We start from the raw sequence: 288,358 nt of genomic DNA, 5'->3' as shown, positions 1-288,358 counted from the left end.
TGCAGGTGTGTCTGGAGAAAAGACCTCCAAGAGTTGGCGTTGATGGTGACAGGAGGTTGGAGTTGGCAGCTTTGGCTTTGGGGCTGCTGTATTTTCTTTTAGAAAATTTTTATGGGTATATGTGTATGTGTGTGTGTGTATGTGTGTGTGTGTATGTGTGTGTGTGTGTGTGTGTGTGAGAGAGAGAGAGAATGTATGTATGTGTGCATGGCTGTTTTTTGTGTGTATGTTTAGAAGTTTGAACCTTCATACATATTATTATTGAGTAGCAACACTTGATCATTGTATAGCAATGGTTAGGGTTATGGAGTCATACCGAGACAGATGGGTTCTTATTCTGGCATAGCTAGGAAGAGACAGCTGGGTGATCTGGACCTCATCTTCAACTGGGATAATAAGAGTGGTGAGTGAGGTGGTGCACAGCAAATGTTGGACACAATGTCTGTTATCTGTTTGTGTTGGTTTTCTATTGCTGCTGTGATGAATTGCCACAAATGTAGTGACTTAAGACAACACACATTTTATTGTCTTACAGTGTCACATGTCAGGAGTCTAGATTGATTCTGATGGTTTCCTTGTGGTGGGTTTTTTCTTGGAAGTCAAGGTGTCAGCTGGACTTTCATGAGGAGTGTTGGAAGACTTTTACAATAGTTTCTTGGCACTTCTAGGCAATTGTGGGGAAGAAACCTAGAAATAGAGTCAATTTCTTGCTTCCTAGTGGACTTCCTTAAGGGACTTCTGACTGAATTAAGGAAGGATAATTGCCAGGGTCTTGGAGGCATCTTGGTCCTGATGTGATATAAAAATTTCACCTTTGAAAATACTGACTGAGTTGAGAAGAGAGCATTTCCCCACACATCTTGATGTCTTGGAACTTTAAGCCCCAAATTGTGTTCTTATAATGTTACCAACGGCTATTAGAAAATGTTGTTTAAATGTTTGTCCACCTCCCCTCAACTTATTTAATTAACAGAGTTTTGTCCTAAGTACCTAACTGGGGCTCTGAGAAGTCCCAGTCTCATATTTTGATATGGCATCTTCATCCAGTGCTTCCTGTCTGGAGTGAACTTGGATTTAGTTCTTTATTTATTGAGGTCCTTTATGTTATTTTCATCTAGTTGTTTACATTTTATTGCTACTTGCATCCAAAATTAACCTAAGATCATTTGTGATGAAAATTTACACAAACAGGACAAATAAAATTGAGTACCATTTGGGCTGTAGCTGTAGTTCAGTGCTAAAGCGCTTACCTTGCATGCGTGAGACACTGGGTTCCATCCTCAGCATCACATAAAAATAAATAAAGATATTGTATGTTCATCTACAACTAAATATATATTTTTAAAAAATTGAGTACCATTAAATGGAAGGAAATGGACACAGTTAGACAGGGCTTTGATTATTCTTAGATTCAAATCATTCCTAAACTTAAAGACATACAATTTTCCTTTAGGCAAACATCTGTTCAAACTTGCCAAATATTTCCAATATTTACTTTTAGCCACTTAACAAAATACTATGTAAATCAGACATGGCATTACTTATATTTATTCATGTTTTACCAGGAAAAGAAACTCCGCAGATTTACTTAGGATTTATATGAGCAGCCAAGCAATAATTAGAAGTTGCGCTTAATTATAGGATGTGGAGATTTCAACTATTTCTAAACCATACCATGGTTGAAAGTAAATACAGATGAATAACATGTTCTGTGAATGATAATAATAGCTTTGAGAACTTTGCACAAGATCAAGCCTAACTCCCAAGGTTTCAGGATTTGTATTACTTTTACTTCTTTAAAGTGGAAATTCCTAATGTAGAGGATACCTTCTGGGTTGCTTCCAAACTCAGTGATTCCTTCCCTCTTTTCTGGGAACAGACCCAAATGCCCGTGGTTGAGTTTGTTTGGTTTGGGTTTGTCACTGCCTTTCCTTCACCCCAAGTGTCCACATTATTAGCAATAGCTGATTGAGCAGAAAGATTACTTCATCAGATTTATGGAGATGTAATTCACATGCTACATAATTCATCCATTTAAAGTATACAATTCAAAGTTTTTTCATATATTCATAGTTTTGCAACAATGTCCACAATCTTATTTATTAATTCTTTATTCATTTTTTGTTGTGGTTCTGGGGATTAAACCCAGGGGCATTCTATCATTGAGATACAACCCAGCCCTTTTTAAATTTCAAGACAGGTGTCTCACCAAGTTTCCCAGACTGGTCGCAAACTTTCAATCCCCTTCCTCAGCCTCCTGAGTAGCTGGCATTACATGTGCCCCTGTGCCCAACTCCCACAATCTGATTTTAGAATATTTAGAATTTTAGAATATTGTTGTCTCCCTAATAAAAATTCTGTCTCTACTAGCAGTCACTTCTTAGTCTTCTTCCTCATCATCTAGCCCTAGGCAACCACTAATTTATTCTCATAGATATGCTTATATTTATATTTAATATAAATGAGGTTCTAGAATACGTGGCCTTTTGTGACTGATCTCTCTCCTTTACTGAGCTGTTTTTCAGGGTTCATCCATCTTATAGTACTCCTCAGGATTTCACTCCTTTTTTAAAAAAAATTTCTTTGTAGTTGTAGATGGACAGCATCCCGTCATTTTATTTGTTTATTTTTATGTAGTACTAAGGATTCAACCAGTGCCTCACACATGGTAGGCAAGCGCTCTGCCACTGAACTACAGCCCCAGCCCTTCATTTCTTCTTATTGGCAAATAATATTTCATTGTATGCACATTGTATGGACATTTTATTTATCCATTCATCAGTTGATGGATTCCTGAGTTGTTTCCACTCCTGGCTACTATGAATAATGCTTCTGTGGACATTCTGTACAAGTTTTTGTGTAGACATACATTTTCATTTCTCTTGGGTATACCTAGGTATGGAATTGCCAGATTTTAGATTAATTCTGTGCTTAGAATTTTGAGGAACTGCCAAACGGATTTTCAAAACAGCCGCATCATTTTACAGTCCCGCCAACACTGTATGAGGCATGTCACTACATCTTTGCCAATAATTGTTACTGTCTCTTTATAATAACTGCATTAGTGGGTGTGAAGTGGTATCTTATGATTTTCATTTCTATTTCCTTAATGATTAATGATGCTGAACATCTTTTTATGTGCTTATTGGTCATTAGTTTATGTTTGAAGAATAGATTTCTCAAATCCTCTGCCCACTTTAAAATTAGATTGTCTTTTTGTTGCTAAGTTTTAAGAGTTCTTTATATATTCTAGATACAAATCCTTACCAGATATGTGATACGATACTCTCTCCCTTTTTGTGGTTCACCTTTTCTTTTTATTTATTTTTCTTTTCTTTTTATTGATGATATCATTTGTAGTGGTTATTTCAATGTAATCCAATTTATTTTTTGTTTTTGTCACTTGTGATTTTAGTGTAATAACCAAGAAATAATTGCCTAACCAAAAATCACAAATATTTACTTCTATGTTTTCTTCAAAGAGTTTTATATGTCTGTTAATTTATGCCTCTGTTACGTTTTAAATTAATTTTTACGTATAGTGGGAGGGGTCCAAGTTTGCTTTTTTTTATTGGATATCCAGTTATGTCTGCACTATTTGTTGAAAAGACTATTTTTTCTCCGTTGGATAGTTTTGGCACCTTTTTTGAAAATCAATCCAACATAAATGTAAGGGTTTATTTTTGAACTCTTAATACTGTTGCATTGAGCGGTAAGTCTACATTTGAAGTATCATGCTGTCTTGCTTACTGTAGGACTGTAGTAAGTTTTGAAATCAGAAAGCATATTTTAAATTTATTCTTTTTCAAGATTGATTGACAATTTTGGGTCCTTGGATTTCCACATAAATTTTGGAATTAACATAATTTTCTGAAAACAAACAAATAGTTTTGATAGGGATTACATTGAATCTGTAAATCAATGTGGGGAGTATTGCCATCTTTTTTTTTTTTTTTTCTATTACAAATCTAGAAATATTTATTTATTTATTTATTTATTTTTTTTTTAATTTTTTATTGTTGGCTGTTCAAAACATTACATAGTTCTTGATATATCATATTTCACAATTTGATTCAAGTGGGTTATGAGCTCCCATTTTTACCCCATATACAGATTGCAGAATCACATCAGTTACACATCCATTGATTTACATATTGCCATACTAGTGTCTGTTGTATTCTGCTGTCTTTCCTATCCTCTACTATCCCCCCTCCCCTCCCCTCCCCTCCCCTCCCCTCCCCTCCCCTCCCCTCTTCTCTCTCTGCCCCCTTTACTGACATTCGTTTGTCCCCCTTGTATTATTTTTCCCCTTCCCCTCACTTCCTCTTGTATGTACTTTTGTATACCTCTGAGGGTCTCCTTCCATTTCCATGCATTTTCCCTTCTCTCTCCCTTTCCCTCCCACCTCTCATCCCTGTTTAATGTTAATCTTCTTCTCATGCTCTTCGACCCTACTCTGTTCTTAGCTACTCTCCTTATATCAAAGAAGACATTTGACATTTGTTTTTTAGGGATTGGCTAGCTTCACTTAGCATAATCTGCTCTAATGCCATCCATTTCCCTGTAAATTCTATGATTTTGTCATTTTTTAATGCAGAGTAATACTCCATTGTGTATAAATGCCACATTTTTTTTATCCATTCATCCATTGAAGGGCATCTAGGTTGGTTCCACAGTCTAGCTATTGTGAATTGTGCTGCTATGAACATCGATGTAGCAGTGTCCCTGTAGCATGCTCTTTTTAGGTCTTTAGGGAATAGACCGAGAAGGGGAATAGCTGGGTCAAATGGTGGCTCCATTCCCAGCTTTCCAAGAAATCTCCATACTGCTTTCCAAATTGGCTGCACCAATTTGCAGTCCCACCAGCAATGTACAAGTGTACCCTTTTCCCCACATCCTCGCCAGCACTTGTTGTTGTTTGACTTCATAATGGCTGCCAATCTAACTGGAGTGAGATGGTATCTTAGGGTGGTTTTGATTTGCATTTCTCTGACTGCTAGAGATGGTGAGCATTTTTTCATGTACTTGTTGATTGACTGTATGTCCTCCTCTGAGAAGTGTCTGTTCAGGTCCTTGGCCCATTTGTTGATTGGGTTGTTTGTTCTCTTATTGTCTAATTTTTTGAGCTCTTTGTATACTCTGGATATTAGGGCTCTATCTGAAGTGTGAGGAGTAAAGATTTGTTCCCAGGTTGTAGGCTCTCTATTTACCTCTCTTATTGTATCTTTTGCTGAGAAAAAACTTTTTAGTTTGAGTAAGTCCCATTTGTTGATTCTAGTTATTAACTTTTGTGCTATGGGTGTCCTATTGAGGAATTTGGAGCCCGACCCCACCGACTGTAGATCGTAGCCAACTTTTTCTTCTATCAGACGGCGCGTCTCTGATTTGATATCAAGCTCCTTGATCCATTTTGAATTAACTTTTGTGCATGGCGAGAGAAAGGGATTCAGTTTCATTTTGTTGCATATGGATTTCCAGTTTTCCCAGCACCATTTGTTGAAGATGCTATCCTTCCTCCATTGCATGCTTTTAGACCCTTTATCAAATATAAGATAGTTGTAGTTTTGTGGATTGGTTTCTGTGTCCTCTATTCTGTACCATTGGTCCACCCGCCTGTTTTGGTACCAGTACCATGCTGTTTTTGTTACTATTGCTCTGTAATATAGTTTGAAGTCTGGTATCGCTATACCGCCTGATTCACACTTCCTGCTTAGCATTGTTTTTGCTATTCTGGGTCTTTTATTTTTCCATATGAATTTCATGATTGCTTTCTCTATTTCTACAAGAAATGCCGTTGGGATTTTGATTGGCATTGCATTAAACCTATAGAGAACTTTTGGTAATATCGCCATTTTGATGATGTTAGTTCTGCCTATCCATGAACAGGGTATATTTTTCCATCTTCTAAGATCTTCTTCTATTTCTCTCTTTAGGGTTCTGTAGTTTTCATTGTATAAGTCTTTCACCTCTTTTGTTAGGTTGATTCCTAAGTATTTTATTTTTTTTGAAGATATTGTGAATGGAGTGGTTGTCCTCATTTCCATTTCAGAGGATTTGTCGCTGATATACAGGAATGCCTTTGATTTATGCGTGTTGATTTTATATCCTGCCACTTTGCTGAATTCATTTATTAGCTCTAATAGTTTCTTTGTAGACCCTTTTGGGTCTGCTAGGTATAGAATCATGTCATCTGCAAATAGTGATAATTTAAGTTCTTCTTTTCCTATTTTGATGCCTTTAATTTCTTTCGTCTGTCTAATTGCTCTGGCCAGTGTTTCGAGAACTATGTTGAACAGAAGTGGTGAGAGAGGGCATCCCTGTCTTGTTCCAGATTTTAGAGGGAATGCCTTCAATTTTTCTCTATTCAGAATGATGCTAGCCTGAGGCTTAGCATAGATTGCTTTTACAATATTGAGGTATGTTCCTGTTATCCCTAGTTTTTCTAGAGTTTTGAACATAAAGGGATGCTGTACTTTGTCGAATGCTTTTTCCGCATCTATCGAGATGATCATATGGTTCTTATTTTTAAGTCTATTGATGTGGTGAATAACATTTATTGATTTCCTTATATTGAACCAGCCTTGCATCCCAGGGATGAATCCTACTTGATCATGGTGCACAATTTTTTTGATGTGCCTTTGTATCCGAGTGGCCAGAATTTTATTGAGGATTTTTGCATCTAGGTTCATTAGAGATATTGGTCTGTAGTTTTCTTTCTTTGAAGTGTCTTTGTCTGGTTTCGGGATCAGGGTGATGTTGGCCTCGTAGAATGAATTTGGAAGTTCTCCCTCTTTTTCTATTTCCCGAAGTAGCTTGAAAAGTATTGGTATTAGTTCCTCTTTAAAGGTTTTGTAAAACTCTGCTGTATACCCATCCGGTCCTGGGCTTTTCTTAGTTGGTAGTCTTTTGATGGTTTCTTCTATTTCCTCAATTGATATTGGTCTGTTTAGGTTGTCTATATCCTCCTGACTCAATCTGGGCAGATCATATGACTTAAGAAATTTATCTATGCCTTCACTATCTTCTAATTTATTGGAGTATAAGGATTCAAAATAATTTTTGATTATCTTCTGTATTTCTGAAGTGTCTGTTGTGATATTGCCTCTTTCATCCCGTATGTTAGTGATTTGAGTTCTCTCTCTTCTTCTCTTCGCTAGCATGGCTAAGGGTCTGTCGATTTTGTTTATTTTTTCAAAGAACCAACTTTTAGTTTTGTCAATTTTTTCAATTGTTTCTTTTGTTTCGATTTCATTGATTTCAGCTCTGATTTTAATTATTTCTTGCCTTCTACTTCTTTTGCTGTTGTTTTGCTCCTCTTTTTCTAGGATTTTGAGATGAAGTATGAGATCATTTATTTGTTGGTTTTTTCTTTTTTTAAGGAATGAACTCCAAGCAATGAATTTTCCTCTTAGAACTGCTTTCAATGTGTCCCATAGATTCCGATATGTTGTGTCTGTGTTTTCATTAATCTCTAAGAATTTTTTAATTTCCTCCTTGATGTCTTCTATAACCCATTGATCATTCAGTAACCTATTGTTCATTCTCCAAGTGATATATTCTTTTTCCTTCCTTCTTTTATCGTTGATTTTCAGTTCCATTCCATTATGATCAGATAGGATGCATGGTATTATCTCTACTCCTTTGTATTGTCTAAGAGTTTCCCTGTGACATAATATATGATCTATTTTTGAGAAGGATCCATGTGCTGCTGAGAAAAAAGTGTAACTGTTTGATGTTGGGTGGTATATTCTATATATGTCAATTAAGTCTAGGTTATTAATTGTGTTATTGAGTTCTATAGTTTCCTTATTCAACTTTTGTTTGGAAGATCTGTCCAGTGGTGAGAGAGGTGTGTTGAAGTCTCCCATGATTATTGTATGGTGGTCTATTAGACTCTTGAACTTGAGAAGAGTTTGTTTGATGAACATAGCTGCACCATTGTTTGGGGCATATATATTTATGATTGTTATGTCTTGTTGGTGTATGGTTCCCTTGAGCAGTATGTAGTGTCCCTCTTTATCCCTTTTGATTAACTTTGGCTTAAAATCTATTTTATTTGATATGAGTATGGATACTCCTGCTTGTTTCCGAAGTCCATATGAGTGATATGATTTTTCCCAACCTTTCACCTTCAGCCTATGTATGTCTTTTCCTATCAAATGCGTCTCCTGTAGGCAGCATATTGTTGGGTCTTGTTTTGTGATCCATTCTACTAGCCTGTGTCTCTTGATTGGTGAGTTTAAGCCATTAACATTTAGGGTTATTATTGAGATATGGGTTGTTCTTCCAGCCATATTTGTTTATTTATGTTACTAAACATGGTTTGTTTTCCACTTTGATTATTTTCCCCCCTTTAGTGTCCTACCTCCCACTGTTGGTTTTCATTGTTATTTTCCATTTCCTCTTCCTGTAATGTTTTGCCAAGGATGTTTTGAAGAGATGGTTTTCTAGCTGCAAATTCTTTTAACTTTTGTTTATCGTGGAAGGTTTTAATTTCATCTTCCATCCTGAAGCTTAATTTCGCTGGAAACACAATTCTTGGTTGGAACCCATTTTCTTTCAGTGTTTGAAATATGTTATTCCAGGATCTTCTAGCTTTCAGAGTCTGTGTTGAAAGATCAGCTGTTATCCTGATTGGCTTACCCCTAAATGTGATCTGCTTCCTTTCTCTTGTAGCTTTTAAAATTCTCTCCTTGTTCTGTATGTTGGGCATCTTCATTATAATGTGTCTAGGTGTGGGTCTCTTATGATTTTGCACATTCGGCGTCCTGTAGGCTTCTAGGATTTGGGGTTCTGTCTCATTCTTCAAGTCTGGGAAGTTTTCTCGAATTATTTCATTGAATAGATTGCTCATTCCTTTGGTTTGAAACTCTGTTCCTTCCTGTATCCCAATGACTCTTAAATTTGGTCTCTTGATGTTATCCCATATTTCTTGGATGTTCTGCTCATGGTTTCTTAACAGTCTTGCTGAGCTGTCTATGTTCTTTTCAAGTTGAAATACTTTATCTTCATTGTCTGATGTTCTGTCTTCTAAGTGTTCTACTCTGCTGGTAGTATTCTCAATTGAGTTTTTAAGTTGGCTTATTGCTTCCTGCATTTCTAGGATTTCTGTTTGTTTGTTTTTTATAACCTCTATTTCCCTGTATAGTTGATCTTTTGCTTCTTGGATTTGTTTATGTAATTCATTGTTGAAGTGATCTTTCATTGTCTGATTTTGCTGTCTGATGTCTTCCTTGAGACTCCAGATCATCTGAAGCATGTATATCCTGAATTCTTTATCTGACATTCCATCAGCTGCAGCTATTACCTCTTCTAAAGTTGAGTTGACCTGCAATGCTTGTGGTCCTTTCTTTCCTTGTCTCTTCATACTGTTCGCGTTCCTTTCTTCTTGGTGAAACTGTTGTGCTATTGAATTTTCCCCCTATATATTTATATTGGTCTTGTATAGTTGCAAAGTCTCCCTCGCAGGCACGGGCGGCGGCTCTGCCCCTCCGCCAATTGGGGCAATGTGCCTACCACGCCGGCAGGGCCGCTGGGCCTGCTCTGCCAGTCGGTAGCAGGTCCGCCGTCCTTGCAGGCGCGGGCGGCGGCTCTGTCCCTCTGCGGGCCGCTAGGCTTGTTCTGTCGGTGGTCGCCGTTCTGCCTACTTTGCAGGCGCAGGCAGCGGCACTGCCCCTCTGCAGGCCTCTGGGGCTGTACTGCCAGTGGGTCGCAGGTCCGCCTACTTTGCAGGCGTGGGGGGGGGGGCGGCTCTACCCTTCCTCAGGCCACTGGGCCTGTTCTGTCTCTCGGTTGCAGGTCTGACCTGTTCTGATGGTGGTCTCAGTTCCGATTACCTTGCAGGCGCGGGGGGGAGGGGGCGGCTCTGCCTCTCAGCAGGCCGCTGCTCCTCTTCTGCTGGTGGGTCGCAGGCCCGCCTACCTTGCAGGAGTGATTGGAAGCTCTGTCCCGCCCTGGGCCACTGGGCCTTTTCTGTCGCTGGTCACCCTTCCCCTACCTGGCAGGCGAGGGGGGTGGGGGGCGGCTCTGCCCCTCAGCAGGCCGCTGGGCCTGCTCTGTCTTTGGTCCCAGTTCCCTCTACTATGCTGGCGCAGGGGGAGGGGGCGGCTCAGCCTCTCAGCAGGCGGCTGCTCCTCTTCTGCCGGTGGGTCGCAGGCCCGCCTACCTTGCAGGAGTGATTGGAAGCTCTGTCCCGCCCTGGGCCACTGGGCCTTTTCTGTCGGTGGTCACCCTTCCCCTACCTGGCAGGCGAGGGGGGTGGGGGGCGGCTCTGCCCCTCAGCAGGCTGCTGGGCCTGCTCTGTGTTTGGTCCCAGTTCTCTCTACTATCCCAAGACTTGACTTTAATGGCTTCCTCAGCTTTCAGTTTAGATGGTTAGACCGCATGATCTTTAATGTTCCTGTAAGTTTTCAAATTCCATTCCATACCTTCCTTCAAATAGCAAAATACACATTTCATTGGGTTACTTTGAATTGAAGGACTCTCTCAACAACTGGAGAAAAGTGCCTGCTTTAGATGATGACTTGTGTGGATAAACCTTTCACACTTCCACCTTTTGTTTGAACAGACATTCTTCCTCATCACCACAGGAGTGGCAGGGTTCAGTCCCTATATATAATCACTGTGGAGAGAAACTAATTCTGTCGTATAGCCTGGATTACCATACACAGATGATTTCTCCAACTCCAACCTTTTCCCTGAAGTCCAAACAAATATCCAGCCTACTTCACATATCAAACAATTGGATATAGAAGCTTAGTAAGTCCAGAAACAAATTTCTAATTTTATTGTATCCTCTCCAACAATCTTCCCCGGCTTACTGAGTACAAACTCCATTCTTTCAAATAATTTGGTTCTTCTTTCTCTCACACCCTTTAGCCACCATCAGTATCCCAAGTACTCCACTTTCAAAATAAGTACAGGATCTGACAACTTCTCACCACCTCCATCTCCGCCACTATACCAGTTTCTAACACTGTAACAAATTAGTACAAACCTAGTGACTTAAACTGACCCAAATTTATTACTTATAGTTCCATAATTTAGAAGTCTGAAATTGGTCTTATCACATTAAAATCAAGATGTTGGGGCTGGGGATATAGCCCAATGATAGAGCACTCATAGTATGCATAAGTCCCTGGGTTCAATACTGGTTTTATTGAGTGAGATGGAAAGATGGGGATCAAACCCAAGGCATCTTGCCTGCTAGGCACTTGAGCATTCTCCTGCTGAACTACACTCCAGCCTAATCACATTTAAAGTAAAGTGTCTTAGTTGTACCAATAAATAAATAGAATCAAGAGGTTGGCAGGGCTGTGTTCTGAAGGCTCCATTTCCTTTCCTTTGGCTAGCTTCTAGAGGCTACATTCTGAGCCTCATGGTCCTCTCCTTCCATCTTTACAGCAGCAGAGGGTCAAACTACTTTCACATGGCATTAACCTAATCTCTCTGCTGTCTCTGTGTTCCACATCAAAGGACCCTACTGGTTACATTAGTTCCACCCAGAAATACAGAATAATCTCCCTATTTTAAAATCAGCTAATTAGTGACCTTAATTCTATCTGTAACCTTAATCCCCTTTGCCAAGTAACAAAACATATTCACAGGGATTAGGACATGGACTATGATTATCACAAAGAAACTAGAACATTCCACTCAAAATTTTAAGTGTGATTGGGCTGAGGTGAAGCTCAATGATAGAGTAATTAGGTGCCTATCGTACCCTGAGTTTGATTCCCAGCTCTGCAAAGACAATAAAGGAAAAAAAAGTTTAATGTGATCATGTGACTCACCAGCTAAAAACCTCTAATGGCTTCCCATCTCACTCAGTAAAGCCCAAGTTTAGAGGGACCCTGCTAACTCTCCTACTCAGTGTCTCCCCCACCCATGTCCCCTTTCTTCATTCAACTCTAGTCACAATTAACCTCTTTGCTGTTCTTCAACAGTCAGGCAAGTTCCCCTCCCCAGCATCTTTAAACTTCTTGTTCCCTCTGCCTGGCACTCTTCCCCCAGATATTTATAAGGCTTATTCCCAAATTTCCTCAGATATCTGTTCAAGTGTTACTTTATCAGCAAGGTCTTCTCTGAGCAGACCACTCTATCTAAAATAGTAGCCCCTTCCCCCAATAGCCTCTGTCTGCTATGGACTGAATGATTGTATTCCCCAAATTAATATATTGAAGCCCTAACTCCCAATGTGATGGTGTTTGGAGGTAGGACTTTGGGGAGGTAATTGATTTTGAGGAAGTGTTAAGGATGGAGCCTCCATGATGGGATTAGTACCCTTATAATAAGAGGCCTGAAACTACTCACTCTCTCTCCCCGTCTCCTCTTTTCTCTGTTCTTTCCCTTCATCTCTATCTTGCCCCCCCCCACCCATGTGCATATTGAGCAAGAAGGTGGCCATTAGCAAAACAAGAACAACCAAATCAGCCAGCACTTTCACCTTAGACTTTCAGCTTCTAGAACTGTGAGAAATAAATGTTTAAATCACCAATCTACTTGCTATAGCAGCCCAAGCTAAGACACTATCCTTACTTTTCATTTTCTTCATAGAACTTATTATTATTTAATTAGCATTTATCTCTTGGGGGGGGGAGTATGTGTTTGTTCTTTCACTGTTTTCTTAGTACCTGTATTAACTGAAATTCTCAGTAACAATAAATACCTGTTGGATGAATGAATGAAACTCTACTATTGCTAACTAATGCAGAGCTGGATCTTTGTACTGTTCATTCACAAAATGTTCTCCCCCCCCCCCAGAAACAGAAGATTCTTATGTAGACAATTATAGGGCTATAAAATGAAGGGCAAGAAGTACATTTTTTAAAGTCCAGGCATAAGATATATAGAAAAAAAATTTAAAATTTTTGAACGCTTTGGTCATTATGAGAATACTAATAGAGGAGTGAGAGGGAAGGAATTCTGACTAGCCCATTGTTCTTCAAAATAGGTAAAGAGTTTTATTTTATTTTATTTTTTTGTTTGTGTCCATTTTTTTTTTCTGATCCTGAACTGTGGCAACTTTATCTTTGGCTGATGAAAATAATCTGAACCATCCACTGTAATTTTTAGTCTGTTTGTTGGACAAAATATGAGGAAATGTGGCCCATTTTACACCTTTTTCTTTTGTTTCAAACAGGAGGAGCGGGTTTTGCCACCCTAACCAACTCACCTGTTACCTGATAGGTCCACTCAGATGGCAGAACTAGCAATGAAGTGTGGAGTAACATGGTTGGAACCTTGCCCATGCTGAGCCCCAAATGTAAGAAATTGCCCTCATGTTGAGAATCATGGAGGGTGGGACAATTCACTACTTGAAAAAAGCCACTCATGTAATTTTAGGACAAAGGCAATAGAAGAAAAGTCAAAGTGAAGGCACAATCATATGTAAGTTTTTCTAGAAGATCAAGCCAGTTGTGTAAAACATGGTGTGCATTCCAGCTTTATCTCTGGAATTCTATAGGTAATTTATTTTTACCAAGATTTCCCCACTTGGTTTCCAGAAAAAAAAAAAAAAAAAACACTCTTTTTCATGTGGTATATGCCATTTTCTTAAAACAACTTACCTTTCTTATTAACAAAGTTTGCTTTGGCGGTGGTTATTCTGTTTGCACAAATAAAATTCTGTGTGTGTTTATCATAAATCTTACAAAATTATATGAATGATCATTACAAACAAATGTGCTTAGCACCTGTTTTATTGCTAACAATTGCCTCTGAGAATCTGTCTTTTCCTAAGGCAACTGGTTAGGCTACCTCTCCTGATTTTTTTTTTATTCTAGCAACTGAAATGAAAGTTTTCAATAGAAACAGAATTACATATTCTTCCAGGATATGTTGTGTGTATTGAAACTTTCACACAGAGACTAGGCTTCTGGGACTAGAATCCTTAAATATTAGCGATTGGAAGATTCCAGTAATGCTTCTTGTAGTTATTTAACTTACAGCCTCCTTTTCCTTCTTAGGAAACAGGGCATTATATAAGTTTAAAAATAGTGAATTGGTTTCTCTTTCTTCACCCCCACCCGCAATGATACTGGGGAATGAATCCAGGAATACTCTATCACAGAGCCTCCCCGCCGCCCAACTTAAGAAAGAATATTTCTTAATTAACTAATCGGCAATCCTCCTGCCTCAGCCTCCCAAATAACTGAGATCACAAGTGTGTGCCACCGCACCCGGACAACCAATTGGTTTCTAAATCCCTTCTTGCTCTACATAGTTCAAAGATGCTAGAAATAAATATTTTTAAAATAGACTGTGATGTGTGTGTACACACACATGCGTATATGTATAGATACACGCAGTGAAAAGGAGAAAGGCTATACAATGCTTCACAGCTGTGCATTAAAACTTCACAGTGCATTAAAATCAAGACGTTTTTGTTAGAAGTTTCAGGGTGGCATTCGCCTGCAGAGTGAGTTTTGAAAAGCCAGATTTGGGAAATGGTTCCAGTTACTCCTACTCAACCTGCAGGCGCTTCACCTGTGTTCCAGGGCAGTGTTTGATGGGACCACATCCCAGCTCAACTAGGTACCCAGCGGAATTTGTAGCCCCCACTGGCTGTTCGGATGGTGAAGGCATTGCCCTGGGGGAAGGCGAGCGTGCGGATAGTGCTGTGGCTGCGGATGGGAGTGCTGAAAGAGCCGCCCTCCTCCAGCTCGCTGTGGTTCAGGTTCAATGCGCTGCGACAGCCGTCCGTGCGCAGTCCTCGGAAGGCTCCGTGCAGATTTCCCGGCCAGCAGTCAGTGTTCCTGGGCTCGGTTTGCAGGCGGGGCCTCTTGGCATCGCGACTCTGTAGGGCTTCATCGCAACGCTGAGAAATCTCTCTCAGTATGGCGTCTACTTCCGCGCAATCCTGACCCGCAGCGGTGAACATCTCCTCCAAGCTCCTTTTTGCAGTCGTTTTGAACAGGAAGGGCTCGGCGGTAGCCCCGCAATCTCGGGACTGCGTGATCATCAGCTTCTATGAAAGATGGGGAAGAGCGCCACGCTGGGGCCAGCGGGAATCGCCCCAAGCTGGGCGCGCAAAAGGACACCCGGGTGTACTACGCGCTGCACTATGTCCCTACTCTCCTGAACCCCACTGGGTTCCCACACAGGGAGCAGAGTGGGTGTGCAATGAAACAGCTTCCAGTGCCCCGCAATGTCCCACTCGCTTGCTCCCTACTTACATCCAGCACCGAAGCCAGGTGCCTGGTCCGGCTGGCGAGTTCTTTCAGCTGCACGTTCCGTTCCTTAAGCGAGGCGATCTCCTCCTGTTTCTGAGTTAGCGTCACGTGCAGCTACAGGAGGAGATCCAAACGTTCAGGGACTTGGCCACCGTGCTTGGTCTCATCTGCGTGAATTAAACCCAGATCCTGACGTCTCACCAGGAATTGAGCACCCAAGGGCATTTACACTTCTGAGAATCATCAATTTATTTGACTTTTTCCCCCCACGGTACTTGGATTAAAATGTATCTTCAGTGTGGCCATGGTAGTGACTAGTACCTGGTTGGGCAACAGGCAGACCTAGCTTCTGCCTCTAAACTTCAAACATCCTGTTTTAATTATTAGTAAAATGAGGTTGGTAAGTATGTTTTAGCTCAGTACTTAATAAATGAGAAGAATAATTTAATAAGCACGGTGCCAGGCACAAAAGAAAGCCTTCAATGAATAAAATATTTAGTAAAGTGGAATTAATCCCACTTAGTGAAGTTGGAAAGTGGGGTGGGACCACTGGAGCAATAGCAGCTATGTGAACCACTAGCCTGTCCAGACATGTACAGGGGAGCGTCCCAGTCCTTTCAATCCCACTTCTGCCTTACTCCAGTCCCGGCCCTAGGATTCCTGGTCACTAGTTCAGTGTCCCTACTTGGTTATTTTCAACGAGAGCATTCCCCAGTGCTCTCTGGTTCTGGTCGGCCACCTCCTTCCAGTACTGTTCTGGCGGCGGCACCTCTGGAGTGCGTAGTGGTGCTGACTGGAGGGCCCGGGGCTCCAACCGCTGGGAGAGGTAGGACCCGAGAGGCGATACATCGCAAGGAGAGAAGGGGAAGTCACTGACGGCCAGGGTAGGCGACATCAAAGTAGATGAGTCTGGGAAAAGGCGAAAGCTGGATATGTTGCTTCTGATTCATCCCCAGCTAGCTACAGGGTCAAAATGCCACTCCAGATGTATGCTTTATATGGAGATTTTTTTATTATTATTATTAAGGAAAGCACCCCTCATTCCTGATATTTTGGACATTTACAGCAGGCGCTCCATATAAACCTGTTGAGATAACCCGAGGGTAAGCAGGCAACCCTGTGAGGACTTGGAAGTTACACAAGGCCTTCCCTCCTCTGCACACTATTGTCACTCAAGCTCTCCCAGGCCACATCAGAGCGCAAGGACCCCTCTTCCAGAACCCACCCCGACAAACCAGCTATAAATTCAGCTATCCAATTTCTCCATTGGAGAGAGGGAATATCCTAAATATGGAAGTCCAAGACCCTTTTGTGAGGTGATGGCCAATCATTTACTGGCGGCTGAGTTCACCACCTTCAGGACCACAAAATCTTAACTAGTCTCATTTGGAGACAGGAGACATCCCGGCTGTTATTTAATGACTGAGAGACTGCACTTGCCTGCGATGAGATCATCCACTGTTTCTCTGAAATTCTGAAGACTGAAGTCCACTTCCGTTTCCAAGGAGTGGCTCTAAAATAAACCGGGGGTGTAAAACGATCATCGTTGAATCTGGAGAGTCCAGAACAATCCCCAGGTTGCGCCACGTGGGAGGTGGGGGACGATCTGCACGCACTCGCTTTCACAGCGGAGAGTCTCATACCTGTAAACCAAGCCCCACCCGAGACAAGGAACCCAGCAGCCTTGCACTGCCCTGGTGGAGAACCAGAGGCGTAGAGTGCGGACCCGGTCAGCTAGACTTGGAGCCACGAATCTTCACAAGGCGCCAAAACTATTCCCTGAAGTCTTTCTCCGCAGACTGTGCGGGATGTCTGCGGCGCCGGGCTTTGGACAGCTGGACCGTGCTGCAGGCAACCAGCTGCCTCTGTGCGCTGTTCTTTGTGCACTTGTCAACCCTAACTCCAACTTACCCCCAACCAACCAAGAGGCCACGGCTCTAAGAGTAGAGAGCATGGCATGAACCCAGGTCTTTCCTTGGAGACCCGACAGCTTGCAGAGTCCTTCAATGGGATAACTGGAAACTGTGTTTCGCAGAAAGCTCAGTCACAGCTAACCAAAAAGGAGGGTGAAAGATGATCTATGATTGGAGGAGCCAGGGATGCTATAAAAAATGCTTCTGTTCAGCAACATGTGTTGCCTCTATTGATCTTTTCAGTTTATTTCAGTTTATTACAAAGTTGGAGTTCACTCCCCACTCCCCGCTTGCAGGATGCACCTCCAACTTTCTGAACTGTATGAATGCTTTTCTGGCCTCCAGCGAGGTGTCTAGGTAAGTGAAGGGGAAGAAAACTTAAAGGCTGGATGCCCAGGAACCTTCTTATTCCCTTAACTTGTGGATAATTCAAGTTGACAAATAGTTATTTTCTATACAGTCTTCCAGTTAATCCTCACACCAATGTGGGAGGCAGGTAGGGCTCAGGAAGTGCTTCCCCTTTCACTGAAGGAGAATATGAAGCTGGAGAAGCGGAGTTACCCAAAGTCCTCCCACTCTTGCAATGCTAGTGCCTATTTCAGTCATCTTTCCTATATAACTCATTACCTGTCTTTTGGGGAGGGGGGTTTGAGGGAAGGCCCAGCTTACACTAAAGATAACAGTAGGAAGGGGAAGAGAGTCTCTAGAGCCATGATGGGAGGGGGACATATTCAGTACGCCCATCAGAAATATCTTCTCTGATTCGGCTACTGATTCATGTGTGTTAATCATACTGCTCTCCCCAAAGCACTTCTCTACTAGTCATATATTTGGGAGAAGAGGAATTTACTCTGACCCAAACTTCAAAGTATCAGTTTCTCTCAGAGAAGAAAAAGTCAAATCGAAGTCTGGAGGCCTCAGTACCAAGTTGAGCACTGAGGCCATAAGAGGAAAGGATCTGAGAAAGGAAGGACTGAGGGACCCAGACAAACCCTGATGCAGGAACTCTGCCTTGGTGGAAGTAATGAAATATGACAGTCTTCACGGACTGAAAGGTCTCTCTCTCTCTCTGCAGGTATTTGAGAAAAGCCCTTACCATGAATAGACTGGAGGCCAACTCAGGAAACGTGGCTCAGGAAGTGCTTTCTCCTACAATATCCCACGTTTTGGTCAATTCTAGACTAAAACAATTCTAAAGCACTCCCACTCTTTTTCTGCCTTCCCCTGTGGGACAGCAGCTAGCAAATGTAACCTAAGGGTGCACTGGTCAGGTGTTTGTTAGGGAGCTCTTTCCCTATACCAGCTCTTTCCCACAGAAATCCTGGACTTTCTAGTCCATGTGGTGTGATCCCTGGCCTTGAAGATTTGAATCCCACTTTCCCAATGAAATAACTCCGACATTTCTACAACTACAACAAGGAAAAAAAAAATGCTGACACATAACATATTGTCAAATTTAAATTCAGTAGACTTAAGTGAGAATTCATCAAGAGGCCACTTGATTTTGTTGCTTGCAAAATAAACATGTTGGAGTAAGGGAGTGACCTAGGCCTCTGGGCCAAATAAAAGATGTCTTTGCTTATTTGCACATCCAGATCTTTAAAAAAAAAAAAATTAAATGGCCTCTGCAGTTGCAGGGAACCACACACTCCCACCTCCTGTCTTAACAATCTCTGCTCTTAGGGCCACCTACCCTGAGTCCTCCTGAGCTCTTTCCCAAAGTTCTAAAAAGCTCTTAGAGGAGGACTGAGAAACTTTATTTCACCACCACTCCCAGTTCTGAGAGGTGTGTTGTCTTCTGGAGAGTTCTATACTGAGACAACGACCTTGTGACCCCAACACCTGCTGACAGAAAGCAGGAGTTGTCACTCTTCTGTGGGTAGCATCTGGATAAAATCACCTGTCCATCTATGAGCCAATCTTCTGGCCTTCTAGACCAGTGCTGAAAGGCTCCAATGTCTGGGAGTGTCAGCCCCTGCCTCTTTGCCACATGGTGGCAAGTGATTAGAACTTTTTTGGGAGGGGGCAGAGGATAAAAGGACTTTTTAAAAAGTGCCTAACTGCTGAAGGACCATCTCTACACACAGGAATCTGTTCTGTCAGATTTCTTCCGCAGTCCTTTGTCCTTCTTCTCGCTTCCCCTCAAATATAAACTCTTCCTCTTCTCCAGTGTTGATCGAGAAGTTATCCATCGATTTCCACTCTCCTTCAATACCCACAGAATGAAAATGGTTAGTGAATGGCTGGGAAGAGGGTGTTGGGAGAAAAACAGGACAAGTATCCTGTACGCAGGCGCCCAGATTCACCCATTTGGTCCCTCAGTGTTCCATCTCCTCCCTGCCTTGTCACAGCTCCAGGAAATAAATGGGGAGAGGAAGGGCAGGAGTGAATCCCACTGTAAAACTTGGCTAAAACAGCTCTGGAAACAGCAGCCTTCACAACATACTATGAGGGAAGAGGACACTCGGATCTGGGAGGCTCAGGTTTCCGCATGCCTCTTCCCTTCACCAGTTAAACGTGACTGTGGTGGGTGCCTGCGACAAACCTTTGCGGAAATAAACCCCCACTTAGGAATGAGGTTTGTATTTTCAGAGGCAGCAACGCTCCTCAAGGGGAGATACCTGAGAGGCAGCCGGGTCACCACTAGGCGGCGCGTCGGACCCGAGAAGAGAGGAGCAGTCCGCGAGGTCTTGCAAGTCTATGGTGGTAAGGGCTGCGCAGGGAGACCGAGAGACACACACCAGACGGACGTTTAGCCTCTTGACCAGATTCGCCGCTGGGACCCCCACCAGGACGTCGGAGACACGGGGAAGTTTCCCCAAGGGGAAAATGCAGGGTCGCGCACGTGCTTCGGGGCTCACCTGGCAGTGCAGCGGGCTCCACGTCCGGGGGGTCCTCGTATACAGACACCGGGCTGCCGCCGCCGCATCCCGAAAAGAACTTCCGCGGAGGGGCGAACTAACCGAGCACAGAATAGTGAATACCGGTCAGCCCTCGGGACAGGGAGTTCGCAGACCCCTCCGGGCCCCCGCCAACAGCCCCACCTTCCTCTCCGGCTTCACGGGTTTGCGGAGAGGAGGGCCTGGCAGCTCCAGCATCCTGTTAGGGCAGATGCTATCGAAGACCCGGCGTCCCGCCGCGCTGCTCCCGCACACTTGCATCCTGTGTGTATCGCTGGAATGGCGACCCGCACCCCTACGGTCCCTGCGCTACCTGCGCCTGTTGGCTCAGAAGTTAGTCCGAGGTCGGGGAAGTCGCGTGGCCCGGGAGGAGAAGAGGGAGGGCGGAGAGGAAAGGGAGGATGGTTGCACGGGAGGGGTGGCTCGCGCCTGAGCGCCAGAGGTGGCGCCTTTAGTCTCTGGCAATCTGCGCGCGGGCGGAGGCGTTAACCCAACCTGGCAACCGGGCTTCCCCCGGGAGAAGCGAGCGCGGGGCCTAGGCCCACGAGCGCCCTTTCCGCCAGCGTTGGCGCCACCGCCTCCTGGCCGCGCCAGACGCAGAGAGCGAAAGAACTGAACTAGAAGCGACCGATCCCCAGCATTGGTTACTGCCTTCCAACCTACGGACAGCGGGGATGGAAGAGTTAAAAGACTCATATTTCCTTTTCTTTGCACCCCAGTCACAAAGCACGAATAAATGTGAACTGACAATTGCCAAAGCCTGACTTCAGCATTTTGTTCAGTCTGGCAGGATTTAGTGGGGATGTAGCATTCTGGAAGGGATTCCTTATAATAATCCCAGTTTACAGAAACCCCTTCCCCCAAATCTAAGCAGCATTCAGGGTCTTGACTCAATTGACTTTCATGTAGACTCCTGAACTAATGCAAGAGCCCCACCCCGTAACCCTAGCCATGCACCTTCCTAGGTAGTGGCACCCGAGTACAATCTTTAAAATAAATAAAGGATCGATCAAGAAAAGTGACATCCATAAATCCTCCTCCAGCTTCTGAAAACTTACTAGTGGACAATCCCAAACTCCTGAAACCCGTCCGGCCTCCCCTGATGGCTTCAGCTGCCCATCCCAGCGTTTAGCCTTCTGTCTCTACAACTAGGCTCTCCTGCTGTGCCACATTCTTAGCTCTACATCCCAAGCAGGAGTGTATCTCCCAGGAAAGGGGTATCTCTCAGACAGAAACATCCTTAGGTGAGGGGGTCCTCTCTCAGGGGCACTCAGAACCATCCAATTAAAACAATCATTTGAAATTGCACCTTATTTTCAAATTATATCTGGTAATGGAAGTGAAAGATCCTCCTTAAAAATGTCATGATCCTCTTTTATTTGCACTCATTGTCTGGATTAAAAAATAAAATACCGTAGGAGTGGTGGAGGAAAACCAATGACAGACCTGGAGACCCTCTGACCACATTTATAGATTCAGGAACTGAGTAGAGGTGAAGCCAAATCAGCCAGCTAGAGCTGGTTTGGTATTGCAGGTAGGGAGGAGCTTGGACTTCAGGATCAAAGTGCACAAGGAACTGGACTAGAGTCCACCAGATCTGTGAGCCCAGATCTTTAGGAAAATAGGTAGCTCTGCCCTCAATAGAGCTGAAGTGAAGATGAATGGGATTGTTTATGTAAAATGACTGGTGTTCCATGTGGATGAATTTCGTGCCTTTTCAGTCACACTTCCAGCTTCCTACATCTTGTTCCTGGCTCTCTATCCACTGAGTCCTCCCATTCCTGAGTCTATCTCCACCTCTTTCTTTACCCACCTTCTGGTCTGTAAAATGAGTAAGGGTGCTCTTGAGTTTTGGGGTGATCTTTACACATGGAGATGATTATAGATTTTCCAGGACAGGCCCACTTTTCAAATCTTCATCAATGAGTTCCAAGTTGGGATAGAAAATATAAACATTGTATCGTAAGAGTATCTGTGGCAATGGGAACTGGAAATATAGGACTCCTAGTCTGGATGATTGTAGAACTAATCACCAAGTTCCTGGAGAACTTAGCACCAGGAGAGACATGGATGGAATTTTAGATGATATGGCTGAATGAGAGAGTCATTGCTGGTAAAGACAACTTCCAAAGTCACCTCCTTGCAGCCAGGCTGAAGGCTTCAGATACTTTAGACTTGGGCTAGGCATTTTGGTCTTTCTCCTCCTCTTTTTTCACCATCACAAAACAGCTTTTCCACAGATGGGGGAATCACCATTTCCTTCTCCTGGTACCAAGGAGGAAATGTTCCTGGATACATGTCAACTTATCAGGACAACAGAGGTCTAAAGGACCCTAGGCTCTAGAGTACTCTCTATGTGGAGAGAAATACAAAGAAGCTTTAGTTTGCTTTGAGTTTGTTTGCTTTTTATTTGCCATACATTTTGTTTTATTTTAAATGCAGTATACATGACTGGGGATTCCCCTCCAAAACTTTTTATTATAAGTTTTTTCAACCATACAGAAATTTTTAAAAGGCAAAAACAACAATTCAATGAACCATATATTCACATCCCCCATTAACATTTCCCTCTATTTCTTTGTCCCCAGGTGTTTGTTTGTTTGTTTGTTTGTTTGTTTGTTTGTTTTTTGCCCCTGCAGGATCCTTCTCCTAATTGTGTAGGTTAGTCTTTGCTTTTTGAAGACACTATTTGCCACCTGTGCTTATACAGAGCTTCTCATTACAGTCGTACTTCAACACTTTCAAACAGATGCTACCGTTATACCCATTTTTATAGATGGAATGTGGGCATATACCTGCATAAGGTCAACCATCAAATTGACTCCAGAGCCTTACTTGTTGACTCACTACTTGATACTGCCTCACATTTAAACTTAATCTCACTTAAACTCTACAACAACCCTGGTTTCAATTATAGAGTTCAAAGAGGTTAAGAAGCTGAGATTCAGGGCCTACAGGAGATTTTTGACAGGGAGAATGATGATGTGACAACTGTAGCACCACAGAAACCAAACAAGCTTCTATCTCAATTCCCAGCCTAGTTTTCCTATCTATAACATGAATCCTTATGACTGGAAGTAAGGACCGTTCTGACTCCATAGTTTTGCTTTTGTGGCGCTGGGGATTGAATCCAAGGCCTTGTGCATGTGAGGCAAGCACTTTACCAACTGAGCTATACCCCCCAGCCCTGTGCTGACTCTATAGACAGATTCTTTATAGTCCCTAATGAATGGTGAACACTGAGTAAATAACTGTGTGGCACCTATTTTGGGAACAGATTTTGTTGAGAATGGTTAGAAACCTATAAATTGGAGAAGCTTAGTAGTGTGGCTAAGGGTGGTACTCTGGACTCAGATCACCAGCCTTCAAGTCCTTTCTGTGTGCCAGTGTAATCCTCTGAAAACTGGGATAGTAAACTGCTTGAAACAACCATTAGATGATCAAAATAACTAATGATAAACAGTGCCTGGTAAATCACAAGCACTCGATATAGCCTTCACTACTATAATCCAATCATTACCTTGAGCTCACATGTAGCAGCATTAATGAGGTGGCTACAAGGAAATGGGCTCAATAGCCCCAACAGCCTGCAAAGCCTTCCTTTTCAACATCTGTTGGTAGATGTAGGATTCTATACTGAAATATTTCTTGCTTTTTGCCCTCTGCTAGTGTGCCTTCATGGTTTCCCACCTCTGCCATCACATTCACTAGCAAGAGCAGCCTATGGCCCCTCTGCACATCATAGACTTTTGTGGGTTCTACTCTGTCTCACACCCCAGCACACCCTTTGTAACCCTGGGGTTGCACAGTCCTCATGCTCCTAACACAAGAGTCACAGAATTCAAGCAGACAAGTGACCCTGATTGGTCTTATCATTGGAACAGTGGCATCCCAAACCTTGCCAGATGGGTTTCACAGAGATGCTAACTACAAAGTGAATCAGTGGGAGGAGAGCATCCCTGGAACAGTTTCAGCTGCCCCATTCTGGGGCTGACTTCACCTTCCTTCCCCAGGACAGACAGGGCAATTGCAGCATTCAGATTTTAAAAAAAAGCCTCTTTACTGGGGAAAGGGGGAAAGACAGCTCCCTCATTTGTTTAGTGCACAATAAATTACTAGATTCTGCTATGCTGAGGTGCAAGATGTACAACCCACAGGATGGCAAGCAGGAGTCCTGAATATTCATTCTCCCGCCCCCAATACTGCACTCTTCAGAAGCAATGCAAGACATTGGCCCAACCTCCGGGGCCAGGGAATAGAAGCCCAAGGGTCTGCTTTATTTCAAGCTTGGGAACAGGTTGCACTTCTTGCAAATCTGGAGGGGCAGCATGTGAGTCAGAGAGGTACTGTTTATGGCCACCAGCAGCTGCAGCTTTCCCAGGCAGTCCTGCAGCGCCGCCTCTGAGTGTTCGCCCAGGCGCAAGTCCACCGGGTGTGGCAGCCGCAGCATGCGATCTGCCAGCGCCAGGCAGCAGATGGCCAGCAGGGAGGGAGCATAGCCAGTGAAGGCATAATCAGCCAGGCTTAGCTCAGCCACCCCCCGCGCCAGGGCTTGTGCTTCCAGGGCTTCCGAGACTTCAGCCTGTCCGGCCTCCACGCGGGTGTGAGTGAAATGCTCCAGAAAGAAGCTGATGGTGGGGGCACCCAGGCTGAAGTGCAGCTTGTGCAGCACGATGCATTCGAGATTGCAGAGTTGCTGCCGGGAGAAGGTTCCGCAGCACAGGGCCAGAAGCTGTTTCACGCGCGGTGGGTGCACCTCCACCTGCAACACAGTGTGCATTCATCCCCTGCCTCTCTGCTTCCAGGGCTGAGGCTTTACCAGTCTGAAACCCAGGAGAAAACTGTGTCTCCCCATCAACCCTTCCAGAGAGATAGCCTGGCTTAACCTTTCCACCACTCCACCTAGTATGTACTTCCAAAGTAGCTTCTCTACTGTTTGACTAAAAACCAGGTTTGGGAATTTTTGAGCCTGCTCCCCGACCCGACTAGAACAGAGGTGCCACAAAACTTTTGGAGATTAACTACGACTTACTTCTTGGGGAGCTGAGTAAAAGGATTCTTGGTTTGCAGGAGGATTATGAAGTTAAGGCTTGGAATCTATAGATTCGCAAGCCTCTGGTAGAAGAAATCAACACACTGAACCTTGCGCTGGAGAATCGGGTGGCCAGAGAATGGAAGGGAGTTTGGCTGCACCCGAAGCCCCATGCCTCGTCAAGATACCTGTTTGCAAGCGATAAGCAGAGAGGTGACCCCGAGCAGCTGGAAGCAGTCTGCAGCCACTGGTGTGGTGGTGAGGAAGCGGTCCAGAGTGTTCACTGTCAGGCACAGTGACTCGAAGGAGAGGCCGAATTGGCGGTGCACTGGGATCAGCCAGCTGAGCAGTTTACAACGGGATTCCGCAGTCACCTGCCGAGAGGGAGGAGGAAGGCGAGGAGGCTGAGCCTAGAGCTAAACTGGGGGGAAGTGGGGGCGGGGAACTCCAGAAAGGAAGGGTCAGGTCGGCCCAGGGAGCTTTCCCCAAAGAAAGCGAGAAAAGGAAAAAGCTAAGTGCCCTAGAAACTGAGAAACGGGAGGGCAGTGCCGCTGCGGAAAGAGGGCTGGCCTGCTGAAAACCGAAAAGTTTGGATTCGTGCCCAGCGCTGTACCAGCTCGGCATATTCATTGCCTCGAGTAATCCTCTCAGCAATTCGATGGAAGGTAGGGGTGGATGAGTAGTCCATTTTGCAGACGAAGAAACGAATTTAGGATTGTTAAGTAAATTGCCCGAGGTCTGTAGGAGTTCGGGCTCAACCCAGAAACTAACTCCTTTGCACTCTTCACTGCCCCACTAGGTTGAAGACTTGCGGCAGGTCACTTAAGCCATCTACTTTTCTCCCACTGTAAATTGAGGACCGTGACCTGGCCCTGGAAGGCCTCTCTTGCTCTGCCTGGGGGCAGGGACTGAGACGCGCTGCTCACCGCGCCGCGAAAGGTAGAAGCAGAAAAGGAGAGAGCCTGGGAGAGCAAGAGCAGCGGCGGGGGACTGGCTCTGCCAGCGCCTCACTTGTGGCTGCATCGCCAGAGACTCCCGCGGATGGAAGCGGCTCTCCTGAGCCTTACGGAAAGCGTAGCAGCTCTGGCCGTAGTCCCGGAAGGTTTGTAGATCTAGCGGCTCCAGCGGCCGGGCAGGACCCGGCAGGGGGCTACAGTCTCGCGCCACCGACTCGGCTGGGCTGTCTGCAAAGTCCGAACCGGAGCTGGGAGACTCGAAAAGGTCGCAAACTCCGGAGTCTCCTCGGGGCGTGCAGGGGTTCCGGGGTTGAAGCGGCTCTTTCCTCCGGAGGCGCAGGCGCCTGCTCTTCTTCACGGGGGCTCGAAAATTCTGGTTGTTGTCTAGCCTCCCTGCTCCGGCAGAGGGGCTGGTGGGGCAGGGGGTCACCATGACGTAGCCAGGTGGCCGCTCTACTACCCCAACGCCCGGGCTGCGGCGGGCTGCAAACGTACGCAGGACAGATACGCGTGGGGAGGCGGAGTCCCGTGGCTGCTGCGGTCCTAAGTAGTCCACCTGCCCCTTCCCTGGACCACACCCCCTGGCTCCTCACTGGCTAAGCCCAGAGCGGCACAGGAGCAGCGGCTGAAGAGCCACTCCCCTCGAAGTTCTAGCTGCGCGTCGCCTCCGCGTTCAACTGAGCTGAGCAGGCGCTACCCACGCCGCGCACCCGCCATCCGCCGCCGGCTCGCGCGCGTCCCGAGTTACCTGGGCAACCGAAGCTCGGGTAGTGGCGGTAGCTGGGCGCGCGGAGCCGATCGGAGTAGGAGAGGCTGCCCAGCCAGGTGAGCCACGGGCCCAGCTGAGGAGTTCCGGCTGCACGGGGAGAAAAAAAAGATTCTCCAGGGATTATCTGCCTGTCCAAAACAGACGGTCTAGATACTTGCCAGCCCCTTCACGCTGGCTTTAACTCTGGTCGGTGATTTTGTAAATCAAGATCTGTTTCTGAGCTCCAAATGAAGGTGGGGCTAGAATTTTGTCAGCAGCTTTTTGTTTGTTTGTTTGTTTTTTCCAGAGACCCATAACAGTAATGTGAATTCATATGCATATGTGTTTTGTTTCAGTCACCGCCCTTCCTTCTGCGGGTCTGGGGAGCGAAGCCTTGGCAGTGCTGCTCTGTGATGCTGTGTATGTAGAAGCTAGCCCCACAGACAGTCATTCATGATCCAACAAAACATAAAACTGTCCAAAGATACATCAAAAAGCATGGCTGCAGCCGGGCGTGGTGGTTCACACCTGTAATCCCAGCAGTTTGGCGGGGCTGAGACAGGAGGATCGCAGGTGCGAAGCCATTTAGCAAGGCTCTGAGCAATTTAGTAAGACCCTGTCTCAAAATAAAGAATAAAAAGGTCTGGGAGCCAGGTGTGGCACAAGCCTGTAATCCCAGCGGCTGGGGAGGCTGGGGCTGGAGGATCATGAGTTCAAAGCCAGCCTCAGCAAAAGCGAGGCGCTAAGCAACTCAGTAGACCCTGTCTCTAAATGAAATACAAAATAGGGCTGGGGACGTGGCTCAGTGATCTAGTGCTTGTGAATTCAATCCCCAGTACCAAAAAAAGGGGAGGGGGGCTGGGGGTGTGGTTGGGGGGTAAGCGCCCTTGGGTTTATTCCCTGGTTTTAAAGAAGAAGAAAAAAGTCTGCAGCTTTCTAAATAGTACTTTCTCCCGCACTTTTCTCCCCAAGCCAAATAAGTCTAGAAGCTGCAGATATTGAAGAACATAACGTTGTAGGGGGGTGGCAGTTCTAGTTTTATCAAAGCGCTCACAACGGGCTGTTCTGTTTTAGGTCATTAGCTTCTAACTCTCTGCCCTGAGAAGCCCAGTCCTTCCTTGGTTATTCCCTGCTCCTTCGTGAAGAGAGCTCAGGGAAATACAGATGGAATGTTGGGGAGGCGCCCAAACAGAAGGGAAGGGGCTGAACTGGACGAAGCACTGAAGGGCGCTTCACAGGTTTAGTCCACAGACTCCAGTCCTGGTAGAAGCTGGAGTCCTTCTTTGGCCTGAGTGAATCTTCCTGAGGGTCTAATCCTTTAGGAGAATGGGCCCTTAGGTAACATCTAACCCATCTTATGAGCATCCTAGAGCATAAAGTCCAGATACACTAAGCCTGAACTTTCCAGAAGTGCTCCAGGAAGCATAGTTACTAGATGCCACACTACCAGCAGGTTCAGCCATCCCAACCTCGTTCCAGAAGAAAACTGATACATGTGTGTAATCAAAATGCAAATTTCTGTCACTAGAAATTTTAGTGAGAGGGTGGGTGGAGTCTCCTAGAGATGCAAGTGAAAGAAAATGAAGAAATTTCAAGTTCTGGCCTCTGTTAATCCTATTTCCCTGTAACTCTAAGACAGCTCTTTATTCTCCCAATTCAAATAAATAGTGTCATCTGTACCTTGGGAAATTAGCTAAGACTCATCTAGGAGAAGTTTTCAAAATGCAAGGTGCCTGGCCTGTCTCCTCTCTATTGTTGGGGAACATTATGAGAGGGGCTAGTGAATTTGTAGAGAGGAGTCAGATATCAGAGTTCTTCTTGGAAAAGCTTTCTGGGTTAAGAGAACAAATTCAGGAGTTCTGATTTTTCCTTTCAGCCCAGACTATCAATGTGGTACAGTGAAAAGAGGATGGGTCAACTCCCAGGTTCGAAACTATTGCTCCATATATTGGCCATATTGGACAAGACATTACTGCGGCAGTCCGGCTGCAGCAAAATAACCGGGGGTGACGAGGAACTTGTGTAGATTGATACAGCAGGAGTGGGAGCCATTTATTGTAGGACAGGAGGGGTATATATACATTCCACACAGCTTATCTTAATTAACATAAACTAGATACAGCAGTCAACCAATAAGGAATCTCCACACTTAATGGCTCGCTGGCGTTACTTCACAAACCACTCCCTCTGCAAAATGCCAGGCGCCAGCTTGACTTGTTTACAGACTCTAACACATTACCAAGTCTCCACATCCTCCTCTGTTATATGTAGATATTATTAATTTCCTTAAGGGTTGGGTGAAATAGGTGTAAAAACTCAAAGTCCTTTTGAAATGTAAAATAATGGGGTCACCTTAAAACTGTTCTTGTGGAGACAACAATGTTACCACATTGAGACATTTTGAAAAGTAGTACTATCATTTGATCACTTATGGATGTGAGGCTCTTATTACCTTGCTAAAAATGCTTTGTACTCTGAGGGTATTGCCTGAGTTTTAGCTCAGAATTTGTGGAATGCCCGCTATGCCAGATGCTGTTCCTAAAGCCGTGAGCAATATTGTGTAGGCCCTGCCCTTGCAGAGATGACACTCTGTGGGGAAAACAACAAGACACTGATTTAAATTATTGAAGGGACGGGGCTGGGGATGTGGCTCAAGCGGTAGCGCGCTCGCCTGGCATGTGTGCTGCCCGGGTTCGATCCTCAGCACCACATATAAACAAAGATGTTGTGTCCGCTGAAAACTAAAAAATAAACATTAAAAAAAAAATTCTCTCTCTTTAAAAAAAAAAAAATTATTGAAGGGAGATAATAGTGATAACATAGGATCTCCTGGGTTTAGGGTTGATTGAGAAAACAACATATGTGCTTATTTGAAAGCCAGATAAATAAGAAATAATTTTTTAGCATAAGTATGCCCTAAATATTGCATGCTACATATTTATAGGAAAAAAACTATTCATTGTTTATCTGAAATCCAGAAATTGCATGAGACATGCTTTTACTGAGAGATTATTTTTTCATTTTCTGACATTCAAGTTTAATTGACGTATAGCAGTCCTTCCTGAGTGCCAGAGAAACCTGTAGTAGGAGCAACTTGCTTGGCCTGGAAAAGCTTCCCAAAGCAAGTGGTGGTGGAAGAAGGACGATGGGAAGAAGAGAGCAGTATTTGGGCCAGAGTATTCCAGGTACTGGAGCAGGGTATGGGAGGTCCTGGGAGCAGATTCCTGGGAAATTCTATATAGGGCCTATCTGATACAGAATACAGAGTCAAGGAGAAGCAAAGAATTAGGGAGATAATAGCTAATACTATATAATAATATAATAATTATTATATAAAATTTATGTGCCAGGTTCTGTGTTATGCTATTTGTGTAATTGATTCAGTCTTCACAACAGCTCCAGGAGATAGCATCTACTATTATCCCCTTTTATAGATGAGAAAACTGAGGCATAGAGAGATAATTTGCTCAAGGTCACACAGCTAGAAAATAGAACTGGGATTCAAAGTTAGCCTCGCTCATGATGCTATACTGATTCAGCAGCAAAGTCAGGCAGTGCCCTTATAGGCCATGTTAAATATTTTGACTTTATTTGAATCTATTCAAGAAGCCTGACAAAAGGAGAGAGATGATAAGTCTTTTGTTTAAAAGATTACTCTGTCTTGAGGAAAACTGATTTGGAGGGCAAGGTGGAAGCCCAGTTAGATACAGCAATTCAGGCAAGAGATGATGATGGGTAAGGAGGATGGAGAAAAGGGATTAGATTCTAAGGATAGTTAGGAAACAGACAAAAAGGAAGGCTCAGTGTTAATGTTAGGAGAAACCAGGGAGGACTGTGAGTCTGACTTATGCACCTGGGCAAGTGAGTGGATGGTGATTAAAATAGTGAAGCCTCTATAGTTCTGGTTAAAGTCAAAGAGAAAATTGAGTGTTCCATTAGGTACCTTTTTAAAACAAAAACTCAACCAGGATTCAAGAATTAAAGGACACCTATTTAAATAATGAATATGCATGTATAAGTGGTTACCTTTTATTCACAGTTGTTACTTATTTAAAATAATATCTCTAAGATTTTTATTGAATTGGTTCACTAAAATATTTGTACATTCAATATACATTTATAGAGAGAGCTCAACTGTAATTTATAGAATCACCAAAAAAAAAAAAAAAAAAAATAGTCGAGCACTGTGGCACATGTTTAGAATCCCAGCAACTCTCTGGGCTGATGCAGGAAGACCACAAGTTCAAGGCCCACCTTAGCAACTTAGTGAGGCCCTGTCTCAAAATAAAAAATGAAAAGAACTGGGGATGTAGCTCAGTGGTAAAGTGCTCCTGGCTTCAATTTGCAGACCAACAACAACAATAACAACAAAACAGAATTAGGCAAAAGTAAACCTTGAAGGGAGTTTTTCTGACTTAGCATCCCAGTGATAAAGAATCTGTAATTTTATTTCAGGGGATGGTTTTTATGTCTTTTTATAAACTCTGAGTGTTGAATAAAACTTTATTTCCAGCTGACTTAACTTGGATATAAGTCCCCTCTTACAGTTAGTTGCCTTTAAAGCTGAGTGCTAGATTTTATATCTAGAACTCCAATCCACTGCTTCCAAAAAGAGCTCCCCTGGGTCATTTGTCTAAACCCCTGGGGGTTTTTGTAGCTTTCTTCTACAAACAGAATAGAAAAGCAAAGACTGTCAGCCATCTCCCTATTTCAGGGCTAGCATAACATCTGTACCTCTTTCCCTCTATTCTCTGTTTTATAGCTTTTGCTCATTGCTAAAAGCATTGTTTACTTTTACTCATTCATTCACTTATTCCTCAAATACTTATAGTCTACTATGTACCAGACACTTTCCTAGTTGCCAGGAATATAGCAGAGTATTCTCTGACTTCATAAAAACTTATATTTGAGTGAGAGAAGACATAATAATAAAAAAATTTTAAATTAATTATTAAATAAATAACATATTTAGTATGTTAACTGATGAAAAGAACTAAAGAAAATAAAGCCATAAAGCATGAGTATTGTAGGAATTTTATTTATTTTATTTAGTGTTGGGGATGGAACTCAGGGGTGCTTTGCCACAGAGCTATATTCCTAGTCCTTTTTTTTTTTTTTAAGACAGAGTTTCAATCAGTTGCCAAGAATGGCCTTGAAATTGTGATCCTCCTGCTTTAGCTTCCTGATTAGTTGGGATTACAGGCCTGCACCACTGCACCCAGCTGGGATTATAGAAATTTTAAGTAGGGAGGTGATAAAGGAAAAGCCTCACTGAGTAGTTGACATTTGAACAAAGGCCTGAAGGAGCTGAAGGAGTGAGTCATGCATTAATCTGGGGAGAGGATTCCAGGCATGTGCAAAGCCCCTGAGGCAGAAGTGCATATGGAACAGAATAAAAGCTGAAAGTAACAAGAGATAAAAACAGAATTTCTGAAGAGATGCCCAGATTCTATAAGTAAAGTATTATTATTAAAATTCATTTCATCTGACCTTTTCCCTTTTTTTAAATATGTATTTTCTAGTTGTTGATGGGCCTTTATTTTATTCATTTATTTATATGTGGTGCTAAGAATTGAACCCAGTGCTTCACACATGCCAGGCAAGTGCTCTACCACTGAGCTATAACCCCAGCTCCTGACTTTTTTACTTTTTAAAAAGTGATTTCTGGAGACTTTAAAATTACATATGTGACATCTTATTACTATAGCACAGCACTGATTAGAGGGATCAACCAGGCTGAGAACTCATATGGATGGTGAAAGGGAGACTCAGAGAAAAGGACACCATTGAAGAGGCTCTTAAAACAATCCGACCGGGAGATGGTGATGCCTTGAACAAGGATGGTGGTAGAGGTGCTGAGAAGTGGCTGGCACCTAGATGTATTTTGAGCACATGCCGACATGAAGATGTAAGATATGACAGAGTCACGGATAGCTAGGAGTGATGGCATAAGCTTGTGACCCCAGGGATTCAGGAGGTGGAGGCAGGAGGATTGCAAGTTTAAGGCCAGCCTCAGCAATTTAGTGAGGCCCTGAGCAATTTAGAGAGACCCTGTCTCAAAATAAAAAATGGGTTGAGGATGTGGCTTAGTGGTTAAGTGCCCCTAGGTTCAATCCCTGGTAGGGAAGAGGAGGGGAAGTAAGGAGAGAGGAGGGATAAAGAGAGGGAAGAGAAGGAAGAAAGGGAAGGGAGAAAGAAAGAAAGAGAGAGAGAGAGAGAGAGAGAGAGAAAGAAAGAAAGAAAGAAGAGTCAACAATGACCCCAAATATTCTGGCCTGAGTAACTGAAAAGATGAACTTTGTCTATAACTAAGATGGGAAAGACCAAGGGAAGGAAAAGGTTTTATGGAGAAGATCAGGAGTTTTTGATTTGAGCTTGTCAGGCCTGGGCCATCTGTTAGGCATCACACGGGGATGTTGAGTAGGTATTTGAATATACAAGTTGAGAGTTCAGGAGAGAGGGCTTAGCTGGAGGTGAGACTTTGAGTGCCATCAATATATAAGGGTAAAAACACAATTGACCTTAAACAACCAGTTCTGTGTCTTCTTCCATTATACCATCATGTTTTCCTGACATGCCACTCCCTTATCATAGAATACAAAGGTTAAATCCAGTTCAATGTGGTTGTAGATGGGACGTGTAAAGTGACATCCCTGTTTCACTGCTCTACCCTCTAAACGTTTCTAAGACAGTCATTCAGAGACAGTAGTGTCACATTCTCCTTTCCTCAGCACTGTGGTATAGACAATCTGGTGCAAGTCCGGGGCTTTTTATTTTCCCTGTTAAATGTCTATAAAATTAATTTCTGTTTATTAATCTCTCTGATTCCTGGGCCCAATGTGTCTTAAAGGTGCTAGGTAAACCTGAAATACCTTAAAAATACTTTTAAAACCTAATTAAACATAAGCCTCTATCATGAAAGTTGCTTAACCATGGTTTGACCTGTTTGTTTTCAGGTGTGGCTTTTGAAATGTGCAAGGGAGTATTAATATAATGGAACCAAAGCTTTTTTTTTCCTCCCAGGTTGATATTTTAGCTTAAAGCAAACGCCCCCAACTTCACTCTGACCCAGCTTTAGGATTGTTGAGTTGAAGTAGGAACAACATATTTACTGTCAGTGCCTAGTTGCCACCTAAATGCAGACAACTTTGATAGTGTTTAAAATAATCTTTAAACTCAGTTTGATTTCACTGAAAATTATAAAGCTCTCTCTCTTTTTTTTTTTTTTTTATTACTGTAGTTAAGCACCAAAATTGAGAGGCAGTTAAGGTACTTGAAGTCAGACAAGTTTTGCTGGTATTTAGTAAACAAAGGGCAGGAATTTTCATTTTTTAAACCCAGATGTTTGACTTGTATGTCTGAATGACCACCTGGGGAGAAGGCTGTCTCTTTGTTTCCACCTTCCTGGTATTTTGCCAATTCTCAGTTCATCAAGGGTTCAGCACACATGCTCAAGGGCAACCCCCTCCCGTCATGTATAGATGTGCTTTTCCCCCCACCCTCCAGTGGCAGTCTGCCCAGTACCACACATTGGATAAGACCCTTGGCTTTAGAGTCAAAGTCCTTGGGTTCAAAGCCCAGCTGCAGCACACCAGCTCTGTAGAATCAGGCAAGTTACTCAACCTCTTTATTCTTCAGTTTCCTTAGCCATTAAAAAAAAGAAAGAAAGAAAGGAGGGGTTAGGGGATAGGGGTTAGGGTGGTCAAACATGTGGTGCATGCTTTCTATAGTACAGAAGACAAAGTGACTTGTTTCTGTGAACCTGGGAAGCTTTTCCTTAGACTGTGATCCTAGCCTATGTGATCCTAGACTGTGAATCTCTCTGCTGGGTTCCTTCTGGATGGGGGTAGTGGGTGCTGCCATGTAGACTCAGGGGTATCGGGAGGAGGCCTCCCAGCATTGTACATTCCCATTCCTTATGATATGATCAAGATGTTGTTATGTTGTTAGACTTTATGGATATTTATTATGTAGTTTTATTATTAAGTCATTGCCCGTGTATAGGGAGCAGTGTTTTAGCTGAACAATTAGGCCATTTATAATGGCATTTGCTTGGAGAAAAGGTATGATTTTCAGAAAAGAAACCAGAATAAGTTAGAAATATTGATAATTTGCAAGAAGGAAATGTCTCTTTTTAATATTTGCCCCTCTCCAGGTATTTGGGTATCTAGGAGATTTGCTCATTGATCGTGTGTGTTAAAGTGATATGTGTCAGAGTTTATAATACTTTTAGGATAGTGACATATGCCATAAAATCAAGAGGCTGTAAATGCAAAGACTGATAGGGACTAAGGCAGAGGCTCTTGTGGCCGGCCTAATCACTCTTGAAGACCTGACCACCTAAAACTATCACATTGTCAACACCTAAATTTCTAAGAAGTAGAAAGACTCAAACAGGACGTGAGTACCCTGGGAGCAAAGTTATATAACTTTGTGACACTGGTTTTGCTTTTGTTTTAATACTTGGATTATATTAGTGAACCTGACAGAACATTTGTGCAGCTTATGTGGGGTGGCCATACAGAGAGAGACAAGCAGTATAGGAACTGGGGCATTGGGAGTGCCAGTGGGTAGTTCACAGTATTTTAAAAATATTTTTAAAAATATTTTTCAGAATTTTTGACCAGAAAAAGCTTAGTGGAAAGGTAGCATTTGTGGGGGGAGGGTATTACCAGGAATTAAAAGGGGTACTTAACCTCTGAACCACATTCCCAGCCCTATTTTGGATTTTATTTAGAGAAAGGGTCTCACTGAGTTGCTTAGCCATTGCGGAGGCTGGCTTTGAACACACCAACCTCCTGCCTCAGCCTCCTAAGTTGCTGTGCCCAGTGAAAGGTAACATTTGAGCAGAGACCCCAGGAAGTGGAGTAATGGCCATATGTGTAGGAACAGTATCCACGTCAGCCCAGTGCAAAGGTCCTGAGGCGTGAGTAGGCCTGGTGTGTGGAGGAACACCAAGGAGATCACTATGGAGTAAGACTGAGGAGGAGAGTAGCAGATGACATCAGGGAGGTATTGGAGTCAGATCATATAGGACATTATCATTAAGATTTGCTGAGTTCTTAGGCTTTTAAGTTTATTTTATACCACTATAGCATTTAGTCACCACCTCAACCATATATGATAGGTATAATTATTGTCCCTATTTTTCAGATGAGAAAACAAGTTCAGACAAATTAAAAAGCTTTCTTAAAGATATACTGATATGAAGTATAATGTTCAGGACTTAAATCCAGCATAAAATTCACCCCTATACTGTTCTATATTTATTTAATGCTAAAAGAGAACCCCAAGGGAAGGCTTTGGACCCCCCCTTGGGCCACTGCTTTGAAAGGAGAGCAAAAACAAGGGGGCAGAACCCCACCAAGGAAAGGGGAGCCCCCAGGGTGGGAGCTGATTGCCCTTCCTGTGGTTAGTCTTGGGGATTCTGTGGTGTGTTTCAACAAGACAGGTATATTCCCAAGTATGTGCCAGGAGGTAAAAACTGAGCTGAAATCAGAAGGGAGGTAAAAGGAAGCAAGGCTTAGAGGCCAAAGAAGTGTGAAGCTATGTGGAGTGTGATAACCATAGACTGCCCTGTGAACAAGCCACCTCTCAGCAGGTGATCACCTAAGGAGTGAGTTTCCTTAATCTCTCAGAAATTGCAATTTCCTCTGTTTAGTGGCCTGGCTGGGAGTGAGAGAAAGTCTCAGAAAGCAGTTGGAGGGAGGGAAGCTGGTGCCTTTGTTTGAGCCAAGCTGTGACTAACAGCCTGTTGGAAAGTACATACAGCTTATCTTTCCACCTTCCATCCTGGTGCAAACCTGTATTTCACATGAAGGAGCAGATCTAAAACAAACCACTCAAGGAAGCGCTTAAAGAGTTCACCTGGTACTAGGATGTAACTGGACATGAGTATTCTAGTTGTCTCTCTCTCTTCCACAACCAATGTTTAATGCACAAAATCCCTGCTCATATAGAGCAAGAAGTGGGGACACTGAAGGTAAAACAAAACAAAATACCCAATATCAAACAGTAGTAAGTCTGTGCATCGATGTAAAAGTGTGATGGCCTGAATGTTCTCTCTGATATACAGATGCTGACTCACAATGGACAGCAGGGTATAGGGGGAAGTGGAGATTCACAGGATTGGACAGGGAGCAATGAAGGGAAGGGAGGGCGGAATAGGAATGGGAAAGACAGTAGAAGGAATTGGACATAACTTATGTTCACATATAAGTACACAATCAATGTAACTCCACATCATGTACAACCACAAGAATGGGAAGCTAGGGGCTGGGGTTGTGGCTCAGTGATAGAGTGCTCGCCTGGCATGCATGAGGCACTGGGTTTGATCCTCAGCACCACATAAATGGAAAATAAAGATACTGTATTCACTTAAAACTAAAAAATAAATATTTTTTTAAAAAAGAATGGGAAGCTATGCTCCATGTATGTATATGTCAAAATACATCCTACTCTCATGTATAACTTAAAAGAATAAATTTTTAAAAGATTAAAAACAATAAAGAGGACTAGGGTTGTGGCTCAGTGGTACAGCGCTTGCCTAGCACGTGCAAAGCCCTTGGTTCAATCCTCAGCACCACGTAACAATAAGTAAATAAAATAAAGGTATTGTGTCCAACTACAACTAAAAAATAAATATTTAAAAAAATAAAGAAAAGTGTGATGGCCTAGAATGTGAATGAGCAGCTACTTTAAATTGCTCAATCAGGAAAGACCCTTTGAAGAGAGTCTTCCCATGTTGCTAGTGTTAGCCAGTCAAAATATCAGTCTTTTAATGTTGTGCAAATCCAAATGTTGCTTATGTTGATATGTTATTGTTTAGGGAGCAACATTTTTTAGTAGGTGGGTGGGTCCTACAAATGTTTAGATAATGATAGATAAATCCTCCTAAAAAGCTTATCTCAGAGATATCTGGAAAGGAATAGGAGTGTGAAGTGGGCTTACTGTATACAAAGGACAGGTCCCAACAAGGGCAAGAGAAGGCTAATAAGGCTAATTGTTGATATTGGTGTTGATGATGATGATTTTAAAGGAGGATCCAGCTTGAAGAAAGGACTCCCTATGCCCAGTGGGGCATAACCTTAGACACCTCTGTTGGGGACATGGCAGATCTGTCATGTGTTTTCTTTACCACACAGAAAACAAAAAGGGCAGCACTTAGCATTTTTAGACCATGGTAAAATAACGCCTTGTCCCAAAGGTAAAGCAAAGCTGGTCCTCTTAAAAAGCAACAAAAGGGAAACTGAAGGGCAGAATGTATAAGGTAATGGATGTCAAACCCTAGGGTGCAGATCAAAACAGAGCAGCTGTTGGGGGCTGCCCAGTCTTGTGCTCCTTAGAACTAATGAGAAAAGGCGCCAAGGGCCTGCCATTAACAAACCACTAGGTTGCCCTGTTGAGAGAGAGAGAGAATCCAGTCTCTACATGGATCAACTATACAGGATTTGAAATAAATGGAAGGAGGGGCTAAGTTTTCTTTTCCTGCAGCACATCTGGATGTTAGAGCTGTATCCCTCAGGAACAATATTTCCTAGTACCTTTGGAGATACAAGAAATTTATTTTCCCTCTATAGCCTAACCCTCATCTCTGTTGTTGTTATTATCACATCTGCTGTTTCTGTAACAGATTACAGGAATATACTATGAGCCATTTATGGAACACCTACAAACACTCCATGTTACAGGCACAGTGCTCACCTGTATTCTATATTATAATATCAATTTCTAACCTAAAGACCAACTGGAGATTTTTAGTAATACACACAGTACTATTTTAACATAACAAAATTATTTTCACTAAAGTAGCATATTTAGAGAATGTTCTTGACTTATTTTAGTGATGGACTGTCACTTCTAAATACATGAGCATTCCAGGAAGAGTAGTGAACAGTTGCATGTTCCCCCTGGTTCCAAAATGGCAATCAGAATATTCACCATACTCACATTTCATTAAACCACTGTTGTATTTAGTGTTTTTTTCTGAGCCTGGCCCAGTTACTTTTCAATAATTGTATTTATTGTATATCCCTGATTTTAATAGTAATGCCTATTTATTGTAATAAAATTAGAAAAATCCATAATAAATAGAGAATTTTAATATTAGTTTTATAGTAGGTAACACATATAGTATACAGTAGTCCCCTTGTCTGTGGGGAATATGTTCCAAGATTCCCAGTAGATGCTTGAAGCCACAGAAAATAATAAAACCAAATATACTGCTTTTCCTACACAAAGCCTATGATAAAGTTGAAAACTTCACCTTTTCACTTAGAAGAAACATTCAAGGCTTCTCCTTGGTATATCTGAGTTGCCAGTGTCAACACTGTTGCATTTGGGGGCCATCAAGTAAAATAAGGGTTACTTGAGCACAAGAACTGTGATACCATGATAGTCAATCTGAAAATGGAGGCAGGTGTGGGTAAAGAGTGGGTAATGTATATAAGGTGGATATACTGGATAAAGGGATGATTCACATTCTAGAGGGATGGAACAGGACAGCATGAGAGTTTATAACACTACTCCAAATGGCATGCAATTTAAAACTTAGGAATTGTTTATTTCTGGAATTTTCCATTTAATATTCTTATACCATGCTTGACTGCAGGTAACTAAAACCATAGAAAGCACAGCCTTGGATAAGAAGGAACTATAGTATATTGTTTCAGTTACCCATGTATATGCCTAAACACGTACATAAATACAGTACATGCATATATAAGCATATGTGCTTTTTATTAAAAAGATTAGGCTCTTTCTCTATAGTTTGGTTTCCTATTATGTTGATGCCATAACAAATATTTTTAAGGCTTAACCCAACAAAAGTTAGTTTCTTTCTTTCAGCACAATTCTTACAGGTCAGGCAACTCTCCTGGTCAGATTTCCTCCACAGTGATTTAGAGATACAGATCGGAGCTGCTTAAATTTTTCTTAAGGAGTCCTATGCTTCCAGCCGCATGGCAGGAAGAGAGATCTTGGCACATTCGTGCTCATTCTTTATTGCCTAAGATTAGAATGTGACACATCATTTTACTGTTAATGAGAAATCTAATAACATGATCCCAATCTAATTCAAGAGAGGCTGGGCAATAGAATATTGTAGACCCAGAAATAGGCAACACTGCAACAAATGCATTGCACTGTCTTACCCATCTCTTTAATTTAACATGGCCTTTCCCCCAAGGCATTAAATATTCTTCAAAGTCATGATTTTTAAATAGCTACAGAGTGTACCATCAAATGGATATACCATTATTCCAGACAGTTTAGAATATGATGACCTGTATCCCTTGTTCCAAAATGACACCTGAAAGTTTGACAATCGGGATGTGCATCTTTTTTGGATGTTTTTTTTTTTTTTTTGGCATTTATTTAGAAATGTTAGGATGCTAATATTATGATCCAAAGGAAAAGTTTCTTGCTACCTTGGCACAACTTTTACAGTCCAAGGCCACAAACATAAAGGCAAGACTTCTATCATTGTCCCTAATTTCCTATCTTTTCTCCAAGTGGAGTGTTTCCCTGACCCTCCCATTGTTTCTCTTCATTCACATTTATGCATTTCTTTTCTTTTATAAGCAGATTTTCCCCCTAGTCCTCCCAAACTATAGAGAAAGAGCCTAATCTTGTTAATAAAAGCATATATACTTATATATGCATGTACTATATTGTATGTATGTGTTTAGGCATATGCATGGGTAACTGAAACTAAGCTTAGGTTCATACTGCTTAGTTTTGTTCTATATTTCAGTTCTGTTATGGTTTGGGCATGAGGGTTGCCCCCACCCAGGTTCCTCTTAGTGCAGGAATATTCAGAGGTGAAAATGATTAGATAATCAGAGCTGTAACCTAATCAGTACATCCTAGTTTGAATGGACTAACTGCGTGGTAACTGTAGACAGGTGGGGTATGGCTGGAAGAGGTGGGTCACTGGGGGTATGGCCTGGAAGGGTGCATGTTCCCCATTCCTTCTTCGCCTCTTTCTGTCTCTCTGCTTCCTGGCCACATGAGCAGAATAACACTCCTCCACTCTGACCTGCTGCCATGACATGCTGCTTCACCTCAGGCCCAAAGTTATGATGCCGGTCTACCATGGAATGAACCTCTGCCACAGTGAGCCCAAACCAAACTTACCTCTCTAAGTTGTTCTTGTCAGGTATTTTGGTCCTAGTGATGAAAAGTTAACACAGTTCCCTCCTGACTCCTTACCCTTCCAGAGGTGCTAGGTTTGCCTGCTCCTATTACCAACCCCTTTTAGGCCTTCCTTTGCCTGTAGGGAATTTGAAGGAATAGAAATAGAGATGTTAGTTGGGGCGGGTGATGAAGGGCATGCAAACTGAATGTTTATTAATACCTTTCATCAAATACTCATTTGAGGTAAATCAATTCCACTATGCAATTAAATGTAAACTTAAAAATATATATGTCTGTCTCCATATTCTGCCTTCTACATAGATATTAATTAGGGTAATGAAAATAAAGTAGCCCCTGTTGTAATTTGAATGTTAAATGTTCCCAAAGGATTAAAGTCTTGGTGCCCAGAGTGGTGTTATTAGGAGGTGGTAGAACCTTTGGGAATGTGGGGTCTAATGGGAGACCCTTAGGTTATTGAGTTATACCCTTGAAGGAGATTATGGGACCCCAGTCTCTTCTCTTTTTGCTTCTTTGCCATGAGTAAGCAGTTTTGCTCCACCACACACTCCTGCCATGATGTGCTGCCTTATCACAGGCCCAAAAGCAATAGGGCCAATCAATCATGGACTAAAATCTCCAAAACTGTAAGCCAAAATAAACCTTTTCTATTTTAAGTTAATTGTATCAGGTATTTCATTATAGTAATTGCAAAGCTGATAGTTCCTTATGGCTTTTTGGAAGGGTATAGCCAATTTGTTCTGTAATTCTTAATTCAAAACAACTGATTATAAGCCAAAACAATTACAGCTTTTAGATTTGTTAAAATGGGTCAGTAAAGGGGGAAAAAACAACCCTGTGAAAGGACATACATTTCTGGTTCCATTTGGGCCTTTACTTCATTAGAGTCTAGGCACAACCAGTGGGGCCACAGAGCACCCTTACCTGACTCCTTTCACTCTTATTTTCTGGAGGCTAGTGTGAAATACTTTTTTTTTTTTTAATTATGAATTGAACACAGCGATACTTTACCACTAAGCTATATTCCCAATCCTTTTATTTTCTTCCCCTTTTCTTTTCAGATTTTGATAAAGGTCTTGCTAATTTGCTGTCTCACTAAGTAGCTGAGGCTGACCTTATACTTGTGATCCTCCTGCTTCTACCTCCAAGATTTCTGGGATTATAGGTGTGGACCACCATGTCCAGCTAGTGTGAAATCTTTTACAAATATTTTTTTGGGGAAACTTTTCGAGGAATTGATATCTGAAAACTAGGAACAAATGCAGATGGATCATGTGGTGGTTCCATGCCTAGTCTTTTGAGGAACTTCCAAACTGATTTCCACAGTGGTTGTACTAATTACAGTCCCACCAGCACTGTAATAGTGCTCCTTTTTCTCTACATCCTGCCCAGCATTTATTTTTGTTTGGATTCTTGAAGACTGCCATTCTGACTGGTGTGAGATGAGATCTCAATTGTAGTTTTGATTTGCATCCCAAATTGCTAATGATGTTAAACATTTTTTCATGTGTTTGTTGGCCACTCTTTTAAGAAGTGTCTATTTAATTTATTTGCCCATTTATTAGTTGGGTAATTTGAAGGTTTTGGTATAAGGTTTTCTGATTTCTTTATACATTCTAGTTATTAATCTCTGCCAGAAGAGTAGCTAGCAAAGATTTTCTCCCATTCTGTAGGTTCTGCCTTTAAATTCCTAATTGTCTCCTTTTCTATGGAGAAGCTTTTTATTTTGATGCAATCTCATTTATACACTTACGGCAATATTTCCTGAGCTTTAGGGATCCTATTGAGAAAGTGTGCATATATTAGAGTATTGACTCTGTTTTCTTCTAGGAGTTGCATAGTTTCTGGTCTAATTCCTAGGTCTTTGATTCACTTTGAGTTGATTTCTGTGCAGGATGAAAAATGAGGTTGTAGTTTCATTTTTCTACATATGGATAACCAGTTTTCCTAGCACCATTTGTTAAAAGGCTGTCTTCTCCCCATTGTATGTTTAGGACACCTTTGTCAAGAATCAGAAGACTGTGGATGTGTGGGTTTGTCTCTGTGTCTTCTATTCTCTACCATTGGTTGATGTGTCTGTTTTTATGCCAGTACCATGCAGTTTTGGTTACTATAACTTTGTAGTATAATTTAATGTCAGGTATTGTGATGCCTCAAGCATTGCTTTTTTGGCTTAAAATTGCTTTGTCTATTCTGTATCTTTTATTCTTCCAAATGAATTTTAGAACTATTTTTCCTAGTTCTGTGAAGAAGGTCATTGATGGGGATTGCACTGAATCTGTATATTGCTTTTGGTAATATGGCCATATTAATAATATTAATTATGCCTATCCATGAACATGGGAAGTCTTTCCATCTTCTGAGATCTTCTTCAATTTCTTTCTTCACTGTTTTATAGTTTTCATTGTAAAGATCTTTCACCTCCTTGGTTAGATTTATTCTTAAGTATTTTATTTTTTTTAGGCTATTGTGAATGGGATTAATTTCCATTCTTTCTCAGCAGATTCATTGTTGGTATACAAGAAAGATCTTGAATTTTTGTATGTTAATTTTGTAACCTGCTATTTTGTACTGGTTAGTTCTTAAGGCTGGTACTTCAGTGAAGTTGTTCTCATTACCTACAACTTTAGCCTGGTTAGTAGACAAGGACTTTAAAATAAATATTACAAGTATTTTACAGAAAATAGAGAACAGGATGGATAACATGGACCAAAAGAAGTGCATACCTGTAATCCCAATGACTCATGAGGCTGAGACAGGAGGATTGCAAGTTTGAGGCCAGCCTCAACAACTTAATGAGATCCTAAAGAAATTAGTGAGATCCTGTCTTCAAATAAAAAATACAAAGGATTGGGCTGGGGATGTGGCTCAAGCGGTAGCGCGCTCGCCTGGCATGCGTGCAGCCCGGGTTCAATCCTCAGCACCACACACAAAGATGTTGTGTCTGCCGAGAACTAAAATAAACATTAAAAAAATTCTCTCTCTCTTAAAAAAAAAATACAAATGACTAAAGATGTACCTCAGTGGTAAAGTGCTCCTGGGATCATTCAGGTCCCAGAACTAAAAAAAAAAAAAAAAGTCCAAAAGATGTTAGAATTGAAACATATATCTGAAATTCACTACTCATTGGATGGATTTAACAGAAATCTGCATATAGCAGAAGATAAGATTAGTGAACTCTAAGACAGATGAATAGAAATTTTCTAAACTGAATCACAGAGGTAAAATAGTGGGGCAAAAAATAACAGTGCAGAGCAAAAAATAATCTCACATACATGAAATAGGAATTCCAACTCTATGTTGGAATTTCAATTCATGTTATGATTTGAATATGGTTTGTGTCCCCTTCAAAAATTTGTGTGTTGGAAACTTGGTCCCGAGGGTAGTGGTATTGGTGGGGTATGTATACCTTCAAGAGGTGGGGCCTAGATGGAGGTTCTTAAGTCATTGGATGTGAGCTCAAGTGATCGTTCAGCCTCCCAAGTAGCTGGGACTATAGGCATGGTCCATGTGCCTGGAACCAAAGGGTTATTACTATAGGAGCAAGCCTGGATCTTCCCATCCTCTTTGTTTCTGGTTTGAGATGTAACCACTTACTTGCTTCTACATGAGCTCCTGCTATTGCTGAAACAATACAGCCAAAGAGTAACCCTTACAACAGATCCTGCACTTGCTATTTGGACTGGGAATTCCAAAAGTGGGAGCTAAATACACCTCTTTTTCTTCATGAGTAACCTATGTCAGGTATTTTATTATAGTATTAAAAATGATAAATACACCAAATATGTATGGAAGTTTCTTGTGTGTGTGTGGTGCTGGGTATTGAACCCAGGGCCTTGTGCATACTGGACAAGCACTCTATAAACTGAGCTATATCCTTAACCCTTAAATACACCAAATAAACAGGTTCAAGCTACTCAGTGAACCCCAAGCACGATGAATATTTAAAAAATACATCTAAGCACACTGTATTCAAACTGATAATAAGCAATAATAAAAAGAAAAGTATTAGCTTGGTACGGTGGACTTGGGAGGCTGAAGTAGAGGATCACAAGTTCAAGGTCTGCCTCAGCAACTTAGTGATGCCCTAAGCAGCTGAGCAAGACTGTCTGAAAAGAAAAAAAAATCAAAATGGCTGGGGATGATGTAGCTAAGTGGTAAAGTAACTTTATAGAAGTGCTCAATAACTATGCTGAATGAACATATAGTAGTTCAGAGTCTGGTATTGAACAGACTGTTCAATAAGCATTTGTGAGGGGCTGGGGAATGTGGCTCAAGCGGTAGCGTGCTCGCCTGGCATGCGTGCGGCCCGGGTTCGATCCTCAGCACCACATACAAACAAAGATGTTGTGTCCGCCGAAAACTAAAAAATACATATTAAAAATTCTCTCTCTCACTCTATCTTTAAAAAAAAAAATAAGCATTTGTGAAAGAAAGGCATATTAGTTGCTTCGTGACCAATCTTCTTGCCTTATTTTCCACTTGTATGCAGTTTTTACTGTTGTTATTCTTTCTAAAAACAAAACAAATAATATATAAAATAAAATCATATTGAGTAAAACAGGAACTAATAGACTGTTTTAAAAAATATGTTAGGGTTTGGGGCTGGGGTTGTGGCTCAGTAGTAGAGCACTTGCCTAGCATGTGTGAGGCATTGGGTTCGTTTCTCAGTACTGCATATAAATAAATGAATAAAATAAAGGTCCATTAACATCTAAAAAAATTAAGAAAGTATATAAGGGTTGCTTTCAAATTAAAGTATCTAATTCATTGGTTTTTAGCATATTCATAGTTGTGCAATGATCACCTGAATCTAATTTTAGAATGTTCCCATTAACAAAAAAGAAAGCCTGTTCCCATTAACAGTCACTCCATACTCCCTCATCCTCTGGGCCCCACAACCACTAATCTACCTTCTAAACTAAAGGAATGTATTTGCCTATTCTGGACATTTCTTTTGAATGGAATCATGCAATATGTGGCTTTCATTTAGCATATGTATGATTTCATTTAGCACACTTCTTTCCTTCTTTTGTTCCTTGCTAAGTTGCTGAGGCTGGATTTGAATTTGTGATCCTCCTGTTTCAGCCTCCTGAGCTGGTGGGATTACAGGTGTGCACCACTGTGCCTGGCAAAAATACTAGGCATCTTAATAGCTAGATGTAAGGCAAAACTCATTTTGGGTTAGTTAGTTGAGCATCTTTTTAATATCCTGTTGGCAATTTCTATGTTTTCTTTGGAAAAATGTTTACTCAAGTCCTGGTCCATTTTTTTTTCAATTGGGAAAGTTTATTTTTTTTGAACATCGAATTGCAGGAGTTTCTAATATATTTTGGGTGTTAACCCTTCCAGATACATGGTTTGCACATTTTTAAACCATTTCTGTTGGTTGCTTTTCATTCTGTTGTTTACTTTGCTGTGCAGAAGATTTTTAGTTTGATGTAGAAACTGTTTTTGCTTTTGTTGTCTGTGCTTTTGGTGTTTGATCCATGAAATCATTGTTAAGAACAAAGTTGTGAAACTTTCCCCCTATTTTCTTTCTTTCTTTCTTTTTGGTACCAGAGATTGAACACAGGGGCACTTAACCACTGAGCCACACCTCCAACCCTTTTTTATATTTTATTTTGAGACAGGGTCTCATTAAGTTGCTTAGGGCCTCACTAAGTTGCTATGGCTGGCTCTGTACTTTCAATCCTCCTGCCTCAGAGGTCTCACTCCATAGATAGCTGACTCCATTGCTCTGGGCCTGAAGTATTGCAGAGGAAAGCAGCTAGGATATGGCAATCAGGAAGCACAGAGTTCCACTCATCAGACAAAAAATGAACTCCAAAGGTTTGCCAACAGTGACCTACTTCCTCCAGCCACACCCTACCTGCCTACAGTTACCACCCAGTTAATTCAGCCATGGATTAATCCACTGATCAGGTCACAACTATCATAATCTAATCATTTCACCTCTGAAAATTGTTGCATTATCTCACACACACGAGATTTTGGGGGCCATTTCGTATACAAAGTAATAAAAATTTTATAGTTTCAAGTTTATGTCTTTTTATCCATTTTGAATTGATTTTTTGTATAGAGTGTACATTAAAGGTCCAATTTCATTCTTTTGCAAGTGGATGCCAGATTTCTCCAAGTGCCATTTATTGAAGAGTCTGTCTTATTTTGTTGTGTGTTCTCAGCCCCCTTGTCGAAGATTTGACCATATGTGTGAGTTTACTTGTGAGTCCTCTATTCTGTTCTGGTCTATGTCTTTAGCCAATATCATACTGTTTTGATTACTGTAGCTTTGTAATATGAAATCAGGAAGTATGAGACCACCATCTTTTTTTTTTTTGAGAGAGAATTTTAATATTTATTTTTTAGTTTTTGGCAGACACAACATCTTTGTTTTGTATGTGGTGCTGAGGATCGAACCCAGGCCTCACGCATGCCAGGCGAGTGTGCTACCGCTTGGGCCACATCCCCAGCCCCCGAGGCCACCATCTTTATTGTCCTTAATAATATTAAGACTGTTTCAGCAGGGCTGGGGATGTGGCTCAAGCAGTAGCACGCTCACCTGGCATGCGTGCAGCCCGGGTTCGATCCTCAGCACCACATACAAAGATGTTGTGTCTGCCGAAAACTGAAAAATAAATATTAAAAAAAATTCTCTCTCTCTCCCTCTCTCTCTCTAAAAAAAAAAAAAAAAAAAAAAAAAAAAAAAAAAAAAGACTGTTTCAGCAATCTGGTGTCCTTTCAGTTCCATTTCAGTTTTAGGATTATTTTTCTATTTATCTAAAAAATGCCATTGAACCTAGGGAGGATTGAACCCAGGGGCATTCTACTACTGTGCTACATCTCCTATCCTTTTGAGACACGGTTTGCTAAATTATCCAGGCTGACCTTGAACTTGTACTCTTCTGCCTCAAACTCTCCATTAGTTGGGATTACATGTGTGTGCCATCACTCCTGGCTCAAATATTTTATTCATTTTGATGCCATTGTAAATGAGATTGTTTTCTGAATTTCTTTTTGGGATTATTTATCATTAGAAATGCAACTGCTTTTTGGTGTCATATCCAAGAAACCATTACTTAATCCAAGGTCCTGAAGACTTACTTTTTTTTTTTTTTTTGCTACCGGGGATTGAACCAAGGGGAGTTTTACCACTAAGCCACACCCCTACTCCAGCACTTAAAATTTTTTTAGTTTGAGATAGGGTCTTGCTAGTTGCCAAGAGTGGTCTTACCTTCCTGCCAGTCCTCTCTGATGACGACTCCTTCTACTTCCAAATGTCTCTGGTATAAGAATTGATTTAATGAGAATAAGTGGCATATTCCTATCTATACCAACACTAGGATTCAACAACTTATTTGAAAAGCATGACATTTTCTCACCTGATCCTGTTTTTCTTGCCACATTATATTAAGCTTCAGGGCACCCTCCCACTTTCCCCAATGACTATAGCACCTGGCCTGGTCTTCTCCATCCCTTTCCTGCATTCAGTGCTGATGAACCACATGCTGGTCACGCTATTCCTGGACCTATCTTCAGTGACTTCAATCTCCATTTTGCTATGTATCAGTAGGGAAACGCTTTAGGTTTATTTATTATTGGAACATGTACATGTTAGACTTTAAGTTATGAAATTATCTTCTTTAACCAACCTCCCTACCTTTCACTTATTCACAATAAATTTGGGATTAGATTGTGATCCCTTTGTTTTCCTGGTCCATGGCCTGTTTTGGACCCTTTTATTTCTATCTAAACATTTTTAGTCAACATGTTTCAGTGATAGTCTCCTTCATTCTAAGATCCTATAATCATGTGATAAAACAACCCCACCACTGACTTTATTTGCTCACCTTAAGCAATTAAGCCTTGCTGAAGAAAGCCAAGAGGCTTCCAACTTGTTCCCTGTAGTATGCTTCTTTAGTTCTTTTTGGGCTTTCTCTGATGTCATCCTTACACCCTGCTGGGTATTTCCATCTTGTCCATTAATTGGTAAGAGTCTTCCCACCTAAAATCATCTCATTCTTTAACCTACTATGCTCTTTTCCCTCATAATATCCATAAAGAATATTACTTACTTGCTGCCCCAGCTTTTCATTTACTCCCTAAAATTATGATTTGTGCCTGTGTAGAAAAGAGTTAACAGAGCAGGCCAAAGGTCTTTAGAAGGAACTGCTTACAAGAATGGCAATTTGGATAGAGCCTGGGAAGTAGGCTTTTAAAAAATTCTTGCTTTTTAGGAAAAACTGTTTTGTTCTAGAGGCATGAAATATCCATTTTTCTTCAGGAATTCTGAAGTTTTGGTAGGTATGCCTGGACTTTGTTCCTATGTGATATCCAAATGCTTGGAATGATCTAAAGTGGGCTACTCAGGGCTGCACAACACAGAGGAAGCCTGTGTAGATTTTTCTAAACTTCACATTTGTGTCTTTTCCTATTGTATATCCTTTCTCTATAATAAAAGCCTCTGAGTCCTGCAGAAGTCCTTCTATTTAATCATCAAATGTGTGGATAGTTGTGGGACTTCTGACAGTGTCCTTTCTTGCAACTTTCAATTCAAACTGTTCTAAAAGGTTGACATATTCATCAGGGGGAAAAAAAAAATCTAAATCTAGTAGCCTTAGTCCATAGCATCTATTGATAATACTCCTGGTTCCAGAAACTCTCCCTCCTTGGCTTCCATGATAGCCCTATCTTGGCCCTTATTCATCCAGCATTTACTAATTACCTGTATGTGCCAGGCCTTGAGCTCGTTATATATTAATGAAACAATCATGAGGCAAAGTATGGTTTAGTGGAGAAGACAAAAAACAGATCTGAGAAAAGTACTATGCTGTGTTACTAACAGGGGGATGTACTTCAGTAGGACGGTTTGTTCTATAAAGATGCAGTACATTATTGCAGAACTTATGTGAAAATGCTTAAAAAACTGCTGGGCATCTTCTAGGAATTGAAAAGGAGTCTGGGGTGACTGGAGTACAATGAGAAATGGGAAAGCAGGGAAAATGAGGGTAGTAAGGTCCAAGTCATTTAGAACTTTGTAGGTTACATACAGAACTTTATATTTTGAGAGTAATGGGAAACCAGTAAAAGGTTAATCACCCAAGTGGTATAGCTTTTATCTTTCAAAATAGGGAGTTCTATGAGATTTTAAAATTTAAAAATATTTTCTCTGTTCTTTGATGATTACTAAACTCCTGTATCTTTTTTTAAAAAATATTTTTTAATTATAGGTGGATGCAGTATCTTTATTTTATTTTTATGTGGTACTGAGGATCGAACCCAGTGCTTCATGAATGGTAAGGGAGCGCTCTACCTCTGAACTACAACCCCAGCCCATCAACTCCCATATCTTAATCATGTCTGAAGAAGACTAACTTTATGACCCTAGTCTTTTTGTGTATATGTGGTGCTGGAGATTGATGTGAGCCACTGATTGACAATATCAAAGGAATAATGGTTATATTTCAGAAATTTAAGTAGTTCTAGAGTCATGATGCTTTTGCCACTTATTATCAGTATGATTCTAAACAAGTTATTTCACTTCTCTATGCCTCAGAGCACAGAGAAATGGGGTTAACACAGTTAACTACCTCACAGGATTTTGTGGAGTACATCAGTTAACAGACAAAACATTTGGGGCACTAGCTTGCCCATACAAAATGACTGATCAACTTTAGTTCCATCTGTAGGACTCTAGAGTTCCTATGCCTCTGTGTGTCTCAAGCTGAACTGCTTCCAGCACCCCATCTAGCTCTTTCCGCTGGCATTCTTCTTTATATTAAGGGCACTAAGGAGAGATTCCAAACTGTTGTCACATGGACTCCCAGCTGTCAAATTCAAATTCCTTGCTATACTGCAAGTAAAACCGAAAATTAGAGACTGTTACTAAGTATTATCATTCACTTCCATCTATATATAAGTTGATTATTTGTCAACAAATATTAAAACTGAGTATCTATTATGAGAGTCAATTGTACTAGGTTTCTATAAAATTCTAATCTTTTGTCCTTCAGATATAATTTCTACTGCTTGATCTAAGAAGGACTGTATTTGAAGTTCACTAACAATCTACTAATGTAAAATGAGAAAGTAGCCGAGTGCAGTGGTGCATGCCTGTAATCCCAGCAGTTTGGGAGGCTGAAGCAGGAGGTTCGCAAGTTCAAAGCCAGCCTCAGCAACAGTGAGGCACTAAGCAACTCAGTGAGACCCTGTCTCTAAATAAAATACAAAATAGGGCTGGGGATATGGCTCAGTGGTCAAGTGCCCCTGAGTTCAAAAGGAAGCAAAACAAATAAAATGACTGAAAAATATCTAAACCTGCATGTGGTAGCACGTGATAATTCCAGCTACTTGGCTGTGACAGGAGGATTTTGAGTTCTAGGCCTGACTAGGTAACATAACAGGACCCTATCTCAAAAAAAAAAAGTTAAAAAAAGAAAAATATCTATGCATGTTTTACTATCTCAACTTACCTGTTCACTTGTGGGTACCAAAAGCTTGGTTCAAAGGTGGTAATGTTAAAGCTTTGGAATGACGAAATAGGGCAAGCTATCTAACCCAAACTTGATAAGTAAAGCATTCATCATTTCTAGCCATCCTCCAGCACTACATCTTTATGTTTTCTGCTACAGAAAGAGGTGGAATCTATTGGTTGTACACTTATTTAGGTTCCAATTTTGAGTATCAATTGTTAAATAACTAACTTCTGAAGTTGTTCTTTTTTATGGAAATTTAATTATAATAGCTTTTAAGTTCATTTTGTTTTCTGGGCTAAAATGGTCTAAATTCTCCAAACCTCAAGGGCTGACAGAGGATGAGGCAGCTACTCAGGAAATAACAATACTAAGTTATAGATACTACAGAAGAGGATGAGGCAGCTACTCAGAAAATCACAATACTAAGTTATAGATACTTCAGACAAAGGTCTTGCCCTTAAGGCACATAACGGTGTGCAAAACATGGATGATACCAAAGAATTTATTGTAAATGTAGTGGCAAATACACTGAGAATAATCATCATTAAAAAGTAACTAGAAAATTACACATGTTGAAAGTCTGTGCTTTTTCTTCCCCCACCACCTTTAGGTTAATGGCTAGTACCAACATTTTAGATAATGAAATACTTAATAAGATGGTCCATTTTCACATAATTTCACAATTGTATCTTCATCTTAATTTCAGTATCCATTACTATTCTCTGTTTTAATCAATTCTGTAATGATCTGTAGAATCTTGTCATCTGAGTAAAAAAAAAAAAAAAAAAAAACACCCATGAATAAATTCAACACTGGCTAACTTTCCAATGTATATGCATGTAAATAAGAGGAATTCTCTTTAAAATATTTTCTTAAATTAAGAATACAAAATCAAAACCAACAATATTCACTATAATACTAGAGATACCTATAAAATATTATTTGTTGTCCTATAAATGTTATCTATTATTATAGTTTCACTATAATTCAACAACAATAACAAAAAAAAAAATCAACATTTTGGAAAAAAGTCAATATTGATTATGTACAGGCTAAGGTCCAAAGACATAATGTGGTAAAAACTGTTTCTTTTCTTTGTAAGAAATATTTTCTTTAAAAATTCAAGATAAGATGTTTGCTTACAACTTTTTCATCTGGTTGAAATAATCCTATTGACTTTTCCATGTTCCTCAGAGTATGGCAGGATTTCCATAAAATGGGCAAGGAAGAAGAAACTGTTATCAGTTTCTTCATGTTTAGACCAAAGGAAATAAAAAATTGAAACAGGGAAGTGTTCTTGGAGAGGTGTCAATGGGGAAGTGACAAGCTTCTCTACATAACAAAGGGAACCAATACCCACTGATTTGACAAACATCAAGAGAGGAGGCATTATTTGCTAAGGTTGTTCTGTTAACAACTACCCTGAAATTGTGACTTCCTAAGAATCTCATAATCACTCTTTTAGAAAAGTTGTAATTATCAGAGCTAATTCTAAATTCTAATACTGAATTCTGCATTTACACTTGGTTTAAATGCTCTGAATTTCAGTGGTTGCAATGGAAATTTAAAAAAATTTTTTTTTTGTAGTTGTAAGTGGACAGAATGCCTTTATTTGTTAATTTTTATGTGGTGCTGAGAATCAAACCCAGTGCCTCACACATGCTGGACAAGTGCTCTGCCACTGAGCTAGAGCCCCAACCCTGCAATGGAAATTTTGACAAATGTTATGTGATGGTGTGATGGGAAGCATATAGCACCAATAGGAAGATATTCTCTTCCTACAACTTCATTCTAATCAAGTCTCTATTATACAACCACTAGTTTACAAGAAATACAGGGACTAGAAAAGATGTTAAATCAAAGCATAAGGATGTAACCAATCAAAGCCTAAATGTGGAACATTCTCCATTAGAAATATAACCCAAATTATGAAATTTGTTAATTTTAATAAATTGCATTTAAAAGGGGGATGATAGTAAAGCAGAAGTATACAGAATAAAAGACTGAAAAAAATGGCTATAGGTTTCTCCTATAGAGATCAGTATGTCTGGGATAGTCCTTTGGACCCTGCATTTTTATAACTGTCAGGATGATTTTTATGGTTAAGTGTCAATTTCAGATTTCTGTTGAAGGATAATGTATTTATTTTTTACAGGTTAACAATTCTGCATTTGTGAGAAATGCATGGTAAACCTAACAGAAAGTTCCTAATTCTTATTTTTTTAAAAAATAACTATGTTACTAGTTTACTAGGATGCTAATTAAGTAGTAAAATTTTATGCTCATTTTTATTATCCCTTTTTTTTCTGTGAAATGGTCAGTTTAGAAGCAAAGTTTAGAAGAGGTAGGAGTTAAAAGATTTTTTTTTTTTCTATTTTTTTGATACTAGGGATTGAACCCAAGAGTGGTTAACCACTGAGTTAACCCCAGCCTTTTTCTTTATTTTGAAACAAGATCCTGTTAAATTGCAGAGGGCCTTGCTGTCTTTGAACTTGTAATTCTCCTTTCTCAGGGTCCTGTTCTCTGGGATTACAAGGGTGTACTACTATGCCCAGATAAACTAAAAGAATCTTAAGAGAATATGTAATTTGTGAATAATCAGAAATTATCTGAGTTTGATGGAATTCAGCATAAAATAGATTTTATTAAAATTTTTTTTAGTCACATGGAATTTATAACTCCAATGTGCTATCGTGTGCTTTAACTTAAAATAAATTATAAATACTGTCTTCCACATATATATTCTCTTCCACTGTCATCATAATCAAACACTTACTTTCAAGGGACATCTTTGGATTTTCAAGCTTTTTTCTTAAAACAGAATCAATGAGAATTCTTAGCTGCTTGAAAATTACAGCTATCTTTACAGGAGCCTGTTGAGAGAAGATGACAGATTGGACAAAGTTGATCCAGGTGAATTTGAGTGTCTTTAAATAAATTAAGGTAAGACTATATATCTTTCATCTTACCTGCCTTAGCAAAGCTTGACTTTTAACATAAACACAATGGAAAAACATTAGCAAATTACTTCTAGTAGTTAAGCTATGCAAACATATTGATATTCTTACTAAATTTGATATTTGTTCCCCAAATAAAGCAACTATTATTCCAATAACTTTTCTTATATAATTCGTGGGAGTTAAGACTAAAGTTTGGGGATGGAAATTTTTTAAAAGCTTTATTGAAGTATAACTTAACAAACCATAAAAACACACTCATTGTTAAGTATCTAATTTCAATGATTTTTAGCAAATTTATAGAATTGTGCAACCATCACCACAATCCAACAATAGAAATTTCTACCACTAAACTTTTTTACAAAGTACCAGATAATTTTTTTTTTTTTGTACTGGGGATTGTACCTTGTAGTGCTCAACCACTGAGGCACATCCCCAACCCTTTTAAAAATATTTAGAGACAAGGTCTCTCTAAATTGCTTAGGGACCTCACTAAGTTACTGAGGCTGGCTTTTTTTAAAAAATTTTTTTAGTTGTAGATGGACACAATATCTTTATTATATTTATTTATTTTTATGTGGTGCTGAGGATCAAACCCAGTGCCTCACATGTGCTAGGCAAGCACTCTACCAGAGCCACAACTGGCTTTGAACCTGAACTGAGGCTGGCTTTGAACCTTCGATCCTCCTGCAACAGCCTTCTGATAATGCTGGGATTACACAATGCGTGCCATTGTACCTGGCCAGATAAATTTTTTAAGTTACATGTAAAATTCACCTCTACAGATCTGGGCATACAGCTATCATGGTGAAGCCTAATAAAATTTTTTAGATTTGCTTAGTTTAAGCTGGTCGATGTTGATGGTGCTACAAAGAAACAGATGCACTTATTGCCAGAAATAAGCATATCTAGGTTTAATTTATACAGAGAACTTGACAATATGTATTAAAAACTGAATCTGTTTGGTCTTTGTGTGGCCAAACACAGTGGAATGAATGATCCTGAATTTGGGGATCAATAATTCTACATCTGAATCTTGCTCTACCAATAACTAATCCATGTAATCTAGAAAAGTATTTCTATATAGCAGCATCTCTATAGAAAGGAAATTAAAAAAAAATATCTAATAAGATTATTAAGATATTATATTTGAGATAATCCATATGAAATTAACTATTGATATACCTAACACATGACAAGTTAATAATTGTTACTGATAACAAATATATATACTTTTATAATAGCAATATAATTTGATTTCTAAATTTAATAGATTTAAAACCATACAGGCAGGATAAAATAAAGAAGTCATTTATTTTAAATTGTAAGAAAAAAGTAAGTAAACCTCAATAAAAACTTAAAAATCTACTTCAATGTTATTAGAAGTTGAAAATTTTTATATAATGAATAAAATCAGCTGTGCTCTGTACCTGAAAATAGATCCAGCCATCAACAGAAAGAAGACGTTCTCTGTGTTGAACTTCTATATCACCACCAAAGAGTAAAACTGGAAAAGGGGTTATTAGGGTTGTTTCCCTCAAATACACTCTGGCATACCTTATCTACATAAGAAAAAAAAGGGGAGAGAAACAACTTCACAGTCTAAAAACAAAAATTCATTTATCTGTTTCATATAAGCATTTTTCAATAATATGACTCTTTTTAAATCATTCTCTTATGTGAATTTTTCAATTCTGCAGTAATTACTATCATCACCTATGTATTAAAAGGCAATATATATATATATTTTTTTTTTAGAGAGAGAGAGAACTTTTTAATATTTATTTTTTAGTTTTTGGTGGACACAACATCTTTGTTTGTATGTGGTGCTGAGGATCGAACCCGGACCGCACACATGCCAGGCAAGCGCGCTACCACTTGAGCCATATCCCCAGCCCCAGGCATTTTAAATATTATCTGTAAGGTTGAATTATATGCCTTGACCATAAATGAAACTATGTATAAGTAATTATTTAATGATATTAAATAATTAATGTCATAATAATGTTATGATTACATTTCAAAGTTTCTGGTTTCTAGATAAATGTTCAGTCAGTCAGTAATTTCTCATGTTTTACATTTAAGTTTGATAATATATTGAGTGTTTTCAAGCCAGTGCTAGAAATTATGGATTCTTGTTACTTTAAAGGTCAAGAAATATAATAAAGGCACTCTTATAGTAATGTGGGAAGAAATGTGTTTCAATTTGATGTTTTCTTTCTTACTGCCTTAAAACATGAGTCAATACAATAACAAAAAACACACACAAAAAACCAAAATATAAAGCAAATAAAATGTCATCATAATCTCTACCATACATTTAAAGTAAGAGAATGGAATAGCAATGTAGCTATGATTCAGAAGACTGTTTTAATTGTAATCTATAAATATTTGCTATTAAATTAGGTGATACTATGACTCAGACTCTTGCCCACTAATCCATAGTTCTACTACCCCATCCAAGATTCCTCTTATTTGGAAATGGAACATACAACTTGGTCTTTTTTCCCTTTTGAAACTTTATTAACTGATACCTTAATTAACTATCTGTTATAACTGTCTTTATTCCAAGTACAAAATTCAGAGAAAATTCTACTATTTTTCTCTTATTAAATGAAAAAGACATAAGTATTATTTTTGAGAAGCTATGTATGTACATCTAGATTTCAAACACAAAAAAGAATAGCTCAATTTGAGAACTAAGTTAGATATTTGTTGGGACATAACTTGTTATAAATGACTTCTAGAAAAATGTTCTGAAAACTAGAATTTAAGAACAAGTACTTTACCTTCTCCTGGTATAAGAGCCATCCATGAGTTTGTAAATCACGATTTACTGAGGATGGATGTACTTGTGCTTTGCCTTGGGCTGTTTCCACTATGCAAGCCAATTTTTCTGTAACATCCACTGACTTTGTATAGATTATCTTCCCCACATTGTCATATAGTCCAGCAGCCAATACAGCTTTAAGAAGGGCAATTTCTTGGAAAGAGAGGGTCTGTGAGGCTCTGTTTTCCTCCCAGCTGGTAGAAGTTGAGGCAGATGAAAATCCTGCAGCCTTAACCAACTTTATTAATTCCTGCTTTACATCCTAGATTGATTTATGTTTTTTAAAAAAGACATAATCACAATTGATTAAAAGAGAGAAATTTCCAAATAACTTTGTAATTTGTATTACTGTTTTCCATAAAAAACAGACAAGATGCCAAATTATTATTTAGTTGACTTCCACCCAAATTAAGTTAGGGTAGAGAAAAGAGATACTGGAAAGTTAAGAATTAGAGCCAGATCTTTCACCATGGTAAGATTTTAGATGTTATAAAATATAAGCATTTCTATGAGAGCTGTTTCAGTAGTAGCTATCCTTTTTTTACTCAATGAGGATGGTCACAGAATAACAATGAAAAAGAATTAAAGAACTGTGATTACATTCTCTACCTTTTGTCTCTGGGAATCTGACCTTAATTTCCTAAAGAATTCGACTTCTTTTAATCTAAAATTGTGACCTAAAACATTTTTCTACCTTTAACAGTGCCAATCAGCAAAGATTACTACAGGAAGGATGAACATTTTTCAAAGTACACAGGATATAAGTAATTAAAAGGTGACATTTACACTTAGGATATTCTTTAGGCTTTTGGTCTGGGGTAAAATAAACACTGATTCCAGGGGAGGAAAGACCAAACAGCTGCTCTAACACCAGAGTTGGCAAAGAGATCTAAAACCTTGCAGGTCAGAGTAGGTGAAGAAAAGGATCAGACAAAGAAGGCAGTGAGAAACAATCTGGAGGTTGGGGGAAGGTAAGGTTTAAGTTAAAGGAGAAAGGGCTAAACTGAAGAAATTGCCACCTTTGGACCAAGGAACCAGTATTTCCACGTACTGAATTTCAGTCAGTTGGCCCAGAGTGGCTATTTTCAGAATGTAAGAACGTCTATAGGATGATTTACCTGGTTTGTTAAAAAACAAAACAAAACAAAAAGGAAAAAACAGGAGGGGGTAACTATAGATTAAGAGACTTAAGGGATATATCAACCAAATTTAATGGGTATTCCTTGTTTGGATCATGATTTGAATTAACTTAAAAAAATTTATGAGATCATTAGGGATATTTAAGCACTGTATAAATATTAAGGAAAATTTTAAAAGGTGTGAAAATATTAAGGAAAACAAAAATCCCATACTTCAGATATACATAATGATCTGATGCCTTGGATGTGCTTAAAAATAATCTAGAGGGCAATTAGTAGGAGAATATAAATTAAAGCAAGATTGATCACATGTTGATAATTATGGAAGCAGGAAATGGTTACCTGGAAGTTCATTATAATAGTCTGTCTATATTTTAGTATAATGAAGAAAACAATTTTCCAGATTCAGAACTGTAAATTATGCCCCTTTGAGATTCTTTAAGTGCAACCGAGACTGATAGAGGTTAACTATCCTAATTCCCATACTAGTGTTATTTCTAAGGAAATATGCTGCCTTTTTAAAACAAAAAATCATTTCCCAAATATATATAATTGTTAAGTACTGTTTTAAATCACTATGTCATACATATTGGTTACTTGTTGGAAGTAACAATGGAACAAAAATTATAAGTTTATTAATTCAGTAAGTATTTATTAAATTCTTACTGTGTGTCAAGCACTAGTCTATACATTCTTCTTCTTCCCCCCTCCACCTAAAAATAAGCCTATCATAGTTTTCCATCTGACTTTAGAGAAGTGTGTTAATTACCTCTAGGGTTAACAGTGATGTTCTATTAAGAAAGTTCCTTCGGCAATACATGATTTCAGATCGATAGCCTCCTTCTTGCCGTGCTTTCTTCCATCTAGATAAATGAAATGTTGATAAATGAATAAAGTTTATGTTTTCTTTCCAAGTTTTCTTTTTCAGAGGTTGTAACCAAAGTAAGGTTTAATTAAATTATAATCATTTAAAGAGAAAGGTTCTTGCTTTTTATAGCAGCTACATTTATATAAGAATTTCAACTACAACATAAACTTTTTGTTTACATATAGTAATAAATTACTAAATGACTCCAAACATGATAAATGAATATATGTAATCTCAAGAAAATTGTTTTTAAATTTTAAAGAGCATAAAACTATGAAATTCTAACATACTGTGACAAATGAAAAAAACTTGAAATGTCAATAATTTTAATGACAAAGATTTCATTTCTTAAAAAGTAAATAACCTCAGGTCATTAGCATATTGATACCATGTAGATTCTTTCTTTCTTTTTTTTTTTTGAGAGAGAGAGAGAGAATTTTTTAATATTTATTTATTTTTTAAAAAATTTTCCACGGACACATCTTTGTTTGTATGTGATGCTGAGGATCGAACCCGGGCCGCACGCATGCCAGGTGAGCGTGCTACCGCTTGAGCCACATCCCCAGCCCACCATGTAGATTATTTCTTTACCCTAGATAAGCATTGTAGATTGTCAGATGGTCTGAATCTGCCATAGCCAAAGCTGATTTTGCAAGATCTGCTTCATCTTTTCGACCAATTGGTGTGGTAAAAGGAGACTTCTCTGTCATAACTGCTGCCAGTGTTGCCTATCCATAAATAACCAAATAATTTATCATTAGAAGTATACACTGAAACAGATTTATAAAAGAAAGCAAATCATAAAACAATCACACTGTAAGTTGTCCTTATTTTTAATAATACCATATTCCATCATAGCTAACTTATATTTTCATTTTAAGTAGTAACTCTCAGTTTCATTTTAAAAAATGCATTACTTTATTTTTATCTTCTGAAGGAGGTAAGGAACCCAAATTAGAGAAAAAAACTGAAAATGTATATAAGTGATTTATAGTCTGTCATGTAGGTAGAGGCAATCTCAGAATCACAGCTCAGTTATCTTAACTCCTACTGCTAAATCACGGATTGCCATGCCCTTTAAAAAAATATGCTTAACTTGTTGCAACTTTTCAGACAAACTATCATGGTAGAGGTAATTTTTTGAATTTGGCACAATCCTGGTGAGTAACCCCTTCCTCTCTTCCTTCTTCCCTCCCTTCCCCTCTCTCTTCCTTCTTTTCTCCTTTTGTGGCGCTAGGGATCAAATCTAGGGTCTCATGCATGGTAGGCAAGTGCTCTACCATGAGTGACATCCCCAACCCCACACCTAGATCTAATTACTAAAGAAAAAGAGAGAAAATAATAGTTGTTTTTAAACAACCTTGATTTATGCCCAGAAAAGGACACAGCTTGATAAAGACAGTGCAGAATATGTGCCCAAAGATTCAGACAGATGCATAGAATGAATGAATGAATGGAGAAAACAGAATCCTGATAACTACTGGCCCAGAAAGGGAACACAGATAAAAGAAAAAAAATAAGTTTTGATTCTAGTTTTCAAAATCTGTGGTGTTTAAAACTTCCTTTGAATTATCTACCATATATTCAACTAAATAAATATTTCAAGTGGGTTGTTTGATAGCAAAAGTTCAGACAAACTGAAGTCACATAACAGTACCTGTAGTATACTTAAGTAAATGAATAGATTTTCAAGTATATAAAATAAAAATTTAAAACTTAAAAATTATTTCCAAACTTGAGAATTTCCTAGCAAAATGACATTTAAAGTGAAGTAGCAGCAGTATCATTTCACTTACCACTGGATTGAGACAGCCAAATATGGCACCAAAAATAAGCATCTTGCCAATTTTGACATTCACAGGTAAAGCTGCAAGGTGTTGGCCCAATGGAGTCAGTTTAGGTTCATTTAGTTCACAAGCTCCAATTTTTCGGAGTAAATTCATTGCATTGCTGATTACTTGAAGCTGAGGAGGATCTAAGGCTTTGGATAGGAAATCCTCAGGAGAACCAAGATTACATTTCTGCAGATTGAAAGAGTGATAAAATTGGTATGTGAGCAGAAAGAATTGATACTACACAAACAGTGGAACTAAATTTTGAGTTCAGTAAAATTTTAAGCAAAGAGGGTAAATGTGTAAGGTTATCCCTATTATTTTTCTTATAGTGGGGCTGGGGAGATGTATGTGTTTGGAGGCAAAGGTAGAAAAGAGGATGAGATCTTCCAGTCCACATTTTTGGTTTCTTCACTACTGATTTTAGTCAAAACTCTAAGAAAAGGAGGATATTATCAGTCTAGAATTCCTTGGTCTGTTAGTGCTTCTCAATTTCAGCATTACTAAAAGTTTGTGCTGGGTAGTACTTTGTTTTAGGGAGCTGTCCTGTGCACTATTCATATGTTCAGCAGCATCCCTCATCTCTACCCACTAGAGACCAGGAACATTTATCAATCCCTGCCAGTTATGAAACCCCAAAATGTCTCTAGACAACTCCACATGTCCCCCTGATAAGAACTACTGATCTAGGTTGTATTTCAATATATATGCTGTATTTTAATAGAAACTATGAGTATTTATGGCAAAATCAAAGCACAGTGGATTTATACTTATAAAAAGATGGAAAGGAGCACATATTAAAGAACAAGATACTTGAAAATCTATAAAGCAACATAAAGGCAAGATAAGTTTATATTTTTTTTTTCTAAAAAGGGTGAAGAACAAAAAAATTCATCTAAGTTCCTAATAACAAATACCATAATATGAAGACATAATTCCTCCAGAGGTACACGCAAGATTTCAGGAACAGAATAGTCCATAAAGCCTTCAAATCTGAAAAATAAGATAATATTTATCTGGAATGCCACCTAGTACTGATTTGGACTTTTTGAATTTGAATGCGGTGCCATACCTCTCTCTCGGGTATAATCGAAAGCAGAAGCCATCTCGGACCCGCCCAGCTCTCCCCTGGCGCTGCAGAGCACTAGCTTTACTCACAAAAGTTTCGACCAAGGAACTCATTTGACTGCTTTCATGGTACCTAAAGAAATGTTTTAGGAGAAAATAAGTAGATAACTCACATTAAAATTGGAAAAACCCAGAAATATTTAACTCTTAACATTAAGTTAAATATAGGTTGTTTTGATAATGAAGTTTTTAATACCAAATTAAAAGCTCTGGTACAAGGAAAAAAGACAAGCTTGTGTCATTTACCCTTTCTCAAATTAATCTGATCAAGGATTATTATTATTATTTTTTTTTAGTGGAATACCTATGTAACAAGAATTCTTTGAAATAGTTTGAGAAGTGCTAGTGTCAACATTAAAATTCATCATACCTTTCATAAGATAAGTTAAACACTGAAAACATTTCCTCTAGAGGTACAATCAAGAACTTATTTTTTATTTGACAGTATTATTTTTCAAATATTTCAACAGTGTCCTAATATTAGGGATAGTGTATGTAATTATAAAGTAGTAAAGGCAGTGTACCCAATTTATGCAATATAAATATTAAAATATTTATAAAGTAGTAATTGTTTTGTTGGTGATTTAGTTAAGATTATCTGTTATGTTCCAGTTACTGTACAAGGCACTTTCAATTAGGATATCTTCATTTTTCTCACTTACACATAAAAAAACTGATGATTAGAAAGTTTTTACTTTCTTTAAGATAACAAATCAGAGATTTAAATCCAGCTGACTCTAGATTTATGTCCTTTTGTTATTATCCCACAAATAATGTTTTTGTTAAACAATTTATTTTAGAAACAAAAAAATCTACAAAAAGTAATGTAAAAATTTTTTAGCACTTTCCTAAAAGTAGTAGCACAATGGCCTCACAACCCCATGAAATGAAATTCTTAACATTTAGCCTCAGACATTTTAAAGTTTCCTATAGCTTTTCTAAGGCTTTTTGCTTTGGGCAGAATTAAGACATTTGGGATTTTCCCTATATGATTCTGTAATTTCTCCTAACAATTCAAGAGCCCCAAACTCTTTCCAGGTTAAAAATGTCTTGATCTGGGAAATTCAAACTTACTTATTTTCTTTTGTTCTTCCAGTATCAATTACAAATACAACATCTGGAATAGTGATACCCGTCTCTGCAATATTTGTTGCTAAAACAATCTGAAAATAAACAAAACGCTAAAACATTTAAACAACTTTCAGCAACATATCATCATTTAAACTTCTTTAGATAGTTTGAACTGATGAATTTTTAGTATTGTTCGTTTTTGAGACAGCATCTCATTAGGTTGCCCAGGCTAGTCTCAAACTCATGGGCTCAACGATCCTCCCACTTTAGCCTCCCAAGTAGCTAAAATTACAAGTGTGCATCATCATGCCCAGCAGAACTGATGAATTTTTAAAAATGAATTTCAATTTTATTCACAAAAACTTAAAATTTGTTATTATTTTGTAATTAATTTGCTCTAGTTTCATCAGCTGAGTTTATTAAAGTTGATTTTTATTATAAGAAAAGCAACATTCCCCTAATTCTAGTAAATCATCTTAAAAAATGACAGAGTAGAATGGGAAACTGGTCAGTGAATGGAGACAGCTCAGTGCAACCTTTCAGATTTCTTAGAAGGAAAAAAAAAAAAAAAAGCAGATGATTGACAACTGCTTACTATCCTGCTTCTTTATATCTTTGCTTTATGAGTTTGTCCTGAATTACCTCACCTGTAAATTAGGAGGTAGAAACAGATAAATTCTGCAGTCTAAACTCTCTAGTTCTAAAATTATTAACAGTGATTACTGAATAGTGCAATCTTCTGCATTTTTATGTTATTGTTGAATAATTGGAGATAAAACTTAGGAAATTCTGAGTCAAATCCAATAAGCATTGCTCTACTTCTGTGTATTTTGATATTGAATAATTGCTTCTTATTCATTTATTCTAGGAAATGAAACCCAGATTATGAAGAGCTGGATGGGACCTATGTGATCATTATATTTCAATAGTGTTTAAATTTTAATTTTTTTCCTTTGGGTTAAGAGATGGAACTCTTTTCTTCAAACAAAATCTTACAGGGAAGCCCAAATGTTGAAGATCAGAGCATAGCCTCAGGATCCCTATAGTTCTCAAGGCACAGTTAGAAAATCAACAGTTTAATTCAACCTTTCTTAAAGAAAAGTGAGGTTGAGTAGTTGTCAAAGACTACACAGATGGTGGCAATTTAGCAACTAGAAACCAGGCCTCTTGCATTACAGTCAGGCTTTTTCCAACAGCTATATCTTTCCCATAGTTCCTAGATTGTGCTCAGAGAAAGGGTTCAGAATCTGAGATACTCCTTGTCAAGAAGAATCCTGAGGAGAGGACACAATGAAAATACTGAGACTATTTCCATAATATAATGATCTTTGTACTATAAAAACATTCAGGAAAAAAACAGCTTAGAAATAGGAATTCTCCTGGGACTTAAACAGCTCCTGATATCCAATTTCCTTCAAAATGCCTTCCTGGGAAAAGTAGTGATTTGTTTTTTTCACAAGCAACATTTATGCCATATTTTCAACTACCACTCCCGTCAAAAGTCTTGTCCCTTTAATAGCACGTAATGTAAATATTCAAATGCTTGAGTTTTAATATTGGGTTCACTTCTGACTCAAGTAGAGCACTAGGAGTCTGTCATGAGTAGGTACTTAATAATTTCCTTCGATCATAAAAAGTCACAATGTTTTCATGAAATATGATCAGGTGGATCACTATAAATTTGATGTACTGAATTTTACCTTCCTGACTCCTGGAGGAGGAAGTGTGAATGCTGCTGCTTGATCTTGTGTTGAAAGAATAGAATGCAGAGCTATCACCTTATATCTGAAAGTTAAAATCATAGTTCTTAGCAAGAGTTTCTCTTTAGAAGACACTGCAAAGAATAACAAAGTTTATTTGCATATAGAAAGCAATTTTCAAATGGTTTATCATGAAAAATTTAAACACACAAAAGTTCATAGAATAGTTGAATAAAATCCCATGTAATATGAACAAGTTACAGATTGAATATCCCTTCTCTGAAATGCTTGGGGTAAGAATTGTTTCAGATTTTTAAACATTTAGAACTTTGAATTTTGTATTAAGGTGGCTCAAATTGTATATGAAATATAGGGTCTAAAGAATTTTTTAAAATGTCGTAATGTTAATGTGAAAACCGTGATATCAATAGTAAATTATATCAGAACAGATGAACAGTTGCGTAAATACGATAATTTATAATGTTGTTGAGTTATTTTGTGGGGTGATGCTGGGGATTGAACTCAGGGGCCCTCAATCACTGAGTCACATCCCCAGCTCTATTTTGTATTTTATTTAGAGACAGGGTCTCATGTGTTGCTTAACACCTCACTGTTGCTGAGGCTGGCTTTGAACTTGCGATCCTCCTGCCTCAGCTTCCTGAACTGCTGGAATTATAGGCATGCACCACCATGCCTAGCTTCTTGTTGTTTTTATAAGGTTAAGTGGATTGGGGGGAGAGTCACCATTTTATGCTTAATCACAGGATTCTCTCTACTTAATCATACTAAGAAAATAGAACAAATGCAGCTATAGTATGTAAAAATTTTTACTATATGAAATGCTATAATAGAAATATTAAACACAAAGATTTAACTCACTGTTTACATTTTTCACTTAAGGTGAAAAGACTTTGAAAACTCTGACTTTTTTGTTAATATGTATTTTTTTAGTTGAGGGTAGATACAAAATACCTTTACTTTTTTTTTGTGGTGCTGGGGATCGAACCCAGTGCCTCACGTGCTAGGTAAGTGCTCTACCACTAAGCCACAACCCCAGCCCAAGACTTTTAATGTTTCAAATGTTTTTCTATCTTAAAATTACAAGGAATATAGTGAAGATTTGTAGTTACCGTTCAGAATAAAATCTTCTATCATTTGACAGGAGATCATACAACTGTTGAATATGAGCAAGACCTGGTAAAAAGATCAATACTGCTCCTTCAATATTTCTGAATTGGGGACTTTTGTCTGAAATTTTTAAAAAAGATAAAATATTGAAGATTAAAAAACAGCATCTAAAATATTAATAAAATAGCTAATAAAATAAAGAAATATTTTATCAAAACAGAGAGACACTAGAAATATACCTAAATATACAAGAAGTTCCAGAATGAGATCCAGGTTGATTTTGTGAGGATTCATGTAGGAAATAGCATGCTGAGTGCGGTTGCTGTACTTTTGGTAAAAAGGATTTAAGTCGGCACTTGTTCCAGTATAAACTGGAATGTGTTCCTAAAAGAAACACACCACAGAGAGCTGAATGAAAACATTAAATATTTTTGTAAGAAAAAGAAGAAAAACGAAGTTATTTACATCCATTCAAATCTACTTTTTTCATTGTCACCATTACTGTTGTTAAAATACAGCAAGAGTACAATTTTCAAGTGGAAAAAATTTAAAACTTCAAATCTCTCCTATAATTTATGTATTATTCTGTGGCATTTAAAAAGCAGTCAGGCCAAGAGAGGACATAATAATTTTAATATGGTAATTTATACCTACCTCATTCCTCCTACATTCTACTTTGGCTATAAATTCCAATAATCTCTTTTGAAATAACTAAACTTTTCTAAAGTTGTTTTTTTAGTTTGTAATTCCTATCTTTGGAATTTCAGAGAAAGATTTTAGCTTTTGCTTTCTGGGGTTTTCTGTCTTTAAAAAGATAAAGTAACTTTAATTTTGTATTTCCATCAGTTTGGTTATTTGCATGAAATACAAATGAAATGTCATAGATGTACTCAAAATGCTGGATATAGTACCACTGGTTAAAATGTCAGATAATGTAGCTTTCCTGATGTTTCTAAAAACACACAATTGAGACTAACTCCCTAGGAAGAATTGTGCTTGCCCCAAATATTGTCCCTATATATCTAAGACTGGCTCTTGCCAGGAGGGAGGGTACTAAGAAGACCAATGGCAAAGATCTAGATTTTGGGCCTGCACCATCTAATCACTTATGGTGAAAAGACAAAGTATATAAAACCACTATGAATTTACTCCTTAATAATTGATCACTGCTATGAAATTGTTATAAAAGCTGCTTCTTATTTACATAGTCCTTTAATTTTTTGTGTTTGAATGGCTCAGAACAATGTAAGAGAACAATTATATTACAAATTAAAGACTATAAAACAATGCTTAAAAAATGATCTTTAAACTTTATTCACACTCGTATCTGTTTCTCTTCTACCAAATTATACCCAAATCTACTGCGTGAGCCATATGAAATTCACATGGCAGGTTATGCCCTGGATATCAACACTAGATCTCTTTCAAAAGATTTTCTTCTTACGTGGTACTTTTTTATCCCCCCAGCTTTGCCAGTGACATTAAGGGTTATTTCTTCTTCCTCCTCTAGAAATTTTTGACAATATTCCGAGTCTTTTTCCAACACAAAGCCTGTTTCTTCTATTATATCTTCAAGATGAAAAACCTGCATAGAGTAAGGCAGATAAATGGGTGAACCCAAATTCATTTCAGAAATATAATAAAGAGAAAAAGGGGATTATCACCTTTTGAATGTTACCAAACTAGATTATGAAAACAATTTTTTTCAGTATTACTTGGAAATGAAGAATTTTGTTAATACAGGTGGGTTTGTCACTTAAGTCTCAAGACAAATTACATTATGATGTATTTTTTAAATGTGAAAATGGATAAAAGAATAGACTTCAGCAGCTGAACTAAAAAGATAAGCATTAAAATCAGGCAGAAGGGGCTGGGGTTGTGGCTCAGAGGTAGAGTGCTCGCTTAGTACATGCAAGGCTCTGGGTTCGACCCTCAGCACCACATAAAAATAAATAAATAAAGATATTGTGTCCAAATCAGGCAGAAAAGAAGCTTCAAAGACGACCCTAAACACAGAATAGGTTAAAAAAAAAAAAAAAGAGTTCCTTAAAGCCAGGTAGCCACTCTCAATCTGGATATAATGGTTTTAATGTAGAACTAAGTTTTATGTTCTGTAGCCCTTAGGTCAGTTGTCAGAACACTCCTTTCCATCCTGTCCTCTCTCAGGCAAGGCAGCACCAGCCATGTCATTCTCAAGGCTATCTCCAGGCCCTCTCTCGACTTGTAGAATCCAAGGAATAGTTTGGGGCTCAAACTACAAGGGACTATGTTCTGGGAAAACTATGTTACGAATGCAGCTTTTGCTTACACACATATTACAAGAAAAACTTACCTCAACAGGATAACTTCTTCCTGAAATTCTGAGAATAGGGCAGTGTGTGAAATACGTAGAGAACTTTTCACTGTCCACAGTGGCACTCATCAGAATCAAGTGTAGATCAGAACGTTTCTGTAAAATTTCCTTCAAGATAACTAATAAGAAATCTGATTGGACACTTCTTTCATGAACCTAATATAAAGATATACCAAAATTAATCATATATAAGGTCTAGTAAGAGGTTTAAACAATTCCACTTGCCACACTGTAGGCTTCTACCCTAGGATATGGCTTGGAGATCAGACCACATGTGGCTGATAAGAGTAGACTGTCTCTCAAACTTAAAGGAGTGACTCCTAACTCTCTGCTATTAATATAAAACTCTACTGTTATCACTACAGAAGACAGATGGTTTATCCACTATGTAGGAAAAATGGAGATAATCAGTAGCAATCTGACAGGTTCACTATTACCATCCACCAAAAAGAATTTTATGCCCTTCAGTGCATGCACTTTAGAGAAGATCACTGTGAATCTCCTATACAGCATAAACAAGATATATTCTCAGGACTTAACAAATATCTGCTAAATATACAAGTCTATCTTCTTTCTGTACTCTTATTTCTATTCCCTTTTATAACAGATATAAAGTAGCATACAAGATAAACTACATCAAGATAACAAAACTGTGTTCATCATTCACTGGCTTGGAAGGCAGGCAGTAGTGGTTAAGTGTTTGAGCTCTGGAATCAATTATTTGGGCTTAGTTCTTGGCTTAGTGATTTCAGTCAAGTTATTTAACTATCTCCAGGTCTATTTCTTTTTCTATAAAAGGAAAACACAAATCATGTAAACTTCATAGAGCTGTTGGGATAATCAAATGAGATAAAACAAAATCTTCAAAACAGAGCCCACGAAACAGTAAGTTCTCAGCATTTTGTTAGATGCTGAGGTTTGCAAAAAAAATCCAGACAGTTTTCTTTATTTAAGGATTTTTAGTCATTTGGGATATTGTATATGGTGGCCCAAAATCACATTGATGGGTAGCTAATTCAGGTGATCAGGAAAGGTACCAAGAAAAATTGCCAATAATTCTGAGAACTGAATGATGAGTTTGAAAAAAGGTAGTGGGAGAATAAAAAAAAAACAAAACAAAAAAACAAATAAAAAAACCAAACAACAACAAAAAAACCACAGGATGAGAAAGGGAGGACAGGGTGTTAGGTCAAGGGACACCAACATATAAAATCATGCCCTATGTTCAATCTCTAGTAACAAATAAATAAATAAATAAAGTACATAAGATGGAAAGGGAGATCGTAATGTACTTCAGGGGAAAATAGAAACTCCAGAGGTACCCCATTAATAGTTATGTAAGATCATATTAGAGAGCTGAGACTTTATGCTAATAAGTCAAGGAGGGCAGTGATTAAAGCATTTTAAAGCAGGGAAATCATGTGGTTTGTGTTTTATTTTAAAAATAAATGCTCAGGAGTCTGAGGCAGGACTGAGAGTTCAACATCAGCCTCAGCAACTTAGTGAAGATTTGTCTCAAAATAAAAAATGAAAAGGGAATGTGGTTCAAAGGTTAAGTGGTCCTGGGTTCAATCCCTGGTACAAAAAAAAAAAAAGCTTACTGGCTACAATTGGTCAATGTAATAGAGGAGAACAAAACAGAAAGCTGAAGTTCAATTTATGAGAGGCTTTTATAGTAATAAGATGTGGTAGTCTCATACAAGGGTGATACCAGTGAATTTAGAAAAAAGTGAATGAACTTCAGAAAGGCAGAATATACATGAATAGGTGAAAGGATTTAGGAGACTTGGGGGAAAGAAAGAAAAGCTTGGATGTTTTTACTGTGGGGGTTTGACTAGGTGATTGTGAGGATCATTCACTGAGATTCAGTGAAGAGAAGGGGCAAGATACAAGGAATGTGCAGAAGGGGTAAAGCTGAGTTTTGGAAATGCTGAATTCCAAGTTTCTGAGACTGAAAGTATCTAGAAGGCGGTTGGATATTTACATTTGAAGGTCAGGAAAGAAAACACCTGATGGATGACATGGGTCTGGCAAACCTCATCAAACAGATGATAATCAATACAGATAAAGATTGCATTAAAAATAAAAAAAAAGAAGATAAAATATGTAGACTATTAAGATCACTTGGTATAGGTGTTCAGAAATTGTATGTTAAGTATATGAGCAGCCAGCAAAAAACGTTACTTAATCTACACATTGACTATAAACTAAAACCAATCATACAATTAATTCCCCAGGGAATAGTACTGTTTTGAGCATCTTCATAAAAGAATCTTGTATAATATAATGAACTCTGCCCAACATCTCTTACATCCTTATATTTAACATGATAATGAATTTCACTGGGTTTATTTTATTCTTACTATATTGTTTAAGGGGTTGATGGTATGAAGGGAAGCTCAATTCTGTTAATCATTTCTACAATATATGGCTAATACTAAACATCAAAGAAAACACCTTCTAGAAGTTGATCTGGTTTTTAAATTACAGTTCATCTGGATCTATATTTACCAAGCAATTTTCTGCCAATAATTTGGAGGTTCTGGAGAACTTACTGACTAGCTGACAGAAATAATTCAACTCACCTAGGAGTAAATATTTCTCATTATAAATATATTTTTTGCCTCATTCTGACTCTTGATGGTACTGATATAATCTAGGTCTAGGCCATGCAAAGCCATAGCTGTGACCCTCATCATCCTGTGCACCCTATGGGTAACCCTTCCAGGGAGAAGGAGTTATCCAAGGGCCTACTAAACAGCCATTTGGCCTCCTTCTAACATGTTAGTGATAAGGTACAATCTGCCCCCATTAAGGAAAAAAGACTCCTTACATAAAAATTCCTATACTTACCTACTACCACAATATTAATTATTAATATTTCTATTAACATTTTCTAACCAAAAGGAGGAAAATAACAAAATAATCTCCATGTTGTTGTTGACTGATTAAAAATCACTGAATGACTAATTTTTACTATTGCTTTCTTAATTTAGTGAATGAATTAACATTTACAAAAAACTTCACATCAGAGAAATTTTTAGTATTTTCTGAATAATAAAAATGCTATATATCTTATCTCTTTTTGAAAAAAAGACACACAATCAAATTACTTAACATAGATAGGCTAGTATGCCATTTAAAATAATTATAGTGTGAAACTTTTGGTATAACTCAGTGTGTATTCCATTTTGATTCAAGTAGAGGTAGGTACATCTGGAGAGAAAAAAAAAATGACATATTAATGATTTTTTTTGCCTTTTGTTTAAGAGTTAGAGCAAACCTTTTAAAAACTAAGAGGCAGAATAGTGGTAAAGAGCCCAGACTGGTATCAGAATGCCAGGGTTGAAGAACTTACTGGCTATGTGAATTTAGCAATATGTGACATCTATGTACTTTAATTTCCTCAACTGTAAAATAAAGATATCTATTTCATTAGGTTGCTGGAAGGATATAATGAATTTATATAAGTGTGTGTGTGTGTGTGTGTGTATTGGTGAATGATCCTTTGAATAATATCAAGTATATACCAAATATTAAAGAGCATTTATTAAATAATTAATGAGACAATGGTTAGAGAAAATTAAATAATTATTATTTGTAAAGTATCTGTCATTTAGTTAGTAAGCATAGACAAATGTTAGCTAGTATTAAAAGTAACATCTTTCTGTTTTTTAAATTTTTATTTTTGCTGCCCTGGGGATGGAACCCATGAACATTCTATCTCTGAGCTATATTTCAAGTCCTTTTTATTTTGAGATGGGTCTTGCCAAATTATCCGGCTGACTTGAACTTGGAATCCTCTTGCCTCAGTCTCTGGAATAGCTGGGATTATAGGAGCGTGCCACTGGGCATGGCAGAAGTAGTATCTTTTTAATAGAAAAATGTTAGAATCTATTCGGACACAACTATAAAATTTACTTACCTCATCTACAATAACATGAGACACATTAGTTAGAAGACCATCTTCTTGAAGTTTCCTTAGTAAAACTCCTGTAGTACAATAAAGTAACCGGGTAGATTCACTAGCTCGAGATTCCATCCGGATCTGATATCCACACAAAGCATTCTGAAGGAGAACACAAATTTTGTGATTATATTCTCACAAGTAATTTGGGAAACAGGCTATAAAAAGTGAAATAAAAATAGGCTGGGGATGTGGTTCAGTGGTTAAGTGCCCTGGTTTCAATCCCTGGTACATAAAAAAGAAGAAAAAAAAAAAAAGAGAGAGAAAAAAGAAAAAAGAAGCATAAATGCTGATCTTGCTGCTATAGAGTAGTCTAAATCTATTTAGAGCAATTTATTATCATCAAGTGTTTCCCTAGTTTTCAGTTACATAAAACTATACAACCCTTTGTTCCCTTTAAGGAATTGATGCAAAAAGCTGTTCAGCTGGCTTCAAGTACCATTTATATGATCATTAAAACATTGGTAAATATTAAACTAATCTTCTACTATAGTATCTTGGAACAAAAACATTGAGGTACTCAGGAACAGAATTTTAGAATAGCTTCCACCAAAATCCTGTAAAGCAGATGAACAAAGCGAGTATCACACCTAATGGAAATCTTCAAGTCTCATCCATTCCTATCATACTTTCTTTCTTACTCCTGAAATCTTTCCTTTGACTTATGCATATGTGTGTCACCCCCTACAGCTGCAGCAAAGAAACTGTCTATCCTCCTCCTTATATTCTGACAGAAACCCAATTAGCTAAAAAAAAAAAAAAAAATTAACGAGGTTGCTCATCTTAGAGATGAAAATATTGTATGCCATCACCAGAAAGAAAAATTCAAAGTAAATAAACTGAAAGTTACATGAGCTATATTTGTTATACTTGGTTCTAACCAGCTTAATTTATTAAATGAATCCCTAATTCTTTATAGTCAGCCTGATTAAGGTTTAGTTAATTTTGCACACATGAAATGCATGATAATAGTTGAGTCCTTTTTCCATTTTTTAAAAAAATATGTGGTTTGAAAATAGCTTAGAATTTTCATTTATGCTGTTTTTCCCTTCTGCTCATTAAAAAGAATGAATGAAAATCATTCAGGGATGCATTCCATAGAAAAGACTTGCAAAAGATATAATAGATTAAAATCTGGATCTGTTTATATTTTTTGTTTGACTTTGTACGTAACTTATTTGAACATTCAACTATAAAGATAATATAGTCTTCTTTTATATGAGAATTTTAATGACAGGATTAATGATAAACTTTTCATATGAAGGACAATAGCATAATATCCAATTAGAAAAAACATGAGAAGTGCCTGAAACATGCTATTGAATGACCAATAACAGCCAGAATCAAATATGGTCCAGGTTCCAGTTGGATCCCAAGAGCAAAAATGAATAATGTCATCACTCACTGAGGTGGAGTACAGTATCTTACCCTTCCTCCAGGTCCATTTTCACAGCCCAATTCATCACACACTCTGGTGGCTAAACTCACTGCTGAGATTCTTCGGGGCTGGGTACAGACAATGTTACATTTACTTGTTTCCCGCTCATTTAGGAGCAAATCTTCCAATAAAAAATGTGGTACTTGAGTGCTTTTACCACTCCCTGTTTCACCTGCCACAACTACTACCCGGTGCCTTTTAAGGGTTTCCACAATTGAATCCCTATGTTTGAACACAGGTAACTGTTGTCTTTCCTTTAGAAGTTTTTGATATTTGGGTGTACTTTGCAATTTTCTAAAGAGGTTTCTAACAGGTTCTAAATCTTCTGTATTTGCTGACTCCAAAGACAGTGTAGAAAAATCCTCGTCAGAAACTAAATTTTCCCAAGATTCCTCAGGATCATCAGAATTTTCTCTTTTATTTTCAGAATGCTGTTGTTGCTGTTGCTGCTGCTGTTTCAACTTATTCAAAAGTTTGGCAATAAAAAGATCACGTGGCTTATTAGTTTCCATTTTATTTAATTCTTCCCTTTTCTTTTCTGCATCACTCCACTCCAGCCAAACATCTCGGTAAGTGGGAGGTAGTAACTGATGAACAGACTATAACGGGAGGGAAAAAAAAGCAGTATTTTATTTTCACTACTGGATATCCAAATTCAGCAGATCTAAGCTTAGAAGGATAGTTACATTCTTCTTAAAATGTAATTGAACAAACTAGTAAGTTACTATTTTAAGATACATATGCAAATGATGCAAATTCATAAGTAGCTTATTATTTTCAGGTTTCTTGACTTATTAGCTATGTGATTTTGGGGGCAGTAACTTTTTTGTGCCTTAGTTTCTGCATTTAAAAATGAATAACAATAGTCTCTTCATTATAGTCTCTTCAATGTCTTATGAATATTCTTCATAAGATTATTCCAAAGTTAACTTTAGGTCAGTACATGTGAAGTGCTTATTCCTAGAGCATGGTAAACTATAGAATAAATGTTTATTATTTATTCCTACAGTGGTACTATATAAAATGTAAATGAACCATAGAGCACTTAAAAAACATACAAAACTTCCTTTGAGATTCTGGCAGTTGATTAAAGTTATAAATTAAAGTATTTTAAATGAACTATATTGGGTGGAATCTAATTTTATAGTATGAAAGAACTCAAAATTATCTCTCTGACATTGTAATTTTTACCAAGTAAATATAGCTTACAATACTTTATCTTGCAAACAAAAATAAAGTCATACAAACTTGGCCAGAAATTAGAAAAGAATTACTATTTGGAGTTCCACTTAATTAGCAGCTAAAATTTTCAATGGCTCTAATTTCCCAGTTATTATAAAAAGGAAATGCCAACAAGCCAAGTTTTAAAAAGAACATGAATTCTGTTAAAGAGAATGGAACGGAAACCATTCCTTCAGTTGTACTTTATTCTTATCTTTCCTCAAACTGGAAATATATTATTCATATAGCCTAAAGCTGAAAAAACCAATGTCTATAATGTTAAAGTTAAGAGACAATATAACACTAAAAGAAAACAAGCCAGTGTGGTGGCCTGTAATCCCAGAGCTCAAGAGGCTGAGGCAGGAGGACTGCAAGTTCAAAGCCAGCCTCAGCAAAAGCAAGGTGCTAAGCAACTCAGTAAGACCCTGTCTCTAAATAAAATACAAAATAGGGCTGGGGATGTGACTCAGTAGTTGCTCCTAGGTCCAATCTGTGGTATCCCCCCAAAAGAAAACAAACTTTGAAAAATTCTCTTTAAGTGAACGAAATTGCACTTTTAATCTGTAAATTAGTATAGCTAAAAAATTAGATAAAAAAACTGTCTCTTTTGGACTTCGACTTCTATCGAAGGAGAGAGAGAGATTGAGCTGTGTTTAGGGGGTGAAAGGAAGCCAAACTCAAATGGTTTAGTATCCCTTATCCAAAATGCTTGGGACCAGAAAGATTCTAGATTTTGGAATATTTACATATACATAAGGAGACATTTTGGGGATGAGACTCAAGTCTAAACACAAAATCCATTTATGTTTCATACATACCTATACACATAGACTGAAGACAATTTTATATAATATATTAAAATAATTTTCTTTGTGTATAAAGTTTCTTGGTATAAAATTTTCCATTTGTGCCATCATGTCAGTGCTCAAAAAGATTTGGATTTTGGAGCACAATTTCAGATTGGAAATGTCTAACCTGCACATCCATTATTTCACAAATCATTTTTGAAGCCTCTAGGCCTAAAAAGTCTCACCTGCCCTTTCACTAAACGATACAGGGCTAAAGTAGCTCCCAGGTGCTGAGCTTGCATGCCATCCTCTGTTAAGATTGTAGGGCATACTACTAGGACATCATCATCAGACTTGATTACTCTTACCCTACAGAGGAGTCAAAGAAAAAAAAAAAAAAAAACAACAACACTGAGGTCAGATTATCAATAAAGTGAAAAATCCGTTAACAACTTAAATTTATATTAATTATTTTAATATTTTCATGAAAGATGCTGCATACGAATTTATACACACTATGAACCTGAATGTGAATTCAAGTTGCTCAAATGAGTTTCATTTTATACTTTTCTAAAAGTCATTTCAGTTAACCAGAAAAACATACCTACATTTCCAGTATCTACCTACTGGGACTTTTTCAAAGGAAGGATTTGGACTCTTAGGAAGATTCTTCCTAACCCAATCGATCAGAAATTGTTTGGGAGACTTTCCAGTCCAGCTTCGAGCAGTATAGTCAAAATTTCTTACATCATGAGATTCTTTCTTTTTATCTAAAATGGAAGACAAAAAAATGGTTCTTTAAACTAGTCATGCAGTAATATAAATTCTCTTTTGAGTGATCAAAGTCCTCTTGCCTTTGGGAACAGCACTTTTGGAAGACAACAGGAAAAAGGTTAGACAGAAAGGTTTGCTTTTCCTTAAGTAGTGAACTAGACCATAGAAAATTCTGCATCTTTAAAAGAAACTGTCTTGTTGAGCACTGTGGCACATGCTTATAATCCTAGCTACTCTGGAGACTGAGGCAGAAGGGGTTTCAAATTTGAGGCCAGACTCAGCATCTTAGTGAAACCGGTTCAAAAAATAAAAAGGGATGGGGATGTAACTCAGTGGTATTGTATTTGCCTAGCATGCACAAGATTCTTGGTTCAATCCCCAGTCCCTGCCACACACACTCTTGAGGAATTTATATATTCTTATGAAATGTCCACCTGAATGACAACATTTGGTAGGCTACCCCATAAGCAGTTACTGAAAAATAAGTTAGATGTCACTTTAGTTACTACTACCAACTTCAAAGGTTTCCTGTTATATAAAATATAAAATGAAAATTCCTTATTATTGCCAAAAACCTTCAGTGGCCATTTCTGCCCACCAGTTGCCACTCATCCCTCATGCCCATTATGCTGTGATCACACTGGCTCTCAAGTCAATTCCCCAAATGCTTTAAGTCTGCCTAACTCAATACAATATAGTAGCCACCAGCTACATGTAGCTAATTAAATTAACTAAAATTAAAACTCAGTTTATCAGATATAGTAGTCATATTTTTAGTGTTTCATATTCATATTTCCTAGTAGTTGGATATCAAATTAACTAAAATTAAAACTCAGTTTATCAGATATAGTAGTCATATTTTTAGTGTTTCATATTCATATTTCCTAGTAGTTGGATATCACAGATATAGAACATTTTTTAAAAATATTTTTTAGATGTTGATGGACCTTTATTTTATTCATTTATTTATATGTGGTGCTGAGGATTGAACCCAATGCGTCACACATGCTAGGCAAGTGCTCAACCACTGAGCCACAACTGCAGCCCCTGATACAGAACATTTATATCACAGAAAGTTCTGTAGAACAATGCTGATATAAGCTCTTTTTTCACCTTAGATTTCTAATGTTCTGTCTTGCTTCTTTGGAGGCTTTTTTCACCAGCTTGCTACCAGGCTAATATCTACTCATTTGTCAGATCTCAGAGCTAAAGTCACAGCAAAGCCTTTCCAATCAAATTAGGCCATCCTGATACCTCTATGTTAAAAGCCAGTTTTATTTGATAGTGCACATCACAATTCAAAATTACACATATATCTGTTTAAAGTTTACCATCCCTACTTAGGCTACATACATGAAGAGGGCAGACCAGGTTATTTCGTCCACTACTATATACCCAACACTTGTCATTATGAACAATGATTCAATAAATATTATTGAAAGAATGGATATTTTAATATGTAACAATTCAGTGTAGAACTATAATATGCAATCTAGAAATAAATAAATACTAGCTATATAAATATATAAGTACTAACTATATCAATAATTTACTTAGGAGCACACAGAATTTCATGATCATTTATGTGTGGTGGCATGGAAGGAGCTAGGGAAGGCTTAAAGACGAGCTGCTGTTTGGGTTGTACCTAGGGATAGGTTGGCTAGTAGCACGTAGCAAGAAGAGCAGAGTAACGGAACCATGAAACAACAAATGTTTTGAAGAATGATGTGGCTAGAGTATATATAGCTGAGAAAACAAGGTAGAAAGGTTGGTTGTGGCAAAGAATTCTGAATGCCAGCTAAAGGATTTGACCTTGTTACTGATGTAGTCTTTATCATGATGAAGGTTTCTATCAGGAGGGGTTAGGGATGTAACTCCTGACTTGAGTTCCTGAGTTCAATCCCTAGCACCACGGAGGGGGTTAAAAAGGTGTGTGTTTGTTTTAAATAGGAAACTCTCATTTCAATCTGTGTTACAGAAAAGCACCTGGTGTTTGGAGAATGACTGGACAGGAATGAAGCTGAGACAAGGTATCTGTGATTCCAAAATGCTCTACAAGTAAGTTACCACAATTGTTACTGCTTTAAAAAAAAAAAGCTTATCAAAGTGTAATTACACGGTTACTTAGGCAGTTTGCAAAAAGTCAAAGTAACACACTTTATGACTGATATTTTGTTACTCATAAATTATATCCTGACCACTTTTCCTTCATTTTACCTTTCTCTTCTTCCATAGCAGCTGCAGATTTTTCAAATAAATTAAAGTTCAAAGCACTCTCCCCTTCTGTGGCTATAGAAGGTTTTTTCCTTTCATTTTGTTGATGTGAAACCTTTATGGCCGGGTTGAATACTGGATGGTCTTCTAAAGTTTCCATTTCTACCAAGAAAGATATTTAGTTTCATTTACTTTTTAAATTTTATATTGTTTTTTAAAAAAACTTCATCAGAAATAAATACAAGGGGGTTAGGGTTGTGGCTTAGCGGTGGAGTACTTGCCTAGCACATGTAAGGCACTGGGTTTCATCCTCAGCACCACATAAAAATAAATAAAATAAAGCATTGCGTCCAACTACAACTAAAAAAATAAATATTAAAAAAAAAAGAAATAAATACAAGGAATTGTGTTCATGTCTTTTTCTTGAATGGACATAGTATTTTAATGTATAAATCTGGGGTTGGTGAACTATGTATAACTTCTAGGACAAATCCAGCCTGCTGCCTGTTTATGTGTGGCTGGTGAGTTAGAATGGTTTTTATATATATTTTCAAATGGTTGAAAAAATAAAAATAAGACTACTGGGTGACATGTGGACGCTATATGAAATTTATAGTTCAGTATCTATATAAAGTTCTATTAGAACATAGCCATTCATTTCTATATTGTCTTATGGCTGCTTTTATGTTGTAATAACAGAGTTGAGAAGTCATGACAGAAGCTGTATGGTCCACAAAGTCTACAATATTTATAATTTGGCATGTTATAGAAATAAAGTTTGCCAATCTCAAACATGAACTGTCAGGAAAGAGCAGACATATTTTTAAAAAGACAATACATTTCTACACCTAAGAATTTGAAAATGTTTACCTCTTTGAAATTTCCTTATTTTTTCTTGAGCCTCTCTTTGGCCTTGTTTGTTTTTTTCTAATTTAAAGGTAGCTGCTTGCTCCTTTGCATCCAGAAGTTTTGCTGCAAGAGTCAAGTATCGTTCATTCTGTTCCAAATAAAATAATCGAGAAGAAATAAAAAGAGCAAGATTATCTATGGCACTATATTATATTAAAACCTATGATCTTTTGGCTTGACCCTTTAGCCCAACAGAGCTACTTTTAGGATGTTTTCACTAGAGAAATAAAACAAATGGAGCAGAGAGACATTTAAAAAACAAAAATGGAGTTCTGAGGAAAGCGGATGTGACAAAACAAGGACATGACTCTGCTAAGCAAAAACTACAAGAGTTGAAAGCCAGACTCAAGTTATGTTTTTTTTCCCCCTTAGGTTAATAAATGATGGCAGACTATAAACATAAAGGCATATGATAGAGAAAATAAAAGCATATGTGGTGCTGCTATGAAATAATTGTTAAGAGGAAGAGGAAAAAGACAATTAAGCAAGCAGAACAAGGTGAATTCTGGGACCATTTTGTGTAGAAGCAAACATCAAATGGTATTAAGAGGAGGCTTAGGTATCTCCTCAAATTCACCAAAATCATACTTATCCTTTCAATCTTTCCATATAAGGCACTGATAATACCATCCCTTTACCTTTGTATCTGCCATCTTTGGCTCCCTTAACATTTTTATCCCCAAGGAACGTATCGCCTTAACTTTTTAAGTGGAGAGTTCAGTGGCATTAAGAACATTCATATTGCTGGGCAACCATCGCAATCACAGTGGATCTCCAGAAGTCTTTTCATATGGAAAAACTAAAATGCTATACTGATTAAATAGTAACTTCCCATTCCTCCCCCTCCTCCAGCCACCAGCAACCCCTATTCTACTTTCTGTCTCTATGAACTTGACTATTCTTGGCACCTCATATAAGTGGAGTCATATAGTATCTGCTTTTTGTGACTGGCTTATTTCACTTAGTATAATGTCCTTAAGGTCTACTCACGTTATTGCATGTGCCAGAATTTCTTTTTTTTTAAGGCTGCATAATATTCCTTGTATGTATATATATGAAACATTTTAATTTTTTAAATTGTCAATGGACATTTATTTATTTATATGCAGTGCTGAGAATCAAACCCATTGCCTCACACATGCTAGGTAAGCACTCTATCACTAAGTCACAACCCCAGCCCCTATATGAAGAATTTAACTTATCCATCAAGTACTGGTTGATGTGAATTGTTCCAGCATTTTAGCTATCAAAAAAAAAAAACACTGCTAAAAACACAGTGTAAATATCTCTTCCAAGACTCTGCTTTCAATTCTTTTCAGTATGTACCCAGAAATGGAATTGCTGGATCATAAGGTAATTCTATTTTTAGAGGAACTGCCAAACTATTTTCCACAGAGGCTATACCACTTAATGTTCACACAAACAGCACACATTGGTTCCAATTTCCCCATCTTTATCAATACATTTTTTGTTTTTTGGTAGTCACCACCCTAAATGGTAAGAAGAGGTATCACTTGCAGTGGTTTTGATTTGCATTTCCCTAGTAGTTAATAATGTGGAACATCTTTTTTGTGTGTTTAGTGCCATTTATATATTTTTGGAGAAATATTCCTTAGCCTGTACATTCAGTAAAGCACCAGTTTTTGCTGATTTTTCCTTTGAAATGTCTGTCTTCCTTTCAAATTTCAGTCATTATATCACATCTGAGTAAGTGCAACAGCTACCAAAATGGGTAGGGTAGCTTTTCAAATTACTTTGAACTCCCTCAAACTACTCAATTTGAGCTAAAATGTCAAATTCTTCTTGTCAGTCAGCCAGTCCTATAGTGGCTTTTTACCATGTAGTTAACATTCATTTTCTGGGTATCAAAGTCTTCCAGTCTTAAGTGAATTCATTTATTTACTCCTAACATTTATCTTTGCACATCTATTTTTTTAATACCTAAGGACCTGTGTATAATTCCACCTCTGCACCCCTTGCTTCACATTATTTTATTCATTTGGCCAACTTTCTATCATTCTTTGCCTGTTTGAACTCTATGCATCTTTCAAGTTTCATTTCTTTCAAGTCTTGACCTAAAGCTCCCATCAGAAGACACCTCTTCTTTCTCTGAAACCTAAAGCAGACTTAAATTGCCCTAAAGAATTTTATTTTGGGGCTGGGGTAGTGGTCTAGCAGTAGAGCGCTTGCCTAGAATGTGCAAGGCACAGAGTTCAATCCTCAGCATGAACAAAGGTATTGTGTCCAACTACAACTAAAAAAAAAAAAAAAAATTAAAAAAAAATTTATTTTTGATTTTAATAAGGCACAAGGCTAAAAAACTCGTGTAGGAAAAAAAAAAAAAAAAAGGTTTCTATCCTACCTTACTCTTCTAAACCTTATCACTAATAAGAGCTTTCTGTGTGTCTTCTAAACTTTAAGACTGTCAATATGTGTTTTTCTTTTACACAAATGGATTCATCATATTACACAGTATTCTATAACTTATACCACAATGTTTGTTTTTTCACCTATTGACAAACATGTGTGATCTGCAGTGTTTGGCTATTATGAGTATTTGCATACAATGTTTTCATTTTTAAGGAAATATCTGCACATGAAATTGTTGGGCCATTTGGAAAGTGTATGTTTAACTTTATGAGAAAGGGCCAAAGTTTTCCAAAGTGGTTGTATCATTTCATACTCCCATTAGCAATGTATGAGTTTTCCAGTTGCTCCAAATCCTCTGTAACATTTGGTATTACAGATCTATTTTAAAATTCAGTCATTTTACAAGAAATATAGTGATATCTCACTGTAGTTTTAATTTCTCTGATGACTAGTGATATTGAACATATTTTATGTTCACTGGCTATCTAAATATCTACTTTTATGAGGTGTCTGGTTTTTACAAGTTCTTAGGTAGAAGTCCTTTGTCAAATATGTGTATTTTAATATTTTCTTACCACAACTTGCTTTATTTACTGTAATTATCTGGATCTTACATGTTCCCAAAGACCCTTAACATAAAGGCTTGGCCACTAGCTTCTGGTGGTAGAACCTATAAGAGGTAGGCCTAGTGGAAGGAAGTTAGGTCACTAGGTGAGAAACTTCAAAGAGAATACTGGGGATTTAACCCAGGGGTAATTTAACCAGAGAGCTACATCCCTATATCCCAGCCCTTTTAAAATTTTGAGATAGGGTCTCACTAAGTTGCTCGGGGGGCTTCACTAAATTTCTGAGGCTGGCCTTGATCTTAACATCCTCCTTTCTCAGCCTTCTGAGCCACTGAGATTTCAGGCATGTACCCATGCCCCGGGCAAACATTTCCTCTTTATAAGTGGATTCTCTATGGTATTTTGTCATAGTGACAGGAAGCTAACATATTCCTTTCTTAGCATATTCTGCCTTACATTATTATTTTATCACATGATATTTATTTTCTCTCCAAACTATAGGTTTACTCTGTAAGGGAATGTATTTTACATTTCTTTATTATTTAAAGCCCTACCTCTTACAGGTTCTTTATTATTTAGCACACTCCCTACATGTAACAATCATTCAAAATATTTGATGATTATCTCTTTAAATGCGGGGAAAATGTAACTAACATCTATTAAGAAATTACTCTGGGTCAATTTTTTACTTACTTGTTATTTTGTTCCATCTTTATATCAATCTGTAGAGGTATGTCTCCAATTTACAAATAAGGAAACTAAGGGTCAAAAAGTTAAAAATCGTATCTAGGAATATTCACCTAGAAGCCTACTTACAGGGTCAAATTTCTCTTCCTCTTCTAAACTTTTAGAATTCTCACTCTTATCTTCTTCATTTTGTTGTTCAGCATATCGCAAAATCCACTCTTTCATATTTACTTCCATAGGTTTTTCTTCTTTTTTTGTCTAGGAAGAAAAAGCAAATATCTGAAAGACTTAAAAGTTAGAAAAAGGTGTCAAAATCACCAACTGTCTGTTTTAATACTTCCTCATATGAAAAGTGGGCATATAAAAGTCTCAAAAATCATAATCTTTATTCAGTGAAGTAAAAATGAACGCAAGTCAATTTTACTTTGAGAAGTCTAAACTGGCAAAATCCAAAAAATATTTTTACATAAAGGGGTAAAAAAGAATGAAAAGAACACTGTTAAAAACTAGTATTGCTTCTTGAAAACAGGGGTTTTATGAGGATGATGCTTCCATAGGTGTTTGATAACATGAAAAATATTTAAGTATAATGTCCTAATAAACTACACTTCCTCCCACAATTGTCTTTTATAGAGATTTTAGGTTTGGCCATGTGACTTGCTTCAACCAATGGGAGATTAGCAAGACTGATTAAAGCACAGGCTTGATAAGAATTTGTATACTGGGGCTCATTGTCTGAAAATACAGTTGGGCTTCTATATCTGTTGGTTCTGCATCTATGGATGCAACCAACTTCAAATACAAAATATTCAGGAAAAATTGCATCTGCACATAAGAACTTTCTCTTGTCATTATTTCTCAAGCAATATAGTGTAACAACTATTTATATAGGATTAAAATATATGAGAGGATTTGTCTAAATGATATATCAAATACTACATTGTTTTCTTTAAGAGACCTGAACACCCACAGATTTTGGTATTCTCATAGGTCCTTACAGATAGCAAGAGACAAGTATATTTCTTCTTGGAAGCCAGATGCCCTGTAAGGAAATCCAACTCTTCAGACACCACCACATGAGGAAACCCACACTTACTTATCATGTGAAGAGACTGCACGATGAATGGATGCCTGGATAGTCTCTAGCAGAGGCCATCAGTCATGTGAGCGAAGAAGCCATTTTATTTTATCTTTTAAAATCTTATTAATTTTGTTTTTACTTTTTTGGTTCTTTTTAGTTATACATGACAGCAGAATGTATTTTGACATATTATACATATATGGAGCCTAACTTCCACTCTTGTGGTTGTGCGTGATGTGGAGTTACACTGGTCATGTATTCATATACGAACATAGGGAAGTTATGTCCAATTCATTCTACTGTCTTCCCCATTCCCATCCCCTCAGTCCAATCTGGTGAACCTCTACTCCCCTCCACCCCCATTGTGAATCAGCATCCACATATTAGAAAGAACACACGGCCTTTGGTTTTTGGGGATTGGCATGATAGTCTCCAGTTCCATCCATTTACTGACAAATGCCATATTTTCATTCTTTTTTATGGCTAATATTCCATTTTGTATATGTACTATGTTTGAAGAAGCCATTTTAGATGTTCTAGCCCCAACAGATACCTCCTAGAACAGAACTGTACAGCTGACCCAGAATCATGAGAAATAATAAATAGCTGGTGTAAGCCACTATCTTTTCTGGCGGTCTGTTATTGCAATAATAGATAATTAAGACAGGCTGTGATAGAAAAGTCTGGCAAACCATTTATTATTTTTAAGAAGTAAAAATGTTATAGAAACCTAATATTTGTATTCTTAAAACTATATGTACTTCACTCTGATTTTATATAACTTTTAATGTTTAATTCTTAAATTACCTTAATCTTATGGTCTTCTTCCTGTTTTTTTGTTTTAATTTGCAATGGAGGTGTAATAGTGGCTTGTATTTGAGGAGACTGAAATTTTGCCCTACTTTTAGGTTGCGGCTCTTCAAATTCCTGACTGAATCCTTCAGGAAGCGCATCTTAAGATAAAAACAAACTGTGTTGAAAATAAACATGCATATGATACATAAAACACATTTGCTTTACAACAGATAACAAATATTTATTTGTTAAACATAAATCCTGAAAAACACTTAAGAGCATCTAATTTCCTTCTACCTCTTATCTTCTAAAAATAGAAATCTTAATAATGAGCCTGGTTTTACTTGTCAAACTAGATGTGGGTATACTTATCAGGCTCCCACATTTTTTTTTTTTTTTTGTTAAATATTTTTTTAGTTGTTGATAGACCTTTATTTTATTTATTTACTTATATGTGGTGCTAAGAATCAAACCCAGTACCTCACACATGCTAGGGGCAAGCACTCTACCATTGAGCTACAACCCCAGCCCTTCTCCCCAATTTTTTTTTTTTTTGTACAAGGGATTGAACTCAGCGGCACTCAATCACTAAGCTACATCCCTACCCCTATTTCTGTATTTTATTTAGAGTCAAAGAGTCTCACTGAGTTGCTTAGTGCCTGGCTTTTTGCTGAGGCTGGTTTTGAACTGGCAATCCTGCTATCTCACTCCTGAGTCGCTGGGATTATAGGTGTGCACCACTGCGCCTGCTCCACCAAATTTTTAGAAAGAGATCATAACACTTTCTACTCTTGCTTTCTGTCATAGCATGTGGTAGTATCCTCAATCAATCACAAAAGCTGTTTTCACTTCAGATTCTTTCCAAAGATTACAACCATGATCCTCTATTTAATCAAATGTTATTAATCTAAAGACAGCCCTAATTTGTAAAACCAAAATCCAGGAGACCTAGCCTAATAAATTATAGACAGACAAAATTTAAATTTTCTTGCAACCATAACCTCCATGGAAAATACACTGACAACAGATGAAGGTAAGAACATTTAAAATAAAAGTAAACAGCTACAACTGTGAAACATTTTAAGGACCAGTCAAAAATTTGATATGAATACTGAAACTATTTAAAAACATTTTAGAAACTGAAGAAATTTAATGACAATACTATTTACCATCTGAAAGGTTTAAACAGAGCCAATCCAAGGCAGAATGAAGATCACCTCCATGTAAGAGTGTATTGGTCATGGCATCTTCTATGTCCTTGGTCTTAAATGAAAATGCTTGTAAAGCCATGTATAAATCCTATAAAAAGGAAATATAAAAAAGTCACATGTCAATTTTCTTTCAGTCCTAATTTTATTCTGTCATTCATTTTAAACTAGAAAGTCTGACACAAATTAGAATTTCAGAAATATCTTTTGTGAGGGAAGTGAGGTTATAGCTCATGGATAGACTACTTGCTTAGCATGCACAAGGCCTTGGATTCACTCCCAGCATTACCCCCCCCCCCCCCCAAAAAAAGAGAGAATAAAATAAAGAGAGGGAGAAAAATAGTTATTTCACTCCCTCTTATTTGAAAAGTTAAATGTGCTCACTGTAGTGAGAATTTGGGAACTATAGATATATTTTTAAATGATGGATTAGGAGAGATTGCCCATTTTCTCACTGTTCAAAGATAATATTTGTAGTACAGTATGTTTCCTTTCAGTCATTTTTCTAAAATTTGGAAAACAAATTTCAAATAACATTATAACATAAATCTCTTCCCCAAAATTACTAGAAACTGTTCAACAGCACTTATCACAACATGCCTATTGGTAGATATAATTACATACTTTCGTAAATCTAAACACTGAGAATTTTTTATTAGCAATGCTTCAACGGACATCTTTGTATATAAAGCAGCTTAACATTCTTTCTATAGCATGATCTTTAGATTGGGCAGAACTGGGTTTAAATATAGATTCTGCTTACATGTTACTTATTAATAATCTTGGGCTATAACCTGTCATTTTCTTAAGCCTCAATTCTTTCACTTGAAAAAATGGGATCAAAAACATTACTTTGTAAGATTATTCTATCAGAGAAATGTAAGCAAAGTACTAACAAATAAGGGCTTAACAATGTAATTTTGGGACTGTAACTTAGTTTTCATGTCACAATTTAAATGTATGCACTTCTATCAGGTATAATTTCTTCTCCATTCTTGCAGCCAGAAATCGTCTACATGAAATCTCAAAGGAAACTGAAAAGTCTTTTTTATCTCATATGTGGGCCTTTCTTAAAAATACCCTGGTAAAACTACTAAGGAACTTACAAAGGTCTGCAAAATACCTGTAACTTTTTAGCTGTAAGTCTTCCAGAAATCACTCCCTTGTCAATATTTTGCTTTTTATGTTCATTGATCACTCCAATAATTCTTTGCTCTAGTTTATTATTAATTACCACCTGTTGAGGTCAAAAAGGTCACATTAATTAGAAGCTAAATTATTAAAAGATTAGAAGCATATCAAACAGCTTTTTATCAGCTACAAGCAGATACAATAATAATAATAATAATTTTTTTTAAGACTACCATTCATCTGACCACAATCCTACGTCATACTTCAGGAAAAATGGGATATGAAAAAAGCAATAAAATAAAATTCCCTATCCCTCCCCCCAAAATTATCTTATAAAGCCTCTTGAGAAGACACTGTCCTTGGACCACCCTTGGGTTGCTATGATAAAGACAGATTACTAAATCCTACACAAAATACTGACTAAAGAAAACTTAGAAATGGAGCCCAGAAATCTGCCTTAATGTAAATCAGCCAAAGCACAAAGGCTGAAGGAATAAATGCTACCCTAAAAAAAGACATATCAAATAAAAGTAAAATCTTTTTCTATATAGTAATAATAGGCTATACAAATTCTTTTTCTTTTCTTTTCTTTTTTTTGTTACCCGGGATTGAACCCATGGTTGCATAAGCACTGAACCACATGCCAGCCCTTTTTAAATGTTTTTTTGAGACAGAGTTTTGCTAAGTCCTTAGGGCCTCACTAAGTTACTGAATTTTCGATTCTCCTGCCTTAGCCTCCAGAGTCTTTTGGGATTACAGGCCTGTGTCACCATACCCAGCAGGTTACACAGTTCTTTTGGCTCCTAGAGTTCAATTCCCGTTTTTTCCTACTAATAATTTATCTTTTGTTCTTTCCCTATTTTTAACCTAAGAAACACACAAGCATCTACTACAAAAAAATACCTTTACTGTTTCTTAACTGAATGTGTACTAACAGCTAAGCTAAAAAATATACTTCGGGCATTCAGCCTAGCCAGGAAACAGACAAATAACCCAACATGGCAATGCTTTGCAAAGATATTTTCAGTGTTGTGAAGGGACTTCATGGGGGCCACACAGGTAACAAATGAAAAGGGGAAAGTGATGATATTCCAGGCAGAAAGCAAAGGCTTAAAGGCATAAAAATCATGTGGGATCTGGGGAAACAATGAATGTGCTACAAACTAAAGTTTTAAAGTGGAGAAGAGGCAGGAAAGGTATACTAAGTCAGATCTGAAAGGATTTTATGTATGCCATGCTTAGAAACTTGATACTTTTCCAGACCCTCTCAACATATGTGTATAATTTATTTCTAATTAGTAGAAATTAGTTCTTAGATTACTATGCATAAAAATTTTAAATAACCCATCATTTTCTTATACTTAAGGATACTTTTTTTTTTTTTTTAAAGGGAACATTTCTTGAAATGACTTAAAAACTTACTCACTTTCAAAATAGATTTATCCAGATTTGCAGGACCACCAGAATCATTTGCAGAATTAAAACTATAAATTTTCGGACCTGTATGTAACAGACAACAAATAGTTAAGGCAATTTAATGATTAATATCCATTATATTATTTTCCTGTAAATATTATATGCTGAATTTCAGCTATCCCCTACTTTACCAAACTCAGCAATCTAGTAGTTAGTAATACCCCTCTAAATTTTCTAAACCATTTTATCAATTAACATTCTTCTTGGTTAACCAGTTTCTCTTGAACTACAAATGCCTATATATCTTTCAGGTTAAATCCATCATTAACTTTGTATTTTTTAATCAGATGTTTTTCTTCCTGGCACGTAGCTAAGGCAACTTCTTGGAGAATATGAGATTGTTGGGAGAGAAGATGGTAATTCTGAAGACAAAACACTCTTCCTTGAAAGTGGGAGTGAAATGGAAGTAGGTGTTTCCATCATCTTTTCTTCTTGAACTCAAGCCCAAAGTTGCTGAATTAATTCCCTATGGCTGCCATAACAAATCATAACAAACATGATGGCTGAATACAACAAAAATTCGTAGGGCAGAAGCAAAAAATCAAGGTATGAGCAAGACCATGCTCTTTCTTGCTTTATGCAAGACTCCTTCTTCTCCTCTTCCAAGTTCTGGTAGCCACAGGTGTTGCTTGGCTTGTGATAGTTTAATTCATCTCTGCCTAATTCTTTATATGGCCTTCCTATGTCTTTCCATGTCCTAATATTCCTCTTTTTTCTTGATATTAGTCATTGGATTTAGGGCCCACTCTAAATGTAGGATGATTTCATACTGAGATCCTTAACTAATTACATCTGAAAAGACTTTCCCAATAAGGTCACATTCTGAGATTCCAGGTGGATATTACTTAACCCAACAGTTGCCAAGCCTGTTCCAGTCAAGAAAAACACTGTATATTCTCAGTCCTCTAACAATAAATAACCCGGAAGGAATAAATACTATTTGCAAATTTTTGGTCACATGATCTCTTTATCCTCTTAAAAATTGAGATTCCAGATAGTTTTTATATGGGTTATATCTGTTGATTTAATTTACTACATTATAAATTAACAGGGAAAACTCAAGTATTTATTAATTAAAAATAATAAACCCATTGTTAATATACATAATATATTTACTAATATATATCTATATTTAAAAAAAATAGTTTCCATTTTTTGCAACCCCCCCCCCCCCCTTATATTTGGTGCTAGGAATTGAACTTAGGGACTCATGCAACAAATCTAATTAATAGCTAGTATCTTTGTCAGCTTAGGCTGCCTAACAAAATACTACAGACTTCTGGGTGACTTATCTAACAGAAATTTATTTCTCACAGTTCTGGAGTCTAGGAAGACTAAGATTAAATTGCCAGGTAGGTAGACTTCTTTTCTTGGTATGTAAGTGGCCACTATTTTGCTATACATTGTGACTTTTCCTCTGTGCTTCCTTGGAGAGAGATTGAGCTCTGAGAAATCTCTTCTTATGAGGATACTAATTCTATTGAATCAAGACCCCATCCTTATGACTTCTTTTAACCCTAATCACCTCCTTAGCGATCTCCTCTCCAAATACAGACACATTAGAGGTTAGGGTTTCAATATATGAATTTTGGCAACAGTCAATAATATCGGTTTCTGCATTCAGTCCACCATAATAACACACTTCACGTATCCTCTGGAAAACTCCACTTTACACTCAGGAGAAAATGAGCAAAAGAAAAGACAAGTAACAATTTAAGAATAATACCAGAGGGGCTGGGGTTGTGGCTCAGTGGTAGAGTGCTTGTCTAGCATTCGTGAGCCACTGGGTTCAATGCCCCGCACCATATAAAAATAAAAAAATAAAATAAAGGTATTGTGTCCATCTACAACTACAAAATTAAAAAAAAAATAATACCAGAATCTTATAAAACTTAGCTACTTTTTGGGGGGTAGGGGGTACTGGGGATTGAACTCTGGGGCACTGAACCACATCCTCAGCCCTATTTTGTATTTTATTTAGAGACACGGTCTCCCTGAGTTGCTTAACACCTTGGTAAATTGCTGAGGCTGGCGTTGAATTTGCGATCCTCTTGCTTCAGCCTCCCAAGTCACTGGGATTATAGGCCTGTGAAACTGTGCCCGGCTACCTACTTACTTTTATAAACCCTAAAATAAGGAAATTTTTTTTTTCTCACTTTGAGACACTTAAACATCAAATTTAAGTGTTGCTTATTATGGTTTCAAAAATCGAAGTCTTTGGCTTACATTAAATTCTGTAAGATTTAATATAATTAGACATTTTAAAAGAAAAAAACTTTTTGAAGGTAACTATTGGAAAGTAACTACTGTTCTTTTACTTTTGGGCAGTTTGAACAAGGGATATTTGTGGTTTCCTGAATTTCTGCTGTGCTGAGGTACTGAAGGCTACCTGGAATATTTTAAAAGATAATAAAAATTCTATAATAGTGTTAAGTTTTCTTCTAGTCTTAGACTTTACCTTACTTCTAGTAGTTTCTCTTATAAATTCATGTCAATAGTCATAGAGTGCATTTCTGGAGAGTCTTAACTGTTATTGTAAGCTCAAGCACACAATTAGCATCCACAGTTATAACCCTTCTTTGTGTGTATGTGTATGGTACTGGGGATTCAACTCAGGGATCTCTACCACTGAGCTATAATCCCAGCTCTTAGACAGGGTCTTGCTACAGAAGCTTGCCTTAAACTTGTGATCAAATTCTCCTGCCTATATACCATTTTTGGGGGAGGTACTGGGGATAGAACTTAGGGGCACTCAAACACTAAGCCATATCCCCAGCCCTATCTTGTATTTTATTTTAGAGACAGGGTCTCATTGAGTTGCTTAGCACCTCGCCATTGCTGAGGCTGGTTTTGAACTCATTATCCTCCTGTCTCAGCCTCCCAAGCCACTGGGCTTCTTTAACCAGCATGAATAGATTCCAAGATTTGGAATGCACAACTTTTGATGAAAATCCTCCATTTAAAATGTATCTATATTTCCTGACATAGTACAAAGTACAATAAGCAAAATCCAGAGTTTTATGATGCATTACTACAAATATAATACTTATGTAATGAATCTTAGAGAAACTATTGAAAATGCTTAGCTTATGTTTTATTGATTTCCGAGACTGCTTTAATTTTCTCTTTTGTGATTCTTTCTTCTTCTCTCCTGTCAGCTGCCAATTTTCAGAATGTCAACCTAACAAACACTTCCCACCCTCAGCTTTTCTCTGTTACACAGCAAAAAGTGAAGGTGCCAGAATAAATGAGATATTCAACCTTATTAAGTTAGTAACTCTAAGTTTAAATACAATTCTAAGTCAGTAGGCCATGGAATGAAGTTGGTTCTTACTCTTTTGCCAAGAAAAGTGCTTGACAGCTACTTTCCTTACTGCATATAGACATTTTCCAGTAAAATTTGGTTCTGTGTTGCAAGTAGTAGATGTTACAGGAAATCTAACTAGAAGGATGGTGATATGTAGCATCTCCAAAAGTATTATGAGTTCCAAGTTTATAAATCTGAAAGGTCATGGAATAATGCAACATTTATAACTGTCTTTTAAAATTTTATTATATTGAAGTTGAGGCAAAGAAACTGATTTTCTCAAAATGATTTGGCTGATAAAAAGAAAATTAGCCAGAATCAGTTTCATATTGCCAAGTACTCTTTCTTTTGAAACATATACATTTTATACTGTTTTGTATTTTAGATCCAACAATGATGCTACTGCCCTCAAAAGACAATTGCTTTTGAGTTGTTAGACTGTCTTCTAATCAAGGTTATACATTGCTGTGGTCAAAATAAGATCTTGTCTCTATCCTCATGGCGCTAATATTCTGAAGTAATATAATTACCAAGCAACTTATTACCCAAATAAGCTATGAAGAGGAAGTACAGAGTGCCAAGAGAATAAATGAGTGAATTGATGTAATCCAAGCAATTATGGCCTGTGGAAAGTATACACTACCAGAGGAGCCACCTGACTGATCATTTTAAATTGCAAACTGGTTAATGTATGTTCCCTATTTAATATCAACACAAACCCCTTTGCACAAATCCCAAACTGGTTAATGTATGTTCCCTATTTAATATCAACACAAATCCCATTGCACTTGGTCTGGACCCTTCCTAGACCTCAGATGTCATTTAACACACTCCTTCTCATCTCATTTAAACTTTACTATTTTCTGTCCTTCACATAATGTTTTATTTTGGTGATCTCACCCCCAAATATTTAAAATGACATATTTTATGAGTTTATTCATGACATCAGTCTCCCAGTATTACTTCCCTCTTAAGATTTTAATTCTTAAATAAATTCAGATTTTCAGAAACGCTTTCTGTTGGAAGAAAAAAATTATTGAGCCTCTTATTTTAGTCTCATTCATACCATGACAAAGCTGCTGAACTAATTATAAGTAGACTAAAGGCAGTGATGCTTCTAAGGCAAAAACACAGAAACATAAAGGACAAAGAGGACTCAGAAAGGGCAAAGTAGGGAAAGGTCTTACATCTCAAGGCTTTTTTAACTGTTCCCTCTGCCTAGAATGCTCTCCACCCATTTATTTGGGTAATTAAACTTAATACGCCTCCTTTGCTTAAATATCACCTTCTGTGTGATGCTTTCCCTGACCACCCTCTTTAAAATTCAATCTCTCCACACCTTCCTCTCTATTCCACCTAACCAGTTTTATGAAAACTTCACAGCACTTACTGCATCCAATGTAGAAGAGAATCTTCTGCCCCCAAATGTCCCCACCATTTTTCCTCCTTGCCTTGCTATAATGTAAGCTCCTCAAGAACAGTGATGTTTTATTCTTATGGTACCCCAGTGCGTAAAATTTTGCCTGGCATATAGTAGCTCTTCAAAAACTTTTTTGATGAAATGAGAAAACAAAAGGGTAAGAATACCCAAAATTGTGCCAAAAGCCCATTTGATGGCACTAATGGTTTTATACAGCACAATTTTGATATACTCTGCTATGTACAATCCTTCAAAGTATTTAGAAAGATACAAAGAAATGGAACAACTCTCTATGTGAGGAAATAAAAAGAATTGAGTGCCTTACCACTTTTCCCCCTCCAAAGTAGGCCTATTATCTGAAAAGATTCAAAAAGAAAAACAAACAAAAAATTCTGTACAAATTTAGTAGATAACCTCTTGTCTTTATTTCCTTTCTTGATTTCTTGGCTTTGATAATTTCTTTGAATTTTTCTTTATCACCTATCCATGGATTCTTTTGAGTGACAATCTGCATAACATTAGGGATGAAGATATTAATACATATCAAATATATTCCATAATTTTGTAGGATATATAAAATATGTAATCCCTCATATACCATAAGGCAAGACCTAACTGTCAAAAAGAATGATATAAACAACCATAACACAATAGTTAAGGATATCAGGATGAATTCAAAAAGGAGTTGATACCTAATATGGTATTATAGAGTTTTGATAGATGTTCTACAGACAGATGGCATTCCACAAAGAGAAAATGGCAGACAACCAATAGTTTCATTTAGAGCAATAAAAATGCACCAGATGTCAACATACTTTATATACAACCAGAGACATGAAAAATTGTGCTGTACACATGTAGTAAGAATTGTAATGCATTCCACTGTCATTTATTTATTTATTTTAAAAAATCAATTAAAAAAAAAGAACACAACAATAAGTATTAGAGAGAATGTGGGGGAAAAGGCTCACTCATATATTGCTGATGGGACTGCAAATTGGTTCGCCCAATATGGAAAGCAGTATGGAGATTCCTTGGAAAGCTGGGAATGGAACCACTATTTGACCCAGTTATCCCACTCCTCCGTCTATATCCAAAGGACTTAAAAACAGCATACTACAGGGACACAGCCACATTATGTTTATAGCAGTAAAATTCACAAGAGCTAAACTGTGGAACCAATCTAGATGCCCTTCAGTCAATGAATGGATAAAGAAAATGTAGTATATATACACAGTGGAATATTACTCAGCAATAAAAGAGAATAAAATCATGGCATTTGCAAGTAAATGGATGGAGTTGGAGAATGTAATGCTAAGTGAAGTTAGCCAACTCCAAAAAATCATATATCAAATGTTTTCTCTGATATAAAGAAGCTGATTCATAGCGGGGTTGGGAGGGGGAGCATGGAAGGATTAGAAACTCTAGATAGGGCAAAGAGGTGGGAGGGTAAAGGAGGGGCATGGAGGTAAAAAAGATAGTGGAATGAGATGGATATAATTACCCTAAGTTCATGTATGAAGACACAAATGGTGTTAATATACTTTGTATACAACCAGAGATATGAAAAACTATGCTCTATATGTGTAATATGAATTATAATATATTCTGCTGTCAAATATAATTAAAATAAAAAATAAATTAAAAAAACAAAACAAAACAGAATGTGCCAGATTTACTACAGCTAAAAATACAAAGGCTGGAAAGAGGATCATCAATTGTGGGAGACCAACCTTACACGTGACTGAGTCACACCCCCCAGCCCTGTCACAGAAATGTGGCAAAGCTTTCCCCACCCTTCTTGGGTCCAAGGGTGGGTGTCTGGTCCATGGGTGTGTCTTGCGACAGCCCCATGGGTGAAGCTATGCTCACCTGTTCCTTTGTAATATAACCCCTTGCCCTGTTTAGGATAGAATCTTCCATGGAAGCGCCTTGTGTGTGTCCCCTTCTCTTACTGTGCCCTTGGGTGTGGCCTACCCAGGTGTCAGTCAACCTGCTGACAGGGGACATCATGAAGATAGACTCAGCCCCCTGAAACCTGACCCCTTGCCTCATTTGAATAGCTTCTCCACAATAAAGGGGATCAGCCTGAGCTCTTGCTGTCTCTTTCTGCAGATCCTTAAGATCAGAGGAGCTGTCACAGTGACCCCAAAGGTATTTGTGTCTCTTGTGTGGTTATTTCGTGCAGCCCAGTTAGCCCAGTTTATCTGGAGTGACCCCTGGGCCTTTTAGTTGAGAGAACAGAAACTGGGCAATCAATATTAGATGAACAATTTGGATTTTCCTGCAAAGTCAGTGAGGAAGCCATGGAAGAGAATGGTAACTATAAAGATCAAAGCAACATTTTTGGAAGATCAATCTGATGCTGATATATTGGAGACTGGAGGAGAAAAACAGAACAAAGTTGGGTAGACCCATTAAGTGACTCTGTTGGTACTCTAGGAATTTGTGATTATTTAGACTAGAGTGTAATAGCACATGAAAAATGAGAGAGTATACAGGAACAGATATGCAAGTGAAGACTTCACAGAGCCTGGCCATAGACTGAATGCAAAGAATAACAGAGAGCATCAAAAGTAACTTTTGGGGTTGGGGTTGTGGCTCAGTGGTAGAGTGCTTGTGTAGCACGCATGAGGCACTGGGTTCGATCCCCAGCACCACATAAAAAAACTAACAGAGATAAACAAAATTAAAATATTGTGTCCATCTACAAATAAAAATAGATTTTTTTAAAAAGTTACTTTTGATCTTGGATAAAAAGCTTATGTGGAAAGAGAAATAAGGAAGTAGAAAAAAAGTTAATTTGTGGAGAAAAGAGCAGTTTAGTATTAGCCATGTTAAATTTGAGATGCTTGCAAAAAATAGGTCCAGGTTAATGGTGAAATGGCTAATTTGTGCTTGAAAGCAAGGCTGGTGTATGTTGGAAAATTACCTATAAAGAAAAGACAGAAGTAATGGAAATAGGTGAACTCTCCTAAGAGAGCTGGAGGAGGGATCTATATTGTAAAGGATAGACACCTTGGGAAAGGTTCACATTTTGGAGGAGAGTGGAGGAAATAAGAGTCAAAGAATACAACAAATGACTATCAGAAAGTTAAAAGAATTCAAAGAAACTTCAGTAAAAGACAAAGGGAAACCAAGATGTGGATCCAGAGAGTAAAATTACCACAAATTAAGGAGAAATTCTACATATTGGTAATGACAAACATAACAACTCTATAGTTAAAAGATAACAAACTGCAGGGTAAAGAAATCTTACCCACCTTTTAGCTGAAGGTTTGGTATCTGCCCGTTTCTCTAGTCTCATCTCCTTTCCTCTTTAGCAATGCTCATATTCTATGAATTCCTCAAGAGCTTGTTCTTGACTCCAAATCTTTGCATGTTGTTCATTACTATTTGCTTGGAATACTATTTCTGCCATGCCTTATCAAGTTAACTTCTCATCTTTTTGATCTTTCAGCTTGTCACCTTTTCTGAGATCATTCACAATTCCTGCTCCTCACCATAAAAATTAGATTATCTTATTAAACTTTCCCCACACTTTGCAGCACTTACCAATTATAAAGCAATTATGCCTATCTGTGTGATTAGTTTATGCCTATCTCTGACATTAGACTGACTGGCAAGCTGCAGGAGAGGCAATGTTTCCATTTAGCTCATTTCATTCCCCCCCCCCCATTCCAGATGCCTAAGTATTTGTGTGTATGCACGTATACACACATGCTTAGCTAACAGAAGGAAACAGTGTATTAATTTCATCTTTTGAAATCGCCTTAATAGTGGCCTGCAGATATGCAGCAGGAGTTGGACATCTCCAAGGTGAGTTTTCAAACCAATGTACAGAGTAAGCAAAAAATGCAAGGATGCGGAATAAGAGTGAAGATAATTTTGCAATAGGTTACATCAATGTTCAGTGTGTAAGTACTGTAATTCCTATTAAGTACTGATTTTTCCAGAGCATAGAGGGTACTACATCATTACTAAACATGATAAAAATCAGGCAAGAAAATGGGGCAGGCACGAGGAGGTAGAACTCCACTACTACCCGTCTCTGCCTTAGCCTAGCCAGCTGGGTTGATGGTTCAGAATGGATCCCTATTGAAACAGCAAGAAATGCAATTACTTTGGTCTTGGAAGAAAAGGTGCGTTAGAAGGGAAAGGTCAGGCTGCAACAGTGCTACTGCAGGAATTCTGGAGGCTCAGAGAGCTTAGATTTATCTGAAAGGCGGCTAGGAGCTAACAGCTCCGGGTGTGGGAGATACAAATTTTTAGCATGATGGTCCGCCCGGGTTCGAAGGTTCTTTCCTGGGGACAAGGAGTAGAAAGTTCAGGGTGGAGAGTTCCTCGTACCTTGCTTGACTCGGGGCTCCCGGGTGATGGCAGCGGCGGCAGGAGGCGGCCTGGTCCCCGGCTTCTTGCTTTGGGTTTCCCCGTCAGCTCCAGCCTCTGCAGATTTGGCTCTGGAAGCAGACACAGCGGCTCGGACCGCCGCAGCTCCCGGCGCCTTGTGTTTCTTGTTCTTACCGCCCATGCTGTTGCAATTGCAGCAGAAGATTCTTCCAGGTCTCAGTCTGGCCTCTACCACAGCAGAACCCACGAGAGTTCTTCACATTACCCGGCTCCCGCGCCGCCATCCAGCGTCCTCCATCCGGGCTTCTCAGACCTGGGCGACTGCTTCACTCAGTTGGTCAGATTCACCAGGCTCCGCCTCTTTGCCCCCCACCCCCACCCCGCTTCGGGAACCTGCCGCTTGCCGGCTACCGAGTGCTGCGGTAAGCGATCTCTTTAAAACCTCTGAACTGTCTATCCGCTAGTAATCCAAAAGGAAAGGAAAGATCAAAACAAAGAAACAAAAACAGAGAAATTCCTTCGGTCGTGCGACTCTATTACTTTTGTCTCCTACGGGCCACGGTTGAGCCTCCGCCTGGCGTCACTGTCGGGGCGGTCGCGGAGCCTCGTGGGTAAAAGGAAGATTCGGTCTGAGCTCGGAAAGATGGCGGAAGCGTTTGGGGATGAGCTGTTCAGCGTGTTCGAAGATGACTCCACCACTGCGGCCGCAACCAAAAAAGACAAAGAAAAGGAGAAGGGAAAATGGAAGGGCTTGCCAGGGTCTGCAGAAAAGGCCGGGTAAGAAAGACGTCCAAGATGTTTTTTTTTTTCTCTTGGTGCCGAGGGCAGAAAACACGATTCTTAGGAAAAGCACAAAATGTGTGTACTGTGAGTGAAGTCGGAAAGTGAAGGGGTTCTGGAAGAAGAGAGGTAGGATAATACTGATTGGGGGAAACCCGATCTTGGCTTTCCCCCATACCGCCAAGCAGCCTGAGCCTCTGCCACAGCTCTTTCCTTTGGCCCACGGTACTGACTCCCATCTGCGCCGCGGGGCCGTGAGGTTTCCCTTAGGTTCTGGGCAAATGCCCAGTTCCTAGCACGTAATCTTTTATAAACGAAATTGATGACTAGGTGAGGGGCAAAGAAGCTTAGAAGAAACGACGTGGGGGTTAAAGAACAAATAGAAACAAGGGAGAGATTCTAATCTCCACGCTATAGATTTCTCGCCCGTAAAATGGAAATTTGATAGTGTCTACCACTTAGGCTGTCATGAAGATTAAATGAGACAATATGTGTTAATCTCCTAACAAGAGTTTAGTACATAATAAAACCAAATAAATGCAAGCTACGAGGAGTTTATTTAGAAAATATTTAAAATTACTAGACCCTAAACGTGTAGAGTAATGCATATAACCACCATAAAGTGTTTATAGCAGAACAACGGAATTCTATTATTTGAATTATGGAAAATAAGGTGGTTCATTATTAATTAACAATATTTATTCTTGTTGTTGCCTGGAAAATACCAAAGAGGTGAATGAATTAGGCATGATTTCATTCTTGAGGAATTTTCTAAGGGGACAGAACACATTTTAAAGAGTTATAACTTTGCATTAGTCAGCAATGGACATAAAATGAACGGTATGTACAGTTAAGTGCTATATAAGTTTGAGATATCTGTGATGTTTAGGGGAGCTTAGATAACAGGATATTCTGGATTGAGGAAATAGTAAATTAAATTAGTGTTTCCTAAGTTGGGGATGGGATAAGTAAAAGTATAGTTCAGGAAAATTACTTGATTAGTGATTGGCAAAGTATATTTTAAGAGTATAGACACTGAAAGCATGAAAGTAGGTTGGAAAGTATTTTCATTTGTCTAGTTTTGAGATGAAAAGAACCTCAGGAAGTAGGAGAAGGAAGGAAAAGATATGAACATTTTGTCAAGGACAAAATTAAGGAGAACAACAGAAGGGGGGTCAGAAGAGACGGGTTTTTAAAATGTGTATGTCAGGGAGAGAAAAATAGGTAAATTCAGAAGTTTTGAGACAAAGTGAAGCAATGGTAATACATCCTTATGGAAATGTACATTGGGTAATTTTAATGAGGGTTGTAAGAGAGACAGACCTGTAGTACTGGCAGTCTCTTATCTCAATAATGTTATTTGAATTGGTGCTGGTTGAGGTGGAGATCCCTATGGGAAAGTATAATGACACAGCAGAGAACTTCAAGAGAAATACTTAAGACCAAAGAGAGATTAGAGGGATGGCAGAAAAACCTGGAGTGTGAAAAATAGTTTTCACCTCTCATTGAGTTGAAGGAAGTGGAAAAGTTTGGGGGAGCTTAAGTATTTTTCAATAGTTACTTTTTAAGTGAGCAACTACAGTATTACAAAAATAATATATGTATGATTTCCAACTTTATACTTTACTTCACAGATACTAATTATTCTACTTTCCAGTGCAGTAGGGTTAAGTTTAGTAGTCTGAAATATAGAAGAAAGTTAATTTATATTTTAATTTTATTAGGAAATATGTGAACATTAGAGAAGGGAAATATATAAGAAAATACAGAGCATTAGTAACTTCAGGTACTTTTTTTTCTTTTTTTTACTACCAGGACTTTAAGTTAGGCTTTCTCATCTAGGCATTTTAGGAAAGAATCCAGTTTGCCTGGGATCATAATCATTGTGTATAATGTGAAATTCTATCTGGTCTCTAAAGCAGTAGGGCATATTCTGAAACTGTAGTGAAAATTTGAAGATCCCAGGTTCAAAGACAGCCTCAGCAAAAGTGAGATGCTAAGCAGCTTAGTGAGACCCTGTCTCTAAATAAAATACAAAATGGGGCTGGGAATGTGGCTCAGTGGTTGAGTGCCCCTGAGTTTAATCCCCAGTATTCCCTCCCAAAATAATAACTGTCCTTATGTATTTAATACTTTAGGCCAAATGCTTTTCAAACTAGGAGATTCTCAAACCATATATATATACATATGTAAAAGGAATGTCATGTACCTACAATTTTGTTTCAGCAATATCAAGTAATGGTAAATCTATTTCCACCCATACTAGGAGATTGTCAAACTATATACATATACTTATGTTACATAAAAGGAACGTCATGTACCTATACCTTTGTTTCAGCAATATCAAGTAATGGTAAATCTATTTCCATGCATACCCTCTTTTAAATCAAATACTACCTATCATGTTATTTCTCTCTCTTTCAGTATTCATTTCATCCCACCCCCTCTAAACAAAAACAAAACTAATAGTAATTCTTTGATAGTGTCTACTCAGTTCATAGTGAGATTTCTTTTATTGTCTTTAAGGGGTTTTTTTGGTAGGCGGTTTGTTTGATTCAGGAACCAGACAAAGCCGGTACACTGTTTTAGTTGTTACTCCTTAAGTCTTTTCTCCATCAATCTCCCTCTTGTTTCTTTATGTCATACATTTCTTTTTTCTTTAAGAAAGAGACAGACTGAGAGGGAGAGAGAGAGGTTTTTTTAAATTTTTTTTTTTTTAGTTTTCGGCAGACACAACATCTTTATTTGTATGTGGTGCTGAGGATGGAACCCAGCGACACATGCATGCCAGGCGAGCGCGCTACCGCTTGAGCCACATCCCCAGCCCCTATCATACATTTCTTTTTGGAAGGACGAGTAAGAGAAGAAACCAGGCCACTTGTTCTGGAGAGTCTCCCACATTCTAGATTGCTTTATTAGACAGTCATTTAACTTGTTTCTCCTTCCTAAGTATTTACTTTAGTTTTAACTTATATCTAGTTCCACCATTGTCCAATAGTCACTATTCACATGAAGCATTTAAAATATGGCTTGTCAGAACTGAGATGTACAAAAAGTATAACATTAGATTTTGAAGACTTAATATGAAAATAGAAGGTAAAATACCCCATTAATTTTTTAAACATTTTATTAGTTATTGATGGACCTTTATTTATTTGTTTTTTTATATGTAGTGCTGAGAATCGAACCCAGTGCCTCACATGCCAGGCAAGCACTCTACCACTGAGCTACAATCCCAGTCCCCATTAATTTTTATCTTGGTTATAATTAACATATTTTGCATAAAGTGGGTTAAGTAAAACAAATTAAAATTTATATTACCTGTTGTTTTAAATCTGTTAAAGTGATTACAAAATTTTGAATTTATACGTAGCTTACATTATATATATGCAAATTCATTTGGCAGTGGTAATCTGGAGACTTGATTAGATTCAGGTTCTTTTGTTTTAGATAAGAATAATTTATAGTGGCATGATGTATTTCTGTTGCCCTACATCATAAGATGCAGATTATCTGTTCCATTCCAAGATTAATCAGTAGGTTATAATGTTAACCAAGATCCCTCATCAGCCTTTCATATAATTGCTTTAGCATCTGCTAATGGTTGCCTAAACCCATTCTTTCATTAGTAGTTGCAAAGTAGAGATTTTTCTATTTTTATCATTTCTTTTTGCTTGAGTTACCTGTAATGTCTCTTAAAAAAATTCCCATATTAGCTCTTTATCTTGAATCATAGTTTGTAAAGAAAAGGCAGAATTAATGCTTGATTCTGAGAAATGAATTCCTTGAGAACGTCCTTTCTTTTGTGTGGTTGCCCACCTGCCTGCCTTTCTTCCTTCTACCTGCCTTCCTCCCTTCCTTATATACTTGAAGTACACTAAACCATTACCACAATCAAGATTGAAATATTTCCATTACCTCCTGAAGTTTCTTGATTTTCCATTGAAATGCATACCCTTTCCTGCAGGCAACCACACAGATCTGTTCCTATAGAACAGCTTGCATTTTCTAGAATTTTACTTGAATTGAATATTATTTAATCTGTTCTGTGGACATATCGTTTATCTATTATGGACATTCATTCAAGTTGTTTTTATTATTATTTCTGATACATAGATGTCCAATCACAGATCAGTGAGAACCCTGCATGTTGGTTCTTACATCAAAAACTCCATCAGTTTTAATTACTTGTGCTTTTTCTTTTTCTTTTTTTTTTTTGAGGGGGAGATACCAAGGGCACTTAACCACTGAGCCACATTATATTCTTAGATAACCCTTTTTATTTTTATACAGGGTTTTGCTTAGTTGCTTAGGCCTTCACTAAGTTGCTGAGGCTGGCTTTGAACTTCTGAACCTCCTGCCTCAGCTTCCCAAATTGCTGGGATTAAAGGGTGCTTTCTGCAAAAGATTGTCTGAATTGCCTAAACATTTTCTGCCCCAGACTGGGATTGAGATAGAGATTTAGGATAGAGGGAGAGAAATACTGAATCTTAAAGGAAACACCCACAGGCCATTGAGATGTAGAAAGCATAGGTATAAATTTCTAGCAACAAGCTGCTGACCCCTGCCCTTGTAAAATGAGGGAAGTAGACAAGTGCAGGGGACATTGGTACAAAATTGTTCAGCTCCACCCTGGATCCACCTCCGAGTCAGGCCCCTGATACAACTCTTCTATAAATATTGTACATCCAGCCCAAGTCAAAGCTGCTTCTCACTCTGGAGATGACCTTCATTTTCCCTTGAATGTGTATCAGCCTTCCTAAATAGAGTATGATGAACTTGGATTTTTGTTTATCCAATATATGAGAAATTATATTTCAATTACTGTTAATTTATAATTTTCTTAATATGAATAAAGCAAAGCATCACTTCTTATGTTCAGAAGCTACTTGATTTTCTTTTTTGTGAGTTGGTCATTTTTTTTTCATATTTTAGAAAATGGATAGTTAGTCTTTTTCTTCTTAATTGTAGAAGCCCTTTTATATTATGGATATTGTTTCTCTAATCTAAATTACATGTATTTTTCCCCTTTTTTGACATTTAAAAATATTTTAATGAGCTACATGCCCAGCCCTGGTTTTACATTTTGCATGTGTATCTCACCATTTTAGTCCAGTGCCTTTTATGGTGTTGAACAGGTTGTCCAGGTATTCTAAAACAATTCCTTTACAAGTATTGTAGGTATTTACAAATGAACAAAAATAATACATGCATTCTATTATGACATATAGCCAAACTTAACACATTAGGAATTAATTTTAACTTGCTTTTGTATAGTTCTCCAAATAAAACTTTCTTGAGTGCTGGAATTATAAGCATGTACCACCGTGACTGGCCACCATCCTGTTTTAAGCCTAGTCAAAAAGTAGGTGTTTCTCTTTGGCATGTGTTATTCTCCAGGCATGATAACAACAATTGGTTGTACTAAACAATCAGTGCTCAATTTTTATTACAGATATATCTAAATGTCATTCAGATAGTGTAAGTACTTTTAAAAACGTCTTTTGTTTGTTTTTGGTACCAGGGATTGAACTTGGGGAGCTTGCCACTGAGCCACATCCTCAGCCCTTCTTTTTATATTTTATTTAGAGACAGGATCTCTCTGAGTTGCTTAGGGCCTCACTAAGTTTTTGAGGCTGGCAGAATGTCTTATTTTTTTATATAATTCTAGACTTTACAGAAAAGCTGTAAGAATGGTATTAAAATCGTTATACATTTCACCTAAATATCCCAAATATTAATATTTTTACCACATTTGCTTTCTTCCCACACATATATGTACATATGTATATATGTGTGTGTGTGTATATATATATATATATGTTTGTATGTTTATATTTTTCTTTGAACTATTTAGAATAAGGAACTATTTAGATTAAGATGCAGACATGTTGCTTATTTACCTCTAAATTCTTGGTACTTCAGTGTTTGTTATCTGAAAATAAGAGCATTCTTTTATATAACCACAGTACAGATTGCAGTGATCAGAATTAGGAAATTAACATTGACATAGTATTATAATCTACAGATTTATTCAGATTTTGACAGTTACTTTAATGTCCTTTGTAAGAAAGGGATTCTATGTTGGAGTACATAATTTGGTAGTCATGTCTTTTTAGTTTCGTGTAGCCTGGACCAATTGTTTGACTTTCATGAGCTTGCAGTCTTTGAAAGATTACAGGCTGATTTTTTTTTCCAAAATTTTTTTTAGTTGTCAGTGGACTTTAATTTATTTATATGTTGAGAATTGAATCTAGTGCCTCACACATGCTAGGCAAGCGCTCTACCACTGAGCCACAACCCCAGCCCAGATTACAGGCTAGTTCTTTTGTAGATTATGAGTTACAGTCTGATTGGTTATAATTCTTTTTGGTCAAATTTATTGTTTGATAAATTTTTTTAAAAAACTTATGTGACCATTTCTTTTACTCTGAGTTTAAAAGTACTTTAAAATAAACCTAAGAAAATATGAAATAAAAAAGGAATAGTGTTCAATTTTACTAGTTATAGAGTATTCTGAGCTTTGATTTGCACCATTCATCTGTTTAAGTAATGATGTTTTTCTTCTTAACGGTGTATACAATACATGGAGCAGTAGTTTTTAGTATTCCCCTTAAAGTAAGAACTGATATATTTCCATTCAGGAAACGTTTTGATGCCAAATTGCAATCAGAGTCAACTAATAGTGGAAAAAATAAGAGAGATGTGGATTTTGAAGGCACGGATGAAACCATTTTTGGAAAGAAGCCCAGGATAGAAGAGTCAGTAACTGAAGACTTAAGGTAATATTTCCACAATAGTAAATGTTAGTAACTCTTAATTTGGTATGAAGTTTTTAAAATTGTTTATATATTGGGTTTTTTAAAAATATTATTTTAGTTGTAAATCGATACAGTATCTTTATTTATTTATTTTTATGTGGTGCTGAGGATCGAACCCAGGGCCTCATGCATGCCCATATATGTTGGCCAAATATATTTTATAATATACTTTTTGCTGAGTTAGGAAAATGAACATGATATTCTTTATATACTATGCAAACATGTAAATATAGCACATTTATGTAAGTTTGGAGAATTGGAAGACAATATAGAAATGATTCATTTTTTGATACTTTAGAGCCAGTTTTGGGAGAAGAATCTTGAAACTTGATTTTTTTTTTTTAAAAGGATAAGTTATGTTTATTTATGTCTCAAGGTGATCACTGAAGAGTAAAATAGGAGAGAAGAATAAAACTGACCCAGTGGAAGGAATAAGTGGGAAGGACCATTAGAAGAAATTAGATATTTATTGTCGCATGTAGCAGTAGAGTGGTTATGAATCCTAAGACTCTTGTCAGTGAACAAGACCCATGGGTATATATGGCTGAATATTCCTTGGTATTTGAATTTCTCAGATTTTGAAAGCTATAACTTTCTACAATGATACCAGTGTTTTTGGTTGACCTGATTTCAGTTGTGGTGATGATCTTTGCAATTTTTTTTCTTTATGTATTATATTCTAGTTAGGCACTACCATGAAGAGCTTATTCTTTCTGAGATTTTTTTTTGACCAGTGAACTAGTAAAATTATCTGCTACAAATGATGGTAGATGTTTCACTTAAATATGTAATATGTACCATTTACCCAAGCCAGTGCATAATATTACCCAAAATTAGTGTGTAATATTGGTAGTTTAAAAATCTTCGTTACTGGGCTGGGGTTGTGGCTCAGTGGTAGAGCGCTCACCCAGCATGTGCAATGTCCTGGCTTTAATTCTCAGCACCACATAAAAATAGATAAATAAAATAAAGATATTGTGTCCAACTACAACTAAAAAAAATAAAATAAAATTGTAATTATTGGGTTCTATCCAGATACATGGATAAGTATGATTATTGACTCTAGCACAGAAATATATATAGTTTTCTTGAATTTTTCGAGTCATGTCATCAATAAACATAATGCAACATTTTGATGAGAAGGAACATTTCTGTAAATTATAGCAACATCTAAATTAGACTACTTTATCTTTTGTGTTCTGTAATGATTTTTATAACCAGCTTCATGTTTTGAAGGAATGACAGTACTTTGAAGAGGTATTTTCTGTTCAAAATAGTCATTGGAACTAAACTGACATAATTCTTTCAATATAATCTTCTTGGTGGTCTATTTGTTCTGTGTTTATAATAAATTCCTGGAACATGTTGAATTCTCAGTATGCATTTGAGTAATGTGACAGATTTTCAGAGTATTAGTAGTATAACTTTTTCCAATATGAAATATTGATAATTGGGTAGTATCATTTTCTTTAACAATACAGATAGGGGGCTTATTTATAGAAAAACAATTTTTGTCATTTTAACAATTTTTTTTTTCTTTAAGTTTGGCAGACCTGATGCCCAGAGTTAAGGTACAATCAGTTGAAACTGTTGAAGGATGTACACATGAGGTAAGCACAAAAGACATGTACTGCATTAGTAACCTAAGTGGGATTTTTCTTTATACTCTGTGGTCTGATGATCAGCAAGTAATTTAACCCTGAAGGCCTTGGAAACAATAAATGGTTTTTGTGGCAATTCATAGTCAAGAGAAAGAACGTGGGAGCTTTGTAATAAAGTCTTGGTTCAGACGCTAGCCCAACATTTTTTCTAGCTACAGTCTTTAGTAAATTTTTTAACCTCTTTGAACATTGTCTTTTGAATTTGTAAAATTGGAATGATTGGTTTTACCTTCTGGAGTGTTGGTAAATATCATATAAGAAAATTCAGTGGAGTACTCAGCACAGAGTAGATGTTTAGTATCTGTTTATTCTTATACTCCTAAAGTCAACTAATGGTGATATTTTTGCAGGTCACTTGATATTTCATGTCTTGCTCCAATGACTGATAAATTGCAGTTTCTCTGTTCTGCCACAAGATGGTGATCTTTGATGGCTTTTAGTATCCATTTAGAAGGGAGGATTTATATTTCTAAGTCAGGACTTTGACACTATTTCTTTTTATTTCAAATATAGCAAGTTATTACTGGTAATTAGAGAATATTTTTCTTAAATATATATTTTTATTTATTTATACGCGATGCTGAGAAACAAATTCAGTGCTTCACACATGCTAGGCATGCGTTATACCTCTAGCCACAATCCTAGCCCCCTGGAGAATCTTAAAGTATCTATTGAATGAGCAGAGAAATTCCAAATTAATAAAAAATGGTTTTTATATGGAGTTAGAACTTTATTTGTTAAAATAGCTGTTTTACTAGAACGTTAGGTTCTTAAATATCTATCCCTTAGATAATATTTAGTTTTTCAGATGTAATGCCAATTTGATCATTCATTTCACTCTTAATTTTAGACTCTATTCTATCTGGGCTTATGAAAGTCAGGGAAGAGGAAAGGAAAAAATGTCTATATGTCTATATCTCCTGCATTGAAAAGCTCAAAAGTTTCCCTGTGCTCTGTGATTATCTTTAATTCTGCCATTCTATCTATCTATCCCCTCTTACTTTCTGAGCAGGTAACTTCATCAGTTACTTTATGTAGAGGCTTGAGTTGGAAAGTATTATAACCTCTTATCACCAAGCCTGTCTGTCTCTGTCATTATCTACCAAAAGAAAAATACATTACCACTTCAGGCTAACTATGATTGTTCTGCCAGTATTCTTGACTATATCTTATCCTGTCTTCAAAGAGACTTTCTCAGTTTTGTTTTCCCTTGTTTGTGGAGTTTCCTTTTCTGTATTTGCCATTTCCTATCAGCATCTGAACATTCAAAAACTTCTCTTTTGTTGAAAATTATTTTTCATCCACTATATGTACTGTATTGTTTTCCTCCCTGGTTATAGTTATTCATTCAACAATATCTTTTGAGTGCCAGGTACATTTTACTGCATACTGAGTATGAAGAGATAAAAGAGATACAGTCCCTTCTTAGAATTGCTATTGAGTTGTCTGCTTCAGGAAACCCTGTTAGATTTCTTAACCTTTCATTTATCTTTCAATCCACTACAATTAGATTTTTCCCTATTTCTTTGAAACTGCTTTGGTAAAAATCACTAGTGACTAATTACTAAGTATTTAATTCTTGATCATTCTACTAATGTTCCACTTTTCTGACTCCTTAGTCTCTATGTGCTTCTTTTTCTACCTCTGTTATTTTGTTATTATTCAGATTGTTTTTAGAGAATAAAAACACAACTCTGATTCTTATAGAAGTAAAAACATAATTTTGTTTTTGGTGCTAAATCTCAGGAATGTTAAATTCTTAATTGCTTACTGTTGATATTCGTTATTCATATCTTAGAAAGTACCAGGAGAGATGTGGTAGAAGTCAATTTACTTAGCCAGATACGGCTTACCAGTTTGAGCATACCTTGGTGGGGATCACACCATGATTTGAGGCCTAACTTTCATACTCAGCTCTAGAAAATTGATTTTGTTATAGTAGCAAAGGTTGGGTACTCTAGGATAGACTCAGATTCATCATACATACAAGATGTGGTGGGGATGGGGGGCTATACCAAAGAATCTCGTTTCTTTTTTTTTCCTAGTTGTCGATGAACCTTTATTTTATTTATTTACATGTGGTGCTGAGAATTGAACCCAGTGCCTCACACAGTGCTAGACAAGGGCTCTACCACTGAGCTACAACCCCAGCCCAGAAGTTTTCACACTGTTAAACTATCAAGGAATCAAAGTTAGTAACTTGGTCTTGGAATCATAATAAAGAGAAATATATAATCTTAAAGGAAAAACTGATGAGAACACTTCATATCCCTCATGTTTGTTTACTTGTGAGTTGTTTAAAATATCTCTTAGGTTAATTTTTATAAATTGTGCTGTATAAACTACCAAATTCTGACTTCTGGTTTTACTTTATAGATTTCATTTTGAACATCACATTTCTTCTGACACATCATTCATACTTGGTATTATTCATTGTTTCATATTTTCTTAATTATTCGATCTTTAGTCATTCCTTACTGAAACTCTACTCACGTTATCTATAGAATAAATAAGAACTAATCTTATTCAATATTTGTTAATGGAAGTTTTGACATTTAGAAATGATTCCTAATTTCTGTATGTACCTTACTTTAACCTGTGGCTTTTTACACTAATTGTTTACTTTCCTAGTGTATGGTTAGGAATGTGTAAACATTGGTGATATTAATCTTTTTAAGTCTTGAGAGTTTGGGTACATTATGAACTCCAGATCTTAATCTTTACTGGAAGGAAATTAATTTCCTGTTCCAAGCAATCAGAGGTATCATTTTATTCCCTAGACTTTTCTTTCCTGTGGTGACATCCCATTTTCTATTCTTCAACCTTTTTGAGTATTTTTAATGTCAATCAATATATTAGGAATGGAAAATGTAAATAATAAATACAGTTTCTTCATAAATACAGTTTCTTCAGGGAGATAACCTTACAAGTTTCAGTTACATTACTGTTAGACCAAAATTAGTAGAGGTATTTTTAAATGTTGTAGTTTGACCTTTTTGCTTTGTTAGGCAGGGTAGTTAATTTTATGTCTAAGACTATTGGAAACGTGCTAGTTGATCACTCTGATTTTTTTCAAACCATCGTTGATTTTTGAAGTGCTGAATATCAGTAAGTTTTTTTTGTTTTTTAATTTTGACGCCAGGTTGCACTTCCTGCAGATGAGGATTATTTACCACTTAAACCTCGAGTCGGAAAAGCAGCAAAGGTATGGACTTTGGATAACACAGTTTATAAAGTTTGAGAGACTTTTTCCTTAGAAATCTTTAAAAAAATTGTTTTTTACTTCCGTGTGTGTGTGTGTGTGTGTGTATCAGAAAGATGACAGCAAAAGAATATAGTGGGAACTATATTAATATATAATCATGCTGGAAACTAAGAATTATGCGATAGATTTTACAACATTGGAATAGTGATTGTTAACCTTGTTAAAGAATCTAATGAAAGTTGTCAACCTTTCTTTAGAAAAAAATGCACATTTGTAAGTGGTGCTGTAGTTTTAGAGGTTCTGGAAAAACAGACTGATTTTATTAGATGAATTTTGAAGTCCTGATAGACCTTAAATGATTAACAAATTTTTTTTTTTTAAACATTTAATCGTTAGTTGTAGGTGGACACAATACCCTTAATTTAGTTTTTATGTGATGTTGAGAAACGAATCCAGTGCCTCACGCATGCTAGGCGAGCGCTTTTCCTCTGAGCCACAACCCCAACCCCTGATTAACAGATTTTTGAGGTAGTTTTTTCCAGGTAATTTTCTGAAATAAAAAAAGGAAGTATGTAGGAGTAAGCTTGGAATTCTTAAAGCCTCATAGTTATTTTATTCTGCTTTTGCTGAATAAACTGAAGTAAAAGACTACATTTTTCAGAGCCTTAGAGTACCTTTCTCTGAAATAATACATACCTGTTTTAGGGGTTGTAAAGATTAATTATGATATATGGAAGATGTGGTGCACAGTGCCTATCACACAGCATGTTTCTTGTAAATACTAATGATTGTTTTATTATTATTTAAATATGATGTAATAATTAAAAGATTAAATGGAAGAGTAATTTATGCCATTTGGGAAAAAAAGTGTTTTTACTCTTCCTAATGTTTTCTTGTAGGTGGTATATTTCCTAATTAAAATCATAAAGAAATGCTCCCAGAATGCTTTTGGCGGCAGTCTTTCTCTTGATGATACCTAGGTTTTTTCATGCAGATATTAATGTTTTGTTTTTGTAGGAGTACCCGTTTATTCTTGATGCTTTCCAAAGAGAAGCCATTCAGTGTGTTGATAACAATCAGTCTGTTTTAGTATCTGCACATACATCAGCAGGGAAAACTGTATGTGCTGAGTAAGTAACTTTCTTTTTAAATAAAATCCTGAAATCACTAGAAAGGGATAAGAGAAGGCATCCTTGCCTTGTTCCAAGTAGTAGGGAAAATACATTCCATTTTTCATTATTAAAAAGAACATTACCATAGGTTTTTCATAGATACCCCAGTCAGTTTGGGGAAGATCCCTTCTGTTGTTCCTAGTTTGCAGAATTTGTGTATGTATATGTGTGTGCACACACATGTATGCATATAAAAATATTTCTGTACTAGATTTTATCTGATGTTTTTTGGGGTCATGTATTGAAAAGATATGTTTTTGTTTTGATTTTTGTCCTGCTATTGTGACGAAATATGTTGATTGGCTTTCAAATGATGAATAATTCTAAGAAAAGCAGCATTTGGTCATGATGGTCTTTATTACCATGTTGTTGGATTTGGTTAGTTTAGTTTTTGTTAATTTTTATATCTGTTCCTGAAGAGTATTGCTTTTTAGTTTTATTATAATGTCTTTTTCTGGTGTTAGTAACAGGGTGATGTTTACTTTTATATTTTTCTTTGATTGATCTGACTAGAAGTCTGTTGATTCATATTAATCTAAAATTTCAGCTTTTGATTTCATTGATTTTCCTCTATTCTGTTTTCCTTTTTATTGACTTTCTCTTTGATCTTATTCTTCCTTTCATTAATTTTGGGCTTTAGTTACTCTTTTAATAGTTTCTTTAGGATAAAAAGTTGAGGTAATTAATTTGAGATATCTTTTTCCTAACATATGCATAATTTAATGAAGTAAACTTCATCTAACATTGTTTTAGCTGTATCCCACAATCTTTTTTATGTTTTATTTGATATATTTGTAAAATGTTTTTAAAATCTTGATAAATTATGTTTGATCCAAGTTCTGTGTGGTGTCATTTTCCTTCTGCATGAAGAAATTCTTTAAATATTTAATATTTAAGTTCTTTAAATATTAGTGTAAGTCTACTAATGAGAAATTATGTTAACTTGTATACATCTAAAATAGTCTTTCTCATTTTTGAAAAGATATTTTTCCTTAGTTAGAATACTAATATTTTTAAGATCACCTTTTTGACTTGCACAGTTTGTGACCAAAAAAATTCTCTGACATCCTTTGTTTCTCTGTATATGTCTTTTTTTTTTCTGGGTCTGCTTTAAATATTTTATCTTTATCACTGGTTTTAAACATTTTTGCTTATGATACACCCACCCTAGTGTAGTTTTCATGGATTTCGGGTTTGTTTTTTGCAGTGTTCCCATGGTTGTCCTTCTAGGACTCTACTTACTTTATGACAGTTATCTCAACTTACTGATTCTATGTTCATTTTTTTTTTAATGTTTTATTTTGGGGTCATTTCTAATATAGCATCTCAAATTCATTATCCTCTGAATTGTTAAATCTGCCATTAATCTCATTTAGATGCCTTATTTTAAAATTTCAGATATTGTGGTTTTCTTTGCTAGAAGTCCAACTTATTTATTTTTTGTTCCTTATCATAATACCATAAAGTACAATCCTGAATGTCATAGTCTTTCAGGAGTATTGAAATCCTGGAAGATATAAATCCCTAAAGTCCTGAAGATCAGTCCCAAAAAATAAAAATCCCAAAAGTTGAAAATTTGACAAAATCCTGAAAACCACAGTTTCCAATGGGGAAAAAATGTCTACATGAAAGTTGTAGAAGGATGAATTCTTGGAAGGAATTAGTGTGTTTTCTGTTGTTAGCACAATTCTGTATGTTTTTAAAATGAGGGTGTTTCTAGTGGAGATGAGTATGTGAATCTCAAGTGGGTGAGGAAGATCTGCTTTATAGAGAATGAATATGAACATATTCTTTAAGAAGAGATGTGCCTAAAAGAGGAAAAGTAGCTGTGATAGCCACATGATGCTTGGAAATAAAATTAACAGTCATGAAAGTTGGCCAACTCTTAAGACTACACTGGTACAGTTGCCCAAAATCTGTCCCTATAGGCAGTTGTTGAAATTTTTTTTCTTTTTCTTAGCATTTTTTTTCACTTTTTTGTGTTTCTTGCCATTAGACCCAGGCAAATGATCATACTGGGCAAGTGCTCTGCCATTGAATTATATATACTTCAGCCTTTTTTCCCACTATTTTCCAGCATTAAAAAAAAAAAAAAAAAGTTATGCTCTATGTTTCATCTTTGCTTCACTTCTAATATTGGAGAATAAATTAAATAAAGTGAACTCTAATTTATGTTTTGCGTTTTTTGAAAATTTAATTATTTGAAAGTGCATTACTACAACATTGATTCGTATTTAAGCACTGTCCCTGAACAGAAAAACATTGAAACTTTATCAGTAAATAAAAGAGACATCTTTTTGTACATCTGCCTTTGTGAAAGTTAAAGTTTCTTGAGATCTTGATTCTTTGGGCAAGCTGCCCATGGAGTGGCAACCTATCAATTTTTGATAGGTCTCCTTAAAAAGATGGGTTGTTTATTACATTATTTCAAATGATTGAAATTTAAAAGCTGAGTACACACAATTACTAACCATAGTGATATACATTTTACTTTTTGACCTATTATGGTTCATCTGCTCATAATTGTTATACCCATGCATCTATCAATATATCTGAGTGTTTATGCTCACAAAAATAATATGTTAATATAGCCTGCTATATTATGTAAAGTGGCCTATTAAGTGTTGTTCTGTGTTTTATATATTTCTCAGATTTCCTTACAAATGTACATAAACATCTTCTAAAGAATTTGAAATTTTTTCTTTTACCTTTTTGAGATTTTGAGTTTGGGGCATTTTGATTTTGGGAGATTTCAGCATTAAGAATTACAGTGTTCAGGTTTGTATCTTTCAGGATTATGACTCAAACCTGTATTTTTAATATATCCCATGTATCTTAACATTCCTTTAGTTTTTTGAAAATATGGAATACAATTAGAAAACTTTTTAAATGTTCTGGTTATTACCGCTTTTGTCTGTGTTATTTTCTGATCTGTTTTGATATATTAGACTTTTTCTTTCATTATGTAAAAGTATATTCCTGCTTCTTTACGTACTGCTTTGATTGGTTGTTTGGCTATTTTTAGTTTTTAATCGCTTGACCATGTTGTGACTTTACATGATATTTTTCTGTTTCTCGTGCTTGAGTTTGTTGGCCTCTTAGATTTGTGGGTTTGTTATGGTTTTCATCAAATTTGGGAAATTTTAAAATATTTTCCCATCACTCTAGTCTTTTGAGGATTTCAATCATAGTTGGCCACTTTAAGTTGTTCCAGAATCCACTGATATTTTACTTGCTATTATTTTTTGGTGTTTATTTTGATTCATTTTGGTAGTTTCTGTTGCCATGGCTTCAAGTTTATTCATAACTCTTCTGCAGTATCAAATCTGCCCTTCTCCTATGTTTTTCATCGTAGACACTGCATTTTTCATCTTTAAAGTTTGACTTAGGTCTTTCAGTGTTTTCTAGGTTTCTACTTAACATGTTATTTTCTTGAGCATGTAGAATATAGTTATGTAATGTTTAACATCCTTATTTATTAATTTGGTCGTTGGTCTTATGTTTCATTCCTGTACATACTTGAGATATATGTTCTGTGTTATAAATTACTTGGGAAAATGTCTTCCTATTGAGGCTTACTTTTATGATTATTTTAGGCAGGATCAGAGCAGCATTTAGCCTAATGGTGGGCATATGTTTCTCATTACTCAGTACTCTTCTTGCTATTCCACCCAGTGTCTTGTGAATCATAAAGTTTTCCAAGGTGGTTGGTAGAAATCCAAATTGCTCCCAGTTCTGAGTGAGATTTGATCATTTTTATCTTTGCTTCTTTGGGTTGGTTTTTGTCTGGTCTCAAATAGTTGCCTAAGATTTTACTGGTCAGTACTGTCTGAATACTTATAAAGGCTCAGCAGATATTCAGCACCCTCTCTCTGCAACTTTGTCCTCTCTGGTATTCTGCTCTGCAAACTCTTAATTGCCTTGGCATCCCCAGACTTACATGTTGATCCATTCAATTTAGGAAAACCTCTAGGTTCTGCCTGGGCTCCCCATCATGGAATTGTCTTATAGTTGTTTCAATTGGGTGGGTAAAGGTAATCCCCATTACTCTGTCTTAACAATAATTGGATGTTTTCTGTATTTTTAAAAAAATATTTTTTAGTTGTAGTTGACGCATACCTTTATTTTATTTTATTTATTTTTTAATTTTATTTGTATGTGGTGCTGAGGATCGAACCCAGTGCCATGCTCGTGCCAGGTGAGCGCGCTACCGCTTGAGCCACATCCCCAGCTCCCTTTAAGTACTATATTATATTAAATATTATATTATAAAATATTAATTTTTTGTCACTTTAAAGATTATAATTTGCATTTTTAATGTCATCACCAAGTGATATATGTGTATTAAAGTTAGAAAGGAACTGGGCCAAGCTAAAAAAAGTAGATTGTGTTCTTAGAAGAATAGCATTACCTTAGATTATTAGAGGGAAGTGAAAGGAGAGGAAGGCAGGGGATGGGGATAAGAAAGAGAGAATGAAACAGACATTATTTATGTATGTATGTGACTGTATGACCAATGTAATTCTACAATAAATTATATATTTCAATCATTCCTTGGTATTGGTGGGGAATTGGTTCCTGTTTCCCCCTTGAATACCAAAATCTATGGATGCTCAAGTCACTTATATTTAAAATGGCACATTATATACATGTAATCTACATACATCCTCTCATATATTTAAGTCATTTCTAGATTACTTATAATTACCTAATACAACGTAAATGCCAAGTAAGTAGCTGTTATCCTGTATTGTTTAGGGAATAATGATAAAGTCAGGTTTAATACAAAGTTTTTTCCCTATATTCTGTCTGAGGTGTGTTAAATTGTAGATGCAGAACCTATGAATATGGAGAGCCAACTGTTTTTCAGTAGTGCACGTATCTAATGTAGGAACAAACACACCTTTGTTGAATATGTTTAAACTTTTATTTAATTAATATTTTTAAAAATATATGACAATTTAAAGCAATGATTATAACTGTATTGCAGGGTTTACAGTATATGCAGTTGAAATAGATACATACATGAGATAATATTAAATAGCACAAAAAAATATTACAGCCAAGATTTCAATATAGTATTTTACAGAAATTGTGATTGTGATAAAGGTGAAGAGAAAAGCAGTAGAGTAGCTATTAAAAAGGTAAATCGAATAAAACTAAAGACTCAAAAAGGGAATTAAAATGGTATACTAAAACAATAGTGATTTACACGATAGAATGTAGTAAAGGAGAAAACATGAAACAGACAAGAGACATCAAAATAATATTATCAAAATAATTGCCAAGTCAACAACAAAAAGCAAATGTAAATCCAACCATATCAATCACTAAATTACTAAAATCATATAAAATATCTTCTCCAACCAGAAATTAAATTGGAAATAAAGAGCACAAAGATATAGGAAAATCACCAGATGTTTGAAAAGTAAACAGCATAAGAGAAAATCAAAAGGGAAATTAAAAAATGAATGAAAACAAAACCATAGAATTAACAAAATTTGTGGGGTGCATCTTAAGCTGTACTAAAGAGAGAAATTTAGAGCTTTAACTATTTACGCCTGAAGAATTACCTAAAATCAATGGTTTGGATGCGAATTTCCCCCAAATGCTCACATGTGAGACAATGCAAGAAAGTTCAGAGGATAAATGATTGGGTTATGAGAGCCTTAACTCAATTAGTGAATCATTCTCCTGATGGGATTAATCAAGTAGTGACTGAAGGCAGATAGGTTGTGGCTGGAGGAGGTGGGTCATTGGGAGCATGGCATGGAGTATGTATTTTGTATCTGGCCATGAAGTCTCTCTCCCTTTCTTCTTCTCTTTCACTCTCCCTCTCTTTTTTTCTCTCTCTCCCTCTCTCTGCTGTCTGATCATCATATGAGCTGCTTCCCTCTGCTAGAAAGTTAAGACAAGAGTATTGTGATTTGGAGCCCCGCCTGGGCATCTAAGACTTGTCTCAGAATTTAAAAATAAATTTAAGTACTCTGAGGACTGGGTTCAATCTCTGCTACTGCCCTACCAATAAAACTTGTTTACTCATAGAGTTCTTATAATGCAACAAGACTAACAAGTCAATTAAAAATATCAGCAAAAATCTGAAATAAACACCAAAATTAAATCACCAAAGATGGATAAATAGATAAGTACATGAAACAGTGCTTACCAGCATCATTAGTCATCACAGAACTGCAAATTAAAATCACTATATGACATCACTACATACTCACTAAAATAGATATAATAAGAACTAATAACACCAAGAGTTGGCAGTGATACAGAGAACTAACACCTCATATATTACTGGTAGGAATAAAAAAAGGTAATGCCACTTTGGAAAATAGTTTGACAAGTTCCAAAAGAGTTAAATACTTATTTTCATTAAAATGTAGAAATTAAATTTCTGGGTTACCCAAGAGAAATGAAAACACAGACCCAAAGACTTACACAGGAATGTTTTTACCTGTATTATAATAGCCAAAAACATGATCATGGTTATCTGTGGCTGAAGGTACAAGTGAATTTGAATGCAAATTGTATGGATGCAAGTCTCCTAAAACTGATGAGGGTTATATAGTTGAAGTAACTTAGTAAAACTCACTGACCTGAGTATTTATAATGAGTGACATTAACTGCATGAAAATTATATAGTAGGAAAACTGTGTCCATAACCCTGGCAAATTTTTTAAAATATTCTGATATTCTATCCTAGGATTTGAGAGCAGGTTTCTGTATACATGTGAAAACTTTCTCTAATATAAATTCTCCTCTTTAGGAAAAATAAAAACCAGGTTACATAAATGGCCAGAATCCAAATGACTATATACGTTAACTTTAAAAGCATAGTGCACCCAATATAGCACTATTTTATTTGTCTCTCTAAGTGAGATAAATAATTGAACTAAGAGTAGTTAAACCTATTTTCTATAATACCTATGCCTTAGGAGGAAACTAGCATCTAACTGCAGCACCTTTTGAAAAGGAATGAACTGGTAAGAAATAAGTCAACTCCACTGAACAGAACTGGAGTGGTAGAGGACTGTACTGTATTTGGGGCTGGAAAATAGATCAAGACATCTGCAAAGAGTTGATGCCATAAGATGACACTGCAAAATCCAAAATCACTCCTCTCTTTCTGAGAAAATTTCATAGGCTAAGAAAGTGTGGACAGAACTAATAAATAGGTGACTAGATAAGTGTTGACTGTACCAAAAACATGAAATAAAATTCTAGGGTTTGGTGTTGTAGCTCAGTGGTGGAGTGCTTGCCTAGCATGTGTGAGTCACTGGGTTAGATTCTCAGCATTTTGCATATAAATAATAGAATAAAGGTCTATCAACAACTAAAAAAAAATACTTAAACATTTCTTTTAAATTTTATGGCGCATGAAATATATCACTGTGCCAAAGTAAAGGGAATGATAGGATGATTGGTGTCATTTTATGTGTTTCTTTTTCTACGGTCTTTACTTTAATTGCCTCCTGTTAATAGTACCTAATTCAGCTGCCAGCAGAAAAGGTAATAGAAAAATAAAATATTATAGATTATTAAAAGTCAAACCAAAAAAGTCAAGTCTGCAACAGACTACAAAATATCATTCATGTTGAAGAATACAATCTACTTTTTTAGCTTGGCCCAGTTCTTCCAACTCTAATACACAAATATCACTTGGTGATGACATTAAAAATGCAGATTATAATTAAAATATTATATTAAATACTATATTATACAATATTAATATTTTTATCACTTTTAGATTATAATTTGCATTTTTCATGTATATGATATATGTATATTAAAGTTAGAGAGGAACTGGGCCAAGCTAAAAAAAGTAGATTGTGTTTTTAGAAGAATAGCATTACCTTAGATTATTAGAGGGAAGTGAAAGGAGGGGAAGGCAGAGGATGTGGGGATAAGAAAGATAGTAGAATGAAACAGACATTGTTTATGTGTGTGTGTGACTGTATGACCAATGTGATTCTAAAATATGTATACCCAGAAAAATGAGAAATTATATCCCATCTATGTATGATATATCAAAGTATATAAGTGCATTCTACTGTTATAACTAATTAAAACAAATAAAAAATTTAAAAAAAGAAAGAAAAGAAAATACTAGCAAAAAATTAAAAATTTTATTTTATTTTCCTATATTTTGTCCAATAGAAAGACTCTCATAAGTTTATTTAACCAAAGAATGTAAAAGAATTTTACATATAAAATAATATATAAAAACTAGAAACTTTAAAAAAAATGCAGATTATGATTCAGTGATTATAGATAGGGTGAGGCCAGAGATTATCCAGTAAGTTCCCAGGTGAGAATCAGTGTGTCTGGTATAAGAACAATACTTTCAGTAGCAGAACTCCAGGATAATTTTATTAATATTTTTAACTTTTTATTTTAAAATTTGCAGACAGGAAAGATTTAAAAGGAAAAATTTTTCAGCAAGCTTACCATGGAGGCATAATTCAACATTTTGCAACATTTTTAAGAAGAAAAAATTGGAAATAATCCAAATACTATCAGGAGATAAATAAAACCATTGTCGTCTATCCATATATAATACAGTACAGTTTTAATTAGATGTATAAGTGTGCTTTTGTCCTGTATATCCTTATGAATAACTCTAAAAACAATAAGTGTTTCCTTATATCCTTACTAATTCTAGGCTATAATTTAAAATTTTTATCAGTCAAGCATATCTGAAATGATATTTAGTTATTTTCATAAGCATTCCTCAATGAATTATATCTTTATGCCCTTACATATTCCTTTTTAAAAATTTGTTATTTTTTTCAATATACACATAGAATGGATTTGGACATATCATACATGTATGGAGTATGACATTCCAATTAGAGTCTCATTTTGTGATTTAACATGATATGGAGTAACATTGGTTGTGTATTCGTATATGAACATAGGAAAGTTATGTCTGATTCATTGTTCTGTGTTTCCTATTCCCATCTCCCCTTCCTTTTTATTCCCTTTTTGTAATCCAGTCTAATCCCCCAACCTTTATTCTATGTTTGCATTCACATATCAGAGAGAACATATGCCTTTTGGTTTTTGGGGATTAGCATATTTCACTTACTGTGATAGTCTCCATTTCATCCATTTATTGGGAAATGCCACAATTTCAAGAATAATGGTCTTTAAGTACACCCATGTATTTATTTTTTTCTTTATTTCCTTTGTCACAGTAGTGGGGATTGAACCCAGAGGTGCTCTACCTTTGAGCTACAACCCTACTATTATTTTTCATTTGAGAGGGGGCCTTAAGTAAGTTGCAGAGTCTGGCCTGGAACTTGGAATCTTCCTACCTTAGCCTCCTGAGTACCTGGGATTTTAGGTATACACCATTGTTTCTGACCATACAGTCTTAGTCTTAATTCCTTGATTCTTTGGTTGTGTTTTCTTTCAGCCTGAAGTATTTTTAAGAAAAATTTTCGTAGATCTGTTTGTTAACACTGAATTTCCTCAGTTTTTATTTGAATCTTCTTTATTTTGCTTTTTGTTTTTAAAGGATTGTCACTGGATATAGAATTCTTGGTGTTCTTTTTTTTTTTTTTTCTTTCAACACTCAGGACAAATCATTCTCTTAATGCTATTTCATTCTACTTTATTGGTTTGTTGGTTGGTTGATTTTGGTACCAAGGATTGAACACAGGGGTACTTTATCACTGAGCCATATCCCCAGCCCTTTTTATTTTATTTTTTTTATTTTGAGATAGGGTCTTGCTAAATTACTTAGAGCCTCACTGAATTGCTGAGGCTGGTTTTGAACTTGCAATCCTCCATTCTCAGCCTGCCAAGCCACTGGAATTACAGGCATATGCCCCTGAGCTTGACTACTTTGTTGTTTCTGATGAGAAGTCAGCCTTAATTATTGTATTCTTTTGTATTTTGTTCTCCTCTGCATATTGTTTTCTGTTGCTGCTGCTTTTCAAAGACTTTGTTACTCAGTAGTGTACTATGATGCTTACTTGATAAGGTCCTTTTTCAAATTCTAATTTGGTTGTGTTTTTAATAGTTTTGGTTTCTGTTGAGATTGCCTACTTATTGAATCTTTGTCCTGTTTCTCTAATTCTTAGAAAGTAACTTCTTATATTTTAAGGACATTTTTCTAATTGCTGTTTTAGAGTTTTTCTCTGCTAAGTCCATTATCTGGGCCACTCTGAACAATTTCTTTTCTTCTTTTTTTTTTTTTTTAGTATTTCTTTTAGTTGTACACAATGCCTTTATTTTTGTTTATTTATTTTTATGTGGTGCTGAGGATTGAACCCAGGGCCTTGCATGCACCAGGTGAGTGCTCTACGGTTGAGCCACAACCCCAGTCCCACTCTGAATAATTTCTTAAATCTGACTTTCCTTTGATTATAGATCATAATTTTCTGTTCATTTTATATCTTATAATTTTTTTTTAAAGTAGGCATTTCAGATAATGCATGTAGCATGCTTGTATTTTTTTTTTTTCATGCCTTAAAATTCCTATTTGATCATTTTGGGACAACTTTTAATTTTTTAAATTGCTGGTTTCATTATTTTGGGTGATAATATTGTTTTAGTTCCTCAACTAGATTATAAGGCTGTAGTGGACAGAAACTGTATCTTAAACAAGGAGGATCTACCATAGTGTTAGAGGTAATTCTAATTTCATGGTCTTTGTTTAAGTACTTTACAGAATTTTTGTTAAAAACAAATAGTATTACTATAAATTCCATAGCTGCAGAAGAACTTTTCTATAATCAGAACCGACTATAACTTTTAGTTAAGAACTGATTTGATTACTATTATACCTGGGAAAAAGAATACATATAGATTGACTTGTTTTGAAACTCTGGAGAACAAATACCCACTTGTTTTCTATGGTTTTCTCATCATACTCTGTAAATGTATAAACTGACAGGCAGAGAGGTTCTAAACTCGGAGGCCCATTAGTAATATCAAAGTTGTTTTCTTGCAGGAAATAGGGTAATCATTAGTAGTCCATTAGTATTGGCAATCAGGTTTTATTAACTGAATGAGCAGAGCTAAAATCAAAATGTTCTTATTCATTTATACTATTATATTTAGAATTTATTTTAAGATTTATTAGTATTATTGTAATAAATAGAATAGATATAAATGTTCTGCAAAGTCAGTATTGAAAATAATGAAGGAAAGATTGAACATTAAATTACATATTAACAATTTTAAAAAATTTTTTTTTGTAGTAGTAGATGGGTGCAATACCTTTATTTTATTTATCTTTATATGGTGCTAAACCCAGGGCCTCACATGTGCTAGGCAAGTGCTCTATCACTGAGCTGCATCTTCATCTCCTACATAGTAACAATTTTTGAGATCCTGTACTTGAAAGAAGTTTTATAATTTCTTTATTGTTAATTTCATTTTACATTTTTAGGTATGCCATTGCATTGGCCTTAAGGGAAAAGCAGCGTGTAATATTTACCAGCCCAATTAAGGCTTTGAGTAACCAGAAGTACCGTGAAATGTATGAAGAATTTCAAGATGTTGGTCTCATGACTGGAGATGTGACTATTAATCCTACAGCATCTTGTCTTGTTATGACTACAGAGGTAATTTATATAGTGCCTCACTTAACTTTCCCTTTTAAATTTAGCTAATATATCTATTAAATTAGAATGTAATATTTTATCACTTTTTAAATAAAATACAATACTTCATTTTCTCAGTAGACTTATTTGAAATGAATACAATTTATTTTAAAATGTTCTAGTAACATTAAATGTATTTCCAAATTACTGCTACTCCTCATGTTGTATGGATTCTTTTTTTCAAGTACTTTAAAGTTTTTACTGTCAATGACATGAAAATGTTTTGTTGATTATGTATACATAGTTTCTTATAAGTAGTGGCTCTTTTTGTTCCATGTGATTTTGTTTTTTTTCCTCTGCATCATCTAAGTGTTGATTAAAGTAGGTAAATAATCAGCTTTTTAAAAAATGCAGTATTTAGCCTCTTCTTATAATCATAGTTAAGTTTTGCAATATTTAATAACTAAGGTTTACACTTGATTAGCTATCTTTACTGTTTGAGGTACTTTTGCTTATACTTTAGTAATATCCTTTCATTTTACAAGAATATAGTATAATAGCATAAATTAGGTTCTGTCTGGAGAGTCAACAAAAAGCATCTCTCACTTTTCATTTTGGTGTTCAGTATAACTTAGGCACCAAATCTATCTATGGAAATTTTCTTTTAACTCCAAAAATAAAAATAATAATAAAAAAGATTGTTACAAAGAGTCTGTGTTGTGAAGTGATGATGCAGTAAACAAGGGGCAAACTGTGGGATCCATTGTCTCAGAAGATAGTTTAACTTTCTTTCAAATCCTAGGAAGTGCAGCCCTTGGGAAAGTGCTGTGCATAAAAGAAAGTGGCTTTATATCCTAGAGAGTAGAGATGATAATGGTTCTCTTCTTGGATTATATTTGATTAGTAATTCAAGTTGAGAAGTCAGAGATATGTAGCCATCTAAAATTATTTTAATATATCCAAAGAATATCCAGAATTCCTTAATAGGAAAAAGAAAGTTTTTGTCTATTAGATGTTGTGCTAAAATCCTGCTAAATTCCCCTCCCCTTTTTTAAATAGATTTTAAGAAGTATGCTGTACAGAGGTTCTGAAGTTATGCGAGAAGTTGCTTGGGTCATTTTTGATGAAATCCATTACATGAGAGATTCAGGTATGTTCTACAGTGCTGAGATGTATACCATGTATTTCACTAAAGAATGGTATTAGGAGCGCCGGGGTGGTGGCTTGTTTGTAAAGCACTTGCCTAGTATATGTGAGGCATTGGGTTCAATTCTCAGCACTGCATATAAATAAATAAGGGTCCATTGACAACTAAAAAATATACATGTATAAAAAAGATTTTGACCTTAAAAACAAAGGCATTAAGATTTTGAACCAAAACTGCTCAATTTTGCTTTCAATTTTTGTGTTCCTAGGATTCTAATAAGTTATAGCTTCTTTAAATTGTAGAAATCATCATGAAACATTTTCCTCAGGATTTCAAGTAAAGCTCCTTAATAACTTTTAGTAACTTTTGTTGGATAAGAAAATACTAATTCAAGCCAGGCGCTGTGGCCCATGCCTGTAATCCCAGGGGCTCGGCAGGCGGAGGCAGGAGGATTTCTAGTTCAGAGCCAGCTTCAGCAACTTATGAGCAAGGCCCTAAACGATTCATAGAGACCCTGTCTCTAAATAAAATACAAAAAAGGCCTGGAGATGTGGCTAAGTAGTTAAGTTCACTCCCCAGTACCAAAAAAGAATACAAATTCAAATAAAGCAAATTAGTGCTGGGGATATAGATCAGTGTTAAAGCCTGAGGACTTGGGTTCAATTCCCAATATCACAAAAAAACAAAAACAAAACAAAAAGCAAAACTGGCTTGCTTTTAATACAGAACTCTTTAATATCAATAACATTAAAGAATTTCTAAAACTTCTTACAAGGTTAACATTCTTGATTTTTATTGTTAGTTTAGTTTTTTACAGTAAACTAAAATGTGTGTTTATGGTAAAAAGTGGAAGTAGGCATGTGAAATAAAAATGAGCAAAGAGAAAAAATTATTTATATCCTTTATTCTGGCTATTACATTACTATAGTGGAAAAGTAAGTATACTGGGAATTTTGGGAGTTCTGAGAGAGTTAATGTTAACAAAGAGGTTTAAAGGGTAATGTTTCATATGTACACACTAAAAACAGGATTTGATATTTTATTTAAAAGCACAGAATTTGCTGTGTTTTTGATAAAAGTAATAGACTTTAACAAAGTTTTTATTAGTATTTCACCCTTGTCCACTTCACTCTATTAAGCCGTGAACAGAATGGTTTTGGTTTTAAAATCATGAATCCCATGTTGATTTGTTTATTGTAGGGAGGAAACTGTCAAATTGACTTTCCTGGTTTTTTTCCATTTTACTAAAAACTGACTTATTAGAATTCTGGTGTTCATCAGATCTTTCTTTCATCTTCACAGGACCATTATGGTAATTTAAATGAAAGATGCCATATGGAACAGTAATAGTTTTAACTTCCAAATTTGTTTTCATAGTTTTCTACAAGCCATTAACCCCAGCTTTTTAAAGTGTAGTGGTAATACTGTTTCCCTGCCTTGTCACTGGGACTCTGAAGGAAAGGATTCAATCTGGAACTGCTTTTTTTTTCAGGCTATTTCAGAGTAGATGGTGTTTTAATGTACCAAGTTTCTAATTCATAGCTTCATGATGAAAAGTAGTTTTCAGTAGGTTTTGTCGCTAAAAATATGCTTGTGTAAAGTGCTCTGCATTTTAAATTACTAAGCTTAAGAGAAAATTATTTTAGATAATTGTCACCAAAATGTCACTGAATTCCAAGGTATATTTATTTTTTCAGAGCGTGGCGTAGTATGGGAGGAAACTATTATTTTGCTTCCTGATAATGTTCACTACGTCTTTCTTTCGGCTACTATTCCAAATGCCCGACAGTTTGCTGAATGGATTTGCCATTTACATAAACAGGTATTTTCTTTCTCTCTTTTGATGATGCTATTATTTTTACAGATTGGCCTTACTGTACTTTTCTTCTAATGCTATTCTGATTAGAATAGCCTTACTACTTCTTATACAAGTAGCTTATCAAAATCATCTAACTTTTTAGAAATGCTGATTTCTTAGTCCCATCTCAAACCCTTGGAAGATAGATTTTTTCGAAGTTTCTAAGTTAATCCTGATTATCCACCAGGTTTGGAAATGACTGTATTTACTCTGACAGTGAGACACAAATACAAAGTAGAGTTTCTTTCCTCTTAAGGCTTTGGTACCTAGTGGTCTCTTGAACATTTAATTTGATTTGATTTTTCCCATGTAACATTGTCACACTTTCTTTTGTTTCCATTTTCTTTGCTAGTGCAGATTTAGTGTCTGTCTAGGCTCTGTAACAATTATTTGTTTATGCATACTGAATTTTTTTTGCCCTTAATTTTTCCTCTGCACTAATATCCTCATGAAAAATTATTTTTAACCTATTTATGAGCACTCCTATGGAATGTTTTTAATACTTTCCCACCCGATGTTGCCTAAAGGAGAGAAACCCAGTGGATCTAGATCTGCTGGGATAGCTAGATCAGTCTGCCGCTTTAGAAAGATTTTGAAAAACATTTGTGGGATACAAAAAGTTCATTTACCTCAGGAATCCTTTGTATCACCATATTATTCCATAGAAACAGAGCATGTTCTGTGTACTTACATTATCCCAGGAGTAGGTAATGGGTACTTGAAATATAGGATCACCAATTAGGGAATTGGTGAATTGAGACATCAGTCTTGTATGATTTTGGTAGACTTAATTTTTCCTCTTTCCTCTTAACTAGTTTTAAAAATATTCTTTTAAAGTATTTTATTTTTACATGCTTAAATCACCATTTTAATTACATGAGATCTTTTGGATGGGTCAAATGTACATTTTTATGTTGAGGAGATAAAAAGTTTGTGTATGTAATTATTTCTTTCTTTTTACAGCCTTGTCATGTCATTTACACGGATTATAGGCCTACTCCATTGCAACACTACATTTTTCCAGCAGGGGGAGATGGCCTTCACCTTGTGGTTGATGAAAATGTAAGGGTTTGTCATTCTGTCATACTTCATTATCTTGTTTTTCCTTGATATTGAACTAGAGAAAAATGGCAGAGATGCATATTTTTTTCTCAAATAGTTTTGCATTCCAAGATTTATTTTTTTAAATATTTTTATTTCAGAATTTGTATTTGATGCCAGGCATTGTGGGACATGCATTTAGTTTCAGCTACTTGGGAGGCTGAGGCAGAACGATTGCTTAGTCCCAGGAATTTGAGGCCAACCTGAGCAACCTAGCAAGACCCTGGCTTAAAAATAAATACATAAAATTATATTTGAGATTTGCATTTTTCTTATGCATGAATTTTTCTGTCTTCCTTTTCTAGTATTTAAAAACATCTGAGAATTGAGGCTCTAGATGTGTTTCAGATGTTTTATGCCTTGCTTTTCACAATTCCATTCCTTCTTATTACCTCTCATCAAGGATTATGTTTTAATTATTTTAGTAACCTTTGTTTTATTTATTGTTAAATTGTTTTTATTATTTGATTAAGCTTTGTGTTTGAGTTATGAAAAATGTTTGAATTATGATTAAATGTAAATTACTTAAAAAGATCTTTGATTTCAGGGTGACTTCAGAGAAGACAATTTTAATACTGCAATGCAAGTGCTTCGAGATGCAGGTGATTTGGCAAAAGGAGACCAGAAGGGGCGGAAAGGAGGAACAAAAGGTAATTTGGAACTTTGTTTCAAGAGGATTTTACATGTAAATTGTATATTCAAATTATTCCAATATTTTATGTCTTTAATGTTTTTCTCAGGAATCTATTTAGAGTTCTAGGTGATATATAGCAAAATTGAATGAATAAAGATTGATCTCTACATTCATTTTGATGTAATTTGAATAAAATAGAAGCCACCCAATTAAAGTGTACAATTCAGTGGTTTTTAGTAAATTCATGTTATTATCGAAGCTTTTTTTATATTTACACATAATTCACATACTATGAAGTCCGTTATTTTAAAATACATAACTTGGAAGTTTTTAGTATATTCTTTGAGTTTTAAAACCATGACCACTATGTAATTCCAAAATATTTTTATCAACCTTGAAAGAATTCCTGCATACATTAGCAGTCATTATCCATCTTATTCACTCCTTATTTTATTTATTTATTCTGTGGACTTAGACAATTACTAATCTACTTTCTGTCTATGGATTTGCCTTTCTGTATAGCTCATATAAATGGAAATCAAAAGTGGTCTTTTGTGACTGGCTTCTTAAAGTTTTTAAGATTCATTCCACTTATACTGTGTGTCAGTACTTCATTCTTTTTTATGGTCAAATAACATTCCATTCTATGAATAATACCACATTTTATTTCTCCATTCACCAGTGAATGGACATTTGGGTTTCTAGTTTTTGATTGTTAATGAATAATGTTGCTGTAAACATTCTCTTATGTACTGCATGTTCTTGCAGGAATATATGTGTTTTATTTTTTCCTTGTTATGTATCTAGGAGTAAATTGATGGGTCATATGAAAGGAATATGTTTAACCTTTGGGGGACTACCAAATTATTTTCCAAAATGGCCTCACCATATTACATTCCCATTAGAGTGTATAAGGGTTCCACTTTCTCAACATTGAATCCAGGGATGCTTAACCACTGAGCCACATCCTCAGCCCTTTTTGTATTTTATTTAGAGACAGGGTCTCACTAAGTTGCTGAGGCTTGCTTTGAACTTGCTATCCTCCTGCCTTAGCCCCTGGTATTACAGACATGTACCACTCTGCCCTGTTCTCCGCATTCTTGCTAGTATTTAGTGTTTTGTGTCTGTTCGAGTTTTGTGTCTATCCATGTAAATGTCAAGTGATGTTTCTGTGTGGTTTGATATACATTCCCCTGATTGACTAGTGATTTTAAGCAATTTTTTATATGCTCATTGGTCATTTGTACATCTTTGAAAAAATGTCTGTTTCTTAAACTTTGTCCACTTGTAAATTAGATTGTTTGGCTCTGTTGTAAAACTTCTTTTTCTATTCTGGATTTTAGACTTTTATCAGACAGATGATTTGTAATATTTTTTTGTGTTTGGATGGGAGTTTTTTTCTTTTACTTTATTAATGAAGTCCATTAAAGTATGAACGTTTTTCATTTTGATGAAATCTAGTAGTAGATTATTTTCCTTTTATTGCTTTTGTTTTTGGTGTCATATCTAAGAATACTTTGTCTGACTTAAGATTATCAAGATTTTATCCCATATTTTAAGAACTTTATAGTTTTAGCTTTTATGTTTAGGTCTGTCATCCATTTTTAATTAATTTTGGTGTATGATTTATCTACTTTTTTTGCAGGACCATCAAATGTGTTCAAGATAGTGAAAATGATTATGGAAAGAAATTTTCAACCTGTAATTATTTTCAGTTTTAGTAAGAAGGATTGTGAAGCTTATGCTCTTCAAATGACCAAATTAGATTTCAACACAGGTACTACATAATTTGTCTGTAGTTTTAATGTGGTGTGAAAATTAATGTAAAATATATTTCTAATAATGTATCTGTTGTTACTTAGTACTCAGCATGTTTGAAAAGTTTTAAGAGACCCTTGCTTTAAATTTCTTCTCTACCCTCTTTTATTAATAAAGATGAGTATTAAGCTTTATATTATTCCCAGATAACTCTACGGAGAAACATTAAAATCATACCATCTTTCTTTTCATTGCAGTTGGTTATTGTGGTTCTCTCTTCTGCTTCTTAAGAATTAGTCTTTTGATCAGACTACTTTGTCTTATAAATATTGTGCTTCATTCCTAATAGGTCACTAACTATGTTGAAACTGAAAGTAGTAAAAACTTCTAGGAATATATATTCACTATGAATATACCTCACTAGCCTAGTCAAGAATTGCAGTTGTGATTAATACTAGCCCAGTTGTCATTCAGTTCTGCTGTTTCATATGCAGTTCTTACAGTGAGTAGTAAATGATATCTTGAATCATCCAAAAATCAAATTTCCATTTTATTGTTTTCTTTATCAAGATAGAGATTGTTTTCTTTTTTCTTTCTTTCTTTCTCTCTCTCTCTCTCTCTCTTCCTCTCTTTTTCCCTCCCTCCCTCCCTCTCCCCCCCCCCTCCCTCTCCCCCCCCCTCTGTCTCTCTCTCTCTCTCTAAAACGACAGATGGTAACTACACAGCTTCCTAATGCCAATATTTTTTGAGTGAATTGCTCTGCTTAGAAGTATTTTCTCTAAAATACCGGTGCCAAAAATGATAAAAGTTTCAAGATTATATGTTGATTAATTTAACAAATATGTATTGAGTAATTATTTGATAGTACAAGAGGACAGTTCAGTGATTAAGAGCATGGGCTTTGGTATCATTATTCTAACAGTTAATAGCAGTGTTGATTATATACACTAAACCTCACTTAATAAAAGGTGGGTAATAATAAAAGGTGGGTAATAATAGTTGTTGTGTCCTATATTGTTAGAAATAGGTGTTACTTGTAAAGCACTTAGTGTAGTTATTTGTTACTATTTTTATTTGCTTTTTTCATGAATTTAGTCTTCTAGATACATTTTGAGAGACAGTAAATTTTATTAATTATGTGGTGATTTTTATCTGCTTCTTAAGCACTGATTCTTTACTTTTACTCTGTGGACTCCTATTGTAATGTGTGAAGTTTGGTATCAGACTCATTTTATTATTTATGTGCCCTTGAATTTTCTCTTAGACGAAGAAAAGAAGATGGTTGAAGAAGTATTTAGTAATGCAATTGACTGCTTGTCTGACGAAGATAAAAAACTCCCTCAGGTAAGTTTTTAAAATTACTAAGTATAGATGTTAATAAATGGCTTATATTAGCTTTTGTTACAGTGTATCACTGCTTGTACTTTGCAGCCTTGTATACTGAAATGATACGTTAATTTGTATTTTAAAGTGCTGAAAAGGTAACTGGAGAAAAGATTTGGGAGCTTTTCACCAAAAAAAAAAAAAAAAAAGAAAAAAAAACACACGATCTGAATATTACTGCTTTTGTTGCCACATTATGAAATTTTTAGTGCTAGTACTATTTCTTAATTCATAAGAATACCAAATACAACAAAACAAGAGAGTACCTAATCAAAATTATGTTTAGTGAGGAAATTAACACTACTGTAATCATGTTTTTCTTTTGAACGTTGAAATTGCATGAGAATTCTAAAATATGCAGATACTTAGGTGCCACTCCCAGAGATTCTGATTTGATGGCTCTGATTTCTATACTGTTACTAGATTTCTTTCAAAAACTCCCTATGTGATTCAACTATATATCCAAAACTGAAAACTACTACTTTAGATCAACATAGTACATGAAACTTTTGTTATATGAAGACAAATATTTGGAGTAATACTCTGCTGTACAAATGAATGCTTGATTTGTAAGGGATTTATTTAAGACTTACAATAGCATGTTTGTTGACCTTTAAAATGGTATTTATAAATCTGTTTTGTAATTTTTCTTCTCAACTGAATTATTAGTATAAAAGGAATGAGCCATATCTTTATACAAAACTTTGTTATCTTAACATACTTCTAATAGTAGGTATTTGATGTTGTTTTATAGATGTTAATGATTATGTGTTTATTTTTAAATGAAGTTCATATTTATGTTAAGTCTGGTCATAGTTATTTTTCTTGCTTATGAATGACCAGTTACATTTTAGGTTTGTTTGTTTATTTTTTAAGATACAGAGTTTCACCCTGTTGCCCAGACAGCTCTGAATTCTAGATTAATCCTTCTACATCAGCTTCCATAGTAGCTTGAACTATAGGTACATACCAACATGCTGGTCTGTTAATTTATTTTGCACAGATAAACTCTATTCTCTTAGCTCAGGATTATTTTGGAGGAGATGAAATGATCCTGAAAAATTTGAGGCATCAAAGGATTTGTGAAATTTATTCACACATACTTATTATGTCATAGATAAAGGAAGGCCAGAGTTTGTTTATATTTTAAGTTAAATAATCTGGCAATATGGGGTTTGGGTTTTGCTTTTATTCTGATAAGATTTCATGAAAAGGTTTTTATTCTGAAAACATTTTATGCTTTCTTTAAACAAAACATTCTTTTTAATTACCCATTTTTCTTAATATTTAGTTTAACATTTTAAAATGTCCTATCATAAATGTTATTCGAAAATCACAGGTTGAACATGTACTTCCTCTTTTGAAGCGAGGGATTGGTATTCACCATGGTGGTTTACTTCCTATTTTGAAAGAAACTATAGAAATTCTCTTTTCTGAAGGATTGATAAAGGTATGGTTTTATTTTTATTTGTAATGCCACTGAATTGTGTCCTATAGACAGTTTGAAGATTACAGTTAACATTGTTTGTGAGCAGTTTTATTTTGTTTCTTCTGTGTGGGGGATTGAACCCAGGTCCTCACACATGGCTAACCAAGCACTCTATCACTGAGCTATCCTCACAACCTCTCTCGGCAATGTTTTGATTTTTGTGTTTATTCTTAAAGAATAAATTTTGGCATGCAGATTAAAAAAGAAATCATGTTTCCTTAAAGTAAGAAATAGTATCACTATTGAATACCTTTTGGAGAAGGTGCTGTCTACTTATTAGACATGGAGTTGATTTAATAAGTGAACTTCTTCCTACTGATTAAGAGGACTCATTTAAAGAAGACAAGAACTGCTTGTTAAAGTTAGGAAAGAGAGGACTGGGGTTGTAGCTCAGCAGTAGAGCACTCGCCTCACACATGCAGGACTCTGGGTTCGATCCTCAGCACCACTAAAAATAATTAAGTGAAATAAAAGTATTAAAAAAAAGAATTAGGAAAGAGAGTTATAGAATGTTTTGATTGAACCCATGGAGAGTCTAATTTGATTTTCTAAAAAAATTACACTGATGCTTGAACCCAGAGGGTTACAGTTTCACATTGGAAACATGAGCTTCTATATGACTCACCAATTATTTTATATTTAAAAATCATTAAAATTTTAAAAAGGATGGAGCTTTATTGGAGAATTTTAAAGCCTTACATAGAATTTTTTTAAGAAATAATTTTTCATCCTGAAGAATGTATTTGAGGTATCAGGGTATCAGGGATTGAACTCAGGGACACTCAACCACTGAGTCACATCCCCAGCCCTATTTTGTATTTTATTTAGCGACAGAGTCTCACTGCCTCATTATTACTAAGGCTGGCTTTGAATTCACGAATTCAGAGACGATCCTCCTGTCTCTCCCTCCCAAGCTGCTAGAATTACAGGTTTGAGTTACTTTAATAAAGATTTGGTAATGTTTATACTGGGTCTTAATAAGTCCCTTTTTTCCCTTCTAGATTATAAATTTGTGAAGTTTTACTTTTAAAGGATTTTTTTTTAAAAAGTATGAATGATAGTTGTTTGTTGTAAAATTCAAGTAATTATAAATAAAATAAAAAGTGAAAGAGATGCATTCCTTTCATTTCCCACAAATACCTTCATTCCTTTTAGCCAATGAATATTAAAGTATTATCTTTCCTATTGAGGAAAATTTGGTGTCTTAGTGACATGTACATATATCTTTTTATGCTTGGTTCAATCTTAGTTGTGATCCTAAAGACTGAGTCTGACCTCCCCTGAGATCACAGTGTTGAAGTGATTTCCAGATCTCTTGTATTATTAGTGAAGAAGCCAGGAAATTTTGCAATATGTGTTTAGAAAAACATTGTACAGTTTGAAGCTTTTTTAGACAAGTTGAGAGAATTCTCGTTACCGCCACTAGAATTTAGAATAGGCTGTTTTCCTTGAACTAAAAAATTTGGGGATACAAGGGACATCAAATAATATCTAATACTTTTGTATGCAAAATATTGCAATACATTTGCAAATAGCATCTTCTCTGTTATTTTTGTAGGATCTCATTAAATAATTAAAAATTATTGATAGTTTTTTACTCCTGAAAATTGTAAGACTGATTTTTATCTTAAAATACATGTTTAATTATATATTATTTGTTTAGGCCTTATTTGCCACAGAGACTTTTGCTATGGGAATTAACATGCCAGCTAGAACTGTTTTATTTACAAATGCCCGTAAATTTGATGGGAAGGATTTCCGATGGGTGAGTAAAGTAATTCATATATTGAAATAACTTTGATTTTTGTTTTACCTAAAATGACTTTGCTTTGGAGATTTTTCAGTCCCAAATACTTAAGAAATTGTACCTGAGCTTATATGGTGGAGATTCCTTAATTTGAAAAAACTTCAAAATAATAAAACACTAATGACCAACATGATGCTCAAAAAATTTTGGCTTTTGGAGCAGTTCAGAGTTTTGTATTAGGGTTGCTAAACTGATAAAGTCTATACATGTTCCAAAATCCAAATTCCAAACATTTCTGATATGGGATATAGAAATCTGTACAAATTACAGATTTGAAATCTAAAAATTAATCAAGAGTAAACCATGGATCCCTTATCTATCCAGTGACTCCCAGAAGCTCCTTTGGATGAAGGAGTTTGGTGATGGGAGATAAGTCTATGAGTTATTTTTGAATTCTTTTAAACATTTTAAATCTAGAATGTTCATTTCTTAAAAGTTTAAGGTATGTAAAACACCCCTATTACAATGGCTGTTTGCAGCTCACTGTTTTCCCCTTCAAGTATAAAATAGAAGTTCTAATGGGTTTACATACATATTTTGTAAACACAGAACAAAAGAGAGTTGGGAGCATGGGTGAAACAGTGAACGGGGTAAATAGTAAATCTTAAATCCAGAGAAAAATACCCCATTCATCAAGCAGTTACCAAGATTAGATACTGGGATGCTAATGTAAAATCAAGAACTAAAAAACCCCAACTTTAAAGAGAATAGTACCACATGAAAGTTAACAGACATGCAACATGTCTATAATCTTATATCTAAATATTATAGATGCTCTGAGAAGCATTTCTAGAAGGATAATATTGTAAGAAGGGAAGTCAGTTGTATGACTCATTAGAGTCAGGGGAGACTTCATAGAGAAGGTAGTTCTTTACTATCACCAGGTGCGTCTTTATCAGGAAGGCAGTGAAGCATTGGTAAGAGTGAAAAGCAGTGATAAACGAAAATTTTCTACATTGAGTATTCAGTATGAGCCAAAGACTCATTTAGTATAACATTTGGGGAGAATTATGAGTAGTCCTTTACTTAACCTTGTATCTTTGAAATTTATCATTGATTCTTAATATAATTTCTCCGTGATTCTTTTCAGCTTTAGAGACGTTTCAGGCAGTAATTACTAATTATCAAAACCCTGACAAGTACCCATGGTAGAAGCGTAATAACAACAGTGTTTTTTTTTTTTATTTGTTTTGTTTCAAAATGTATTAGATACTATAAAATAAAGAGAAATTTAAGCATAGTGGGCAATGTCAATTCTCTAGACATTTTTTACGTACCCTTCAAAAATGTTTTTAACTTACTTTTTTAAATTGAAAGGGGTAATTTATGTAGAATATGATTTATTTATTTATTTTAATTTTTTATTGTTGGTTGTTCAAAACATTACATAGTTCTTGATATATCATATTTCACACTTTGATTCAAGTGGGATATGAGCTCCCATTTTTACCCCATATACAGATTGCAGAATCACATCAGTTACACATCCTAGAATATGATTTTTAATTATAAAGAGCTATCTTTCGTGTTTTGTATTTTAAATTAATGTAATTTTTGTTTTCCATAGTCTGTCAGCTTAAAATTAAGAGAATTCTATGTGTAAAATTGATGCTATAAGAAAATACATACTAAGTCTTTTGTAACTTGATCCTTGGCATTCGTTGTCCTTTTGTGGGAAATGTTATAGTTTGGATACGAGGTGTCCCCCAAAAGCTCACGTGTGAGACAATGTAAGAAGACTTTGGGGCTGTGAAAGTCTTAACCTAATCAGTGAATCACTGATGGTATTAACTGATTGGTGGCTGGAGGAAGTGATTAATTGGGGGCATGGCCATGGGGTATATATTTTCTGTCTGGAGAGTGGAGTTTTTCTTTTTCTGCTTCCTGATCAAAATGTGAGCTATTTATTTCCCTCTGCCACACTCTTCTGCCATGATGTTCTGCCTCACCTAGAGCCCCATGAAATGGACCAGCCTTCTATGGACGAGGACCTCTGAAACCATGAGCTCTCAAATAAACTTTTCCTCCCCTAAAATTGTTCTAGTCGGGTCCTTTAGTCACAGCAGGGAAATAGCTGACTAAAACAGTAATACAGGATCTCAGGATAAGGGTAAGTAAGGAGCTGAATTTAACAAAGCAGCCTCTTCTTCATAATTCAAGATCATAATTTCCTAATTATGATTTTAAAATTATCATTGATGCCCTTTGATCCTGCTGAGATTTTTATTGAATTTAAAAAAAAAATGTTTTGATGCTTATAAGAGTTGCTATTTTTGTTGTTTTTATAGTACTTCCCTTGTTCTAAGATGACTGATCTATTCTTGTTTGATATTATAAGTAGTATGCCTTCTTATAAGCATAGTGTTTCTTCACTCTTTTTGATTTTTTTTTTTTTTAATGGAATTCAGACTTATACATGTACTTATACAAATAACTATTCCCAGTGTTCATGTGGTTCAGTGCTGCTTTGAAAGGTTGCATATGAAAGATTCCTAACGTTTCTCCACTTGTTTATCTTCAGTGGCAGATGAATTGTACCAAATCCCAAGCATACATATGAAGAATTGTGCCTTTTTTAATTATAGTTTTAATTTTATCTTAATCTTACTTCAGATTTAGAAAATGAATTATGGTCAAGTCACTATATTTGGTTGAGTTTGGTTCATTGTTTGCTTTCTCAGATTTCTCTGTTTTTCAGACTATTAGACTGAAAGTTGTTTTTTTTTTTTTTTAAATACCACTGAATAAGCCAGTATTTCCTGGTAGCTGTGGTGTATTTGAAAACATGAATCAGCAGTTATTGGCTTAGAGCTAAAATTTAGTTTTGTAACATTATTCTCGGGCTGGGGATGTGGCTCAAGCGGTAGCGCGCTCACCTGGCATGCGTGCGGCCCGGGTTCGATCCTCAGCACCACATACAAACAAAGATGTTGTGCCCGCCGAAAACTAAAAAATAAATTTTAAAAAATTCTCTCTCACTCCTTCTCTCTCTCTCTCTCTGTCTCTCTCTCTCTCTCTGTGTGACGTGTGTCTCACACTGTCTTTAAAAAAAAATCATTATTCTTCAAGTGTTTTGCATTTGGGAACTTCTACTTAAATTTTTCTATAAGTTCTTGTTGTTTTAAATCGTGTTTTCTTCCTTGGAATGTAGAAATTTTATTTGTAAAATTTAAAATAAAAATTCAAGAACATGGGGGAAAAAAAAGGAGTTTCTCCTAAACTCTATTTTAATTGTGTTCATTCAGATTTCCTCTGGTGAATACATTCAGATGTCTGGTCGTGCTGGAAGGAGAGGAATGGATGATAGAGGAATAGTAATTCTTATGGTAGATGAAAAGATGAGCCCAACAATTGGAAAACAACTACTTAAGGTAACTGAGTTAAGGTTCCATGCTTTTACAAGAATTGTAGAAATATACTTCAGGAGCAACTTCACAATTAGTTGTGTCGGTTCAAGTACCTTTCTAAAAGTAGATGATTTTCATTGAACTATTTAAATTTAGGTAGGTAGAAGAAAATAACCACTCAAGATACTGATATCTTGCATTGTACTTCAGCTAAAAGATGAAGAGCCGCTTATACAATGGAGGTGGCTGGGAAGATGCCCAAAGAGGGCAGAAATGTTTATTTCAACCTCTAGATTTAGGATACCTCTATTTGCTTCCTCCACTGTACAAGTTGCAGTTTACCTATCTGATAGGAAGTGGGACACATAATATTGATGTTTTGGACAGTCATCTTCCTCAGTCTTTTCAAGCCCAAATGCTTTAATAAATTCATCTAGCAAATATACTTTTACAGTTCACTTTGTTAATTATAAATATCTTAATCATAAATTTGTATTTTAAGCTTTATTGAAAATTAGCTTTTTATTTTGTTTGCTTAGTTTTTGAATTTTGGATGGTTGAGGAATTTTCCAGAAGTTTAACTGCTTGCTTTCCTTCTTTATTTAGTAAGAAGTCCTTAGAGAAAACATAAGATAGGAAACATAAAATGAACTAAACACGTAACATTAATTGCTAGCCAATTAGCTCCTCAAATGAAGCTGTAAAACATTTTAAGTTACACCTATGTCTATATGTATCAAATAGATGTCTGTTTAACTTCTAAAACTTGGGAAGAATTTACATTGGGTAATTATTACATACATATATCAAGGGAAAATTAGATAAAGATGTCATGTATATTTTTCTTTGTTTTTATAAAAGTGAAGACAAAGCATATTCATATGTACATATTCATAATGGTCATATGGTATCATGTTTTCAGTTTCAAACATCAACACTTGAAAGCCTTTTCACAAGGATTCATATAACTTTAATTCTTCATGGAAGGAAAATTACACAAGACCAAAAATTTGTATTATTATTCTCTTTGACAAGTGGCAGATGTAACAAGTACTGTTTTTCTTTCCTTGTATTATATGTATGGAAAGAACAGAATCAGGTTGCCAGATTGTAGGAGGTAATATTTTTAGGATAGCATCTGGTTCTTTAAGTACAGTTTCATTCCATTCACTTGACATTTCTGGATTTGTTGCTCTGTAAGTGTAAAGATCTGTTGTCTTTCATTTAATTCTTAGAACATTTTCAGCAACCCAAGAAAGAAACCCTCTACTTCTTAATAGTCACTCTCCTTCACTACTAAGATCTGGCTTCTTAAGTTCTAGACAGCTACTAATCTTTCTGTTTCTATAGATTAGCTTATACTGAACATTTCAGATGAACAGGCTCATATAAAATGTGGCCTCCTATATCTGTCTTTGTTTGCTTAATGTAATGTTTTCAGGTTTCATCTTGTGTCATGTGTCAGTACTTCATTTCTATTTTATCAGTTAATATTCCATTGTATGGGTATACTACACTGTGTGTGTGTGTGTGTGTGTGTGTGTGTGTACATTGCTTGATTGATTTCGGTACCAAGAGGGAATTTGTATAGTCATATATTACTGCTGAATAGAGAAGTGATCCCAATATTACAATGAAATTATAGTTAAGAAGATTCTTTTAACAGAATCTTAGATTCATCATACTAAATAAATTGAAATTGAAACTAGAACGGTTAAGATGGTAGTGTAATTTAGGTATGATTTGATGAACCACTGAACTGAAATGGTAACAATGGTAAGAAAGCAAAAACTAATCTGAAATGTATTGAGGAAATAATCTGTAATGATTAATTAAAAGGAAGGGGGGAAAAAACAGAAGAAAGAACTCCTAAATTATAACTTAAGTGAGAAACTCATTTTCCTTTAATCTATGAGAGAAATAAGTTGGTTAGATAGGGAAAAAACAAGAGAGATTTTATTTTAAATAGTATAACTATCTTATTTTTCATTCAAACTGGAATACTGTAAGATAAAAGGAAGGGGCTATTAGTAATTATACCAGTTCAATAGGGAAAGGTGGGACTACCTTGGGCTTACTTGGATACAGTGTCAGAATCTATGCTGAATTTCTGGTGACTGAAAATTCAATTGTGTGTCTTGTATAGCAGTTAAAAATACAGAAGCATGGACTGTGGTTGTAGTTCAGTGGTAGAGCACTTGCCTTGCACATGTGAGGCACTGGGTTTGATCCTCAGCACCACATAAAAATAAATTAATTAAAGATATTGTGTCCATGTACAACTAAAAAATTTTTCATAAAATACAGAAGCAGGGCTAGGGTTGTGTCTCATCGGTAGAGTACTTACCTAGCACATGCAAGGCCCTGGGTTCGATCCTCAACACCACATAAAAATAAATAAATAAAATAAAGGTATTGTGTCTTAATACAACTAAAATAAATATTTTTAAAAAATACAGAAGTAGAGCTTGGGGTCAGAAATAAACATTTGGCATATTGAAACCCCAGATTTCTTAGAGGAGGTAATACAGAAGATAAAAATAACAGAAAATTAAAACTGAGCCTGTTTGCAGAATTAAAAAATAGCTGAAGTTGTCCAGTTCCTCTTTTCTAAGAGTGTTATTTATGCTAAATTTGCCCCTCTTTTGGGCCTTATTGTTAAGGTAAGTGAATAAATTTCCGAATTTTATGGCTCTTGAGGTTTTCAGAGTTAAATACCTTCATTTGATATTCTGGTAAAAGATCTACTTCTTTTTCTCATAAAAGCTGTCTACATACATTTAAAAGTCTGAATTCTAAATGGTGGGTCTGTAGTTCTCAACTTAAGATACCCTGAATAATAGAATTTGCATATTATACTACACCATTTAGAAATATTTAGCATACTTAGTAAAATTTCTAAATATTTCAGCATATTCCCTCAATGATTTAGTCATTCTTTTATATAATTATATACTTTCATACTTAGGAGGTATTAGCATTTAAAAACATACTTCCGAAGAAAACATTGCTAAAAAAAAAAAAAAGTTTAGATGTAAAGGTAATATTTTGGATATAAACCTTATTGTAAGTTAAGGTCACACTATTTTAAAATTCCACAATAAAATTTATTGTATTTTACAATGAAATATACTATCTATTCCTTAGTCTCGCCCTTCTTTGGTAACAGCCACAATTAGGAGGACAAAAAGGAATTATTGAAATATACATAAAGAATGGTCTTTAAATTTAGCAGTTTGTCACAGGAATTTCAGGATACTTTTATTGGACTGGGGACGGAGGTAAGTGGTTAGAGCACTTGCTTCACACATGGAAAGCCCTAAGTTCTCCAGCACCATCAAAAATAAATAAATAAAAATTTGAAAATGCATTTTTATCTGAGTATCATACCAATATAATTTTAGTGTGCTGTATCAATATACATTAACTCATGCTTCACTAACAGATGTAAATTTAGGAACTTAAGACTTGTTTCTCTTACCTGCTATGTATTCATTGCTGGTTGGTAGAGGAGATTGTACTTATCATTGTTAGATCTGATGATACCACAATAATCTGGTACATTATTAGTCACTGTGCCAGAGGGGAAATGATAGCTTTTCACACCAGCAAGTAAATATGCACCCAGGAAGTGAGAGACATGTCACTTTCCTCTCAATTTATTAGGGGGCCAGAAAAGCATAATCCTACCATGTGCTTGCAAAGCAGAAAACTAAACACATTTGGCATAGTGTTTTAATTACTATTGTCCTAGTGATTTCTTTTTTTCCCCCTTCACTTTCCCAAACATCAACTATTTTATCACTTTACATTAGTCATCTAAGGGAAAGAACTAGTATAGTTCTGTAGTATCACATAACATAGATTAAATGATTAAGCATTATAACATTAAAATGCTTATAAGAATTTATTTAAAAACTTATAACATTGATATGTTATTCTCCCTTAGGGCTCAGCTGATCCTCTAAATAGTGCTTTTCATTTGACTTACAACATGGTTTTAAACTTACTACGTGTAGAAGAAATTAATCCTGAGTATATGTTGGAAAAATCCTTCTACCAGTTTCAGCATTATAGAGCAATTCCAGGAGTAGTAGAAAGTAAGTATAAAATGACCGTAACAGAGAAAGTAAGTATAAAATTACTGTAATAACAAAATGACTGCATTGCTGACTGCATTTGGCCTTTTTTTTTTTTTTTTTTTTCCTCTAGTAAGGCAAAGCTTGGTCTCTATATAAAAAAGACTGCAGAACTAAATTCTGGTCTTTTTATAGAGAGGAACATTTGGCAATACAGTTTTTTCTAGTTGGTTCCACCATAGTACAATTTATTGGTTTAGATACAGATATATGTATCACATTATTCATGTTCTGGAATAATAGTACAACCAAAAGCTTGGCATATTAAAATTTGATTTGTAAGAAACATGTATATATTAGTCTTAACCTTTTACTACTTCTCATTATGAGAGTGTCACAGCATAAGCTTATAAATGATTATTGAAATATAATGCTTTAATGTGGATTCATTTCACTGCCTTTAGAACTTCTAATTCCTGATATTAAGATAATGATTTTTAAAGTCCAAAACTAATTTTTCTATGGTAACTACATTCAAATTGTTCATTGATCTTTATAGAGGGTAGTGTGGCAGGTCATCATATAGTGCTGATTTAAAAGTAAATAAAGGCAAAAGTTTAAGTTACTGGTTTACATAAATATTATAAAAATAGTTCACAGTTATTGCAAAAAAAGAAAAGTGCAGTAAACAGAAAAGCTAAAACCATTTATAATCTCACACAGGTGGCTGTACAACTACTGTTAACAGTTTGTATTTCTTCCATCCTTTCTCATGCTTGTGCTTTTCTTTTTTTATAAGGTAAATACAGTTGAGCTTTTTTCATAATAGTTACTATTGTGCTTGTAATTTATATCATTGCTTATTGTTTATATCATATGTTAAATATTTACCCTATGCCTAGCCTGTATTAAATGTTTTACATTTACTAGCTTGTTAATTGTAGCTTTTTAAAATTGAAGTTCGAGGGACTGGGGTTGTGGCTCAATAGTAGAGAGCTCACCTAGCATGCACGAGGCACTGGGTTCTATTCTCAGCACCACATAAAAATAAAATAAAGATATTGTGTCCACCTAAAACTTAAGAATAAATATTTTAAAAAGTCATAAAAAAATAAAATTGAAGTTTAAGTTCCTTTGAAAAAATGTGATTTTTTTGTTGTTGGGTGTGGTGGTGCACACCTGTAATCCCAGCAGCTCAGGAGGCTGAGGCAGGAAGATCACAAGTTCAAAGCCAGCCTCAGCAAAAGCAAGGTACTAAGCAACTCAGTGAGGCCCTGTCTCTAAATAAAATACAAAATAGGGCTAGGGATGTAGCTCAGTGGTTGAGTGTCCCTGAATTCAATGCCCAGTACCCCATTCCCCCAAAAGAAAAATGTGATTTTTAAAATAAGTGCATAATATTTTATTTTGTGAATATACCATTATTTATTTAACAATGAGATTTCTTTCTGTCTCTAGTATGTAGGTCAGTTCTAATCTGTTTTTTTTTAAAGTGGGGACTTACAACATGACTTACAATGTTGTTTTAACTTACTACGTGTAAGTAGAGACCCACTCACCCACTCTTTTTTTTTTTATTAATTTGTTGTTGTTGTCGTAGATGGACAGCATGCCTTTATTTTATTTGGTTTTTTCATCTGATGCTGAGGATTGAACCTAGCGCCTCACACGCCTCACCCACTCATTTTTATTGTCGCCAAATTAAATGAAGTATAATGTGCCCTAGAGGAATGGAAAAGGCTTAGGAGATCCAAGAAAGTTAAAGTCTGTCTTGGTGGCTTGCTTCAACAGCACATATACAAAAATTGGAACGATACAGAGAAGATAAGCATGGCCCCTGGGCAAGGATGACATGCAAATTCGTGAAGCAGTTCATATTTTAAAAACAAAAATTTTCTCTCATTGTTTTTAACCTTTGCCTAGATGATAACCATAACTATTTCCCCTTAATACCTCTGGTGTTAGATAAAATCTTTTCAACATATAACCTGAAGGAGCTTTGGCATCATTTTACAGATTTAAAAATGGGTGTGGGTTAGAGATAGAGAAATTAAGTCAGTGTCTTAAGTTATACATTTGATTTATGGCAGAATCAAGATTAGAATCTTGGACTCCTGCTACCAACCAATCTTTTTAAGAAGAGGACAAGAGTATCTCTAGTAACTCCCTTAACTGAAATAAAATAAGGATGACAAAAGAATAAAAAACTTGAGCTAGGTGGTTTTAAGACTCACCTTTAAATTTTCAGAAAGTTGTTGAATTTTTAAAGCACATCTATAAAATCAATGGCAAATATATAATTTCAGATGTTTTTATTATTTTCTTATAAAAATATATAATGCCATTTGTTGATAGCAAAGAGAAAGTATATTTTTAGTTTTAGAGAACTGTATTTTCTTTTTATATGTTTTTTTTAGTTGTTGATAGACCTTTATTTTATTCATTATTTATACATGATGCTGAGAATCGAACCCAGTGCCTCACACATGTCAGGCAAGGGCACTACCGCTGAGCCACAATCCCAGCCTTAGAGAACTGTGTTTTTAAGGGAGCTGTAAGTCTCCTCCCACCAAGAATTATGTAATAATAAAATAAGATCAAGAAGATTTAAGTATACTTTGGATTTGAGTTTGAATCAAATTTAAGTACACTTTGGATTTGGGTTTGAAATCAGATTAGCATGAGAGAAGGAAATTCATGAATTTTAGCTCATATCATAGAAATTTCAGATATTTTCATTGAAACAGGTATATGGTTACAATAGTTTAAAAGAATTAAAGTCTTACTAGGCAGCACTAAGTTATGCAAAGTAGGATAATTACATTTATATGTACCCAGTGGTTAGACTGGTTTATAAACTGAATAACCAAGAGAAACAGAGATGCATGTTGGTATACTTACATTTGCTTCCCCCCCCCCCCTTCATGTAGTCCAACAGTCTATTTTTATACTTATTTTGCATTTCCATAGAAAATACCGTAAGTACATTGGGATGTAGAGGGAAAACTTCACAAATATTTTCTTATTTATTTAAAGCCCTTCTATGACTCTAGCTGAGTTCACATTGTTCATTATGACTTTGACCAAGACTCTGTTACTTATTCTGTAAACTTAAAATATAACCCCTATTTCTCCATTCCCTATCCTCTATTTTCTCAGACCTCAGCTTTTGTTTTGTTTCATTTTGATGTAATTCCTGATGTTTACCCTTCCTAGTGTTGCTTGTATACGTGCATATCTTCTTGCAGTATGCTCAGTCCCTACATATGTTTTTAAAGAAATGATGCCATTTTTCTAATACTTTGAAATCTGAAATGTAGACTATTATTTTTAAAGATACAGAATAAATCTTTATTTAGTAATACAGTGCTTTATTTATTGTTATACATCTTTTCATACAAGAGATACTTATAATTTGGTTTACTGAATTATAGTAAAACTAGGATTTCACTGTTATTTTATTGACTAAAAAATGCAAACCTAATTTAATCCTTTTGTTTAGCTTCATTAATTGATTATACCATGGCTAATAGTAGAGCTGTGGAATTAGACATGGGTTTGATTCAGTTCTACCTGAGCCTTAATTATTTGTTCTGTGATATTGGGATAATGCATCTCATGAGAATTAAATGAAATAATGTTACATGCTTAGTAAGTGCTTGTTGTAATTACTGAGAGTATTACTCTTGATCAGTAAAGCAATTTACACTTGAATCTGTTGAAAATTTTGCATAGTATTGGGAGTGGCAGTTTGTTTCTCTGTCACTCACAGGTCTTTTCTACGTATTTGGTTGCAAACTGTCTTAAGAGTTTATAGGTGTGTTTTAAATGTTACTTCCTAAAATACTGGGGTCAAGTACTCATAGGATCTTCTACTTTTTACCCTTCATTGAAACCAGCTTCTTATGCTGATGTACTTTTACTCTCTGAATGTGATAGGAGATATATAGTTGCCCTACCCACCCACTCTTACCACCATCCACAGTTGAACATTGCTTATTCAGCCACCCATGATCAACTGTAGGTGAAAATACTAAATGGTCCAGAAATAAAATAATTCATAAGTTTTAAATTGCACTCCATTCTGAGTGCCATCATGAAATCTTGTACCATCTTACTCTGTCCGCCCTGGGACAAGAATCATCCTATCATCGTTGCTGTATATACTGTCCACTTGTTAGTCACTTCATAGCTGTCTGAATTATCATATCTATTATTATTGTATCACAGAGCGTTGAAGAAATAGCACAAAGGTAGTGATGCTGTAAGTTCAGACATGCTAAAAAGAAGAAGGTCATAAATTACTTCCTTTCAGTATCATCTTACATTATCACAAAAAGAAGAATGTAGTACAGTAAGGTATTTTGAGATAGAGTCCACATTCACATGGCTTTTATTATAGTATATTGTTTATTCTATTTTATTATTATTCTTAATCTTGTACTGTGCTTGATTCATATATTAAACTTTATCATTGGTTTGCATGTTTAAGTTAAAACATGGGATTTGGTACTATCCATGGTTTCAGGCATCTACTGGGGTTCTTGTAACGTATACCTCATGGATAAGAGAGCACAACTTTTTTGTTCTTTCTTTAGCTTTTGAGAAGAGATTAGAGAAATTGAATTCTTTCAATTTGGAGAAAAATCAGGGCTTGCCTATACTTACTGACTTTCTGGGGTGGTATAAAACTGTAGTAAGTCTTAGATACAAAATAATGTGAGTTTTAAAAATATCTTTAAATATTTTATCTCATTAGTTAAATGATCTAATATAGAAGTGATTTGGAGTAGAGGAAGGTAGATAATAGGGAAGCATGCAAGCAGATAATTTATTATCTCCTTAAACTCTTTCTGTTAATGCTGTGTTCCAATGAGTGCTTCATAGTGTTACTTCGTAAATTTAGGTGGAAGAGCTGGATTATCATTTCATTGTGCAGTTTTTATTTTCATATAACTTCTTAATGACTTCTGTTTGTTATGTATCTTTTTGTAGGTTTTTAGTTTTTTTCTTTTTCTGATAATTTACTGCCATATTATGTATTGTTATGGACAGCGTTCTAGCCTTTAATGGATTAAATACAATTCCTGTAAGCAGTGATGCAGTTCATTTAAAAGTAACCAGAGCTGGGTGTGCTGGTGCATCCCTGTAATTGCAGCTATTGAGAAGGCTGAGGCAGGAAGATCACAAATTCCAGGCCAGCCTGAGCAACTTAGCAAGACCCTGCCTTAAAAATAAATAATAAAATTGCTAGGGATATAGTTTAATAGAGTGCCACTGAATTCAGTACCCCAGTATTGCATCCCCCCTCCCAATAAAAAAGATCCAGTCATTTAAAAATAACCAAGGTAATGCTTTATACTCAAGGGAATACAAAAGACTAGCTATTTGAGAGAACAGTTTGTGAAATGGTTGATAATAGTATTAAAATTAGCATGTGTGAGACCCTGAGTTCAATCCCCAGTACTGCCAAGAGAAAAAAAGAAAATGGGAGAAAATATTTGCAAGTTATCCATCTGGATAATCTGTCTAGTATCCAAAATATATCAAGCACTGTTACAACTCAGCAACAAAAGGCAATTCAATTAGACATTTTTCTAACTTATGTAGAAATGGCCAAGAAACACAGGTGCCCAACATCATTAGTCATAAAGGAAATGTAAATCAAAACCACTTCAGTCACTGAGGTGAGTTTTTTTTTTTTTTTTAAGTAACTATACCATTTTCTTAATGCTATAGTTACTGTGGACAATAGTTTGGCAGCCATCCTCAACAGATTAAATACAGAATTACTTTGTGACCCAGCAACTCCACACCTGAATATATATTCAAAAGAATTGAAAATGTGTTCATATAAAACTTGGTCTCATATGAATGGTCATAGCAGTACCATGAACAGTAGCTAATATGTGGAAACAATCCAAATGTTCATCAGCTGGTAAATGTATAAACAAATGTAGTATATTCATATAGTAGAATATTATTCAAACATAAGTCATGAAATACAGATACAAACTACATCCTGAAAACAATATGCTAAGTAAAGGAAGCCAGACACCAAAGGCCACATATTGTATGATTCCATCTATATGAAATATGTAGAATAGGCAAATGCATAGAGAGACAGAAAGTATAGAGAGAAAGATTGGCAGAAGCAGGAATAAGGAGTATTTGCCTAAAGGATATGGAATTTCCTTTGGAGGTAGTGAAAAAGTTCTGGAACTAGATAATAGTGGTAGGGGGTACATTGTGAATGTACTGAATATTACTAATGGTACAATTTTATGTGTATTATGCCACAATAAAAATAGTTTGTTAACAGTGGGTTGGAGGTATAATGAAATGAGTAAAGAAAGGCGGTCAGCACTAGAAGCAAGATTAGGGCAGCAAGTAGAATCCAGTATAATTTGATTAACTAAGAAATAAGTTGGAGACAAAGAAGGTAAATCTTAACAGAAGGGGGAAAAACGAGACATCATGCCCTACAGTCATCTCTGAAGATCTTTTCCTTAAAACATATAATCTATGCAAACTAACTTTTCCAAATGTAGTTATAGTGGGAAAATAAATTTCTTGGTTATAATTTATGTAAGGTATATAATTTTTTATATCATGTATATGTTTTATTTACAGAGGTAAAGAACTCAGAACAACAGTATAATAAAATAGTAATTCCCAATGAAGAAAGTGTAGTAATCTATTATAAGATTAGACAGCAACTTGCCAAACTGGGTAAAGAAATTGAAGATTATATTCATAAACCAAAATACTGCTTACCATTTCTACAGCCAGGCCGTTTGGTAAAGGTATGTCTTTGTTCCTTCATAAAATATTTGACTATTTGAATATTTAAAAATATTCTGGATACTGTAATATTTTCTTTATCTTGATAAAATGCTTCTTGCTACAATGGTTTCTCTATTATATTATTTAACTATTTCACATTGCTCAGGTAAAGGCCTTTTTTTAAACTTTATTTATTTTAATTAGGTATATATGACAGCAGAATGCATTTTGATTCATCATCCACAATTGCAGCACAACTTTACATTTCTGTGTACACAATGTAGCAGTGTATGAGACATATATGACCATATGTGCAGTCACATGTGTCTCTAGGGTAATAATGTCCGTCTGATTCCACCATCTTTCTAGGTGAAGGCCTTTTAATCACCACCAGTTTTCATTGTGGGGAATATAATTTGAAAAAGTCTTGGGGTTGAATATAAATTATTTTCAGTTATGAAATATCTTTAAAATGAGGCCATTTTAATTACTAGAAAAATTTATTAGATATAAAAAGACTTGAAATACACTGACATTTTTAGCATTTGTTTGCCAACTGATACATTTCCTGTTATTGCTATTCTAGGGTCTATGAAATTTGCCATTGACTTTTTCCCCCCCTGTAGTATTAATGTCTTGTTCCTGAAATTTAGCAGTGATTTTTAACAAATATTAGGAAATTCAAGTTTTATTAGCCTATAATATAAGACCTGGAAGGCTACAATTGTCTTTTTTGGATGTAAACATTATTATTTTTTGCTGTCTTTCAGGTAAAGAATGAAGGAGATGATTTTGGCTGGGGTGTAGTGGTGAATTTCTCAAAAAAGTCAAATGTTAAGGTAAACCAATTTCCTTTGAGTAAAATTTCATATATATTGTTATTGAAATGTTTTTTAAGACTCATGAAGATTATCTAAATATAAATTTACCCTAAGAGGAGAAGTAATAAACTCTTACCTTAAGGAATTAATGTTTTGAATAATTTAAATTTTATACTTCATAGTTAATTTTAAAGCATTTCATCACATCGGAAGGAAACTTTTTTATCCCTCACTTTTCCTCAGCCCCATACAACTGTTTGTCTGTTTTCTATCTGCATAGATTTGTCTATTCTGGAAGTATCATGAAATAAATTTTATATAATATGTAGCCTTGTGATAAGCCTTTTTGACAGTATAATGGTTTCAAGGCTTATCAGTATTTCATTCTGTTTTATGGCTAGATAATATTCCAGTATATAAGGATATACCTTATTTTGTTATCCATTTATCCGTCCACTGACATTTAGGTTGTTTATACCTCTTGGCTGTTATGAATAATACTCATGTAAACATTTGTTTACAGGTTTTTAGTGAACATAGGTTTTAATTTCTCTTGTGTATATACCTAGGAGTGGAATTACTGGGTTCTTTGGAAACTGTATGGGGTAAGTGGTTGAGGAACTGCCAGATTGTTTTCTAAAGTAGCTGTACCATTTTACATTCTCATCAGCAGTGTATGATGGTTTAGATTTCTCAGCAGTCTTACTACACTTACTATGTGACTTTTTAAATTCTGTTTGGTATGTAATGGTATTTTATTATGGTTTTGATTTTATATTTTCCTGATAACTAATGATGTCCGGGAAATTTTCAGCTTCTTATTGCTCATTTGTTTATACTTTGGAGAAAAAATGCTTCGGATCCTTTTTCTGTTTTCAAGTTAGAGTTATGTGCCATTTTATTGAGTTATATGAGTTCTTTATGTATAGACTATTTATAATCTTATCAGGTGCATGATTTCTTTTTTTGTTAGAGTATCAAGTAATTTTATTTTAAAAACTTTATTGATTGCTCACTTTTCTAAAACATGTACTGAGAACACAACAAACTCATCCAAGAGTCACTAATCTTTGGAGGACAGAATGAAGCCCTATACATGGAACCCACAAATGTTTTTCCTATGCTTAATGTCTTAGCTTTTGCGTTCACTCCAGGCTTCCATGTTTTGTCACCTCTGAAAAGGGGAAGGACAGTGGTTAAAAGAATTATGTACAAGAGGGTCACAACCAACTTTTAGCTTATCTGATACTAATGACTTGTATGTTCTAGTTTCTAACTTTGAGAAACAGTATTGGATAAGCACTGTCAAATACCTAATCCCTGCTTACATTTACTATTCTTATTCTTTCAGTCACCTTTGGAATTGGTTTTTCTTTTATTGCAGCTTCTGTTGATCCTGGAGCACAAACCCTGAAATTTATGTGTAGTGTCCATGTTGAAATAAAATGTTATTTCAGGCCCACCCTAGTGACTGTAGTGTTTATACTCTGTAGTGTGTATTGGGTATCATACCCTTGGTCATGCTGATCAAGTGGCAGTCCAATGCAAGGGGCACACAGGGACAACTTTTCCACTATCAGTCTTGTTCCCTGTTCTATGGTCCTTGGACATTGCTCCACAGTCAAGGTAAAAATTTTGAATTCACTGGCCCTTCCCTGCCAATTGAAATTATGCTCTTATAGAACAGGGATCTACTTCCTTGCCATTAATTCAGTGGAGTTTTCAAAAGATGTCAGGAATATTCTTTGGACACGTCCTGGGATGGGGCTGGAGGGTCCTGGCTTTCACTCTAAGGAGAGGGTTCCAGCATAGCTGATTTTTTTTTTTTTTTTGGGTCATCAGAAACTCAGGAATTGCTTTTTAGATTGTGGTCTGAATATCTAGTTTAGTTTTGAATCTACCCCCTGAGAAGAAATCCTGTCTATGATTGCCAGGCTGTCCCAGCAGAAGCTGTCAAACAGGTCCTCACTCTTGAGCTGCTCCATGATGTTGCTGGCAGGGTTGGGGGTATAAGGCAGGGCTGGTGGTGCCCCCACATTGCCCACCAGTCCTTTACCCTGTTCCTGCAAGGGAAACAATCTGGCTTCTGCCCTGGGACTGAGAGCCCCACTGAGTTTATGGTGGCAGAGGTAACAGCAGAAGAAGCCACCCACATGTGCATAGTTCCAAACATTGTCTGTTTTGTGGGTTGTCTTCACTCTCTTGATAGAGCTCTTTACAGTATAAAAGTTTTTAATTTAATGGAATCTAGTTTCACTTCTTTTCTTTTGTTGCTAATGTTTTTGGTGTTATCGAGACCACTACCAATATCAAGGTCTTGAAGATTTACCCATTTTCTTCTAAGTATTTTATAGTTTTAACTCTAACATTTAGGTCTTTGATCCTTTTTGAATTAATTTTTATGTATGTTGTGTGATAAGGGTGCAAATTTATTCTTCTCCTAGCACCATAGGTGAAAGTTCTTCCTCATTTGAATCATTTTGGCACCCTTAACAAAACTCTGTTTATGGTAGACTCATGGGTTTATTTTTGGACATGCAATTCTTTCCCATTGATCTGGATGTCCAGTTCTCAAGCCAGCACTTTTTCTACTCTTTCAGAATTGTTTTATTGCCATCTTAAAAATATTAAACCTTCTAATTCATGAACACAGCATATTTTTCTGTTTATTTAATTCTTAAGTTTCTTTTTTTTAATATTTTATTAATTGTTGATGGACCTTTATTTATTTATATGTGGTGCTGAGAATCGAACCTAGTGCCTCACACATGTTAGGCAAGCGCTCTGCCACTGAGCTACAGCCCCAGCCCGGTCTTAAGTTTCTTTCAGCAATATTTTATTTCCCAAGTATAGGTTTTATACTTCTTTTCCTTAATTTATTCCTAAATATTGTAATCTTTTGATGCTACTATAAATGAAATTACCTTCTTCATTAAAGGTGTATAGAAACTTCTTCATATAGAAACCCAGTTGTATTTTATATATTGATCTTATATCCTGCAGGACTTATTTATTCTAATATTTTAGTGGAATATTTAGGATTTCCTATATATTGAATCATGTTGCCTACATGATTCACTTCTTCCTTTTCAATCTGGATGCCTTTTCAATCTGGATGCCTTTTTAATCTGGATGCCTTTTATTACATCTTCTTGCCTAATTCCCCTAATTAGACATTTTAGCAAAATGTTAATAGAAGTGATATCCTAATGTTAGGGGGAAAATGTTAAATGTGATGTTGCTCTTGTTTTTTTGTAGGGGCCTTTCATCAAATTCAGCAAGTTCCCTTATTTTCTGGCTTGTTGGGTGTTGCTATCACGAAAGAGTGTTGAATTTTGTCCATTATAGCTTATGTGCCTATTAAGATGATCATGTGGATTTTTTTATTCTGTTTTCTATTCTGATGTGACATATTACTTTAATTGATTTTCAGGTGTTAAACCCACTTTGGATTCCTGTAATAAATCCCGCTTTGTTGTGCATGTTATTTATTTTGTATATTGCAGGGTCCAGTTTGCAAGTTTGTTTTTGAGAATTGCTCCTAAGAGATACGGGCCTTGGGCTGAGGGTGTAACTTAGTAGTACAGTGCTTAACTAACATATGTTAAGCCCTGGGTTCAATCACCAGCTCCACGAAAAAGGAAAAGAAAAATGAGATACTGGTCTGAAGCTTTCTTGTGGTGTCTGTCTTATCAATGAGGTAATGTCAACGTCATTAAATGAGTTTAGGAAGTGTTTCTCTCCTTCTATAAATGTTTTAGAAGAATTTTTGAAGAATTGATATTTAATCTTTAAATATTTAATTGAATTTGGCAGTGAAGCCACCTAGCCCTAGACTAGTTCTTTGTGGGTATATGTTTCCTGGATATGACATATTCAGATTATCCGTAACATTATTCAGTAACATTCAGAAGTTTGTATCTTGTTAGGAATTTAGTCTTTTTCATCTTGATTATGTAATTTATTCATATACAATTAAAATATTGCTTTATAATCCATTTTATTTCTGTACGGTTGTTCATAATATCTCCACTTTCACTTCTGATTCTAATAATTTCAGTCCTCTCTTTGAGCAAAGGTTTTCAGTTTATCTCTAGGTATTTTCTAATTTCCCTCTTAATATATTCTTTGACATCTTGATTAGTTAGGAGTGTGTAAATTTCCATATATTAGTGAATTCTCCAAATTTTTTTTTAAATTTCTTTCCATTTTTTCAAGAACATACTTGGCATTGTTTCATTCATTTTGAATGGATACAGGTTCGTTTAATGATCCAACATAATGTTCTATCCTTCAGGTTTTCTGTGTGTAGTTGAGTAGAATGGATATTCTGCTATGTGGGGTGGGATATTATAGAAATGTCTCTTAAGTCTAGTTAGTTTAGGGTGTTGTTCATGTTTGATATAGTATAGACATTTGAACGGTTAACTTTTGCATGATATATCTTTTCCTCTCTTTTATTTTCTGTCGTTTTCATATCAGTAAATTTGATGTGTTCTCTGCTCCTATATACAGAATATAGTGTGATCTTGTGTTTTTATCAAACCTAAAAGTCTATTTTGGGGGGTTGTTTAACCCATTCACATTTAAAAAGGAATAGTTGAGTTTATATCTGTCATTTTGTGTTTTATTTTCTGAGTCTCATGTCTTATTTCTTCTATTTTTCCTTTTTTGCATTAAATGAATATTTTGCATTGTAGCAGTCTAATTTCTTTTCACAATATATTTCCTAGTGATTGCTAGATTTTTCCATATACATTGTAAATTACATCAATAGGCCTTAGGTTTGTACCAAGTTATTTCCAGTGAGATATAGAAACATGATTTCTATTTATCTCTACCTCATTTTCCCATCTCTTTACCTGCTTAGATTCTCCTCCTCCTCCTCCTCCTCCCCCTCCCTCCCTCCTGTTTCTTTCTTTTTTCTTTTTTCTTTTTTTTTTTTTGCAGTGATAGGGATCAGACCCAGAGACTCATGTATTTTAGGCAAGAATTTTACCATTTTTCCTCTTTTTATAGTATTGTTGTAACACATATCTATAAATATTTTAATCCAAACAATGCGTTGTTATAATTATTTCCTTAGTATAATTTACAGCTTTTCAGTATTTTTGGTGTTGGAAATCCAACACAGGGCCTTGTGCATAAGAAGCACCTACTTTACCACTGAGCTATAACCCCCAGTAGTTTTAATGGCTTTTGAAGAAGCTTAAAGCTTTTAGAAGAGAAAAGAGAAAAATTATTTTTGTAACTATAGTTATACTAACATTTATCATTTCTTGGTTTCTGTATTTGTTCCTATGGATTTGAGTCATCTGAAGTTACTGGTTTATCCCAGAAGAGCTTTGTTCCCACCACCTCTTTTGTGCTGCTAAATACACTGCATTTTGATATATTATAGCTTAATAAAACAGTATATACATACTGTTTTTACATTGCTTCTTCAATAACTTAAAAGGAAAACTCATTATTACCTCTCTTTGTGTGTGTCGGGGGGAATTCATATAAATGTCTGGTGTCATTTGCTCTCAGACTGAAGAACTTTCTTTAGTATTTCTTTTGAAGCAGGTCTGCTAGCAACAAATTCTCTGTTTATCTGGAAATGTCTTTATTTGGCCTTAATTTTGGAAATTTTTCTGAAGAATTCTCAGTTAACAGTTGTGTTTTATAATTCGGGGTGTTTTTTTGTTTTTTCCTTTGATATGCCAACCCACTGCTTTCTGTATTCCATTATTTCTGCTGAGAAGTTTCTGTTAATCTTGCTGGAGTATTGTAAGTGTTGTGCTGCTTTCAAGATTTTCTCCTCATGGTTTGTCTTTCTTCATTTTTACTGTGGTAAATTTCTAAGTATAAAACTCTGCTGTGTACTTCTTTGCATTTATCCTAAAGTAGAGAAAATTATATGTAGATTAAATATTTTTCCCCCTGTCAGTTTGGGCAGTTTTCAACCATTATTTTGAGAAATTTTTTTCTCTTCCTTTCTCTCCAAACCCTCCTTATATGTGTAATTTTGAGTTTATTGGTGTCCCACATTTCTATGACATAGACTAAGTTCATTTTTTTAATTATTCCCTTTTCTTTAAATTGAATAATCTCTATCCATCTGTCTTTAAGTTTGCTAATGATTTCTGCTGCCAGTTCAGATCTATCATTGGGCCCCTCTAGTGAAAAAAAGTTTTTTTTTTCATTTCAGTTATACTCTAAAACTCTAGAATTTCCTTCTGAATCTTTTTTATAATTTATCTCTTCATTGATATTTTCCAGTCAACACCACATTGTTATACCTTTTATGTTCCCTCATACAGTTTATCAAACATAATTATAATGACTCTTTTAAGTCTTTGTTTTAATCAGTATTCGGTCAGTCTAACATCCAGTTTCTTATATGCCTATATATATTCTTCGTACATGGGTCATAGATAATAATTGCCTGTTTCTTTGTACATTTCACTATTTTATTGGAAATTGGACATTTTAGATAGTATTGTAAGTCTGGGTATCGTTCTCCCTTGATTTGTTTTGTGCCTATCTAAATTATTTGAGTGAAGTCTCTTGTATCCCACTTGCCTCTTTTACACCACCATCATTAAACCTTTTACGTTGCTTCTGGGTGAGTAGGGGAACATAACTGAGAGAGAGAGAGAGAGAGAGAGAGACACCACCATCATTAAACCTTTTACGTTGCTTCTGGGTAAGTAGGGGAAACATAGCCTAGAGAGGCGGGGGGGGGGGGGGGGCGGGAAGGGGAAGGGAGAGAAGGGGAAGAGAAAGAAAGAAACTAGGTTTATTCTGCAAAGTAGAAAGCTTACAATTTAGCTTATAGCTCTCATAAATATATAGGTCTACGAGTTCTTTTCCTTACTACTTCCACCATTTTTTAGTTCCCTTATGCTTGAACTTTCCAAATATTTCTTTGGGAAAGTATAGCTGCCTATTTGAGGGATTGCCGTTCTTCCTTGGAAAAAAATCTCTAGAGCCAAAGATCTAAAGCTGGGAGTGAGGGCATTGTTTCACTTGATATGAGTAACAAACTTGCTTTTAGGAGCTGAGGGCTGGGTTGAGGATGGTTGCAATAACCTCAAGTCTTCCCAGCTTGCTTCTCCCAACATGAAACCCAGTACCTTATAAGGCAAGGGAAAGGCTGTTGAGTCCCTTAATTCTCAGCAGCACCACATCCAAGAATGGAACCTTTGGCTGACCAAGGGGTGCTGAAGAAAAGATCCCTACTCTTCAGCCTCTCTTGCCCAGAACTTAGCCTCAGCAACAAGTAATTGGGAACAGGATCAGAAATGGCATTCACCTGAGTACTGTGGGGAGAGGGAACTCTCCTGTATTTTTGGATTCACCAGTCTAGAGTTTCTGCTTCAAGCATGGGAAGAGTGAGAGAAGGGAGTAGGGATCTGTTGTTCTCTCTGAATTTTAGCAGACTTCCTTTTTTAAAAAAATATTTTTTAGTTGTCAATGGACCTTTAGTTATTTATTTATTTTTAATGTGTGGTGCTGAGAATCGAACTCAGTGCCTCACACATGCTAGGCAAGTGCTTTGCCACTGAGCCATAACCCCAGCTCCTTAGCAGATTTTCTTGATAGGTTGTTTCTTGTTTGACATATATATTCTCTAAGAACACTTCTAGGGACATTAAATGGTTGGTTTTTCAAATTTTCTCCAATTTTGCTAGGAAGTGAATTTGCAGAGCTTTTTACATTACTGTAGCCAGTACTTTAGTAAATCTAAGATTTTATATATTTAAAAAATTTTTTTTTTAGTTGGACACAAAACCTTTATTTTACTTTTATGTGGTAATGAGGATCAAACCCAGTGCTACGTGCATGCACTAGGCAAGCGCTATACTGCTGAGCCACAACCCCAACCCCTAAGATTTTATATTTTTTGGGAAAGAAAAGTTTTAACTAATATAATTATGTGTAGACACTATAGCCAGAGTTTTTAAAAATTATTTACCTCCATTGATCCTTAATCCATGTATAAAAGTTATACTACTCAATGAGAGTTCTTTTAGGTAGAAGCAGAAAGAGGATTAGAGTGGAATACATTCATTTTTTTTCTGTTTAAATTGGTAAGTAATTTTTCTATTGAGCCACTTGTATTTGTCTTTTCACTAAAAATGTGAAGTATATTAATTTTAGAATCTAGGTCAAAAACACTAATCTAAATATTTTTGTGGCCAATAGATTTTGACATCAATGGAGAAAAATATACACTGTTGAATAGTTTGAGTCATTTAAGGAAATACAAATTTAACTTTGACCATTTCACATTTTTTTATGTTCTACAGGTTTAGAATTATCAAAATTACATTTTAATATGGTAATTTCAATTTATAGCAAGAAATTAGTCACATTTTAAAAAGAATGAAGAGAAGTTAGGAAAACGTAAATTCAATTATGATTAAAATAGAACATATGAACAAAATTTTAAAAAAATTTAAGGTCTGACAATTATTGGAAAACTTAAACAACACAATAGCTGTTTTTTATTATGTGAAAGATGATGTTGATCCATCTTACAGCATGTTAGGTAAGAAAAATTTTATAATCTTAGGAAATATTTTCAGTAGCAAATTTTTATTTAGTGTTATAATTAAGAAAGCTTTCAAGTGTCTTCAACCTTAGTAACACTTGAGGGTATTTGCATAATGTTGTTTTAAGTGGTAGCTATATGAAGGCAGATGATCATGTATGATATGTTTCAGTTATCTATGTAATTGTTCTATAGATGGAGAATATTTAATTTATTAAAATCTGAAGAATTGTCTATAACAGTTCTAGATTATCTAGAAACATTAAAGATTGCTCCTAAGTCTTAACAGTTTTCTTTTATGCAGATATCATATGTTCCCTAACACTTTGGAGTTAATTCATTCTTCAAACTATACAATAAAACTTACTTAGAACCTCTAAGGTTCATTTCACCCTCTGAAAAGGGAACATGACAATCACTGAGATGCTTTATAATCTTTGGCTTCTGAAGAAGAGTTGACAGTTGGTCATAACTTTGTTTAGCTCATTGTTTATAAAATTGATTTCTAAACTACTAGGCTGTATGATCTTTGCAGACAAATTATCTAAATCATAAATACATCCATTTTTGTTTGTGTCTAAATCAAGCTGAGTTATGTGTTGAAACTTCTTAAATAATCTCCTTTTGAAAAAGTTGATGCTGGGAAAAAACTAGCTTGTTTTCCTTTTGGATTGGAAAATGGAGTTTATTTTTTTAATTATTATTTTTATTAGTTATTGATGGGCTTTTATTCAATAACTAATTTGTTTATATGTGGTGCTGAGAATTGAACTTAGTGCCTCACACATGCTAGGCAAGCACACTGCCACTAAGCCACAATCCCAGCCCCGGAGTTTATGTTTTTTAGTTGTTTTTTTTTTTTTTTAATTTTTTTTGTAAATCTGAAAATTCTAATTGTGTTTATGGTTTGTATTTGCAAGTATGTTTTATTTTTTGTTAAATATTGGTTAGTTTTTTGCCAAAATAGTTTGTAGATACAGATTCATTTTCATTTATTGACAGATTTTTCATTTTGTAATGTCTTGGGTAGAAGCCAAGTCTTTGCCATGTTCCCCTTCAACCAAAGTAATTTTCCTTTTATATATTTCATGCAAAAGAGATTATTTGAATATTTTACTAAAGAGTAAGGAGTAATTCTTTTGGGGGGGGGGATTGAACTCAGGGGCACTTGACCACTGAGCCACATCCTCAGTCCTATTTTGTATTTTATTTAGAGGCAGGGTCTCACTGAGTTGCTTAGCACCTCGCTTTTGCTGAGGCTAGCTTTGAACTCAGAATCCTCCTGCCTCAGCCTTTTGAGCCATTGGGATTACAGGTATGCACCACCATGCCTGACAAGGAGGAATTCTTTACTGTAACAAAAAAGATCTCTTACTGTTTGAAATTACCAAACAAAGTATCATAGTACAAAAGATGTGATTAGTCCTGAGATCTAGAGATATAAAAAAACAAAAAGCCAGGCATGGTGGCACACACCAGTAATCCCAGCAGCTAGGAGGCTGGTGCAGGAGGATTATGAGTTCAGAGCCAGCTTGCAAGGCTCTGAGCTACTCAGAAAGACCCTGTCTATAAATAAAATATTAAAAAGGGCTGGGACTGTGGCTCAGTGGTTAAGCACCCCTGAGTTTAATATCTGGTACCAGGAAAAAAAAAAAAAAGACTTTGTAAAATGATATGAAATCACATTATAGAAGTGCTAGTACACTGAATAGTAAAATCTGCTTTATCTATTTTGCTTGTTTAATTGGGGTGACTTGGATATTTTATTATTTTGGTGATTTGGATAATATTTTTTTATTTTCTGATACTGATCATTTTAATTTATTTTTCCAATTTTTGCATTTTATTTCACAGTGATCTTACTATTAAATTAGAATTCATAAGTACCAAGTTGTTGCTGTGTTTTCTCATCCAGTGGCACATGTTGAAGAATGCTAAAACAACCTTCATTTTATGAAATAAGCATTTATTGCACAGTGTGTGACAGTCATAATGCTAAATGCTGAGAAAACAGATCCTGTATACATGGAACTTAAAAATTTGGGGTCCATTTTTCAAGAATTAATGAACTTTCTTTATCCTCTTTTCCTAGCCTAATTCTGGTGAACTGGATCCCTTATATGTAGTGGAAGTACTTCTGCGCTGTAGCAAAGAGAGCTTGAAAAATTCAGCTACTGAGGCTGCAAAACCAGCTAAACCTGATGAGAAAGGAGAGATGCAGGTTTGTACTTTCTTAGGCTTCAAATACTTTGTGAATTATTTTTTTATCACTGGAGTTTTAAAATGTGATTATAATGAGCATACTGTCATCATTTCTAAATTAGAAGGTTTAAGGTATTTTGGCATACATAATTAGAGCCTCTAATCATGAGGATGATTAATGAGATTTTATTTATTTATTTTATTAAATTATGACCAGGTAATAGTAATAGAGTAATAGTAATAGTAATAAAGATAAAGAGAAATTAATAATTTAAGTTTCACACAAAGCTGCATTTTATGAGAGCTGTGAATATTTTTCATTATCACTTGTGACTGATTTTACAGTTTGAATCCATTTGTGATGTGTATTTCATTCTTATGGCAATAATGGTTGAAATAGTGTTTCAATAATGAGAAATTTCTTCCCAAGTTTTGTAAGTTAAAATAACTTTTTAAAAATATATTTTTTAGTTTTAGGTGGACACACTATCTTTGTTTTATTTTTATGTGGTGCTGAGGATCGAACCTAGTGCTTCACATTTGCTAGGCGAACACTCTATCACTTGAGCCACAACCCCAGCCCTAGTTAAAATAATTTAATTTACTCATGCTTTTATTAAATTTAAGACATTTGACTCACCACATGAGATGCCTGTATTTCTTGAATGTTTTTTATTTTCATATTGGTATAAATAAAATAATTTTTTGCAAAATATTTTATCATAGATTGCAAGTATCTCCTTGAAATCTAATATCATGGTCAAATTTTGTTGTTTTGAAACGTTGCTTATTAAAGTATGTAGTGTGTTGGCTAAGTCATTTAGGAAATTATATGTTCTAATAAGCTTGGTTTCTAGAAAGTAAAATCTGCAGCTGCAGCATCATAGACTGCTTCTTTGGATTAATAAATCAATTTGGTATTTGGAATTGGCAGTATTTAGTATTTGTGTTTTTATTAATTAATTAAAATTAATCAGTGCCATGATGAATATAAAACACAGGGCCTCATGTGTACTAGGCAAACACTCTACCACTGAGCTGGGAATGTAGCCAGCCCAAGTTGGTAGGCTTTTAAAAAATACTTTATTATTAAACATTTTTAAGTGGTGATTTAGAAGTTTGTTTATATTTCTGAATACTACCCAGCCTTTAATCTCTCTCCTTTTTTTCTTTTCTTTTTTTTTTTCCTGGTGGCACTGGGGTTTGAACAAGGGCTTGCACATGCCAGACAAGTGCTTTACTGCAGAGCTACAGCCCCAGCCTAGCAACATTTAGATATTGTTTTAGTCAGCTTTTTTACTGCTGTGACTAAAGGTTCTGACCAGAAAAATTGTAGAGGAGGAAAAATTTATTTGAGTGCTCACAGTTTTAGAGGTCTTAGTCCATAGAAGGCCAGCTCCATTTCTCAGGACTCAAGATGAGGCTGAATATCATGGAGAAGTGTGTGGTGGAGGGAAGCAGCTCACATCATGGTGATCAAGAAACAGAGAGGGAGTCTACTCTCCAGATACAAATATGTACACCAAAGCCACACTCTAATTTCCACCTCCTCCAGCCACACTGGACCAAGTCAGTTATCATCCCGTTAACCTCTGTCAGAGGATTAATTCACTGATGGAGTTAAGACTATGACAACCAATCATTTTTCCTCTGACTGTCATGCATTTTTTCATGTAAGCTTTTGGGGGACACTTCACATCCATACCCTAACAAAGTTTTTTTAATTTGTTCAATTTTTTTGCAGTGCTGGGGATATAACCCAGGGCCTCATGCATGCTAGGCAAGCACTCTTATCACTGAGCCACATCCCCAGTCCTATTCATTTTTCTTCTAACTTGTTCTCCAGACTTCCATGGACAAAAAAAGTTTGTATAACTTTTCCCCCAAGAATTTATTTTACCTATTTACCATTTAGTTATAAAAGAAACTAAAATCCTACAATTTGGTACACATTCATTATGCCCAAATGTACCTTAGAAGTTACTGCAACTTGAAATAGTAAATACATGGCACTCATCCCACCAGTCTTTCTCCTGATGGATGTTGCTAATAAGTCATAGCGCGCTTTTACACTGAAAGTTTTTCAAGGAAGTGGTCCAGGCAGCCATGACTAATGCATTGGAGGTAGTATTTTAGGTTAAAATTATTTACTGCTTCTCTTTGTTAGGTCCACATTTTTTTTTTTAAAAGAGAGAGATATAATTTTTTAATATTTATTTTTTAGTTCTTGGTGGACACAACATCTTTGTTTGTATGTGGTGCTGAGGATCGAACCCGGGCCGCACGCATGCCGGGCGACTGCGCTACCGCTTGAGCCACATCCCCAGCCCCAGGTCCACATTTTTAAGCCTAGGTGCTTTGCCTTTTTTACTTAGTGATATCAGAAACTTTGCAATTCTTAATAATCATGATTCAGTTCTGTTTAATAAATAATCTCTATAGGAAACCCCTTCACTGAACCCTGGACAAATCTTTTCTCTGTACTGTAGCATTTTTTAAAATTCCATTTATTTCAGGGTATGCTTCTAAGGTAATTAATCCAAAAATGTTGACTGATGGTCTGAAAAGAACAAAAAGGATTCCAAAATTTCATAACCTGAATTTGATGATTCCTTATGATTAGATAAACCCATATTTGAATGCCATTCTATAAATTAACTAATGTATTTCCAAGTATTAGGGTCTTGAGAGACATTGAAAAATGGTTTTATATTAAAAGAGAAAAAGGAAGTAGTACAACCAAAGTCAGTGTATGATCCTAGTTTGGATCCATGGAGTGGAAAAGGGAAGTTAGTATAAAAGACATTTTTAGGAAAGTGGATGAAATCTTAACATGAACTATAAATTAGATGATATCATTATGTCAACATTATATTTCCCCTTAATAGTACTTTTCTGTAATTTTGGATTTATATGAAAATGTCAGTACCATAAGAGAACAAAAAATGTAGAGAACTAAAGAGATATGACAACTAAATGAAATATTTGACCCTTGGTTTGACTTTGGATCTAAAATTGTAGTAGTCATACTAGTAGTAATAAAGTCACCTGGGCCAATTGGGGAAATTTGAATTAGACTATATATTAGGTTATGTTATTTTACTATTAAATTTTTAGGATCTTATAATATGTGGCTATACAGGGTAAAACACTTGTTCATAAAAGATGCATGATCTTGGGGCTGAGGTTGTGGCTTACCAGTAGATTGCTTGCCTATTACGTTTGAGGCCTTGGGTTCAGTCCTCAGCACCACATAAAAATAAATAAATAAATAAATAAATAAAATAAAGGTATTGTGTCCAACTAAAAAATAAATATTAAAAAAAAGATGTATGGTTTTAATTAAAACATGCATGTTGGTGAAATGAAGTGATATTAAGTGCAGCTTATTTTCAAATTATTTTTAAAAGAAGAGGAGGAAAAAAGAAGGCAAGAAGAAATAAATCCCCTTTTACTCAAAACAAAACCCCTAAACTTAATCAGGGAGAGAGAGAGAAAGCATTGTTAGTAGTTGGAAACCTATTAACAGTTTGAAAAATCTAGCTGGGAAATTGTTGAGAAAATGCAATGAGTAATTCATGGAATTGTTCAGTTGTTTTCAAATAGAAAGTTAGCTGATGATGTAGGAAAAACTATTTTTTTAGAAGTTGGGAAATAAGAAAAATGTAAATTAGTAATGAAATTTTTAAAGATTGGGACTTCAAAATAATGCTTTAAAAATGAAAGCTTTAGAAATACTAGTACTACATTCCTCCCTGGCAACAGTAGTTGTTCTCTTTAAACAATGTATGTGTAGTCTCTCCAGTTTCAGTCTCATGTCACTTATTAATATGGAATAAATATAGCCTACCTTTTATTTTTCACATTTGAGTATATGGTCTCTACTATTTTTAACACTGTTATTTACAGATTTGTTGACATTTCATGGAATTTGTTGCACTAAATAATTTATGCTCAGTATTTCATGTACATTGTTTGATTTTTATACTCAAAACAGTTTAATGAAATATAATTTTATCCCTATTTTTATGGTTGAGGAAATTGAAGCATAGAAAAGTTATATAACTTGTTCAGGGTCACACAGCTGAAAGTGAAATTTAAACCCAGACAGTATTTACTTTAGAACCCAGGGACCTTCTAAATTTAAGAGCATTGTAAGAATGCAAAATGATATATTGATGGTAAAGGCATTCTTGGCTGGAAAAAACATGGACATTTGTAGATACATGTTCTTGAAGATTATATCTTAATGAAAATACGCTATTTGCTCTGTTTGAAATATTTTTTTTGTAGTCTTCATTTCAGTCCATCTATAACTTGATCCATCTTACTTGGCCATTTTGACTCTGATTTAATAGGAGTCTTTCTTCTATAGTGAGTCTTTCTTCTACAGTACTTTTTTTGAGTTCAAAAAGTGTCATATACTGAGAACATAAAAATGAGTAAACTATGGATTCTGTATTGATCTTTTATTTGTGTATACCATTTACTTGCCTGTTTAAAGATTTGAAGTAGGTTTTATTTTTTTAATTTTTATTTTATGAACTCAGGGGCACTTAACTGCTGAGCCACATTCCCCTCCCCCTATTTTTAATATTTATTAGAGACAGGGACTCACTGAGTTGCCTCCAGCCTCATTAAGTTGCTGAGGCTGGGTTTGAACTCAAGAACCACCTGCTTTAGCCTCCCAGGTAGCTGTGATTATTGGTGTACACCACCACATTCGGCTAGGTTTTACTTTTTACTTACAATCTACTAAGATATAAGGGGTAGGGAGCTGTTACTACTTATACCTGTGACATACCATAAATATGCCTGCCTTTGATGGATCCAGGTTTAAGAAATGACAGGTTTTGAAAATGTGTAATATTAATTGTGTTTTTATTTATAGGTTGTTCCAGTTTTGGTGCATCTCCTGTCTGCTATTAGCAGTGTCAGGCTTTACATTCCTAAGGACCTTCGGCCAGTGGACAATAGACAAAGTGTTTTAAAATCAATACAGGTATGCATGTTCATTTTATAACAACTAGAAATTTTATATAAATAGAATTCATAAAGAGGCAACTGAAATGCTTTTAAATATAGTCCTTTCAGAAAAGCTATAAAGAGTACCAGTAGTGGCAGTTATTTTCATAAAATGACTACAGCAGATAGATATACATGTAGACTTGTGCTTTCTTTGAATTTGTCAGCAAAGTGCATTACTGTTTTGTACTAAATATGATTTGCTTTGTTCATTAGGAATGAAAATAACTATAAGCTCAGACTGTGTAAAAAAAGTGTTATGTATAAAATCATGTGCCAGGACTTTTAGCCATTTTTTAATATAGTTAATAAATGGGTGAAATAATTTAATTTTCCCCTAGAAAAAGGAAGGTTTCAAAGTTATTTTGTCAATAAACAATTAAGTAGCATTTACTATACATTGAGGGCTCTGTACAGGAATCTGAGAAAACAAAAATAAATAAATGGAATGCTTTTGGGTTAACATAGGAATTTTTAAGCTATGGTTCATAGGGGGATTTCCTGAAATAAATGATTCTTTAGAAAGTTTTATAAAATTTTTATGTATATGTGGATATTGTTCCAATAAAATGTTCTGGAAGACTTTAAAAGTTCCCAAAGAGTTTAAAACTCTCCTAACTAGGCTGATGATAGATAAATGTATTTTACAAGCTCATCAAGTATAATGTCCTGCTGAAATCTTTTTTTCTAACATTTTCAAAACAGTGGTTTAGTTATGAAGAGAAATACACATTAGTCATTATTAAGTTGACATAAATAATGCAGTCATTCTGAAAACATGATTTCTTTGTGCATCTGCATTAGGTCAGTTTTTCTGCTAAATTTAAACTTAAATTGAAATGAATTTTTGTTTGGCAAATTGCATTCTTGTCCTTTTGTCTTATAGATCACTGTGCTTTGTCCACAGAAACACATTTCAGCTTTGACATTATCTTTGTTAGTAACTTCACTTCATCTCTCTCCCCCACCACCCCCTGGTGTTGGGGATTCAACCCAGGGCCTTGTGCAAGCAAGGCAAGTACTCTACCAACTAAGCTATATCCCCAGTCCCTACTTCATCTCATTTTTATCTCATTATTTTTAAAAAGTTAGGCTCTTGTTTTATTTTGCCCCTTTGTAGACATTTATGTTAGTTCCCACATGCTGAGAGCCATAGCCAGTTGGAATGATGCTTGGCATTTTTGCCAGAACAGAGTGGTTGAGAAGTGATGCCAGCCAACCACTGAGATGATAATGGTTATGTTAAGCTGTGTATTCAATTGTATATTAGACCCCTGCTGTCAGCCTTGGCCTGCTACTTTGGAGTTCTGGAGGGGATTCCCGGAGAGTTCCCATTAGTTGGGGAAGTGCTGGAGGAGGGATTTTCCGGAGGATGGATTTCTGGTTGGTGTGGTGTGTCCTGGGAGAAGAGAATAAAGGGGGTGCAGAGAATAAAGGAGTTCCTGTTTTGAACCTACAAGGCTGTGGTGGCTCGGTTATTTTGTGCCCAGCCAGACTGCGGCAACCACATATTAGGAAACCAGTGGATGAAAAATCAGGAATATTATCCTGGTAAAAGAACCCTTCTTTTAATGACTACAGAGTTCTCTTTTGCTATTTAATTTTTATACTTTAGAAATAAAATTTTAACATTTTTCTTGTCCTTGAATTTCATGCCTGTACTCTGTTTCTTAATACATAAAAATTACCCAAGTTGATGTATAAGATAGTGATTTTTGTATTAACACTAGCCCCCTTTGAGTAGGGCAGACAACTGGAGACTTCTATGTGCACTTAAAAACCATAATCAATTTCTTAAAATAGTTTTTATTATTGACTGGACATCAGTGTTCAATGTCTTTGAACCTTTTATATATGTTCATTTCTACTCTTATTGGTGCTCCTCCTTATTTTCATTTGTGGTTTTTTTGTTTGTTGTTGTTTGATTTTTTTTTTTTTGATTGATTGTTTGTTTTTTTGTTTTGCTGTGTTGCCCCGGCCACTCTCAGTCACTCTTAGACTCCTGGGATCATTTGGGCTCAGATGATCCTAACACCTAGCTAATGATGATTGTTTTTGTTGTGGTGTTGGCGCCAGGGCCCAGCACATGCTAAGTAGGCACTGACTAGTCAGATTCTGTCTGACCTTTAAGACCTATCCAGAACTTACTTATCTCAGTGAGATACCAGCCTGTGGTGAGTTACCCCTTCCCTAGACTCATATGTTCTTTACTTAATAGTTAGGTAATAAAAAAGTTAGTATTTAAAGGATTCCAGACACTTTAAAAGTTTCTGTTTTCTAATTCAGTAGTGCCCTGTCTAGGAATCAACTCCAAAGAAAATTCTGGAAAATTCAAAACAATTTGCACATAAGAGATGTTAAATACAGAATTATTTTACAACAATCTAATATTGATGATGGCCTTATTAGATCAGTAAGTTGTAACGTATCCTATTCTATTGACCTATGCGATACTAGATTTATTAGAGACTTATAACAATATTTCCCTTTATCAGTAACTCATAGCATAGCAATTAAAAAGGAGTTTCAAAAACCATTGCAATTGGAAAATGCCTTCCAGTTTAACTGAGAAAAAAATATATGTAGCATCCTTTTTTTATGTCTATGTGCATATAGAAAAAAGATAAAAGGAAGTATTGACTTAGTTTACTGTTATTAATTGTCTTTAAGAGAAAATGAATTTTACATATTATATTTTGTTTCAGGAAGTTCAGAAGCGTTTTCCTGATGGTGTTCCTTTATTAGATCCTATTGATGATATGGGCATTCAAGATCAAGGTTTGAAAAAGGTCATTCAGAAAGTAGAGGCTTTTGAGCATCGGATGTATTCTCATCCACTTCACAATGATCCAAATTTGGAAACTGTGTACACACTTTGTGAAAAAAAAGCACAGGTATGGCAGAAACTTCATTTTTATGATAAAATTCTATGTACTTTATTAAGTAAATGTGGTTTTCATTTCCTTGTCCTATTGGTCTGATCAGATAAAGTGGAATTTCTGGCTCGCTTTTAAATTATCAACTTTCAAACCTATCAGCTCTCAATAGCAAATCAAAATAAAGTCATTATAGTATAGTTCTGTGTTTAATGGATGAGGTTTTTTTTTTTTTTTTTTTTTTTTTATACAGCACAATACTCACCCTTTTAAAGTGTCCCAATTCAGTGGGTTTTTGTTTCTTTGTTTTTTACTACATTCACAACACCACTATCTAATTCGGAACATTTTCTTCACCATAAAACAAACACATCCAATAGCAGTCACTCTCCATTTTCTCACCCTTCAAACCCTGGCAACCACAAGTATACTGCCTATTCCAGACATTTCATATAAATTAAATTACATAATATGTGTCCTCTGTGTCTGCTTTTTTCACCTAGCATATTACCTTCAAGGTTCATCTATATTTTAACATGAATTGGTACTTTATTCCTTTTATAGCTAAGTAATATTTCATTGTATGGATATACCATGTTTTGTTCACCCATTCATCAGTTCGTGGACATTTGATTTTTATCCCACCTTGGTTATTTTAAATAATGGTACTATGAACCTCTTGTACAAACTTCTTTGTGAACCTGGGTTTTTTTTATCTCTTTTGAGTGTAATTGAGTAGAATTATGGGATCCTGTGGAAACTAGGTATATTCTTGAGAACCTTCCAAACTTTTCCAAAGTGGCTGCATCATTTTTGTTATCCAGCAATTTATGAGAGTTCCATGTTGTCCACATCTTGATTAAAACTTACTGTTGTCTGTATTTTTTTACTTTAGCCATTCTGATAGTTTGAAGTGGTAATAGATTAGTTTTTTAAGGTAGTTGTAATTTCTACTCAGTAGAAGCATTCTTACAGCCATTACGAATAGTGAAAAAACAATAGAAAAACAATTTTGAAGTAAACACTCTTCTTTCTAATAGTCTCTCCTCTTGAACTATAATGTTTTAATGTGTGCAGATTTACCTTCCCCATTAAAGTGATAATTCCTTTCTCTTATGCTTTTTTGGCTTTTATTACAAACTACTTTTCATCAATACATTTGTCTTTCTTTCTCACAAACTAGATCTTAAGTTTCTTAGGTTCAAATGTTCCATATTTGTAACTCTCCCATAGTGTTATATATTTATTGTAAAGTAGATGCCAAGAGTTTCTGTCCTTTGGCTTAATAGAATAATACATTTAGTTCATAGTTTTAAAACATTCTTTTTCTAGCTTTTTGTGAATTGTGATCTCCTACGTGACTACAAGACACATTTTGCATCTCTTACCCCTAAGAAGCCTTCCAAATCTGGCCCCTCAATTGTCAATATTTTAAGTTCTTACATCTACTGATACAGGTTTCTCACTTAGTGGAATTGAGACTGCAAAATGAGGCAGTAAAAAGGATATTCTTATAGCATTATTTAAAAAAGCAAATGACTGGGACTGGGGTTGTGGCTCAGTGGTAGAGCACTTACCTAGTATGTGTGAGGCATTGGGTTCGATCCTTATCACTACATAAAGAAATAAATAAACAAAATAAAGGTATTGTGTCCATCTACAAGTAAAAAAAAAAGAAATTCTTTATTAAAAAAAAAAACAACAAATGACTTAAATACTTGGGAATTAATCTAACCAAGGAACTAAAAGAGCTCTACAATGAAAATTACAGAACACTGAAGAAAGAGATTAATTTCTTAAAAGATGGAAAAATAGGGCTGGGGCTGTAGCTCAGTGGTAGAGTGCTTGCCTAGCATGTGTGAGGTACTGGGTTTGATTCTCAGGACTGCATATAAATAAAATAAAGATCCGTCAACAACTAAAAAAATTTTTAAATGTTTTTTTAAAAGATGGAAAAATATCCCATTTTTTGGATAGAATTAATATTGTCAAAATGGCCATATTACCAAAAGCAATATGTAGATTCAACACAATCCCCATCAAAATACCAATAGTATTCTTCACAAAATTAGAAAAACAATTGTTAAATTCTTTTGGAAGAATAAGAGAGCCAGAATAGCCAAAGCAATACTAAGCAAGAAAAGCAAAGCAGGAGGCATCACAGTACTTGATCTGAAATTACACTACAGAGCTGTAGTAACAAGAATAGTATGGTATTGGCATCAAAATAGATAGAAGGACCAATGGAACAGAATAGAAGACACAGAGACAAACCTATATGTCTACAGCTGTTGGACATTTGACAAAGGTACCAAAAATATATTTTGCAGAAAAGACAGCCTTCATAACAAATGATGCTGGGAAAACTGGATAGCTGTATGTAGAAAAATGAAACTAGACCCCTATCTCTCATCCTATACAAAACTGAAATCAAAATGAGTCAAAGACTTAGACCAGGAACTTTATAACTACTGGAGGAAAACACAGTCAACACTCCATCATACAGTCTTCCTTAACAAGACACCCCCCACCCACAAAGTGTAAGAAATAAAACCAAGAATCAATGAGATGTCATTAAACTAAAAAGCTTCTGCACAGCAAAAGGAAATGATTAAGAGTGTGAAAAGAGCCTTCAACATGGGAGAAAATCTTAGCCAGCTATTCCTCAGATAGGTGATTAATATCCAGAATATGTCTAGAATTCAAAAAACTTAACACCAAAAAAAAAAAAAAAAAAAAAAAACTAACCCCATCAACAAATGGGCAAAAGAACTAAACAGAAATTTCTTAATAGAAGAGACAAATGGCCAACAAATATATGAAAAAATGCTCAACATTTCTAACAATCAAAGATATGCAAATCAAAACTACACTAACACTTCCTCTCACTCTAGTCAGAATGGCCGTGATCAAGAATATGAGCAACGATAAATGCTGGTGAGCTTGTGAGGAAAAAGGTAAACTTGTACCTTGTAACCACTCTGGAAAGCAGTATGGACATTCCTCAAAAAACTATACCACATGACCCAGCTATCACACTCCATGATATTTTCCCAAAAGATCTAACATTACATACCACAGCAAATTAGCCACCTTAATGTTTATCAAAGCACAATTCACAGTGGATAAATTATGGAATCAACCCAGGTGCCTGTCAATAGATGAATGGATTAAGAAGTTTTGGTGTAGAAACAATGGTTTCTACTCAGTCATTAAAAAAATGAAATTATGGTATTTGCAAGTATATAGATGGGAATTGAGAATATCATGCTAAGTAAAATAAGCCAAATTCCGAAACTCAAAGGTCTAATATTTTCTCTCATGTGCGGAAGAAAGAAAGGAAAAGAAGCAAAATAAAGGAAAGGGGGAGGGAAGGATAGAATAACATAAAGGGAAGATTAGTAATGCAAAAGGAGATTGAGAGGCAGAGGGGAGGGATGGGTTAGGGGAGGCAATGCGGCAAGAATCCCTTAAAAACCCACACACATACTACAGGAAATTTCACCTTTATGCATAAATAAAAAGAACCAGTCAAATATTAATAAGTAGATAAGCAAAATAAAGAAGGGAAAAGGGGGAGGAGGTTATGAACTAAAATTGAATTTCATGCATATATGAGCTTATTGGGGTGAACCCAACTAGTAGGTATAACTATGAAGCTCTGATTTAAAAAAAAGAAGAAAAGAAAAAGCAATTTAATATAAACAATCTCAGTGTTGATTGGTGGGAAATGCTGATCAATACAATGGAAACCAAGATTCTCATTAAAGAGAAAGTTGGATTTATATGATCTCTTTGGAAAAGAAATCCTAATATTAAATGGGAAAGGAAGCTTATCTCACTCATGTGTCATGGGGGAAAGCTCCTATGCTTATATATCCATGCATTATACAGAGATGTGTATTCTTTTTCCCCCAGGTAGGGTCTCACCATATTTTCACTTTATAATTGAGCTTTCTTTACTTTCTCTGCCTTAGATTGCAATAGATATTAAATCTGCAAAACGAGAACTGAAGAAAGCAAGAACTGTCCTACAAATGGATGAACTCAAATGTCGCAAACGTGTTTTAAGAAGGTTGGGATTTGCTACTTCTTCTGATGTCATAGAGATGAAAGGACGAGTAGCTTGTGAGATAAGCAGGTAAAATATTGTTTTTCTGGAAAGTTGATTTTAAGATAAGATAATATTTTTTAAATGAAAGGTGTTTATCTTTAGCAAAAAGCTGTGTTAAATATAAACGTGTCATAATACCTTTCACATTACATACAGTTTTAGATCACAAAATTAAGATATTAGAAAAAGGTCAAGTCTCAGTAATTAATACACAAACACACACATGCGCACCTCAGCCATTTGATATATTTTATATGAAATAGTTTTTTAGGGGCTGGGTTTGTGGCTCAGTGGTAGAGCGCTCACCTAGCACGTGTGAGGCCCTGGGTGGTATCCTCAGCACCACATAAAAACAAATAAACAAAATAAAGGTATTGTGTACAACTAAAAAATAAAATATTTTTAAAAAAGAAATAGCTTTTTAATGCATAATGTAATTTTTACATAATCTTAGTTTATGCATAATCATGTGTGTGTAGAGAAAGAGAATTTATTTATTTTTATTTTACATATATGAACATTTCTCCATCTAGAAACTAATAGATAACCATTATCTTTTTATGTGTGTTGGAGATTTTACTGAAGTTTTGGGCTAACCATAAGATATTACAATAGCATATTAGAGATCATAGCTTAAAAATGGATATAAGATAGAGTCATCTCTCTGTATTCTCAGGGTTCTGCATTCACGGAGTCATCCAAATGTGAATAGAAAATATTTTAGGGGAAAAAAATGGCATCCATACAGCACACATACAGATTTTTTTTCTGGTCATTATTCCCCAAATAATACAGTATAATAATTATATATTGCATTTATAATATGTATTATAAGCAATCTAGGGATTACTTATATAAGTTTGATCTATTTATTCATATGGTAAAATTCATGTTACTAGAATTATTTTTTTCTGGTATGACCTACTGGCTAACAATAAAAATTTATTAAATCTGTAGCCAGATTTAGTCTTGGAAGAATGTGTATTGATTTTATCTTAAGATACATTTTCTGTTTATAGAACTGATATTATATCAAAGTACATTAATATTTTCTCAAAATTTGCAAAAATTTGGGGTCATTGTATACTCCTTCTGTCTTCCTATATCAAACTCTCTGCCCTTTTAAACATCGTCACCTACTAATGTACATTCATTATTTCTTGCCTAGTTTACTGCACTAGCTCCCTATTTATTCATTGCCTACTTTCTTGAGATTTTTACATCCTTCAGACTGCCTTTACAACATTCTTTCTAAAACACAAATTCTTGCATATCATTCATTGGTAAACGTTTTTTTGTGATTCTCTATTGCTTTTTAAGCATAAATACTAACCTTGTATATTCTTGCTCTTCCTTCTTCAGCCTATTTGTTGACACATTCTTCAAATACTGTTGCTTTGGTTGACATGACTTTTTCTTTATCATTACCTTCCATCCTGCTAATTCCTTAGTCTTTTTTTCCAAGATCTCTTACAATTTGCTGTGGGCCTCTCCAGTATGACTTTAGGCTCCTCAACTTTTTATACATAACCACCTGTATGAACTTCTTTAGAGCACTCTGTTAGACCACTGTTCTGTGATGTTTGGTTTACTTGTTGGCCTCCCACGTTAGACTGTGGTTATTGGAAATAGTCTTGTCTTGTTGGTATTGTCCTCTTTTGACTTAACTCTCGATTTACCTTAGTGGATCCAAATTTAGTTTTTTTACTTTTATTTTTGAAGTTACATTTGTAAAGATTAATAGTTTGTAGCCATATGCTTTTTTATTTTTAGTTGTAGATGGACACAACACCTTTATTTTATTTATTTATTTTTACATGGTGCTGAGTATCAAACCCAGAGCCTCATACGAGTGAGGCAAGCACTCTGCCACTGAACCACAACCCCAGCTCTAGCTGTATACTTTTTTAGTATGAAGAAAAATTTATACAGTAAGCAACAGTTTGTTTTATTCAAAGGCTGTTGCCCATCTTGAGTGTAGACACTAGAAAAATAAGGTGTGAAATGTGGGCTTGGTGGGCATAAATTGTGATTTCTAACAAAGTTCTTTTTCATATCTTGATGTAGGTTCTCACTAAGTTGCTGAAATTGGCTTTGAACTCATGATCCTCTTTCCTTAAGTCTTCTTAGTCGCTGGGATTACAGGCGTGCACCACCATTCCCAGCAAAATAATACATTTTATTAAAACAGCATGCTGAAGGTATATATAGTCAACATTTGTTTTATATGCTGACATTTGATATTTATTCTTTTTTCTTTTTCCTTTGACAGTGCTGATGAGCTGCTTCTAACTGAGATGATGTTTAATGGACTTTTCAATGACCTTTCTGCAGAACAAGCAACAGCGTTATTAAGCTGCTTTGTGTTTCAAGAGAATGTGAGTAAATAGATTTAGCATATTTGATTTACCAATTCACACGTGCTGTGGTTTAGGTTAAATTAGTGTAATAGATGGTTCTTTTTTTGTGGTCTCGGTCAAAGCACATTTAACACAAATATAGTAGGAAAGAATTGAATAATTAAGTGTGTACATTATTAGAAGAGTAAGAGTTTATCTGTGGACAGTTCATCACTAATCAGATTCCAAGTTTTTTATTTGCTTTTATAACCCAGTTTATTACTCAGTTCTAGAAAGAAAAAGATAAGTGGAAATAAAATTTAGGAATATCTAATAAAAATGAAGATAGATAATAAGGTTGAATTAAACACATCCCACTATGAGAGATAACTGCGAAGCAATTAATCCTGTGAGAAACTGAAGTCTCAGTTTTCATGGGCAAGGTTTAAGGCAGTGATGATAAAATCCTTGTTGGTTTAATATGAGTAATTAGTAATTAATTTTTAATATGAGTAATTAGTTCATTTTTAAGAACTCCTAAAAATACAGAAATGGCCATAATTCAGTGGTTGAGTGCTTGTCTTAATATGCACACGACCCTAGGTTTGATCCTCAGTGCCACAAGAAGACATTTGGAATAAAGTGCCGAATGGAGCACACAGAAGTACTAATTACCCTTGTACTGTTTTCCCCAAACCAGGATGGTTTGCTTTTAAAAGTAAAATATATTCTAGAGATTAGTGCTCTATCTGATGTGTGTGTGGTAAGAATTTGTTCCCAATTAGTAGGCTCCCTATTTACCTCACTATGAATTATGATGCATTCTTGTTGTCATATATAACAAATTAAAATTTTTTTAAAAAGTAAAAAAATATTGTTTTACTGTTCAAGTTTAAGGTATAATTCATTGTAGAGAATTAAGACAAGGACTTAAACCTTGTAAAAATTTAATCTTGTTTTCTAAATTTTTAGAGGATGTTTTACTGTATTCCATAGTTTGATTTTTAATTAAATTGTATAAGACAAAGTGTTTTTTTTCAGTTCTGCTATTGATCTGTTTACCTATTAATGATTTTCCTTTTTTGTAACATGCCACAATTTTTATTGCAGTGTGGCCATTTTTGTGAAGGTGGAGAGTTTGATCTTAAAGCAATGTTTCATTTAAGGCTTTTTTTTATACAGAAATTGCCATCATGACTGACATTTGAAGTCTCTTTAATGTTGCAACACTCATGATAAACATAAAACTATACTTATTCAGTAGTGTACACTCAGTGGAAAACAAAAAGGCATTAATAACAGGTATTTCTTTTAAGAAGATATGCAGATAACAGGAATGAGCACTGAAGCACTAGCATAAATTGATGACATAGTTAGCAAAACAATCGGCATTTCTTTTGAGAGATTGAACTCATTTTTTATAAAGTGTTTTTCATGCATAGTGTAATATACGTACTGCCATGTCTCAAAAAAAGACTAAGGCAGGTGAGGTGCATGAATGCTCCAGTGCCTCACAGAACTACTGTCAAGTGCAACAAAAATAATACTGAAAAAATTTCACCATCTGACCAGTACAGGGTTATTTCAAGGCATTCAGTGCACTGCAAGAGGGGCATATAACCAGTTGTTTGGGGAAAAATAAGATAGGAAGGAATCCTTGGGTTCTCCATAAAAATACCATATTAGAGAATAGAATGGCAACACTTAATAGGAGGCTTAAATGAATCATACCTCCTTCATTCATTATGTTGGAAAGGCCAGGTGGGAAGGGAAAACAAAACAAAAGAAAACAAAAAACCACCTAATGCTTTTCCAGTGGACTGGGCTGGAAAAGTGAAACCCTCTTGTGATCCAGAAGGCACATGTCAGTCATTTTACAATGGTTTTCCTTCATGTGAAACTGTTGAACTATCTCCCAGTTTCTCTGTAAGTATCGAACGGTCCTTAATATCATCCAAGCCATTTATTTGCCACTTGTTTAATACCTGTAAATTTCTTTTTAATGGTATCTTTAGAGCAGCTAAAGATAGAGCAATTTCTGTGGTGTCTCTGTCAGCCTTACTCCAGGCACCACAGATACAGCAGAAAGTTTTACTTTCATGAATCTTAGATGCAAAGTTAGTGAAGATATATAAAATACAAACATATTCTCTCAAGTAGTGATGAAAATTGGGAGAAAAGTAAAAGGATTGGATAGAGATCCCTGGGTATTGGGGTTACTACTATTTTAAATAAGATTATTAGAAAAGGTTTTCCCAGTAAACTGTAATTTGAATTGAGATCTGCAGGAGAGATGAAGGGGCATATTGTGTTCTTATCTGGTAGGACAGCATTAGTAAAATTGTACTTGTTCCTCTTATATCAAGACCAGTACTTTGTACCTATAGTGGCTAGAAAAAAAGGAAGGTGATTAGTTGCTGTTGCCCATGAATGGACATAATGTCAAAGACATTTAATGGTCTTATATTATTTACTAAACTGAGATGTTGAGTTCATACTGGCTCTTTTGCTTTTTCCTCATTCATCAATAAACTTTGGTTTTAACAGGAACAATATAGAGTTTAGTTCATGCTTTATTACATAATATGCACATGTGCATGATACAAATCAAAACTAAGTCATTTGTAACTACTGATGCTTAAAATGTAGGGAGGTGCATTTCAACTAATCTGTAATTGCTTTTTTAAAAAATCACTTGTAATTACTTTAAATTCTGTCCTACACATACCATTCTTCCTCCTCCTCGATTGTGATTTCCCACCCCTATTACCTCCCCCCTTCGGTCCCCTTCCTCGACTTCACTGCTCTCCCCTCTATTTTCATGAGACCACCACCCTCTCCCATCATATCTTTTAGTCCTTATTTCTCTCTAAGTTTCTGTATATAAGAGAAAACATTTAACCCTTAATTTTCTGTGTCTGGCTTATTTCACTTAGCATGGTATTCTCCAGTTCCATTCATTTACCAGAATGACAGAATTTCATTCTTTATATCTGAGTAAAACTTCATTGTGTTTATATACTTTTCATTTGTTGACACACAACCTTGGCTAGTTCCGTAACTTGGCTATTGTGAATTGCACTGCTATAAACATTAGTAACATTTATACCATTCTTACAATAATTTTGTTGTGTATTAACTCTACCTTTGTCAAAATTTCTTTATTAATAATATTTTATTTTTATCACAAGCCTGTCAGTTTTGAGAATCCGGCTTTATTATTTCTAACAGGGCAAGAGTTCAACATTCAGAATTCAAGGAACTTGTCCAAGTGTATTTAGCTACTTAGTGATGGACATGAAACTTTATTATAATCTAAGTGAAAAATTGATACACTTTATAGTGGGAAAGCAGTAGTAAGAATACTAAAAGGGTTGGGGTTATAGATCAGTGGTAGGGCACTTGCCTAGCAGGTGTGAGACACTGGATTCAGTTCTCAGATTGCAAATTAATTAATTAATTAATTAAGGTCTATCAACAACTAAAAAAATATTTTAAAAAATACTAAAAATCAGATTGAACTTTGTTATGCTTGTTAAAGAGCTGGAAATATCTGGGTAAAATAAAAATTAAGGGCAATATTTTTAATGTCCTTTATCCATCTCAAATTTCCAGTTCCTATAGAGTTCTTACGAGTTTCCTGTGATTAAACCGTTTATGGTGTTGATGCAACTAAACTGTATGTTTGCAATATTTGCTGTCTTTCTTGGTTCCATTTGTAATGATAAAAATTAAGTACACTTAGCTGTGTAATATTTTCCTCTGAAATATTGAGAATGAAAAGTTATATTGCTTGTAAAGTTGATTTGAAATGCAAAATGCTAATGACTCTAAAAGTCATTATAATTTGATAATAATGGATAACACAAAAGCTTTGTTTGATTTTTAAAAACAGGTGATATGCACTGCACTCTAAACTTATATTTTTAAACTTTTTTTTCCATAGTCCAGTGAGATGCCCAAATTGACAGAACAGTTAGCAGGTCCACTTCGACAAATGCAGGTAAGATAGTATATTGTAAAATAAATGTTGTGATAGTGTAATCCTAGTACTTTATTATTCCACAGAGACAACTGTAGTTGGGATTAAATATATCATTTGATGTTAGTCATGTCATTTAATGCTGTTTTATTAACATTTTTATTATTTTCATTTTAGTAATTAAACATTCTCATTACAATGAATTGTATATAGTCTCTGAATGCAGATTTAAAACTGAATAGTGTGGATAGGATATTGACAATTCATTGCTTACATCATTTTCTTCTTTAGTGGGAAAAATGGCATTGCATACATTTAGTATACTTTTGGCACATTTTTCCATTCTAGTTAATAACAACATTTTAAAATCTGCTTTATCATTAGTTATTTATCACTAAATACTCAAAGCCTCAGTATCTTATAGAAATAAATCTGTGTCTTTTTTTATTTCCTGAAAATGAACTATTTTTTTTATCTGCCTTTTAAGTTAAATAAATCATAAAAAATAGCTCTCAGTGGAACATTCAGTATCTCTTAATGTTACTAAGAAATGAGAAAATAAAATGTTAAGATATATATACTTTTAAGTATTGCTGGGGAAATATATACTTTTCCATAGGATTTGTTTTCTTCTAAATGCTTTGTTATTGTTTTGGTTTTATTAATGGAACAATTAGAGATTTTTAATTTTTTAATTTTTTTTTAGTTTCATTTTCATTTTTCAATTTTTTTATTTTTATGTGGTGCTGAGGATCAATCCAGTACCTCACGAGCACTCTACCACTGGGCTACAACCCCAGCCCAATTAGAAATTATTTAAATGGTACTTTCTGAATAATTTTAATATAGAGTTCTCAGGTTTTGTAGAAAAGAAACAACTGGCTGAAAATCATGTTCTTGGTATATTTCTTAGCCACTTCAACATGAAGAAAAAAGCTTAACTGTTTAATCACTTAGCATTGTGCATCCTTAGAAATAAGACTATCCAAATTGCAGAATAACATCTAAAGTATAGGGAACTTTGTGTAATACTGACTTTGGAATCCTAAAGAAAAAAGTGATGTAGGAGATCATGAGTAAGGAATTTTAGCTATGTCTTTTATTTTTAAAGGAATGTGCTAAAAGAATTGCAAAAGTTTCAGCAGAAGCAAAATTGGAAATTGATGAGGAAACTTACCTAAGCTCATTCAAACCTCACCTAATGGATGTGGTATATACCTGGGCAACTGGAGCTACCTTTGCCCACATCTGCAAAATGACAGATGTCTTTGAAGGTATGGTTAAATTTTGTGTACACGTACATATTCCCAGTATAAGAAATATACTCAAGATAGTCTTGTTTTAATTAAACGTGAATAATATATATTTTTTTTAAATTTTGGTAGTAAAATGGAATCTTCTGCCTATGTTGGTTAAAAAAAATATTTTCTACAGACCTTTTGTATTATTCAATAAGCACAGTCTGCTTCTACTAAATTACTTAGGAAACTATTTTAACAGAACATAACTCTGTGCCTAAGTGTGTGCATTCATAAATAGATGATCTTAGTAAGTTATATATATGTGTATATTTTTGCAGTTTGCTTTTGTTCTCTTGGTAAGAACTTAATGGTTTGCTATAAGATTTCATGAAAAATAGCAGAGCTGAAATGATTAATCATTGCATGTGTAATAACAAACATGGCTTCATTCAGACTATTATTACAGAATGAAGCAAATTAAAATTAATGAGCAGAATTTTAAGAAACCGAAGAATAACTGTTATCTACCTGTCATATAATAATTACATTTTGTCATATAATAAAATTACATTTTGATATACCCAATATTATATGACTTCCAGCTGATAATATTATGGAAATAATACATTATTGATTTTAGGAGTCAGTAATTTGTATGATGAGGTTAAATTTCTCTGCCACAGAATTTTTTTTATTAATTTTTTAAAAATAAATGATAGCAGAATACATTACAATTCATATGACACATATAGAGCACAACTTTTCATACCTCTGGTTGTATATAAAGTATGTTCACACCAATTCATGTCTTTGTACATGTACTTTGGATAATGATGTCCATCACATTCTACCATCATTGCTAACCCCCTGCCCCCTCCCTTCCCCGTCCTATCTAGAGTTTGTCAGTTCCTCCTCTGTTCCCCCTCCTTACCCCATTATGAGTCATTCACCTTATATCAGAGAAAACATTGAACATTTGTTTTGTTGGAATTGGCTAACTTCACTTGGCATTATCTTCTCCAACTCCATCCATTTACCTGCAAATGCCATGATTTTATTCTCTGAGTAATATTCCATTGTATATATATGCCACATGTTTTTATCCATTCATCTACTGAAGGGCATCTAGTTTTGCTATTGTGAATTGTGCTGCTATAAACATTGATGTGGCTGTGTCTCTGTAGTATGCTGTTTTTAAATCCTTTGGGTATAGACCAAGGAGAAGAACAGCTGGGTCAAATGGTGGTTTTTCATTCCCAGTTTTCCAAGGAATCTCCATACTACTTTCCATATTGGCTGTACCAATTTGTAGTCCCACCAGCAGTATACCTTTTCCCTCACATCCTTGCCAACACTTATTGTTATTTGTCTTCATAATTGCTGCCATTCTGACAGGAGTGAGAAGAGTAGTTTTGATTTGCATTTCTCTAATTGCTAGAGATGATGAACCTATATATTTGTTGATTAATTGTATATCTTCTTCTGAGAAGTGTCTGTTCAGGTCCTTGGCCCCTTTATTGACTGGGTTTTTATTTTTTTGGTGTTTAGCTTTTTGATGTGTGAAGGGTAAAAAATTGCTCACAAGATGTAGGTTCTCTATTCACCTCACAGATTGTTTCTTTTGCTGAGAGGAAACTTTTTAGTTTGAATTCATCCCATTTATTGATTCTTGCTTTTAATTCTTTTTTCTTGTTTTAATTGTTGATAGACTTATTTTATTTATTTATACGTGGTGCTGAGAATCGAACCCAGTGCCTCACACATGCCAGTCAAGTGTCTATGATTTAATTCCTAGGTCTTTGATCCACTTTGAGTTGAGTTTTGTGTATGGTGAGAGATAGGGCTTAATTTCATTTTGTTGCATATGTTTTTCTGGTTTGCCCAGCACCATTTATTGAAGAGGCTGTCTTTTCTCCAATGTATGTTTTTGGCACCTTTGTCTAATATAAGATAATTGTAATTTTGTGGGTTAGACTCTGTCCTCTGTTCTGTACCATTGGTCTACCAGTCTTATTTGGTGCCAATACCATGCTGTTTTTGTTATTATTGCTCTATAGTATAGTTTAAGGTCTAATACAGTGATGCCACCTGCTTCACTCTTCCTCCTAAGGATTGCTTTAGCTATTCTGGGTCTCTTATTTTTCCAGATGAATTTCATGATTGCTTTTTCTATTTCTATGAGGAATGCCATTGGAATTTTGATCAGAATTGCATTAAATATGTATAGTGCTTTTGGTAATATGATCATTTTGATAATATTAACTCTGCTTGTCCAAGAGCAAGGGTAGATCTTTTCATCTTCTAAGGTCTTCTTTGATTTCTTTAGGGTTCTGTAGTTTTCATTGTATAGATCTTTTACCTCTTTCTTGACTTGATTGCCAAATGTGGTTTTTTTTTTTTTGGTTTTTTTTTTGAGATTATTGCAAATGGGATAGTTTTCCTCATTTCCCTTTCAGAGCGTCTGCCATAGAATATAAAAGTTCTAAATTAAGATCGTTTATTATATTGATCTTTATGGGTTTTAAAGTTTTGTTTTTGATTTTCAGGGTTTTTTTTCCCCCCTTCTTTTTTTTAAAGTTATAGATGGACATAATACCTTTATCTATCTACCTACCTATCTATTTATTTATTTATTCATTTTTATGTGGTACTGAGATTGAACCCAGAGCCTCACACATGCTAGGCATGTGCTCTACCTTTGAGCTGTAGCCCCAGCCCAGTTTTAAGGTTTTTAATGTCATAGTTTATACATTGTACATTGTTTTTTAATTAATTTAATGTGGTGTCTTAGAACTTTCCCTAAAGATAATAAATTTCTAAACCATCAATTAGTGAAAGGCCCCAGATACTCTGCTGAGCATTTTGTTACTGAGGTCACAGTTAAGTAACTCATCATGCTAAGAGTTTTGTAATATTTGCATCTAATCACTAAAATAGCATTTCATTGTAAATAGTATCATCTCCATTTTGCTTAAGGAATTCAAGGTAAATAATCTTGCTAGTGTCATCATACCATAATTTGACCTCTGTGACTACAAGTTGATAACTTTGTTTAATCACTGTAACAACTTATTATTAAACTTTGAACACCTGAAGACTCCTTAAACCCTACCCTAGAATATACCATCTTCATCCACAAAAAATTCATGCTTTTAGGAATGGTAAGAAAGTTCATAATAGTTCATGGTAGGTAGCAACAGTTGAGTCTGAGAAAAGTTAGGTGTGACATACCTTAGTTGGGAACATTGCTTAACACACAGGAACTTAGGTCAGTGATGGCAGTTTTTGTGTTTCAGAGATATCAAGGTAATGAAATACAGCAGTTCTACTCTTCATTTAGCCAACGTTTTGAAAAATACAGATGAAATTCTGTGCCTCAATAAATACCTGCTTCTCAAGTAAAGTCAAAACACTGACACAAAACAATAGTGAAACATAGCAGAGATTAGTTTTTTTAAAAAAATAAAAATCAAAGGGTTAAAAACCCTAAGACTAACTAATAACATTTAGTTATTTCTATAAATTTTTTTGTGGATTATTTTTCTGTCCTTTTCTATGCTTAAATGGAAATGTTATCGCAATATAGATGATAAATCCTGAAGCTGTATAGTTCTGCCCAAGTACCTGTTGCCTCTGTGAATTGATCTTTTTCACAGCATACTGCCTCTTTTGAATTTGGGTGGGAGTCATTTCTAGATTATAATTTGCTCCAAATCTAAGTTTGAAGAATTTGAGAAATTCAGTTTTCTAATTATAACTTGAAGTCAGGTCTAACATCAGCATGATTTTCATGTTTTTCTGGTCTAAATGCCATTAGCTAAATCTTTTCTTTCTAAAGTTGGGACAGACTATATATATTAACTCTTAAAAGCAACATGATTAGCCAGGTGCAGGGTGGGGTAGGGGTGCACGCCCATAATCCCATTGGCTTGGCAGACTGAGTTAGAGTTCAAAGTTCACCTCAGCAACTGCAAGGTGTGAAGCAACTCAGTGAGACACTGTCTCTGAATAAAATACAAATTGGCGATGGGGATGTGACTCCATAGTTGAGTGTCCCCGAGTTCCATCCCCAGTACCAAAAAACAAAACATAATTAAACAAACAAAAAACCTTGAGAACCTTGATTTACTTAGAATAATAGTTTCTTTTTCCATCATAGTGTTTCTCTCTTCTTAATTTTTATCATGTTATTTAGTTCTTCTATTTCAAAATAAGCATTCTCTCATCTTTTTAATTTATTTATTTATTTTTGAGAGAGAGAGAATTTTAATATTTATTTTTTAGTTTTTTTCAGCGGACACAACATCGTTGTTTGTATGTGGTGCTGAGGATCGAACCCCAGCCGCGCACGCATGCCAGATGAGCACGCTACCGCTTGAGCCATATCCCCAGCCCACATTCTCTCATCTTGTTATTTTACATTTTTATATGATGGGGAGAATATTATAATCAAAGCTCTAGCTCATAGTGTAGTGTGTCTTTCTTTTTAATGTCATAAAATAGTTGCATTGGAATTTTTTAATGTGCTATGTTCAAAACATATTTGTTCCTGATAAGATTCTTAATTTTTTTTTACATAAAATTGCCTGATTTATACTCTGAGCCTCGGAAGTAGTTACACATATTCTTCAACCATTAACTGGGGCTAGTTAACACTGTAATGATTAAGAACATGTGTTTTGAAATGTCTGATGCTAGCGAACCATTTATAATGGTATTCAGTTCAGGAATTTTGAAGACTATATTTAAAACTACTCTGTCCCCCTAAGAAAGGATAGAACATAATTGTTTCTTATTTTTATTAGCTGAATTTAAACATAATATTTTTGTGGGCTGATGCCTAGGGTTTCAATCTTGCCAACCTTGTAGTGGATCTAAAACACCAGCTATTACTACTTCCTGACTATGCATAAACAATATTATATTTTTAATTGTGCATGAAGGATGAAAAAAGAAGTTGCTTTGCGTTGAGCATTCATCATTAGGAAAGCTTCTGTGATGAGTTATCTCTTGAAATTATTCACTCTACTCCTGCCCTCCTGCCTCCTGTGGATTATTTACTTATTTAGTTAGTTAGTTAGTTAGTTAGTTTTAGGTGGACACAATATCTTTATTTTATTTTTATGTGGTGTTGAGGATCGAACCCAGTGCCTCACGCATGCCAGGCAGGCGTGCTACCACTTGAGCCACATCCCCAGCCCGCCTCCTGTGGATTTTTAAAGCAAAACCTTTGTAGTGCACTGCCCAACTCTGTTGCCACATGTTCTTTATATTTCCTTTCCTAGGACAGAGTACCTCAGTGTGGTAAAAAATTTTCCAATGAATTTGGGTTTTTTGGTACTTCTGCTAATGATAGAATAATAGTTTATTAACATGTTTGTGTTTAAATTTTGGTACATTTTGAGTGCCAAGTGAATTAGTAATTAGTATCTGATACTTGTTCGTTTGATGACTAATTCAGAGACCTTACTGGGGATCAGGTACTGTGCTGAGTTCAGTGTGTGAAGCAACATCTCTGCCCTCAAGATAGGGTTCAGCCTAAGCTGGGATTTAGTGGTAAGTAGTTCCAGGTTATAGTTGTGATCCTAACCTCAGGCCAAAGTAGATGGGAATATTAAATTAGGGCATGAACTGTAGGTAACCAGTTTAGGGATGCCAAAAAACTGAAGGTAGAAATATTGTCTAGAGAAATTTGCTGCTTTCTATCCTTAATGAGTATGATACTGTTTTGTGTGTGAACTAAGTAACCCTGATGTTTATAAAATGTCATGAAAAGTAGTGATTCATGCTACAATATGGATGAACCTTGAACACATTAAGCTTGAGTGAAAGAAAGCAGATACAAGGGTTGCACATTGTATGATTTCATTCATATGAAATGTCCAGAGTAGACAGATTGATAGACAAAGCAGATTAGTGGTTGCCAGGGGGTGTGAGAAGAGAATTGGGTGTGACAACTTGCGGAGAGATAAAATACTCTAAAATTAGGTAGTGATGCTTGTTACACAACTGTGAATATACTAATAACCACTGAATTGTACCCTTACTTAAAGAGTGATCTTATAGAAATTAGTTCTTCCAGAACAGTGATGTGAACATGAATCTGGAAAAGGTCAGTAACACTTTAACAGGTTTAAATGGTGAATTTTATGTTATGTATTTTATCACTGTTTGAAAAAGGGGGAAAAAAAAAACAACAAGGACTAGGAAGAATTTGATTTCTGCTCTTGCAGGATCAGAAAAAAAAAGATTTGTAGCAAACCAATAGTAGGTTAGTGTTTATCAGCTTCAGATAGCATGGGAATCAGATGGCTTTGAAGCTTTTATCTTGCACCCAGTCTGGCTGTTCCTATTTGATGAGGCAGGATGACTTTCAAAACTGGGAGTGATAAGTATTGGGTTACAGAGAATTGTAGTAGGTAGGAAAGATTCTAGGGAATTTAATACCTAACAGTAGTCTTCACTAATCCCTTTGGGGAACAACCTCTATTCTAGGCAGCTGCAAACAGGTTTATGTTTACACATACACTGTGATTTGTTGATGAGACTGTGGGCAAACAGCCAGACCCACTGCATGTGTCATGCCGTACTAGTGGCCTCGTTTTCTTAATTGCTCTGTAATCCAAAACTGTGTCAAATCTAAATTTTCCAGAATTTGAAGTGTTTACAAAGTGTAATATGAAGTACACTCCTCTGTACTTTATCTTAATAATTTATTTTGTATGGTGTAGCCTCTGGAAACTTCAGCAGATAGTAGTTAAAGTGAGTTACTTAAATGTGTAGAAATATTAAAACAATATCAGATTGTGTTTCCTATCTGGTTGTGTAGGTAATACGATAATTATCTCCTCTATTCAAACCCCCTGCCCTATGTCTAGATATGCAGAAGCTTCTGCAACTGGATTCCCTCTTTCATTCCAAGATAGCATTGGAGCCCAGTATTCAAAGCATCTGAAAACAAATAACTAGTCAACATCTATTGATTTGTGTCAACATTTGTTAAGCACTTGACATACGTTATTTCCTTCACAAATTAGGGACCATTATCTCTGCCTTACAAATTAGTAAATTGAAGCTTTTCATAGGTTAGTTAATGGAAGACATTTGGAAGGAAATATAATCATTTACTTTGGAGAAATGTTGAGTTTGAAGTTCCTGTGATATATCTAGGTAATCAACTACAGTGGCATTGTTGGGTTTTGTAGGGTTTTGGTTTTTTTAATAACTGTGGCCTACTTTTAAAGATTTAATGAGTAGCTTTCATTTATTTAGGTTAAAAGTGATACAGCAAAAACATGAGTGATATTCTGATGATTCAGGTTTGTACCTACTACTTTTAAAAGATAATATTGAGGGTCTACAAGGAGTTAGCTTCACACACACACACACACACACACACACACATCACAAACCATCCAGAACCATATGATAGAAACAGACTCATCAACTCTTCCTATTGATATTTGAATTAATAGTATCAAAATTTTATGGGCAGTTAGAGAATAGAGACACATAGGCTCCCCACCTGCCTTCACAACTGCCACCTTGTATAAGGACACACTAATAGAGGGGTGAATAAGAGCTGATTGAAGAGATGAAGGTGCTGTCCATTCATTGAGCCAGGAATTTACCAATGAAGCTAGAGATTGCTGCCTTCTAGTTGAGCAATAGCTAGTGGCCATCCTGGCTGCCTCCTGTTTCCAGAGTGTATGCTTAACTTTTTAACCCTTATTTGTGAAAATGGTTGCATATATTTACTTCATGGTTTTGCTTTCAGTTCCATTTCACATTGTTATAACCTGAAGGTGCTTTGTGCATCCTCCCTGTCTCACCATAGGCAGCCATCCTTCAGATGCCATTAAGACCTGCTTAAACATTTTTTTCTTTTAGATCCTTATTCTAAAGGACCTCAGTCAGGTTCACAGCAAAAACCCAGTACCATCAGCTTTTACACATTCCCAGCTTGTAAAAATCCGAGATTCTTCCTTGAACTCTTTCATAGCTCCAAGGTTGAAAGACAAGCTATTTCTGTAAAGAGTACACACCCTTTCTCCACCATTTCAGATTGGAGGATTTGTGTGGAGGGGCAGAGTCAGGAGTCTTCTAGATCTAAAACTGTTGACCTGGACTTGAAAGGTACTGACTCCCTCTTATGTTTCTCACCTCCAGAATAGTAGCAGCAATGTTAGGAGTGGCTAGTGACACAGTCATATCTACCTAGAAACAGTGTCTTCTGTGAAATTACTGTTTTCTCCATTAAAGGTTTCTAGTAAAGAAACAGCGTACCTTATCATTAATCTGTTCTTCTAACTTTCAAAATCTTGAAATACCGTATAAGTGTCAATATGAGTTGCTTCAATATAACAATGGAAACTAGAGGTGACTGTCATATACCCACTGATTTCTTTAGAGGCTGCTAAGGAGAGGACCCAGTCACTCTGTTTAGATTAGAGAACCTTTCCATTAGTTCCCTTTTTCCAGCCATGGAGGTAGAATTAGGAAGTAACTGGAATTCTTATTCTTTTCCTCAAACATCACCAACCTGGATCAATTGGGTAACTTACTTCCTCTGTTACTGTTCTTCTGCAGAAATGTTCTACTGCAGAAATAGTAAGCTGTTTGGCTTGGTGCCACCAAAGTCCTAGTCTGTAATCTTAGTAGTACAGACCTTCCTAGTCATAGTAGCAGTAGTAGAAGATGATCGTTATTGAGTACCATCTGTGTGCTGAGCACTTTGTACTTCATTTAGTCTTTCCCATAACTTGTTAGTGCCATTTAGTGAGTACAGTCACTCAGGTGATAGATGGTACCACTGAAATGCACTCTCGGGTCTATCTACTGCCAGAGACTGTCCCCTCCATGCAGGACTTTCTGGGCTTCCTCTGTCACTTTCCTTAGAGGAAACTCCAGATCCTCACTGCTTTCCTTGAACATCAGCCTTAACTCTGCCCCAACTTTCCCTTTGATCACTTCTGTTCCAGAAAAAAGAAGAAGCCATTAGATCTGACTTACCTAGAAATTCACCTGCATATATCCCTGTCCTTAATCTTATCTTCCTCAGAGGAAACCCACCTGTTTCTCTGAATCCTATAGCCTTCTTCCACACTTCTTGCCAGTCTCCTCAGTCTTGAATCACATCCATTCTGCTGCTGCTGTTTTAGCATATAAATCTGCTTTAATAATCCATACCATCCTACCAAGGTAACAGTGGTTAAGAACAGAAATCCTGAGCTTAAATCCTACCCATTCATTAGATTAAGATCCTGGGCAAGTTTACTTAAGTGTGCATCAATTTCTTTGGGGAGGATAATTGCTCTTACCTTATTGTGAGAATAACACAATATGTATAGAATCTTATGCACAGTGCCTGTCACATAGCACTTAATAAATATTAGCTGCTGATACCATTTTTTAGATTTGTTATCTTTCTCATTTCAGTCCTTCATTCCTCTTATAGCCAGTCTCTTGGTAAGAGTAATCAGTTGCCTGCTTCCTATTTCCTTCTTAATCTGCAGTAATCTGGTTCCCTATTTCACTTAAATTATTACACTGTTTGGTTGCCAGAAGGTATACCCTTTGTCTGACTAGATCTTACCTACCATTTTTTATTACTCCCTAGTTCTTGAAACCTGTTAGATAAATGTAAATTCTTTGGCATGACCTAGCAATCAAAATTTTTACTAAAATCGAGTTGTTTTAAATATATAAACTGAATTTAATTATGTTAAAATTTATAAATATAATATAATATACTTACTAGAGAAAATTGTAGAAAATCCAGATAAATCCTTCCTATGTGGGTTATCATCATTTAAATCTTTTTTGCAATACTAAGGACTGAACCCAGGAGTACTCTACCACTGACCTACATCCTTAGCCATTTTATTTATTTTTATTTTGAAACAGGTTCTCACTAAGTTGCCTAGGCTGTCCTCAAACTTTGGATCCTGCCTTATCTTCCAGACTACCTGGGATTATAGGAATTTGCCACCACACCCAGTTTGGGCATTTAAATCTTACTGTCTGGATTCCACCCTGTATTGTGGCTCTTACCTTGATCAAGTTATGTATGTAACTTCTCTGAGCATTTCCTTTTCCCTTTTTGTAAAATAGGGATAACAACAGTACTTATCTCACAGAATTGTGAGGATCAAATAAGAGAACATTCAGAGTACAGACTTGGCACAAAATAAGTACTTAGAAAATGTTGGATAGTACCAACATTTCTCAAAACATATTTACATTTCCTGATGCCTTAATATCTTTATAAACATCTATTACTCTCAGCCAGGCACTGTGGGGCACGCCTGGCTGAGAGTAATAGATGCAATAATCCCATTGACTCCGAAGGCTGAGGCAGGAAGATCACAACCTCAAGGCAAGCCTTAGCAACTTAGTGAGACACTATTTCAAAACAAAACAGAACAAACAAACAAAAACCATAAAGGGGGTGGTTTTATTTGGGATGTAGCTAAGTGATAAAGCACCCTGGGGTTTAGTCCCCAGTACCACAAAAAAAAATGTTAGAAAATCTTCTAACATAGGAAAACCTTCTAGGTTATTGTAAGATGTGAATATATGTGGAGGTGATATACCACTCTTGACCCTAGTGTTTGATGGCTGGATTTTATGGAATTAGTGTCTTTTTTGTTACTACTTTTTGCTTTTGTCTCTCATTTAGTGAGCTTTCCCCTGATAGAAGCCTAATAATGTTACAAAATTGTATAGTAGAAACAGGCTGAAATTGAGAGCTTATTTGGGGCTCACAGTTTCAGAGGTCTCAGTCCGCAGATGGCCAACTCCACTATTCTGGGCCCCAAGGTGAGGCAGAACGTCATGGCAGAAGGATGTGGTGGAGGAAAGTAGTTCAGAACATAGCACCAGGGAGCAGGGGTGGGGTGGATGGGGGGAGCACTCTGCTCACCAAGGACAAAATATATACTTCAAAGGCACACCCTACCTGTCTAAAGTTATTACCCAGTTAATCCATTAGTTCAATTACATTAATATGTAGATTAGGTTAAGGTTTCCCCTAACCCAAACATTTCACCTCTGAACTTTCTTGCATTGTCTCACATGAGCTTTGGGGAACACATCATATCTAAGCCAAAACAAGGACCTTATGCTGCTCTCTCTTCTACTTCTCATTTGTAAGATAAAAATACAATTTATTTATTTTTTTCTTATTTGTGATCATGCAGATTGAACGAGGGCCTTATGCATGCTAGGCAGAGTGATCTACCACTGAGCTATATCCAAGTCCCAGTTATTAAGATTTAAGAGGGTACTCTCTGGTCCCTTTGGGTTTTGTCTCACTTAAGAGACAAATTCTTTAAAAAGGGCAAACTCTAAAGGAATGTAAAGTTACAGTAAGGCTCTTTAGCCAAAATATTAAAAGTCCATAGATTTTTTTTATCCTTCTATCCTCGTATCAAAAGGTCTACAAATGGTCCACACAGTTCCCGGAAAAAACTTCCAGCACTACATTGTTCTTGTCAGGTCTTTTGGTCTTAGCAACACAAAGCTGACTGAAACAGGCCTAGATGACAAAGCTATTACTTAGCAACAGAATCTGAACCCAGGTTTCTATGTAGTCATCTTTTCTTTAAACCCCAGCTCACTTCTTTGAAGCAGAGCTAACATGGATGACATCATACATGTAGAAAATGTATTTCAAGTGAAATAAGCCACTGGATTGGATAATATGAACTAATAGGTAATTTGGCAAAGACATACTATTAGTTGTCTTTCTAAACACTACATCCTATTATATTTATTACTAAGCTCGCTTGACATTCATGGATACTTATTATCCATAATGCTAGACTTTTTTTACATGAACTTTTATATAGAATAACTAATCATAATAAACTGTGACTTTATTTAAATCAGTTTCACAGGGGCTGGGGATATGGCTCAAGCGGTAGCATGCTCACCTGGCATGCACGGGGCGCTGGGTTCGATCCTCAGCACCACATAAAAATAAACTAAAGATGTTGTGTCCACCAAAAACTAATCAATCAATCAATCAGTTTCACAGCAATAAACTGAAGCAGGGATAAGTTACATACCTTCCCATTGTCCCAGCTAGGGTCTAGGGTAAGTAGTATACAAGCCTGTCAGTTCCTTAGCAGAGCTAGTGCCCATGTCCTCCTTATAGCATCCAAACTTGCATAAATGGAATATAGATATATAATTTTAATAGTTGCATAAGTTTTCAGTCTCTTAGTGCTGGACATGTAGGAAACTTTTAAATTTTTGCTATTTCAAACCATGAAGCCTCAAACATAGTTTTTGCACACTTATGCCCTTAAAGCAGAATTAATATTTCAGAAGAGCTTTGCATTAAGTATTGAAACACCATATTCTCTGTGTTTTCATTCTCCTAAATGAGTTGAATTGTCTCATCTGTTCTTCCCCTCTTGTGCATATTGCAACATAATGTGAGGGGCATTAAAAGGTAAAAAGGAAACTTAATGTGGCGGGTATTAAAAGGTAAAAAGGAAACTTCAAGGGCTGGGGCTGTAGCTCAGTGGTTGATCACTTGCCTCACATGTGTGAGGCACTGGGTTTGACCCTTGGCACCACATAAAAATAAATAAAGGTCTTGTGTCCATCTACAACTAAAAAAAATATTTAAAAGGAAACTTCAACATCAAGCAGTGATTTCGAGAACTTGATAAATGCTAATGAATTATTCTAGTGTTGCAAGTAGTTAAAATGTTATTCACTGTTCCTACAGCTTGAGGTTTTTTTTTTTTTTTTAACTTTTATTTTTATGTGGTGCTGAGGATCAAACCCAGTACCTCACATGTGCTAGGCAAGCACTATACCAACTGAACTATAGCCTCAGCCCCCTACAGCTTGAGTTTTGATAACCAATATTCCCAATGTATTTCAGATATTAAAAGCGAAATCTGACAATTCTTGGTTCAGGCAGGTGGCACTGGAAAAAGTGATCCCAGACCCCTTCTACAAGTCTGACAGAAGTGAAACTGTTTATAGCTTCAGTGTTTTGTTGTTGCTGGATTTGGTTTTGTTTGTTTTTGGTACTGGAGATTGAATCTAGGGCACTAACCACTGAACCATATCCCCAGTCCTTTATTTTTTTTAAATTTGAGACAGGGTCTCCCTAAATTGCTGAAGCTGGCTTTAAGCCTGGAATCCTCAGCCTCTTGAGTCTGGGATTACATGTGTGCACAACCATCCCATCTTAAGCTTTGATATGAGCATTTATTTCACTCAGTCAAGATACATAGCAAAAAGCTTATCTCTTTGTGCTTCCATGAGGACATACTGTGAAGAAAGCACTGATGAAACCTACCAAGGTCAAAAAGAAAGACCTTTCAAACACCTTGTCTAATCCTGTTACCTTCTCTCCACAAGACAGTAGGCATGGCATTCAGGTGCCTCAGTAGGTTATACCCAGGGTTTCTAATAGCTACAATTCCCTTGCCACCACCTGACATCTCCTCATTCATTGTCATGTTTGCTAACCTTCCCCAGAGTTGTTCTCTCCTTCTCCCAGGGCATTTTGTTTACCTGCTTCTAAACAAGTGTTACCATTTTATTAATCTGTCTCTTTACCATTAATCAGAGGTGGGAATTAAACCTTTCTTCTTTGTAGTCTTCCTCACATCTAGCTGGCAATTAGTCAAGTTTCCTAGCTTATTTATTTTGCAGAAAGTGCCCCAAAGTACTAGTTAATCCTTGCAGGTTCTTATGCCTTGCCTCTTAACAAAAATTCTGCTGTTCCTGATTATATCCATTTTACAAGTGATTTGTTTTTCCATCCAGGCAGCATAATTCGTTGTATGAGGCGCCTGGAAGAATTGCTTCGACAGATGTGTCAGGCAGCAAAAGCCATTGGAAATACTGAGCTGGAAAATAAATTTGCAGAAGGTCAGTATCCAGTTCATAAGCTTTTTCTAATAATTTAGGTAATTTTGAAGTGCTTTTTGTTAGATTGCCCTGGAGCACCAACTAATAGTGTTTCCATAAAATTTTAAAGGATTTATATGGTAAAGTTTGACTATATTTGTGTGTGTGTGTATATATAAAACTATGTGTATATACACACACATACTCATTTACATGCATTTTTTTGGTGCATTTACTATGTGCCAGGTATATTTTAAGCACTAGGAGATATAGTAGTGAACAAAGATAGAAATCCCTGCCTTCCTAGACCTTTCCATTCTGGTGTGGGAGAGATGGACAGTAGAGTCAACAATTAAAATATATCAGATGGTCATAATCTACTGGAAAAGAAAAGAATTGGAGGATGGATGAGATGACCCAGAGTGACATTAAAGGCTCGTTATAATACTTGCTATGTTTAAGTAATAGCAAGAGGTTAGTGTGGCTGGTACAGTGAGCAGGGAGTAAAAATAGGGTTGGAAGGAGAAAAATAACGATTGTGTAGCTCCCAGCCCTGGTATTTTTACTGGATTTGAAGCACTGGGGTGGTGTGCTTTAACTGGGATTTTGTAATAATTCTCCTTGAGTCTGTAGGATAGCAGGGTGGGAACAGGAAGACCATATCAGGAAAGGCTGGCTTGGTAGGGGAGCCATATGAATCATGACCAAGAAAAGGCCATGAACTTAACGCATCAAAGAATGGCAGCCATGTTGTTACTCCTAGTCGATTTCTGCAAATAACTTTGGTGTTGAAAGAAAAGGTTTGTAAAAACTGGCTTAAGTTTCCACATGGATAGGGCCGGGCTAATTTAATCACTTTTTACAAATGAAGATTCTGAAAGCAGTATATTTCTATTTGTCCTACCTTAGTCCAGAAAGAATTTCACATGGTAACTGAATGTCTTTGGATGTGTAGGGTGAAGATTCCTGGTTTTGGATCAACTTCCTTTGACCTCTTAGTCCTTTCTGAAATGTCTTTAAGCATCCCCTCCCCCATTCCCCCAAATACACATAGGCTGGTTCCTCAGGTTTCTACCATATAGGTAGCTGTGAACTATACCGTATAGGTATCTTTTAGACTAGCAAGATTATGTTTACTTTCTGGGTTGCTCTCTCACCAATTTAATCTGGATATTGTACTGTCATTAAAATCGTCAGTAAATTAGAAAGAAGTTTTGTGTTTTGTGGTCTTGAAAGTTTTAACCTTTTCTTTTCTCTTCTCTTAGGAATCACCAAAATCAAGAGAGATATTGTGTTTGCTGCTAGCCTCTACTTATAAGGAGCTTAAAGAATGTAATTTTAAAGATTATTTACCACCTGTCTGATTATAGTTGACTACAAATGCTTAAAAGTGTTGACGTAATTCTTCCATCTCAACAGTTGTCCTCAAACATTTTAATATATATTTAAATCAAACATTCTAAGAAAGCATATTACATACACATGTGTACATAAGCATTACTTTTTTAATAAAAATTGTACAGGTGGGGCATTGTTTTAGTGGAAGGCTTGAAAATTTTTTAATGAACTTAGAGCTATTGGGTAATCATTTTGTTAAATGGAACTATATACACAGATAAAGTGGGCATCGAAGAGGTATAGCAGCAGTAGCAGCAGTCCCTTAAAGGCCTGTACACTGGGAAGAAAGATGCATCCTCGTGCCTTCTGGTTGCAATCATTTTCCTTTAGAAAGTAGGCCAGCTTCATCTGGGTGACCTGCCACCCTTCAAGGTTGGTGATTGTTCCCAAAGTGATTTCCTGTTGGTGTTTCATTCAAAGTTGTATGAGAGTCCTCCTGTTTTCTTTCTTTAAAAGGAGAATTCCTCTCCTTGAAGAAATCTGATACATATACAGCCTACAGAGAGAACAGGTTATACTTAGAACAGGGCAAAATATTTAATGATATAATTTACAAAAATTTATAAACCATATACCAAGCTGCAGGAAGCAATTTGCAGAGATAAATATAAACAAAAGGATATTCATCAGATGGTATACATTCAAGGGGAACATTGTTATGCCTTTGGCAAATAGTTTCATTCTACAAATACTTAGTGAATTAGTCTTCATGTAAATTAATTGTTTTAATTCATACCAAAAAGAAAATTGGTTTATAGCCAGAGGCTTTTACAGTAAAAATTCTAAGATTTGTATGACTTTTGCAAAGAGTTACTAATTTTTACCTGCTGTCTATCCTATCATGACTTAACACCACTGGGGTTCTTGCCCACTAGGAGTTACTGAGCCACATTCCACCTGTTATAGTTTTTTCAGTGAGGAATTTCTTTTGTCTATTTATATATCCAAATTAACTTAGCAGTATCAAAATGTAGTCTGCTGCCCTGTATACTTACAACTAATATTGCAACCACCGCTCCTTGAATGAGTCCAGTCAACACATCACTCCAGTGGTGTTTGTAATCAGAAACTCGAGAAAGGCCCACATAAATGGATACAGCAACAAGACCAAATTGCAGTGTGGGACGTAAGAGTCTTGCCCAATCTCCCTTCATCCTGGCTTGAAGATAAATCTGGTAGGAAAGAAAACAAAATATTTAACATGCCAACTAAAAATTGTACTTGATTATCACAACATCTCTAAAGATGTGGCATTTAAAATGATTATCAAAATTACATATGGAATAAGACTTCAGGCAAACATTCTTGTACTCATTAATACCTAAAAATTCTTTGAAACAAAAACTATTCTTATGCCAATAACTTGTGTTTAGAAGAATTTATAGCCTATTTAGCTACACTATCCTTCAAATGGGAAATAAAGCAAGAGTTGTTTATGACTTTTAAGACAGGATCTCAGGGCACCTTTTCCCCTTATAGTTGGGCTTGTAATTCTAATGGGCAAAGGCAATGCTGTTATTAGTTCTGAATCTTGGGATAAACCACTAGCATTTCTGTGCACACCTTGCCCTTGCCCTGGGCCAGACTTCTATGTTTTCTGTCTGGCCTCTCTAGGCATAATTTACCACTTTAATTGAGAGCTCTGCTAGCCTCAAACCATATCACAGGGCAAAGAAGACTAAATCATCTGTATAAGTAAATATGATAATCTTCCCAGATAAGTAATGCAGGGTGTGATTTAGTCATGATCCAGCAAAGGAATATTTTCTTTCAGTAGCACCCAGTGTACACCTCTTAGACCTCTTGAGACCTCCTTTCCCATATCTGCCTGCCTTTGACTTTGGTTGCATCAGTATCTAAAGAAATTAATACAGAAAGAACTCTAGTGAATCTGCTCTCATTTAGAAGAAAAAAAAAAAACTTTTCATTTAAAAAATTCTGTTCAATAGTTTATTGATTCACTAAATGCTTTCCTCAGAAAACAATTTACATGGCTCTGTTCACTGATGCTGCCTGTTCGATACATAAATCCATTCCCCATTTCTTGGGCACTGCTTTGGGTGTTCAGTTCTCAACACTGGCAAAGACCCAGAGGTCTAATTTTATCAAGTGTATACTATAAACATCTGGTACGCTTGAGCCTAACTCATTAGCTAATGTAAGTGTTACTACTGGCTTTCTACAGAGCCTCACCTCCCATCTTTAAATGATTAAAATTCAAACTGAAATAAGTAGTAAGAAGATTCATCTAAAGATTTTGAAAAACATCATTTTATGGAAAAAAGTTCCTTGACTGTAGCTAAAAGCCATGTTTTGGATATTAACTGTCAGAAAGTTAAGCTGTCACCAATAAGGCATTCAGACAATAAAACACCCTGGAATTACACTTATCAATACAAACATCTTACCAGTATCCATCTCTGCTAAAAACAAGGCAAGAAAACAACTCTAAAATGGGCTTAAACTTGTCCCATTTTGTACTTTCTACCTAAGGGAAAACAAGAGACAGGCATTTTGACATCTTTACTGAGGATTCCAAAAATCCCTCTAAACAATATTTTCCTTCCAATGAATCCTGACTTTGACTCTTAAGTATCGTGGAGACATATGTTAACTGTTATTTTGCCCAAACTGCTTCACTAACATCCCAGGGGAAAGAATAATTCACTATGGATCAATAATCAAATAAGCTCCAAAACATTTGAGGTGAAACCTTTACCCTAAAGTAGCTGATTTTTCTCCTTATAAATCTACGTTAAGTGTAGCTGTTTCCCCATCAGTCAAACATTAACTGTGGACCCAGAAATTATTTCACTCTGAGGAGATTTTCACATCACCAATTAGGGTTCTAACCTTAGATTCTAGATTCTGGCTCCTCTAGTGACCAGTGGCCATCACTTGAGTGCAGTGTATGGACACAATAACTATTTGTGCACTGTGTAACCTGGCCAGGGCACTCAGTATAAGCCTGCAAAAAAGGCAGGCACATGGTAGAGCCCTTTTCTTCCCTGTGAAGATCCTTATATTTCAGTTGAGCTTGAGGAAATAACATCAGGAGTTTCCTAGACCAACTTTCAGAGTTATTATAATAACTCCAGACACTTCTCCCCTCTGGACCAAAAGTCTCCTATACAGCACACAGTGATAGTGGCTCCACTTCTTAACCATTTTGGGGGGGCTATAGTGCAAACCTTAAGATCCCAGCCTCTACAGACAATATGCATATGGCTTTCTCTGCCACTTACTTTCCAAAATTGTTCCCTTTTGCCTACCATGATACTTCCCATTCCTTGAATTTATAACTTTTTTATAAAGTTATGACTTTAAAAATTCTACTCCTTGCCTTTGGGGTTTCTTGACAGAGGAAATGAAAGTCTGTGGTCAGTCTGCTATTTTTGTCCTGAAGTTCCCAAACACATCACACTAGTGCTTCCTCCCCAGAGTAAAGAACATGACTACTAACAAGTGGCCAGACCATAGGCGTGCTTTGGATGCCGATAGTGTCATTCTACGTTGCCGGTGATTTGGGGCAAAGCAAGTACCAGTATGACTCCTTTAAAAGGAAGTCTCCATTCCTCCATATTTCCCCAACTGCTACAAAGAAACTGAAAGTCTGAAGCTTCTCAGCACTCTTAGCTCTCAGAACTAGAAAGAGGGACAGAGCTCATGCTTTAAATGTCTAACAATAAAATGATGCACTAGGTCCCTGATTTGCAAATTCATTGCTTCCCCCCCCTCTCCATGCATGCCATTTGCTAATGATACACACACTGAGCCTATCAAGGGTAAGGCATTTGGTTGCTCACCTCAAGAGCTGTAAGAATTCAGGCCCACAACAGATATTATGTGTGGTCCCAGCCAGGCTCAGCAGCAGTGTCTGTTACTTTCAGATTTCCACACAGGCAGTTGAAGGGGTGAGCCCTATTTGGACACCACCACCCTGCCTTCTCTTCTAGGAAGGCAATGACTAGAAGACTTAAATCAGGCCTCACTCAGATGTCCTGGGCCATTTCTCCCTCAGGACTCCTACTGGAATTATGAAGTAGTTCTCTATTTTCAGAAGTTGTAGAAAGGGCACCTAATGGGTAATATAATAGTTTTTTTGCAAACTAAATTTCTGAGGAAGCAAAAAGCTACAGTTAGGTAAGAGAAAGAATGAAGGAGAATGGCAGCCACACTGAAAACTCAAAGTGGCCCTTAAGACACACAGAGAAGGTAGGTCCTATCTTCACTATAAACCCCTTTTAGGAGGTCTGAGTGCTACTTAGAACCAAAAGAAAGTCAATTAAGAGCCTCCCTGGTGTGTGTAACCAAATTTCTGGTTTTTAAATTTTGGATTTCTAGGATTCAAATAATACAGTTTTACTTCTAAGACATAAATTGAGAGGGGAAATGGCCTGTTTATATACCTGGGTTCGAACAGTGAGAAAAACAGAAAATAAAATCCCTTCAGTTGCAAACATACTCAGTGTCCACTGAAGGCATCACTACAAGGTTCACTCCTGGGACTTTTCCTACAGACAGTGCAAGGGTGTAACTCCTAGGCCAAATGAGATGGGGACAACTAGAAAGAAAGGGGGATATAGAAGCAACACCCTGCAGTTCTTTAAGGAGGGCTCCTCAGAGGCAAAGGCAATGTGCTGCTGCAGGCTCCAGGCAGCCTGCTGCAGACCAGCAAAGCAAGCAAGGCAGATGGCAAGCAGAATCCACTCATGGCGAGGATGATGTTTTAACTAGGGCATTCCACAATACTAAAGTCAGAAAGAACTTCCCAGCTGAGGTAAAGAGGCAGTGCTGGAAAAAGAGAGCCTAGTCCAGGAAGCCATGCTGACGGGGATCTATATTTTAAAGGAGGAAGCAAAGGGAATTAACCCAACAGTTAGCCTGGGACAGGGAGAATGGTTTGGAGAGACTCTCCAGACAGCTGCCCAGACCTTGCTCTGGAAAGAATGATTCCCTCTATTACCTACCCCTGCTCACAAATTTGAACACTGTCCTATTTACAAAAGGAACACCCCCAGCCTTCCACTGCTGTCAACTGCTGACAGGAATAACAACTCTAGGACAACTGGAAAGAGATGTGTGGGTTTCCAGGACACACAGCCAGGCTAAAGAATTATAACATATACTTCACTAACCTACACACACACACACACCATTCTCATCTATACAAATACCTCAGGAGTCTGTGATACACGTGAGTCAACCTCAGGACCTCAGAAGGAAACTGCTGCTAGTTCTCTGGTTTTTGTTTTTGGTTTTTTTTTTTTTTTTTTTTTCTCCTCTTTATCCCTTTATGAGGAGAAATTCGTGTGAACCCTTCCAGACTGTGACTCTAAGAAAGAGCTCAGCAAAAACAAGTAGTACCACTGAGTACACAGCCCAGATTTTTGCTCAAAGAAAGAGCTCAGCAAAAACAAGTAGTACCACTGAGTACACAGCCCAGATTTAGAAAGCAAAACTACTTTGAGATTGACCTTAGAAATCGACCAGTATCCTCCAACATTGCCCTCAGTAAAACCAGGCATCACTACTGGCCCCTCTGAAAAGGAAGGTTCCAGGTATGGCTTATGCCTCCAAGAAGAGGAAAATGAGCAAAAGTCAGGCTCCTGAGCCACTCTTCCCAGAAGAGGTCCTGGTCAGAAAACCCAGCTGTGGGATCAAGTGTTCTGTCTCCTAGCAAAGTCAAGCTCTCCTCCACATAGCATGCAGACAAGCTGCTTTCTCCACTGAGTTTAAAGAAATAATTAGTTCTTAGCTGGGACATTACTAAAGATTTATACAGGCAATTCTTATTCTTCAGAGGAGTAAGGACAGAAAACATCAATTTGCTCAAAATAACCAGATTTTGTAATCTAGAGGTGTAGGAAGCTGGCATTCCACCAGTAGGTGGCAGATGCTTCACTTCTCTGAAAAGTGCCGAGGCCTTCCTCCTGATCCAAACTGATCAACATTGTGGCTCCTCTTCATGAAGACCCCCAAAGTCACTTAACAAAAGTACACAAAGACCTGGTCAAAGTAAATGGTGCTGATTCCACTGCACAGGGAGGGCTATATTAAAAAAAAAAAAAAAAGAAAAGAAAGAAGTAGTAGTAGTAGTAGTAGTAGTATACACACTCTTTCCGTTATGTAAACAACATGCATTTTTCCTTTATATAAAAAAAGTGTTTTTAAAATAAAAAAAAAATCAACATCTGTAGCACTACTTGAGTATTCTTTCATTATTTTACTATCATTAAGGGTTATGCGATCTTCATGTTTTTGTTCCCCCAAATTCATATATTGAAATCCTAACCCCCAAGGTGCTAATATTTAGGAGGTGGTGCCTCAGTAGGTGAAGAGATCATGGGGGAAGACCCCTTGTTATGGGTTTAGTGCTTTTCCTTACAAGGGACCCCTGGCTCTTTTAAGAAAGTTCCCTGGCTACTTCCACAGTGAGGATCCAGTAAAGTTGGCAGCTTACAGGCAAGAGAAAGGTGCTCACCAGAACTTGAGCATGTTAGACCCAGCTCTCAGACCTCCAAACTCCAGAACTCTGAGAAACACACTTCTAGTTTATAAGCCATTTAGTCTATGGTAATTTATTATAGTAGCCCAAACTAAAACATAGGATATAACCATTTTTGGTTAAAATTTCTGAAACAACATTTAACTTCCATTAAAGGGCTAATTATAGCTCACTTAAAATCAATCTGTTGAACTATATATTTTTTGAAGCTGATTAATTTTGATTTTTTCCTCTCCTTGACTAACCTTGTTAATACTTCTTAAAATACTCCATTCTTAAAAATAAGTAGGATTTGTTCCCCTCCCCACTTTTAAACTAGAGTCAAGGAGTCAGCTTACAAGCTAAGAATGGTTTCATATTTTTAAAGCATTATTTTGGGGCTGGTGATGTACCTCAGTGGTAGAGCACTTGTCTAATATGTGCAAGACCCTGAGTTTGAGGCCCCAGCACCACACACAAACAAAACATTTTTTAAAAGAACAAACAAAAACATTTTTTAAAAGCTTAAATATGTTAACTGATCTTTTACTGAAAACTTTTGTTAATCCCTGAACCAGACTAACAGCATGCTCAACACCAAGAAATAGAACTCTTATCTACTTATTTTTGAAACACCACTTCTAAGACCTAGTCAAGAAAACTAACAACTGTAGCCAGGAGACTACTGTAAGGTAGGCCTCACCTTAGCCTTCTCTGGCTTTGATTTTATCATCTTTGGGATTTATGGAGTTCCTAAATTTAGACTTGAAACCCACCTCAGGCAGGTCTTGAGGTGTGTGGGCCATAAATTGTCCATCACATTCCCAATCCTTAGTATTCCATAGTTTGGGAAACATCTTCATCAAATATCAACAGTACTAGGTGGTACAGGGTCAGTGCTAAATGAAGGACAGTACAAATTTGGGGAAAGTGAGTGGTTTGAAAGAGTCAGGAAGTCTTACATAGGTCGGTGGCAGTGTCTAAACACTGGGAGGCTGAATAAGAAACTCTGAGCAGGGAGGAGAGTGGCTAGAGCATAGTACAGCTACTAACAGCAGTGATAAAAACAATCTGGAGCTTCAGCCTCAACCGGATGGTACCAGAAACCATTCTTATCCCATTTGCTCCTCTCCTGAATAATCACGTAAATCTGGAATCTCTGACATTCAACCAAATTCAAGGGGGATCACTAAGCCCATGAAGGCCACATGCAAAGCAGCCCTGCCCTGATCTCCAGCCAGCCATGTGCTTTTCACAGACTCCCTGGCACTGTGAAGTGCACAGGATTAGGTTTCCTGCCAGAGCAGAACAATGGCCAGGATATTTAACTTATAAGACAATTTTAACTAGAAGTTCATTCCTGGGTGTCAGGAATTCTTGCAGATTTAAATGACTGTACATCTCCACCCATTCTGGGCCTGACCCATAATGCCAAGATGCCTAGGGAAACAAGATGAGTCACTGCCTTAGGAATTTGGGGGAGAAGAGAGGTTAAATGTTGTATATAAATAGGAAAGCAAGGAGATAGCTGTATATTCAGGGCCAAAATAAAAAATGGGGCCTATATCCTAATCAAGTAAATATTTCCACCATCCAGAGTCAGTGAAATGCAGTGCATGATTACTCTCAGGCCTTGGTCTCTAACAAATCTGGCTTTTTTTTCTCATTATAATTTCATCTAAATGCTCGCACTGACCCAATTACTAAATTGTGGTTGAGGTCATTTTCCCTGCGCATACAGCCCTAAACTGTCTCCTCATATGCTGCTGCATATCCACAGAGCAAGCCTGCCAATTGAGGCTCTCTTTGCACACATTTTATCCTCTCTGCATGAATTTCAGATTTCACAACTCCATACAAGTTTCTGTTTGGATACACAGATTTCACAGATGTTCTGAGAAGGGCCAAGGAAGGAGAGCAGAAAAAATGATAAATGAAATATGCATCAAAATGTTCAAGATTAAAAACAGTGGTCAGTCACCATTTTACTTCAAGATCTGCCTCACCTAACCTTCAAATTAAGTGGGCAAGGGTTCAGATCAAGGAAGCAATCAAATAAGGGCCACCTAGTCAAGAGATGCCCAGAGAGCTCACAGACCTCAGCAGTCCCTTTCCAAGGCCTCTGCTCCCCATCTGTAAAACTGGCAATTGCTCATTTCTATTCTTCATGGAGATTATTAGAAAAAGTCAAAAGTAAAATTAGCATAGCTAGGCATGGTGGCACATAACCTATAATCCCTGTGACTCAGAAGGCTGAGGCTTTCAACTCTGAGCCAGGCTGGGCAACTCAACAAAACCCTGTCCCATTTTTTTTTTTTTTTTTTTTTTAATTATAAAGGGCTGGGTATGTAGCTCGATGGTAAGCGCCCCTGGGTTTAACATCCAGTACCACACACAAAAAGGTAAAAACAGTGTTAAATGCAAATCATCATCAATATCAACCAAAACTAGATTCCTAGGTCTCATACAGAAGGACTGAGATGGCAGCACACGTAGGTGAGTGAATAACTAACAAAAGTCACTCTGGCAGACCTAGCTCTGGGGTGGATGCACCCACCCTTAAAATGTCATTCAGTAGAATCACAAATCTATGTTTGGGGGAAAGTTCTCAGGCTCTTAATGGCTCTTACCACTGTCCAGCCTCCACCTTCTCCCCTAGTGCCCGATTTAAAAAGCAAAACATGTTGCTTCCATTTGGAAAGAATGCTGATTTTCCCTAATAAGATAAAAGGGGATGTCAGAATACTATTTGCTATTAACTGCCTTGAAATAAGTCAAATTTTCCATGGCAGGTCTACAGAAACATTTGGGTATGTATCTTTAAAAAAAAAAAAAAGCACTAAATTCTGTTGAATTTGTACCTTGTTGCTTTCTCACAAAACTAAATTAACATAGGATGAAAGTTGCACAGTTTCCAGAAATATTGGAAAAGCCAAAACTCTGTAATGGTTTGAGTTGTGTGTTTGAATTTTATATAACACCTGAAATTTACATTCTTTTCATTGTGGGAATTTGGTTTTTTCAAATAAAAGCAAGATTCTAGTAAAGTTAACTTTAAATTCTGAGACCAAATTAACTCTCATCAGTCTATCCTTAATATTACACAGCATGGATTTTTTTTTTTTTTTAGTAGTTTTCTTTTAGTTGGACACAATACCTTTATTTTATTTATTTATTTTCATGTGGTGCTGAGGATCAAACTCAGCATCTTACACTTGCCAGGCAAGCACTCTATCACTGAGTCACAACCCCAGGCCCACACAGCATGGATTTTTAATCTAAGTCTTAAATACTTACACAGCACTAAATGTAATCAAAGGAAAAACCAAGGGATCTGCAAATTTGCACAGAATACAACTATATAAAAAAACAGTTACAAAGAAAATTAAGAAAAAAATTATAGTTGATCTATTAAGACAGAAATCTTATCCCTTTCCCCCTAAATGTTGACAATACACTATACAGTTTTATATATATATATATACACACACACACACACATATATATACACATATATACACATACACACATATATATATATATATATACACACACATTTATATGTATATGTAGAGAAAGAACATAATAAAATATAAAAATAAATTTAAATTGACTTTTAAAGATCCCCTGAAATATGTCCTAGAGTTTGGTCTTCTATTAATTACTCTCCAAAAAAAAACCTTATGTATTAATCTCTAACTTGATAAGCAAACTATGGGTGCATATCTTTTCTAACTCCTCACTGCCAAGCTAGTAAAATGCATCAGCAAACTATGTGCTGTTCAAAAGCCTAGCAGTCAGACTCGGACCTGGAAGTCGAGCAAATGACCACTTCCAGAAGTGGAAGCCTCTCTGGTCCAGTGGAAAGCAGTTTGGGAAATGTTTCAGAATATGAAAGAAAAACAAAACCTGCTCAAACAGGAGCAACAACAGCTGCCCTCACTTACAATAAGCAGGATTCAGCTCACCAGAGCAGGCCCTGGGCATAGCAAAGAGGCTGCTGAACGCCCACAATGAGCAATGGGGAGCCTGCTCCCAATTAGGGTGCCCGGGACTCTGGATCAGTGACCTCTATGAGTACACAGAAGACATCTGTGTGTTCCAGAAAATGTCCCAATGACGGGTATCCCATCAGTTCATTCTTAGCAGGAGACTTAAAGATTTGATGGTCTGTTTGGCTTTTGCCACTTGCAACCCAAGAGCAGACACTTAGGAGAATCAAGCATCCCACGCATCACATCCCCAACCATCAGCAGACATGAGGTACTTACTGCCAGGAACAGCATGCAGTACATGGAGAACGAGGAGTGGCCGGAATAGAAGGACAACCTAGAAGAGAAACAAGAGAGACATTCATTTTTCTCCCTGAGGCAGAGCCTACTTTTGGAGGGCCTGCATATATGCTGGTGGTGAACTCATTTTGTTTTGCAGTTCTTTTCTTTCTTCAGTGCAGAAGATCAAACCCAGGGCCTCGTGTACACTAGACAAGCACTCTACCACTACCTGATCTCATAAATCTCCTTCCCTTCAGAGGGCACAAAGCTCCCTCCTCCTACCTTCAGAAATTAGAAGGATGAGGGTGGAGACGCAATTAAGACAGGAACTGTCAAGGTGTCCAAAGAGGACATGAGGTCAGATTCATATGTGGGATCATTTTATTGAAACCCAAGATGGGTGATGAATCATTGTGACCAAACTCGCCAGGCATTTCTGTAGCTGTTGGAGGAGCGATACTGACAAGCTGTAACTGGCACAAAGGGCTTTGACCTGACTGCATAAAAATCCATATGACTGTGATTTAGGTTTTCCATTTGCAGGGTTTGTACCTGAATAAGGTAATGCCTCCTTTGGGACACTTGGAAGTTTATCCCTTTTCTCTATCCATATTAATAATTTTGTGTTTTAAGTGAACACACATCTTGCCTTAGATTTCCCACAATATGAAATGCTTTTGACATTTATTTTTAAATTGTGCTCTGATCATTCTGTACCAAATGAACATCTTTTAATATTATAATCTATAAACATCTGAGTATCATTTTCCCACCTAAAAATGATAGTGATGGCAAATTTTAATTTTATAGCACTTCTGAAAAAGAAAGATAAAGCTTACTAATATTCAAGATCTAAATCATGCTCTCAAAGAATTACCTACTGATGCAAGAAGACAAGCACACTCTAGATACAACCTACACATGAAAAGATACCCATACAAATAATTATGATGTTTCTCCTGACTGCTTTTCCCCTATACAAAAATAAGAACAAAGGTATTTTACTTATTCAAAAGGAATTTAAAGCCTATGTAGGTTCCTGGGATTCAGAAAGAAAGAGAGACTCCTAAAACCCAAAACAGAGAGTGATGTGTGTAAATCTGGCCACAGAAGATGGGAGAGAAAGTAAAGATTTCTTAAACATATATTGAGAATGATTCTATCAAGAATTTGCTTTTCCCACCCAAAATTTTGATTGTCATATACATTCCTAAGAGAATCTTCTAATGTCCTGTGCTACCTAGGAATTATATAACTAAACCTGCTAACTGTTCTGGTTTTAATCTAGGTAAAACAGATAAATAAAGCACTGCTTAGCTTTACTGTTTGGCCACACAGAGTGTGTAGAGTACTGTTTGGCCACATAGAATGGGTAGAGCAGAGTTCTGTACATTTTATAGTTAGTTTCAATAAACTGAATAGCCTACATATTAAAAAAGACAATTTTAGGGACTGTCAAGGCCCATCGAGTGAATGTAACTATGATGACAGAAACAGGCTCAAAGTCAAGCCATTTCATTTCACTAAATCCTATACCTTGTACCATGAAATCACAAACTGGAAACTTTAGTAGTTTAAACAGCTCTCAAGCCACAACAGAGCAATTTCATAGGATGAAAATGAAATAGTTGAAGCAAGAAGTCTGCCCATGACTTCAACAGGGATTAAAAAAAGAAAGAACTACTCATTATCACTTTGTAAATCTTTACACACAGTAACTTATCAAACAGATCATGGTAATATGAACTTTTACTTCTGTTAAAAAGAAAACAGACCCACAGAAGACATAAATTCAAATTATTCATATTCCATACAAATCTAGTTCTACTGGAATCTCAAGGAAATGCATTTGCTCCTACAGATATCTTATCATATCCATAATCCACAAATGAACTAAATATTTGTATAGAGCCCGGTGTGGTGGCGCACACCCATGATCCCAGTGGCTCAGGAGGCTGGGGGGAGGAGGCTTGTGAGTTCAAAGCCAGCCTCAGCAACTTAGTGAGGCCCTAAGTAACTCAGCAAGATCCTGTCTCTAAATAAAATGTAAGAAAAGGCTAGGGATGTGGCTCAGTGGTTAAGCACCCCTGGGTTCAATCCCCAATGCCTGCCTCCCAAAAAAATTGTATGGGTAAATTAATAAAATCCAAAAATAAGTCCAAATGCTTGTGTCTGCTTCACAGTGATCTCAGCTGAAATGTTTAAGACTTTGTCCCTAGCTAAAGATCCTTCCCTTGGGAATTTTAACCAGTCCCATCTCACTTCATAACTGCCCCAGTGATGAAGAAAAAGTAACAATTAAAGCTAACTGTCATCAAATCTTAGGAAAATGTTTTCAGAGGGAAAAATGTATTTTCAAATGCTGCTGTTTTCACCAACTCTAGGGAATGGTCTGTTAAACATTAAGGAACCTTCAATTAGTAAGTACATTCTTTGGTCTTGATTATGTAACTTACTGTGAATGAAGTCTTTTTACAAATGGCAGATTTAAGATTTCCCCCTCTTCCTTCATTATCCAGGGTACCCCCTTCTTCTTGAAAAGGTGATTAAACTCAGTCTGAACCTCAATATCATAGCCATCACCCCAACCTTATATCTGAGTTCCCACTGGATTCAGCCATACTGCCACCTCTGTACTCCCAACATCTACATCCATATTTGGTCTTAAAATCTGCAAAGACAATCAAATCCAGCCTTTATCAGTCATCAGAAACAATTAGCTCATATGAACCATTTCTTAAGCGTTTTGGGGCTCATGAGGTTAAATCACAAGGAACCCAGCCAATCATCCCTGGGCTCTTCCCTCACTAACAGACTTTCTTCCTTCTTTCCTCCCCATTCTCCAGAGTTTAAAAGCACTGTAAAACACAATTTTAACTATCCTTTTACTTTGGAAGTATCTTTATATCTTTGTGGGAGGAGCAGTACTGGGGGGTTGGACCTAGGACCTCATGCATGCTAAGCAAGCTTTCTACCATGGAGCTACATCTCCAGCCCTCGCTTACATTTTTTTTCTTTTTTTTTGTACCAGGGATCGAACCCAGGGGCACTTACTACTGAGCTACATCCCCAGCCCTCTTTTTATTTTCTAATATATTTTATTTAGAGACAGGTTCTCGCTGAGTTACTTAGGGCCTTGCTAAGTTGCTGAGGCTGGCTTTGACACTCAAGATCCTCTGGGCCTCAGCCTGCTGAGGGGATTACATGTGCGCACAAGCATGCTGGGCGCATTCATTCTGGAATAATTTTTTTTTAATACAGAATTCTAGGTTAATGATTTTCTTCCTCGTGACTCTGAGGATATCATTACATTATCTATGGCTTCTGCTTTTGCTGTTAAAATATAAGCCTCTGTGCCATTCCTTTCTGTATTCTGTCTTCTCTCTTTCATTGCTCCCCACTGCCCCCCATGCCCAAGTCTTCAATAGTCTACAACTATCATATATCAAGTAGGGACTTCTTTTTATTTACCTGGTTTGGTACTTATTGGCTTCCTATATCTGAGTATTTATACTCTTCACCAATTTTGTAAAGTTCCCAGCCACTTGGAATACTGCATATCCTCTATCCTACTATCTTTTTGCGAGTTTCTGAATGACCTTGTAATCTACCTTCTTATTGTATCCCTCTGTCTTAACCTTCCTTCTGTATTTCTGATCTTACCTTTTTAGGTCTACCTTTCACTTCAGTTTTCCCTTTCACTGTGTCTAATCAATCTGTTCCATTTTTAAAATTTAAATTACTAGATATGTTTCATTTACATATCTCTTTGTTTTTTTTCAAATCTATCTGATCAATCCTATTAACATATTTTCAAGCTCCCCTTAGTCTACACAGCAGACATATTTATATTCTACATGGTAATTCTAGTATCTGCAATCTTTGAGTTTATGTAACTTGTTATATTTGCTGACTCTCACTTAAGGTAGCTTGTTTCTATGTATGTTCATTATATTAAAATATGTGTTCATGTCCTTGGGACTCCATCATTGGGGAATCTCAGAGATCCTGGTTTAAAGAGAATTCTTCCAAGAGAGACTTGTATCAACTTGTGCTGTGTTCACTATAGATCCACTTTGACCTTCAAACTTTTTTTCTTAAAAAAAGACGTACAGGTAGCATGAATTCTGGCTCCAGACCAGTGAGTGTGACTGTGGTCTTGTGGTTAAGAATTCTTAATATCTCCCACGTGGAGGATACTGCCCTTTGGGAGTCCTTACATTATCCCTGTGCCTCCTGTATGTCTTCTTACTCTCCTCAGTCTGTCTTCATCACCTACACTTCATATTCACAGTCTACCAAACTTGGGTTCTAGGCTTTCAGAAAATGGCAGACAGGGCACACATTGGATCTTCAACACTAACTGATCCTGGCCTCGGGTCTCAGCTAAGCTATTTATACATTTATATGTATGTATGTCTATATGTGTGTATGATATATATAGATATAGGTATAATTTTTTAAAATAGGGTCTTGCTATGTTGTCCAGGGTGATCTTGAATCCTGAGCTCAAACATTCCTCCTTCCTCATCCTCCCAAGTAGTTGGGATTATGTGCAGGTGCCATTACACCAACTACCACACACACACACACACACACACACACACACACATATATTCACACGTATATATCGTATATATAATTTAAGAAACAGTGCATATGAATGTGGGGGGCATATTTTCTAGCATGTTTAGTTGAACAAGATCAGAAGGCATTTCTAACCCTCTATATCGCCAAAAATAGAAATAGGCTTTAAAAAAAAAAAGTAAAATGCTATCTAAAAACAATCATTTCAGTAGGTGACACAACAGTTTGACAAAATGTGATTTGTTTTTAATCATACAGTGGCCAATGCTCACAAATGCACAAATGTTTCCAATTACTGATATACTACCAACCCCTGGGTATGCCAAAGTTGGCTCTGATGCAAATTACAACTTCCTTTCCCCCTAAAAATTGTTCTAAAATTGATTACTTAAAGCAGTCCAATGCAGAAAAGTTGTCAAACCACATAAATTGTTATAGAGTCACCGAGTACATTCAGGTACATGATACACATTACCTATGTTCCTCACAAAACTCTTATGTGCACACAGAGAAGATGAGCTTCACACAGTTTCAATAACTTGCTCAAAAGCCCCAACTAGCTCTTTCATGCTCAAATCTGAGTCTTCCCAACTGTGCCAGGATTTCACTACAACGAACAGTAGAGAAATCCAGAAAGATTTTTAATCCTAACATCTCCAGGCAGTGAGAACCAATCAGAAAGAACAGAAATTATAATTTATATGTGGCAAAATGTATGAAGTAGTATGTATGAAGCTGGACAATCTATGAAAAAATAGATGTTGTCAGTAACCATTTGAAGAGAATAATAATTTGTACACTCCAAAGGCAAAATAATAGGAAGACAATTACAACAAGAGACAGTTTCTTTACAACTTATTTCCTGATTTTAAATATTCACATAAACCATATTAACTTGAACTGTAAGAGAAATTTCCCTTTGTGGTAACCTTTAAATACTGAATTATCCTGTTTTTTTTTTTTTTTTTAAGTTTAAAATGTCCTATACAAACGGACATGTGAGCAATGACCTCTTAACGAACACTAACTTTTCCTAAGTATTAGTTCTACTTTATTTTGAGAGGATGCTGATAATAACCATGCTAAAGGTTCCAGCATTAGATATCAAACATTGCAGATAATCAGCATTAGATTATGTACAAAAATCCCGTATCTAGGATACTAAGTAGGTGATGACGGGGAAAATGTGAACTTCACTTACACACTTTCAAGAGGATGGCTTGACTATCTACCCACATGAAAAACATATTTTTGATTCAGTAATTCTACTTCAAGGAATCTATCCTAGAGAAATGCACACAAAGATTTGTGCTGAAACACAACTGGCAATTCAAGGACCCAAGAAGGGTCCAGCCCGACTTTGTATTTTATTTAGAGACAGAGTCTCACTGAGTTGCTTAGTGCCTCACTTTTGCTAAGGCTGGCTTTGAACTTGAAATCCACCTGTCTCAGCCTCCCGAGCCACTGGGATTACAGGCATGTGCCATCGTGCCCGGCCAGATTACTTTTAAATAATAACTTTCATAAATAATACCTTTCATAAAGTGAAGGATCTTTTTAAATCACCCCCTACTTAATCTTATATGTTGATATTTCCATATAGACATGATTATAAAGAAGGTTGCTGAGCTACTGACATACACATGAATAATACAATAAACCTGAACAAATCAATTTTTTGGAGGTATAAGGAATTATCTGGTAATGTCTACAATTAGACCATTTATAGAAGAAGCAATCCTAGCAGATTTTACCAAGTGCTTAAGTACTACACCCAGCCAGTCTACTTAGAATGTGTTTTACTATTATAGAAGGCATGTGCTCAAATTTCAGCTTTATTTACCAGCATGCGATCTGCATTTAAGAAATTATTTCTCACACTTAATCATACATATTGCAATTAACCTTCTAAACAATACAAGACTGCCATAATCTAAACATGAGTAAGTTTGTTTTGAATATCTGATTCACAAAACTAGAGATCAGCCACTCGGAATTGATCGGAAACACCAAGTTTGCACTTTGAAATTTAGGACTAGAAATGTAGTTCACAGGTAGAATACTTCCTAGCATATGTAAGATCCATTTGCAATGGTAGTCTTAACCACATGTTTTAGTGTTGCAAGTACAGCCCCATTTAATGTATAGCAAATTCTCAAGTATTAATTCTAAACAGTAAGTATAACTTTCTAGATAGTGCAGTTAATAAGTATTCCATTAAAATCCATTTATTTCCTTTTTTTTTTTTTTTTTTTAATCTAGGACCTAATGGCCACCACAACTGAAGTCTGGGGAAATTCCTATGATATCAGTGATGGCAGACACAGCACAAGGGCATGCACATGTGCAGGAAACAGAGATGGGGCAAGAAATTAAGTGAATGAAAGGGAAAAAATCAAAAGCAAAACCAAAATTATAGGAGGATATTCTCATCCTAACATGTAACTCTGACTCCTTTATATCATCAACAAAAAATGACTCATTTGGAGTGTTATGTTCCCTTCTCCCCAGTGTCAAGCCATTATAATTTTATTAGTAAAAACTTATATGGGGACAGGTAATGAAGGTAAATGAGTCAAAAGAGCAGATTACACCATAATACTAGCCTATAGATAATATTTAAACAGAAATGTTTTGCATTTTTTTTGGCTTTTTGGCTTTTAAAATTCAAGAGAAAGAATAGGAAAGTCTATATCCAGCTAAACTATATTCCACAATAGAACAGAAATGCAAAGACACAGTTATGTATCATTATTATACAGCTCTGAAACTGTTAATAACATTCTGGAAGCACAAATGGAAATCACAATTTTCTGTGAAGATACAAAGTCTTGCCATAATTTCATTTCTCCATTTGATGATTCTTTCTCCTTGCTTTGGAAGCCCAAAATTTAACACAGGATCTTCTCATTAAAAATTACAATTATTTTTAATGCGTGTAAGTCTACAGTGTGAGTTACACAGATGCTCATACTGTTTTTAAAGAGGTTGTTTTCCCAGCCCTTCTATAAGACTTGAAGTACACAATTCATATGCAGAATCCTTAAAAGATGGCAGGAAAAAAAAAGCCTATATACACTTAGGTCAAAAGTATAATCAGAGTGTAGCAGAGCCTGGTGGCACACGCCTGTAATCCCAGAGGCTGAGGAAGCTGAGGCAGGATGATCCCAAGTTCAAAGCTAGTCTCAGCAAAAGTGAGGCTCTAAACAACTCAGGATGATCCCAAGTTCAAAGCTAGCCTCAGCAAAAGCGAGACTCTAAGCAACTCAGTGAGACTCTGTCTCTATTAAATAAAACTAAAAAAAAAAAAAAAAAAAAACAGGGCTGGGGATGTGGTTCAGTGGTCGAGTGCCTCTGAGTTCAATCTCTGGTACCAAAATTAAAAAAAAAAAAAGGACAATCAGAGTAACTGTACCTGTCAGCCAATTTATACACTCTAGGAAGGGAGTATTGACACATAACAACTGAAAAATGATTTTTATACATTTTAAATAAACTATTTCTTAACATATTGCCAAAATGTGATAGCTTATATATAGAAACAAAATCTCATCAACAAGAAATATCTTCATAAAAAAATTTTGTGCCAAAATTTATGTACCTGAACAAGAGAAACAAGAGATGTATGAAGAATTTGTGTCTTTTAAGAATCATTTACAAAGACATTTTCTAGAATTCAGGCAAACCCTGACTTTCTTAAATTCCTTGAATGAGAGAAAAGATTAGTTTCCCTGTCTTTTATGGTGGTTGATCCAGGAGATATATTAGAGAGACAGGCATAGGGCTTGGTGGAAAAGTACAAAACTGAGAATCAAAGTCCTGAAATTGAGGTCATAGCACCACAGAACTGCTTCTAGGATAAAAACTTAGATGCTAATCCTCACTCTGCTCTAGGTGTTCATTCATGGAAGTGGGACTGTACTACTCTCTCTGTTTATGCTGTAAGAATGCTACAAGGATAAAAACAAATAGCAAATGAGCAGTACTGAGAAAATTTGGATATGTACACCATTTATTAAGAAGATGGTTAACTCTCAGATTAGTTTTTTTATCACTGAAAATAAGCTCCCTTCTTTGGTTCCCAGTAAACAATAAAATAATACACCATATTTTTTCCTGTTAATTGACATGTTACCTTTTTTAAAAACAACAATAAATAAAGTGTTCTTAAAGTTATCTGAATAAAATTAATTTGCAGTCAAAAGAATTACTACAGCTAGGCATAGTGATTGTAGTCCAGGAGGCCGAGACAGGAGGATCACTTGAAGCCCAGTAGTTCAAGGAGAGTCTAGGATAAATGGCATGGCCTATCCAAATAAAAATACAGAAAGAGAGAATGGAAAGACAAGTGCAGATTGGGAAAAGATATTTGAAATGCATAGCCGATAAGGAACTTGTATCCAGAATATATATTTTAAAAAATTTCAATACCCAAGAAGAAAATATAAACAAGAAAACCCAGTTTTTTAAATGGATGAAAGATTTAACAAGAGTGAAGTGGCAAATAAGCATATGCAAAGATTACCAATATCATTAATCATTAGAGAAATACAAATTAAAACCACAGTGAGATAATACTATATAAAATAGCTACAATTAAAAAGATTAACCCCATATTGGCAACAATGTAGAGCAATTCAAACTCTCATATACCACTGATAGCAATGTAAACTGGTACAACCACTTTGGAAAAGTTTCAAAGATTCTTAAAAAGTAAAACTTACAACTACTATATGACTTGCCCATTCCTCTATGCTATAGATTGAATGTGTCCCCCAAAGTTTATATGTTGGAAACTTAATTCCCAAGGCAACAGTGCTGAGAGATGGGATCTTTAAAAGGTGATTAGGACATGAAGGCTCTCCCCACATCAGTGGATAAATGTCATCATCACAGGAATAGGCATTTCTCCCTCTCCCCAATGAAGCCTTTGGCCAAGCTGCTGATGTTCCCTGATGCAGCAAGAAGACCCTCATCAGATTCTGCCCCTTGAATTGGGACTTCCCAGTCTCCAGAACCATGAGTCAATAAACTTATGTTCATTTTAAATTACCCAGTTGGTGGTATTCTTTTTATAGCAGTACAAAACAGACGAAGATAGAAAATCTAAACTGAGACTTTTTTTGTTGGGTTTATAATATACATGGATGTAATAAACATTTTTTCCAAGTACATATTTGCTCTTGCCACTTCTTTAAACTTTATATAAGAAGTTTTAGCCAGTATTACAAGACAAGGCAAAAAAATCAGAAAAAAGAAGTAGTACAATTTTCTTTGTTCACAGCATAAATAGGAATATAGAAAATCTTGAGGAATCAATAAAAGTTACTCCAATTAATAAATTAAATTAGCTTGGTTGTAGGACACAAAATCAATGTAAAAACCAATTGTATTTCTACACAATCCAAACAACTAAAAATTAAAGATACTAAAAAAAAAAAACAGCTTTTCACAATGGCATCAAGAAACATTAAAAACTTAGCAATGTGTTTCACAAAAAGTGCACAAGACCCAGACACTGAAAACTTAAAAATACTGGTAAGACAAACTAAAGAAAACCAAAACAAATGAACAGATATACCAAATTCATGGTTTGAAAGACTTGATATTAAGAACAATTCTTCACATGATGACCTACAGATTTAAAGCAATCGTAATCAAAATACTATCAAAGAAGGCTGGGGTGGCTCTGTGTGGTAGAGTTTGCCTGGCAAGTGTTTGGAATCCTCAATACCAAATAAAAATAAATAAATGAATGAATGAATGAATAAATAAATAAATAAATAAATAAAGGTATTGTGTTCATCTACAACTAAAAAATATATTTTTAAATTTTAGCAAAGAAAACAGAGGGCTGGGGTGGTGGCTCAGTGGTAAAGCGCTTGCCTAGCCTGAGTGAGGCACTAGGTTTGATCCCCAGCACCACATAAAAATAAATAAAGGCATTGTGTCAATCTACAACTAAAAAAAATATTAAAAAAAAAGAAGGAAAAGACGATAGACAAAACAACCACTAAGCCACATCCACAACCCTATTTTGTATTTTATTTAGAGACAGGGTCTGAGTTGCTTAGTGCCTTGCCAATGCTAAGGCTGGTTTTGAACTCACAATACTCCTGTTTCAGCCTCCCGAGTTGCTGGTATTACAGGCATGTGCCACCGCATTATTTTATTTTAATACTAAATTGCAGTATAATCTTGGCATAAAGAGAGGCAAAGAAATAAATGAAACAGAAGTAGTCCAGTAACAGACTCACATTTATATGGTTGACTGTTTTCCAAAAAAGGTGGTAAGATAATTTGTGAAAAGGATAGTTTTATCAATAAATAATGCTAAAATAACTGGATAGTCAATGGAGAAACAATAAATTGTGACTCTTTCCTCACATTATACCAAAAGTTAACTCAGAAGAACACAGAATGTCTAAAAGACTATCTAAAACCTTCTAGAATGTCTAAAAGACTAACCAATAATAAATGATTGCAAAGATGTGTCGTTAACTGGAACTCCAGTTTTTGTGGAATGCAAAATGGTACAGCCACGGTAGAAAAGTCTAACAGCTTCTTAGAAACACTTACACATATGCTGGCTGAATGGCCCAGAATTTCCACTCTCAAATATTTATTCAAGAGAAATGAAAGTGTATAACGTATACACAAATGTTCATAGCACCTTACTTTTAATAGCCCCAAATTAGAAACCACCTGAAAGTCCATCAACATTCTGATGAATAGATAAGCAAACTGTGACACATCCATCCAATCTAATACACCTTAGCAATGAAGGAAAGGAAAAAGGGAGGCAGGACTAGAGAGACTAAAGGGGAGGGAGAGGGAGAGAGAAAATGAGAGAGAAGTACAACATGAATGAATCACAAAACCAACATGAAGAAGGCAGTCACAATAGTGATCACCACATAATTGCTTTTATACAATATTCTAGAACACACAAAACCATAAGAGCAGAAAGTACATCTGGGGATTGCAAACAGGAGTATGAATTGACAGCAAAGGCTCAGGAGCAAACTTTAAATAGAAATATTCAAAATCTTGATTATCATGGTAAACACCTTTATACATAAAACTTATCTAAGTGTACACTTAAGGTGGATAGGTTTTAATTTATGTGAAATACACCTAAATGACACTTATTTTAAAAGGTGATTCAGCTAATATATACAGACCATTCTAAACTTTTAAAGGTTTGACTTACAATTTTCAACTTTACAATACAGTGGGAGTAATACTCATCCAGTAGAAACTGGACTTCAGATTTGGTTCTTTCCTAAGCTAGCACTATGTGGTATAATATTGTCATGATTTTGGGCAGCAGAGAGCCATAGCTTCCAGTTAGTCACATGACCAAGAAGGTAAACAACTGATATTCTACAGAATACTCTGTTGTTAAGCTTAGATGTTTAATAGGTTAGATATATTAAATGCATTTTTTACTTTTCAGTTAATTGATGAACCCAGCCTAATTCCATCTTAAGATTGGGAGTCATTTTGTCACAAAGTCAAGAAAAGTTAATTTCTGTTTTACTATAAATTACTGCGATTGCTAAACTTGTTTAGAATTCCTGCCCATGCCTTGAACTCACCCATGCCTGGTTTTCCCTGACCAGATAACAACCCTCTCTGAAACCTTAGCGGCATCTCATAAATTCTGATGTTGGGATCTGAATTTACTCCCTACCTTGAAATATCATGCCATGTGGATCATTAACCTACTATGATACTTTGATAAGCATAATACAAAGGCAGATAGTAGGTTATCAAAGTCCTGTTATCTATAAGTTCTCAAGACATCCCTTTGCAACTTTTTGTGCTATAAAATCTCATTCTTGAAGAGCTGGGGGGCTGGTCTCTAGCCGTGTTAGGGGAGACAGCCGCTGATCAGCTCCCTTTGTGTACACAAATACAAGCTTGCTTTAATTTGATTTAAAATTGGAGTAGGTAGTCTTTTCTTTGTGTCGGGGTTCAACATTAATGATGGGTTCATTATAACATAACCCCATTATAAGTCAAGGAGCAGCTGTGTTTTTCTTTTCCTTTGTGAGCTAAATTCTTAAAGGTAGTTTTCATTCTTCAATTTAAATCCATATGGTATTTTTATGAGGCTGTACAGTTAAACTTCAAATGAAAGAAGAAACTGATAATTTTATTCTACTAACTTTGTTTCTCATGCTGTTTTTACTCAGTTATTCTCTATAATTTGTCCTAAATTTTAGCCTCAGTTCCAGTAAGGTTCCTCAGTTCCCAGCAACTCATTTGATCATTCCCTCCATCCCAACTCCACCACCACAAACTCTGGAATTCCACTTCTATTGTTAAAGTCCTCTATCGTTTCCTGTGTCTTCCAACTCTTCCCTGAAAGTTTATCTATGAGTCATCCAATTAAAGAGCCTTTCCCTAGGTCTGCTTGGCCCCTTAGTTCTATCAAAGCAGCAAAAGAGATCTCCATATCCCATACACCTTAAGAGTCCAGTATTAATATTAGTATCTTCATTACTTCTCAAAGCCATTTCTAGACTGCTCTTACTCTACCCCTCACCTGAGATCAAATAAAAAATATCAACTGCTACCTAAAAATATCACCTTCTCTTTTTTCAACTTCTACCTCCTCAGTCACTTTTCCCTCCTTTAAGTCTTTACATCCATATCAGTTCTCCTTATCACCTCAAAGCTTGCCATTCAGTAGCATGAGCTCTCCATTCTTCAACCTCATCATCACCAGGAAGGTCCTCTTCCATTCTCATCATTTGTTTAATGAGTATTCTTCCACAAAAATGGGGGCCCAAAGGCTGGGGTTGTAGCTCAGTGGCAGAGCCCTCACCTAGCATGTATGAGGCACTGGGTTTATTCTCAACACCACATATAAATAAATTAAATAAAGGTCCATCAACAACTGAAAAATATTTTTTAAAAAAATGGCAGCCCGAAATGTCTTGTTCACTGCCAAATCCCTAGCATAGGGCATAGTTTATACTCTAGCTAAATAAGGTGTTTTTTTCATCCACACTAAATGCAAAAACTGCTATCTACAGGCCTATATTGCTTACAAGAGAACAAAGACAATGAAGTATCTTGAAATCATATAAAACAATCAAAGGATGCTTCACCCAGAAAAAAATGTTTGCTGGATGATGAACAAGTAAGGGAAATTAATAGCTGTCTTAAAATATAAGAAGGTAACCATACAGAAAAGACAAACCTGGCAATTTTGAGACTTGAGATGAAGAATTGGCTCTGCTGCCAACTATGGCTTCACTTAATGTTACTGGGTCTGTTTTTTTAACCTCGTCTATAAATTAAAGGAATTAGACCTTCTGGATTCTAAATACTGTATTTCTTTCTTTCTTTCTTTTTTTTTTTTTTTGGTTGGGGGCAGGTAACCAGGGATTAAATTCAGGGGCACTCAACTACTGAGCCACATCCCTAGTCCTATTTTGTATTTTATTAGAGACAGGGTCTCACTGAGTTGCTTAGTGCCTTGCCTTTGCTGAGGCTGGCTTTGAACTCGCAATCCTCTTTCCTCCGTCTCCTGAGCCACTGGAATTACAGGCATGCACCACCATGCCCAGGTTAAATATTGTATTTTATTCATGGCTAACAGTAATTTGGAATACAAAAAGTAGTTTAATGAGGGTGTATAAGAAGGCAACCTGGGCTGGGGGTGTAGAAAGTGAGAGGGCACTTTCCTAGCATGATAAGGCCCTGGATTCTAATCTCAATAAGGAGGAGGAAGAGGAAAAGGAGTAGGAAGCAGCAACCTGAGGACCAAGAACTGTCATGATGTGAACCTCCCCTTACAAAAATATACTCTAAGAATACTACAAGATCTAGCAGAGCTTCATAGAATGGTTGGATTGGATCAGGATTGAGCAAACTGACTCCTGCGACAGTTTTATTTTGTATAAATAAAGTTTTACGGGATCACAGCCACACATTCATTTACCTATGGCTGCCTTTCTGCTATAATGGCAGAGTTCAATATTTGTGAAAAAGAACATATGGCCTCCAAATCCTCAAATATTTTTAATCTGGCATCTTAAAGTTTGCTGACCCTGGCCTACATGATCTATATAGTTCATTTTACATTCTTACACACTGGCAATGAAAATAGTTTCAGTAAAATGCTCTTAAATTGATAAAAAACCACAGTTAAAAGAGGAAAAATGACCTAATCAGAATAAGTTATACTCTACATACATATGTCAAAATATACTCCACTGTCTTGTACATCTAAAAAGAACAAAGTTTTAAAAATTAAAAATATTTTTAAAATAAAGAGGAAAAAAGAATAGAATACAAGACTTGTACATATATGATTTCAATTCACTCCCAGTGATCACACTACCTTCTCTCTTTTTTCAGCTAGCCAATGGCTTGTGTTCCAAATCAGTGAAACCTTCCAGTCCAAGAATACCCAAAATGAAACAAGCATTACAGACTTAACACTCACCTGCCTTCCTTAACTTTGTCTGCATTCCCTCGACATATGTAGTTCTCAATATAGCCATCACTGCAGTTGATTTTTGACCAATCCGGGTCACAAACATCCAAGAAGTGAGGTCGCAGTCTTCCTATCGAATACTTGGCAATGTCAGTCAGGGACTGACTAGCAGCTGCACCAAATAAAAAGGTTCCAATGGCTTTGTAAGTAGTGGCTATGTAACTATTCCTGATAAAGGAATTTGAGTGCAAGAGTTTAAAGTAAACAGACAGAGTTTCTCCAATAAGCATCTGAAAAAGAAAGAAAGAAAAATAATATATTAAAGTTGTAAGCAGGCACTTTAAATAAAAAATAGAAAATAAAATGATAAATCAAAATAAGATCTTTGTTTAAAAACACCCCACCCTTTTATTTTTTTCCTTTACAAATGGAGAGTCAAATTAAGATATCTGAATCTGAAACACCAAAAAAAAAAAAAAATGTGTCAGGTCAATTATGGACACTGCTTACATTAATCACGACTGAGCCACATTTCAAAATACCTAAAAGAGCAAGGCTTTATTTCTTTCATTGTATTCAAATAAAGTGAGCTTTTGATAAGTAGACAGTGATGTATCCTAGAGGGCATATACCATGGCTTATTCAAAGAACACAACTTCCCCAATTAGAATCTCCCTATATGTAATAAGCACTTATCTGTGACAGTCTTCATTTTTTCAAACATTCCTTTGAAGATATCTATCATATTAAAAAGGGTAGAACAGTTTTAGGGAACAAAAAAAATCTAATTAAACAAAGGGATGTAAGACTGATACCAAAGTCCAGAAGACAGAGATTGAACTAACAGCATTTGAAGTCCTATCTTCCAGGAATCTTTAAGCTAGTCTCCCATAATGGGTCTCATTTTAAAAGACCAGACATATACTCTCTTCCCCTTCCCCCAAAGAAACATTTCAAGCAAATCTTTCCTCTTTGTTTTCCACTGACTTTTGTGAAATTGGAGTTAAGGCCTTCCCATAAACTATTTTATGAACTTCCCCCAATTTTAGTAGTGTCTGTGAACATGGGAAAGCACACCAGCAAAATGAGTTAAAAGGTATAAAAACTTTTCCAAGGGCTTTTCAAGTTCACAAACCAATACCTTTAGAAACCCAAAGGATTCTAAATGGCAATGTTATAAAAAATAACATTTCCTGGTTAAAAAGGACGATAAGATACACTATACCTTCCTGAAACCTAAACAAATAGGAAACAGTCTCCCTACTAATTTGCACTGGGGAGGCCCAGGGTTATAAATAAAGAAGTTTCACTTGAGATATACACTAGTTTTTTTGCTTCCTCTTAAATTTGTTACAAAGCATTCAAATATTTCCAATTAGTGAGGATTAGCTGTTTTCTTAAAGTTATTAATACATATGAATTATACAAATTAATAGATTTCACTGTGGTATTTCTATGCATGTGTATACTGTGCATTGATCACGTCCACCCTCCCTTTTATGCTTCCCATTCTCTATTAGTAGTCCTTATTCTATTTTTAGGTCTTTTTCTTTTATTCTTTTTTTTAAAAACTACCTTTAGAGTTAGCCTTACCATAGCTGAAATACATGGTTGTCTCCCAAAAGTGATTTCATGGCTCCTATAATTCCACAATTAGAACGTTATAACTTTGACAAATAGACGATACAAAACCAAAAGGATTTCTTAATTGTTCAGTATAAAACTAATACCAACACAGTTACCTAAACAAAGCAGGTGGTCAAATTTAATTGAAGTTACTATCTCTTGGGTAAAAGTCAAATCCCCTTAAATATATTTAAGCACCACAGATATATAGTCCTTATTGTGAATGAATTGATCAGACCCTTTCCTGAGAACAGGTCACAGGAAAGGAGAACTATGTGTACTTCTGAGGACATTATACCTTCCCAATTTTGTTTTGGGTTATCCCTGTCTGCCTCCAGTAGCCCTAAAAAGTATATATAATATATTACACACATACACACATACACACACACACACACACACACACAGCCTCCTCCTTAGGCTATTAGGGGTCCCAGTAATTCCTAATAGATTAGTAGTCAGAATGACTTCTCTAATGTTTCATTTTGGAATTGACCTTTGATAATTTAAAAAGATACTAACTTTTTAATGTTATAATTAGTTACACATGACAGTAGAATGCATTTATGCACTTTGATATATCATACATAAATGGGATATAATTTCTCATTTTTCTGAGTGTACATGTTGCAGAATCACATTGGTCATGCAATCACATATGTACATAAAGTAATAATGTCTGTTTCATTCTACTATCTTTCCTATCCCCACATCCTCTCCCTTGCCCCCCCCCCATCTAATCTAAGGTAACACTATTCTTCTCTAATGTCACCCCTGCCCCTGCCTTATTGTGAATTAGCATCCGCATACTAGAGAAAACATTCAGCTTTTGGCTTATTTCACTTAGCATGATATTCTCCAACTCCATCCATTTATTGGCAAATGTCATAATTTCACTCTTCTTTAAAGCTGAGTAATATTCCATTGAGTATATATACCACATTTTCTTTATCCACTCATTCTATTGAGAGACACCTAGGTTGGTTCCATAGTTTAGCTACTGTGAATTGAGCTGCTATAAATATTGACATGAGACGTGGAAGTTTCAACTGCTAAAACTGTGGTTAAAGTTGATATACACAAAGGACTTAAAATCAGCTTATCAACTATCTTGACCACAATTTTAGCAGTGGAAACTTCCACATCTCAGTTGTCAGCTGTTCTCCTTAAGCAATCAACTACTTTCCAGAAACAGGTGCTGAGTTTTGTGAGTGTTCCTAGTCATAATCATTATTGCTTAGGGCCACCTACTCTCTGTGCTTGCCACTGATGACAGAAAATCAGTTTGTTGGGAACACTTGAAGCAATGGCACAGATTACCAAACTGATCTAAAGAAGCTGAAACTTAAACCACTACTATTGGGATGGCTGGGCAGGGGAGCTAAATTAAAGCTGGTAACCATCAGATTAACTTACATCTTTTTCTTTTTTGGGTGCTGGGGATTGAGCCCAGGAGCTCTCTACCACTGAACTATATTCCCAGCCCTGTTCATTTCTTTGAGACAAGGTCTAAGTTGCTTAGGCTGATCTCAAACTTGCAATCCTCCTGCCTAAGACTCCAAGTTTCTGGGATTACAGGCATGCGCCACTGCACCTAGCCACATCATTTTTTAAAACATGTGCTCTCTCTTTATGGAGAGAAACAGACAATATAGAAGTTCTAAGTCAAGTCTTCAGAATTAGGTGTAGAGATATATCCATCCCTTTGATGTACACAAGACAGCCTTATTTTTTTGGTTTCATTTTAATACCTGATTCTGTTCTTTGAGTCATTTATGCTAATTCTTAACTTTTGGTGAAATCTATACCTAAGACAACTGTGGCCCAATTAATCTTAGAACTGAGAAGTCTTCTCATGTGTTTTTTACACTCTAAAAATATGATGAACCATTAAAAAAGTAAAGTTTGGGGGAGAAAAACAAAATACTTATGAAGATCAAAGACAATAATTATATAAATCAGCATTTCAACTTTTTTAAACCTATGTCCCAACAGTAGTCTCTCACCATCTGCTTTATACCTCCAATAACCAAGAGTGTATGTCTCTATTATCCCTATAGCTTCATATCTTTCAATCAGGGCCCACATTCTCAAAAGAACAGTCCAAAATCACTGATACATTTCCATATCTTCCATTCCCTTCCAAATGGCTCTGCCTCTATTCCTTTATTCTACTGAATCTTTATGAAAAGCCAAAAACACATCATCAAATTGAACACATTTTTGTCAACTTCCATTTACTTTGACTTCTTGTAGTATTTGGCTTCACTGATCATTTCCTTCTTATTGACACTCTTTGTCTTCTGAGAAACTATATTACTGTTGGTTCCCTACCACACTCCCTCAATTACTCATATAATTATGGATCGTTTTTGCAAGTCATGTCAATGCCTGATATGATGTGTGAATCACTACTTTTAAAAGATGACTTATTTTCTAATAAATAAAATTAAACATATACAAGTCTAACCAAGCATTGCCTGAAAGAAGCTGAGTTAATAAATAACTGCAATTATTTTAAATTAGTACATGAAACTACCACCCTAAGCAGAGTTTGTCTTTGCTGATACTGCATACTATAGGAGAGTCACAAGTTACTCCAAATTACTCCATAGTTTCAATAATACAAAATTTCATGTAAACACCTAGGACATGCCAGGATATATGCAAGTGGTGAGGACAAACAAAATATCATCTTTGCCTTTGAGAAGCTCACATTCTTGTAAGACAAACATTTATACAGTAGAGGTGGTTTTCTTTAGTGTGCACCAAATGTATGAATACGTTAACTTTCATTGCTAATAATCTAGTGATGGTTCTTAAGACATTATATTTCTGAATTAAGTATGTTTTTAAAAATCAACTCCCAAGCTGGGCATGATGGTGCACACTTACAATCCCAGCAATTTAGGAGGCTAACCGCAAATTCAAGGTTTGTCTCAGCAACTTAGACCTTGTCTCAAAAACAAAAAATAGCCAGGAGTAGTGGTGCACACTTCCAGTGGCTCAGGAAGCTGAGGCATGAGGATCTCAAGTTGAAAGCCAGCCTCAACAACTTAGTGAGGCACTGAGCAACTCAACAGGACCCTGTCTCTAAATAAAATATATAAAAAAGGGTGGAGGATGGGGCCCCGTAGTTAAGTACCCCTGGATTCAATCCCTGGTACCAAACAAAAACAAAAAATAAAAAAGGCTGTGTATGTAGCTCAGTGGTAAGGTGCCCCTGGGTTAATCCCCAGGACCAAAAATAAATAAACTCCCAAAACAAATAAGATATATATATAATAATCTTGTTGATCTTTCTCTTGCATAGAACTACATCTTCTCGTTTCTATAAAGCTAGAAGTATGGAGCACAAAACTGTTGAATTAAGTGAGAATTCTGAATACAAAAATTTTTTAAATCATTTAGTTTAATCACTGAAGTCTTCTCCCTAGGGCCATACTCTCTAAGCATTTTCACTTGAAATATTAGAAAACAACAGCTACCATTGTGACTCAAAGACACAGTCTTGTTTTCAGTACCAGTAAAAATTCCTTCATATTCACCGCTAATTATGGAACTTTTTATCTCCCATTTATGGTGTTGTCTAAAAATTATTTAAAGTAAACATGGGTTGAATGAAGTTTTACCATTAGTAAGCAGATTTTCTTTTCTAGAACTCAGTGACTAAAGACAGTAAGTATATATGTATATACACACAGATACAATGAGTTATAAAATACTCTATATAAAGTATAGTAGAACACATTGCTATAACATTTGACTATATCACACTGCTACTGAAACAATGGCAAATCAGAGCTCTAATAATCATACTGAATGAAAAACATCACCATAAAATCTATACATACTCAATAAGGCTCTTCTAATTAAACACTGTTATCTTCTGGTCTCACTAAAAGCAGCTCAGATTATCTTGATCAAATAAATCTTCAATTAAAGGTAAAAACAAAACTCGCTATTTAATCATTAACAGACTAACTCAAAATTAAGCTAAGCACCCAAAAGTTGGAAAAGTGGATTTAACTTACGACAACAATACTGAATGGAATGATTATTCCACCTAATAACGCATAAGGTATGGTGTCTTCTTTGTAAGGGTACTTGATGGACTCATCATTACAGAATACTCCTCGTTGGAAGGGGGTATGCCTTGAAGTAAGAATTGCAAAAGGCAATCCAGCTAGCAAAAGGGAATAAATGAAAATATCATTAAAAATTATCAAAACTGATTAACGGCAACAATCTCAGCAGATGCTTAAAAATGCATTTGCCATGAAAATAAGTGAGCACATACATAAAAAGGAAATGCAGCAATGCATGCAACAGAAATTAGAAGGATTACAGTTTAGGATAAAGGTGGTTTTTCCTACAGAAAACAAAGCTTCAAAGTCCTCTATTAACAAATTTAACAAAAAGCATCTTCCACTCTTATGTCTGCCCAATACACAAATGTATTTGGGAAAAATCTCTTCTCATGCTCTTGTTTTTTAATCACCAGGTTTTCAAGACTATTTCTAAACCAATCTGTCATGGACTTTGCTTCCAAAAGGAAAACATTTGACATTTCCTTTTTATCCCTGAAACTACCACATTTGGCTAAGTCATGCTCACTAGCTATCAGAGTATCTAAATAAAACTTGATCTATTCATTACTATCCAGAGCAGGTTGGAGCTACTATGAAAAGGAATTTGAACTCAAGCCAGATATATTAAGAAAAGATGGACAATGGCATCAAACACAAAACCACCCAAAATACAGTTGTTTTCTTCATAAATGTTTTTTTGTAAATATGCCTCACACTCACTTCCTAAAGTGCCTAACTTAAGCCTAAATAAGAACTTTAAGAATTCAATTATCCTTTACTTCACTGAACCTAGTTAACTGATTAATATGGCAGCATACTGACTAGAGCTGCTTTGTAAAAGAATGCAGTTTAGCAGAAACCCTCAATATAAGATCTGCTTCAAGACTGATCCAAGTCTGATCCAAGTTTGAAAGGTTCTCCCCTTTAAGCATCCAATGCTCCCTGCAGTATACTATAACCACACTAAGCTACCATGCTCACTGCAGATTCAAGTGCTCTCTCTCTCTCCATGAGGCAAAAAGACTTGATGCTCATTTATGATTTTTATCACTTTCACTAAGGCCCTAATGAATGAATGACAACCAAGGACCGGTACTGCTACTCTGCCTGAGAATATCACAAATACCAAATTTGTTCAACTAACAAGGGCCAAAACGAAGGAGTACAAGTGATCACATTTCTTTTCCTGCTAGCTCTTTTACTTCTCTCTCCATTTTTCATTTAGAGACTGAATATATGAACCAAAGTTTATTACTTTACATTAGCCAATTTGCTAACAATCATTGACTCTTTAAGTCTTGAAGATGTTACAAGGTTCCCAAAGCCATATGTATAGTAAATGCTAGATGTAAAAAACTAAATAAATAAACTTACAATAAGGAAGAAAAGGTGGAAAACAGACTGTTGAGGTTTTACATAAGGAATAAGAACAAAAGCGCAAAGCTACTAAAATATACTCTACTCTCTGGAGTTTAAGTGAAGAGACTGCATCACAGAAGGCCTCAAAGATATTTTTAAAATTGATAATAATCAATATTTGTCATCTCCCATATAAGCCTATGCAATGCATGACACCAACGTCTTGCCCAATGACATTTTATTTTCACTATCTATTTAAACCTGCTTGTAGACATCCCAAAAGGGGATGGAAAAGAAGACCAGAGAGCAAGTTGTTCACTGACCCACCTAGAGCTCAAAAAAGATGAGCTACTTCAGATTCCAATTCTGGAAACTTGGGATTGGCACAAAGACTGAATCCATCTGAGCTGGCCAACAGCAATGGGCTATATACAAGAAGGCAGAAGATAAAGCAGGTGTGTAGAGGAAGAAGTCACTAGCCCGATCCTTTAAATTGTGAAATGGACAAAGTAGCTTTGGTTTCCCATTGACAAAATGCCTCACTGATCTTCTTGTTTGAGGTTATTGAAGTGCCTTACATCCTTTCCAACAAAGTGTAATTTTACTTTAAGCTAGTTACAAAGGGTATCTATCTACTCTTTGCAACCACAAGAGACATAACTAAAAGAAACTTAATTTAACAAGTCTCCATAACTGGAGAGCACATATATTGTTTTTGGCTTTGGTTACCCTTTATGATGTTGTGGTAGACATTTCCAAACATGAATCTTTACTTGCATTTCTAATTGCTTCCCTAGCACATATTTTTATGTGGAATTAAAGATATAAACAGTAATACTCTTAACTACTCCAAAAAAGGTCACTATTCAGCACTATACCAGCCACAGTGTACAAAAGTGTATAAAAATGCTAACGCTTAAAATAGCTGATATTATTTTTGACATTTACTAGATTTCAAGGCAAAAGTGAAAGGACTGGATTTGCTTTATCAATCCAAATCAAACACCCTTTTTCTTTAATCTGAAAAAAAGTGCATCTCTAAGGCAATCCCCTTTCATTATTTCTTAAGTTCCAAATAACTTTTCGCTTGATATTTCAGCTGGCAAAATTCATTTTCCTTCCCCTCTCCTTTTTTAAACAACTTTGAGATATAATATACATTCAGTAAAATACATCCACTATAAATATATAATTCCTTGGTTTAGATAAACTTACAAGGCTACATAATCATCAGTATAATATAGTTTTAGAACATTTCTATTACCCTAAAAATTTCCTTGAGCCTACTGGAGTCCCTATTCCCACCACTAACCCCAGATAACCACTCATCTACTTTCTGTTTCTACACAGATTTGCCTTTTCTGGACACTTCATAAAAACTAAATTATATAACATATGGTATTTTCTAAGTAACTTACTTAGCATAATGTTCTTGAGGTCTGTCCATGTTGTAGCACACATTTTGTTCCTTTGTATTGCTAAAATATCCTCTTTTACATATATACCACATTTGGTTTATCCATTCACCAGTTAATGGACATTTGGAGTCGTTTCCAGTTTAGGGTTGTTATGACTAATGCTTTTTTGAAGATTAACATACAAGTCCTTGTGTAGATATGTTTTCATTTCTAAGAGGTAGATAACAAGTGGAATTACTAGGCCATTCAGTAAGTTTATGTTTTAACTTTTTAAGAAACTGCCTATTTTCCAAAGAGGCTGCACCATTTTACATTCCTACATCCTGCTTTTTATCATGGCCACATGGGTAGTCACAGTTGGCCCATTTAAGACTCTGATTCCCTACATGGTCAACTCATATTCATTCACAAATAAGCACAGCTTTCTCCTCCTACCAGTGAATATTTATGATTCAAAGGGCAGCATGTGATATGTCAACTCATTGTTTCCACAAACTACCACAAAAATACTTCATCTTTTACCAGAGATAGGAAAAGATAACTAAGTACACGGTCATACTACAGCTTTTTTTTTTTTAACTTCCTCTTGCACAAATACTCAGGATCTTGTTGGAACTATAACAGAAATACTAAGAAACAGTTTTAGTTAGAAAGACTGGCAGCAGGGTGTCAGGGTGTCCAGCAAAACTGAGAAACTATAGAACTCTTCTAATGTTAGTGAAAACTATACCAGTACCTCCACTAAATAACGCTGTAAGGTTCATCAATACTGTTGTACAGGCTAATTATTCTGTTCCTTTTTATTGAATAGCATTCCATCATAGGGATATAAGATATTTTAGTATCCCAGAAGAGAATGACATATAACTAGAAAGCCCACAGTAACAAATCATTAAAGGACACACTGCCTCAGAGCCAAGAGTAACAGGCAGTGGTCTGAGAAATCCTGACACACAGGGCTTTGAGATTTTTTGCAAGCTTAGAATCCAACTTAACAGACTGGAAGATGAAAGGATCCCATTGGCAGACCAAAAGATCCCATTAAGTATGGAGGATTATGTTCATTTTGTGAACTATTTCAGGTATAACATTCTCCTCATAATGCCTGAAGGGAAGGATGTAGATGGAGGTTAGAAGCCTCAAGAACCCAGAAATCTATAGGCTACACTGTGAAAAAAAATGGGCCAATTGTTATTTTTTGCCCTCTGACTACCAATGGGCTAAATAGACATGTAATGTGTGTATGTATTTAGTCTCTATTAGGTCATCTGAAAATCTACCTATGTTTATTTATTAGTGGGGAAAATTCCAAATAGAAGAGTCAATTCTGAAAATACAATTGGGGCTAAGGATAAGGCTCCCTCATAGAGCACAGGCTTATGCCCAAGGCTGTGTTTAAGTCTCAGCACCAAAAATCTAACAATAATAATTAAAAACAGCAAAGTGTTGGTAGTGTAGCTCAGTGGCAGAGCACTTGCCTAGCATGCACGAGTATCCTAGGTTCAATCCTCCGGCACACGCGCCACACACACACACACACACACACACACACACACACACAATGTCTGAGCATGATGGCGCATGCCCCATAATCCCAACAACTCAGGAAACTGACAAAGGAGAATTCCAAGTTTGAGGTCAGCCTCAGTAATTGAGCAAGATTCTCAGCAACTAAGCAAGGCCTTCCTCAAAATAAAATGTAAAAAGGGCTAGGAATATAGCTCAATGTAGCACTCCATACTTCAATCCCCAATACTGGGTGGGTGAAGTAGGGAGGAGAAAAAAGAAAAATAAAAGTTGTCAGAAGAGATAAGTAACCAAAATATAATCATGGTGACAGTTTAAAAAAAAAGCCAATGTCTTACTTTTCCTTCTGCTTACATTTAAGAGAATGAAAGTCACTCTGGTGACTGCTTGAGAACCTGTCCAGTTACTTTGCTCAGTTCATGCATGAACTGAAAAGCACTGGTGTACATGGAGATAACATGAGGAAACAGGTCAGGAATCAGAAATAAACATAATTATTGAACTACTTCAAAAAAACAAGAGGGTTAGGGCTGTAGCTCAGTGTAGAATACCTGCCTCATGCATGTAAGACACTGGGTTCAATCCTCAGCATCATATAAAAATAAATAAAGATACTGTGCCCATCTACAACTAAAAAATTATTATTATTTTTTCATAATTAATCCACCATAATTATTAACTGGGTAATAATTAATAATAATAAATACTAATGTGTTTGTCTGATTTCTTTAGCAAGCAAACTTTGGAAAAACATTCTCTTATTCTAACAATAATACATCTCATTAAGAAAATAAGTTATAAAACAAAATTCATGAAGAATCTTTCAAAACTAATACAAATTTATGAGTGTATAATCCAAAAAATCTTTGCCTACATGCACATCTAAAAAATTATTTTTTAAAAAAAGAAGAGATGGGAACAAAGACCACGGGTACTATATAACTAAAAAACTAACTGGACTACTTAATTCCTTTATTACATAAAGCATGAATGTACTTCCTTTCTTGTAAACAATTCAGAGCAGTGACCTTATGCTTGATGTATTCATGAGACATGGAGTGTACTTCAATAACCGATTTTTCCCACCATCCCAGATGTGGAACACCTATAAAAACCTAAATTAAGCAAAAATATACCACCTATAGTAACTACGAAATGATTCTTATATTCAGAGTTGTAAACTTGGGGCTTAATGGCTTAACTTGGGGCTTAATGCCCTTGACTAGAGGCAAAATAATTATCTGACCTACAGTGCAAATTATATAAGCTAAAGACAGAACATTTCCTGATTTAAAAACCCTTTCACCATATCTTAAAGATCTGTGAAACAGTTTAATATTTAGTAATATTTAATAATTATTTAATATTTAATAATATAACATGTAAAAAGTACATTTAAACTCAATTCAGTATACAGAACAAAGGCTAAGAAACTCCATCTATAATAAAAGTCTTATGCATTCAAGAAACTTAAAATAATTGTTATTTTTGTCAACATTAGGGAAATTTTATTATAAAAGCTTATAACTCAACTAGAGAGACTAAGATCTTAATACCCTGAGCACCATGTCTTTAACCAAGAAGTACTCATTCAATTCAACTTAACAATTAACTGAGTTTCTACTCTTGTATAAGGCACTAGTTGGGGGTGGAAGATGGGCCTAGCACAATGACCCCAGGTTTTCCACCTGAGTAACCAGAAGTTTAAAGTTGCATTAACTGAGATGGGGAAGACTGGAGATGGAACAAGGAGCCAGGGATAGATACAACAATTCAATCTTGAATAAACAGTCTGAGATGCCTATTAGTAGAGACGTCAAGTAGGCAGTGGATGTAAAATCTGCAAAGTCAGGGAGAAGCCCAAGCTAAAGATATAAAATTGGCATAGAGACGGTATAACAGTCATGAAACCAGATGAGATTACCGAGGGATTAAGTATAGCAAGAGGAGAAAAGAGGATCCAAGCACTGATCCCCAGAGTACTACAAATTAAAAGATTAGGGAGAAAAGAAAAACCTTACAGAGAGCAATGAAAGAAAAGAAGCAGTCATTATTAGGGTAGAATTAAAACCAAAAAAATACAGAAAATCCCAAGGAATCTATTCTCCAAACCTAGAACTATTAAGTGTCGTAAGATCACAGGATATAAAAATCAATCCTACTTATATATACCAGCAATGAACCATTGGAAGCTAAAGTTAAAAGTACAACACCATTTATAGAAGCATAAAATATTGAAATATCAAGCGTATACAGTATCAGTGGAAGGCTAGGCACATATATGAATGAAGCAAAAACAGAGTCTAGAAAAAGATCCACACAAATAGAGTCAATTAAGTTTTTTGTTGTTGTTTGGTTGGTTTTTGTGTTTTTTACTAAGGTATAAAAACAATAAATGGAGAAAGGAGAAAGGAGACTCAAAGGTGTTGAAACAATTGGTCATACATATACTATCTTTTATAAAATTCACAAATGGGTCATAAAGCTACATATAAAACTAAAAATTATAAAACTTTCAGAAAAAGAGCTTTACAATCTAGGGTTAGAGAAAAAATTCTTACACAAGATACCAAAATCACAATCCATAAAAGAAAAAATTATTGATAAAAATTGGAATCATCCAAATTTAAAAACTTTTGTTCTCAAAAAACAACTTTAAGCTGGGCATGGTGGTACACAACTATAATCTCACCTATTAGAAGATTGAAGCAGGAGGTCTGAAAGTTCAAGGCCAGTCTGGGTAACTTAGCAAGACCCCATTTCAAAATAAAATTTAAATCGGGTATAGGCTGAGGATGCAGCTCAGTGGTAGAGTTCTTACCTAGTATGCATGTAAGACCCTGGGTTTAATTCCAGAACCAAGAAAGGGAAAAAAAACAACACACACACACATACAAAAAGAGAATGAAAAAACAAACCACAAATTGGGAGAAAACAGACTTCATCAAAGAGGATACATGGATAGCAAGTAAAGCACATAAAAGATGTTTAGCATTGGTAGTCATTTGAGAAAGGTAAATAAGGGTCTAATTAGATATTACTAAACATCTACTAGAATGGCCAAAGGGTGGGGAGGGTGATACAGAAAATACTAGTGCTGGTGGAATGCAGAACCATTACACATTACTAGCAAGAACACAAAATGAGACAGTCACAATGGAAAAGTCAGGCAGTTTCTTAAACGTACATTTACAAAACAACAATAACAATTCACTCCTGCATATCTACCCAAGTACAATCAAAACTATATGCACTCAATATATGTTCATAGAGCTTTATTTGTAATAGTCAAAAACTAAGAAAGAACCAAGATGCTCCTTAACAAACAGTGATACATCCATAAAAATGGGGTACTTCTCAGCACTAAAATAGGTACTACTGATGCATATAAGAGAACTCAAGGACAATATTGTGAGTTAAAGTGTGTGTGTGTAGGGGGTTACTCTTAGAAACTGAATGAAGAGCAACACAAAAATGGTAGCTGCCACTGAGCCAAGAAGCCAGGACCTATATCATTCCCACTGAATGAGTAACCATGGAAGACAATATCAAAATAGAGAAAATCGGAAAATGGTCTCTATAGAATTGTATTTAGGAGTACATATCAAGAAAATCACACTGGGACATAAAGAGGAATGGATTCCCAGTACTGCAATTTTGTAAATTTCTCTACTGAAAGAACTCTATGGCTGGGGCTATATCTTAGTGGTAGAGCACACGCTTTATATAAATAAGGCCCTGGGTTGTTCAATCCCCAGCACCAAAGAAGGAGAAAAAAATCAAACTTCAATCATCCAAACATAGTCTTCAAGGTGCTTATGCAGGATTCCAGGTTATATCTCATCTCTGAATTCTCTTCCACAAATCTCAAGAAATACTTGAATACTTGAGGATTGTGTTTTTCGTACTCTAGAAGTGTTCTTCACAGAGATTTAAAACCTCAACATCTACTGACTGATAAAAAAGAAACAATTAAACTGGCTGATTTGGGTGTTGCCAGAGCTTCTGGATACTTACAGCACATATATATGACATAGTAACACTGGAATATATCTCCAAAGTATTGAAAGGGTCAACTAATTACTCAACAACAGTTAACATTTGGAGTATAGGCACCATATCTGCAGAATTAACAACTAAGAAGAGTGGTAACTTTTCTATGAGGATTCAAAAAATGATCAGCTCTTCAGAATTTTCAGAAATTTATAGTCACTTAATAGCTATAAAAGAAAGACCTACCACCTCAGAGACTTGTTAAAATAGAAATCTCTACATATCCACCACAGTACTTTGTAAATAATACTCAACAAAAGAACACAGCCCTCTGTTTATATGCACAAAAACTCTAAATCAAACAATGAGCATCCGAATTATATTTTCGTTTTTTTCATTGTTCTTTTTAGATATACATAACAGTAGAGTGTATTTTGACACGTTATACATACATGGAGTATTACTTATTCCAACCAGGATTCCATTCTTGAGGTTGTACATGATATGGAGTTTCACTGGTCATGTATTCATATATGAACATAAGAAAGTTATGTCTAATTTATTCTACCCTCTTTTTCTATTCCCATGCCTTCTCCCTTCCCTTCATTCCCCTTTGTCTAATCCAATGAACTTCTATTCTCACCCCTCTGCCTTCATATTGTGTGTTAGCATCCACATATCAGAGACAACTTTCAGCCTTTGGTTTGTGGGGATTGTCTTTTTTCACTTAGCATTTTCAAGAACAGCAACATTATATAGTACACAAAATGGGCACCTTTCCATTCATCCATTTCCTTGCCCAATGATTTTCTTTCTTTTTTTTTGAGAGAGAGAGAGGAGAGAGAGAGTGAGAGAATTTTTTAATATTTATTTTTCAGTTTTCAGTGGACACAACATCTTTATTTTATTTTATGTGGTGCTGAGGATCCAACCCAGCACCCTGCGCATGCCAGGTGAGCGCGTTACCGCTTGAGCCACATCCCCAGCCCCCCAATGATTTTCTTACCAGGATCCTTGGAAGAGTTACTTTCCATATTGGCGGGGGTGGGGGGGGGAAGTAATCTGCTGCAAAATTAAATAAGGGTGTAATCCTTCAACTTATAGAGAAATTAATTTGATTAGAAATCTCATTTTTCCTGACGAGTCCCAAAAGGATGCTTTTAGATATGTTAGAAGATTAATACTCAAGTATAATCATTTATCTGCTTAAACACTGGTGCATATTTTACTAAACATTAGTATTATATTGTGCTTCAAAATTCCCATGTGTTCTACTAAGAAAAATCAGTAAATCACTAATTGCCCTGCTAGAGTCCTCGGATATAACAAGATCTGCTCCCATACAACCCTGTAAGGCAAGATAGCCATTAGAAAATCATCCTATTAAAGATTCCTCACCGCTGCTACCTATTCCCATACCAGAAAGACAGCAACTAGGTATCTTCTCCTAAAAGTAGGTTGCTCTAATACAATGCTCTGTCCGAGCTGGTATTGATTACTCAATTGTTCAAAAGCAGATGTTCTTTCTACAAATAATACAGAATTCTATTTGCTATCATGCAGGAAACATAGGTTCATGGTAAAGAAAAGAAAAAGCGCCATTCTTAAGACCCCATCTCCTTGTCATTCTAAATACAAAAGCCTAAAGACAACTGACAAAAATAGGAGAGATATTAATTATTAAAAACAGGATCCCAAAAGAATTTTGCTAAAATGGAATACTGAGTGGTATTCTGAAGAGCCTGATATGCAGCACAAGCTATTTTTGTTTGTAGCTACGCTGGAAACAATAAAGTGGCTTCTTTCCAGAGCACTATTTCTGCTCACACTTCACAATTACTGAATAAGATATATTCAAAAGCACTGCAATGGACATGCTTATTTCTTATGGTTTACATAACCAATCCTGCATTCAAATTCATTAAAGAGGTAAGCCCATTTATGTCATTCTCAGCTTATAGTTTCTGCTCCTCAACAAAAACTAAATTGGGGAACTGGGCACAATGGTGCACATCTGTTATCCCAGCAACTCAGGAGGCTTAGGCAGGAGGATCTTGAGTTCAAAGTCAGCCACAAGAAATTAGTGAGGCGATAGGCAACTGGGTGAAAGAAAAAGAAAGCTGGTGGCACATACCTGTAATCCCAGTGGCTTGGGAGGCTGAGGCAAAGGATCACAAGTTCAAAGCTAGCCTCAGCAAAAGCAACGCACTTAGCAACACAGTGAGACTCTGTCTCTAAATAAAAACAATACCAAATAGGCTGGGGATGTGGCTCAGTGGTTGAGTGCCCCAGAGTTCAATCCCCGGTACCAAAAAAAAAAAAAAAAAAAAAAACTAAATTTGTTTTTTTTAAGTTGCTAAAAGTAACCACAAAATATGGCTAAGAAATTACATAATTTTAAATAAGCTTTTATTAAAAGGCCCAAAATCCCTTATTGAGGAACCCAAAGTCCTCAAAAATCCCATTTAAAAAAAAATTTTGGCACTAAAACCCACTCTGAAATTATCTTATGTCAAAACCTGCCTGGAATAAATGATGGAATAAACATAAACTTTACCCCACTTACTATGACTATCCTAGACCCTGCTGAGGGTTGTTCCATAAAGGCATGTGAATCATATAACCTTTTGAAAATTTCAGAAATTTTCAAAGTGTTTTAGACAATGGACTGTGAACTTGTATTTGGATAAAATCTTCATTGTGTAAGGATACTTCTAAATTAAACTCTTGTTTTTCAGAGAGTCAAAAAGGTTTTAATTTTTTAAAGGTCTACTGCATAATAAAATTTGAAAAAAGAATAGTCCCTTACATAAAATGCACTAAGTACCCCACACATATATCTTCTTAATTATAGGACTAGTGAATACTATAAGATTTTGGTTCTTTATGGTTTTTTTCCATTATAAAAACTAAAAAATATGGAAATTGCTTTCTAAATTTGTCTTCATTAAATTATCTTATAAATAAAGGTTTATTTTATTTACTAAACCATCAATCAATCCTATACTCCTTCTTTTTGGTAAGACCCAAAGGGAAGTGGGCATAGTTCAATGGTAAAGCACTTACCTAGCATGAACAAGGTCTGGGGTTCGATCCCCAGCACTGCTTTAAAAAAAGAAAGAGAAGAACCATCTATGATCTCAGGTCAAAAATACACACACTTATAAAATTCATTAACTAACAAGTTATATGAAGCATAGCTCTGAAACTACTTGTTTTATCTTATTAAATAATCTTATTTCTAGTACTTGATGGTACTAATATTCACTATGAGGTCAATCATTTATAGCAATCATTATTTAGCAAAACAGCATTGACATATTATCAGACTATATGAATCAACTTCTTAAATAATTTTTTTAAAATAAAAACATTTTGTGTTTAAATTCACTTTGTGTGTATCTATGGTGCTAGGGATTGATCCCAGAATGCTAGGCCAGTGCTCTACTGAATTATAACTCCAGTTGCCAAATTAACATTTTGTTGTTGTTGTTGTATTTTGTTTTTTGCTAATACTGGGCATCAAACTTACGGCCTCACACATACTAGGCAACTACTTAACTATTGAGCTACATCCCCATCCCTTACTTTCATTTTTAGAACAGTCTTACATTTACACAAAAACTGAGAAGAAAATGGTTCCCATATACTCCCTCTCCACCATCACCACTGCTCAATTTCCATTATTATAAACATTCAGCATTTGTGTGGTACCTTTTTTATAATTAAGGAACCAATATCAGTACACTGTTATTAACTCAAGTCTATAGTTTACATCAGGGTTCATTCTTTGTAGTCCTATACTCACCATTACAGTCATATAGAATAATTTCACTGTCCTAAATATTCTCTTGCTCTGCCTATTCATTCTTCTATCCTCCCCTTAAACTGATAACTGCTGATCTTTTTACAACCTCTATAGTCTTACCTTTTCTAAAATGTCATAGTTGGAGTCACACAATATTATATCTTTGAACATTAGCTTATTTCACTTAGAAACACGCATTTAAGGTTCTTCCATGTCTTTTCATGGCTTAACAGCTTTCCATTTTATTGCTGAATATCAATATCCTATTGGGTAGACACACACAGTTCCTTTATCCATTCATCTATTGAAGGGCATCCTGGTTGCTTTCAAGTTTTGGTAACTATGAATAAAAATGCTATAGACATTCATGTGCAATTTTTTCTGTAGATGTAAGTTTTCAACACATTTGGGTAAATACCGAGGAGCACAAAGACTATGTTTAGGTTTGTATGAAATTGTCAACTTGTCTTCCAAAGTAACTATACCATTTCACATTCCCACCAGCAATAAATGAGAATACCTATTATTTCACACCCTCTGCATTAGCATTGGCATCATCAATGTTTTAGTTTTTCATTATTCTAATATGTGCATAGTGGTATCTCACTGTTGTTATAATTTGCAATTCCTAATAATATATGATACTATCTTTTTATATGCTTATTTGCTGTTTGTACATCTTCTCTGAGGAGGTATCTTCAGATATTTTGCCCAATTTTTAATTGGGTTGTTTTCTTATTGTTGAGTTTTAAAAGTTCTTTGTACATTCTGAATGCAAATCTTTTATCAGATGTTTTCCAAATACTTTCTACCAGTCTGTGGCTTGTTTTTATCATTTTCTAAACAGTACCCTTCAGGGACCAGAAGTTCTAAATTTTAGTTAAGTCCAACTTATCAACTATCTCCTTCACAGATCATGCTTTGCTGTTGTATTCAAAAACTCACTGCTAGACCCAAAGTACAGCTTTATTTTTAAATACAAAAAAATTACAAACAAGTCAAAAGCTCAACCAATTTCCCACAAAAATGTAAATGCATAACATCCTCAGCTAGAATTTTCAAAGCTGCATTTATGAAAAGGGAAAATAAAAATCATGAAATATTAACATAGTCCTTTCACTTCTATCTAACAGAAGATATTCCCCAAGTAAGTCATACAGAAATGCTCTGTATTCAAACTCTGGTCCACAACAGAAAAATATAGATATCTTTGTATTTGTTTTTTGTATATTCATAGATGATAGCTTTGTAAGAAAAAATATTTAGTCTGTTGTATACAAATATTAGGAATTAATGAAAAAATAAATTTAATTTTTCATATATTTTAAAATAGATGCATATTAATCTATTATATTAATCAAAAATATTTATTTGGTCTATTTTTCTGACTGTATTTGTTCAACAAATATAGAAATTATTTTGCTTGGAAAAGTGGGAAGAGATGGAATATAACTCTGAATACAAGTGTGGGTGGCAAGAAGACTTAATTCCTGGTAGTAGCAAACTGAACATTTCTTTTCAACTGTCTTCTTACATATAATTCAAGACAAAGCTTATTTAGTAGAAACAGCTTTGCGGGTTTCTTTTTAAAAAAAATTCAGACTTTCCATCTAAGAATAACATTTAACCAATTCGAATCCTACATATTTGTCAAGACATGTGTAGTAAAAAAGTTAAAAGATAATGTCTACTAAACTAGTAGAGCTGAACACAGCACGAGGTTATAGGCCTTAACCATCAACCTTAGCAGAGGCTGATGTGCTGAAACTACTGTGTAACTCAAAAACTTTCAATTTCTTTGCATGTTTTGTTTTTTGAGAATGTATTTTCACTGTGTTGTGCAGGTTGATCTTGAATTCCTGGGTTCAAACAATCCTCCCATATTTGCCTTCAGAGTACTTGGGACTAATACATGAATACCACTGCACACAGCATTCAGAGCTTTCTTTTCTTAGAGTGGGGTGGTAACTGAACCCAGGGAAGCTTTACAACTATACTACATCCCCAGCCCTTTGTTTTTTAGTTGTTTTTTTTTTGGGGGGGGGGATATTGGGGGGGCAGGGAACCAGGGATCAAACTCAGGGGCATTCAACCACTGAGCCACATCCCCAGCCCTCTTTTGTATTTTATTCAGAGACAGGGTCTGAGTTGCTTAGTGCCTCACCATTGCTGAGACTGGCTTTGAACTCACAGTCTTCCTGCCTTAGCCTGCAAATGCCATGATTTTATTCTCTTTTATTGCTGAGTAATATTCCATTATATATATATATAAAATATATATATATAAAATATATATAAAATATATATATATAAAATATATATATATATATAATATATATATATAAAATATATATATATATAAATATTCCATTTTATATATATATATATATATATATATATATATATATATATATATATATATAAATTATTTTGCTTGGAAAAGTGGGAAGAGATGGAATATAACTCTGAATACAAGTGTGGGTGGCACACTTGTATTCATCTATTGAAGGGCATCTAGGTTGGTTCCACAGTTTAGCTATTGTGAATTGTGCTGCTACAAACATTGATGTGGCTGTGTCCCTGTAGTATGCTGTTTTTAGGTCCTTTGGGTGTAGACCGAGGAGAGGATAGCTGGGTCAAATGGTGGTTCCATTCCCAATTTTCCAAGAAATCTCCATACTGTTTTACACATTGGCTGCAACAATTTGCAGTCCCACCAGCAAAGTATGAGTGTGCCTTTTTCCCCACATCTTCGCCAACACTTATTGTTGTCTGTATTCTTGACAACTGCCATTCTGACTGGTGTAAGATGAAATCTTGGAGTAGTTTGGATTTGCATTTCTCTAGTTCCTAGAGATGTTGAACATTTTTTCTTTTTTTTTTTTAATTTTTATTGTTGGTTGTTCAAAACATTACATAGTTCTTGAACATTTTTTCATATATTTGTTGATAGTTTGTATATCATCTTCTGAGAAGTGTCTGTTCAATTCCTTGGCCCATTTATTGATTGGGTTATTTGTTTTGTTTTGTTTTGGTGTTTAGCTCTGTGAATTCTTTATATGCCCTAGAAAATTAGTGCTCTATCTGATGTGCAAGTGATAAAAATTTGCTCCCAAGATGCAGGCTCTCTATTCACCTCACTGATTGTTTCTTTTGCTGAGAAGAAGCTTTTTAGTTTGAATCCATCACATTTATTGATTCTTGATTTTAATTCTTGCACTATAGGAGTCTTATTAAGGAAGTTAAGGCCTAATCCGACATGATGAAGATTTGGGTCTATTTTTCCTTCTAATTGATGCAGTGTCTCTGGTTTAATTCCTAAGTCCTTGATCCTCTTTGAGTTTTGTACACAATGAGAGATAGGGTTTAATTTCATTTTGTTGCATATGTTTTTCCAGTTTGCCCAGCACCACTTGCTGAATAAGAGGCTATCTTTTCTCCAATGTATGTTTTTGGTGCCTTTGTCTAATATAAGAAAACTGTAATTATGTGGGTTAGTCTCTGTGTCCTCTATTCTGTACCTTTGGTCCACCAGTCTGTTTTGGTGCCAATACTATGCCATTTTTTGCTACTATTGCTCTGTAGTATAGTTTAAGGTCTGGTATAGTGATGCTACCTGCTTCACTCTTCTTACTAAGGATTGCTTTATCTATTCTTGGCATCTTATTTTCCAGATGAATTTCCTGACTGCTTTTTGTATTTATATGAGGAATGTCATTGGGATTTTGACTGGAATTACATTAACTCTATATAGTGCTTTTGGTAGTATGGTCATTTTGACAATATTAATTCTGCCTATCCAAGAACAAGGGAGATCTTTCCATTTTCTAAGGTCTTCTTTAATTTCTTTCTTTAGTGTTCTATAGTTTTCATTGTAGATGTCTTTCACCTTTTTTGTTAGGTTGATTCCTAAGTATTTTATTGTTTTTGAGGCTATTATAAATGGGGTAGTTTTCCTCGTTTCCCTTTCTGAGGATTTGTCACTGACATACAGAAATACCTTTGATTTATGAGTGTTGATTTTGTATCCTGCTACTTTGATGAATTTATTTATTTACTAGTTCTAGAAGTTTTCTTATGGAATTTTTTGGGTCTTCTAGGTATAGAATCATATCATCAGGAAATAGTGCTAATTTGAGTTCTTCTTTTCCTATCAGTATCCCTTTAATTTTTTTCATCTAATTGCTCTGGCCAGTGTTTCAAGAACTATGATAAATACAAGTGGTGGAAGAGGGCATCCCTGTCTTGTTCCAGTTTTTAGAGGGAAAGCTTTCAATTTTTCTCCATTTAGAATGATGTTGGCCTGTGTAAGAAGATAATCTGAAGAAGTAGGAGGTAAGGATACAGAGTTATTATATCCTAGGAAGTGTGAAAGAGAAATCTAAAGAAGAAGGTTATTAGCAGGAGAACAGAGAGGAAGTAATTTTGGGTAGACAATAAGAGGGAAGACAATAGAGTACATAAAGCAAACACACATATATGTTAAGAAAAATACAAAATGTTAATATAGTAAAAATTGGATGAAAAAAAGAATATACAACACAACTGTAATGTACTATTCAGTCGTCTCAGACCTCAATATTCTAATTCATGCAAAGTACTTAGTTTCACATATGTTGGGGGTGTGAGGGCAGGAGAATAGAAAGGGAAAAGAGAAAAAAGGGGAAAAAAATCTCAAAGGAAGAAATAAGGATTGTTTTGGTTGGAAATCAGTATCTTTCCTGCTTCCTTTCTCATCCAATAGGTGGGGTCGTCTGTTGTTAGCTGGTATCTCCCCCTCAGGATGGTGAAGGTAACCAGGGAAGAAGGGTTGGTCCTGGGTGGAGGGCACCTGGAAGTGGAGTGTGGTACCCGCTGGTCCCCAAAGGGAGACTGCACCTCAGGGATCTCTTTTTGGGCCTGCTCCTATAATGTAAGCTCCTGGTCTTATCTCCTTATCTCACCTGAAGACCTCCCAGTTCCTTGTATCTGTGTTAGTCTCTAAACTATACCACACTCACCTTCTCCCTTACTGCTTCCTAATAAGGGACCTTTCTCTCCTGGACTCTAGTGTGTGGCACTTTGGGCACCCTGCACACCTGCCCTGCTGAGAGCTGTTTTTTTGTTGGGCAGTCACTTTGCCAGATTAGCAGCTGCTGGGGAGAAGATGGAGTTAGAAACTGGGTACCTGGCCAGACAGAGTTCCAAATTGGTAATTGCCCCATTAAAGATGGTGATGAAGGTGACCCAAGATGGAAGCATTTGTTTTCAGTGATGGGGTGTCAGGTTCGGTGAGGGGAACCGGGCGATGGCGTTGAATGATGAGTTTAGACACTGGTCTGTGGTATGCAGTGTGTGGCTGAGGCTGTCTTCAGAGTCTGTGTGAGGTTCCCCAGTGCAGGCAGGCTATGGCACATAGGGGATTATCTCCCTTGCTGTAGAGTCCCAAGATGGAGGCGACCAGAGAAGCCACACGTTGGTTGATGGGGGTCTATACAGGAGTGGCGGCTGGAGATCCTGCATGTGAGTAGCTGCCAGGTGTCCTGCATGGGAGCTGTGTCCAGGATTTCTACTCAGGTGGGTGGCCGAAAATTTTGCACAGGTGGTGATGCCAATGGTCCCGCTTGGGCACCTGGTAGTCCTGTATGGGTCAGTAGTTGGAGACCTACTCTGATGCTGAGGCCTGGAGCCCTGCACGGGCACAGTGGCTGTGATTCCTGTGTGGAAGCAGGAATATCAATTGCAAAGAAGCAGTATTCTCACTTCTTGGGTCCCAGGCCACAGAGTGACACAGAATGATGCCCCCCTCTGGCCCACCACCTTGGATACCCTAAGCAAATAGCTTTTAAAGAAGCCTTTATGAGCATATATTTCCCTTAACAAATCACACCATCTGGAAAATCACAGGATTTAGTGAGCTTGGGTAGGTGAAACTAATAAAGCTTCAGTTTTCATTAACAGTATATACTCCATAGTTACATGATTTATCTTTCCATTAAGTTTATCCAATACTTAGTAAAATTTATTAAAATATTTAAGTGTTCTATAAAATAAACATATATGGCAAATACTTAAATATACCAAATCTAAGCATTCAGAATATTTTCATGTCAAAAGGATATTTAGGGGCTGGAGCTGTAGCTCAATGACAGAGTGCTTGCCTAGAATGTGTGAGGCACTGGGTTCTATCCTTAGCACCACATAAAAATAAACAAATTTAAAAAAATACAATAAAGGCATGCTGTGCATCTACAACTACAAAAAAATACAAATTCATTATTTAAAAAAAAAGATATTTAATCCTACCCATTACTTCTTCCAAAGGTCTCATGTAAAACAAAGTTTTAAAGAAAATGTCCATGATTATATTGCAAATAATTGAGAAATGAATGCATCTGGCATTACTTCATCTTATGACAGTTATACAAAGAAGAGGTGCTGGAACAATTATTCATAAGAACTTAATAGTATGAGTATTTACCACAATGATGTACATAGAAAATACAGTTCCAAATGGAAATAAGTAAATGAGAAAACTCATTTTAAAACTAGGAAACCAACTTTTATAACATGATATTTCTTCAATTCTAATAGGCATTTCCCCATAATTTAGATCAATATAATAGTATCCCACATTTTCCTGAAAAGCTTTTTAATAAGTTATCTGATATTAAGAGATAACTTTGGAAATATATCTCCAAAGAATTCATGTATTTCCAAAGAATTAATCTGAATTTTCAGGATAGTAGTTTTTAATCAAACACTAACAACAATCCTGCTCTATTTCATACTATATAGTTTTTTCATTAAAACTTTCTATCTCTAGGGGTGGAATATAGCTCAATTAGTAGTTAGTAGTGTCTCACACACACAAGGCCCTGGGCTCAATCTCCAGCACCACAAAAAGAAAAAAAAAATTCTATCTCTATTTTATTAAATGTCTATTACATTCTAAGCACTGTGCTTGGTTGGCACTAAGGATATGATGGTGAACAAAACAAACCATCCCCACTCTTAGTGAAACATATTGTCTACCAGGTGACAGCAGTACAGCACCTTTATCATGGAAAACAGGGAGACAAGAAAGTTTTAAACAAGACAATGTCTATGATTATAGCAAATCACTGAAGGATGCATCTAGTATAACTTCACTGTTGGAAGGAAGAAATCCAAATGTGGTGATAAGCTGTCTGGATACCAGCTTCCCAGACCAGTACAAGATAGGAGAGCAAGAGAGACTTGCCATGCCATAAAACCCCACAAACACCAATGCCCTCTTGCCATTGAGTAGGGTAAAATTCCAAAGCCTTTTTTGCCATAAACAACACTTTACTTATATATTACTTACCCCTTAGAAAAATAAATATGAACACATCCATTCCTTATTACTTACTACCCAACTTCTTATCTCTACATAAGCACCTTGAAATAATAAAAAATGGACCTTATTTATCTGCTTTGGGGAAATATTCTTTACAAGTTATGTACCAAAAACAAAGAACTTCAGAAATCCCATATACCCTCAGTAAATGATTTCTCTCATCTTCCCAAACATTATCAAATATCATTCTTCACAGATATAGTATTTTCCAGCAATTCAATTCAAAAATTTTATCCTGTAGTCTTCTTACCCTCAGGTGTTAATAAAGGGAGTAAAAGTGATTTAAAAACAAAAAATTAGGACTAATTATAGTACCAAAACTGAAAAAATATTTTTCCAAGTTGTAGTTTATCATTTAAAGTTGTGGATATTGGGGCTGGGGCTATAGCTCAGTGGCAGAACGCTTACCTAGCACACACGAGGCACTGGGTTTAATCCTTAGCATCAAATAAAAATAAATAAAATAAAGGGATGCTGCCCTTAAAAAAAGTTTTTAAAATATTAAAAAATAAATTTGTAGATATTATCTACTTTAAAAAATATATTACACTAATAACACTTGTAATAAAAAATCTGAGAATGCAAGAAAAAATATGCACATCTTATGTAAAAGCCTGATATCTTCTCTTATGCTAGTACACAGGTAACTTTACTTGAAAAGGATAATTTAAAGTATATTATTGAAAATTTTGATTTAAGATGCTATTTCCATTTCTGTGTTTTTCAGACTAATCATTTAGAATGACTTCACTTGGCACTTTCTTGGAAACAGATGAAACTTTATGTATACATAACAATTAAGCTTCTACCATTAAAGAGAAAATAAGTATATAGTTAATAGTAAATTTCAGGTACAGAAAAATGAAAATGATATAATTTCTAATTTTTTTTCCAATCTAAAATAGGTTTCATTACTTGAAAAAGCAATGTATATTCAAAGGAGGGAGAAAAAACAGAAAATATAGATGGAAAAAATGAAAATAATTTCAAATACTAATAAACCCCACAAACACAATGCCCTCTTGCCATTGAGTAGGGCAAAATTCCAAAGCCTCTTTTGCCATAAACAACACTTTACTTATATATTACTTTACCCCTTGGAAAAATAAATATGAACACTATTCAGAGAACCATCACTATTCTCCCCTCCACTCACACTTTATATATTACAAAAATATTTTCATGTCAATAAATATCACAAAAAATATAAAATAAAGTATTTGTTTCATCACCAAAATAAATCATAACTGAAACAGCCCCCCCATATCTGGCTTAATTTATCTCTTTCTGCTATAAAAAAAAAAAATAATGCTATCGGCTGGGCATGGTGGTACATGCCTGAAATGCCAGCTACTCAGGAAGCTGAGGGAAGAGGATTGCAAGTTCAAGGCCAAACTGGGCAACTCAGCAAGACTGTCTGAAAACAAAATAAAAAGGGTTATGGATGTAATTCAGTGGTAGAGCATTTGCTTAGTGTGCACAATTCCCACTACCACAAAAATAAAAGGAATCCTGTCATGAACATTTTTGTAGCTAATTCTCTGCACGAAACTATTATTACTTCCCTATTATAAAATATATCCAGTATAATTTCTAGATCAAACAATGTATTATTTTTAATATCAATTTACAGTTCTGCCTGGCATGTAAGAAAACTTTTTTCTATGCTTGACAAGCCAAGAAAGGTTCTTACCTTTGCTAATGTGACAGATAAAACTGTCTTCTCAGTGTTACTTTAATATAAATTTCTGTATTTCTTAAGAACATTAGCAGGGCATGGTGGCACATATCTGTGATCCCTGTGACTTAGGAAGCAGAAGTAGAGGCAAAGGAATCCCAAGTTCAAGGTCAGCCTCTGCAACTTAGCAAGACCCTATCTCAAAAATAAAAAGGGCCGAGAATGAAACTCAGTGTTTAAGCACCCTTAAATTCAATCTGCAGCGCGCATGCACGCGTGTACACACACACACACACACACACTCTTTGGCCATCTTTCTTTGGAGCATTCATGTATTTCTCACTAATTTATAAGAACAGATTAGGCCTTTTTCACATATATCCACATGCATTTCTAGTTTGTAATGATGTGATTTGGGTCCCATGAATAAAACACTATCTCTTTATATACTGGTCATGAAAAAGCACCGACTATAACCATTATTTTAGGTAAAACATTTTTACTAGAAGCTTATATCATAGACTAATCAAAACCTAAGAATAGCAACTGCTCAGGTCAGTACTCAAGTCAATTTAAAATAACAGGTCAGAAATAGATAAGAACTTTCTATTACCAAACTATATATGTTAAACCCTAGACATAGTGTACTTATTCATTATAACATGCAGATTTGAGATTTAACACTGACTTCATTATTACTATCAAAGTTACTATCACTACTCTCAGTTTATGCATACATTCAAGTTTTTACCTTCTTCTAAAAATGTAAAATTTTGCAAAATTAAACATATGGGAACTGCTAAGGGATAAGTACACCTACAGAAAGCCAAAAAATATGGCGGGTGGGGAAAACCCAAAACAGAAAAAAAAAAAACTTTGAGCCATATAATTAAGAATTTAAAATCTTCTGAATCTGGTACCTTTATTGCTAGCTAATAACAGCAGAGCATACATTAATTTTTTAAAAAGATTACAGACCACAGATTTTTAACTATCACTGCTTTAAAATGTAGATTTTCTATCATCAAAATCTTATTGCTGGGCAGGGACTGTGGCTCACTGGTAGCACACTTGCCTTGCATGTGTGAGGCACTGCGTTCGATTCTCAGCACCTCGTAAAAATAAATAAAATACAGATCTATCAACAACTAAGGGAAAAAATATTTTTTAAAAAATCTTATTGCTTGTCAAATTATAAAGTGTATGTATAAAGTTACATCAAACATAAATCATTCATATTAGAGAAAATAGTCGACTACATCTGATGTTATGTATAAAGATTAAACAAACCTACCCTAGGAATTTGCAGGCATCCTCTCATATTAATCCACAAGCCATAAGCACAGCTAAGGCCCAGAAACTGGACAAATACTACTAACATTTCTTTTAATATAAGTAAATTTGCATTAAAATATCTTTCCAGGTCAATCCTCTCAAACAAGCTCACAGCAATCAATATCTAAGATTTATACCAAGTCTTTTTCCACTACATTTTAAAAAATATAAGAACTTATAATGTTTTTCATCTAAACTGATACTTTCATATTTATTTCAAAAACATGTCAAAGTAAAACACAGGGCACAAAATTGAATCTGCAGCATGCTCTTAATATAAAAATGGTTGCACTAAAGGAAATAACACTGAAATGTTAATAAAATAGTTGTCTTCAGGTAATAGAAATATAAGGGTTATTTTCTTTCTATTTTTAAGTTTGGTTTAATATATAAATGAGTATGTACTATTTTTATAACTAAATTTTTAAAAAATAATGAAGTGGACCAAATTAAGCAATTAAAAATAACTTCCTAATCCTCAATCAATTATCTCCTCAAATACAGGAGTAGTTTTTTGTTTGTTTGTTTGTTTGTTTGTTTGTTTAACTATGTGATAATAGCTTGAAAGAAAAAATGGTTACAACAAATACTTTGTGCCTCCTGCAAGTTCAGTAACACTATTATCATGTAATGACAGTACTGTATGCTTCCCTGTACACTGTTCATAAGCCTAATGGCTAAAATAGGTATTGCCAGTTAAGGTAGAATTTACTTTTTAAGAAAAAGTAACTCCTTAAACTAAATCCCAGATTTTCTCTCCTTTATTACTATAAAAGTGGTTCCAATCAAATTAGAATTGTTATTATATAAACATACTTATATATCTTAGAACACAGTAAAATCCAAGTCCCTTTCACACCTTCAGGATGAACATCAAGGTGGGGGGAGAAATCTGCCAGTGAAAAAGCAAAATGAACTCAGATACATGAACTGGAAAACCAAAGAATGAGGTTATTATTCATAGCCAATTTGAAGGCAAAATAGAAATGAAAACCCAAACAGTCCTGTTGTGAACCATGGCTGCTGAACTACTAAGAGACTAAAATTTTAAGTCAAGTACCTGGGAAAGCCAACCGACAAGAGGCAGGAGGTCAAAGAATGCATATATGTGGCCTGATCTGCTGTACTCTTTAGACATTCTAGACGTTTTAAGTCCCTTCTATTTCAAAGTAACACAGAAAGACAAAGGGCAAGGTTTAGGAGCTGGGACCAATTTTAACTCACTGGTGAATCTTAACCTAGAATGGAAAAAAAACCAAAACAGTAAAACCTAATATTATCCTAAAACTATCTAAAAACCAGCACAACTTTAAAAGTAGTGGTAATTTTAATGTATTCTTAAGATTTTATTTTGCATGTGTATTTAAAATCTTTGTTTTGTTTCCTCAAATTTAGTAAGTAAACCTATCTCCATTTTTATGATCTCAATTTTCACTTATTAGTATGAAAGCAAGCATAATCTTAGTTTCAGCATTGCCATAAAATAGCTTACTGAACTTGAACAAGTATATAGGCCTAAGTTTCTTCATTTGAATACTAAGAGGAATTGATCCAAATTATTTAAATGAACCCTTCCATCCTAAAATAATCATGCTATAATTCTTTAGGAAATATCAAGTGAGTAACACCCACCTTTAACAGGAGAAACACCCATGAAATGAAACAGTGGGTATATTCTTCAAGCCACCATACACCACATCAACAATGGTGAAGATAGGTCTTGATTCACTCCCACCCAACTCCATCACATCATCCAACCTTAAGCACAACAAGCCCAACACTACCTACTTATTAATTTACTTACAGAGGAAATGGGTAAGCCAACCCCCACTATGATGAGGACAGTAGATGTGACGGTACTGTCATGGTACGGAAACTTGATGCTGTTGTCTGTACAGAAAAAGCCTCTCTGAAATGGATATATTTGGCCCCAATTTAGAACAGTCATAGGCATGGAAGCTGTTGGGGAAGGGAAAAAAGACAGACATGATTAAACTCAATTCACTTCTTTAGGAAGTAAAGTCTACTGAAGGGAATGCAAATCTTAGTTACATTTTGCCCTTTGTGGAAAAAGATAAATACTTCATAATATCCAAGAGTGAATTCTGAGGAAACCATGCAACATTTGCTTATCCAAAAATAAATTCTCTTATTTGCATTGACCTCTGATTCTAAGGACAATCTATAAAAGAAATCTCCCAGGGAGAGGAACAAAATTGGCCCACTGAAAAATAAATTTGAGAAAACAGGATGGTTTTCTATTTTAAATTCTATAGCTAATTCAGATTTAATTTAATTATTTAATATCTTAATTATTAAAGGAAAAGGCAAAGTTCTGGAAATAAATTTAGCAATGGCATCATAACAGTCAAATGTAGTTAAGTAGAAGAAAGACGTAAGAATTTGTTTCACATTAGAATGTAAACTAACAGATTTAGAAAAAATAAAAACCTTAAGTATACTTGATCACAAAAAAAAGAAAGAAAGGAACAAGCCCTTTGTTTTCCAAAGACAAATTAAAAAAAAAAAAAATTGGGCTTTTATTAACTCAGGCAGAGCTCCAAAACCATTTTAACATGTTATAGAGAAATAGTTTTCAGTTAAAATTTTCCATCTAAATAAAATGACCCTGAAAGACCAAAGTTAAATAACTTAAAGCAACAATGTTTTTGGTGATGTTTGTTTTGCTCTGTTTTTGTTGTTGTTGTTGGGGGTTTTTTTGTTTGTTTGTTTGTTGTTGTTTTGTGGGTTTTTTTTTTTTTAGCAGGGTCCTGCTATTTTGCCCAGACTAGCCTCAAACTCAAAAGTTTTCCTGCCTCGGCCTCCTGAGTGGCTGGGATTACAGACATGCACCACACGATGCCCAGCTAGCAGCTTCTTAATATGTTTAAAATATACCATACTTTTAAGCTTTGTTTTATAAAATTCAAACATTCAAACATCTACTCACTGTATGCACAATACTAAGCTAAGCCATATATAGTAAAAACAGAATGCACACTCAGAAAATTGTTTAAAAAAAAATACCAAAATATTTTTTGGGAGAGTGATTCAAGGGTTCTGTATCTTTATTGTGATGGTAATTCCACAGCTCTATTTTTATTGTATATACATTTTAAAAGACATAAGAGGCAGAAATATGCCATAAAAAAGAGGAATATGAGTAATTATTAAAATGGCATAAAAAGATATTTGGGAATTCAGAGGTCAAAGTAAATGAAAGTGAGAAAAGATCATTAAAGAGGAGGAACAAAGTAGAACTTGAAACAGCAGATAAATCACAGGCAATTGGGAGGGGCACAGAAGAGCAGTTAGTGGTTGAGGGATGCAAGGGCAGCATGAGAACTGCATCAAGAGCACAGAGGGAACAAGCAAGGAGTGTCCAAGGTACATTTTACAGCATGCTAATACATACTGCATGCTCACACATGCCAGGCACTAGGCTACACAGATCACCTTCATTCTTACTTCAACCCTGTATAGCAGGTACTATCCGTACTCCCATTTTTTACTAAAGTTATCATCGAGGTTTAGAGAAATAAAGAACACTGTTGAAACTGTAAGTGGTAGAGCCAAGATTCCAAAACAATCATTAAACATATGTCCTCCCATGGATACAAATGATCTGGCTAGAGTAACAGGATAAAATTGTGGCAAGAAAGATAAGAGTGCCGGTCATGGTGGCACATGTCTGTGATCCTAGCGACTCAAAGGCTGAGGCAGGAGGATCTAGAGTTCAAAGCCAGCCTCAGCAATGGCAAGGTGCTTAGCAACTCAGTGAGACCCTGTGTCTAAATAAAATACAAAATAGGGCTGGGATATGGCTCAGTGGTTGAATGCCCCTGAGCTCAATCCCTAATACAAAAAAAAAAAAACAAAGGTAAGAGTGGGGGCAGGACATGTCCTTAAAAACAGCTTGTTCAATCAAATACATGTTGCATTCATAATAAAAACTCAAAGTTAATGAAACAATATCTTCTTTTCTCCAAATTTTGCAAGGTTTTTAACTGGGCTTAAGATTTTTGTGTTTATTAAAGGATTATGGCTTAAAATACTGGCCTAGAAAAGACCTTATCTTGTGGGGATATATGTGTGTGTGTGTGTGTGTGTGTGTGTGTGTGTGTGTGTGTGTGTATCACTGTCTTCTTTTGCGCAGGGTCAGCAACATGGTAAAATGAGAGTTTTAAAATTAACATCCAAACCAGCCTAGGTGTCCAATGGATGAATGGATAAAGAAAATGTACATTTAGCTACTCCAGAGGCTGAGAAAGAAGGATTTATAAACTCAAGGCCTGCCTGGGCAATTTATTGAGACTCTGTCCCAACAGAAAATAGAAAAGGTAAGGAATGTAGCTCAGTGATAGAGCATCTTCATAGCATGTGTGAGGCCCTGGGTTTGACTGTCAGTACTAAAAAAAAATCTATAATAATCTTACACTGAGTTTTACCTGTTATGATAAATTCATACTGTACGTAACTCCCAAAAAGCATTGTTTTCGTTTTCTTGCAGACATCTTTCCAGGGAACTTTCTACCATTTTTCATTTGAGACAGGGTCTCAGTAAGTGGACAAGGCCAACCTCAAACTTGCAATCTTCCTGTCTCAGCCTCCCAAATTACTGGGATTATAGAAGTGCACAACCATGCTCAGCTACCACTTGTTTTTCTTTACTTTTGCTTCTATATACTAAATATTAGCATTTACTTACTTCAGTCTTTCTCTAAAAATTTTTTTTAGATTTATTCCACTGGAATATTTTGTAATAGCACATCTTTAAGGAAGTATACACGATATCTAAAATGGGAGGGATTTCAATTATCAATTAGAAAAGAATCAGAAAACACACACACACACACACACAATCATTCCAGGTATTCATTTATCTAATCATAGAAGAAATGCACTAAGACAAACGTACACTGGCTAAGAGTTGAAAAGACTGAAATATTTGTGCAGCACTGTCGGCCATGGTCCCAATAGGAAACAGATGGCACGGCACGTTCAAACTGAATAATTTGAGAATTAAATTAAGGAACTATTCACAAATAAGTAGTCAGTGTTTAGAAAATCAACCAAAAGACAATGAAAAGAGGTGGGGGGCGTGGAGGGAGAAAGGAAGGAAGGCTAGCCAGGTAGCAGGCCATTCTTCTTCTGCCATGTTTTCCACTGTCCAAATCCACCTAGAAGCCAAAGGGCAAGGTCAGGCTCCTAGCACAGAGAGTGGGGTGGACAATGATAGAAAGAGCAGGTCAACTGAGACAAATATAGACATTCTAGTTCTGGAGGTAAGAGAAAAAGATAAGGCTAGGCAGGTTTTCAGTAGAGAATAGACAGGGCCTTGAAGTGGCTAACTCAAGAGTTTAATAAAGGAACAGGGTCTAAATTAAGACTACAAATTAAGAATTTTGGACTTTATTCTACAGGTAAGGAGACACACAATTTAATCTGTGCTTTAATGTAGTATGGAGAGTTCTAAGACAAGCTATGTAAAGGGGAAAGCAATATAAAGGAAGAATGGAGGAAAAGGTGAGAGACAAGAAATATTGGTGTATATGAAAGGTTGAAATGACATAGCAATGGAAAGAGAAAAGAGATTTTAAAGATGTCTTGGGCTAGGGTTGTAGTTCAGTGGTAGTGCACTTGCCTAGCCATGTATGAGGCACCACATGTAAACAAATAAATAAAATAAAGGTCCACATGTAAATGAATAAATAAAGATTCATTAACAACTAAAACAAATATTTTTAAAAAAATAAAAAGAGGGCTGGGCATGTGGCTCAAGTGGTAGCGCGCTCGCCTGGCATGCGTGCGGCCCGGGTTCGATCCTCAGCACCACATACAAACAAAGATGTTGTATCCGCCAAAAACTAAAAACTAAATATTAAAAATTCACTCTCGCGCTCTCTCTCTCTCTCTCCCTCCCTCTCTCCCCCCTTTCTCTCTCTCTCTCTCTCTCTCTCTCTCTCTCTCTCTCTCTCTCTATATATATATATATATATATATATATATATATAAAATAAAAAAAATAAATAAAAAGATGTCTAGAAGGTTGTTCCTATAGATTGTGAACCCTGTAGGCAGACATGGATGTGTGTGTCTCTAAAACAAGCACATACATACTCACTCTTCAAGCTTGGAATCTTGCAGAATATTTTTCATTTTGCCCTTACCCTAAGTAGATCACCATTTAATAGCATTCCCTCCGCAATCTTGCTTACAGTAAGCACTTCAAGGAATATTTATGGAATGAGTGAACAAACAAATGAATAAACAAATGAGCAAAAGCCTCTGAAGCATGTAAATAATTATATGTATAACCATAACTTGGATCCTGAAAGTTTTAAATGATTTTTCTCTCCAAAAGGCTCAAGCTCAAATAAACCAGGAAAAGAAAAGGTGGAGAGGCTGTGGGAAGAAAGGGTAAACAATCTGAAATTCAGGGATGTGCTGGGGAGGCTAGGTGTGCAGCTCAGTAATAAGAATGCTTGCCTAGCATGTGTGAAGTCCCGGATTTGATCCCCAGAACTGGTGGGTGGGGGGTGGGGGGAAGTACTTTCAATTCTGTACTCTAAACAATTATTTCTTCAACTTATTGTCCACTGGGAACACAAATGTCTCAAAAAAAAAAAATAAAAAATAAACAAACTGAATATACCCATGTTAATTGCTAAAACAAATTTATAATTCACAAATTCCTGAAATCTTGAAGACAATTTTTGTACAGCACAGCATTACCTCCAAGCAAAGTTTCAGACAGGGCTGTTATAGAAGCACTTCTCTCAGCAGTGCTCCTTACTTTTTACTAGTGAGAAAAGAAGTTGAGAACCCAACTGCCTCCTCTTTACTGATCCACCCAAAACAGAGATCTGCAGAAAAGCAGAATGATCAGATTTCCAAATAAGATGCTAAAGAGTAAAAAAAAAAAAAAAAAAATCATACTTCAAAATAAGACTTTACAAGTAATTAACAATCAGCTCCTAGTCTTTTCTTTAGAACCACTAGAAACAATCAAATCTGAAATGGTATCACAAATCGCACATACACTCCACTCCATAATATAAATGTCATCTGACACATCTTCAAAGTTAGCAAAGAAACTAGCCATCTGTGACTTTGCTCCAAGATTCCTTACATTCAACTTTATAGTATATAAGATATTATGCACTCTCACTAAAAAGGACAAATCATAATGTGGTTTCTTCTTCACCAATAAAAAAAAATATTTGCTCTTACTGGAAGTACTTAAAATCTGGACAGCCCATCTTATGAGCATTTAAATAGCAATCCTGCTAGTTTGGGAGCACAAATATGCTTAAGAAAAAGATTTGCTTTATAGCAAAAAGATTTATATCATGGTTGTTTGTGGATATTTACTTTGAGTCCTTAAAAATTTTGCTACTCAAATGAAACATTCAATCATTTTACATAGCCCTTCACATACATGTCCAAGAAAAATAGAAACATTTATTGAGCAACTATTATAGGTCAACACCATGCTAAGGCATGTGCACATACAAGTATATACTGTCTTCATGTAAGAATATGTTTATATTTCACATTTCCTACAATATAAAAAAATTCAAAACAAAAAACCCTAATTAATAATATAAATAAGAGCAATATCCATGGAAATGTGTTCATTATATTGTTCAGTAAGCAAAATAATTCATAAGAACTTTATATATGGTATAATTTCATCTATCTAAAATAAACTATTTGTTCACATATAAATATACATTTGAAAGCACAGAATATATAACTGACTTTTAAGCAATTATCTCCAGAAGATAGAAGATTTATTTCCTACCATATATACTTGCATGTCAGAATATTTCCCAACAAAAGTTCATCATTACATTTGAATTTTTTAAAATGCTTTATCATGTCAATTGCAGTGCCACAACCTATAATCCAAGCAGCTCTGGAGGCTGAGGAAGGAGGATGACAAGTTCAAAGCCAGCCTCAGCAATTTAGCGAGACCCTAAGAACTCAGTGAGAGATTGTCTCAAAATAAGAAATAAAAAGGGCTGGGGATGTGGCTCTGTGTTAAGCACCCCTGGGTTAAATCCCCAGTACCTCCCCAACCCCCCGCCCAAAAAAGCTTTATCAATGAAAACATTTTTAGGTATGTTTCCTAAAAATATGCTTACAACTTTTCTGAAATTATACATACTATCCTTTTCCTGAATTTCCCTTTACTGATATCATATGTACAAGTATACTAAAAAGATGAAAAAGTAAAGAGGTGTGAAACCAGTCTGTTTTCTTATTCTGTTTTTAAAAAAAAAAAGGAAGAAAAAAAAAACCAGCCTTTCATTTTATCGCTGGTTGGTACACTCCCAAAGAAGTAGGCTATAATGAAATAATTACTTTGTAAGTTATTCCTCTCTCGCAACTTTTTAAAAATTTGTTCTGATTAGTTATACATGATAGTAGAATGCATCTTGATACATCATACATAAATGATGCTATAACTTAACATAACATAAATGAAGTTACATAAATGAAGATACATAAATGAAGTTATAACTTCTTTTTTTGGTGGGGGAGGATCCTGGGAATTGAACTCAGAGGCACTCAATCACTGAGCTAGGTGGGCAGCTCAGTAATAAGAAAGCTTGCCTAGCATGTGTGAAGTCCTGGGTTTGATCCAGCCCTATTTTGTTTGTATTTTATTTAGAGACAGGGTCTCACTGAGTTGCTTAGCACACCTCGCTGTTGCTAAGGCTGGCTTTGAACTCACAATCCTCCTGTCTCAGCTCCAGAGCTGAAGAGATGTGCACAACTGCGCCCGGCTTAATTTCTTATTGTTCTCTTGTACATAATGTAGGATCACAATGGTCACGTAGTTATATATGCACACAGGATACTAATGTCTGATTCATTCTACTATCCTTCATCCCCCCTCCCCTCCCTTCACTCCCCTCTGCCTAATCCAAAGTACCTCTATTCTTTCCTAGCCCCATCCCCCTTATTGTTAATTAGCATTTGCATATCAGAGAAAATATTCAGCCTTTTGTTTTTGGGAATTGGCTTATTTCTCTTAGCATGATATTCTCCAGCTCCATCCAGTTACTGGCAAATGCCATAATTTCATTCTTCTTTAAGGCTGAGTAGCTCTTGCAACTTTTGAGATCTATGATGATCTACTACATATAAAGTAGATAAATCATGATAACAATTAATTCTAATATCTCCTAAAAACGTATGAAGAAGGGCTAATTTTTCACATTACCATTTCATCATAATATTTTGGGTCCTTCTAGAACATGTTTTTATAGAAAGTAGAAATAATCTTGAGACTCAACAGGCTGGTAAAAAGGGTTGAATATAAACCACAATGATGAATTAGCGATAACTTCTTGAAAAATCTTATAAAATAATGGCAGACCGGCAAGTGATTATAAAAGGGTGGCAATGCCTTTAATTATATAAAAAATAAATAAGTAGCACTCTAGTGAGTTTTTTAAATTTCTCTTTTAAAAAATTGTCAAAGTTAATTACATATTTATATAAGCTAGCTTCACTCTGATGGGAAAGAGATGATAGAAAATAATTCAGGGCAGTGCTATCTAGTAAGATTTTCTTGACAAAAGAAATGTTGAATACAATATGCTATCCAATATGGTAGACAGTAGCAGTGTAAGGCTACTGAACACCTGAAATCTGGCTAATGTGACTACATAATTCTAAGAATAACCAAATCTCACTAAAGTGAGATATAGTCATTGTTGTTATAGCAATAAAAAACAATTCTTTCTTGTTAGGCTTTCAAATATTCCAAATATCTCTTAAGTAATAGTTCTTAACTTCTTAGGGACAATGGGCCTCTTAAGACCCTAATGAAATTATGAACCCTTTACTTTAAAATATACAGATTTTTGACAGTTTTACCACTTGCATCCCACTGCAAAGAAAAGGAAATCAATTAACACTTTCATTATAAGGATATGAGAAATATAACTTAATTAGTATTCTGAAGGGCACAGACTATAGTGATGAAAAAAATATGACTTCAAAACCAGCTAGAATTAACTTAATATTCCTGATTCTTCACCTTTCTGATTTTCCTTCCTCTCTTCTCTTCCCAATTTTGCCCTCCTCTGCTCATCCCCCTTTACTTTCCTAATTATTATTCTAAAATGTAGAATTGAAATCATTTATACTATTATTAATGTTTATTGGTAATTTTATGTTTCCTGTTCTAATTTCAAAGGCAAAGGCTAGGGATGTAGCTCAGTGGTAGAGTGTTTGCTTAGCATGCACAAGACCCTGGGTTGTATCTCCAGCACTGCAACAACAAAAACAAAAACGAAATTAAAGAATAAAGCATAAATATATTTCTTTAAGGAAAAGTGAAAGCATTTATTGAACACCTACTATTTACCAGGTATTTCCCTACATATTATCTCTAATCATAACAATTCCATGTAGAAAAAAGACAGTCCTCTCAAAATCTGAATGTTTGAGAGAAGTCAGTAAATCATAGATCAAGATACATCAAAATATAAATTACAAAATAGCTGGAAAGCAACAATGAAAAGACTACAAATCAAAAGTTAAAGTATACTGCTAAAACACCACACATAAAAATTCCAGTCTTGCCAGGTGCAGTGGCACACGCCTGTAATCCCAGTGGCTAGGGAGGCTGAGACAGAAGGATCACGAGTTCAAAGCCAACCTCAGCACCAGCGAGGCGCTAAGCAACTCAGTGAGACCCTGTCTCTAATTAAATACAAAACAGGGCTGAGGATGTGACTCTGTGGTTGAGTGCCCCTGAGTTCAATCCCTGGTACTCAGAAAAAATTATAAAATAAAATTAAAAAATAAAAATTACATAGTCTTAGCTGGGCCCAGTAGCACCTGCCTGTAATCCCTGTGGCTCAAGGGGCTCAGGCAAGAGGATTTCAAGTTCAAAGCCAGCCTTAGCAACTTAGCAAGTCCCTGTCTCAAAAATTTATAAATATGTTCACATATGAATACACCATCAGTGAAACTCCACATCTTATAAAACCACAAGAATGGGATTCTAATTAGAATAAATTACACTCCATGTATGTACAATATGTCAAAACGCACTCTACTATCATGTATATCTAAAAAAGAGCAAATTAAAAAATAAAGGACTGGGGATGTGGTTCAGCAGTTAAATGCCCCTGGGTTCAATGCCTGGTACCAAAAAAGAAAGAAAGAAAATTATGTAGTCTTAAATTCTTACATTAGAAATTAATGAAACAAATATTTGATGCAATAACTTATTTTTTAAAAAGCTCAAGAAAAGGGGCTGGGGATGTGGCTCAAGCGGTAACGCCTGGCATGCGCAGGTGCTGGGTTCGATCCTTAGCACCACATAAAAATAAAATAAAGATGTTGTGTCCACCAAAAACTGAAAAACAAATATTAAAAAAATTCTCTCTCTCTAAAATAAAAAAGCTCAAGAAAATAAATGAACTATAGAACAGAAATTTAAAAATACAAAAATAGATAAACAAAATCAAGAATTTGGTTTTGTGTTTTTATGGGTCGATAATCAGTCTTGCTTTAGTTTAAAAAAGCAAGAGAAAACTGAAACAAATTATTTTTTAATTAATAACATTACTCAGATAAATTTTATAAGAAACTCACAGATACTAAGTAACTCATTCAAGAATAAACAGTTCTTGAGTGTGTACTAGAGCAGATAACCAGTATTCACAGCTGGTAAACAAGGAAGTCAAGATTTTAACAAAATGTTTCTCTTCTTGACACTATATCATATTGCCACCTATCCTTCAGGAAAGGAGTCTAACCTGCAGGGACTCAGTATCAATAATTTTTTTTTAAATGATCTTATCTCTTAGGCCACTTTCGATGTATGATTCCATGAGCCCAAGCTGCTCTGTATAGACAAACACCTGATTTTCATCTGTTGGCCAGACTGGACTGGACGTGGAGTTAGAACTGCTCCATGTGGCCTAGGACATCTCTTACTCTACTACACTTGGACTAGTAGCCATCCTGATGTCTAACTACTCTTTGCTGAAAATGATGAAAGAGAAATGTGGAACCGCAGCAAAATTTATAAGAATAATAAACAGTGGAAGAACTGCTTGAGGAACTAATGCTCTACCAAAAATGTAATGGATAAAACTCATACAGAAGAAACACATTACATTAAAAAAAATCCAGTTTATGTAAATGTAAACATGTTTAGGCATTTTTCCACATGTATATATTTGGATATGACAAGTAAGTCTACAGATACTTTGGTGAAGTTTGCCTCTGCAAACTCTTTCATTTTCTCCTTTTAGCAGTTGAGGGTAAGAAGTAAATACATTTTTTTGTCTCTTTACCACTTTGTGTTATCTGAGCACGTTTTAGAAAGTTCTATTCATTCCAAACTTAAGTAGTGTTCTCTGTTTCCAAGTGAATTTGGACAAAATACATTTGGGGGAAAAATATGCAGTATTTTTGCTTTCTTTGGAAGTAGGTATTACAAATTCTGTCCAGAATCAAATTAAAAATTCTGCTTATCAAATTATTTCTGAACATAAAGGCTTTTATTAATCTTCATTATAAAGGAATTAGATGTCCTAAAGTAAAAGAAGTCATTCAAAATTTTACCAACTTAGTGAAACTAACTTCATAAGACAACTAGCTATCTAGTTTTCCTCTACTATAGATCAAATGCACAGATTACTTTCTGATTATTAATCCTGATCATTTGACAAATGTTTCATTTCTAGTACATGGCTACCCATTTATATCTGGCACTCAGGAGACAAATCTGACCAAAGAGGATTTATCCATCTGGATTATCAATCATAAAGGGAATAGTTAATCACATAAGATCTTACTTATTAATTAAGCTTCCTCAGAAAGAAAGACAAAATCCATAATTTTGGAAAGCAAACAGAAAATCAACATAGCAAACTAAAAAAGAAATCAACTACAGATGAGTAGCCCTTATCTGAAATGTTTATAACCAGAAGTGAGTGAGATTTCAGAGTATTTTTTGGATTTTGAAACCTTTGCATAGATTTTACAGGTTAAGCACCCTTAATCAAAAATCCAAAACTCACAATATTCCAAAAATCCAGAACTCTTTGAGCATTAGCACTGAAAAAACTTCAGATTTCCAATTTTCAGAATAAGAATGCTCAATTTGTATTCAGGAAACTAGGATGAGGAGAATAAAAGAAAAGTATACAGGAAAATGAAAGGGCTTTTTTCAAAAAAGCAGTAACAGGCTACTTTTTACTTAACTCTCATATGTCCTAACTGGGTGATAAATGTTGTATCTAAATCTTCAATAATGTTAAAAGTAAATATAATTACATTCTGATGACAAAGAAACCTGTCCAAGGCCAATTAGGTTGCAGATTCACACAAATGCCACTTACAAAGGATCAGAGTAGGAAAAGACCAATGTGCAGAAAAGAGGTCACTGGAGATCTTTAACAGAAAGACTGCAGCTCTCAGAGAGTAAGAATACTTAAAAAGAATTAAGGAATAGATAGAGATAACTTTAAAATGCTCTCTGTTAAAAGGAAGGGAGGGAAGAGAGGACAAATAGGGCAGAAGGGTAAAGATTCTGTTTGTTTGTGTTCTAAAGAACAATAGTGAGCTGAAGTGGTGGAATGGGGTGAGGGGTCAGGAGATTTGAAAATTCAAGAATAAGGATGAATGGACAGTGCTCCAAGGGAGATGGCAGTAAATGTAAATGCAAGTAGACAACAAAGATCATCAAGAGTGGGGTAAGCTCATGTTGAAAAAACAAAACAAAACTTTCACATTTGATTTATATAAGTTTCATTGCAGTCAAGCCCTGGGTCCTCTTTGCAGAGGCCATGCCTCTGTTTAGTATTGGCCCAGTGATGGAAATAGTATGGCAAAGACAGCAAGCTAAGATACTGTTAGCATCCATATCTACTGCCATATAGAACATTTACAATGTAATCCTTGTAATTCTAGATCACAGCTCCAAGAAGACACAGATAGGTGCTTGGGACAAAAACAAAAATAAGTCATTATCCAGAATAAGGCCCTCAACAAATATTTGATGAATGAACAAAGTCACTCTGTAAGACAGGTATTAGTAAATATTGCAAAGATTAAGGAGTGACTCAGAGAAGTAACTTAATTAAAGTCATACACATAATATACAAGGGTGAAATTTAAGATATTTAACAACTAGTACCATGCCAGCACTGTCATTCAGAACAGACACAGGTGATGCTGGGGAAGCTGCAACCTTTTAGTTATAGGATCATGGGGAAGAATCAGGAGAAACAGGGGCTAGGGTTGTGGCTCAGTGATAGAGCACTCACCTAGCACACCTGAGGGCTGGGTTCAATCTTCAGCACCACATAAAAATAACAAATTAGTGGTTAAAAAATAGGAGAGAAAAAGGTAGATTACTGGCAAGGCAAGGGAGACTCAGATATATACTGACTATCAGCCTTCACATTAAGTGGGACACCCAGGATTCTAACCTGTACTCATCTGACTCTAAAGCCTTTTTATAAATCAATCTGGAAATAGAACTGTTCGGTAAAGAGCAAGAACAGAAGACAACTGGAGGTTATGTAAAGAGTAGAAAAGCTATTCAAACCAACTGGAATGAAAAAAGGAATTAGAAATGAATTAAAGATTAATAACTGAATTCAATCTATTGCTAGACAATTAAAAAAAAACGGGATGGGGTTATGGCTTGGTGGGTAGAGCACTTGCCTAGCACGTGTGAAGCACTGGATTCAATCCTCAGAACCACATAAAAATAAATAAATAAGATAAATGTATTCTGTTCACCCACAACTAAAATATTTTTTTAAAAACAGGATAATCCAACTAAAGTAGGGTAGATATAAATAAGGAAGAAGAGAAATACAAACAAGCAGAGCAAAACTACAGCATGGAGGCCTTCAATTTCAGGTAAATAATTTGATTAAAAAAAAAAATCAACACTGAAGCCAGGTGCAATGGTATGTGCCTGTAGTCTCATCACTCAGGAGGCTGAGGCAGGAGAATCACTTGATCCCAGGAAGTCAAGACCAGCCTAAACAGCACAGTAATGCCCCCAGAAAGAAAAGAAGGGGGGAGAAAGAGAAGGCGAGAGGGAGAAAAGGAGGGAGAGAAAGGAAAAGGAAAAAAAAATGAAGGAAAAAAAAGCCTGGTTCTTAAGCAAAGAAAGATGGTATGTAAGATGCATTTCCAGGACCATGAGTTTTGCACAGTAGAGGTGGAGAATCAGCAAAGCCCAGAGGCAGGTGAGAGGGATCAGTGCACTGAACACCTGGGTGGGATTCACAGATGATATACATAGTGTCAACAAGCAAGAGTGCAAAGAACAGGATGCCCTCAGCTTTTATACACACCTACATTCTGGTCAGTGACTTGCAGACACCACCCCTCTATATCTAACACAGTTCTATTATAAAAAGCACTTGGTAGGGCCTGGCATGATGGTTGGTGGGAGCCTATAATCCCAGAGGCTTTGAGAAGCTGAGGCAGGTGGCTCACAAATTCAAAGACAGCCTCAGCAACTTAGCAAGGCCCTATGCAACTTAGTAAGACCCTGTCTCAAAAAAATAAAAAGGACTGGGGGAATAGTTAAGTGGTAAAGCGCCTCTGGGTTCAATCGCCAGTACAAAAAAAAAAAAAAAAAAAAAAAAAAACACTCTCTTTAAGTTGAAACAAATGGGAGAAAAAGTGATATTCGCCACAAATGGTTTTTTACACTGCATGGTTTGGAGCCAAACACTATCTACAAAGTCTTCAATGCTGTAGTATCTTAGTGCACTAAGACATTTAAAATAAAAGTATATATTTAAAAGAGCTTTCTAGAAAAACTCAGGACTGAGAATGTAGCTAAGTGGTAGGAAACTTGCCTACTAGTATGCCTGAGGCCCCTGGGTTCAATTCCCAACAATGAATAAAATAATTCAGCCAGGTATGGAGGTGCACCCTTTGATTCCAGCAATGTAGGAGGCCAAGGAAGGAGGAACCCAAATTCAAAGAAAGCCTTAGCAACTTAGTGAGGCCCTAAACAACTCAGTAAGACCCTGTCTCAAAATTTTAAAAAATGAAAAGGGCTGGGGATGTGGCGCTCAGTGGTAAATGCACTGGATTCAATCCCTGGTACCAAAAAAAAAAAAACAAACTTCAGAGTTATTAGGGCAGGTCACTTTACTATGGCTCTGAGATTTCTGCATAAATAAAAAACAAGTTCAATTATTTATTTTATTTATTTATATACCAACAAAAATTAAAGTGAAGAGGTGGTTACCTGTTGTTTCCTCTCCCAGAAGACACACTGAACACTACCAACTGGCCAAGAACAACATTTATTCCTTCCAATCCCTCATGGTAACATCTTCTCCCCGCCCTTCCCCTCAAGTTGACAAAGTTCATATCATTAGTAACATTCTATACAAACTTCTTCTTTTTCCACATCTTTTGTTGGTGTTTTACAGTTGCACATACTGGCCAGTTATTACTCCCCAGTACTTTCCCACTTCCTCCCTCCATCCCTCCCATCCCTTAGTTCCTTTCCTCTACTGATCTTCCTTTGAATTTCATGAAATCTGCCACCATCTTTCTTTTCCTTTTCCTCTCCAGTTTCTGCAAATGACAAAAAACATACAACCTTAACCTTTTGAGTTTGACTTATTTCACTTAACATAATAATGGTCTCTAGTTCCATTCATTTTCCTGCAAATGACAATTTCATTTTTTCTTTATGGTGGAATAAAACTCCACTTTGTATACATACCATATTGTCTCTACCCATTCATCAGTTAATGGACACCTAGACTGGTTCCATGTATGGCTATTGTACATTATGCTGCTATAAATATAGGTATGCATGTATCACTATAATATGATGACTTTAATTCTTCAGGATAAATACCAAGGAGTGGTATTTCTATATGCAATAGGCAAGGAGATAACTTCAGTGATTGAGACAAAAACAGCTGATTTTTTTTCCCCCTATTTTTCCCTTCCCTGGGGCACTTACCAGGAAATCTAGCTGAGGTTTCCAGGTACATGAGGCCATAACTTAATCATTTCTTAGCAAAAAAAAAAAAACCATTGTTTACATGAAATTGGAGTTAGGATAATGTAATCAGATTGAGAGGGGACAAAAACCTATAGCAAAATTGTACAGTAACATTTACATCATAAATGGCTGGTCTAATCAGAAATATATTATACTAAGTGAAAGAGACCAGACCAATCATGCTATATACTGCATGATTTCATTTATATGACATTATAGGATACATAACTAATCATTGGTTGCCAAGGGAGGAGGGCAACGAGAGAAGTCATTTACAAAGGAGAAGAATAAGGGAATAATAGACACATTCAGAGGGGTAATTAACCAATTCTGTATCTTGACTGCATTGTGGCTACATGACTAAATTCTAAATTGCCAAAATTCATAGAACTGTACATGAAAGGAGTAAATTTTGTTATGTGAATTTAAAAAAATACTAAAAAGGTTTGCTTAAGCTTCATCTCACCTCTCTACTCCTATTACCCTTTCAAACCTCTTGACATGACCTAGCAATGACCCCACCCCATCCACCTAGCTAATGCATACTTGCCATTCTGGCTTCTATTAAGATATTCCTGCCTTTGGTGTGGCAGGATGGGGTCCTAGACAAGTTGGGTAGTCAAATATACCTGGCATGGTTTACTTCTGGCATTCTCCCAGATATTACTTGAATGAGATTGAGCATTTCAATTTTTTTTAATATTTATTTTTCAGTTATCGGTGGGCACAAAATCTTTGTTTGTATGTGGTGCTGAGGATCGAACCCGGGCCGCACGCATGCCAGGCGAGTGCGCTACCGCTTGAGCCATATCCCCAGCCCCTGAGCATTTCTTAACCTGAGTTCAGTTTCTTCATCTAGGGGAGAAAATAAATATTATTTACATATCTCCCAAAGCTTTTGTAAACTAAGAGCCCAATAATGTGTCTAATGGGGCACATTAAGAGTGTTTAATAAGTGCATATTCCCTAATGTTTTTTCTCTGCTCTCTGAGAGCATGCACCTCACATACATAAATCCATCACAACGTGAAATCCACGTATTTTTAACTGTCTCTGAAAATAAAATCTGTGTGTCTCTAATCCTTAAATTTACATAAACCAATATGTTGTCTGATAGTCAATAAATTTACATAAACCAATATGTTGTCTGATAGTCAATAAATTCAAATTATTGAAAAATAATTTGTCTACCTGATCTGATTTTGTTAAAAGAGCTACTGGAAGACAGAGAGATACAAACAGAAAAGGACAGAGTACATTGAAATAATCTGGGATAGATGATCTGAAGTTTTGAAAGTTTCTACAAGGATGTTGTATGTAGCATAACAGCACAAAATTGCAAATAACCTAAACATTCAAAAATGAAGGTAAACTGGGTATGGCAGCACACATCTATAATCTATAAAGATTGCAGGTTTGAGGCCAGACTCCAGAACTTAGCAAGACTGTCTTAAAATTCAAAGAGGATGTGGGGGGGAGAGGGTGCTTAAGGATGTAGCTCAGTGGTAAAGTGCCCCTGGGTCCTCAGTACCAAAAAAGGAAGCAAGGGTGTGGACAAAGTGGCATATGCCAACTACAGTGAAATACCATATAACCATTAAAATTTTGTAGAAAACTATGGGAATTTTTACAAAGAACATAAAATGGAGACAGAGGAGCAAAGCAATAGTCCCTGCTACCTGGGAGGTTGGAGCAGTAGGATTGCTTCAGCCCAGGAGTTTGGGAGCAGCCTGAATGACAAAGCAAATTCCACCTCAAAACAACAACAACAAAAAAGAAATATATGCAGCAAGTTCCCAACTTGGTTTAAAAAAAAAAAAAAAAGTGTGGGTATATATGATCATTTTAAAAGCACCAGAAAGATTCCCAACCAAAATGTTGAAAGGGTCTCTGGGTTGTGGTAAGAAGATAACTACATCAGCAGTTTTAAGAGCTACTACATCATTTGTTTTATGGGCTTTTTAGAGCTTACCAATTTATTACAGTTCATTTTAGAAGGTTTAGAAATCAAATAATAATTGTTTTTAAAGAAAAAAATCTAACCTAGAACTTACTAATGGCAGTATTCCATACCATCCAAGATTCTAATATCTAAAAAATGGGGGTAAGTGGATTATGTCATATCTATCTAATGAAATACATGTATTTTCAAAGTCAAAAGAGTAAAATATATTATAAACTATATACCTTTGATAAAGCAAGGCATGAGGTACATGCCTATAATTCCTAGCAACTCTGAAGGCCAAGGCAGGATAATCACAAACGTGAGGCCAACTTGGACAATTTGGCAAGATTATTAACTTATCAAAACCCTATCTCTAAATAAAAAATACAAAAAAGCTGGGTATATATCTCAATGGGAAAGTATCCTTGGTTTCAATCCCCAGTGCCCCCCCACACACACACACACACAAAAAAAAAGATAAGTGTTCCTCTAATTTAAAAAGTAGTCTTTTTTTGTTTATTTGTTTGATGGTTCAGACAAGGTCTCCCTATGTTGCCTAAGCTGGCCTCGAACTCACAATCTTCCTCGTTGAGCCTTCTGAATGGCTAGGAATACAGTGAGTGTCACCATGCCTGGCTTGAAAAAGGTATTTTTAACTTGGAAAATCTAGCAGATGCACAGGAACACTTTATCAAATATTAACTATATGTATTTAAGTTGTCTTTCTCTTTAGCCAGCAAACTACAGAAGACAATACAGGATAGTGAATCAAGAGGAAAGTTCTCCCTTTGGATGGTTTCTATGGAGTTTATTTAGTGTCTAGTTTAAATTTGTAATCTATATTATTTTATTCATGTATTACTTAAGCTTGTAAAACAAAGCACTGTATTCGGGTGAGAACACCTAGTTAAATTACATCTCCCTTTGAACTTTTAGTGATGGGACTTCCATTCTCAGCAATCCCAACTACGAAATTTCCTTAACCAATGAAGTCACAAGAAAAATTTTTTCCATTCAGCATTAAGGTCAATGTTCCAAAGAATAATAAATATTGATTTTGAATAAAAGTGACAAACTCCAATGCCCTTACAAAATTATGAAAAAGGTTAACACATAGCCAGACATGGTGGCACATGCCTGTAATCCCAAGACTCAGGAGAGTGAGGCAAGAAGATGGCAAGTTCAAAGCCTGCCTCAGCAACTTAGTAAGGCTCTTAGCAATTCAGTGAGACCCTGTCTCTACATTTAAAAAAAACGGTGGGGGGGTAGGGTGGTGGTGGTGGTGGATGTGGCTCAGTGGTTAAGCCACCCCCACCCCCAGGGTTCAATTCCTGGTAACAAAAAAAATAAAAAGGTTAATACATAAATGCCTCAGAAGTAGTTGTACAGAGTGGTAGTTGAGAGTAAATGTTAAAACCTTTAAGCTTTAGCAACCATACTGATGGAAATCAGATTGACTTGGTTTCATAATATTGGACCAAAATAAGTTATCTCAGTACTCAAAATGTATGTAGAAAAAAATTCAAGAATCTATAATAGGAAGTGGGGATGTAGCTCAGTGGTAGAGTGCTTGCCTAGCATGCACAAGGTCCTGGATTCCATTCCCAGCAGCACAAAAAAATGAAAAACTTCTGAATAAAATTCAGACCTAAGACCTAAAACAGTTCAATCCCCCACACAACAAATAAAAAATATATTTTAATTCTTGAAAGTGTTAATGTGAATTCATCATATCTAGTCTGAATTATGCCAAATGGCAAGGCCTAAAACCTAAAATAAAGTGATACTAACTTTAGCATCTCAGAAAAAAAACATAAAAACTCTTACTTTGGCAGGAAGTCACCAAATTGGCATACCTAAATTAGTACACTTTGTTTAAAATACACACTTTCTTTTTTAAAGGCACACAAATATAAGGCATACAAACAAAGAAGTTTGGGAAAATTTCTTTTTACCAGTTATGATTATAGTAGTAACAAATCATATATCCATTTTTCCAAAAATGTATGTTTATATTCCTAAAGTCATCTTATACAGACCATGAGCTGAAGAAGGAAAATATCCCACAAATTATTTCTTTAAGGCTAAAAGCAAATATTCAATGCTGGAACTATACAATAAACAGCTACTGAAGGCATAAATTGGTTTGTTGAGTGACTAAAACCAAGGACTTTATTTACAGATACTCATTTAATTCTAGGAAGCAGACAGTATTCTCTCCATTATGCAAGTGAAAAAACTGAAGCTTAGCAGAACTAAAGAAACAACAATGTGACCTGAAGCAAACAGAATTTTGAAATTTTGAATATCAGGCTCCAAATTTCAAACTGTATCCACCACACTTGATGATAGTTTTTGAAAAACAATGTATCAAATAATCCATTGATGTTAGCAATGAAGGTTCTGTAAAGGAGAATTCAACTATTTCTTGACAACTGACCTAAAAAATTATTTCCCTTTATCTGTCAAGATCATTCTCATCTGGCAGGGGGTCCATGCCTGTAATCCCAGCAATTTGAGAGATTGAATCAGAAGGATCACAGATTTGAGGCCAGTATGAACAATTGTGCGAGATCCTCTCTCAAAGTTTAAAAAGGGTCAGGGATGTAGCTCAGTGGTAGAGTGCCCCTGGATTCTATCCACAGTACAGACACACACACACACAAAATCATTCTTCAGCCAGGCACGGCAGTGCAAGCCTGTAATCCTAGAGGCTCGAGAGACTGAGGCAGGAGGATCTTGAATTCAAAGCCAGCCTCAGCAAAAATGAGGCACTAAGCAACTCAGTGAGACCCTGTCTCTAAATAAAAAAATACAATATAAGGCTAGGGATGTGGCTCAGTGGTCAAGTGCCCATGAGTTCAATCCCTGGTACTAAAAAAAGAAAAAAAAAAAAAATTCTTCTCCCATCTCCCATCCAGCACATCATAGGAAACCATGGCAACCTATTATCTTATAGGTTATCTTATAATTTATATCTTATTATAGGATAAAAGTTTATATCCTATAATAGGATAAGTATAGTGCTTCAGATGATGTCCCTAACAGATCTTCCTCCATTCTCCTCAGAAATGATTCTATTATTCTATGCTTGAAATTTTCTCAAGGTTGATGATGCACTTATTCACTCAGCTAGTATTTGGGTGTCTTTCTTACCTGCCACATTCTTCCTTCTTTCTCATTCTGACTCTTTAAAAGAGTAACTTATACCCAGCAATGTCCCTTTCTTCACCAACTACCTATTTCTCCGTCCAATTTGGCTTCCACTCTGAATTGGCTTTACATAAGTCTCTCACTGATCTTTTGTATCTAAACCCAAACTCCATTTTCCAGTCTTTATACAGATCTTTCAGAATATAGACATCGTTACCACTCTCTCCACTTGGCTTTCCAGAAACACTCTCCTCATTTGTAAACACTCCTTTTCAGGTTGTCTTAATTTTCTCCAACCAATCTGAAATGTAAGTTTTCTCAAAGCTCAGTTCTAGACCATCTTCTCATTTTATAACTTCTTCCTGGGATTTCATCAATTCTCATGACTTCAATTGCCACAAATATGCCAATGGTTCCCAAAAGTCAGAAATTTTCTCTGAGCTCTAAAACCATTTATTCAACTAAAAACTTCACACTTTATACATATTCCAAGGACATCTTAAATATAACATGACCAATACCAAGCTCACTATATCCTTCCTATCAAATCAGGTTCTCTCCTAGTTTTCTCTAGCTCAATGACTAGCAGGAACCAAAATCCATCCAATTATATAAGTCAGAAAATTCTGAACTATCTTACATCTCTCTATATACCTTTTCTCCACATTGAACCTGCCACCAAGATGAGTACCCTTAATCTCATAGATGCTATCTACTTTCATCCTTCTCTACCACCATCTCCTTAGTCTCACTACCATTAACTCACTACCATTATCTCACTTCTACCATTACAAAAAGCCTCCTAACTGATCTTAAATCCAAACCAGCTCTAATCTGTTATTCTACCTACCAGCCAAAGTAAAAGTCCACACTCTTAACTTTTAGGCATCCCAAGAACAAAAATTTTTTTTTAATTCTGCAAAGTTTCTACACATAAGTAAAAATAAATAAAAATGTTTTCTTTGATATAAGGAGACTGATTCACAGTGGGATAGGGAGAGGGAGCATGGGAGGAATAGACAAACTCTAGATAGGGCAGCAGGTTGGAGGGGAAGGGAGGGGACATGAGGTTAGAAATGATGGTGGAAGTGATGATCATTATTATCCAAAGTACATGTATGAAGACATGAATTGGTGTGAATATACTTTGAATACAACCAGAGATATGAAAAATTGTGCTCTATATGTGTAATAAGAATTGTAATGCATTCCACTGTCATATATAAATTAAAAATAAATAAAAATGTGTTTCATATTTTGATAAAATACAAAATATTTTAATAAAATTCTATTGAAACTAAAAGTCAGCCTAGCATTCTAAGTTGTTTAAAATAGGGCAACAATCTTTTCTCTTGAGTAATTAGAGTTTGTGCAGATATAATGCTAGCTCACTTTAAAAGTTTCCATTTATATTCCCCCGCCCCCCGCTTTTTTTTAACCAGGATTGAGAATTGAACAGAAGACACTCTACCTCTGAGCTATACCCCAGCCCTTTTTATTTTGTATTTTGAAACAGGGGTCTCACTAAATTGTCCAGACTAGCATCAAACTTGCCATCACCTGGCCTCAGCCTCTCAAGTAGCTAGGATTACAGGCATGTGCCACCACACCCAGCTTCCATTTACATCCTTTATTACAGAAAGTACTATACCCTTATTGCCCAAGTATTAGTTCATCTTTATTGCCTATATCAACTATAACATTTCTGCCATCATTCCATTTGATATATATATTTTTTTTAATTTTCCACAGTGGCCCATGCTTCACAGCTATTCAGAAGGATGAAGCAGGAGGTTCACAAATTTGAGGTCAGCCTCACTAAGTCCCTTAGAGGGAGCATGTCTCAAAATGAAAAATAAAGAAGGGCTATGGATGTAGCTCAGTGTTAAAGCACCCCAAGGTTCAAGCCCCAGAACCAAAAAAAAAAAAAAAAAATTTAAACTCCTTGCTTTAACAACAATTTTGCTTACAAAATGTTCAATGAAATTACAGGCTTCCTAACCTGGTGGTTTTTTTGTTATTGTTGTTGTTGTTACTGTTGTTGGTTGGTTTGAGATGGGAGTCTTACTATGTTGCCCAGGCTGGCCTCTAACTCCTAGGTTCAAACAATCCTTCTGCCTCAGTCTCCTAAGTAATTGGTCTATGGGCAAGCACCACCAGCTCTAGTATTTCATTCTTTATCATAATGCCTGAGGACATGAAAAAAAGAACAACTATAACATTCTTCCAAAGTTCTTCCAGTGATCTGCTCTTTTTCCTAGTAAATCCTAAATATAGATCTAATTAATTGGCCAAACTAAAAGACAAAGTCTTTACTTCAGGAAATTTGAATTGCTATGTGACCCTTATACACTTATTAAACTGAAAATCAGAATCTCCACTGAAATCTCTTAATTGGACAGCAACTTCATCCATTGTGAAGCATGTCCTCATGATGAATCTCTCAAGTGACCTCAACTCCTTTCAAAGAAGCCTCATCCTCTCCTGAACCCCTCTTAAAAGCCAAGAACATACCACCTGGCAAAATTCTTTCATTTTTTCTTCTTCTCATTTTTCCACTGTCTTCTGTCACCATTTTTATCAGGAAAAACACTTTTTCAGCCAAAGCCCACATCAGAGCCTCTGGGCTAGAGGTTCCCTTGAGGTTAAAATTTCAGTCATGATTATTAAATAGCTCAATGCTTTTAAATATAAGTTTTAAATGACAAGCAAAAAATATGGCTCTTATATAGGACTCAATTTTGCCAAGTTTTTTTAATAACTTGGGCCATGGTATTATGATATCTGAATTCTGATGCACATATTTTTAGTTATTGTTGGGTCTCTATGGCTATAGCATAGACAAAACTCCTTGTGTTCAATGTCTACATCCCAATGCCCTACCCTAAGTAGTAAAGTATCCTGCCAGCTACAGCCTCTCAGTAACATTCAAGTCTTACCATTCTAATCATAAATTGGCTAATGAAATGTAAGACTAGTACTACTAGTACTGAGGAAAGTAGAAAAAGAATCTTATATAATTTATGTTTTTTAAAGTCTGGTTTCCTATTTATTATTCTACACATCATAGGTAGATTGCAGTGTTAAAGAGATTCCCCTAGTGTGTCAGATCTTTGCCCCCACAGAAATGTCTCTTTATATTTAGCAGACTGTTAGAAGTGAGGTTTTTTCTTTGTTGTTGTTTAATTGAACAATAAGTAAATATGTCTGTCATTTTTCAAAATTGGAAATCCTCTTTGCCAAAACTTCAGTGAATCTGACCAGATTATATTCTGTTTGGCTTTTCCATGTAACATGTATCACCATTTTTCAACAGTGTAACTGACAAAGGAATACCCAATAAGCTGCAAGATGTCAGGAGCTACTTGGCCATAGATAAAACTGTATGCCTATCTACATATGGCAAAAGAAATTCAGGCAAGAGGCCTACATTACTTTGTATATTGGAGCCCATTTTCCTGTATTACTACTTCCTAAGTGCATCAGTCTTCAGCTTTTTCCCCATTTTCTACTGACAGTAATACCCCATTCTTGGTCAGGCTAAATTTATAATTAATATCCTGAAAGTCTGCTGCAGTTTCTCAAAATATTCCCTTGTACACCAAGTGTTCATTGTCTTCCTACCCTGAGTTCACTGGTGTCAACTGCTGCAACACGTTCTGTAGCAACTGATTCTCCTTAACCAGTGAGGTTCATTTACCACTATGATCTAGCAGTCATTATAACTTAAATATAAATAAATAAAATAGCCATGTGATTTTATTCATGAAGATTACAGGGAGTATAGAGGTAAGACAAGAACCTGACTTCCAAACCAATGGCTTTTAACTTGAAGTTACACTTTAAACTCTTTCAATAAAGTTACACAAATTAGCAATCAATGAAAAATTACCTACAATGTCAAATCCTAAGCATGGGGAAAAGTCCATGCAAAAACTTATTTTCATAAAATGGAACTATTCATTTGTATATTCAACAGCAGTATTTAGAATTTAACCCATATTGCCTGACACTTTAAAGTAAGTTTTAATGTAGATCCAAAACTTGCTACAAAGTTAGCATTACCCATAACCTGCCTAACAAGTTTTGATAAAATCATGAATTAGGAAACCTTTTCTCCATGTGGGCCATTGGGTCAGACGTAGACAATATTGGGAAAGGAGCACATTTAAAATTCCTGTTTCTTATCCATGCCCTTTGAAAAAAAGTAAAATACAATTAATGTCACTTGCTTCTGCTGCATGATTTAACTAAGCTAGGGATATTTTCTAAATCAAAATTGAGATGTTATTTTTGTGTTTTTAAAAATCATTTCTAAGGAAAAATTTTATGAAAGTATGAATTTTAATTATACTTGATCATATACTTAACAAACTACCCTCTCTGAAGAACACGGTTATCTAAAATTAAGAGTTATCCCAGAACACTAGAGATGAGTGTAATTGTAATGTACATCCCTTTCTTATACTGTGGAAAGAAGAAAGGATAAATTCTTACTTATCAAAAGAAGTTATAAAGGCAACTGGTCTATTTAGCTTTGTCAACCTACACCAAAAGCTTCCTGTTTTAGGCTCTGAGTACTAAATTAGGACTACCCAAGCCATGCTATCCTCACCTCCCAAACACCTTTGTTTATTCTTATTTCTGGCTTGCTATTCTCTCTTTAACCATAAAATTTCTTTTGGATACCTTGCCAATGAGCTGTGGAAATGCTGCTCACACCGAAGTACAATGAGGTTATATGACCCCAGAAAAAAAACTGATTAGAAGTAATCAGAACATTTTTCATTGTAATTTGGGCACTGAAAACTGAAAAACTAACCAGATTCCCTCCTCAATGCTATTTAAACGGTCACTAGGTCTACACCAATAATTTTCCAAAAGAAAAATCACCAGCTCACAAAATCAGATTGAAAAAGCATAGTGTCTCAAGGGTACCAAATGGGCTTATCAGCTTAATAATGATGATGATGACAACAACAATTGCAGAGTGCCTACTGCAGTTCAGGACTATGCTAAACACATCACATACATTGTCACACACATTAGCTCATCTGATTTCACAGCGCTATGAGGAAGGCATGATTAGCTGCAACTTTTTCCTCATTAACTGAGGAAACTCATAAGGAAGTCAGGTGACCTTCCAATAACACATAGTAACAGATGGAGCTAGAATTCAGATCTCAGAAGAGTGGTTGATGCAAGTATGTTGCCTATTCCTTCTTGTAACAAACATCTGAATGCTTATTATGTGCCACACACTTCCTAAGCACCCATGTTAAGAGTGTTTTCACCTCTTAATGTGTACAGATTAGTATCCTTCTAAACTTTCTACAGGAATTATTTCCAGAACTAGCCAAAAGTAAAAATTCCCAAAATTTTATATTATCTCTGTTGTAAAGAAAAGCAAAGATCTCAGGGGAAACCATGCTGAAATAAAGATAGGCTTCATTAAAATATCTACCTATCTCCCCTTACATGGCTCTGTATATCTCTTGAGGATTGAGATCTTGTCTCACTTGATCTCGGTAATCTCAGTGCTAAGCTATAACATATACATTATTATTTCTTATGTGTCTGTTTTCTACCATAAACAAGAAGCTGTCAGACATCCATGGGTTTTGTTTTTCCAATCATTTTTGTATCCCCAGTGGTACAGCATAAAATGAAGCTAATACTATACACCTCATAGTTTGTGATATTACTTGAGTTTATATAAAATATTTACCAAGGCACATCATAGGAATTCAGTAACTAATGGTGTTCTTCTCTTCTCATTTACCTTTCCAGCACTGAAGCAGCCAACCCATGTCTCCCTGCTGCTGACACAAATGAACCAAAAGGCAAGGCAACACATGGCTTAACAGCTAGCAATTAACTGAAGAGCTCATCTGCTACACATTTCCTATGTTATTTTTCTGGACACCCCACCCTGAAAAAGACTCAGGAAACATTTCTAAGCAGTGACAACTTAAAACTGAATCACAAGGTTCTAACTATATCTGCTGGAATGCCTTACCAAAGGTAACTCTGAACACTGTATACATGATTCACTCAAAAAACAAGAAAGGCAAAGGTCTTCTTTCCCTGTGAAGATTAACAGGAATGCCTACAACAACAATGCTTATTCGAAGAAAAAGGCTATGGGCATGTTATTTGAACAGGGCAAATTAGTTATATCACAAGTTATCATTTGTTGCTAATTCTTGATGTTATTAGGAGTTTGAATTATAAAAATTAGAGTGCCTTTTTTAAACAGTAGATACTTGTTCAAACTATGGTAAGCAGAAATTGACTCTTGAATATACATCATAACTAAACATGATTAAGATAGTCATAAGGGGCTGGGATTGTGGCTCAGCAGTGGAACACTCGCGGGCGGGACCCAGGTTCAATCCTCAGCACCACATAAAAAAAACATAAAGGCATTGTGTTGTGTCCATCTACACCTAAAAAATAAATATATATAAAAAAAGATAGTCATAAAATATTTAAGCCACCTACAATAATCATTGCTTTTATATAGCCAACTAAATCTCCCAACTCCTACTTCCTCACCACTATCATTTATTATAACCTTTCCCAATCTAGACTAGTTAATCAGTACTCAAAAGTTATAAGCCTCAAAAATGCACTTCTCCCCAGGCACAGTGGCACACGCCTGTAATCCCAGTGGCTGAGGAGGCTGAGGCAAGAGGATCACGAGTTCAAAGACATCCTCAGCAACTTAGCAAGGCCCTAAGCAACTCAGTGAGACCCTCTCTCTAAATAAAATATATAAAAATGGTCTGGGGATATAGCTCAGTAGTTAAATGCCCCTGGGTTCAATCCCCAGTACAAAAAAAAATAAAATAAAAATGCACTTCCCAATTCCTGACCATACCACTTCTTAGCTGGGTGGCCTTGGGTGATTTCCCAACAATTCTAGGCCTCAGTTCCATCATCTGCCAAAGGAGATGACCAAGCACCCCTCCTGAAGCAAGTTATTGAGGGACCCACAGGCTACACAACATCTAAAGAGCATTAAATAAACAGCAGTTATTATAATTATCCATTCTGATATTTAAAATTAAAGGTGACGATTAACTAGTAAGAATACCAAGGTGTCTAGTGATTAGAGAAATGCAAATCTAAACGACTCTACGATTTTATCTCCAGTCAGAATGGCCATCAATCATCAAGAATACAAGCAACAATAAGTGTTGGCAAGGATGTGGGGGGAAAGGTAGACACGTACATTGCTGGTGGGATTGCAAATTGGTGCAACCACTATGGAAAGCAATATGGAGATTCCTCAGAAAACTTGGAAGCCAGGTGCAGTGGTGCACACCTGTAATCCCAGTAGCTCAGGAGGCTAAGACAGGAAAATCGCAAGTTCATAGCCAGCCTCAGCAAAAAGTGAGGTACTAAGCAACTCAGTGAGATCTTATCTCTAAATAAATATACAAAGTAGGGCTGAGGATGTGGCTCAGAGGTCAAGTGCCCCTGAGTTCAATCCCTGGTATCTCTCCCCACAAAAAAGAAAAGAAAACTTGGAATGGAGCCACCATTTGGCCAAGCTATCCCACTCCTCAGTGTCTACCCAAAGGACTTAAAATCATCATGCTACAGTGACACAACCACTTCAATGCTTATAGCAACACAATTCATAATAGCCAAACTGTGGAAGCAACCTAGATACCCTTCAATAGATGAATGAATAAAGAAACTGTGATATAAATACACAATGGACTACTATCCAGCAATATAAAGAGAATAAAATTATGGCATTTGCAAGTAAATGGATGCAGTTAGAGAATATCATGCTAAGCAAAGTAAGCAATTCCAAAAAACCAAAGGCCAAATGTTTTCTCTGATGTGCTAATCCATAATGGGGGGGGGGGGGCAGGATGAGTGGAGGAACTTTGAATTGGGCAAAGGGAAGTGGGGAAGCATGGGGATAGGAAAGATGATGAAATGTGATGGACATCATTATCCTAGGTACATGTATGATTGCATGAATAGTGTGACCCTACTTTGTGTACAACCAGAGAAGTGAAAAATTATGCTCTGTGCACAATGAATTGAAGAGTATTCTGCTGTCATGTATAACTGATTAGTATAGATTTTTAAAAATTTTTAAATGTGATCCATATACACAATGAAATATTACTTAGCCTTAAAGAAGAATGAAATAATGGCATTTGCAGGTAAATGGGTGAAGCTGGAGAATATCATGCTAAGTGAAATAAGCCAAACCCCAAAAACCAAAGGCCGGAATGTTTTCATTGATGAGCGGATGCTAATCCATAATGGGGAGGGGGGTATGAAGGGACTTTAGATTGTGCAGAGGGGAGGAAGGTAAGGGGAGGGGAGGGGGTATGGGGGTGGGAGGGACAGTGGAATGAGATGGATATTATTATCCTATATACACGTATGACTACACTACCGGTATGTGACTCTGCACCATATTCAGCCAGAGGAAGGAGAAGTTGTGCTCCATTGATGTACAATGTGTCAAAATGTATTCTACTGTCATGTATAACTAATTAGAACAGGTTAAAAAATAAAAATAAAAAAATACTAAGGAAGGAGGAGCTAAGAGTATGGCTCAGTAGAACACTTGCCTAGTATGGGTGAGACCCTGGGTTCAATCTGAGGGGGATGGCCATGGATGAATACCACAATCTATTGACACATATAATAATCCAGCCAGAAAACTGGCCTCTTTTCTATTATGAAATGCCCTTTCCTCCTTTGATCTTCAACACCTGCTCTCCCCTATGCTTGGAAATTTCCCCCAGCTCCTCGTAGCCAATTCATTTTCATCCTTAAATCTCAATGTAAATAGCTCTCAATTCAAATCTCCCTTCCTCAGAGAAGCCTTTCTGGAGACTATCATCCCCCAAAGTCTCACTGTTATAACCCTATTTTAATTCTTTCATAGCCTCAGTAATTATGATCTCTTAGTACAGAGAGCTTACCTTTTTCACAGTTATTTTCTATTATATTAAGCACTTAATGTATGCTCAATAAATAATTAAATGAAAGATGTTGAAAACTCAAATACTTTTAAAAAGTTAACACTGAGCTCATACAACATAAAAACAATTTCAGGTTAATATGTGTTAAAACAAATATCTGAAAAACAAGGATAAGAGAAAGAGAAGGTATGAAGAGGTATAACAAAATAGCTTTTTTTTGCTGCTTGCTGAACTGCAGAGAGGAATTCAAATGATAGAATTTACATGAGAATGTAAAATTATGTTCATTCAAATGTCTTAGGACTATAACTCTACTTTTTTTACAAGGGGAGAAATCATTTCCAAGACCTCAGCAAGAAAAAAAATAGTAAAGGTGCAGCTAAGTCTGTTTTCTGGAGTAAGCTGAAATTCAGGAGTTATCACTGCATAAAGTAACAGTTTTTCTATTTGTCTAAGTATATTCTACCACAGATCTATTCAGATCAATTTCCACCTTGCCTGGAATACCACCAAATGAAGACTATATATGTGGTTTCACACATGACTGATAAAACACTAGGCTTCAAAAGCATTCCATGAGGACTAGTGGGAAACATTTTAAAGTTCCTAGCACAAAACTAGCTGATGTTATTTCTACTGATACAATTATCATGCTATAGATGGTAGGATTATAAAGGATTTTACTTCATAAACATATATCAATAGGAATTGTGACCTATTCACAGAATTGGGAACATCTCCAGCAACACCAAATCTAGCAGCAGGAAAGCAGATCTCCCAGGCCTCCTGCTGATGTCTCTCATATTGGCCAAAGCCAACCAGAAACCAAAAAGCAAGGGCTCAGCTGATGTAGCGCATGTAAGCTACTGCCCAGAGCACAGTACAGGATAGAAAAAAGATCTGGTGAAGCAAATGGAGAATATGTACAGAAAGGTACTCCAAGTGATTCCCACACAGCAAAACACAAACATATGGTTCACTTAAAATTTGAAAGTTTAGTCACTTTTGTTGCCAACTTCTTTTTTAGTAGGGTAAATATTAACAACCTCAACTTAAATTTCTTATCCAAAAAAAAAAAAAAAAAAAAAAATCAGAATAATTCCTCAAAGTGAACAACATATCAAAAATTTTGGTACAGCTCAGCCAGAAATGACTAAATGAGAAAGAGATTAAGATTCATAGCATGTCTCTGAGTTTCCAAAAGTATGTTATTCAAAGAGAATATAAAGGAAGAATTTAGATTTCATAAAATATATGAGGAAAGTTCTCTGAATATTTCCATACTCTATTCCAAACAAGGTAAATTTAACTTAAAAATCAACTGTATAAAACAAGTAGGGCCAAATAGTTATAATCCAGGCCTCTACTTTGTTCCAAAATGCTCACTTAAAGAAAGAAAAAGTCTGATTCAACAAATAGCCAGTTCAACAAACTTTTTTTCAATTCCTTCCTTTTGTGGCTAGAAAAGAAAAATTAAATGATATACAGAAAACAAACCAACAAACTTTTATCAGAATCAAGTTTCATTAATTGAAGTTAGTAGAACTGAACTGCCCAATAGTCAGGATAGGCACTGTGTCCTATTGGTTCACTGGCTTATTTTTATCTTCTGTGCCTAAACAATGTCTAGCACCCACCAGATAGTCAATAAGTATGTACTAAATAATGAGTGGATGAATGAACAAATGTTAGGAGAAAAGGGAAAGCACAAAATGCTGGAGGTTATTCAACAAAAGCAAATTTTTTCAAAATCTTCACCACCACCACCACCACCCTCCTCCCCTAAAGCCACCTGAAAGGAATCCAAACTGGGAGTTAGGAAAGGAACAACTCCTTAGGGCATATTAGTTTCGTAGAATGATGTCAGCATTATGATAATGACATATGTCATCAGTATGATATAATTACTAATAGTAGCAGGGGTTCCACAACCACCTGGCTTGATTATGTTATTACTGACAGATTTTTTTCTATACTTATTGACTTTGATTTGGCATAATGGTGATACAACATTTAGAGCATGCTGGGGTACCTCAAACCCCTCCCTCCTGAGAAAGTCAACACTGGCATCCATGGGCTTCTGTTTGCATCTGCTACTAAGGGAAGCTGTAATTGATGTTTAGTGCAGAGAGAGAGGCTGTATCAAATCTGTTCTGCACATAGATGAATATTATCAGTTAGGGTCCTAGCAAAAAGAAGCACACTACCTGATATATTCAAGAGAAGGTAATGAAGGAAGCATTTTCAAAGGTGTAAGCAGGATTTGGGGAAAGCAGCAAGGGACAATGCTATATATCTTCAGATGGCAACACCTGAAAGTCATTATCATCTCTAGGTCTGAAGAGGCAAGAGAAGGGTTACCAGAACCCATAAAGATCTCTGTAGCTGACTGGAAGAAAGGGCCACTGAATAGGAATGTGACCTACTCAGAACATCCAAAATCCAGCAGGAGTGAAGTGGCTCTTCCAGGCCTCCTGCTGATATCCCTCACATTGGCCAAAGCCAACTAGAAACCAAGACAAGGGCTCAATTGACATAGCCCATGTAAGTTCTTCCCAGAGCACAGAGCAGGGTGGAGAAAAGAGCTGGTGGGGCAAATGGAGAATAGGTAACACAGAAAGGTATTCCAAATGATCACCACCCAGCAAAACATAGATATATAGCTTTTGCCAGTTCCACCTAAATCTTGTAAACAACATGCACTGCAAATAAGTCATAAGTATAGGTACTTACTTAGGTTCCTAATGCCCTAGGTCAAGTTGAAAAAAAGAAAAAAAAAAGTCTACAAGTAATTCTAGGCATCTTCTGACATTCTGCATCTCTAAAAGTAAAAAAATAAGCCATCTCTCTATAAATGGAATACACCTAAGATAAGGCCCTTCTCTGCTCCTCTGCTCAAAAGGTACCTATTCCATAACTGCATTATTAAACTTATCATGACATATTATAACCTCTTATTTGTCCAGAGACTGTCCTATTATCTTTGTATCACTAGTACCTAACAAAGTACAAAGTTGGCCTTTCAATGCGCACTGAATCAATTAAAGGACTCAGGGTCAATTAACTGGCTGCCTAATGGCATGGTGGCTAAAATATGGAATGACCTTTAGCAATTAACTAACAAGTTATATTCTGTACATGCCTTAATAAACTGGGCTAAAACAGTATCAGCCCACCATCATTGTCTGCAGACCAGCTTTTCTCATGTGCTCAATGTATATGGCCTTTATTATCAGTCATCAAAAGAACTAGGGAAAGATGGCAAGATTATGATTCATTTCAGAAAGGATTCAAATATACTTAACCTTTCAAAATGCTCATTCTTTTTCCAAGGGCTTACCAGATTTCCTGAAGGAGCCAACAATTCAGATAGAGAATTCATGTTTCACACTGATAATAAAGATGATTTAGGGACAACACACACACACACACACCAAGAGAGAGATGCATATTTACTGATCACATCAACAGGCATCGTCCTTGGTAAAATTATAAGCACTTATGTAAGAAAATCACATAATATCATTAAAATGGATATACTGTACAATGTTCGGGTGGTCATTAACAGAATCTGGAACATATGCACATTATAATTATGAATCATTTTCACATAACCCTGTACTTATGAAGTGCTTAATCATCTTTTTGTTGGTAGTCAACTTCTACCTATGAATGCCTCACAGAAAAAGGAAAACGTTAATAACCCTTTTCAAGCTGCAAGGCAGCCAAACTCCTGCTGTCAGTGAGGTGAATAAAAACCAAATTTAATATGATACTTAGACTCTACTAGAAAGGATAAGTTTGCTATAAATATGTCTTCCAAAAGTTGGCATGACAAACTTTTCAATCTTCTGGACCACTGCTTTTACTCACTGTTATAATGGAGAGTTGATGTTAACTCTAATGTCATCTTACCTATCTAATTAAGTCAGTACTAAAAAAATCACTTTCTATTTAGGAAAAGGGAAGTCTGACCTTATCTTTACAATACACTTAATATACTTCAAAAGAAATTTCAATAATATGAAAACAGATAAATATGTTTCAAATACATGAAGTATCTTAAACTAAATGCATAAGTCCCCAAAGAAAGCTTTTTCCAAAACCACCAAAACATTTCAAATGTCTTTTTCAAAGTCATCATAGTTACTTTACTGCCAGATCAATGTAGCACTAAAATTAACCTCTAATAGGACAATTATGTGATGTATGCATCATATTAAAAATATAGGCCGGATGTGGTGGCACACGCCTGTAATCTCAGTGGCTCAGGAAGCTGATATGAGGATCTCGAGTTCAAAGCCAGCCTCAGCAATGGTGGGGTGCTTAGCAACTAGGTGAAACCCTATCTCTAAATAAAATACAAAAAAAATAGGACTGCGGGGTGTGGCTCAGTGGTTGAGTGGCCCTGAGTTCAATCCCTGTTACCAAAAAAAAAAAAAAAAAAAAAAAAAAAAATATATATATATATATATATATATATATATGCAACAAGAACTTGAAATTTATAAAGTTATACTGCTTATAGGTTCCCCCACTCTACATAATTTTTTAATACAGATCTACCATATGACTTTGTGTTTAATAACTTTAGCTTCATCTACCTAAGAGTAGTACGTATGTTTCATCCCTACTCATCAGTGTTAGGTCCACAGGGAGAAAAAAAATCATGCTTTATAAATTAATAACTCCCAGTAGGCAGGAAAGGGTACCGTTGATACATAAAAATTACACAATATATAGCTATTAAGGATGTTATCCAATAGACTCATTACCAAAATTCCTGATTGAACATTTTCCTCTTCCTTCACTAAATATAAATGAAGTTTAACCAAGTTCCACTGATGCAGAATACATCACAGTATATTTTCAATGTAGCATCTTTAGCAAAGGTAAAGTTTTCATTACAAATGAATAAATCTGAATATATTTTAATTACTATGCCCTGACATCTGAAAGGACTATTTCTATAAAGACTGTTCCAAAACTGTATTCCCCTCTCCTAAGCTTAATTCCTAAAATTCACCGTGAAGCTATAAAGTAGGTGTCCTGGTAACAACAAAAAAAAATCTATCTATCTATCTATATATATATATATATATATATAGAAGAAATTTTGTCTATAAAAACAATCTTGTCAAATTTAAACAGATTAGACAATATCGCAAGCACCTAAGAGGTCAAGTTTGAAGCAAGAGAGAAGAATACTCAGAAACTATTGGATTAAAACCAGGGGAATTTCCTTTCTCTGAAAAGCCATTATTCAGATTTGCATCTAGGATGCTAAAAAACAGACATCTCAGATCCTGGGAATTTGCCAGTAGTACTACTTAGATTACTTAAACATGAGTCGTACTACCCAAAGCTCCAGCAGATTTTGTTGTTTTCCATAACACACATAATTCACAACATAGCTGCCTTCCATAATATATATTTTAAAAGGTGAAACCAACTCCTTCCAACGCCTAACCCTTATCCAGATGATTCCAATTCTTCCTCAACAGGAAGAAGCACCTGACAATCAGAAACCCAGAACAGAAGTTGTCCAATCAGGAAAACTTCGCCAAATGTGCTGCAGCTTAAAAATGTCTAGTGCTTCTTGCGGGCTGTCATAGGAAATGGAAGCTATACCATGGCAAGGTTTGCGCAGAAAAAGAAACAGCAGGTCTGAGATACATTCCCCTAAAAGCAAGCCTCTTCAGAACTATAGGCAGAAACTTGGCATCCTCATCCCCATATGCAACCTGACAATTTACAACCTGGCAACACCTTCTAATTAGAAACGTTCTAGCCTTTTATAGCCGAAAAATCAAACTGCTTCCCACAAGTAAAATAAGCCAGGCACTGGCGCCTGCTACTGAGAAGCCCTAGTGCATCAAATCTCCAGTTTCGCTACAGAACCTGAGGAGCCAGCGACCAGGTTTCTCCGAGTTGAGAGGGAGGAGCCCACCCTGCCTGCTAGAGTGGACCGGGAAACAGAGGACAGCAGCAAGGCACCGAGCGCAGAGGCGTGAACAGCGTCCAAGCAGAGGCCGGCTCAGCACACCCGCGGGCGACAGACAGGAGGTCACGCGGGGGCTAGGGTGCAGGTTGCAAAGCGGGGTCCCGGGCTGCAGAAGCCGCCCCAGCGTCTCGCCCCGCTGCAGCGCGCGCGTCAGGCACACCCCCCCCGCCTCGCCAGTCCTCGGCACCGCAGCAGTCAGTCCTCTTCCAAAAGACCCCGGCCCACACTCTGGCGCACCCCACCGCGGGCCCGCGCGCACACGCCCCTCGGCCCGGAGCGCGTACGTACCCAGCAACACGCACAGCACATCGAGGGCCACGTACGGCAGCCGCGTCTTGTCAAACATGGTCTCGGCCCGGACCCCCCCGCACAGGCGGCGGACAAAGCTGCGGGCGGACGGCCGAGGCACCGGATTCTCGAGCCCGGCCTCGGGACTGGCCACAGCCCCTCCCGGTCGGAGGAGAACAGCGGAGGGCAAACTGGAGCCCGGCGGAGCTCCGGTCACTAGCAATGGCGCCGGGGACCCCTCCCCTCGCGGCTCCCGCAAACACTCGTTCGGGTCCGAGGCACTCGCGTGCCGGCCGCAGCAGCCCTGTCGCCTGAGGCCCTGTTCGGTCGGCCCCGGCCTGCCCCGACTGCTCGCAGTGCGGATCCCGGCGCCCTCTCCAACAGGCGGGGCGTGGGGACTCGTGCTTTAAGGATGAGGACCGGTTGGGAGGGAGGAACGCAGGCTGGGGCCCCACCCGCCTGGCAGCGCCGGACCATCCAGCTCGCGGCCTCGCAGGCTGTGGGAGCGCGGCAGGGCGGGGCCGGGGAAACCCCGGCCGGGGCGGGCAGCCAATCAGCGCGCCGGCCCCGCCCTGCCGACCTGCGGAGGCCGCCCCGAGGTTGAGTCCGGGCTGGCGGGGCAGGCGTGAAGGCAGCAGGGTCTGGAGCCTTTGCTCCCCTGCGCATTCTGCTGGTGATCTCTGCACTCGGCCACCTTAACCCTGGCTGCTAGGCAGTTCTGCTTTCAATGGAGAACTAAGCCTCCGGTCCACGATCCCAGAGCCTCGGCTGCCTGCCACCCCTCTGTTCTTCTTTGGAAATGGGTAATGAAGAGGTCTGAGTAGACGGTGACAAAGATTCTCCGTAACCAAATTTTAGTTAGGCTTCTCCGAGTCTTCTGTCTACTGGGCTGTACCATGGCCTTCCTTTTTGTCCTAGCAGAATACTGCTAAGTCATCCTCTCATCCTGACACCTGATCACTCTTGGTATTTTGACACTTGATATCTGAGGATATTTCTTGTATTCCCCCGCCTGTGATGTATAAATTCTTGGCCTGCCTTTGTTAAGAATCCCCCTGCCTTTGATGTTCTTCTCCTCCTAGTAATTTTCCATCCACTTGTTTCTTGGCTATAAGTCTCCAGCTGTCTTTGCTGTTTTCTGAGTTTCGCTCAGTTCTCCCCCGCCCCCCATATCAGTTAGAACTGCTATTACAATGGACTTTAATGAATACTTCATCAAGGGGATGTGGCTCAGTGGTCGAGTAAGCTTTCCTAGCATGTGCCAAGCCTAGTTTCATCTCCAAGAGCGTCAAAACAATTTTAAAATTATGTTTTAATAAGTATCCAAATATTTTTTCTTTAATAACAGCAATCTCCCTGCCACATTCCCAGGAGGACCATAGAGTATATATATATTATTAGTTGTTCAAAACATTACAAAGCTCTTGACATATCATATTTCATACCATAGAACATATTTTAAATCTCAATTGCCTAATCAATAAAAAGGGGATGTTAATAATCCCTGCTCTGTGTTCTAGTCAAAGAGAGCTGGTGAAGCCCAGAAAAGATAATATGAAAGTTGCTTTATAAAAATTAAACTGATACAGATGTTAACAATTGGTATCTTTCTTTATTTATAATTTACCCTCTTTTACAAAGATATAAAGCACAAATCACAAAATGTGCCTACTTGTGAGGATGGCCTCAGGCCTGAACCTAAGTAACTCCATTTTAAAAATTCCAGTTTGAAACCTGCAGTCTCACCAGGTACACCCACAGAGCCCTCCAGTATGGCCTCAGACAAGTTACTTACCCTCACCCTGATAAACAGAGTGAAGCCCCTGGCAGGCTGTCCTTGCCTGATGAGAGGGAAAAGCAAGAAGATCAGGGTGGATACCACCAGACCAGATG

The 288,358-nt window shown here is 36.0% G+C and overlaps 5 protein-coding genes, 1 non-coding gene and 1 pseudogene across 8 annotated transcripts; 3 read left to right on the top strand and 4 right to left on the bottom strand.

The window, feature by feature from the left end:
- Nucleotides 1-14,527: 14,527 nt before the first annotated feature.
- On the bottom strand, nt 14,528-20,247 carry Mcidas (multiciliate differentiation and DNA synthesis associated cell cycle protein). The gene is made up of 7 exons (XM_027938093.2): nt 20,131-20,247; nt 19,948-20,044; nt 19,708-19,799; nt 16,614-16,686; nt 15,859-16,082; nt 15,177-15,287; nt 14,528-14,968 (listed from the first exon to the last, which is right to left on the bottom strand). The coding sequence occupies exons 1-7, from the start codon at nt 20,245-20,247 to the stop codon at nt 14,528-14,530; spliced, it is 1,155 nt and encodes a 384-aa protein (XP_027793894.2).
- A 4,009-nt stretch (nt 20,248-24,256) lies between these two features.
- Ccno (cyclin O) lies at nt 24,257-26,407 on the bottom strand. The gene is made up of 3 exons (XM_027938091.2): nt 26,030-26,407; nt 25,207-25,392; nt 24,257-24,748 (listed from the first exon to the last, which is right to left on the bottom strand). The coding sequence occupies exons 1-3, from the start codon at nt 26,405-26,407 to the stop codon at nt 24,263-24,265; spliced, it is 1,050 nt and encodes a 349-aa protein (XP_027793892.2). The 3' UTR covers nt 24,257-24,262.
- Nucleotides 26,408-51,837: 25,430 nt separating this feature from the next.
- Nucleotides 51,838-98,367, bottom strand: Dhx29 (DExH-box helicase 29). The gene is made up of 27 exons (XM_027938161.2): nt 98,060-98,367; nt 88,933-89,006; nt 87,499-87,612; nt 86,337-86,466; nt 85,180-85,325; nt 83,421-83,549; nt 79,630-79,756; nt 78,763-78,921; nt 76,376-76,541; nt 76,017-76,140; nt 73,753-74,361; nt 72,283-72,426; nt 68,337-68,513; nt 67,449-67,589; nt 66,244-66,388; nt 66,007-66,124; nt 64,877-64,961; nt 63,180-63,268; nt 62,050-62,178; nt 61,895-61,970; nt 60,942-61,166; nt 59,737-59,873; nt 59,047-59,140; nt 57,098-57,400; nt 55,739-55,870; nt 54,128-54,224; nt 51,838-52,115 (listed from the first exon to the last, which is right to left on the bottom strand). The coding sequence occupies exons 1-27, from the start codon at nt 98,238-98,240 to the stop codon at nt 52,054-52,056; spliced, it is 4,113 nt and encodes a 1,370-aa protein (XP_027793962.2). The 5' UTR covers nt 98,241-98,367; the 3' UTR covers nt 51,838-52,053.
- A 287-nt stretch (nt 98,368-98,654) lies between these two features.
- Nucleotides 98,655-195,866, top strand: Mtrex (Mtr4 exosome RNA helicase). Of its 2 annotated transcripts, none has more exons than XM_027938098.2 (27): nt 98,655-98,836; nt 105,484-105,621; nt 107,204-107,270; nt 110,464-110,526; nt 111,544-111,656; nt 123,109-123,283; nt 124,322-124,412; nt 126,107-126,231; nt 127,231-127,329; nt 127,916-128,018; nt 129,648-129,779; nt 131,025-131,104; nt 132,483-132,593; nt 134,296-134,397; nt 137,685-137,810; nt 141,736-141,886; nt 148,499-148,671; nt 149,422-149,490; nt 160,107-160,235; nt 165,108-165,218; nt 167,947-168,135; nt 172,095-172,258; nt 174,504-174,609; nt 178,517-178,573; nt 179,664-179,826; nt 193,591-193,695; nt 194,940-195,866. In XM_027938098.2, the coding sequence occupies exons 1-27, from the start codon at nt 98,703-98,705 to the stop codon at nt 194,990-194,992; spliced, it is 3,129 nt and encodes a 1,042-aa protein (XP_027793899.1). In that variant the 5' UTR covers nt 98,655-98,702; the 3' UTR covers nt 194,993-195,866. The 2 variants fall into 2 exon arrangements, with proteins under 2 accessions (XP_027793899.1, XP_071468705.1); XM_071612604.1 differs by having other exon boundaries at nt 179,643-179,826.
- On the top strand, nt 143,645-143,747 carry LOC114095012 (U6 spliceosomal RNA). The gene has a single exon (XR_003583179.1). It is a non-coding gene; the product is annotated as a U6 spliceosomal RNA (small nuclear RNA).
- On the bottom strand, nt 195,162-286,928 carry Plpp1 (phospholipid phosphatase 1). 2 transcript variants are annotated; one of them, XM_027938101.3, is made up of 6 exons: nt 286,466-286,928; nt 250,876-251,030; nt 220,886-221,166; nt 205,831-205,888; nt 196,068-196,244; nt 195,162-195,568 (listed from the first exon to the last, which is right to left on the bottom strand). In XM_027938101.3, the coding sequence occupies exons 1-6, from the start codon at nt 286,521-286,523 to the stop codon at nt 195,440-195,442; spliced, it is 858 nt and encodes a 285-aa protein (XP_027793902.1). In that variant the 5' UTR covers nt 286,524-286,928; the 3' UTR covers nt 195,162-195,439. The 2 variants fall into 2 exon arrangements, with proteins under 2 accessions (XP_027793902.1, XP_027793900.1); XM_027938099.3 differs by lacking the exon at nt 250,876-251,030 and adding an exon at nt 226,537-226,688 and having other exon boundaries at nt 286,466-286,918.
- Nucleotides 234,468-235,106, top strand: LOC114094980 (cyclin-dependent kinase 1-B-like; annotated as a pseudogene).
- Nucleotides 286,929-288,358: the final 1,430 nt, after the last annotated feature.

Source organism: Marmota flaviventris, chromosome 5 (assembly GCF_047511675.1).
Source record: "Marmota flaviventris isolate mMarFla1 chromosome 5, mMarFla1.hap1, whole genome shotgun sequence".
NCBI classification, from domain to species: Eukaryota; Metazoa; Chordata; class Mammalia; order Rodentia; family Sciuridae; genus Marmota; species Marmota flaviventris.
This window is presented reverse-complemented; position numbering and strand designations above follow the sequence as displayed.

Coding starts and splice junctions, on each gene's coding strand:
- Mcidas (XM_027938093.2), bottom strand. CDS start 20,247: ATGCAAGTGTGCGGGAGCAGCGCGGCGGGACGCCGGGTCTTCGATAGC. Junction 20,045..20,130: donor CCGTGAAGCCGGAGAGGAAG/GTGGGGCTGTTG, acceptor GTGCTCGGTTAG/TTCGCCCCTCCGCGGAAGTT. Junction 14,969..15,176: donor ACCTGGCTTCGGTGCTGGAT/GTAAGTAGGGAG, acceptor CATCTTTCATAG/AAGCTGATGATCACGCAGTC.
- Ccno (XM_027938091.2), bottom strand. CDS start 26,407: ATGGTGACCCCCTGCCCCACCAGCCCCTCTGCCGGAGCAGGGAGGCTA. Junction 25,393..26,029: donor CTCTGGCGATGCAGCCACAA/GTGAGGCGCTGG, acceptor CCCTCTCGGCAG/GTGACTGCGGAATCCCGTTG. Junction 24,749..25,206: donor TGCTTATCGCTTGCAAACAG/GTATCTTGACGA, acceptor ACTGTGTTGCAG/GTGGAGGTGCACCCACCGCG.
- Dhx29 (XM_027938161.2), bottom strand. CDS start 98,240: ATGGGCGGTAAGAACAAGAAACACAAGGCGCCGGGAGCTGCGGCGGTC. Junction 85,326..86,336: donor CTGTTTAAACCTTTCAGATG/GTAAATAGTATT, acceptor TTTTATCTTAAG/ATGCGCTTCCTGAAGGATTC. Junction 63,269..64,876: donor CTCCTCCAGGAGTCAGGAAG/GTAAAATTCAGT, acceptor GTTTATTTTCAG/ATTGTTTTAGCAACAAATAT.
- Mtrex (XM_071612604.1), top strand. CDS start 98,703: ATGGCGGAAGCGTTTGGGGATGAGCTGTTCAGCGTGTTCGAAGATGAC. Junction 107,271..110,463: donor TTGAAGGATGTACACATGAG/GTAAGCACAAAA, acceptor TTTTGACGCCAG/GTTGCACTTCCTGCAGATGA. Junction 134,398..137,684: donor ATGGGAAGGATTTCCGATGG/GTGAGTAAAGTA, acceptor GTGTTCATTCAG/ATTTCCTCTGGTGAATACAT.
- Plpp1 (XM_027938101.3), bottom strand. CDS start 286,523: ATGTTTGACAAGACGCGGCTGCCGTACGTGGCCCTCGATGTGCTGTGC. Junction 221,167..250,875: donor TTGGCTTACCCATTTCCTCT/GTAAGTAAATTA, acceptor TTTCTTTTTCAG/ATGCTTATTGGAGAAACTCT. Junction 195,569..196,067: donor CGGTGGTTGCAATATTAGTT/GTAAGTATACAG, acceptor TTCTCTCTGTAG/GCTGTATATGTATCAGATTT.